At 43.8% G+C, this 288,358-nt stretch overlaps 1 protein-coding gene across 1 annotated transcript; it reads right to left on the bottom strand.

Moving 5' to 3' along the window:
• Positions 1-68,979: 68,979 nt before the first annotated feature.
• LOC104034256 (protein eva-1 homolog C) lies at positions 68,980-288,054 on the bottom strand. The gene is made up of 8 exons (XM_075708204.1): positions 287,955-288,054; positions 226,057-226,271; positions 210,903-211,026; positions 193,482-193,634; positions 176,875-177,018; positions 81,296-81,460; positions 76,772-76,945; positions 68,980-69,350 (listed from the first exon to the last, which is right to left on the bottom strand). The coding sequence occupies exons 1-8, from the start codon at positions 288,052-288,054 to the stop codon at positions 68,980-68,982; spliced, it is 1,446 nt and encodes a 481-aa protein (XP_075564319.1).
• Between the last annotated feature and the right edge of the window lie 304 nt (positions 288,055-288,358).

Genomic DNA, 288,358 nt, shown 5'->3' with positions numbered 1-288,358 from the left:
AGGGAATATCTTTATCAGGAACTAAAATACCCTGTGCAAGGAGAAGATATCTTATACAGGAGGGTTTTCTAATATCACTGATGAAGGGTTAATCAAATCCAGTAGATGGATCTCAACCCTGTAGAATTTCAAACTGCAAACACAAGCATATTTTTTATAGTCGAGGCAATTAGCAACAGTTAACAGGGAAATGTGATGAGCTCTCTCCTAGTTACAGTCCTTAAGCTGGGTTCAATTCTGGAATCTCGGCTCACAGAAACCACAGCAGATCTTGGATTTATAGTCATTTATATTGGTTAATCTTCCAGCATTGCACATCTTACTAAAAGCTATGCTCTATTTCATCCTTAACCTATTGGATTCGGCACAGGAATTCCTGGATGAAAGTTTATAGCCTGTGTTGTCAGACTGGATGAACATAACAAACTTTTCTAGCCTCAAAATATCTATGGGGCAGTTAGTGTAAATCTGCATGGTTTTACTGAAGTCACTGGAATTATATTGATTTATACCAGCTGAGAATAAGTCCCATTTTTAATTTCTTCAGCAGTTTGAACCAGCATGATAAAACTGGTATAAGCAGAGAGTGAGCCAGCCCATTTGCATCCTGTGGGGCTACTGAGGAACAACCCTTTCTGTTCCAGATGGTAATTCAGCCCATTTTAGAAGCAGAGGGCTTTTTTCTTTCCCACTTCGATTCAGAGTTTGTCAGTCATTGTGGGGAGGACAAGGCTGTGAGGCAGGTGCTTAGAGAACCATACTAAATTATGCACAGCAGAAAATCTGCAAAATGTACTTCAAGAGCTGGAAACTTACCATGTGTGACTGAAAATTGCAGAGAGACAGAATCCTAATTTTCAGATTAACTATTTCATCAATTAAAGCTGCATTTGCAATCCTTTCTTATTTGTCTGCCAATCTGTGACTACTGCTGTACAAAGCCATCACCATAATAGAAACCGAAGTGGATATTTGATGCCATGTGCATATGGCAACCTATGGGCTTTTTTTCAAGCATAATAGTTCCAGCTAATTAGTTTTTTAATGTATTTGCATTAGTTTGTGGAATTCCATAGTTCCTATTAAGTAGAGACAGGTAATCAAATGAGAAAATTAAGCAAGTCCTGCTGCGTGCTGTGTGTTTACAAAGTTGAGAAGGCAAGGTTTATAGTTAAGATAATGTGGTAGTCATTTACACAAGAACAAAACTTCTGCTGATCCACCCAAGTGTCAACACATTTTGCAAACATACTTCAGACCCCAAATCCCTCATGAGTCCAGCTACCTCCTAAGTGCGTCTTCTGGCTCTGTAAGATCCAACCTTTTCTGTCGTTGTCCTAAGCTGTGGTACATTTTGCTTAAATCCAAGTTAAATTTTGCAGGGCCTCAGTTGAGGAGTTATGAGCTGAGGCAGTCCAGTGGCACTGGACAAGCTCCTTGCAAGGATATATGATGGTGTCATTAGCAAAAAGCAGGTCTGCAAAGGCTGCGAGAGAGGTGGGACTGAAAGTAGTGCCAATGGCACAAACTGCAACCTTGAAAAAGCCCCACAGCCCTCCCTTGTTGTCTGTATCCAAACTCAATTACTTTAATATTTCTGCATGCATTTAGAATCATGCCACTGAAATTGTACCCAAAATTGCATCCACCCCTCAGGACTGAGCACTTCTGCACCTCACCCATACTACAGCCCCTTGTCTGAGTGATGGAGCCATGCTTCACCCTATTGCAGCTACATCTGCAGTATTTCTTTCCCGATACAGCCCTTTCTGTAAGGAGGGGAGCAATGAAAGCAGAACATGTAGTCAGGGTTAGGGAAGACTTCCAATATTAATTTGCAATTGGTTTATGGCCCATTTGTACCTTCCGGCAGGCACAGAGGTGTAAATCCCAGCTTGTGAAGTCTCCCAGATGCCCACCAAGCCAGACACCAACCAGAAAAAAACACAGCTCTGACAGTAAATCCTGTGAGGCTTCGCACATGCTGACAGTCCAGGCAGGGCTTTAAGCCAGGCTTCAGTGCCAGACCCGGGCTGCTCCCAGTCATCTCCCCACTGGCAGCAGCTCCCAGCCTCCCAGCCAGAAGAGGTGACAAGCAGCTCCCAGGGGACAGGGTGCCACCATCAATCTGCAGATCAAACCCAAGAGGGTGGGAGGAGAGAGGGAGAGCTACAGCCAGCTCCTGCTCCTGGTAACTGAGCATAGCATCACTCGTGACACTAAGCCTCTGCTAACTCATCACTTGGTACCCAAGGCTGCCTCTCAATTGCTTGTGAAGTGCTCTTTCTGGTACTTTATTAAGGCACGGAGTGTTAGCCCCATTTTAAGGAATTATTGCTTCATTCTAAAATCATCTTTTCAATCTGCATTTGTATACATCTCCCTTTAAGTTGGTTAACCTTTTGTTTAACCTTTGATTTTGATTAACTTCTTCTGAACCTTTTGCATATCCTGAACTCCACATGCAGAGATCCCATGTCTTTGAAGTCAACATTACATATTCTACCACTTTAAAAGGTACATGCTGTTTGGCTACAAGCTAGCAATACTAAAACTCTGACTTTATGCCTTTTCTTTAAAAAAAAAAAAAAGTTAATAAAAAGCATACTGCCTGGAATAGTTATTTTAGGGCTATATATCTAAGAAATTGTTTGCAGCTCCAACACAGTGAGGTTTGTTAAGGTTTGGCAGGGGTAGGGGAAGAGTGGGGTTGAATTATTGTCAGAACATCTGCGAGAACTGAGTCCAAAAAGAACCAGACACTCTCATAAATCTAACCATTTCATATGGTACATTTGGGAATTTTTATTGTCATTATTATGGTGGACAGAGTAGAGAGTACATGGTCTTTTTAAATTCTAGAACAGAATCAGATGAGCTGCTTCCTTATAAGTAAATCGCATAGTACATTATTTGAATTACTCAAAAACACGCAGGCTCCTGCTGAGATTAAGCCCTTATTGTACAGACAAATAGCAAGAGATAATACCCATTCTTAACAATTTACGATCTACATGAGCAAAATGTTAAAGGCTATCAACAGTGAAACTATTCCCATTTTTCATGTAGAAAGCTATGGCAGAGGGAGTCTGATTTTAATTCCCTCTTGCTGAGGGTTCATCCATATCTTTAAAAGCATCCAGTTCTATGTGACCTCATCAGAAGTCATCCAGGGTGCTCTTATGAGGACTGGGAGATAATCCCCTGTCCTGGATGTTATGGAAATACAGTTGCTGCACCTCTCAGTGCCCCAGCTGAGATGGAAGCCCTGGTAAACACCAGCTGCAGATGGGAATTGTCAGGACTCGCTCACTAGGGTCCAGAAAGTATATTGAGATCATTTATGGATAGGAGCTGCAGAAGCAGAGATACTGTCCTTCTGTAATCCCATTTCTTTATTCATCCAGGCTGGCCTATATGCTCATTCTCTTTCTCAGCAACTCCCCACTTGCTTCAGAGAAATTCCAAGGGCAGCCTCAGCTTACAAGGGCCTGATTTCTGAAGTTATTTCACTACTCACCATGGGATCCATAACTTTAGAAACCTACATTAGAAGTCCCTAAACCTCATCTAGTTATGAAAGCTCTCTTCATAGTCAGTAGAGAGAGGTGGGCATCATTATTAGATGATTCATATGATCTGTTTGTCACCTCATCTATTTTGCAGTCAGACAAGCCTTTCTCTAAAAGTGCTGATTTGTCTCCTGTCATCATTAACAGGGTCTAGTCATTTGGTCAGAGATATCCATAATTACGCAAAAAAAAATCCCACCTGCAAAACTTGGAAAGAATGTGCCCTAAGGCTTTCAAGACCTCTAGCTGACATCTAAATGCACCAAAAAACCTTTTAAAATCCAGACCTTGATGCCCGAAGGCTCCCCTCTGCCCCTCTCTGGTCTGCCCTAAGCTGTATGCATTTCAGAAATCAAGACATCATGACAAAAGCAGCTCCCTTTCCAGCTTTTCTGCCAGTCGTGGGAGAGGGCTTCTGGGTCAGCTCAGCAAGCTGCCTGGCTTTAAAGATGACTCTGAACCCACCGAGCCCCCAGCCAGAGGCTCTCTCTGAGCCTGAGCTGGAAGCAGATCTGGAGAGCAGCAGGGTCTCCTATTTTTCTGCTGGAGCTGCCACATCAAACCTGTGCGTGATCACGCTCACTGAGCAGTGAAAAAGCTGCAGAAAGCCGCTTTCTTTAACCTGGCCTTCTTTGGTCATGTTTCTCCCATGCATTTGGAGGCAAATACAAGAAATATTACACAGAGACTGTCCAGGGACTGAATGGCCGAAGGTTTCCATGGGACTGACACTCCCAGCCCAGGCAAAGCTTGCATGCAGAGCTTGCTGACAAGGGGAGATGCAGCTGGCTGCTCTGTAGTTCTGAAACAGGCAGGGGAAAAAAATTATCTTTGCATTTTTTTATGCCTAGTTTAAGGGAGCAACCTTCTGCTCTGCTCCTCTGGAAGTCAGTGATCCATCCATGATATCACTGGATCAGCAATATCTGTTATGAAAGTGAGCTTCTACGCTATTTCTAAAGGTTGAATCAGCTGCTTTGCTATTTCATTCCAAATATCAGGACCAAGTTATCCTGGAGCAATAATCTCAAGAGCTCCAGTCCCCACATGCATTTCACAGAAACCAGAGGTTCAAAACAAGCTGGGAAGGAGAGTCAGGATCTGCAGATAAAGCAATAAATGCCCATCAACATCATTAAAGAGTAGAATACTATTCCTAAGACTAAAATCCCCAAGGGCCAAATTGCTAAGATTATAGAAGTGCAGGACTTAACAACAGAGCAGTGTGAAATTATACTCCCTTCTAGATGTAGTTATTGGACTCATTTGCATAATTCGCCTAGTAGACACCCAATTACAATCTGTAACAGAAGTGACTCTCCTACTCCAAGGCCAGGTTTCCACAGCAAGAATGGGTAAAAGAGGTATCACATCCAGTCTCACACCATCTTCCACCCTTTTCTGTACATATGGATGTCTCAGAACCAGCTTGCAGACCAGCGTGCCTGTCTGAGCAGGCCTGAGAAAGCTTTTTCAAGACAGCTGCTCTTAGTCTGGGAAGCTCCAGAGGGTACACTCCAGCAGTGCCTCCGGCCACCGTTACGAATTTATTGTCTACACAATCAGCAGAACTGCCTGGCGTGCAAGTTAAATCCTAACCCCATTAAATAGGTTACTATCTTCTTGCAGGATCATGAGAATATTAAGGCCTCAAGGAAATGGAAATACCATCACTGATTTGCGGGTCAGGAATAAAACCCTTCACTTCCAAAACACCACGTGCTTCAATCTCCCTTCTGCTCTCAGCAGTACTGCGTAAGTACTCATAAGAAGGGGAAAGGCAGCATGCATACAAGGTGAATGATTTCCTCCTTTCCCTTCTGCTCAGCAAATCTTACTCTCATGCATCCGAAGGGATTAAAAAGCAGGAAACCCAGATACTATCATAGAATCATAGAATCATAGAATCATCTAGGTTGGAAAAGACCTTTAAGATCATCCAGTCCAACCATTAACCTACACTACCAAGCCCACTCTAGACTAATCAAGGGTAGACCAGACTAAACCGTATCCCGAAGTGCCACATCTACCCGTTTTTTAAACGCCTCCAGGGATGGTGACTCCACCACCTCTCTGGGCAGCCTGTTCCAATGCCTGACCACCCTTTCCGTAAAGAAATTTTTCCTAATTTCCAGTCTAAACCTCCCCTGGCGCAGCTTAAGCCCATTTCCTCTTGTCCTATCGCTAGCTACTTGGGAGAAGAGACCAACACCCACCTCACTACAACCTCCTTTCAGGTAGTTGTAGAGAGCGATAAGGTCTCCCCTCAGCCTCCTCTTTTCCAGGCTAAACAACCCCAGTTCCCTCAGCCGCTCCTCATAAGACTTGTTCTCCAGACCCTTCACCAGCTTCGTTGCCCGCCTCTGAACACGCTCCAGCACCTCATTGTCTTTCTTGTAGTGAGGGGCCCAACACTGGACACAGTATTCCAGGTGCGGCCTCACCAGCGCCGAGTACAGGGGGACAATCACCTCCCTGCTCCTGCTGGCCACAGCATTCCTGATACAAGCCAGGATGCTGTTGGCCTTCTTGGCCACCTGGGCACACTGCTGGCTCATGTTCAGCCGGCTATCTACTAACACCCCCAGGTCCTTTTCGGCCAGGCAGCTTTCCAGCCACTCCTCCCCAAGCCTGTAGCGTTGCATGGGGTTGTTGTGACCGAAGTGCAGGACCCGGCACTTGGCCTTGTTGAACCTCATACAGTTGGCCACGGCCCATCGATCCAGTCTGTCCAGGTCCCTCTGCAGGGCCATCCTACCCTCCAGCAGATCAACACTCCCACCCAATTTGGTGTCGTCTGCAAACTTACTGAGGGTGCACTCGATCCCCTCATCCAGATCATTGATAAAGATATTGAACAGGACTGGCCCTAAAACAGAGCCCTGGGGAACACCGCTCGTGACCGGCCGCCAACTGGACTTAACACCATTTATCACTACTCTCTGGGCTCGGCCACCCAACCAGTTCTTTACCCAGCGAAGAGTATGCCTGTCTAAGCCGTGAGCTGCCAGCTTCCCGAGGAGGATATTATGCGAGACGGTGTCAAAAGCTTTGCTAAAGTCGAGGTAGATGACATCCACAGCCTTTCCATCATCTACCAGGCGGGTCACCAGGTCATAGAAGGAGATCAGGTTGGTCAAGCAGGACCTGCCTTTTGTGAACCCATGCTGGCTGGGTCTGATCCCCTGGTTGACCTGTACTTGCCTGTGGAGTTCGCTCAAGATGAACCTCTCCATAATCTTCCCCGGCACCGAGGTCAGGCTGACAGGCCTGTAGTTCCCCGGGTCCTCCTTCCGGCCCTTCTTGTAGATGGGTGTCACATTGGCAAGCCTCCAGTCATCAGGGACCTCCCCTGTTAACCAGGACTGTTGATAGATGATGGAAAGTGGCTTGGCAAGCTCCTCTGCCAGCTCCCTCAGTACTCTCGGGTGGATCCCATCCGGCCCCATAGACTTGTGAGCGTCCAGGTGGCACAGTAGGTCATTAACTGCTTCCTCCTGGACTATGAGGGCTCCATTCTGGTCCCTATCCCTATCCTCTTGCTCAAGGGCCTGAGTACCCTGGGGATGACCGGTCTGGCTGTTGAACACAGAGGCAAAGAAGGCGTTAAGTACTTCAGCCTTTTCCTTGTCCTCGGTGACAATGTTCCCCCCCACATCCAGCAAAGAATGGAGATCCTCCTTGGCTCTCCTTTTATTGCTGATGTACTTATAAAAGCATTTTTTATTGTCTTTTACAGCACTGGCCAGATTGAGTTCTAGCTGGGCTTTTGCCTTTCTAATTTCCTCCCTGCAGGACCTAACAAGATCCCTGTACTCCTCCTGAGCTGCCCGCCCCTTCTGCCAAAGGCGGTAGACTCTCCTTTTTTCCCTGAGTCCCTGCAAAAGCTCCCTATTCAGCCAGGCCGGTCGATTTCCCCTCTGGTTGGTCTTACGACACACGGGGACAGCCCGCTCCTGCGCCCTTAAGACTTCCTTCTTGAAGAGGGCCCAGCCTTCCTGGACCCCTTTGCCCTTCAGGACCGCCTCCCAAGGGACTTTCCCAACCAGGGTCCTGAAGAGGGCAAAGTCTGCCCTCCGGAAGTCCATGGTAATAGTTTTGCTGCCCCTCCGCTTAGCATCACCCAAAATTGAGAACTTTATCATGTCGTGGTCGCTAAGCCCGAGACGGCCTCCGACCTCGACATTTCCCACAAGCCCTTCTCTGTTGGTAAACAGCAGGTCAAGCGGGGCACCTCCCCTGGTAGGCTCGCTTACCAGCTGCATTAGAAAGTTATCCCCCACATGCTCCAGGAACTTCCAAGACTGCTGCCTCTCTGCTGTGTGGTATTTCCAGCAGATGTCTGGCAAGTTGAAGTCCCCCATGAGAACAAGGGCTAGCGATTGCGACACTTCTGCCAGCCGCTTATAGAATGCCTCATCTACCTCTACCTCCTGGTTGGGTGGTCTATAGCAGACTCCCAACAGGACATCCGCCTTTCCAGCCTTCCCCCTCATCCTTACCCATAAGCATTCCACCTTGTCATCACCACTGTCAAGCTCTATGCAGTCGAAACACTCCCTAACATACAGAGCCACCCCACCGCCTTTCCTACCCTGCCTATCCCTTCTGAAGAGCTTATAGCCCTCCAGTGCAGCACTCCAGTCATGAGAGTCGTCCCACCACGTTTCCGTGATGGCGACTATGTCATAGCCATCCTGCTGCACAAGGGCCTCCAGCTCCCCCTGTTTGTTGCCCATGCTACGTGCATTGCTGTACATGCACTTAAGCTGGGCTGTCGATTTTGCCCCCAATGTTGCCATGCCGCCCCTGGGCTCCTTACTAGCGGGCCTGTTTATATCCCCTTCCCCCTTCAAACCTAGTTTAAAGCCCTCTCAATGAGTCCCGCCAACTCTTGGGCAAGAATCCTTTTCCCCCTTGGAGACAGCCGATCTCCATCAGCCGCCAGCAGGCCCGGTGCCGTGTAGACCTCCCTGTGATCGAAGAACCCAAAATTCCAGCGATGGCACCAGCCTCTGAGCCACCTGTTAATCAGGTGAGTTTTCCCATTCCTTTCAGTGTTCCTTGCTGCCACTGACGGGATAGAGGAAAACACAACCTGTGCTCCCGATCCTGCGAGCAATCGCCCCAGTGCCCTGAAGTCCCTCTTCATTGGCCTAGGACTTCTCTCTGCAATCTCGTCACTGCCCACCTGTATAACCAGCAGTGGGTAATAAAAATCAAAGCTGTAAGCTCCATGCAGAAATATCCAGCTATCCCATACAAATGCCACATGGTTTCAAACTTTCAACTTCAAGAAAAAATGTCAGGAAACCTACAGGAATTGCTGCAGGCATTACTGAAACATTCACTCTCAATGCAGGATAATCATGAAGAAGGCAAGAAAAACAGCAAGTCAGAAATTCCGCCTAACAAGCACATCTTTGTACGATCCCTCTCTCACATGCAAGGGCAGTAAATGCACTGATTTGATAAGCACAGGTGGGTTTCATGTGCCTGGTGGATATCACATGTTAATGAAAGTAAATTGTACCATGCAACTTGAGGCACGTCTGTAGTAAAGGCTGCAAAATAAGCTGCAAATACTCAAAACACAAAAAAGAGGTTTAGACATACAGAGCTTGACTGGGTTTATTTTCGCCTGCTGAGAACAAGAGTAAATTAGCTTCACTGAGCTCCAGGATGCCATGGCTGGATTGCTATCCCTCCCTGAGATGGTTCACCAAAAGCTGTGCTAGGGACTTCTTCACTGCCAGTGTAGGTAACAATATACTGCTGGATCTCAGGCACAGCAAGTAAAATAAGAGCTGCTGCCAGCTGTCCCTGCTCCCAGAGGGTTAATAGCTTTCTCAGCCATAGGAGCTTTACTCCTCAGCATCTTATCTGGCCTAATCAGGCAGGTAGTGCCCTTTCCTTACATTAAAAGAAGTCAGCATGGTTGTAGTGTTGACAGCTGCACCTGACCTCATCTCAGAGATGGGAGACGTGAATGCTTATGGTTTCTACTTGGTAGAGCCATGTCCCATCAGTATTCAGAAAAGAATAGCCTCCAGAAGAACACTAGTCTTGTTCTTAACTTCCCAGCAACTGTTTGGAGTGCAGTTGCTTGCAGTGGTCACCCAAATTTCCTTTGGAAATATATTTTGACAGAGGGAAATGTCGGTCCATGACCATCCTTTCTTGGAATGGTCAAAGGTTCTGGGGAGGAGAGACAGAAAAATAATGATGCTTTCCGAGAATTTAAGAGATCTTTATATAACCCTAATATGTTACAGATACTGTGTAGCATGTGAATGTAATAATTTAAAGTAGTACTAAATATGTTTTAATATACCCTAATGCAAGTGAAACACATAATATATGTGATGATGCAAATGCTTATAATAGAGAATTCCAGTTTCTTCCTCACTGCCATGTTTTAGACTATCAGAATAGCAGAGGCAAGCAGAGAAATCATCTCGGTACAAAGCCTATAGGGCCACGACTCATACCTGCTTATTTAGGGCTAATGTGGCCTTCAGTGCAAGCCCTGGGAGCCTTACAGCCATAAGAGCAGCCCTGTCCTGGTCACCCACCACCACAGGAGGGGACCCCTTGGACCTCACCAGGGACGGACACTCATGTTCTTCCTACCACCTCCTTCCCCTGCACAGAGGAGAAGTGAGTTTCATCCCAGTGGGATGAAACCTGGAGCAAGAGGTCAGGAGAGAGTGAGCGAAGTCCAGCGACAGCAGGGAGACAACAGCACTGCAGGGAATTATGTGGTCTGTTTGAATAGCGTTATCTGATTCCTAAAGACCTGAATGCCAGGTAAGCCTGCTGCAGGTCTGGGTGTACATCTGGGCTGCTCAGGGTGAAAAGCCTGAAGTCCTTGTTTAAACCAGGACTAAAATAATAATGTGTTTTCAGAGCTCTGAACCTGAGGTAGGAGAGCAGATGATAAGGAAGCGAAGAAGGGCTGATTTGGTGAAACCTTGAAGGAGGCTGAATGTCCCAGGTCAGTAACTGAGTGCAGGCAGATGAGGGATGAACAATTCGTGGCCTCTGATGCAATAAGTTGTGTCAGGAAGCATGCTTCTGCACTAATTCACTGCAGTACTTTCTGTACCTGAAATCTACAGCTGTGTGCCCTGGATAAACTCCTGCTGTGTGGTTCAGGGGACAGTCACAAGAGGCTCCCTAAACACACCAGGACTGGTTGGCCGCTGTGAATGTGTAGATATACAACTAGGGAGGTATTCATCTTCCTACCACTCCAATATGAACTTTGACATTCATCTCCAATGTGTCTCAGTACCTGAGCCATAAAGCACGGATGAGATTTCTTTTTTTTTTTTCATACTTTGTTTGCCTAGGTGATTTAGATTAGAAGATTTTCAAAATGATGGTTGCCTTACTTTAAGTGTTCACACAACATCTAGCAACATAGGGTTGTGGTCTCAGCAGGAAGCTCTCAGCTGACAGTAACACAAAAAATTCGAAATAAACCAGAAGGAAGCAATAAAATCAATTTTAGGATGTGCAACCATAGCTCTAATATAGAAAAATTGGTTGAAAGCAAACTTAGTTTCTTTATTGAACTGAAAAATAGAATAAATGGCAGGCTTGGAAAAAAAAAAGAAAATAACTGTAAAGACACAGTTTTATTGTATGATCCTTTTTTTTTTTTTTTAAGCACTAGTAGTGGAAAACTGTGCAATCTTTTAAAAAAAGAGTTATGCACTCCCAAAACAGTGGCTGTCCTGTAAAAAAATTAAAATTATGCATCTTATTCTACAGCAGGAAAGAAATAATGTGAGTATTTGTAATGATGGTGGATTTTAAAAATAAAATTATGAATCAACTCTACTAAAATACATCTGAGAAATTTTCCTCTTGTTTGCAAATAACCATCAAGAACAATTCTAACTTAAACAGAGACACTCTTAACTTTTACCATTTCACTTTGAAGTTGGAGTCACAATATAATTTTCAGTCTAAAAAATGAAATACTTTAATTTCAAATAGCTAATTTTTCCAGCGTCAATGAAATGTTTCAGAAATATCAGCAGAAAGAAAACAAAACCAAAACCAGTAATAAAAATGAATCAACTGAATCAAAAACATTATTAGCAGCAACTTCTATTGTCCAAAGGGGTAAAACATAGTTCCCTTGATTGAATATTTTGGCCAGCATTGGAGATAGGAGTCATAGACAGTAGGCCAGGCAGTGATAACAACAATATTAACAGATAACTCATACTTATGTCAATTCACTCTGTGCCTCGAGAAAAGTCTAATATGATTCTCCTCTCTGCAATTCAGCGTTGACATTAGCACTTCAATGGATGGTTTCCAAAGGATACATAAACCTCCTCACTTCAAGAAAAAAGTCTCTCCAGCAATTTTGCTTGGACAAAATAAATGCAAGATCCCTTCCCACTGTCGATTAGCAGATGTTTTCTGGAGGAACAGCGGGAGCTGAATGCTTGCAGGGCTTGCAGGATGGCCCTGGAGGTCACCATCTGGGCTGCTGAAAGGCAATTACAAACCAGAAGCCAAACTCTGCTCAGGTTGCAGTGGGTAAAGTGCTCTCAACTTTCATATGGCAGCATGTATTGGAGCAGATTCGAGGGAGATGTCGGATCAAAGGATTCAGCCTGAAATAAATAAAAATTACACAAGCCGTTTCTCCTTTGTAAAATGGCAATACAAAGCTTGTCTCAATGAAAATGACTATTGATGTCTGTTACTTGACTGGATTTGAACTGGTAGGTTTTATGCAGAGTTTTCATTTAAGATCTGTAGTGCTACTTTTGGAAGCAGGAAATGTTTCTAGGCTAATGGGGGCACATACAATACTTGATATAGAAAATATCTATGTATAGCAATTATAGGAAATACTACAGGTCCATTACTTCCCGATGGAGATGTTAATATGAACCATTAAGCAACACATCGATTTAATGTCAGCAGAGAGTTCTCATTTTCAGTATTGCTGTAGGATTTTGGAACAAAGAATTGCTAAGAGATATCACAGCACAGAAAGATTATTATAAGGTGGTTTTAACACAAACTTCTGCCAGAAATGGTGTTTAACTTGAGACACATTGCATATATTTCTTTACATTGATTTCACCTGTCTGCTGTTTCTATGTTAATTCAAAGATATTACGCATATAAACCATACTTTTAAAATGAACTCCCTTGTTTGTGATTGCTGTGAACAGATTCATGAAGGACATTACAAATATATATTAACTGGTGCCTGTGTGGTTCTCTTAGTAGACAAGTTTTAAAGCACTGTGTTATTGAGCTATAAATTCTCCCATAACAGAAATTGTAGGTTCTGAAAGGTTTCCTGTGGGATGCTTTTAGCTTTTGCCTGATGAAGTTAATAAATAAGGTAAGTAACAATCAAATTAGGTAAGTGGCAGTCAAGAAGAGAATGCATTTGAGTGGAAGTACTGCACTAATAGGCCCCTCATTGAACTACAAAGACCTGTTAGATGTTACAGGCTTCATTCATGCTTGCAGGTACCAATGTCACGTTCTCCCAGCCTGGCAGCCTCCAGCCACAGCCTGTTCCCATCTCCTGCTTCAGTATCTGACCAAAGACATGCAAGGGTGGAGAGCAACAAAATAAGTTCTTTGGAAGGAGAAGACATCTGGATTTCTCTGGTCAGCAAGATTTGTATTTACCTGACTGATATGCCACCAATCTGAATGGTCCTGCAAGCGATTAAGCTGGATGAGCACCACAGCTGGTGACTGTCCATGCATCCCAGTGCTCTCAATGGCCTCAGGAAGAGAGCAGGTCCGACGCTTCAAATCAGCCCTGGGAATGTTGCATCCCAAGGCATCACTTTTAGTGTGTTTGCAGGATCTTTGTATTTAAAAAGCACAAAAATCGGCTGCTGCCATAGATCAGGAAAATGCTCATGGTGTCACTCTGTCAGGACCCTGTTTTGGTCACATCCACACTGAGGTGGGCTCACAGGTTTCTGTTCTGCCTTGAGAGAGCCCAGCATAACATCCTCCCCGCTCTCCTTGCTCTGCTGAGGACTGCAATGAGCGTTTGGCCCCAGGAACAAGGTAAGCCTGAGCGCAGCACCGCTGTAGTGTGGGTTTTGCACTGCTGCCCTGACTGCGCAGCCCACCCCATGAGCCATGAGACACAAGAAGTGCCACCGCCACTGGGATTCTCTGGTGCCTGATAAGCACTGAGCCCTCACTGGTTCCTCTGAAACACTTGGGGTGAAAGGATGTTGTCTGAGAAAGTCAAGCCATTTCAATTTTTTTCTAATATGAAATATTTCCATTCTATATTTATTTGAAATTTCTTTCAGATGTTTCCAAACCAATAAAATCCAAAGTCATGCTAAGTGCAAATGAAATTTTTGCTGCAAATCAAACAAAAAAATTCTCATCAAACCTCATCTCATTTTGACTTTTTTCAATTTATTGATTTTTTTACATAAAAACTTCCATTAACTCCTTACATTTTTGTTGGGTTTTTTTTGCTAAAACTCCCAAATATCACAATTCTAATTTGCAGATCTGATTCAACATGTACAGCAGGGGAAAAAAAATATAATTTACACCAAGGAATGACAGATCAAATCTATACTTTGTCAGAATATATATTTTAATCTTTTAAACCTTTAAGTCAATTCCCTTTTTTGGTTTCAAAAGGATTAATTCCATGCAAGAATAAGTGCTTGGAAATACGGCTGTGATATTGTTTCTAAGACAGTTCAGTGTATGACCCGGGTGTTCACCTTGTGATATGCAATCAAAAATAGATGCCAGGAGCCAGATTATGAGCCCAGCCCACCCATGGAGCAAAGCTGAAACTGAAAGGAAGGACCTCCTGAGTGACTGGGATTGGTATCTCCCACTCACTTTACTTTAGGTTTTTTTCACCACATTCACTGTTTCCATTTAGCAGTTCATTGGTATTTGCTGACAGCTTTGCTGGAACAGATCAGCAGAAACAGGTGAGCTTTCTGAGGAAAAGTGAGACAAGTTAAATTAAGAATAACGCCTGTAAGGGCAATGGAAACCTTTAATCTTCCCTCATTGAATGTATTTTTTAAGATGTTAATATATCTTCTCCAAAGAAGCATGAGTTTCAAGAAAATTAGGTATTATAGGACTGAGATTTAAAATAGTATCTATGTGTTATTATCATTGTTCAAACTGAAAATTCTGCAATAGGCTGAATTGATAAATAAAACTACTATGTTAAAACACGAGCACAGATACTCAGGATATACTAATTTTCTCTTCCACTTTCCAAGTCTATTACACATGTGCCAAGTTATTCAATCTCAGTGGAATCGGTCAAGAAGTAGGCATTTCGTCCCTATCGTCTGCATTAGAGAAGTGCTAGAAGTCACAAGCAGAGACAAGGCGTGCATGGTGCGGTGCAGAACAGAGAGTATGAAACTGTCTGAACTTCAAAGAGCCACAGCTCATTGAGAAATGACATAGCAAATGAGATGATACAAACCTTGTCTGACTTCAACACCTCCATAGCAGTCATCTGTCTGACTAAGTTAAAGCCGTTAATTCAGGCAGATGAAATTCCCCTCCGGATGCTTCAAAAGCACCTTCCCTAGTTTATAGAAATGTAAGCACGAGCATGTATCTAATGAGTGTTTTCTCCACACATTCTGCACATTCCTCCTCCCCAACTAAGCTCTTAATGAAACCTTAATATATATAAATTAATCTTTGCTAGGTGATATTTCAGATATTTCAGATAACAACTGGAGAATATGATCCATTTCTATGGCACCATTAGAAGAAAATTGTATCCTTGTTATCTTTGTCAGTTGACATGTCTAAGGAGCGCTTCTACAAAAATGGTTCAGTGACACATTTAAGGTCATGAGCAAGGTATGATGAAGCAAACTTCTACTATCACAGCCTTTAGTGCATAAAACCTTGTGCTCAACAGTAGATTACTATCTTCATATCTTCAATGTGATCCTGCTCAACAGTACTTAGTTCACTTCCAAATCAGAAAACAAAATCTAATTTATATGAAAATAAACACTGCTATCACCTTAGCTCGTGTTGGAGCCTGCCATGGACACAAAATTGCACTGAACAGTTATTATTAGATAAAATTGATAGATATGCGATCAAACCAGCTACCTTATTTGGGAACTTTCTGGTCAGTGATGTCTCTACTTACTATCTTAACATCCTAGTGTAAGTGGTAGCAGCATGGATTTCATACTTCTGGTCTGAACTTGGCACACATTCATTCTATTGCAGAAATACAGGGAAAGACATTTGACTTCCTAGATCAGTGGATAAGGACCGGGAAGGTCAGTGTATTAGGCTATGTATTTATTGGATTAGCAATTCTGCAAAGTCATCTTAAGAAATGCAGAGAAACACTTCTATCTGACTTGGCTTGATGCCTTGCTATTCACAAAAACTGAATTCATGACCGTTTCATTTAAAGGCTTGTACTTCCTGCATGAATCTTAAATCAATCCTGCTGCCTCTGAGCATTGCACATTTACTTCTAACATCTCTTCTTGAATTTGCTTCAAAATCCTCAAAGTCAACACTGCCTATACAAGCAACATCTTTCTACCTCAGTTTCTGAAAATAATAGAAATACACTGTCTAGGATGGGTTTCTCTTGCATGCGTACGGAAATCACTTTGGAGTTTGCCAGCCTTCACCATAAATCCCAAAGCTTTTAACATTACCATGCAGGAGTAGGATGCTTTTAATCAATGATTAATCCAATCAAGTTGGGAATTGCGGTATATGGCTTTGAACAGTAAGAATATTAATACACACAGGTCAGGATTGAAATTCTAGAGAGCAAAAAGGCTAAATTGTGGCTAAGTGATAAGGAAAAGGAGGCAACTTATGAGGTATGTTCAAATGGAGGTTCTTGATGTTTAGCTCAACATGGGATATGTCACCTCCTGCAGATACCCATATCTCAGTTTTTCAAAAGCTTATATGCCTCATCTAGGCTAGATACCTGATTTTAGAACGCTAAACTTAGCTGGGATGATCCCCACCCTTAACGAAGGGTAATGTTTTATATAACGGAGGCATGGAAACAGGAGGGATTGATCATGTGTTTGTCTACATTTAGAAACAGACTAAACATACCATCTTAGGTGCAATAACAGTTGGCATGTGTGCAGACAAGGAAGAAGATTAATAAAATATTATCCTCCAGTATTTAGCAATTTTCATCAAGGGCAGTGTTTACAATTTGGATGAGGTAATCAGTAATCCCAGAGTTTATAAAATAAAACCAGGGCTTTCTTGATTGATCCACCTATCCATCCACCAGTCAGCTCAAGTGAGCTCCATCAGTCCACAGGTTGATGAAGCTGGAGGTGACTGGAATTCACCCACTGTGATGCAGTAATTTGGGATATAAAAGTTCATGCTTCAGTACTTCAGCTGTAGCTATAAGGAGTTAAGATGAGTATAAAGCATGAATGATTATCACCAAACTTACTTCAGAATTCATTATGAGCAATTGTTGAAGACAGGATGCTGGCTTTGGACAGACTATGAACTATTCCCACAGTAAATGCTACAAAGTGAAAATAAATGCTGAGCTTCACAGCAGCATTTATCATCTTGAAAGTGTTTAAACATCACAGTCTAAATTTGCTCTACTTGAAATCAATGACAAAGTTCTTGCTGTGTTCCGTTGGAGCAGAATGGGGACCATCATTTGATAGATCTCCAAAGTACTCTGCAAAGTAAGCCAAAGCTATTTCCCAGTTCTGAAATAAATGTTATTGAGCTTCAGAGTATATGAAGCTCTAATCACACAAGACCATTGAACTTCATTCAGTTTATTGATGGATTTAGTAAGTGACTTGATCATTTGTTGTAGACACACCTGGAGAAGATACATAGCTGGTAAAGGGGAAGTTCTGCATTTTTGCTGAAAAAAACATAGAAAGATCAAGTGACTAAAAGATGAAGCTAGAGAATTTTCACCTTGAAATCAGATGCTATTTCCCAACATTGATACAATTAGACATTTGTGCTGCTTTTGGTTGGCATAGACTTAATTTTCTTCACAGTAGCTAGTATGGGGCTATGTTTTGGATTTGTGCTGGAAACAGTGTTGATCACATAGGGATGTTTTTGTTATCACTAAGCAGCGCTTGCACAGAGTCAAGGCCTTTTCTGCTTCTCCCCCCACCCCACCAGCGAGCAGGCTGGGGGTGCACAAGGAGCTGGGAGGGGATGCAGCCGGGACACCTGACCCCAACTGCCCCAAGGGATATTCCATACCATATGACATCATGCTCAACATATAAAGCTGGGGGAAGGAGGAGGAAGCAGAGGATGTTTGGAGTGATGGCGTTTGTCTTCCCAAGTCACCATTAGGCGTGATGGAGCCCTGCTTTCCTGGAGATGGCTGAACATCTGACTGCCGATGGGAAGCAGTGAATGAATCCATTGTTTTGCTTTGCTTGCATGTGCGGCTTATGCTTTACCTATTAAACTGTCTTTATCTCAACCCACGAGTTTTCTCACTTTTACCCTTCTGATTCTCTCCCCCATCCCACCGGGGGGGAATGAGCAAGTGGCTGTGTGGGGCTTAGTTGCAGGCTGGGGTTAAACCATGACAGTCCTTTTTGGTGTACAATGTGGAGCTCGAAGGGTTGGAGATAATGACAGGTTTGATTGGAATGTGCTAGATTGAATTTATAGCTGTTATTGCTGTTTAGCTATTAATTGGCAGGCTCCTGTGTTTGCCATGGGGCTTGCTTGCCTTACTGTACATTAGAGTCTAGTGCTCGTTAGTGGCTGCTTTTTGCTTTTGCTGCTTGCTGTGCTGCTGCACTGCTTATCAGCTTACTCTGCTGTGCCTGGGAACATTTTGGGAACAGCAGTGGCCATGCGCCTGGGCTGGCAGATGGCCAGGGCATCGCTGCTGCTTCCGTGCTGCTCTACTGGACACCTGGAACTCCAGTGTGAACTCGAGTCGAAGGGACTGTGACCTGCGGATGAGTCCATGCAGGAGCAGGACACCATGAAGCATCTGTGGCCGTGGATAAGCCCATGCCAGAGCAGGTACATCTCAAAGTGTTATGTCTGTGCTGCAGCAGGTGTACCTCTGAAGGGATTGTGGTCTGCACTGGATTACCAGAAACGGTGATGGCTTTACCAGTCTGGTTTCATCCCACCTTACTTTAGGCATTGAAGTGAGACACATCACAGAGTAGCAGTTGTCCTCAGCTCTGTGTCAATGGGGAAACAGAAGTATTTCTAGAGAGCAACTCACACTTGAAGCAGCCTGAGCCAACCTCTAAAAGTGCTTTTTACTGATTGGAAGGAGGGCTCAGGTCTGAGATCATGCAGGCAACTACACTGATAATTTGGAGGTCTCACTTAGTCTGGGACAAAACCAATCCAGTATCAACGCTGTTCTCATGCAGAAAAAATATAATTCTATCAAAAAAGATTATTTAATCAGTTTCTGGTAAAAATATATGTTTGTGGGTGGAGGGGAGCGGAAAGCAAGCCAGATGACTATGGCCATTCCTGGAGAGGTGTGTCTATGGTCAGTCACCTAATTTCTCAGCATGTCCTGAAGAGAACAAGATTGCCTTTGATATCTCAATAATATTCATGCCTCTCTGTTGGTGTCCTGAGCATACTAAAATACAACATTCCTGGGCCTCAGCCTGTTGTTTGCAGGATCAAGGAATGTTTTCCCTCACAGAATAGTTGACTTGAGATACACAGTTATTTTTCTCCCCTTCTTTGATGCATCACAAATTTATCCCTGCAGGACTATTATTACTCGTGTTCAACCAATGTTGAGGTTTGGGGAAGAAATATCCTTTGTGCCAGGTTGGGAGAAACCTTGGGAAAATTTTGCTTCTTTCTGTAACATGGGTTGGGTTAGCAGAGCACCATCTCCTGGTGATTCTTCAAGAGCTTTGAGCACAGTCTTTCCTTTCCTGCTTAGAGAAGTTTTTTCTCCTGAGTTCTGATATGCTTCATCTTCTCATTGCACTGGGGAGATTTTAGACTGCAACATAGGCCCTCAAGGCAGAAGTGAGCTTCATGACCTCTCTTGTAGAGAAAGAAAGCTTTGCTCATCTCACTGTATCAAGGGTTGGCTAATTTGGGGGTTTGTTTTATCTTCAGATCCCTGTTGTCAGACTTCAGCCTTATTCACGTGGTAGGTAGCTGTCTGTATTAATAAACAGTAATGTGGTGGGTTGACTTTGGCTGGATGCCAGGTGCCCACCAAAGCTGTTCTATCACTCCCCCTCCTCAGCTGGACAGGGGGGAGAAAAATCTAACAAAAGACTCATGAGTCTAAATAAGGAGAGGGAGATCACTCAGCAATTACCGTCACAAGCAAAACAGACTTGACTTAGGGAAATTAATTTAATTTATGACCAATCAAATCAGAGTAGGATAATGAGAAATAAAAAATAAATCTTAAAACACCTTTCCCCTGACCCTCCATTCTTCCCGGGCTCACCTTCACTCCTGATTTCTCTTACTCCTCCCACCAGCAGCGCAGGGGGACAGGGCATGGGGGTTGTGGTCAGTCCATCACACACTGTCTCTGCCACTCCTTTTTACTCAGGGAAGGACTCCTCACACTCTTCCCTGCTCCAGCATGGGGTCCCTCCCACGGCAGACAGTCCTCCATGAACTGCTCCAATGCAGGCCCTTCCCACAGGCTGCAGTTCTTCACAAAATGCTCAGCGTGGGTCCGTTCCATGGGGTGCAGCCCCTCAGGAGCAGCCTGCTCCAGCGTGGGTCCCCCACAGGGTCCCAATTCCTGCCAGCAAACCGGCTCCAGCCTGGGCTCCTCTCCCCACGGGGCCACAGCTCCTGCCAGGAGCCTGCTCCAGCGTGGGCTTCCCACGGGGTCACAGCCTCCTTCAGGCACATCCCCCTGCTCCGGCGTGGGCTCCTCCCCGGGTGCAGGGGGATCTCTGCTCCCCCATGGGCCCCCATGGGTGCAGGGGCACAGCTGCCTCGCCATGGGCTGCACCAGGGCTGCAAGGGAATCTCTGCTCCGTGCCTGGAGCACCTCCTGCCCTCCTCCTGCACTGACCTGGGGGTCTGCAGGGCCGTTCCTCTCACATATTCTCAACCCTCTCTCTGGCTGCAGTTGCCCAGCTGGGGTTTTTTTTTCCCCTTCTTAAATATGTTATGACAGAGGCACTACTGATGGGCTGATGGGCTTGGCCTTGGCAAGTGGTGGGTCCATCTTGGAGCCAGCTGGCGTTGGCTCTATTGGACATGAGAAAAGCTTCTAGCAGCTTCTCACAGAAGCCACCCCGTTAGCCCTCCTGATACCAAAACCTTGCCCTGCAAACCCAATAGAAGTAATAACATACGAGGGGAGGCATATAGTAATTTCTTCCATACTGAAAGAGTGATAACCCCCATCAGAGCAAATAACATCTCCAAAAGGGACCAGTTATTAATGTGTCAGAGGAACACAGAAGAAAGATGGGATTAGTTCACATTCACAGTCTGTTTCTGCAAACTCAAGCTATATGCATGCAGATCGTAAAAACCCAACTACCCTGTTTATAACCTCAGTTCCCTTCCTTCTGGTTGTCTGGCTTCTTCTGAACTCTCTGCCTTATATTTCCCATTTTTTAGGAGACTTCCCAGCATACTTTCTTGGCAAATGACCTCAGGTCAGCTATGAAATGGTGGTTTTGCATGCGATTCTCATTTACCTTAACTGGTCTCAAAGTTAAATACCTAGCCCCAGTGAGTAAACCTCCATGTTGAGAAGACAATGGGAAGACCTAGCTTACATCCTTACCTTAGGTGTCGTTAATAACGCCTCTGCCAGCGCCTCTCTCTCTCTCCATCATCTATACACGCAGCCTAGCTTGGACCAGCTGACTTTCACATAGCTGAATTTAGGTTACACTAATCCTAATGTTTTGACACCCAAAGGTTTATAAATCTTTTTCAGAAACAGCCTGTACATGGGACAGTTTACCTCTTTCTCTCGCTTTGCAAGCAAAGTGTGATTAGTCACCTTTGAACCCCACATGGCCAAGGAGATTTGAAACCCACCAGAGAAATACCAAAAGTCCTTATGGTTCTATCAAAACTGTACTCAGGAAGCCTTTTTAAGAAACAAAGTAAAGCTTACCTGTATAGTGCCTGTGCAGATCAGGGAACGTGATGTGGCACTGCGGATACTTTAATACACCATGAGCATTTTCATAATTTCAGTAAACAGAACTAAATCAAGATCTGGGTAACTTAAATTTCAGGGCTCATCCTCATCCTCACACACCCAAAAATATTGTGACTTTTTGGTAGTTCTTTTAAAAATTAAGAAGCAGAAGAAGAAGAAAGTTCTTATACCAGACATAAAGCTGCAAAATCACAAAAAAATCCTGAAGTCAGTGAGAGTAGGAACAGGCCAGAAGAAAGGGAGAAAAATAAAGCAAACAGCAAAGGAGACCTTGCTCATTGTGTCATTCCTAGTGCTATCATTTTCACAGTAGAATGAATCCTTTAGAAACTGTCTTTCTATTATGCATCAACAGGGAATTTAAAAAGCATTTTTATCAGCAATATATCTCATTGGTGCACTCAAGGAGCAGCTAAAAGCTCATATGAACAGTAAAAAGGTGAAGTTAAGTGCCAAGTGGAAAATATTTCTTGCAATACAAAGCTTTTCTACAAACTAGCCCAAAGCCAGGCTCTAAAGTTCCCTCGTGCCAATTCACACACTCACCTACACACCCCCCAAAATAAAGGATTAGGGGACCAACTACCATCACTGTCTCTAGATCCTTTATTAAGTGGTACATATTAGTGGCTTCCCCACTGTCCCCTAAACAACTTTTTGGAGTAGGAGCTGTACATTAGTCCCAGTGTAAGGTTGCCAGTTTGGATATAAGCTGCTTTCCATTCCCCTGACACTAAAGAAAACAAGCTAAGAGGCAGATATGCTGAGATCTGTCTTCACTTTGCTATTGGCAAAGAATAAAATTCTGGCCCTAGTAGGGCTAGAGGTATTTTTAACATTGACTTAAATGGAGCTAGGATTTCATGAACAGAAAGACACTTAACAAACTCTTCCTTCTTGAAATGGAAATATCCTCCACGCATCCTCAAGGATAGTGGTCCCACTGGAAAACGCCCAGGAGGCCAGGGTAGAGGTGCTGCACAGGAAAGCAAGGCAAAAAGGGGAGTTCATAACTAAGACTTTACATCCACAATCCAAGGAAGAAAATACAAATTTCAGCTGTGGAAGCTTTACAGATAAAAACAGCCATTCAAATGCAATTTTCATTACATAGATATGATCCACCTGAAGGAAGCAGCATAGGATGGGACAAAAGACCCATAACTTCAGTTTCTGCACTAACAATTTACTCTTGTGTCATGTTATGCACCTAAGAACTGATGAGATAATGAACAAATGCCAATACAAAAATTCCTCAGGAAAGTAAGATACTTGCACTAGCTACTGCAACAGTTTAGGATATCTGTGGTGTTACTTCTGGAAGATGACCTCTCTACTTTGAGTCACACTTCTTCCATTTTCTGCAGTGCTGAACGACTGAATAATCTGAAGCAACAGTGGAGCAGGTTTCAATGCATCTAGATTCCTCACATCACTCATCTTCTGCTAATTCTTTCTGTTTCTCTTTCATATGGAAAGACACACCAAGGACAAAACAAAAGCAAGCATATTTAAAGCATATTTGGTGGATGTTTTCAAGTAAAGGATTACTATTTCAATTCACTGGGCTACCTTTTAGGAAAAAAGAAATTGTGTCTCTTGATAGCTACACGCATTTTATAGGTTAAGAAATGCATTTTTAAGCAAATTATATTTTAGTGTAAGTTTATTATAATTCATTGTGTTCTTGTTTGTAAGGCATTTATTTAATCCTTTAATCTCTTGGTGTCTTAACATGCTTAAAATATTGACAAGCTCCATGACCTAGTTCCATTTACAGGATGCAATGTTGTATTTCTAAAGCAGGAATCAGCATAGAAAATTTCATCTTTTTTCAAATGAGCAACTGAAAATAGGTATTATAATAAGCAGGACCAGATAAGTATGGTAACAGGCAGGTCATTGGTACAAGTACCTGAAATCAAGGAGAGAAATATTAGCCCAGTAACCTGAAAGGTTCTTCAGAAACACTGGCATGTAACTTCAAATTTTCTAGTCCCCAGAAAGGACGAGCAGCTGGAAAAACTACATAACTCCAGCCATTTCAAGCTTTCTAGAGACTTACAGCAACTGAAATTCTGCTCCTGAATATCACAGGTGCTCAAAAACAAACCGTTGCTTTAGAAACAACCCTGCCTGAAATGCTGAAAATGGATTAGCTGACATGAGGATTTGAATATAGGAATTTAGGGGCTCTCCTTGACGATTTGTGGAAATAATGCAACTAAGTCTAAGCACTCCTATGATCACTAGAAAGCTCAAGGCAGATGCTTATTTTGGAGAACTTGCGGATGAAGGAAAAAGTTTAGGATAGCTAGGATGGGAATCAAGGCTGACGTTTCTACATCTATAGACAGGTGTCTACTAGCATTGGAAGTGTCTAAGCAACTTTTATCATCAGCACAGTTCTCAGCTCCATTGCTTAAACATAGTTGTCTAGCACTATTTGAGACATGTATGGGTATCCAAGACATCCCCACAGGTCTGCCAGATATGTGAAAGGGCACACAGGAGACTGAAGCCTGTCTGGAGGCTTTGCTCTTGCCCTCAGTACTGGTGTGTGGGCAGCTGAGACAGTCTCTAGCACAGCTGCAGGCACTTATATGTAGGTGCCTATTAATCCATCTAGACTTTGGCAATTGAAAGTTTAGGGACTTTTCAGAAGGCAAGTCACCCTATGTGCATGAGGAGGCAATGAACCGGAGGTGCCTGTTTTCACTGACTACAGAAGTGAAATGTCCACTCAGGTGTGACGGGTTCTATAGCAGACCTGAGTCACTCGGGACCAGGAGCTGAAATAGGGCATTTCAACCAGTAATAGACACCATGTAACCAACATAACCAAGCCTTATGTGAATTGGTTGGATGTTCACATCCAGAGGGTAGTGGTCAACAACTCAATGTCCACATGAAGACCAATGACAAGTGGTGGCCCTCAAGGGTCCATACTGGGACCAGTGCTGTTTAATATCTTCATCAATGACATAGACAGTGGGATTGAGTGCACCCTCAGCAAGTTTGCAGACAACACCAAGCTGAGTGGTGCAGTTGACATGTCAGAAGGACAAGATGTCATCCAAAGGGACCTGGACAAGCTTGAGGAGTGGGCCCATATGAACCTCATGAGGTTCAACAAGGTCAAGTGCAAGGTCCTGCACCTGGGACGGGGCAACCCCCAATATCAGTACAGGCTGGGGGATGAAGGGATTGAGAGCAACCCTGCGGAGAAGGACTTGGGGGTACTGGTGGATGAAAAGCTGGACATGAGCCAGCAATGTGCACTTGCAGCCCAGAAAGCCAACCGTATCCTGGGCTGCATCAAAAGAAGCATGGCCAGCAGGTCGAGGGAGGGGATTCTGCCCCTCTACTCTGCTCCGGTGAGACCTCCCCTGGAGTACTGTGTCCAGCTCTGGAGCCCTTAGCACAAGAAGGACATGGACCTGCTGGAGCGGGTCCAGAGGAGGGCCACAAGAATGATCCGAGGGCTGGAGCACCTCTCCTATGAGGACAGGCTGAGGGAGTTGGGATTGTTCAGCCTGGAGAAGAGAAGGCTGTGGAGACACCTTATGTGGCCTTTCAGTACTTAAAGGGGGCCTATAGGAAGGATGGGGAAAATCTTTTTAGCGAGGCCTGTTGTGAGAGGACAAGGAGTAATGGTTTTAAACTAAAGGAGGGGAGATTTAGACTAGATATAAGGAAGAAATTTTTTACAATGAGGGTGGTGAAGCACTGGCACAGGTTGCCCAGAGAGGTAGTGGAGGCCCCATTAAAGATCAGGTTGGATGGGGCTCTGAGCAATGTCAGAGCTGTCCCTGCTCACTGCAGGGGGGTTGGGCTGGATGATCTTTAAAGGTCCCTTCCAACCCAAAGCATTCTATGATTCTATGATTATGTGTGTAGCCCTTAGACTATTGAATTTAAGTGAGTTGGATCTCTCTCCTGGAGTTCAATAAGATTAGCCATACTCAACAGACCAGGTGTTCATTTCATTTTATATCAGCCACATTCCTTGATAGTCACTCAAGCCATGATAAACCAACAAGAACCTGTCCCCTACTCCATCTATAATGACAGTGGGCACACTCTCTCCATGTCATACTAACCAGTGCTATTAAATACCACAGCGCTACTAAATTACCTTACTTCCACAGTCAGGTGGTCATCTCCAAGCTGCTTATTTAGATTGAGATCCAGATCAGTCCAGTTCCCAATCTGCATCTGGGATTAATTTTGGAAGGTACTTTTTTGGCCCAGGTTAGAAGTATATCAGGGACCATTTGAAGAATTCAGCAGTACAGACCATCACACTCCATTGCCCAGGACTGTGCCATGAAGCCTTTTAATTTTCTGGTATAGATATGCCCTTGAGTCCTAGTTGTGACCTACAGCAGTCCCACATGTTCATAGTTTTGCCCCCTACTGAAGAGCACACACTTACCTTGGAATCTCTGGCAAGTACTGAAGGTGAATAAATGTATTTGCTCTCTTTTTATATGTTGTGCTGTAAAAGAAAATAAAGTTGTAAAGCTGTCATAGCTTGCTGAAGAAGCATGCTAATAGCTGGCTTATTTTCAGCAAAACTCACTTCCTGGTATTCAATTAAAAAAAGAAAATTACTGCATTTCAAATGCACTCTATTTTAGAATTTCATAAGCAGCCTGAAATTCTGTGGTAGTCATGAAATTTGATTTCCTTATTCAGATATTCCAGTATATTCCATTCCACAATAAATTAATTAGGTATTTTTTCCATATCCTGTCCAAGTGACTTCCACTGTGCAGCTGAGCTTTATCTATCCATAATCTGGAAATGCTCTTTCATCCAAAACACTTAAACATCTGTATAATTTTAAATACTGAGGAATATTCACCTATTTCAGTAGGATCCTTTATATGTTTTAAATTATGTGTGTGCTGAAACACTTTCTTGAGAACAGGACCAAATCTCCATCCCCAGTATTCTTTTGCCTGTGGACCATAATTCCATATTTTACCATGGGCCATATTTTATATCTGCTCACACTTCAAATCAGTTTATCTCCAGCCTGCTCTTCACAATCTTTGTCACATTATAAAAAGCTGCTACCATCCTGCTTGAGAAAGCATGCCTGCTATTTCTTAGTGTTATTAAGCATTATTAAGTATTATTTAGGCCATGAAACTGACTTAAAAGCAACAATTCTTTACCTTTGTATATTAGTCTCTGATTAGTTCTGTATATCACTCACAAATGCAACTCAAGTCTGGCATGAATAAACAAGCAACATTTTCTCAGTCTCTTGTTCTTGGGCAAAGATCTTTCGGGTAACACAGCCCCAACTACTTATCTATTGTGTCACAACTTGTAGCTGTCTTAATTTGTAGCAAAGGTGCAAAGCTCAGATAGACTCTTTCATACAAATATGACTTCCTTACAAAGATTTTCTATGGTTGTGACCCCTTCTCTCTGAGTTTTCATATTCAGATGGGAGGTTAAAAATAAGCCTGAAAAATTCTCAACTACAATATGATGAAATCATATACAATTTGCAATAAATATTGTAATAAATAAAATAAGACATTATTTCTTATACAGAAAAGCAAAATTTTGAGGTAAATTATGAGCTCTATTTTTTTACTTAACTGCATGAATTATTGACCTGGATTAATACAAATTCTTCTGCTCTCCTGCTTATTTGATGATTTTCTAATTATTTTTCCTAAAACTTTTTATAGCATAATTTTCTTTCATTTCCCCAGCATTTTTTTCTCAGGGTCTAAAAAGGTCCAGCAGCAATTTGAATCAAAATCTTTATTAATTATTTTAAACATTAAAAGAATCTCAAAGTCTTTAGAAATTGTATCATCTCAGTTTAATTTACCGGCAAATGGAGACACAAAGCAATAAAGTAACTGGACTCAAACTAACCAGTAGGTCTGTGCCAAAGTCAGCAATGGCACCCAGGTCTGCTATATTTCATTGCACAGACACTTTCACTAAGCCTTTCACTTTTTTAAAATTCACAGGGAATAGTGGATGGCCCCTAAGGACTTCAGCTATGTTATTACAACAGCCTTGCTTAGCTGTGTCAGTCTCAGGAGACCGGCTTTTGTGTTCTGTGCACTTCCCTGCAACTTGTACAAGGACAGTGGATAATTCAGAGGGAGCATTTTTCAGAAGTAATTTTCATTTTTCAGAGAGAAGATAGTACTTATGAGAGATGTTACCTAAAAAAGACTGGCAGGTAGGTGGAAATTAATACAATTTGAGATTAAGACAACTTAAATGGCCTTCAAAGGCACCTCAGCACCAAGCAAGGACATGCAAAACACCAATGAATGCATAGTTGGCATATGCAGCACAAGACAAGATCTACAGGAAAACCTTCTCTTTCTGGAAAAACAGGTGAGGACAGATAGGATTCCTTAGTGCATCCTAAATGACATGACACCTGTGTTTAGACATCTGTACCACAGCCCCAGTCACTGGTTACCTAAATCTCTCTAGGCTCTGCTGACTTCACTTACTAGCTGTTCACTGACTACAGCACAGCTAAGATACCGAAAGCCTGTATATACCTCTCCATAAGTAGCTAAATTTAGGTGTTAAATTTCAAAATGTTTAAATTCAGTTTAAATTTCTAACTGAATCCCACCCATAAGTCAATGGGAGCTGCCCCGCTGTACTTGCACCTCACATCTAGTGAAGAAGATACAACTTCTTACACAAATCATTTCACTTGGCATGCCAACTGCATTTGCAAAAGGTCTAAATGTGACTTCTCTAGAGACAGTTATTTCTTTGGCAATGATCATGGACTAGAATTATAAAATCATTTAGGTTGGAAAAGACCTTTAAGATTATCAAGTCCAACCATAAACGTAACACTGCCAAGTCCACCACTAAACTATGTCCCTAAGTACCACATCTACACGTCTTTTAAATACTTCCAGGGATGGTGACAAAACCACTTCCCCAGGCAGCCCCTTCCAATACTTGACAACCCCTTCCATGAAGAAATCTTTCCTAATATCCAATCTAAACCTCCCCTTGTGCAACTTGAGTCCATTTCCTCTCGTCCTGTCACTAACTACATGGGAGAAGAGACCAACACCCACCTCACTACAGCCTCCTGTCAGGTAGTTGTAGAGAGCGATAAGGTCTCCCCTCAGCCTCCTCTTCTCCAGGCTAAACAATCCCAGTTCCCTCAGCTGCTCCTCATAAGGCCTGTGCTCCAGACCCTTCACCAGCCTTGTTGCCCTTCTCTGGACATGCTCCAGCACCTCAATGTCTTTCTTGCAGTGAGGGGCCAAAACTGAACACAGTATTCAAAGTGCAGCCTCACCAGCACTGAGTACAAAGGGACAATCACTTCTCTAGTCCTGCTGGCCACACTATTTCTAATACAAACTAGTTCAACTTTGTGCATGTTTCTGGTGGTCTGATATATAGTTTTCCTTCATCAAGTGCCATAGTTTTTCATTTACTTTTAATTGTTGAAATTGTGTTCCAGATGTTCCTAACAGCTGTCAGAAGAATTTGCCATCTGAACACTCAGCAACCATACAGAAAAACAGGCTAGAGGGGAAAGAGTTCATCTGCCTATATGCATACACATGAAAAATAAGCATCCACGTCTGAGCTAATCACTTCCTTTTCTAGGCCAGAGAAAAACAGTTCATAGAGAGCCCCTTGGCAGCCCGATCTAACATTGCACATAGTCTTGCTTTGAGCAGAGGGGTGCTGTAGATGACATCCAGAAATCAGCTCCAGCTTCATTTTTTCTCAGTTAATTTTTCTGATTTTTCTCATAAATATGCACTTAATGACCTGTGACTCATCTGAGCTGTTTAGAACATCTAGGTTGGAAGGAAGGAGCTTAAAAGCACTTGCTTTTCTCCATTGGCTATAAAAGAAGACTAGAAACTCAGCTCAGATGTAGACTTTTAAATTGAAAACATATTCATTTGATTAGCAGACCCCTACAGGCATTGTTTGGAGCAGATGATGGAGAGGCAATATTCTGACTGTCTGATCCTCTCTTTAGGACAGGTATAATTTGCTCTGTGTATTTTAATAATATTATATAAAGACAAAAGTAACAGTCAATTTTTTTTTTTTTTTAAATGACATTCCTACCTATGCCCTAAGTTAGAAATATTGAGACTAAAAGTAGAGGCGGAGCTAATTCAATGGTTCCACATTTCCTGGCATAGTCTGGTATTTCAACCTGTCAAATCCTATGGCATCAGCTGACTATGTAATGAAGTTCACTGTTGTGAGAGGCCTCTGACATCTGTACTAGTGAACTAATTAGTAACTGGCCTTAACTGGCCCAGTATGACCAGAGCCACATTATTAAATTCCCATTTAATCAAAAAATGGGTAAATGCACCCAAACTACATATTAGGGGTAGTCTACAGTAGATGTCAACTCCTCAGCATACACAAGAATCCCATGGGAAATTGTTAGGGGTCCCCATTAAGTGTACTGGACAATCAAGCTCCAATGCTCAGCCCCCAGCACTGTTTAAATTAAGTCTAGATATAGCTCTAAAATACCCCAAGGTTTCCTGCATGAATTATGATTGCAGCTGTAGACAATATCCCTGATTTGTTAGGAAAAAAAAAGTAACAAGATCTGTGTCACTTCCATTTTATCTTTGTTGTTATGAAGGCAAGCCTTGGTGTACACTTCGAGCCAAATCTCTCAGTAATTTCAATGAAACATTTAGTTGTACAAAGAAGTCAGGGGCATAGAATTTGTATCAGAAAGTTCATTTCCCCAGGGTCTTCCAAAGAAAAATTCTTATCTACAAAGTCATAAAATGCATTTTCTGCATGGAGTATAATTTCTTTAGAATATCTGTTATTGAAATAGTCTAAAAATGGGGAGTTTTCGGGTATGCAGTCTAGCTGAAGCCATCATGTTTGAACACCCTGTTTCTAATCCGGCTGTCTAAAAAAGTTTAATTGCAAAGGATAGAACTAAATTAAAGATAAACTTTCAATTGCATTTTAGCTATGTGATGTTATTAGTCTCACTGAAAGCAAATTCCAAAATGGCACAGTGTCTCTACTGTTAATTATACTTTGCTCACAAATACGAGCTTAATTGTCCATATTAAATGGCATCGTCACGTTTAATTATGTAAAATATAAAGCATCACTAATTCATGATATGAACCGAGTTCTCCTGAATATAAGAGATGCCATCTCTGGACCAACTACAAAACATGCACATCTGCTAAAGTCAACAATGTCGTTTTGTAAACATTCATAACGTTCCTTCTCGCTGAAGACCAGAGTATTTCAGCATTTGATGGTCAGCTAGAAATAAACAGGGCAAATCAAGAACTGCACTTGTGTTAGAAGAAGATATTAAAAGAAAGGTTAAAATTCAAACAGTTGCAGTGCAGATGGAGGTATATATCTAACTGTCTGTGTTCATGGTTCTGTAAGAGTCAGGAGCTGATTATGAGAAAGGACAAGACAATTAGGATTTCTTGCATGATTAGGACTTGCACAGCCCATGATTTCTGGCTCCCAAACTGATGCTTCCTATGGCAAGGAAGAAGGTTTCTATATATGGGTCTGAACGCACGTAATATTGTACCTCCTAGAGAAAACAACAGCTCAAAGGCTGCTTGATCTTCCCTATTCAGTGGCAGCTGAAAAAAAGCCTCCGGGCAATCTGCATCAGGAGCAGCTGACCACACTCTTTAAAAGCTGCTACAGTTTCCTCATTCCTAGACCCTTATGGTTCCCCTTACCTTGTCCTTATCTGGCAGCAGCAGGAACACTCAGGTTTCTCAGAGGATTCCCATACATTCCCCAATGATCCTAGCCATTGTCCCAACAAGATCCAGAAGCTCCCAAAGCAGAACTCAGATACTGATGCACAAGCTGCTGCATCTGCTGCTGCCTCAGCTAGCTGTGCTCATGAACCTCAAGGAGAGTCATACATTTTATTCAGGACTCTTCAATCAAACAGCAGGGAACAGAACCTGGGATTCCCCAATCATGCCTCATGACTTGGTAAAAGAACCAAATTTTCTCTTGCTTGTTCTCCTGCTGTCCCCATAAAGTTTCAGGGTTTGTCATTACAGTCTCAACTGGAAGGAAGTAGGGGGTTCCTGCTTATGTATTTAGTTAATAGCTAGCTGGTTTGGGCACTCATACTGGGAAAAGGAGTTGCTGATCCTGAAGAACTTCAGCTCAGATGTCCTCCATACTTGTTGAAGACAATACCCATCACAGTTCTTATAGAAAAGGCAGTCTCCTGTCCGTCTCCTCTCTGTTCAAATGGAAAATGAACCAGCTCTCTATATCCAAAAGCAGAATTCAGGTGCCTGAATCTAACTTTTGTATAGGTATCTAAGAGAGAAGGAGGACTTTAAAAACACTACTCTCACCAATATTTCCTGCTAATCAACTTTTACGTCAACATAATAGTGTGAAGGGTCTGTGTGTTGCCTTCCACTGTACTAGGAATTGGGGTATGTAAATAAGATGGCAGTAGACCTCTAGAGTCAGTGACTCTGTTCCATTTTCTGTATTTGGCTTTTACCTGTTTGCAAACAAATCTCACTTGTTCCCCTAATTGTCCCATGTGCCTACTATGTTACAGGGAGGAAAGGCCTGCACATAGATGAAGAACTCGAAGAGAAAACAAGTGTTGTAACAGAAACAGTAGTCTGGGGGGGGGGGGGGGGAGGGGAAGGGGGGGGGGGGGGGGGGGGGGGGGGGGGGGGGGGGGGAAGTGTTCAGCTCATTGATAGAACTGAACGTTGCAGTTGGACTTGGACTTCCTGAACAAGCATAGCATAGTAACCTTGACAAACTATAATGACAGTCTGGACAGCAGTTCTGCCAAGGAAAACATCTGGATCATATAAGACACAGATGTGGCCCCTGGTTATAGAAGAAAAGTGGCAAAAGCAACACCCAGACAATAGATCTCAGTGAATAAGAAAATAACAATCTTTTCATTATCAAAAAGATTGTGATTAAAGACTCAGCATTTAATTAGACTATTTTCAGTGGCTGCAGGTCTGTTTAGGACTCATAAACATGAAGCAGATACTACATCCATCTTGTTCCTTAAATCTCTAAACCACGGATTACCAGACCCTGGGTGAGTTCAACAGGGAAAATACCCTCCATATTTCTTCTCTTTTATTTGCCCTTACTAAGCGTTTATTGTTTATTCCTTCTAGAGACAAGATATGTTTGTATTGTGCATGGACCAGGACAGACCAGGAACCATTCTTGGTGTTGCAAAGTTTGAACATGGCCACTGCTTTTGGAAAGCAGGGAGTTAGAAGCATTAGCCATATGAGTGCAAAAGAATGCTCCCCACTTCATTGACTAGCTATAGCTATGGCTGATGGGTATTGGGCTTGGCCCAGAATGGTTCTTCTTACAGCTTAAACTTATGCAAGTCCACAGAATCATGAAAAATAGCGATGAAATGGACCTACTTTATACTTGTTCCAAGGCAAGATCAGTATCACCTAAGCCGCTCCACAGATGACTATCGCACCTGTCATTATTACACAGTAGTATAATACAATGACATTTCTTCAATCCTTTCATCATAGGCTTTTTATGAAGGAACAATTACACTTGGAATAAGTGCTGCAGTGGTGCTGAACTGTCTTTTAATTGCTTCTTTCAGTGTGTTCACCTGTAGGCAATTTCTTCCAAGTCATCTTCTCTGGAGAGTCAGCAAATGCATGGATTTTTATAATTTTTTTTCATGTGATGAAGCTTGGAAAGAATGAAAGGAGGAAGGAGATGATGGCTGGCTGGACTTGGCTAATGCAAAGTGAAAGCAGAAAAGAATCAGATACTTTCTAATAAAACTAAGAACAACTCTGGTTAAACATCCCTTGTGGTTACATAGTTACATAGTTAGAATAACAAGGCCCTTCCAACTTTCCAGATCTGCCGAAGCTGCCTTTGCTTGCAGTAAGAAGCGGTGTGTGGTCACAGTCTGGAAACCTGCTGCATTTCATTCTGCTACTGTTGAGTTCAGGATAGCAGAGTGATTTGCTCTCTCAGGCCCCGTAATACACATCTAAACTCCAGCAAACACTTTTCAACACGGTTTCAGTTTCAAAATGAAACCTGCCTTCAGAAACACGGATTTTCCTCTCCTGCAAAAGAAAAAATCTATTTCCTCCTCCTCTTTCCTTGGGAATCAAACTTTTTAAAATCACTTTTTTTTTTTTTTCTTTCATTCCAGTCTACCTAGAAAGACAAATAGAGGCTATTGTCAAAATTTATAACTTAACCATTAAATGAAATCTATTTAGAAACCAAATTTGGGAACAGAAAAAAAAAAAATCACAGGGTTCCATTGCCAATAATAGCTGGAATTGAGAACACTGGCTTCAGTATGTTTTTTCTGAATATAATGTAATTGAATGGACATGTTCCTATGGGAAGCTTTTATATTAATGAAACTACATTTTCTCATTAAAAAATGCCAGACCTAATCCAGAGCATACGGAGTTAAGTTTTTGCAGCATCTCAAAAGAAAACGATAGATATGATTATCTCTAAATCATCTTCCCACCCAGTAGACAGATGTCAAAGATCAACGCTATTTCCAGAATTAAAACTTTTACAACACTTAGCAGCTTGTGCTTCAGCATGTCTGTCTTTTCATTTAACAAATACAGTGCAGTGGGGCCAAACTAGCCAAAAACCCTTTGTGTGAAGCACTATGTAATACACATTCAAAAGACAGTCTTTTGCCTGCATCAGCAGGAATACGGGAGGATGAAACCAAAACAAATGAGTGTAGGATTGTAATGAATGTATTCATAATTCTCCTGATGTTTAACGTGTCATTGACTAGCAGGTGCTAGAAAGATCTGACTGTACATGTACACCAGAACATTTCATGTCAGCTCAGCAGTATTTCTGTGGTCTTCAGTGATTTTCTTCCAGCCAGAACTGGAGTTTCTGTAATCCTCTGATGTCCTGTGTAAATGGAGCTGCAGTTCTGATAAGAATAGCAGCCCCCTATGTCTTTCTAAAGTTCATCCTTGCTTTTCGGGAGACAAATAAATGCCCTGGGCTGCTAACCAGGGGAAGGAAATGTCCAGTGCCTGGGCGGCAACATACAGTCACTAACACCTGCTGAAGAGAGAGCATGCCATCGTGTGGTGATACAGCCTCACCACAGCAGTGTAATTTTTCACCACCATAGAGATGTAAATGAAGATAACTGTACAATGAGGGAGGATCCACTAGATCCCACCAATTTCCCTGCTCCCTCTAATTTGCTGGAAGATGTCTCAAGATTTTTTGTATGTCTCTAGTATTGCTCCACTTGGCCAGAGTGGAGGCCACCACTGGCAAAAAGAGCATACTGAGGCTGAAAGCTGGAGTGCCACCATGAAGATGTGACTTTGTCCCCTGTGGTGCAGGGAAGCCCACCAGAACCACTACCACCCTCTCTGAGCTTTACCAGCCTTCTCACCCTTCTGTCATGAGGGTGGTTTCTCCATGCCACGAGCTCGGCCAGCATTAGGGAGCCCAGGTCTATTCACAGGTTGGCTTTCTCATCTCCACTGCACCTGCATGGAGCTGTGCTGGCACACGGAGATGGAGCTGGGCAGGAGCACAGGGCTCTTCCCTCTGCACCAGCCCTTTGTGATGTCTCTTGGGCATCGTGGAGATGGGAGATGCCAGCTTTACCAATACAGTTCTGCTAGAAGCTCTTGGCAAAGTGAAGTTTGCCAGGTGAAGGTTCAGTTTGGCTGTGGATTGTGGTTGAAGTGCCCCAAGCTTATCCATGCATGGCTCCACCCTACCTGACCTGTGCTTCTCCTGGCTAACTGGTGCCCATGCTGGATCCTTCCCAAAAGGGCACAGCAGAGCAGGGGCATTGCCATGAGGAAAGAGATGCAGACAGAACCTCCACAGGGGTGCACAGCAGCCCACAGAAATTCTAAGTGCAATAGCCAAGCAAAGCAGGGCTATGAGGATGGCGGATATCACAGCATACTATCAGAATAATAACTGAGTAACAACCTTTACCCTGAGATGCACAAAGTCTGAGAAACAGCCAAGATCAGATGACTATTACTCATTTGGAAACTAGACATAACCACAAGGTATCATCTGATGTTGATAATGTTACTGACTTACATACTATAGAATTCCCAACATCTAATTTCATCTTTTGTTGATGGTATTTAATTATAACACTTCTGCAGAGCTTCTTAGAAAGGTGAAAATGTGTTTCATACCCTGGAGAGCATAGATGGCAGGGAAAGGACCGCAATGGGATGAGGGTATCCTTAAAGGGGAGGTGGGAAGGATTACTGGAGGAAATCATTAATCTTTGAGTAAGTTTTTGGAGGTGAAAGAGCTGGACAAAACAGAGAGACTTTCCAGACTTTGCAAGAAGTTGACACATATTTTACAGGGTGACTTTTATGAATACTTTCTTGCCTGAGACATTTCCATCATCTCCAGACAGATTGTTTTAAATCTAATCCTTGAACCACTGTGCTATTGATCGCAGGCAGCCACAGAAAAAGTAATTGGATCTATCTTATTCCTCTCACAGCCTCCTCTCCCATCTTCCACCTCGAAAACCCTCTCCTCTGATTTCCCTACAGTCTGTCACCATGTCCACCTGATCCCGTCAGGTTACAGCACTCTTCACCGGAGAGGAAACGCCACAACCCAGAAGCTACAGTGTTTTCTTCCTCCCTCTAGATGGTGCCATGGGCTTTCTGTGGCTTACTTAGGACCTCCTAAAATCAAGGCTTTGGTGGAGTGAGATTCACCCACCTACAGGTAGACTCAGTGGCTGCTCTGTCAGAGGCTGTGTTGCCTTATGGTCAAGGGAGGGTGTGTGGATTGGAAACACAATAGAAGGTTTAAATCTTTTTTTTTTTAAGTGAGTGCAGTCTGGGACAACTGGATGCCCTTCTCTGTTGTAAGATCTTTGATATCTTCCCTCTTTTTTTCATTGGATTTCACTTTCTCACCATCCTTTCTTGGTGGAATATAAAACAGGTTATATGGAGCATTAATACCTTTGACCTTTGAGACCCAGAAACCAGGATTTATGTGTAGGTAATGCCATCTGAACTAACTGAAGACTTTTTATAGTCAAAGGAAGGGAACAGAGGTGGTTCCTCCTGGCCTAAAGTATGTATCTGAAATAGGACAGTGCTGCCACCACCAGAAAAGCCCTGTTTCTCTCCAGGGACTGGAAAAGGAGTCCCAGTTAAGTAGTTCAGGCATGTTTCTGTGTGGTTGACATCTAAAGTTAGGCAAGATGAATAGCATTTAAAAGTTCCAAAGCATCTAAAATGTAAATGGCATTTATTTGCTTTAAGTACTAGGCACAACACAGCCAAAACATAGACAGAAATGAATAGCACCATTTTATTGTGGTAAACCTTGAAGGACATTGTAATCCCAGCCCACAGGAGTGGTAGGTTCATTTTAGTAATGAAAAGATTAATTCTGAGCCAAACTAATCCCCACCTGGAGATGGTTCAGGTGTGGATCAGTCCAGTTTCAGTGGTTGAGTCTTTCTTTGCTGGCCTGAAGAGTAATTTCAGTGAGACCAACAGGCTTCACACTTGTTCCTGTGTAGACTTGCTCTGCTTTGACAAGTTATTATGCCCAGAGGAGAAAATGACAGAGAATCAGGCTGGAGGCTTGCAGCTTTTTGGGTCTGGTGTCACAGCGAGCAGGAGGGAGCACAGCTGAGAGCATGAGAAAAGTGTCCTGAGCTCCCGGGCATGCCTGGGATGGCGATTGCAACAAGTCCCACTAAGGGGTGCACTTTGCCACCACATTTTCTTCCTCTTCCTTCCTTCTATAGGTGTCATGGGGCAATAGGAATTAATATACTTTTCCAAGAAAGGATTTGTAAGTGTAGCATTGCACTGGCAACCTGCAGCTGCAGTTTTCACGGGGAGGCACAGTCTTCCCTAGTTCTTTTTTTCCCTGAGAAATGCATGAATTGCTGTTTTCTATGTCATTCTGAAGCAATATCACCTGTAATGTTTCTCCTCTATTATAAATGGGGGAGTGGGAGGAAATTGCTTGTCACCGAGTGGCGATATGCAGCTTGTATTTACATGGGAAAGCAATAAAATTGATCGTTTCTGAACTGAACAAAAGTCACTTGGCTGGAGTTCAAAGCAAAAGGGCATGTGGGCAACACTGCTTTCTAATCCATAGAGGAGGGGACCTCTAGGCACCAGTCTGGTCTCTGCTTCGGGCAGGCCATTTACTCACCCACATTTTATTTTACCCACCTGAAAACAAGGTTCTTAACATGAATTGGTTTCATAGAAGTCTTGTGATATTTAATTAGATGGTCTTGTAAAACTCAAGAGAGCTCTGAATGGCAGTGGCGGTATCTTCATCTGACATGTAAGTATTAAAGCCGAAACATCCAGAGACCACTAATAGAGCACTTCATACAGTCCTGACACAGCTTGTTTTTAAAAACATGTTGAAAAAGCAATGGCAGTACGCACAGAAAAGAGCCACAGGTTCAAGGGCCTGGAAAAAAGCCTTACACTGGAAGTCTTTAAGAATTTATTCTGTGTAAAATGTTGGAGAGCACTTGAGAGTACAAATACATTTATGAGAAAATAGCAAGAAACACTGACAGGCTTTTGGAGCTCTTAAGAAGGTCATCATAAGAATCTCTATGTGGAAACTAAAGCTGAAGAATTATAAATGAGAAGCTGATGTGTCTGCTAACAGTCAACATCCCTAACCACTGTGCAAGTGTCCTGGTTTCAGCTGGGATAGAGTTAATTTTCTTCTCAGTAGCTGGCATAGTGCTGTGGTTTGGATTTAGTATGAGAATAATGTTGATAACACACTGATGTTTTAGTTGTTGCTAAGTACTGCTTACACCAGTCGAGGACTTTTCAGCTTCCCATGCTCTGCCAGGTGCACAAGAAGCTGGGAGGGGGCACAGCCAGGACAGCTGACCCAACCTGCCCAAAGGGCTATTCCATAGCATATGGCGTCATGCTCAGTATAGAAACTGGGGGGGAGTGGGCCGGGGGGCAGCGATCGCTATGTGGGGACGGGCTGGGCGTCAATCAGTGGGTGATGAGCGGTTGCATCACTTGTTTTTTTTTTTTTTTCTTGGGTTTTGTTGCTCTCTCTCCTTGTTCTCCTTTTCATTACTTTTTTTATTAGTATTATTATTATTTCAATTATTAAACTGTTCTTATCTCAACCCATGAGTTTTCTTACTTTTGCCCGTCTGAGTCTCTCCCCATCCCACTGTGGGGGGAGGGGGAGCAAGCAGCTGTGTGGGCTTGGTTGTCAACACGGGCTAAACCACAACAGCAAGCTAACAGGAGAAGCAGTGAGCATCCCGCACTGCAAAACTTCAGAGTAGCACTTGGGAGTCTTGTGCCTTGGCCAAACACAAGTCACAGGCATGCTCTGGGCTCGCTGCTGGCCTCACAGGCTGAAATGTAAAGGCTGAGGATAGCAGAGATCAGGTTAGCTGAGCTCAAGATCATTCCTGGCTATAAACAACCTGCACTCCTGAATCTAGGCTGGGTTAAGAAAGTGCAGTTTTAAAGGAAACAAACAGACACCAGTTCACCATCCCTGAGAAATACGTTCTGCTGTAGGAAAGAGTGGGAAGAAGAGAAACTCAAGTTATCCAGTAACTATCTTCAGTAGTAAGTCAATTCTCATTTAACTGATGCTGCACAGAGGGAAGGCTGGTGGAAATCATTAAACCTGCACAATCGGTTGCTCCAGTAATCCACTGGAAACTCAGAAAATCAAGTTTAGCCATAGCAAGACAAAAGGAACTTCCCTCCCACATTGTGACCCACCAACGAGAGCAGGGCTGGTTTGCTGACGGGAATGTTAAGTCCTGCGATTTTTGAGTGAGACAAGGCTTGTGGGGAGAGTTAACATCTTTTATTAGATCAACTGGTATAGCTGGAAAAATCAGTTGGATGTTCAGGCAGAGAGTAATTTCTTCAAGGCTAAGCAGAGAGTTTGTCTCTTTACCAGCTCTAGCACCTGATCAGCTTAAAAATATTATCTCTATCCACAAACTCTGTCCCAGTTGTGCCCTTAGATCACGATGGCTAAACCAGCTTTAACCTTGGAGACTTTAAAGGCCATTTTCACTTCATTCAGTCTCTTTTTCTTCCAAATTAGGTATTTATTTACCCAAATCTCTCAAAAATAACAATTTTTTTTTTCTCCATTGTGATATGAACCCCTCAATATATTTTCATGGCTTAACTTTGGTCTGGCAAATGCCATCCCACTCCACTGTACCCGCCAGGTGTGGTGTAAGGTCAGGCTGGAGAGCACAGGCACGAGCACCCCAGACCTGGCTGGGGAGCAGCCCAGCTGCTATGCCCAAAGAAGACGCCCAAATAACTGCTTTGCAGGCAATTCACCTTTCTGTGAAGCAGGCACATCTTAAACAGCTTGAGTGACTCAGGGCCTGGCAGTGTCTGAGTCCAACCTCATTTTTCTCAGTGCATTTTCAGTCACTAGGATGACCAGCTCAGGTGCACCGCCTTGCCTGGCAAAAACGTGGCATTAGATATACATGTCCCACTGCAAGCATCCCCTGCATTAACCTCATAGAAGGCATTAGACTTTTCATGCTGGTTGTGCTTCTCCCCTCTCCAGCTTGCCCAAAACTCTGTCTGAAAATGTGACTTATTGCAGCCAAGCTCCCCTGTGTTTTCATAAGGAGAAAGATGCACCGAGCGTGCCACGCTATAACCAGAGCATTCACGTTTGTCAGTGGTTGTCAGAAGAACAGACAAGCTAGCAAAATATGCACCTGAATGTAGCTACTGTATTTTCTGTGGGACCATTTCTTTCTGCAGAATCCATAAAATGTGTACTGCAGCTGTAGCAGGTCTCCTCAGAGACGAATGGCATCTGAAAGTGTACCTCAATGCAGCAGCACTGCCGGGAAAGCAAGTTCAAAAGCATCCAGCTCTCTCCAGAGGATACAGCTATGTTAGACCCTGCTGGATAGATGACTAGGTACCTGTTTTAGCACCAAACTATTACAAAGAGCTTTTTCTGCCTCAAGGCAGTAATTTGCTGAAGCACATAAGACACATTTCCCATTGGCAGAATGAAAAGAAAACTTTCACCCCATTTTTTTTCAAAACACTACATTATGTCATCTCTGAAAAGAGCTCTATTGTATGTGTGGGCCATGGCAAATATGGACGGAAGAGAACTGAAATGACAGCTTGTGGTGCTTGTATAAACACACATTAACCCTGCATGACCAGGGTTTCACTCGAACTCCAAGGCCTGGTGCCTTGAACTACAATCAATAGGTATTGTGCGGCTTTCTTGTTGTGTTCTCTTAGCATGAAACTGGTGAAGTGCCTTGTCCATTTTTGTTTGCTTTATAGCAAGACTGGGAGTTTAGAAAAAAGAATCCTGAATTTTTCTCTCCTGGACAGATGGTGTGCTGTGTCAGGTTCCCATTTGTATACGTTGGTGAATATTTTTAATCTAGATTGCAATTTGGAAAGATACAGAGAAAAAGCAAATTAGATTTTACCCAGGCTAATTATTCTCTTGTTTCCTCCAATTTTACACCAGTGACATTAACAGAGTTAGCTTTTGATTTACACTGGTACAAGTGGTAGAAAAATGGGCCCTTGAAGAGTTGGTTTTAATTCAAAGCAGCTGGGCAGAAAAAAGGTGGAGTGGGAAAATCCTGTTTTCCAGGAAAATGAGAGCTCACACAGCCATTAACTGTGCCTAAAGATATCTGGTTTAATGCATTGCTTTAGACGTGTAGTTAGTAATTCTTGCTGAATCTAAAACCCACCATCAATGGCTGGCTTTCTTAAATCAGTAAGTTAGTAAAAAGCTCAGGACGGGCTGGAAGATGTTCACTTTTAACCAGAATTCACACATTTTTCATCTTTCCCACTTCTCAGCACCCAGCCTGGACCACCAAACAGAGGAATTTATTTATTGTTAAACTACTGAACTAAGCAAGCTAATGCAGCAGATGTAATTTAACAATTAAAATCATAGACGTTATTCTATATAAGCTAGGAAATGGTTTCTTGCATGTTCTGTCAAAGTTGCAGCCTTTGCAATCTGGTAACTTGCTGAAAATTGCTGTTAGCTCTTAATAAGACCTGGGGGAACTGAGTAATTTGCTGTGTTGATTAACATGCATTAAGCAGAGGGACAATAATTCTCTTGTAAGAGAAGCTGTGATTTAGCAGATAAGAACACAGTCAAGTAGGTATACAAGTCTGAATTTGCACATCAGTTTTATATCCTCATCTTTCGTGGCCACTTTGGATGCTCAATACATTTTACTGTGAAATCACATTCATTTAGACGCTGCATATCTGTTTCAGTGCCTACCTTTAAGCACTGGATTTTGATAATTTTTAATTTTCTAATATTTTCTAATCTGCTTGGCATCATTTCACTGCAGCGGTGGGTTCCACACTTTGGACCTCTGGGTGTCTAGGATGGCTTCTGGGGGTGTTGTGATGCACAATGCAGAGCAACAGCTTTTTATTCCACCTGGGCTGCAGATAATCCACACTTACGCAACTGAGAGCAGGCTTTTCTCTTGAGCAGCTGCTATTCTGTAAGCTGGTCAGGAGCTGCCTATTACACGGGGCACAGTGCAGTTCCACGAGCAGCAGTGCTGGAGGATTTTCTATTTGGACATGCCTGCCAAGGAACCACTGGAGAAGGATGGCAAAGATGGCAACTCAGAGGCAGAAAGTGCTGTTACAGCAGGCACACGAATACGAAATGTGGAAAAGTTCTCAGGGGTTGCTCAGGCCCTGGCAGTGCCACCAGCAGGGACCAGCCAAGGTTGGCAGCAAATGGAAGGAACCATGTTGGTGCATGGTTAAATCCACGCTAACAGGTGTGCTGCTTCCTGCAGCCAAAAAGTCAGACACCTTGGGTGAATTTCCTCTTTTTTCTTTATTTTTTAAAATAAAAGAGGCAAAACACAGTCACTTGTGTTCAGCTTGACATGGCAATCAGGGAACAACAGAGTGCTGGCCCTTTCCCATCTTCCTAGCCCTGATAGTCAAACATGGAAATGGATTTCCAGGGTAGTACTTTGTTTCCCTGGCCATGAGCAAGCAGCGTACCATGGGCTCCCTCTTGTGATGGAAATAAACAAGAAGAGTGCCAGCCGTGAACTACATTATCCAAAGATTTTGGTGAATTTGAGCAGGGCTACACAACCCATAACTTTTCCAGGGCTTGTACAGCATAGTGGTCCTGTTTGGTAGCCTTTCACACACTGGTAGAGCACATTACAGACCTCCTTTCCTGGTGTGTCTCCAAAGCCACCAACAGGCTGCCAGAGGAGCACAGTTAGATATGGCTACTGCATGTGGTATACATTAGGAAACAGGGTGTTTTGGACCCAACTGGAACCCCCGTGGCTCCTTAATATTGAATTTGCTGTGGCAAGAGCAAAAAACAGATGGTTTTATTCATCATGCAGTCTGTCTTCTGCAGTAGACCCTTTAACAGCTCAGGCAGAAACACTGGATCTTTCAAGCACCTGAGGGAATTGTCAAACCCCAGATCCAGACCTTATCACTCACCCTGCTCACTTCCTATGTGCTACAGCCCATTAACACCATTCCTCTCCAGACCTCAGCATGTTCAGCTCCATAGCGGCAATGAGCTACACAGCCAGCTCCACCGCTTTCCCTTATTGCACCATCATCTGCTAAATGCCTCACCTAAAAGATTATGCAATTCCAAAGCCAAAAATAACTTATTTCCCTGCTCTTTAGGTTTTACAGTTGGATGATACAGAGCAAAGCCTGGGACCGAGGGACAGAGTGAAGATTAAACTGGATTTAAGCAACAATTATTCTTTTCCTCTGCAGAAGAGCCACACAGGGAGGGACTGTATTTTCTCACCTTTGTCTGGCTTTCACTCTCATTCCAAGGGAGAAAAGAGAACATATCAGTGCCTCAGGAGACCTCAGGAAGCAAGTTGTTATTTTTTTCATTTAAATCACAGTTCATACAACCCTGGAGTGAATGAGCTGCTACCTGAGGGGACACAGCCTCCATGCAGTCATGTGTTTTCAGCTGCTTGGCCAAATGTCTTCTTGCTCCTAAAATATTTGCAAGTGTTCCCAGAGTGAGAAAAGGGACTTCTAAAAAATTATTGCAAGATGTGAACCTCTGGTTCAATGGTATCTACAGAATTGTCTTCTTAGCAGCTCTCAAATGCTAAAGGAGACATGGGAAGCCTCCAAGGAAATCCTTGGCTGGGGACATTCAATAGAAGATGATTCCTCTTTCAGAACTGAACTGAAACCTCAGGAGAAGGTGGAGCAGCTGACAAGATATTTTTCTCTAGCAAAATCTCTCACATCTTCTTTTTATTTTTTTCAGTCCCTTCTGGGCTGAAAATACAATGTTCTAAGTTTCATAATGGAATAGAAGTTACCCAAGTTGTTTCCCTTTGAACAGCTTTGAAGCTAATACTCTTTGATACACTTCACATCAGTAACACAGAAGCGTTTCATATGTGTTTTTTTTTTTTCTTTACTCCTTACTTCACTGGCACCCAACCAATGAAAAATCATGCAGGAAAACATGGGAAACACTAACAGGAAAATGGAAGCAAAGCTCCCAAATCAAACACCTCAGTAATAATTCAAAATAAAGGCAACATTTAAAAAAAACTAACTGGATTTCAGGACATTCTTCAAACACAATTGTACTGTTTCTTAATACTGGTAATCCTTCAGACAGCTTCAGGAGGATTTAATAGGAAATTACCTTCCTGAAGAGCACACATTCATATGACATGCAAGACAGTTGCTTGTAATAAATATCCATCTTAGAAATCCTGGCACATTTAGTTTATTTAAGGGTATCTGAATTCAACTGTGGGAATGAGATGTGGCTCCAATAGTATTTTACTAATTATTTATTATGAGTTTGCAGAGATTGCTCTGATACTTAGAAACTGGGAACCCCATACACAGACACACACCTCCACAGATGCCCTCAAACCCTGAAGCCAAGATAGAAAAGGACCTTCTACATAGTGCATTTTTTTGCATGCCCCAAACTTTTCCACACATGGCTGCATGCAAGTTAGCTGTCTTCTAAGAACTTTTAGCTAGAATCTAGAATAACAGCCACAAAAATACAGCATTGAAAAAGGCCTCAAGGATTTTGCACATCACTAAAACACATGAAGTGCAAGAACCACCAGCTGTGTTTGGAAACACAAGCTTGCTGCTACTCTGGCTGTCCCAGTGGCTTGCAAGGAGCCTTAAAAGCCCTGAAGAGCTGCAGCTGCACAGCTAGCGAGTCAGAGGACCCCAGACCCTGTCCATCCACAGCCTGCTACCAAGTTGCTTTAAAACTGCAGAAGCTGTGGATCAGAAGCTTGAGGGTTATAAATGACCTCAGGGTGACTGGAAGCAACATGTCACCGAGGTCAACAAGACAGAAAATACATTGATATTGGCCTCTGACATGCTGAATTGTCTCTATACGAAGGAGGACTCCAGCCTGCCCTCAGTCCCTGACTTCTCCATTGGCCTCACTGCCTATGAGATGGCTCACATTCAGGCTCAAGTATGGCATATGCCGACTCTCAGAGAAACAAGGACGCTGGAGGAGGCTACCCTGAGCTTGAACCCAAACCCCCAGCAGGGCCATGGCTTACAAAGCCAGGACTGGTCTTGTCTGAGAGACCACCTGGAGCCTCCATGCTGCACTTACTCTTCCTCTGCCCTGCTCCCCACCTTAAGTGTAAGCATTGCCACCACCCTGTACTTCTCCAAAAAGGGAAGAGCAGCAACATCCAGCATGGAAAACCAGGCACTCACCCAATAATCTCCAATGATTACCCAATTTCTACCTGAACTTGCAGTCAGAATAACAAGTTTGACCAAAATACTTTCTTCCCCTTCACACTCAAACACAATTTTTAAAGGTCTAGGAAGGCAATGCTACTAGCTGGACACTTTAGAAAGCAAATGAAATAAAATGGGGCACTGAATTGTTTCAAGAAAGGAGGAGATTCCAGCTTGCCTTTTGCTTGTGATGACTTCAACCCTTCAGTTTGTTTTTATCCTGAACACTTGTCCTCAAAGACACCAGAGAGACCAGCCCTTCCCCAGGGGTTTCATCCACACCAGAGCCTGGCAGCATTCCTCCTCCAGACCGGCAGCCCTCCTACATGATGCCTTGAGAAACAGCTGCTGTTTCACAGGCCAACTCGTGTCATGACCCTTCCCATATACATTTGTGCTCTTTGCTAAAAATACCACAGTCCCTTTCAACTCACGTGCCCTACTGGAGGGAGGAGCACCATGCACGAGCCTCCATGCTGTAGCAGAGGCCAAGCCAAGAGGACAGCACAGTATGTGCTTTGATGGCCAGCAGCTCAGGGATGGATGAGGGAGAAAGGCAGTTCTCCCCCTTGGTTCTTCTTCCCTTCCTTCACGCTACTGGATTGGTTTAATCTACTCTTCCTGGCCCTATTTGTAACCATGATGCCAAGTCCTGGGGTTTTTTTTCCAGTGTTTCAAAGGACATTGCCAGCTCCCCTCTTTGAAGAACACCAGGAAGATATGGGGTGACAACTGCGGCTCCTGCGATGGGGGCAGCTCTGTGATTTCCTTACAAATTTACAAACCTGTGTTTACTTGAAAACTTTCAAACAGACCTACAGCTGTGAATGGGCAGGGCTGCTGTCTCTTCTCTCCTCTTTCAGCCATGCTTCTCTTCAGGCCTGGGGATCTCTTCAGGCTCCGTAAGACCTAGTGTAGGTGATGAGGTTCCCAGTACAGGGTCTGGGAAGGGTGGGAGCTTTGAAAGAGGCTTCAAAGAGTCTACAAGTTAGATGTGGAGCCACATAGCCATAAAAAATACTGAGCCTCTCTGGAGGGTACTTCACCAGCAGCCTGTGCTAGTGGGAAGAAGGAGCATCATCTACCTGGCGCAGGCTTAGAGTCATGCTGAAGGGGCTGTGTCATTCCCCTCCAACCTCTCACCAGGGCCTCCCACCACAACAGATGCGGCTCTGCTGTCTGCTTCCTTCACTGCGGCTGCATCTGGCATGGCCTCCCCCTTGAGACCTGTTCCCAGAAACAGAAAAATAACTAATGGAGAGAGAAAGAATCCCCTGAACTGGAAAACCTGACTAGAATAGAGGAAGCTGGCTTCTTTGTTGGGTCTAGAGGTGGGGGTAATGTGCTGTGGGTATAACATGTTTGGTAAAGCAACAATGCAAACACCAAGGGCCTTGAATTTATAGGCTTTGGGAGGACAGCTGGGGTTTTCTCAGACTTCCTTGGTGGGTGATGGTGTTTGGAAAGCAGCTGTTTACAGGAGTGCTGGCACCTAGACTGGACATGGTGCCCACACATCTGTGAAAATGTGGGACATCAAAGATGGTGCTTGTAAGGGGTGGCTACTTGTCCACCCCTTCGAGAAGGAAAGGCAGGCAAGTTAGCCTGGTCCCCAGTGGGTTAAAGAACAGATCAGCTCTTTACAGGAGCAGAGGGAATTAGGAAAACTTCTGGGAGAGAAAAGCAATAAACCTCAATGAAGCAGGCTGAGTCGGAGGCCTTTTAAAGAGTGACTCAGCCAGCGTCTAGTGATTCTGGGTAAGACTCCATGCTATAAAGAGCTCCTAAGCGGAGGTGCTGAGTGATTGCTTTATTGTTTCTTACAAACCTTGCTGTGAAAGCCCTGTAAATATGTTTATGAGCTTGTTGGGGCGGCTTCCCCGCTGCTGACTGTACTGTAAATAAACATGCATGTCTTTGATTCGCGGAAGTTCCTCTTCTGGGCTCCATTATGGTCCCTGGCTCTGCTTCCAGTTCAGGCGTGGGGCCCCTCCTGCCCCAGCTCACAAGGAGCATGACATTTCTGTACTCCAGTGAATAAGTAGAAGAATCAGTGCACATGTTCAGGATTACGCATTCCCATATGGCAGCCTTACTTGCCTCCCCCTCCCTTCTACTTCCCCCTCAGAAGAGCTCTGTCAACCCCACCAGTTCTGAAAAAGCAGCCTGTGGAAAGGCCACCAGGTCTGGAGACAGTTTGCATGCTCTGTCCTCCTTCCTCCCACACAGCAAGGACATTTGGACATGACCCTCTGAGCTTGGGTGCGCAATACAAGATTTGGGGTATGTATGTTGCTTGCATCCAAGGCAGGTGTTTGCAAGCATATGGTGCATCTATTTTTGTGATGCTGGGGATGTTCAGGCACTGCTGGATGAGTGGCCAAGACATCTGTGCAAAGGGGGTTCAACACAGGGAGGGACAAATTCTCTGCAGCCATCCCAGTGCAAGCTGTCCAGCTTTCAGGGAAGGATTCTCCAAATCCCAACACAGACCTAAAGACAGATAAGTTTGACACATACTTGTGAGCTCCCTGCCATTCCAGTGTGTTCACACAAACGAATGGTCCCAGCACACTGGACATACCCATGAACTTCAGTGAATCCTCCAATGAGGCATTCTTCTGTCTCTAAACAAACCATCCCCCAGCCAGGGCTTCTTCAATATCAGATGGTGTGGCGCTAAACCTGGATTCCTAACCACAATATAAAAAAAAACCCTTAAGCTGAAGAAAACATCTCAGAAATGCAACAGCAGCAAAGGGAGATTTTATCAGTTTCTCTGCTTCCACCCACTCTCCTATTATGGAGTTAAAATATGGGGTTGGTCCAGGAAACAACATACATCAAAATAAAAGAACCAGGATATTTGCCCATCAGTATAAACCAAACGAGAGACACACCAAACATCACAAAGAATCCTGAAAGCAAGGAAACATCTTGTGCACTCAGCAAGCAAAAAGCTCCTATTTCGTGTAACACCTTGCAGCCCAACTGTGATCTGAAATGTTTGAAGCATAATTTAATAAATTGTCATAGGCATAAACAGGAGACCAGGGAGATATTTCTTAGCTGGCTTTTGAAATTAAACAGAGTCAGTGCTGCAGGACAGCAACTCCAGAGGACGAAACACTGAACAGACTTTTCTTGCAGGGAAAAAAAGGACCTGCTTGTAAGCAAGGACTTTGAGGATGTTTAGTATTATAAGAGGCTGAAGCCAAGTAGGGGTGAAAGGTTTAAGTTGGTATGTACCTGTGTATCAGTATGTCTGTGTCTGAGCGTCTGTGGCGATGAGTTTGTGTACACAGAAAAGTGGGTTTTAACCAAACAGCAGACAGTGACCTTGTAATTAGGGCACTGGGCCAGGCTAGCTCAGGTCAGGGCGTATTTCAGCACATTTTCTCTAACACCTAGGCGCTGAATTTCCACACATGCCAGTGGGGAATCAGGTGTTGTTTTTCAAGTGGGAATGTAGGTCTCCAGCTTTCTGAGTCCTCCCAGTCATCTGGATCCTTTGTATTCATCTTATGGGTCTCCCTTCCCTATCCATAGGACAGGAATAATAGTCCCCCAGTACTCCTGCCTGCCTTGGCTATTTAGGTTGCTGGTGTCTCTGGGTGGAGATTGTCTCCCGTTACAGGGTCCTATTCAGACCATGCAGTAGTAGGATAAACTGAGGACCCAGAAGTATTGCGCTAGTCACTCCCATAGCTGCCAGACCTCTTCTTTGCCCAGGCAGGGAGAAAACTAATCAGGATACCAGTCTGGCACCAATAGCAGCTGGATTTCATTTGGACCACCTACACATTGCAAGGATAAGGAAACTGTCTCCAATTATTTTCCAAAAAACAGTCAGAAGAAACCTATCAACAGATCTCCCTAATTTCTGCCTCTGCAAAAATGTCTATTTTCTCTCTCTTTTTTCTTTAATCTCCATTTTTCATTTGTGGTTTTCAACTAAGCATCAAGCATAATCAAGTCAGATGAGTGATGAAGAGGAGACGTCTGCTGCTTGATTATTTCGTTTGATGGTTTGACCTTGGGGTCTCAGACTGGTATCTACAACACAAAAAGTTCCCGTCCATTCCCAGCTGTTAGTGAAGACCTCCAGGGAGGAACAGAGCAGGAGAGGAACTCCCAAGAAAAAGGAAAAGCTGACAGGGCATTTCTGAGATATGTTTGCAGGGACATCCTGGGAAACGAGCAGGATTGGTCCAGTCTGGCAATTTGCACTACCAATGAACTTCTTTCCAAAGCAGGCATCCAGAATATTTTTCCTGATATGTTCACATCTTACATCTCTGGCTCAGCCTGCCTCCAAACACTGCCATTTTTTGGAGAAACTCAGATCCTACCCTGAACTCTCTGGTGTAGTCCCATCCTTAATTTAACAGTTTTCTGGACGATGCAGCTTTAGTGAAAGGGAAATTAAGAGGATTTCCCTCTCCAGGCACGTGGTTGTCAATTGATCCCAGAAACAATTCAGATTTACTGCTCCCATTTGATGGCTCATGGGAAAGGAATTGGCTCCATAGCAGTAGTCAAAGATGGGAAGAGACAGTTGCCTGAGCAATGTGACTGATGGCCACAGACAAGAAATACTTTCCTCACTGTTTTGCAGGTCAATTGCTGCACCTTAGACCTTAAACAAACATATGGTGACTGACCTTTGGATGCTGATCTGGAGCCTTGCCTTTCATCTCTCTCCACTGTTCAAGTTTTCCTCTCTCTATTCTCATCTGAGCCATTGCAAAAATTCCTCTTTTCTTTTTCTCCTCCCCTTGCTTTGGCTCAGCCAGGGCCTAAAGACTCAAGACAGGAATCATTCAGCATAATTCTACACCCTGTGTTACACAGTCAAGTAAATGATCTAGTGGTCCCTTCTGCCTTGAAAATCTCTTCAAGTTAAATCCATAATCGTAGTGCTAATTGTAGACATTTTGCAGATGCTTATTTCAGGATATGCATGTTTGCAATTCACTTTGTTCGGTGTCTAGGAATAACTCAGTCCCCAAACCAGCACTGACAACCACGTTTGCTAGTTTATTGGCAATCACTTAACTCAGTTTAAAACAAACTCAGAAATTCTTGTCCATTTTATTTTAATATATATTACTTATTCATGCAGGCCCTAGAAACAGGAGCTTTGGACAAGCACATTGCATTACTTAGTATGTCTGAACATTAGCTTTTAAATAAGTTGGTTAAAGCATAATAGCTAGTGAGGAAATTTTTAGTCCTTCTCCCCTAGTCTACAGGACTTGAATGTCAACAGAAGCAAGACCAGTACTTCTAACCAATATGAAATTTATCTCAAGAAACAATAAATCAGACAGCTCTTCCAACTGTTCAAGACATTTTGTCATGATGTTAAGCTCTTGCAAATGTTATCTGTTCCAGAAGATGATCATCCAGAATCAGATCTAAAATAGTCTGGGTTTGAGTGCCCGTTCTCAGTTCAACAGGATTACGTGCCCTGCAGGATTTCCTCTGATTGTAAAAATGAAGCTTGAAGTAGGTTATGAATTTATGTGATTCACAGCTCCTTTAAGTGGAGGCAATCCGTCTCCCTTCTGCCAAAAACATCTCCAAAAAATGCAGTGCCAGGCCGTCCTCATAACTGGACACAAAATCAACCCCAAAAAAGAGGGAGCATGGAAGGAGAGAGAGATAAATGTTCAGTTAATCCAAAGACTGTTTTATCCCTCAATACGGATGCTTAAAAGATTTAACAAGGGGAGAGCTGCCATGTAGCCTGCACATATGTGCTAGAGAATTGTTAATGTGCCGTAAAGTTTGATAATCTGAATAAAAAATGGATTTGAGAAATTGATTTGGATTAACTTGATCTGCTTTTTAGTGAAAAGATTTGGAATCCTAAACAAGCAGCTTAGCCACGATTAACTCATTTAAACACTTTCACAGCTAAATGTATTCCCAGTGTCCCAAGCTGTAGGAGCTTTACCCTTTTGGGATTAAGCTGAATATCATCTGGGGTTTCTCCTGCCTTTCTCCTCCATGTCTGCTCATTCTGCAGATGGCTCCTCATCATATCACCTCTTCCCCTCATTTCACTGTAAGGGGTTGGAGAAATCAAGATGTGGGAATTTCTCCCCATCCATTCCCATCTGGTTGTGATTTCCTCCCCCTATTGTCTGGTGGTAAAAAAGATGATCCGAGTCACACTCAATTTGACAGGTCACTGAAGAAGCCCAAGGATGGAGAGTCAGCCATGCAGCTGCTGCCTTAGACTGACGTGCAAGTCCTCCAAGGGAAAGGGGGGCCTGGGTCCGCCCCTCTGCTTAGAGACTACCCAGTAATAACAACTAGTCCTTGAATTATATATGAGCAGTTCTGCTGCTTTCTCCTTGCCTCTGGACCTGTCAGAACTCATTGTCTATACCTACACTAGTAAACTAAATGAAATGGGGACATGGGCCCAAAAAGTGCCAAGAAACCATCCGCACTTACATTACTTGCATCCCCCTTGGCACTGGTCAGACCTAGGCTAACTTGCAGTGCATGGGCACGACTCACAAGTTAGCACAGGGCCCAGTAGGCAATTTGGATGCAGCCATCCTGGTTTGGGGATTAGAAGGATTAATATAAGCATAAATTGCACAAATTGGCCTCAGAGGCAAAGGCAGCTCCTCACGCATTTTATTTGCTAGTATAGATGGATACTAATGGCAAACTAAGAATACAGGACAGTTCAAGAGTTCCTTGATGTGACAGGGATGTTGAGGAGGGGGCAGTGGTGTTGGTGAGGGGCAGTCAGCACTGCTGGGAAGCCGGGAAAAGGTGGCTCACCTCCCTGTTTGCTACAAAGAAAGGATCTGTCTGCAAAAAAACTCATTTTACACCATAGGCTGCAGTGCATGTCTGTTGTTTCAGATAAGGAACAAGGTTATTTGCTTACAGGTAACTCAGAAGAGGCCGAGAAGTCCTCCAGAGGTGAAATATTTTCTATTAGATAAAATGAGCTATGAATTTCCAGTGCCAGAGCTCATCAGAAGCAGTAAGTCTCTCCCATAACTTTTTTTTTCATAAAAAAACTATGATTTTTTTTAATCTCCACAGGAATGTTCTGTGGTTTTGTTTTGCCCTGTTTTGCTGCTTTCCCAAAGGAGAGGGAAGATCTGTTTTCAGGACTAAAAGCACCTGGAAATAAAATGCATGATTTATACTAGACATTAAAAAATTTATGCTTTGGCTCTTTGCATTTCTTTAGGCTTACTGGTGAATACTGGCATTTTGTGTCCAGATGCAGACTATTACTGGACAGATGTCTAACTTAAACTACTTCTTAGCAGACACATAAGCTGTGCTTTCTCATCCAGAAACTTTTGCTTTAATTCTTTTTTGGCTTTACTGCTTTTTTTACAGCTTTTCTTAATTTTTTTAAATTTAAAAAAAAAAAATTTAAAGTCAGATATATAAAAGATGAACCAAAACAAAGCCTTGTGAAGAGAGCATAGTCTAAGCTTCTCGGGCAGGATTAAGCTGTCCTTAGCACTAAATGGCAAAGTCTTGTTCCAAAATCCCAGGCAAGACAAGGTTTGGAGAAAACCAAATCTAATTAGAAATGCAGCTTCATTTACTCAAAATGAATCATGTCACTTATGTAGAAACTCCACACTGCTACACCAGCCTGACGATTCAGTGCAACAACTATGGCTAAAATATTAATGTAAATGCAGCATTTGTCAAAGGTTTTGGATTCACTGTCCTCTGGGGTAACAGGCTACAAAATGTGATGTAAAGGGGGTCTAGAGCTGCAGAGAAGTAGGTTCCTACCCCGAATATTTGACTCCGCTGCAGTCCTCAGGATCCACCAGGGCTGTCTCTGACCCACCTCCATCCAAAGTTCTCCAGAGCTTCAAATTTCCTTCACTGGCCTTAAGCAAAACCATTGAGACATTATGCTGCCTTGCAGTACTTGGATCCAGGGAAAACCAGACCTTGAAGTCTCTGAAGCACATAGGTCCAAGAGAGACATTCCCCTACTTATTCCTGGCACCCCTTAGGTGCACCATGTCCAATAATTAGACATTTCCTTTGTAATACTCTGCTGAGCTTCCTTGGATGAAATATCCAAAGACCATAGTGCCTATTGTTCTTCCAAAATACACACATACGACCACCTTTGACCTGATGCCTCCAAGATGCCCATATCCCCAACTCTTGCCTGAAACCCAACAACAGCTTTAATCATACATTTCCTTATTTTATCAGTGGAGCTTAGGTCAGTGTATTTTCTAAGCTTACCTACCACATTGGGCCTTCTATAAAACCAACCCTAAGGCACTAGCTAATATTGCCTAGTACCTGCATACCTATCTACAAGATGGGTGATTTCTTTTCAAAGCCTCACTCTGCTTGCTTGGGAGTGATATCTGAGTTGTCCACATCTCTTAGGCCACCTCATACAGTGGTCTCATGACAGCGGGTTGTGTCTAGTAGTGCTTTGTGTTTGTTCTTATGTGAAAGGAGGTTGTAGTGAGGTGGGTTTCAGTCTCTTTTCCCAAGTAACAAGTGATAGAATGGGAGGAAACAGCCTCAAGTTGTACCAGGGAAGGTTTGGATTGGATATTAGGAAAGATTTCTTCATGGAAAGAGTTATCAAACATTGGAAGAGGTTGCCCAGGGAAGTGGTTGAGTCCCCATCCCTAGAGGTATTTAAAAGACATGTAGATGTGGTACTTAGGGACATGGTTTAGTGGTGGACTTGGCAGTGTTAGGTTTATGGTTGGACTCGACGATCTTAAAGGTCTTTTCCAACCCTAGAGGATTCTATGATTCTGTGGTTGGCACACACATGCACACAGCATGGTGCAACAGGGAAAGGACCACAGCAACTAGCTGCTTCTGAGTCTGAGGCGTTGCTAGGTGGTGCCACAGCCTGCCCTGCACCGAACATGGGGCAGGCCAATCCTCAGCGTATATAAATTGTGTTTTGAACATGGAGTCCTAGAGCAAGTAAGAGATAAGGAGGCAAGGCTGCAGATGGATATTGTATTAGAGACCTAGACTTCTACTCAGGGCTGTGAATTTACCTAGGTTATGTAAGTTAGCTAAGAGTTAGGCATTGCAATGCCTAAAGCACATTATGGGCACATCTTCTAGATCCTTCACAAGACAGGAGTGGGAAAAACAATGAAAACTTTCCAACACTCTGCTCCAAGCCAAAGCTTAATTCTGACGCACTCTGACTGAATAGTTATAGAGTGAGAGTAACTCTGCAGTAAATTGTTTTCTCTGTACCAGCTCATTTTCAAGGTTATTATTCAGAGCACTTCACTTCCTTCAGCCTAAACAAAAGCACTGATCTCTTTACTAGTGCCCATGATTCCTTAGTTCTGTTTTTATGCTTCTGCCTTTAAAAGATTTTTTTCTCCCAAAGCTCAAGATGAGAGTTATAAATTGCTTGCTGCGCACAAGGAAATGAGCACTAAGTTGTGTACATGGCTTTGTCTTTGGAAAAGCTGGAACAGAGTTTATGAGAAAACTCTCAGGAAACCAGCCTACTTAATGATGGCCTTGCCATGTTTTTCTGGTTATGATTAACACCGGAGATCTGACATTGCTTAGCTCAAATGGTGTTTTCAGCGCAGATCTGGGAAGGATCCAAAGCTTCTTTTTGTTAATTTGTCAGAGTGGATTAATTTTTCAACAGCCCATTACTGGAAGGCAGCCTGCCCAGCTTCAAGCTTCATTGTGAGAAGCCAGTGATACTGAGCTGACGGCAGTCGTGGCAGTCAGAGCCCAGATGTGGTACAGAGCTGAAGGAATGTACCAGTGACATCTGGAGATCAGCTTGCTGCTCATGAGTAAGACTTGGAGGATGTGTTTCACCCAGAGCCTATTGACTTCCACAACCAGGCAATCAGTTCCCAAGCGAATCAATCCCAGAATCACAGCTGCTGGGTCTTGAATAACATCTGTCCTCACCTTGCAGCTCTAATGGCACACCAGGAAAGAGAATATACAGCATAACTGTTATTTTGAACACTGGATACCAACGCTGAAATATTCCACTAACCAATCTCCTATTTAGCACTGGTGGTCTCAACACTAGTAAGAAGATCTGATCAGGATCAAGTCCCAGGAACTACAGGTGACCAAGGAGAAGCTTGGTCTGAATCCAAACTTTGCATCATTGAGATAGTAAAGGAGAAAGGTATCAAAATAAACAGTTGTTATCTCCAGCTACCCAAAGGTTGCTATAGTCAGAGACCACTGTTCTCCAGTTTGCATGCGCTGGTGGGGTGCTAGTCATCTCTCTGCTTCCTGCCTCCAGTTTTCAAAGCCACATGTGAGTCTAACAGACCCATATTTTTATTCTGTACATGAGGTATCTGAGAAAACTAGGTCTGCTTCAGACACAGAGGTAGGTTTCTCTTTAGCAAAACCAGAACTTATAATTTTCACTCCTGCAGATTCAGTGATTGCCATGGAGTTTTAGCTGATTTCATTGATACATTTATTGTCTACCTTCTTTCTTGTATAACCTAAATCAGCATAATTCTACTGAAGTCAGTGCTATTGCATCTTGTAATAGACCAATGTAGAAGCTTCTCAGTAGTTCATTTGTTTTTAATTAATGAATCAACTGCAAGGACCTTCTTCACCTCTTATGTAGACATTCACAAAACAGATGAAACATCAACTAAAAATAATGTGATGTAAAAAAGCAGCATGAAGTGAAAATCAGGCCCTTTGCCAGCTGTTCTCCCGTTGGTCTTTATTCAAAAGAAAGATCTACTGCATATGCATCTGCTTTACCTGAATGAAGAAGCATTTGCATATGTCAGCATACATGTTGGGCGGGTTAAGCCTGAAGTTCATGAGCAAATGACAATGACAATTGAATGAACAAGGACAAAAGAGTCATTGGGAAGACTGAAATGTTAAACATGGGGGCAGATGGCTAGACCAGCAGTCAAGTCCTGATTTGGATATACTTTTTTTCTATAAATGCAGGGACACGTTCTCAAAAGCTGCAGCTTTCTATGGCCAAAACCTGCCCCGAACAAACCTCGACAGTCTTTGTGAGAAGGGAGTTGTTTTTCAGTGCTGCCCCAGAGGATGCTGAGGCACACAGTCCTGCTCCACCAGAACTGCCCTACCCAGGTAATTGGCTGAGTCACCATCCCTAGAGGTATTTAAAAAACATGTAGATGTGGTACTTAGGGACATGGTTTAGTGGTGGACTTGGCAGTGTTAGGTTTATGGTTGGACTAGATGATCTTAAAGGTCTTTTCCAACCCAAATGATTCTGTGGTTGGCAGACACATGCACTTGCTTGCTCTCAAATTTTAGTGCTACACTCTTTCTTGCTAAACTTTGCAGCTTTCCAGTGCTGAATACAAAATCTTTAAGTACAGTTTATATAAAAATACAAAAATTCTATAAGATTCTTTGAGGTGGATCCCCATAAAGTAAAGTTAATATTTTATTGTCATTGAATGCTCAATGCCCATTTTCCAAATGAGTGCCTAATCATTAGGATAAGGGTCTGAGTGTGTTCGTTTGTGTGTGTCTGTGTGTACATATGTATACATACATATGCATCTTAATGTGCTTCTAGTTTTCCAGCTGAAGTTTTCCTTTCTGTGTAGGATAACAAAGTACTCTCTGGGCCAGAAACCAAGATCATGGAAATGTTTCTTAGTTTTGTGAGTGAAAGGCTCAAGCTGTTATAGCAAGAGTTAGGTTGTGCTCTTCAGACCCCTACAACTTCAATATTAATTTATCACCTCAGCTCTCACTCAGAAAAGGAAGAGCAAATGCCAGGCTGTGGGCACTCGCAAAGGCTGGCCTGCATTTCATATGCTGAGCTCTTCAGTTCTGCAAAGATTCATACGTAAAAAGACAGAAGGAGTAACTTCTATAGAGGTGACCAAGGTGAAGACTTTGGAGATGAAAGGCACCAAAAACTTCCTTAATTCTCTGGGAGATCTTTCTAGCATAAGTCACAAAATAATTTGCAGGCTGCAAAATCATGGACACTCATTAGTTTCAAGGCACAGTGCGTAGTTGTACTGTGCACTGTGTCATGTTTATAAAGCATCTTTGCCACAGGTTCAAAATATACACCACCATTAAGTTCTTTTGCCTCTGCAATTATAAGGCAACGAAGGACAATGTGGCCTTTGAAAGAGAATGAATGCACTGAGAGAAGGTCAGTAAGGAAATTATTTTTATTGCTATGGCCATTCTATGGATAAAAGCAAAGATAAAATATGACACTAGAACCACATGGTATATGGAACTGAGGCTGAAAGATGAAAAAATGCACAACCAAGGCAACCTTGCCTTCAAAAGTTTGCAATTATAAATCACGTTGCAAAGGTTTCTCTCTCAGAAGAGATAGCTGGTTCTGAGACAAATTACTAAAGCAATATTTAGTGCCCTGCATTGAGCTAATCAATGCAAGTCTCTTCCCCAGACCTTGAGTTCATCAATATTTCATACATAAAAATGGAAGCTCTACCAGCTTTTTAAACTCTTTTGCCCTAAATAGCTTTATTTTACACAAGAGTGCACCTGTGCTTCTGTTTTTACTGTAAGGTCAGCAACAGCTTCAGCTCTCCACATAGAAATCAAAAGTATCATTCTTTGACATCATCAATATGTTCAGGAAATAGCTTACACTCATCACAAGGGGAGTTTGGTTAAGGACTTCTTGAAGTCTCTCCAGATTTCTTCCTATCTGAGCACTAGACAAATTTCCACCTAAACAAAATTGGGAAAAGCATCTCCTTGATGAAATGTATAAAGGCCGTGTTTAGATGACCCAAAAGGGACCTATCTTAAGCCTCATGGTTGCTCCACTCCACTGACTTTAATCTAAGTATCTCACTACCCTCTTGTATCTAGACATTCTTGTACCGTGGACATCTAAAGGAGTGTTGTGGTACCACACACACCTCTTTGGGTGGTGGTTGAGCGCTAGACACAATACCATTACATGGCGCCATGCCCAAACTAAGGTAGAGAGACCTTAGTAGAGAGGTAAGGTAGAGATACCCCCCAGCTCTGAGATGGGCATGCTAATCAAAGCAATGCACTTCTGTCCTCACAGACATGTTGTGAAGGTACTCTTTGCAAAGCACCCCAACACTTCCATGACCCTGCAAAGAGGGAGGAGTCATTGCAAGCCATGATCAAGTTTACAGGCAGTTGGCACATGGCTCCAGGAAATGAAGCCTGAGGGAGCAATATCTGCAAAGAAATTCCTCTTTATTACCCATTGCACTCACGAAAACAGAGCATGTAGCCATGTTATTAATTACAATACTGTCCACTGAGGGACTTGAAGGTGCCTGTCACCCTTCATTCTGGCTTTTGCTTAGTTTCTGAGTGCCTGATCCCAACAGCTTGGAGGGCAGGGTTTGGTGGAAAGGGGATGCATCCTCACTAACAACCTACCTCTGCCACACCATGAATCTTCACAGGAGAATGGCTCTAGGCCTTAACCTCTGAGTGATGGCTGAGAAAGTGCCACACACACATCAGCTTCTCCCCCTCCCTCCTTCCCCTCTCTCCCTCCTCTCTCAGCCCCAAGATACGCTTTGAATATAAAATGTCTTTTTTTCCGCTCAGAGCTACATGACTGCTGGCTGCAAACCCTGGCAAGTGCTTGCCAGACTGATGAGAGCCCCCAGTGAGCATGCCAACATGATGCCAAGTAAGTGAAACCAGGACTTTCAGCTCCTCAATCACTTAAGTAAAAGGAAAATCTCCAGTGACTACTTCTATAACAAGTCAGTTTCCTTTAATTGGGCCAGCTTCTGCTCAGAGACAAAAGTCTCACCCCATGAGCAGGGCCACCATCTAGAAGAGGATGTTGAATAGCTCTAATGCTATTGCTACGTTGCTCTACCACCAGTATGTAGGCCATAGCACACCCCTGCATTTAGCCGAGGGCAGTGTACCCCCTGTGGGAGAGGGTCTCAGTGCCATACATTGTATGGTTGGCAGGAGCTGTTCAAACCATCTAATATCACTTCTGTACCACATATGTCAATGCCTTCTCTCAATTTCCATCTGATCCAGAATGAAGTATGTCATTCAGAAACCCACTACTCTGATTAAAAAATTCCCCCACTCACATAGAAACCATCATGTGCTAATTTCTTCCAATCCCAAATTATTGCTGGTATTGAAAAAGTCTGGTTTATGTCCAGCCTGACTTTAGCTTCAGCTTCATTGGCTCTTGGTTAGTAGAATTAGCTGAGAAGTCTTCAGCAAAATATTTCTTTGTTTAAAAAAAAGGCAGATTTGTGGAAAAGAGTTAGTTGTGGTGGGGTTTCTCAACTCATCCTTGTTAGGCAATTTTTAATTGAAACATTCCAGATTACCAGTCAAAAGCTATGGGTTTTTTTCTGGCACTTTAATAACTTGATATAAACTAGATATGGTCCAAATCAAAATGACACATTCAGAAATTATTTACTCCTTCATCCTTTCACTGGAAGAGGTCTGTGTGGGTGTATGAGACATAAACATTGACTGCTGTCACTGCTGCTTTTGGGTTTGAATGGAAATTTAGAATAAGGAAGTAAATATGATTAGTTTGCATTCAAATGGCACTTCTCCATCCTGGAAAACTGAGTATATTTTATAGCCAGGGTATAATATGCCTGTGGTAAATCACTTCCCATCAGTGAACTGAACTGGCCATACAGCACCAGCCACACTAAGCTGTTTACAAGAAGAAATGACATATTTCACTTGTGGAAGATAGAGAGAACTTGTTCCACACCAGAAGAAGTTTTCACTGATGAAAGCAGGTCATGTTCTGTAAATAAAACTTTTAAGGTTTGGGCTTTCATCTTAAAGGACCATGTAGCCTACTGGACACTGTCAGAACCTACATCCTCCAGGCAAACCAGCCTCCAGGACTATAGCTGGGAGGGATTTTGGAAGGCCTTGAGGTTGGGGAGAGGGACCTGGGGAGTGGGGTGCTTGCAGTCAAGGTGCTTGTTTCCCAAATTTCTTGTTCCTGACACAACCTCCTCCCCTCCTCTCCTCTCCTCTCCTCTCCTCTCCTCTCCTCTCCTCTCCTCTCCTCTCCTCTCCTCTCCTCTCCTCTCCTCTCCTCTCCTCTCCTCTCCTCTCCTCTCCTCTCCTCTCCTCTCCTCTCCTCTCCTCTCCATCAGGAACCCCAGATGACACCAACATCTCTATGCCCCCAGTCTTCCCATGCTGTTGCCTGTCCCGTCACCGCAGTCAGCCCTTTTCCTCCTACGCAGGCCCTCCCATGCAGGCAAAGTTGTGACCCTGCCACCAGGGAGGAGGCAGAGCTGGAGGTGGGAAGGCAATCTCAGAGGGAGCAGGAGGTTTGCTCCCCTGGCTGCCCGCCATGTGTGGGGCAGGAAGGGACATATTGTGTGTAGGCAGATGTGTTTGGGGCAGGAGGGTCTCCAAGTAGCAGTAGCCCATTTGCCTCAGCAAGTGGGCTGGGAAGATGCTCAGTTTCGCCAGCCTCATCCCTTCTTGTGGTGGTGGTGTTTGTCTTCCCCTGGTCCACAAGGCAATCTGCTAAGGGATCCAGCATCACTGGTACTGTAAACCTTGACATAGATCCAAAAGGTCCCTTCCAACCCAAAGCATTCTATGATTGTGAAGCCTGCTGAGATGCTGCTATAGTAGAGGAAGCATCAGGGGAGTCTCAAAAGTACACCAAGATTGTGGGTGGCACCTTTCAGACAGCATTCAACCTTCCCTCCCAGGAAAAGCATTTGATGGAAGTGCTGTCTGGTGACCTCCTTAGTCTTCAGGCTACTTCATTAGCAATCACTTTTTCTTGGTTTTTAGTCAGTTCTCAGAAGCAAACTTGTCATTGCCAGATCACTTCCAGTTCCAGGAGAAAAATCCTGCACTGGTTTTGGATGCAAAGTCACCGGTTCTGACTCACATCAGTTTGCTTGAGACCTCTTGAACCTTTTCTCTTAAATTGTCCCTTTAAAAGATGCCAGAAATACACAGATGCTTTACTGGTACTGTAATCACATTGGAACTTGGACACCTAGGACAGCTATGGGCTGAAACAGCAACACTCACAGATACTGCTGGGTCTGTTACTTTGGAGCAGTGCAGTACGATTTCCAGAAAGGAAAGCAATTCATACAAAGAACAGTTCAGAAAAAGCGTAAGATGCCTCTGAGCTCTGCTGTTCCTGGGTGGTCTAGAGACTCCAAAATGCAGGAGCTGGAGAAAGGAGAACTACTTCTATCCCTTCTAAACAATTCATTCATTTAAACAAAAGTCCCCTTACACTGAGAATGAGGCAAGGACCATTCCACATAAAAGGAGATTTTAAAGACCTTTGCAAGAAATGGAATGTACAAATTACTGCCTTTTTAAAAGCCAGAGGATGTTTTTCCAGCATGGCACTGCATCCCCAGAAAAGTGCTGCGGGGAGCTTATGTTTCACTCATGATACAGAATAACATCAGATTCCAAACACAACCAGAAAATAAACAAGCCAAGTCAATGCCCTGCCAGAAACTGTAAAGACAGACCCGTTTTCACTTAGATGTCCCATTTCAGGGTTTTTTAATGCCACTTTCCATCACATCATTACAGTTTATCTTTCTTCATGAAGTCATAATAGAAAGGGAAAGGTGTGTTCTCATAGCACAAAGACAGGCATTTGTCTTTGTTCCTGACTGCTGTCACTATTTGTCCTCAGAAAGTGTTTGCTCCAAAAACATAAGCTTATTATGCAGGAGAAATGATTGAAGTTCTCAGGAGGTGCCAAAGTGGCAATGTTTGCATTTGGCAAAGGATGCAAAGCCTTGGCAGAAATAGGTCCCCCTCAAGACTGCATTTGCCCTGTTCAGGCTCAGCCTCAACATAAGGATTTTCTTCTCTTCGCAGTCACTCAGCTTGGCTCAGAACAATGTCCTTCAACAGGAAAAGATTCCAAAACCAGGTTTTGATTTTTCCCTTCCAGCCCCGAATGGATGTGTTGTTCAATAGGAAAATGGCAGATGAACTAATGAAAGCCAAGATCCATTCCAGTGCCATGAAAAATGTGGAGTTTCCTCAGCAGTTAGTGGAAAAGAGCACAGGTCCCCAACCAGCTAGGAGAAAGAGAGGAGGAGAGATCAGCCACAGGAATGTGGTCTGCCACAGTTTATGGTCCTGGTCATAGTTGGGCAATCTAGGAGGGGAAACAGGAGGAGACCTCTAAGAGATTGCTCATCAGGGGAGGGATGTAGGAGGGAATGGGACCTCTCAAAGAAAAATGCTTCCAAAGAATGATGGATTGGACATTATCAATGTCATACTTTCCCCACCCCTCCGTTCATCAGAAGTTCCTCTAGAAAGATAGCTGATAAGAAAACATGACATACTCTTCGGAGGACTAACTTTTTAAATAAATTTCTTTAAATTGAAAAAAAATCCCCAACTGAATATTTTTGCAAAGCACTTTATTTAGACTCTTCTACTGTAGAATGTAAAAAAAAATAAAACAAGCTTGAGTTATCTTAGATCTTGGGAGGGGATGCTGAGGCTTTAGTTTTTACCAATTTATTTTGTCATTGGTATGGAAGGGAAAAAGACAAAGCAGGAGAAGCAAAACATAAAATCAAGTAGTGATTTTCTTGAATTAGAAATGCATCCATATTTTGAAATATCTTCTGGGTGATTCTGACAGTACTGAGTGGTTTGGGAAGGAACCATGTGTTTGCAAACGTACAAATGCACTGTGAAGCCATCACTGACACATGCATGTAGATGGGTAACTTACCACCAGTTTATTCCCCCACCCCAAATAAATGACTTCTCTGGCACTGAAAAACAGACTGTCCCTCAGGAACTAGCCCCAGAAGAGCAGGCCTGCAAATCTTGCCTTTTTTTGCAGGTTGTAATAATAGTGATGGAGATCACAGATGCCTGGCCATGCTCATGGTCTTGACCACAGGCCTCAGTACTGTGTCAACAGTCTTTTGCCAGCAGCGGGTGGCTCCATTCCCTTGGTTCTTGTGGAAGCTTCAGCACTAGGAAACCTTTTTTGGTGAGGACAGGCCTGGCAGCAGCAGTCCCCTGTCCCCCATCCCCAACCTGCCAAGGGCTCTGATCAGAGGTTCTGTGTGGAGCATGTTTGTCCAGCACCTCCTCTGCTTCTGGGGACCTTCCTGAGCTACCCACTTGTGTGCAGACAGAGGGAAAACAGAATCAGTGTTGACATCCATCAAAATTGCCTCGGGAGCTGTGCTGGCTATATTTCCAGGCATTTGTCTGAGCAATGTGTCTTGTACCTCTCCTCAGCAAGCAGACACCTCCCAAGAGAAATCATGGGCCTGTTGCACTCACTCTTCTAGCCTTAAAGGACAAAGCCAAGTCCACCTATCCTTCTGGACAGGCCCACATGGAAACTGGTAGGCTTTCATGATATGAACGAGCATCCTCCAGAGTGCACTTCCCAGAGCAGCCATCGCATGTGCATCTCTGAGCAGTTTTCAGGTGGTCATGGTTCAGCCAACACATAACTCCCAGTGAAATCGCACCAGTGACCCAGGGCTCCCTGATGCAATACTTCAAATGGTGACAATTATACCACTGTTGCTGGAATAGGTCCATTCAGTGGTGGGTAACTGAAAACCCTTGAAGCAACTGATTTGCTTAAATACTACTAAACCACCACATCCACTCAGAGTAAGTGAGCACCTTCAGACCAGGGGTGTAGCAGATGCACACTTATTGCAACATAAAGGTGAGCTGCAGTATAATGAAACAAAACCATTACTGCCTTTTTGGAGAATTATGCTTAACTGTGACAGTCCTTGAGAAAACCACAGAAACAGACTAATAGACAAAGCGAAAAGGGAGGAAATTACATGAAGGGGCAAGCTGCACCAATTCTAATGAGTGGTCAAGGAAAGGCAAGAAACACTGAGAATTTTTTTTTTTTTTTCTGGTATCTAAGCACACTAGAAGCTCAGATGGGATTATTAAAACTCCACTATGATGGAGACCTCAGTAATGATTGTGAGCAGAAGGATTTCTGGGCCAATGTAAGATGATTAATTGCTTGTGATACCTCCAGAAACTTGAGAGAGCCCATGCAGCACAAGAGGAAATTTAGATTCCCCACAGCACCATGAGCATATGCTATGCATCCTGGCAGTACAACAGCTAAGTGAGCTTGCTGTATTTGTGTAGCCCCTGGGGCGCTGGGAAAGATGGCAGGCAAGGGGTTAAGTAGTGGCACTGCAGTTTCTGGAAGGGAAAGGCATGCCTCATTAACTGGCTGGAATTCATCAAGGATATGAACACCAGGGTGGACATGGGAAAGGCAGCAAACTCTGTATTAGTGAGATTTTCAGGGTACATTGAACACAGGTCCGCAAAAGAGGTCAGTGCCAATGGACCGGATGATAGCAGGAGGTGAAAATGGCTCTGACAAGTCAAGGGCGATGGGGAGCGAGTAGGAGAGCATAGCAGGTATCTAACTGGAGCAACTTACCTCTCTGCAGTTTCTCCATACACAACTATGACTTCTGTAACCAGCCCCATCTGTCCCACCAGACAAGAGGATAATGAATATGCAGTTGACTCTTCTAAAGTCTGACCCATCATTTCCATGTGTTCCACTTCTCTCAGAAGGACCCTTAATTTTCCAACCGATCACATTCATTTACAAAGCTAACATGGTTATCGAGTTCTCGAACCATGACTGAATGACCCTGTGGTTACTAATCCAAGTATCCTGTAATTTGCAGAAGCATGAAAGTGTCCAGGTATGTAGCACAGGCACTTCACTTCCCGAGGCTCACCTGCCACTAGGCTGCAGCCCAGCTGACACACGGCAACAGCAATGCTACCTCCTTTAAATACAGTATCATGTGGTTCCCCTTATTATCAACTGGCCAAGCAACTCAGAGTCCAGGATTGTTCTGTTATCCTCCATTATAAAATTATAAAAGCAAACTGAGGCATAAAGAATAGATTCATATGGAAAATGACCTCAGCATCTTTTTATCCAAAAGGTCACTGATTATGAAATTCATTCATGAAACAGGAAAAGTTGATTTCAACTCCTTTATCTGTCTTGGGGAATTAGCATAGTGTTATTCTGGAAACAATATCTCACTTTAATCTAAAAAAAATTAAATGAGCATGGAAGCAAGAGAGCAGAGCTATGCGTAACCTCCTACAAGAGGGATTCACATTAGTCTAGTAGAAAAGTATGTATTGTCTGCTCTCTGGCTCTATGAGTGTTTAAATGTTTCATATGACATGGTGAGTACCACACAAAAGATTGAAACCAGATAAGTCCAAAGCACTGTGTGCTTAAAATACTCTTTTGTGGGGTGAGAAATACAGATTTGACCCCTCCTGCAGTGAATCCAGCTCTTCTATACTCCAGATGAGTTGTTTTGCTCCATTGGTTTATAGAGTTAAAGGCAAACCACCACTCCTGCCCCACGAATCTTGATTGTGTTTTTTCCCTCAAATTATTCAGCACTTTTGGGACAAATCCAGAAATAGTTACAGAATGACTTAAGGTCTTTTAATTACGGTAGCTCAAAGGATTGTATTTTTTCTTTCTCTTTAGTCAAAGCCTTTTTAGAAATGCATGGCCCTGAGACAAAAGGAGCTAGACGGTACGTAAAAGTATTGGCTGTGCTGTGAAGACGGTGAGTCTACTTTTGTTACATCTTGTTACCTAGGGCAAGGCTGAGCTGGGCTTGTCTGCTCAACTCTGAAAAACAACAGGCGCAACCTGCTCCTTTCTCTTGCAAGCTTCTGCTGGAAGATTTACAGCAGCACTAATAATGCTAGGGGACGATTGTTCATCCATTTGTAACTGGGGTTCAGTTCTGATTTACATTTGAAGGAGATATTTTAATCCCTCGGTTGCATATGAGGTACACTCAGACTTACCGCACTTGCTCTTTCCTCTGGTCAAAAAAATTCATTGGGGAAAATGATATACATAAATCCATTCATTTATAGCATTCTTATAATCAGTTTTGCAGTCTATCTCCCAGGACACAGGACTCTAAATCTGAAAATTTGCTGTCCCTTAATCACAAAGGTTGAGGGACTGTATCTTGCTATAGGGGAAAACACATAGCCAACAAAACTGATCCTGCTGATCTCATCCTCTTGTTTGCTCCTTGACATCCTCAGCAGAGCACATTCAAAATTCCAACTAAAGCACAGCACCTGGCAATGCATCCAGGGTTCAGGACCTGCCTCGTGCTTTATTATTAAATAATAGCTGCAAAATTACATCCCAGGTCAATACTGAGTCTTTCTATTTGAACCTTCACAGGCAGGAATCGCTCTGCAGTGCTAGTATTGCCTTCCCAGGTGAAGCCACCTCTCACTGGCTGGCCTCATCTCTGACATCTCTCACTGTACAAAAGCCAGGAGAAGCAGTTGTGGGCACTTCAAATGCAGCTTTCCTTAGCCGGAAGAGGAGTCCTACAGTGAACACAGAGTGCCAAGAAGGCCCTTGGTGTCAGGGGGCTGTCCCACCATGCACCTGTTTGGCACAGCACATGAACAGCCCCACTGTAATGTCCTCAGTCATCTTGTGGGCAGGTCCACCCATGTTCATCTCTCCTTGAGGTTAGGGGAAAGCTCTGGGCATTCAGAGCTTTTGGTTGTTATTTGCTTTGCTGGCATTTTGTAAACTTTTAGGACATAAGTATATCTAAGTGACAGAGGAGCACATCACAGAGTCATGCAGGCTAAAACAGTGTTGTGCAGTCTTGAAAAATAGCAAGCTTTATGGCTGAAGTGATCTGAACTGGTGCTTGGGAATGACTAATAAGCACCTAGATAATGAGTAGGGTGGTGATATCCCATTGAGCACTCCATGGGACAACTGAAGGAGCACTAAAATATATTTCACCTTTTTTCCATATATTTTTTAGTTTATTTAACATTTGCTCCTGGTGCAGGTATGATTTGGGTCTGGGGGACAGACTCAAAGCATCATGAAATCACTGGGACTCTTTCCCTTGGTGCAGGTAGGCTTTGGTATGGCCCCTTGAGAACCGACACATTGCTCAGCTGCTCCTGTCCATGTGCACCGCAGAAGTAGACTGATGGGCTGCAACCAAAGGAAAAAGTGCCTCCAGGCTCCTGCATGCAGAAGACGTCAGCCTTGATTGCCTGCAGAGGTGTGCTACTCTTCCAAATCATCTCTCTTGAGCAACACCTATGCCAGAAGTGAGGATGCAAATTCAAATGTATTGAAGCAAACCAGAGTTTATTTAGCATTTATTACCCATTCTGTTGTCATATGTGGCTTCTTCTGTCTCCATTTTCCTCTGGTAAATATAGACCTTTTATTTTTTTTATTTTTTTAATAAAATATATAAAACATTGTGCATTGCTATCCATAGGAAAACTGTAGTTTAACAACAAAAAAAGAATAAGGCACATTCCTGTGCAGCATCTTCAAATATATATATATATATTTAAAACAAAACAAAAAGAAAACCCTTTTCAACCTCTTTGAGGTTGTTAACTTCTCACTAGTCACTGACACATCTCTTATATTACCATAATTTCATGGTTGGAGGTGGGTTGGGTTGTGTTTGACAGGGGCCAGCAGGGAGAACAGACTCAGAAAAATAATAGGATTTTATCCCTGAGGTGTCAGTAAAAAAAAAAAAATGTTCCCATTGAAAAGGAAGATGAAAAGACATCCATAAATAACTGAATACACTGTGGCAAATGTCCAAGCACCGAGATGATTTCACAATGGAAGAATCCCCCTCCCTCCCTCCCATCCCCCAGTTCTTAACAAGTCATATTTGCCATTGGGTTTTAATTAGGTTAATCTCATGGCTTCTGAAGTCACAAGACAATTGGTCAGGATGCACCTCCCCCTCCCTTCCCAAATCATCTTTCCAGATTTGTCATTTTGTTCACAATTCTCCCACAGTCCTCAGGAAAGGGAAACAAAAAAATCCTAAATGAACACCAAAACCTGGACAACTTCTCTCCTCAGCCAAGAGAGGAGCACTTGTACCACAGCATGCCAAATTCCATGTCCCGCACAGGAGGGCTACAACTGTCACCTTCCTGCCTGCTACTAAGAAGTGAAGTTGGCAACCACCTCTGCTGTAACCAGAAAGTGTCCGTGAAGAGGGGTGATAGCAATATGTCAGGGAGAAGGAGACAGGGAAAGCTTTATTGCTGTCCATCCACACTGCTCCAGGAAGCAGGCCTGAAAGGAAAAGGGGAGACACCCACGTAATATTCCTTCCCGTCCTTTCCTCTGCCATGTGTGGAGGAGCCCCAGGGTGCCGGCCAGGACAGTTGGACTCCCCATCACCTAGTAGTAACGGTTGAGGCTCCTGGTCCCTGGGATGTCCGGCTGGCCGTTCATCCAGATCTCCCGGATGATGCGCTCCCGCTCCTCCAGCCGCTGAGCTCTCTCCAGCTCCTCTGCCGAAGTAAAGACGTTCATGTTCAAAGTCCTCTCAAACCTGCGGTGCCTGCGGGCAGACAGGTCCGAAGTGGTGTCCGAATCGTCATCGCTGTCGCTGCTGTCACTGTCGCTCTCCCGCTCCCGAGGAGGTTTTTTCGCGGAGGAGCGTTTGCAGTCAGTTCGGCAGGACACCCTTAGCACCAGGGCCAGCAGGGTCAAGACGAGTCCAATGCACACTCCAGAGACAAAATACAGAGCAGCCCGCTCCGGGTTTTCTGAAAGGGGAAAGAAAATGATTCTCGAGAACAATCCTTAAAAGGACAAAACAGCACAGCTCCTCTGTGCACATACAAGCCACGGCCTCTGGAGGGGCACAGTTTCTAATGGTTGCTTTTACTTCCAAGCCCTCCTTTGCCTCCTCTCCCCAGGAAAATCAGGAAGGGGAATTTAAGCGGTGGATTTGCTGCCAAGACATTTGCCCACATGCAGAATTTGGGTTCACTGCAGTCGTGTCTTGGAGTAGTCTGGAAGGGGAAGGAGCAGCCCACAGAATTAAATGCTAATTCCAGTGGTTCCATGAGCAGGGTTGACACTAGGGCACTGCACACCCAGCAGGAGCTAAGTGCATCTCTCTATCGCATCCATTATCATCGTACGAGGAATAAAGATGATTTACAAAGCTCTCTGTGCTGTGGCCCAGCTGAAATGGGAAGCCTTGCAGCATGGAAAAGTGTATATTATTTATTTGTAGGTTTCATTTCCTTATCTAAGGCAAGTGTGCTGGCTTTCCACCCAGACCACCAAAATGTATACCTGTGCTACACAAGCATAGCTGGAGTCAGTGCACTAACAGGACAAATCCTACATAGCCACATTTCTGAGGTGATATAACCGGACTCCAAAGAATCCACAATGCCTTTTGAACTACGTCATCTTGTTTATTTACTACCTTTTTTTTTTTTTTTTGGGGGGGGGGGGGTCATGGGACTACTTAGAAGCTTAATTATGATAAATGTTGTTACTGCAATTCCCCTGGGCTGAATCATCTCGGCATATTCCAGGTTTATAGGTACACTGAATGGGTGAATATGAACCAAGCAGAAGTGTCAAGGCCAGCTCTATTCCACCATGTCTGCTGGGAGTCCTGAGTTCAAGGATGGATTCAGTTCCTCGATGAGTCTTATTCCCTTGAACTCAGTGATGGAGCTGTAACAGTTCCCACCAGCCTGACATTCGGCCCCAAAAGATCTCTGTAACTAAAAGGTTACTCTCTACCTTCACTTCCCCACACTGTGCTTTTAGAAACTGCCTTCTCCAGCTGATTTCCTTAAACCAAAGTTTGCAGAAGAGGAACTAGAAACCATTTGAACATATTCAAAACTCAACAGGACAAGACCCTGCTCCAATTTCAAAGCTGGCTCTAAATTTGAAGTTAGCCATGTTCTGAGTAGCGGGTTGGACCAGGTGACCCCCGGAGGCCTCTTCCAGCCTAAATTAGTCTCTGATTCTGTGGTCAGAACCCAAATACTGACTTGTACACTGTCCAAAGCAACACATAGTTCAATGCCTGGAGCTCACGGAACAGTTACAGAGACAAAATATCTTTGTACTCTTCACTTCTCTCCCAAACAAATCTCAAAGGTGACTGACAAGCCAAGGTGGAGGAAGGTGTCATGATAGTCTGAAAATTGGCTAATAAAACATGAGACTATTGCTAGAGTGGTTGGTGTGGATGGCATGAGGAAAACACAGGCTGAAGAGAGACTACAAAACAAGAGGAAAAAACTGCAGCAGATGCATTCAACAAGTTCAAAAAACGTAAGAGGACAGAAATGCAGCAGTAGCTGGAAAGTCAAGTGAGACCAAATCCAGAGGTTTTAAGCTAAGGTATTTTGACAAAAGTGAGACAGCAAAAATCCAAATGTAAAAGAGGAGATACCAGAGCAGGCATGAAGGATGTGCCAATGGCTCTTGTAGCAGTCTGGCTGAGTGAAATCCTGGCTCCAATGAAGCTCATGGCAACTCTGAACTCAAGGGGCAGAACTCAGATTAAAACTGCAGCCCTGTTTGTGCAGTAGCAAAGCTGCTGCCCATCTGGTACTGTGTGAACAGTAAAGAAGTGGGCTAAATTTCAGAGATTCGAAAACCGCAGGAAAAGTAGAATCACTACCTGATAGCACTTTTACCTCCATGTGCAATATAATTCAGGACAGTAATTGCAAAGCTCCCTTTGCAAGTAGGCCTAAGGAGGGCTCTGAGGACACCCGGAATGTGGGAGTGTGAGAAGAACAAATGAGCAGGACTGATCTGTTTGTACTGCAAGGCGCTTGCTGTCCAGTCTGCCTCCGCTCTGCCTGGCTGACAGGATGCCAGGCACACTTTTCTGCGCACCACTTTTCTGCGCACACATGGGCTTGATTTGGTTGCATTAGTTCCACTGCTCACTCTTTTAAAGCAACTCATAAAAAAAACATAGATTGGAGCCTGAGACACAGACACATGTGGTTTCTCTTCCCCCATTTTTGTCCATGTCCTGCTTTTCCTTTCTCCTCCACACTACTTTTTCCATGCTACTGAATCCAGCTTATAAGCAAGCTGCATCGTGATTGCTTCTTAAGCAACCATTTTTCATCCCCTGCTTGTGCTTGTATGTATAGCCCTTCATGCAGTGCGATGGCTGTAATTGAATCTTTGGGCTCCAGTGGCATTTATGAGCTCCTACAGCTACTCTGTCAACATCTGAGACACTGTCTGGACTTCCTCACTGAGCTGTAACCCTACATTCAACTGTAGTCTTGGCATTTATCATACGTACAATCCACTTGCACAGCAACATCTTTTTTTTTTTTTTTTTTACAGGAGAAAGAGCAACTTAAGCTAAAAACCATGGGCTCTGTTTTTTCTCAGTTGAAGTAGCCAAGTCAGCATAGCCTAGATTTGGGGGGTTTACAGTTGATTAGTGATTTGGAGAGCCTTCCCCATTGTATATTCTGCTTACAAAGACCAAAAAGGGACATCCTCTTCAGCAAATGGATGCTCAGTGTCTTGCAAAATCTCAAAGGTGGCTCAGATTTATCATACCAACACTGAAGCTCCTCCAAACACTCATTATATTTGAAAAAAAGCTCTTTAAAAGTGTATGGACATCAGTAGCAGGAGTTAACATAATACTGATATGCATTCGTGTGTGTGTGTGTGTGCATACACCCATTAACACATGGATTTTGTCCAGTGTAGCTTTCTCTTCCACTGCTGTGGATGACAGCTCAGAGCTATGTTTTTCTCCTAAACTTCTAGCAGGACCCAGTTGCTGTCAATGTCTTTAGCTGGGGTTACCTTTCCCCTTCCTGGTATTTCTTTTTTTGGACTGAAAGCATTGATGAAAATGTCACTGATTCAAGCCTGAATTTAATCCATGCAGACAAAAGATATATGCTCTTTATAGCCCTCGCTACAAAAGCCACCATTTTCCAGGCACTCTAACTGGCCAAAAATTAGAAACACATTTTATTTTGTTTTTCCAACCAAACCAGCAGCAATTACGAAGCCTGTTTCCTGAGGGCTAACAATCTGCTGGGAGCATCGGCCCAGACTGCCATTAATTCCCCAGGAAATGCCCCAGGCCAAGGTTGTTATTGGTATTATAATAAATTGTTTCAATAAATAAAAAACAATCAAGGCATTAATGCTGCTGGTTTCCTGTGATGGCTTCATGCATTCAGAAACCTCAGTGGGGAGGAAAATTTCAGAGGGCCTCAGTAAAAGGTTCAGCATTAAGCATGGCCAGACAAACAGTAGGAGCAATATCTTCTAGAGAATTTACAGTTAGCCCCACAGGCTGCTGAAATCCCCTGGTAGAACAGAGGAAGCTCTCCAGGAGCCCCTTATTAATAAGGCTCAGGCCAAGCAGTCTAAAAGTTGGAATGATGTCCCCTGGATTGTTTTTTGGAAGCCCCTTGTTAATAACTTGGCAGCAAAGCTTTGCTTGTGGAAGAAGAATAAAACAGGGATTTGTGGAGGTTTCCTTCCAACTACTTCAGCCTGAATGCAATGACAAAATTAGAATAAGTCCCCTGCCCAAAAGGAGGCACTGGAATTGCTCTGATACAATTTGAAAGTTTAACGTTTAATATTTATATAGTCATGAGGGACGGTTCTGGTCTTGCTGGTAGACTGTGACTGCAAAGACGGTTCCAGCTGTCGCTGACACTGGTGAAGTCTTTCCAAACACTCAGACAGGTTTTGGAACAGGTCCATGACAAATAACAGGTCTGAGGTTTGTAGGCAGAGATTGCATCTAATTAAAAAACTAATTCTATAAAGAAAATGAGCTTTCAAATTAAGGCCACCTCCGAGTCTTTTGCAAGCCTGAACTCTAAATAATATTTATTTGTTTGATCAGCTGATAAATTCACTCCTCATTGACATTGTTCACTCTTTCTCCCTATTTCTGAAGAAATGTTGTTCTCAAGGCTCTGGAAGCTGGGATAAGACTAACACCTTTGATACTCCTAACCATGATGATAGCTGCAAACAGATTTGACAGTGAAAACTAAGACTCCTGTGAAGAGACTTTGCTTCCTGCTGTGCTGTGATTTTTCACTCCTCGGTTGTCAGTAGGAACATTCCCAATGTTATATGGGAACATCAGTTGAAAAGATAATGGAAATGAGCACAGAGGCTTTCGCTAATATTGGCTCTTCTCCCCTCTGTGCACTGCAAGACTTTGCACGTGCAAGTGATCGAGCCTGCAGACTCTTCATCTGCAGCTGCCCACCCAAACCTGCTGTTTTGTGCAGAAAATGTGAACACCATTGAGCACAGAAGGGATCCGACTGATTTGTGGATGCTCTCCCCAGGATAAGAGACACCCCACTGCCAGGAGGCAGGAAAAGTCAGAGTGGATCATCCTTTCAAGCACGCACTTTAGTCATGAAACACCAAGTGCCCATAGCTGCTTTTTCCTAGAGCAGGTCTGAGGGTATACACCACCCTCTGCCCCAATAGAAAAAACACCTTTGTATGTTGTCCCTGCCTATTTACAATTTGCCTTGCAAAGTCCTGGTTTGAGCCACCTCATCAGCACAGGGAAGCCCTGAATACAGCGCTTTCAGTCTGTAGAGTTTACCTGAGGGACGTGTTTAGTGTCATGAAACAGAGATGTTCTCGCACTAATGTGTCTCTTTGGCACCAAGACTGTGGTCAGGAGCAGTGGGAAGATGTGTGAACCAGAACCAGCCCTCCCTGGCTGCCTGATACCTGCCTCTCCTGAACCACTACAATGGCTCCTCTATGGACATCAACAGCTGCTGTGGCTTAAGCTGCCTTCAGGGCCCCAAACTCAAGTGAGCACAAAAATTTCCAACTGTTCTGCTGCTCAAAATCTGCAATATGAAGAGGGATGGCTTTGCAGTGCTGTAGTTTTATGCAAATGATATTTATGCCCTGTGACACAGCTTGTCTTTGAACTCATAATCTAAAACCTCTCCATATTCATGTATAACAAAATAAATTGTGCCAAATCCATCCTTTCCACTAAAAGCAGAGGGTTAAATTAGATGTAGCAGATAAAGATGGTTTAGGGCATCTGCTGTTTCATTCCATGGGGCAGACATCAATTATTTTTGTAATAATAAACTGAACATATATATCATTGAGACTAAAAACCATCTAACAGCCGTGGTTAAGTACACTGGAAAACATGAGCAACAAGCTCCTGAACTCATCACTGGAAACCAAAGTTGTGAGGTCTGACTTTTACCTATTTGACGTCCAGTGGATGTGAACACATCACAAGAAGACCACATCATGAGAGGGCAAGCAAATCCCACAGCAACAAGACAGTTAAAGCCATCGTTATTTATTATTTGTGCTACAGTAAAATCTAGAGACTCCTGCCAAGACTGACACCTTGTGAAGGGGATGAATCGAGGCCTTGTGCCCTACAAAATGAATGCAGGATCAAAGACTTCTGCTGTGGTCAATGGAAGCAAAGTCCACGGGGCATCAGCAGCAGCCCTGAATCATAGTCCCAACTGTCCCTGGCCATAAATCCTACAACTTTCTGCTGCACATTACTGCTCAGATGGGGAAAAATAATATCAACAGCATTTTATTTTATAGTAAGGTTTTCATGTCAAAAAATGGTAGCTGTAGGTAAGGGGCGGGGGGGGGGGGGGGGAAGAAGACAGAAGACTCCTTTAAAGTTTGCTTTTTCTCATCTTTCCTTAGTGAAGCCCATGCAAGAAAAAAATATATCCTACTCATCTCTCTTTTGTGAAGAACACTACTAATTCCACTTAAGCTGCCTGCTTCTTAAAGGTGTCACGAAAAGACAGATCCTGATGCCACCATTGGACATGTAGAAGGGCAGAACTTTGGATTCATCATTCATGGTCCTTTTAGAAGGGCCCTCCACTAAATGTGCAGAAACACTCTTAGTAATCTACTCAGTGATTCCAAAATGCAAAGCCCAAGTTAGTGGTTTCAAATCCAAATATTTGTCTGTAGCAACATGGTGGTATCTCAGCAAGAGCAGGAGCATGGCACCAAGAATGCATTAGTATTTAATGAATTGGCTAGACTGAATGGCACACAGGCATGAAAAACTCTCTCACAAATATTGGCGTTTTAGTTATATAGACTTCAGTGCTCCAGAACAGCATAATTGCATTACAGTGGTGCTAGCAGACTGGCCGCAGTATGCAGAATTATTAACAGCATGTAGTAAAAGAGCAACACATTAATATTACTAGCAAGGTAATGTTGCTTGGCAATAAGCACTGCAATGTAATAAGGATACAAACCTTTCATTAAACAAACGGAGAACACCCATAAGAAAAAAGTGACCACAAACAGTACATCCTGCCTCAGGAAGCTAGTTACACAGAAATCAGGGCCCTCCTCCTGGGGAAAGCAGCAGAGATTGGCCTGAAACATGCTGAATTAGTGCATCTGATGCTATTCAGCTGGTGCTCCTCCTTTTGGGAGGTTAGGTCCTCCAACTCGGTAGGCAATCCCTACTGCTGACAAGGTACCTCATGCAGTTGTGGGATGGGAAATATTTGCACTATATCACCTGCCTCTACTGCACTATTTGCTATTATATTGACCCCAAGCACTCAGTAGGCACACAATCTTTATTTCAACTTTTAAAGTGAAACTTATTAGAAGACTGCTCCTCTGTTACCTGAAAGATACATGTGGGTGAAAGATAAACTGTGATCCAAGGAAATCTTACTCTAAACTAGATTTAAATATACAATTAAGCAGACTCTCAAGTTACTTCATCTTCACACTTCTACTGAAGATAAGCCAAATTCTCTTAAGCAGGGTAACGATCTGAGTGCTGCTTATTTTCCAAATTACAGGACAACAAGCTTGCCTCCCTAATGAGCCAGCCTTTGATCTCCAGGAAAATGGAGCATTAGGAATAATACCACATGTAAGATTACACTGTATTTAACTCCAGATGAGAGCAAATCCAGGAGAAAGCAGAGCACAATAAGCCCTGTTATATACTGTCTGCTAGAGCTGCCCTGGTCAGGTCTTTCAAGGGAGAATTTGCTGAGAGACAAATGAAAAATATAAACGGTTCAAAGAGGCAGATTTAGCCCCAGGTGACTGTGAAATGTTCAATTGAGGGTCTAACAAAGTGCTTGCAAGAGCCCAGAGAGATGGCAGCCATGAGACCTACCTGTGATAAAGGCATATGCTGCTAGGATGTTGCTGAGCAGTGCCATCTCTGTGGTAACGCCCACGGGCTCCATGCTGCTGTTGAGCGCTGGCGGTTGTGTCTCATCCACGGGAAGCAGGAAGGGGGTGTTGTCTAGAGGGTAGAAGGTGGCCGATCTCCCTTTCTTCTTCTCTGCTTTGAAACAGAAAGGGAATGAGGAACAAGGCATGTGCCCCAGCCCTACCCTGCCCTATCCCCACCAGGTCAGCATCTGTGTTCAGAAATCTGGAGCTGCCCAACAGCAAGCCACCCAAATTTGCCCCTTTTTGGCGGGGGGCAACTAAACCTTCTCAGGTAGCTTCAGCTGAGCACATACCCTGTCTGCATCCAGGCAGCATCTTCTCTCCCCCGTCTTCTGCTCTTTCATGTCACCACTTAGACACACCCACCTACGCTACAGCAAATATATAATCAGGTTTCTTTTCTCTTATGTAAATCAAAGAAGCCTTTATCAACAGTGGGTTCAGCTAAGCTTGTAATAAGGACTGGAAAGCACAGGCAGAGCCAGCAACCCTCTGCCGGTGTTGCGCTGTAGTGATCCATCCACACCTGGCAAACAGACGTGCTTTCTCTCCAGCCTTCTTGGGGAAGGGCGGACCCGAGTTTATGACTTCCTTCAGAAGCTTGCTCGTATTGTGTTTCACCCAGGCACCATTTCCCCTTTGGAGAGGTGAGTGAACATGGGTTAATGATTTGATTTTATTTGTTACAGACTGGGGCTAAGGAGGCAGCTAATTCCAGGAGGCTCAAAGAGACCCTTTCAGACCTTATCAGCTCACTGCTGAGTGCTCCCTGCACCTTGATCTGCGGGCAGACACCCCAACTAGCCACAAAACACTAATTGTTTTAAACACACAAAAAAGTCAGTGCACAGGATCCAGCTCCATCATCCATGTGATTGTTTAACTGTAGCTATTACAGTTTTTCAGGCTCCTTTCCATGGGTGTCTAGTTCTGTCCAAAAGCAAGCAGCACACCGGAAAAATCACAGACATCCACCTGGCTTCCACTTATCTGCAGGTATGAAAATCAGGAAGCTGTCAGGTCCACCTCCGATAACGCCATCAGTGCCATGCAAGTGAAGGCACTGACAGAGCCACAACGCAAGTTGGTCTGTGTTCACTGCCTGCCTGATCCGTCTCCTTTCCCTGCAAACCCGGCAGCGTGAAACATCACGTTCAGCTTCCCGCTGTGCGTGCCAGGAAGCGGCTCAGCCCAGGGAAGCAGTAACAGAAATTGAGGGGTGTCAAAGAGAACAGGTAATACTGGATGGAGAGGGACTGAGTGCATGAATGTGCATGCAGTGATGCCAGCTCCTAATCTGCCTCAGAGGAGAAGCAGCAGGGATGGATGTCCAGGTGTAGCTGTAAGTGATCAGCCCCAAGGAATGCAGGCACTGTTGCATCTCTGCCACTGAATACCCACATGGCCTTGGGAAAGCCACATGTTACAAGCTACCAAGGTGTTAATGACTGGTCCTGAGGCAAAGGTTTTAAGCATGGGTGCCTGGGTGGCACCAAAAAGGAAAAATATCCCAAGAACCTCTTGCTTTAGGAGGATAGAGATCACCGAAGAAGAGTTTGTACAAATGGAGGCACCGGGTCACAGAGGGTCAAGGGCACATTCAGCAGGAAATCAATAGCAAAGTTTTAGAAAAATCTTTTAATTCAGATGTAGGCACCAACATGCCTCCTAATCTTTCATTTATTCTTGCTGTCTGGTAAATCTACGTCTGTACAAGTGGTTGGATTTTTCTCTACCACTGTTCCTGCAAAGAAATCCATAGAACCAGGGTAAATTTTTCATTTCTAAAAAATGAACCTAAAAACTGGATACTTCAGAGCATCTCAAGTAGCACTATGCATCTAAACTGAGGCAACAGAATCCAGCTATTAGTTGACAGATCCTAGAGAGTCATTTAGATTTGGATATTAGGAAAAATTTCTTCACAGAAAGGGTGGTCAAGAATTGGAACAGGCTGCCCAGAGAGGTGGTGGAGTCACCATCCCTGGAAGCGTTCAAAAAACGCGTAGACGTGGCACTTTGGGACATGGTTTAGTCTAGTCTACCCTTGATTGATTTAGTGTGGACTGGGTAGTGTTAGGTTAATGGTTGGACTGGATGATCTTAAAGGTCTTTTCCAACCTAAACGATTCTATGATTCTATGATTTATCTCTCCCCATAGTAGACACTTAAAGCTTGATGTATTTGCTCCTATACAGAGATCTAAGACACTCTGGAGTCAGGAGGACATCCACACAGAGACGGCAGGTATGAGAAGGGAAGTGAGGGAATCTGTCACCCTTCTAGTGCAGCATCTAGAAGCCAGGTGAACACCCCAGGTCATCTCAAATGACACATTTATATGGGGGTAACTGAATCCTGCCTGAGATGTCTACACACTAGGTCTGGCTCTGAACAAGTTAATCTAAAATCCCTTTACAATCAATGAAAAAGAAGGGCACCATACAGATATAATCTCATACATATTTCATAAACAGATATCTCATCATAAAGAGGACTGCTGAGTTAGATGGCTCCAGGTTCCTGATAGGTCTTTGAGAGTTTTCTAGAACTCTGCGTTGAAGTCCAGTTAACGTGGCTGGACTGCAGCTGCACAGAGCTGGCAGGATATGAACCTGGGGCCTCTGCACCGTGCTCTCTCACATGTCCAGTTCTGGGCTAGTGACAACCCACCTGCCCCTCACTGTTGATGTATTCATGGGATCTCACTACGACTAAGGTTTAAATTATACTTGCAGTTGGGGCTTCTGTGTGCATAGAATCATAGAATCATGTGCCAGATCAGCCAGGAAAGGCTCAGATGGACACCACTTCTGTCAGGTATGGAGCATCCCTTGCAAACCATGGTGTATTTAGGAGACAGAGTAAGGCATAATTCCTCTCATGTGAGATGTAAGAAGAATCTCTCTTTTTTTTTTTTTTTTTTTTTTACTTCTGACTTGTCCAGAGAACAGATGCAATCAAACAAGTTTTTAAATGAGTACTTGTCTGCATACACTATGCTCTGTCAAAGAGCACCACAAAACCACAGAACTGGTTTTGTCATCTGCAGGATTGTACAAGCACAGACAGGGAAGACAGAAAATGGCTGGAGTTACACAGGAGGGAAAAAACAAACACACACAATTTCACAAGGGCCATGTGTTGCTACGCTATGTGGTTCCCTGCTCTGTCATTCATTCCAGGATCATGCTAAAAGACGTCCCCGTTCCTCCTTGCTAGTTTTGAAGACCTTGTCTCTGTCTAATCAGCTGACCTAGTACTGGTTTTCTCTTCACCACCCTTTCTTAGCTGTTCCCAGTTACTCAAACTGTTTCCCTGTGACTTTACACCAAAGCTGAGCAAAATTATTTCAACTAGCTGTAAATTTGCCCAACACCACAGTATAAGCATAGGAGAGGTTATTCATGATACCAGGCTGACTTTAGCAAATAGTTTTAATAAAAGAAATAAAATGAGGAGATTACAGAAATGTCAAAATATTTCCTTTTGCTATTTTCAAAACATTCTTTTAGCTTTTAATTTCAAAATGACATCTTTGTTTGAAAAGTGGTGCATATTTTAAAAATGAATTAATAAACAATGTGAAAACTAAACAAAAGGTGTAATTTGTAGAAGTGAAATGTTTAGATGAATGAAAAGGAGTTCAGGATTTTTTTTTTCTAGCTTAGAAGAATCACCAGGACCACAAAATTTATTTTGGGCTAACTCAAAATTATTTTCCTTCACAATTTTTCAGTAAGACTTCCAAACTGACAAATCTGTTATTGCCTACTCTTAATTATCTGTGGATTGACTATCCAAGATATGGATTAACTTTGCCAGGAGTGTAGACAGAGACAAAGTAGCTCTGCCTATACCCACCCTAGAGCTGAATCTCTGGGAGCACAGGCTAGGAATTTCAGAAGTAACGTCATATATCATCCCCTGCATGTTGGGAAACACAAGGCAAAAACACTGAATAACCCAATACGTGCTCACCTGTGCTTTTCCTTTATTCATACACCACCCCTTCCTCCTACTCACTTATCCCTATAGATAGCTAAGATTTGACTTCATTCATATCTCTTGACTTTGCATTTTATGAAAATAGCATCATATTTCAAAGCTCAGTTGAAAATCTCTGTCCCCTGTGAGGCAGATCTACTGTCTCTGCCCTGGTTTTGGTTTGTTTTTTCAGGTTTTGGGTTTTTTTTTCTTTTCTACTGTACTAGACAGGTCTGCAAAGTATTTCTGTGATGAGTTTTGACATGCATGGCCATGACTGCTATTTCAAGAAGCCTGGTGTAAGCTTCACAGTTCACTTTAGTCCATTACTGGTCACGCCTTGAAGCTTCTCTTTCTGACTGTGACATGGATGGGGTTTGGGAACAATGGAGAAACCCAGATAAGGGGAGATAGAAGGGAAAAGTTACCACAACACAGTTAGGTTTGGGCCAACAACACAATACTCATAGCTACCTGGGAGAGCTCGCCCTATGTTGGAAGGAGAGACATCAGAAAGGAACACACCGTCCCCTATAACATTGGGATCAAACACTCTTGGCCGCAGTGGAAAATGTGGCTTCTGAAATCCCTGGTAATTGGTTGGTCTTGGCGGGGTTTCATGCAGAAGCTTCTTGGGAACTGAAAGAGAGGAGTAAGAAGAGCATAGTTGTTAGAGTGAGTTATTTCAGCTGGTCAGAATGAGAATTATCACATTATGCTTTGGGCTCAGCTGATACTTAATTATACCATGTGCAGACCAAACAGACACTCATTTACCGCTATGATGAATGCTCTCCAAATGCCAGCACAGATACATTCAATGAGAGAATGCTGGAAACTATAAAATGATTAAGATATTGTTTATTTACAATTAAGCTTTGAGACTAGACTAAGGATCAGATTCAGACATCTTATTTAGACACCCATTGTAGTAACTGAAATGCCTAGTGAGCCAGGCTTTGGCCTCAGCCCTAAGCTTCAGAGTACTCCAGCTAGTCACTTCTGATCCTACCATGATAGCAAGCTGGGCAGCATGCCCTGTAACAACGGGGACTAGAGGGGATGCCTGAATCGCTGCCTCTCTTCAGCCATCAAGTTGCTGGCTCAAGACTGCACATCAGAAGTTTCTGTCCACTCCGGATTCACAAAACCAGCCTCCGTAGGATGCTGTTCATGTGAAATCATAAAGCTTAAATAATCCACCACAAAAATAAGAAACCCCATCTGTAATAAACCCTCCCCATCCTGTGAGATCCAAAATATACTGTTCCCCAATTGGCTTTAAGTAAGCTGGGAAAGGCCCATTCTAGATTCCCACCATCCTGAGAAGGATGGTGAAGACTCAACTAATCCCTACTGCTCTCTGTGTTTCTTTAGCAATACGTAAGTGAGGTAGGTTAATATAGGTCAGTTTTGTCAGGACATCTATGGTCTCTTCTTTTGGCCAAAGCATGCCTTAGTAAGGAGAGTATTCTCTCCTCCTTGATGTTGCAAGGCCAGCTCCTCAGCTCTACATCCAGGTAAAGAAATCAAAGTCGGTGTAGCTACCTCAGTGTACACCCACTGAAGGTGAATCCACACAGTAAATTCACTCATTTGCCCTGTAGGGACAAAGCAGCATGTCATTTACAGAGCCAAACCAGTTCTCTGCCTCAGCCATGGCCAACACCTGAGGCTATTTCAGAGCAAAGTGCGTTTCCATACAAAGAGAAGAAACACATATATAGGCTGTTCTGCTCAGAAATTAGAGGAATGGAGTGATGAAAGACAAAAACAAAGAAATTAAAATTTCCAGAGGAGAAAGATATATTTTCCCTGTCAGTGACTGTATACTAACGCATACATAAAAACACCATTTTGTCCCTGCAGACAACCAAGACTGTAGTGTGTTAAAGACACAGACTGTTGAGAACTAGGCACAAATTCACTAGACCCACAGAAACCCCGAGAGAAGATTTCTGGGATGCTCAGCTCTCCTTTCTCCAAGTCTACTGGCAACTGCCTCCCTCATCCAAAGCAGGCTGCCACCTCCTAGTGCCTCAGTTTCCCCATTGCTCCGTTGCGAATCATGGAATCATGCTATCTCTCATCTCCACTCCTCTCAGGGGCGTGAAGAAGCGTAATTAGAAATGCAAAGCACTTTGAGATCCTTGGCACAAGCATGAAGGAGGACTTGGAAAGAGTGCAGCCTTGGAACAGAAAGGAAATTCCTGCCTGCCCCCTGCAGCTAATCGGCTACCAAGCTGGAGCATGAGATTTAATCACGCCCATTAAACTTGCCTGCATAACTACAAATATTACTGGTGGGGGAAGCAATCCAACCACCTTGTTTACATTGTGTTCGACTTACTGTCTTTGCTGAGGCAAAGAAAATTGTAACTGTATTTATTGACTGACCTCCTATATCAGGCTGCCAAGATATCAGCACTGAAGTTCTCGCATTATTAGTAGAGTCATGCTAGGTCAGGAAACAGACATAAAAATGCCACAGCTTCTGAATATCAAAGAGCTGGCACAGCAGTTTCTAGTGAAACCTGAATTGGCAACTGTCCTCTGATGGGAAGGCAGCAAAAGAAACACATCCCCTGTTAGGAACTAGACAGAAGCAAGGGGGATACCCGTGACAGACAAATATCAGAAAGTCTGGGGAGGAGGTGGGTAGAAGAGAGATCATTCTGCAAACCACACAGTCATGGAGAATTGCAATTCTGGGTGCCTAATTTAAGCAACGAAAGGGACCTGAGACTCAGTGAGCATAGGGCTCAACACCCTCCAAAAATAAAGATCCCTTTGGCTGTATCTCACGCTGAGGACCTGAAAGGCATTTGAAAGACACAAGTCAGTTTTCCCTTACACACTTTTCACCCAAACTGCACCCCAGTAACCTGTTGAGATGCATCCAATGAAGAAAATGAAGCAAAAAGAACACAAAGAAAAATTTTTAGCCGATTTTGGCTAGTCTTTCATGTTTCAGACTGTCTCTGCTTCATAAACATCTCCTTTCACCTCCCGGTATTCATGGCCATCTCTGGGGCAGAACACAGGCTGGGTGGAGGTGCATCTTTCTTCAAAAAGGTAACACCACCAGACACTTAAACATTTAAGCCAAGTGGGGGGAAGAAACACCATCTTTCCTAAGCACACCCAGGGAATCAAGCTACAGTTTTTCCACCTTGGCATTTGTGTCATTGCCACTGTGAATGCTACCTATGGAACTGGGAGAGGAGTCAGGGTAAAGCAAAACGTTGCTGAGTCAGTCAGTAACTGGTCAACAGCATCCAAGGAAGAGTGGAGATGGAGAAGTATTCAGAGGGAATCATTCATAGAAACTATTTATTGCCACAGTACTTTAATGGGTAGGGTTGTGCTGTTATCCCTTTGGGATGGCTGGGGAAGTAAGGTGACTACCAAGTAGGTATTTGGTACCTAAAAACACAGGTGGCTATGAAGAAAGATTCCCAAAAGCAGGTGTGTGCTTAACATCCTTGATTAGTATGTGCTTTGGTACTTTCAAAAATCCTAAGAGGTGCTTGTCTTCATTTCAGCAACTAAACCCCTTGAAGCAACTTAGTGTAACACAGGATGTCTACAGCACATGAATCTTGGACTTTTTCATTTCAAGGGACCATTTTTCTCTGTGGACTCCATAAACATCTTGAGGACATGTGGTGTGTTGACCCTGGCTGGATGTCAGGTCCCCACCAAAGCTGCTCTATCACTCCCCATCCTCAGCTGGACAGGGGAGAGGAAATATAATGAAAGGCTCATGGGTCGAGATAAGGAGAGGGAGATCACTCAGCAATTACCGTCACAAGCAAAATAGACTCAACTTGGGGAAAAAAATTGATTTAATTTATTACCAATCAAATCAGAGTAGGATAATGAGAACTAAAACCAAATCTTAAGAACACCTTCCCTGCACCCCTCCATTCTTCCCGGGCTCAACTTTACTCCCAAATTCTCTACCTCCTCCCCCTGAGAGGCGCAGGGGGATGGGGAGTGGGGGTTGTGGTCAGTCCATCACACATCATCTCTGCCGCTCCTTCCTCCTCACTCTTGCACTCTTGGCTCCTTGCACTCTTCCCCTGCTCCAGTGTGGGGTCCCTCCCACAGGCTGCAGTTCTTCATGAACTGCTCCAGCATGGGTCCCTTCCGTGGGCTGCAGCCCCTCAGGAGCAGCCTGCTCCAGCGTGGGTCCCCCACGGGGTCCCAATTCCTGCCAGCAAACCGGCTCCAGCCTGGGCTCCTCTCCACGAGGCCACAGCTCCTGCCAGGAGCCTGCTCCAGCGTGGGCTTCCCACGGGGTCACAGCCTCCTTCAGGCACATCCCCTGCTCCGGCGTGGGCTCCTCCCCGGGTGCAGGGGGATCTCTGCTCCCCCGGGGGCCCCCATGGGTGCAGGGGCACAGCTGCCTCGCCATGGGCTGCACCAGGGCTGCAGGGGAATCTCTGCTCCGTGCCTGGAGCACCTCCTGCCATCCTGCACCAGCCTGGGTGTCTGCAGTCATTCCTCTCACATGTTCTCACTCCTCTGTCCAGCCGCAATTGCCCAGGATTTTCCCCCCCACCCTTCTTAAATATGTTATGACAGAGGTGCTGCCACCATTGCTGATGGACTTGGCATTGGGCAGCAGCGGGTCCATCTGGGAGCTGGCTGGCATTGGCTTTATCAGACACAGGGGAAGCTTCTAGCAGCTTCTCACAGAAGCCACCACTGTAGCCCCCTTGCTACCAAAACCTTGCCATGCAAACCCAATAGAGGACATTTTGCCAAGAAGGGCCTATCTTGGCAAAGAGTAAATAGAGTGACGGCACACAGCAAGTCTGTTTTTTTTCTAGTTTATACAATGCTAAACCAATACACAGCTTAGATTGCACTTGAGAACGCCTTTCCATTTTACTGTCTTTCTAAATCAAGCAAAACACCTCACAATTTCCAGTTAGCTTCTGTGTGGCAGCCAACTCCACAAGAAAGTTTAAACATCTGGTTCCTTTGAAATACCCTCCTTAAATTCTCTGGAGAGGAGTGCATCTGACACAAAGTATGGCATGAACTGAAGCAAGGTGTCAAGCAAAGTTATTTACGATTAAAACCACCAGAAAAAAAAGTACCTAGGATTTTAGTCTTCTCTCAGCATTAAGCACAGAAATCCTGGCAGGGAAGGGTTGGCACTTGGCCTTCTCCATTCAGTCAAGTGGAGAAGTTAAAGCATCTCAGTCAGCAGAACAAGTGATATATGTCAACAAAAGGGGAAGAAATAGAGCCTTCAATCAAAGCATTAACACACCTTATAGTCAGGAGCCCTGCACCTTAAAATACACAAAAGAAATGAGCTAGGATCATCTGGAAGAGAGGAGATGAGTTGCTCTGGGCATCTCTGGGGACGTTTGGTCTCTCAGGGGGTAGCAGTCAGCACTGAGATGTGGGTATTTATCCAAATGATAAAATTCTCCAGTAACTTGGCCTGGGCAGCTAAGCAGCCCAGGCAGAGGTGTAACTTTCAGGATGGCAAGCCATGCTCTGCCACCCACCCTGGGGTTCAACTTAGGCATCACCACATGGACTCTGCATGAGCCGGGGCTCGATCTGGAGAGTGAAACGTCACCATTGCTGGGACACCCCATGAAGGCACCTGCAGAAGGCTGTTCTATGTTACAAACCTGCAAAGGAGCTCTTGGATCAGCAGGTTCATTCCTCTGCCATTACAGACTTTCAAGTCTTTATATAAATCTCTCTGTGTCTACTTTAAAAGCAGTCCTGGCTACCAGCTCCCACTGCTCATATGTATGAATCAACATCATGCTAGCAATAATTTACACCAGTTCACAACCCAAGACCTGCATTACCCATTTGCAATGAATTAATGGTATCAATCCCACAACAAAACCTCACCGCCACTGCCTGCCAGCTTCCCCCCTGCAGGAACAGGGGCAAAGGAAAATCAAAGCTGGAGTGTGCTCTCACTGGCAGAGCAGCCCCATCAGATTCAGGTACAAGCAACCAGCAGGACAGTGTGAAAAGGCACATGCTGGTGCTGCTGACAGTGTCCTTATTTGTACTTGGTGGAGACTCCTTTTGCTGGGTTTTTCACACAAGCACTCTCTTGTGTGGCTAGAAAACTGACGGCTGATGAAAAGAAAAAGTTACTGTGCCTACAAGCAGCAAAATTCTGAATTATGGAGCTAAGAGATGGAAAAGGCCAGCCAAGACCTCGCCTCTTTGTTCATAGAGATCACTTGCTGTGGGTTTTCTACTATTTTGATCTATCTAGTTTTAAACACTCCAGTTCTGGAGGTCTGGTTAACTGTCACAAGAGATTATTTTGCAGAGGAATATTGCTCTTTCTGAGGAATTCTATTTCAATATGCTGCTGAGTGTTTCAATTTAAGTGCATATATTATTCCCCTAATCAAAACATTTGACTGCTGTAGCCCCCAAATTTTACAGATGGAGAGTTGGCTCAGGAACAGAGTTTTGAGAGTATTTAAATATCAAAATGGTTTGTCCAATCTCACAGAGGGAGTCTGTGCCAAAGAAAGTAAACAAATTCAGGCTCCCTTTATTTCAGCTTCGCACTCAAACCATCCCTTCTCTTTGCTAATTCAATCATTTGCTGTTTCCTGATGCTTGCTCAGTCCTAAACATGCTTAAAGACTTCCACTCCCAGGACTCAATTATCCCCTGACCTCCATGTTCACTGTATATACAGATCAGTCAGCTGGAGGGGAGATCAATGAAAGCTCAGTCTTAAAAACATACAGACAGAGAGTTTGTCATTCTCCAGTCCTCTGCTATTTATTCGCTTGTGCATTTCCAGCCCATAAAGTTTATTCCGAAAGCTCAGTATGATTAAAGCAGATCTGCAGGACCTTCAGCAAATCCTCCTGTGAATACTTGAAGCAGAGTGCAATTTGAACAAAACATGACTCTCTTACTGTTGAAAATTAAAACCAAGCCTTTTATCTGGGCAGGTTGGGGCCAGGAACTGTTGATGCTCAACATACTTTTTAAACAAAAAAAAAAAAAAAAATCCTACTGTGAGTAAACACCCAATATAAACTACTGCAGGTTTTTAGAGGTAGCAGCTCTGAAGGATTTTTATTTGAGACTTGAAAATGCACAGCATCCAGCCAGAAATGGGATCATTCATGTTTCTGAACTATTACAAGAAAGCAATTCCTTAGCACATAGGGAAAGTATATGGTGCTCTCAGATTGCAGAATTAAAGTGTTTTATGTGCTGTGAAACCTAAACTTACTAAGCAGTCAGTCAACAATATCTATTAAAATAATGGATTTTGGCTGTGTCAGACCACAAAATATCACAATATAATCAGAGAGGAAGAAGGAAAAGTCCCATACGTAAGGAGACTCTACACCTGGTGACAACAGTAACACCACTGTGTAGCTAGAAACATGGGGGTGCAGATGCTAATTTGATTAACAAAAGTAAATTGAGGCACAGCATACCCCCTTGGCTTTTTCCCAAGGGTCTCAGACATGGCCAAGGAGCACGCTGAAACCTTTTCCTGCTGCTTGTTCCCCCATATAACTCAGTGCTGGATGTGTCCCTTTCAATTGACTAAAACCCTGTTTGCATCACATGGCAAGAGGTTTTGCCTCTTCTGGTGATAACATGTGTCATGTCAGACATCCAAAGTCTACCTTCAATTCCTGCCCTGCCACTGGGCGTTCCCCCTTCATCTGACAGGGGAGCCATTACTATTTGGTCAGATACAGGTATAATTACTTGATAGGAGACCATCAGATCTTACAGCTCTCAAATGTCTCCATGAGCAGCTAGATGGCCTGGGCATCCCTATGTGAAAGGCTGAGTGCAACCGGACATCAGCTCCATGCCTTGGCTGCAAAGTCATATCGTAACTCTGGACATCCTGTATCATATTTAGAGTGAAAGTATAATACAGTGTACAAAGAAAGTGTAAAGTGTCCCAGGAGACAGCAGGAGACGTGAAAGGACTTTGTACAACAGAACAAGTCTGGAAGCTGGGATTTGATCAACAGGCTGCCAGTAAAATCTTCACCCTCACAAAAAAAAAAAAAAAAAAAACCACCAAAAAAACCAACAAAAAAACCCCACAACAAAAAAAACCCAACAGAGCAGAGGCTTAACAAACACAAGTGGTCAAGACCTCAGCCTTCCATCTCCTTCAGTCATTTTAAAAAGGGAATTTTTTCACCCAGCATCAATGTAGTCTGCAATCCTGAAACTGAATGCAAAACCCAAGAGAAAGAGGGATTTACTCAGCCTGCTGCAGGCATGTTTTCCATGCGCAGTGGTTCCAAACCACTGATAACAAGGAAGTGACTCATGCCAATTACAGTAAGTCCACTTCCAAGCTCCACGCAGAAATCAAGTGAGACTGTCTGGGAAAATAGCCCTGTCATAACCAAAGCCACCTACACCTCCCCCAGCCCACAGCCTGCACCAGGGCCCTCCTCCCCTGCCCCTCCCTTCAGACACTGCCCGAAGCAGAAATCTGTCTCTTCTGCTGGTGATTTTTGGGCTGGTGGGAAATGGTACAAGCTTGGATGCCTGACACAACTCATACAAACTTTTGGAGCACTCTGCCAAGACTACTCCTGAGGCAGCCCAGATGCTTTGCCCTTTACTGCATCTTCTGACAGCAGCTAACTACAGAAAAGTTGTGCAATAAGAATATAAATATAACACAGACAACCTTTTATCTTTTTTGGCCTCCATGGAAAAGGAGATGTTCATCCTTTTCTCACGCAGCTGCAATCAGAGAAGTGACTTCAGAAGTGGAAGTGATTCTAGTCCAGAAACAAAGCCCATGCAACAAAAATTAGCTCAGACTCACCATTACTCCCAGTGAAATCTCCCACAGGTACATGGCTCTGTGATGTGAGAGGCTTTAGGAGATGAAGGCACCATGGTGCACCTCCAGCGGAGACTCCAGAGGGCAGAGATGGACACAAGCACTGCTCCCTGCCAACCTCTCCCCCTTTGCACAGAGCTGCAGAAGACCTTCCCCTGCTTTCTCCTATTTCTGCCTGTCCAGAAATGCAATAATCTTATTAAAAGATCCAGTTCACCTAATCTGGACACTCAACCCATGCATGCCCTGTAGGTATCTAACAAAGAAGTCCTCCTTAAATAACCTACGTTCCTAAGCTCCCTGTACTGTCAACAGTGAAAGGTGGGTGACTTTGAAAGCCTCCAGGGGAGATTCTGTCTACTTAAATTTAGGAGCCTAATTAGGGATAATTAATGAATCATGAACCTTTGGACTTATTCTCCTGAGTGTATCTGAGTTAAAATCTTACAAACTGCTTCACATCTTTTACTCAGATATTTTTCTTCTATCTTGAACTTTTCAAATCAGGATTTGAAGCTACAAACACCTTAATTTCTATCCAATGATGCATGTGCTTGATCTATCCACAGGCAGTTTTCCTCCCTCTTTCATAGCCATGAAAGTCAGTTGTTCTTCTTTCATCATCTTAAATGTAATAACAGAATATGAAGCATCTATTGCCAGCAACTCATAAATCTCCTGCTTGATGTGGCTTCTGGTCTCCAAAGGGCACAGTGGAAAGCATTGCATGCACCAGTCTGCTCCCTACATGTTCTATTTTAAAAGAAAAATGGATCAAAAGGAAGAACACCTTGTAAGAGATACCTGCAGATACAAAGAGTTACTTTCATCTGGTAGATTTCTGCCTGCTCCCAAAGTCAGGAGAGTTCTGCATTTTCACAAGATAATGCATCTTTAGGTTGATGAGACTCGAGCTGAGGCTTGTCCAAATTCCAGTATGCTCAACTACACCACCACCACCATGGGACCTTGTGCCAGCCAGAGCTGTAGGACCTCTCTAGCAGCCCAGCTGCATCTAATCTCCACCAGGCCCAGAGGAGGCTATGACAGTAACTTTATACACCTGAGCAGCAGTAGTATATTTTAGGGAATTGGGATGGGGCTGGATCAAACCTTTAGTGTCACCTCCAGGTGCTACTCCTAGAAGCATAGGTAACTATGGTCAGCAAGGTCACTCCAGGAACAGAAGCCTGACTCGGCATTCATATACAGAGTGAGTTCAACCCGGTTGAATTAAGCAATTTTCCCTTTATTTACGTGCTGAGCATGACCAGAATCTGACCTTTCAATTGTGTAGCCTTAATTCCAGAAATGGCAGCAAGCAGGCAGAAAAAAACCTCTAATAATTATGAGGTGCCAAGCAGGGACTGACAGCACCTGGGAGAAGCTGCCAGTCTCCCAGACTAGGAAGGCTACAGCAGGAGAGTTCAAGAGTCAATTTTGGGTTTCCTTTTTTTGCAGCATACAAGGACGTCTGAATCTGGGGCCTGGGTCCTTTATCAGTGAAGAGGAAGACGCAATGCAGAGGATGGCACAAAAAGGAGAATAATATTAATAAAGGAAGTCAGACTCATTCTTCTGGTCTTCCTTATTCCCCCTGTTTGGGCTGCATTTATCACAGACTTGCATTGGTACTTTGCAAACCAGCCCATTCATGTATGGATTTCTTAGGCATTACAGAGAATACTAGTTTGTTGGTCTCTTCACAGGAGACTTTTACTACAGACTGTAATTTTATGCAATGCTCTGAGTATATCCACTCCACTTTGGATCAAAGAAGAGTCATGTTAAATTTCAGATTTTGACACAGTTCCTATTTTTTCCACATCATCTTCAGTCATTTTAATCAAACATTTAACAATGCAAGAAAGACTTTGCTCTTTTAAATTACTTTTATAGTATGGAACCGTTGTCCTTGACTTATTTAGGCTATAGAGCTTGGCAGAAAGTCTTTTGTGCAGCTTATCTATTTTTTAGGAAAATATGTGACACAATATGTGGCTCCCAGGAGGATGCTGACGGAGCAGTGAGCATTGTGTGTTCAAGTGTGGCTGATCCGGAGCCAGGGAATTGCTCATGTGAAGAACTTCTTGCCAACAAGGGAGGAGGGCCTCTGTGCTCAGGATGCCAACACATACCCAAGTGGTTGCACCTCTGCGAGTTACCAGGCATCAGCTGAGTCACTGCAACCAATTCTGTCAAACCTGGGGCAAAAGATACTCCCTTAGATTTCAGTGAAAAACTATACAAGCACTGTCAGTGAAAGAGGCCCTTGGAGGTCTTCGCTATTACATATCCAAAGGCAGTGGCTGGGTGAGTATTCTGTATCACTGTGAGACACTTAAATGATAGTCAGGGCAAAGATATCCAAGATAGAGTAAGGGCAAATGGATGGAGTAAAGGTCCAGAGGCCCTGAAACACTCTGGAACTGATGGAAAACCATGACAACCTCCACCAGGGACAGGAGAGGGATGGCAGGGAAGCAGGAGCCCAGGCAGGAGCCCAGGCAGGAAAAGAAGGTACCAGGGACAGTAAGAACATCCACAGCTACACTGCACTGCCCAAATATTTGAATAGAGTAAGGAGCCTCACACTTCAGCCTAAGCCAACAACTAGCATGATACAATCCAACCATTATATTCCAAGAGTTAGGAGAGTTAGGAATATAATTTCTCCTCTGAGACTACTGACCAAGATGGACATTTAGGGGACTACCTGTGCCCATCTCTGAAGCAATGTCACCCATCCTGTAGCCCACAGACCACTGGTGACCTGTAAGGCATCAGAAAAGTGATCCAGAAAAAAACTAATTCAAAGAAAAAACAAAATCAGCATATCCCTGGATGTTCCCCCATGGTTTGTCTCAGTGTCTGCTGGCAGGCACAGCCAGGAGATGCTTCCTGTTTGCTCTCCTTGTCTAATGAAAAATGTTTATAATTACAGCAGTAAAACTATGCTCTGTGAAAAAATATTTTCTTTTTATCTAAGTGCTACTTATCCGATGGTGCATGCTAGTTCTTTATCAGATCATCAGTTTTTCTTCTCAGTAATCAAACAACAGAGAACTAGACACGGGGCTAGGATTTTTTTCCAAAAAGATAGCAGTGCCTTGATAACACGGGTTGAGGGATGTCGTCAGAAAGCAGCTGGTAACCTCTGCCATTAAAGGCAATGACTTTGTGTGTCACATGCTTGACTTAGTGTGGCAGTTCCCAGGAGCCCATGAGATGCTCAAGCTGGAAACCCTGCACAAGGAAAGGTTATCACTAGCTCAGGAATAAAGACTAGAAGTGAACAAAGCTGTATAAGCTAACTACAGTGCTAAATGCCCTTCAGTTATATACAGATGAATGCAGATTAATATTTACTGAACAAAAATACAATTTAGTTTGATGCAGGGATCATTGGCTCCTGTTGTTCAGGATTTGACTTATATGAGAAGCCAGGCTACATTAACAAACTTGAAATCTAAGGATCTATGAACAAAGTGGCAAAACTGTTTTCAATATAACTCCTTCTATTCACATGGTCATAACCTGTGAGCCATCCTCCTTTGGGGCTGAGACTTCCTGAGCACGGTGGAAAGTTTGAGGAAAGACCCTACAGATGTTTTTGAATTATGAGAGTATTAAACCTCCCCTGTTCTTTTAAAGAAGTACATTTAACTGGCAGAACCTCTCTAACACACAGCATCAGCCTTAAATTATCTGGCTTGTAGACTGCGAAAAGTTCTTTGCATGGTTTATGTTTTTTTTTATTTTTTCTGGTAAAAAAACCCACGTAGCATGCATCATCTTGCTTCCATGCATATCCTCAGGGAGCAGTAAGGACTGCAAGCTCAAGTTGCAATTGCTACTGCGAGTAACTGCCAGTTTTGTGGAACAGCAAATTATAGTCACTTTCCTGATGCCACATAAAAGCAGATTCGCACCATGGAAAACAATGCCAGGGTTTTGTTTTAGCCCAGCGAGGATGTTACTGAGCACCTACCCTGTGCCCTTATGCAACCTGCCCTGCAGCTACTTCCACCAGCACAGTCTGGGAGCACAGGGAAAAAACTGTGGGAATACGCAGTGCTGGATGCTTGTGGCAGCTTTCCAGTACTTAATAATGATTTCTTTAAGAGAACATGAGTTTTTTAAAGTTAAATATTTGTTTCCATTAGGCTTAATGAAATGTTCAGCAAGGACATATTTCATGCACTCTAGTCTGCTCTTTTCCACCCTTCACACATATAATTAAGATTCATTTTTATATATATGTCCCTTTCTGAAATGATACCTGGATTCACACCACCTTGAAGTGCCTAATTGAAGGCAGTTTACTGGGATGGGAGGTGGTTAATTCATCCCTCCATCAATTATACAGATAGGCTGACTAATCTCTCAGTTTAACCACTTCTGTTAAATACCTGCATGAGTGCAAGGCTTTGCAAGACTGAGCTGCAAGTATGCAAGTTATATATATATATATATGTATATATGTAGGTGTAGGACATTGCTGGGCAAAAGACTTATCTCATTTATTCCAATGTTAATGGGGCTAAACGATCCTGAATCAAATCCTACCCACCAATTAGTGCAGAAATTATTTCAGGACTACTTGGAACTCCCTTGAGACCTCTCCAACAGACTAGCAGGTCTCTGACACATCCCAGCTACTCATAAAATACTTGATTCACTGGAAAATCTTCACCACGTTGCCACCCCAGCCAAGCACCAGGTCAGTCATTCTGGGAAGGTCAGACATTCTGGGAAGGTCAGCAACACTCCCTTTCTGGTGGCCTTTGCCAAGCATGGTCCAGTTTCTGCCTGTTTTGGTAGCAAGGCCCATGAACTGCCATGTCTCCTACTTCACCTTTCAAAATGACTGAATTCAATCAGTTAAAAGATGTAAATGGAGATGCATCTTAATCTGCCATGTGTTTAAAAGTGTTTCTTATTACATATTCCCTAGGAAATGCAGATTTCTAACTCACAGCCAAGGAACTCACTTCATGCTGTACCACCTCTATTTTTAGGCTTCCTTTTTAGGACTCTGAGAAAAAAAATTTTTAGGACTTTAACACATACCTTTGCTGGTAGTAACTTGAACCCAGTGCAGATCCTCTATCTGGCATGTACCCAATTTAAGTTGCCACTTATTTCAAGTGGAATATAATGCTCTGTATCACAGTATTTGTTCCCTCTACTGGATATCTTGAGCCCATCTAATACCGTATCATCCAACGAAAGGATTAATCCAACACAAAGAGACTGTGAACATCTTTTGAACAAGTAAACCTTTAACAAACAAATTTCCAGGAGGTGGTATAGACAGGGATGGTTTAAAAGACCCTGTAAACAGCAAAGAAATTCATAAATATAGTCCTTCAAAGTGTTTCGGTCCCATGATGGGCTGACCCCTGTTCCTACCAACGGAGAGACTCTCCATCTCTGTAAAGACACATGTTGCAGAATTTTCTCAGCTCACAAAAGTGGCTGTTCCTCCAAAGGAAAATGAACCCTTATTGATGCAACTGCATGGGATAAAATCTACCTCACAACCTGCTTGGGTTATAGTGACAAGATGTTATTAATTGCAGTTCCAATAACCCTCCACGTTACTTAAAATCTGAAGTAATCCACTTTAATTACCTTAACTCTAATAACTGCATGGGATCATAACAGTTAGAGGAGAAAAATAGTTGTTAACTTGTTGACTGCCAGATGCAGACTGCAGATAGGAGATATATCAGATATTAAAGTATTAAAACCAACCTCAGCCTGGCAGGAGAGGGCTGTGATTCATGCCCGTGACTCCTAGGCACAGTGGGAGTACAAATAAATAATTGAACAAAGATCAAAGCATTAGCTGTTTCAGTGGAATAAGGCAGGAGATTAATCTCTCATTTACTCTCAGGTAAACCTCCTTCCTAACTTTCTTCCAATTCACCAGGAACTTCAGCAAGTCCAATGTAGCAATCTGTTACATCGCCACCTTGTTTACAACTCTACCACCTTGTTAAAATTATTGTTACAGTGGAGGATAAGAACTGGTCCACTATTCTGTATAGTCAGAGCTTTCCGCCTTTGAGTTGCTTCAGAATTTTTTCTGTGAAAATTAAAGAATTTATCTGAAAAGTCATAGAATCATAGAATCATAGAATCATAGAATCATCTAGGTTGGAAAAGACCTTTAAGATCATCCAGTCCAACCATTAACCTACACTACCAAGCCCACTCTAGACTAATCAAGGGTAGACCAGACTAAACCATATCCCGAAGTGCCACATCTACCCGTTTTTTAAACGCCTCCAGGGATGGGGACTCTACCACCTCTCTGGGCAGCCTGTTCCAATGCCTGACCACCCTTTCCGTAAAGAAATTTTTCCTAATTTCCAGTCTAAACCTCCCCTGGCGCAGCTTAAGCCCATTTCCTCTTGTCCTATCGCTAGCTACTTGGGAGAAGAGACCAACACCCACCTCACTACAACCTCCTTTCAGGTAGTTGTAGAGAGCCATAAGGTCTCCCCTCAGCCTCCTCTTTTCCAGGCTAAACAACCCCAGTTCCCTCAGCCGCTCCTCATAAGGCCTGTGCTCCAGACCCTTCACCAGCTTCGTTGCCCGCCTCTGGACACGCTCCAGCACCTCAATGTCTTTCTTGTAGTGAGGGGCCCAAAACTGGACACAGTATTCCAGGTGCGGCCTCACCAGCGCCGAGTACAGGGGCACAATCACCTCCCTGCTCCTGCTGGCCACACTATTCCTGATACAAGCCAGGATGCTGTTGGCCTTCTTGGCCACCTGGGCACACTGCTGGCTCATGTTCAGCCGGCTATCTACTAACACCCCCAGGTCCTTTTCGGCCAGGCAGCTTTCCAGCCACTCCTCCCCAAGCCTGTAGCGTTGCATGGGGTTGTTGTGACCGAAGTGCAGGACCCGGCACTTGGCCTTGTTGAACCTCATACAGTTGGCCACGGCCCATCGATCCAGTCTGTCCAGGTCCCTCTGCAGGGCCATCCTACCCTCCAGCAGATCAACACTCCCACCCAATTTGGTGTCGTCTGCAAACTTACTGAGGGTGCACTCGATCCCCTCATCCAGATCATTGATAAAGATATTGAACAGGACTGGCCCTAAAACAGAGCCCTGGGGAACACCGCTCGTGACCGGCCGCCAACTGGACTTAACACCATTTATCACTACTCTCTGGGCTCGGCCACCCAACCAGTTCTTTACCCAGCGAAGAGTATGCCTGTCTAAGCCGTGAGCTGCCAGCTTCTCGAGGAGGATATTATGCGAGACGGTGTCAAAAGCTTTGCTAAAGTCGAGGTAGATGACATCCACAGCCCTTCCATCATCTACCAGGCGGGTCACCAGGTCATAGAAGGAGATCAGGTTGGTCAAGCAGGACCTGCCTTTTGTGAACCCATGCTGGCTGGGCCTGATCCCCTGGTTGACCTGTACTTGCCTGTGGAGTTCGCTCAAGATGAACCTCTCCATAATCTTCCCCGGCACCGAGGTCAGGCTGACAGGCCTGTAGTTCCCCGGGTCCTCCTTCCGGCCCTTCTTGTAGATGGGTGTCACATTGGCAAGCCTCCAGTCATCAGGGACCTCCCCTGTTAACCAGGACTGCTGATAGATGATGGAAAGTGGCTTGGCAAGCTCCTCTGCCAGCTCCCTCAGTACTCTCGGGTGGATCCCATCCGGCCCCATAGACTTGTGAGCGTCCAGGTGGCATAGCAGGTCATTAACTGCTTCCTCCTGGACTATGAGGGCTCCATTCTGGTCCCTATCCCTATCCTCTTGCTCAAGGGCCTGAGTACCCTGGGGATGACCGGTCTGGCTGTTGAACACAGAGGCAAAGAAGTCCATATTTAAAAAAAAAAAAACCTTGCATGAAAGTTATTTTCTTCACCCCTGAGCAAATAATTCACTTCCAATTATGTCCCAGGTAATGGAAAGTCTATGACAAATTGAGTTCAAAGTAAGACACATTGTGAAAGAGGCACACTCTAATTAAAAAGGCAGTATGTAGAAGAAATGCCATCTTTGTGCTTGTACAACAGTCAGTGCAAAGAGCTGCCTCTACAATTTCCCAAGAGCAATACAGGCTTTGAAGGCATCTAAGTACAGATTTGCAGCCAAGTTTCACAGAGCTGGAAATCAAAACCTATCATCAGTCCAGTCTCCATATAGCGGGCTGATAAAAGGAGTGAAATGGCTATGACATTATTCAAACTCAGGCATCTAATGAAACGTATGAGTGGTAACTCTGATATATCACCCCTAAACAGCTTCCCCAACTCTTTCAAGGGGAATCACAGCAGTTTGCAAATCAGGGTCTTGCACCAGTCCTCACAAAGCTTGTACCCCCCTGTAAATCTGCTGTCACAGGACTGAAAGGACAGATGTGGGATGAACGGTCAGACTGGCTCTTTGTGGCCTTGGAGTCTGAGACCCAGCCTGCCTACTTTCCTGTGGGCCAAGCAGGCAATGAAGAGGTTGGTGCTGCTTGCTGTGCACGAAGACGATGTCTACCCTTAGATTTTGTATTTCCGCTGATCATCTTCAGAGGCAGAATGGATTCTTATTCCCCAGCAGTGGCCTGATGTCATCTGAGGATGTTTTGTTTTGTCTACCTTCTTCTGAAAGGTCAGAGACTAAATATACAATATCCACAGCTATCTGCAGGCAGCAAGCACCTAGCCATAGAGGAAGAGGGAGGCTGTGATCTGGAAAGGAACACGCACGTAGGAGGGATGACCCTAGCCTCCTCAGCAGACCCCAACCTTCGTGCAAAGGGTGCCTGAAGTGATGAGGAAACCTGGGAAGGGAAATGTGTGTGGTCCTTCCAGTGTTCTGTTTAGACCTGTGAAGATTTTGTGATAGATAAAATAAAGATCATCTGATCTTTGGAACTATTACAAAGACACAAGGAGCATTAGCTTCCACTCTTACACATCCTGGAAGTAAACTGTTATTGCTGTTCAACTGGTAAAGTCTGACAACCTTCATGCCTGACCACTCTCTTAGCATTCAAAACAGGGTGGCTCCATCCAAAATGCCTGCTGGGAATAACGTGTGGCCCATGCTAATTTCTAAGCCATGTCAGGACCATGCAACACCAAATATTTCTGCAGCTTAGCCGGACGATCCATTGACTTCCAGTGTCAGGAGCTCCTGGGCTTTGGCACTGTTTTTTTCATTCAGTACAGGCATACTCAGTTAAGTCCAGAGGTCAAGCACAGAAGACTAAGCGGCTGTCCTAGCTTTGGAGGTCAGCACTGCTCCTTGGGGCTCAGAGTATCTGGGACATGAAATCACAGGTCTGTAGCAGCACAACAGACATGGGACCCAATGACCTGGAGATGTGTCAGGCCAAGAAAAGAGCTGGATCTGCTGCCTGTCGACAGCAAAGTAAGCTGGGATAGCCCTGTGGGACGGTACCCAGACACAAGACCATGACACAGATTCAGCTCAGGGATGTTATTAGCTATGTGTCACACAAATGGACAGCCCTTTAGAAACACTGAATCCTGAAATGCTCCACAGGGAAAGAAGACGGCTGAAAAAATTCACCTGGCTTACCCTGAAGTGTCCCTGCACAAGTGCTCCAGCCATGTCTGTAACAAAATTTATACAGAGCTACCTGCCTCCGACGGACCATCTGTGCTGCACCATCTGCCCTTGTGGAGCAGTGTACATCCCCTCAACTCGTCAGAACTACACAGAGAGCAGTGCTCAGAATCCACCAAGAATGAAAAGAGACTTAACTCAGCCGGCCTAAGCTGAACACTCTTATCAAACTACTTTATTAGCACAGTGTAGAGCTGCTACTGCCCAGAAACAGGAAGGAAACATATTACCATATCTTTCCCCAATGCTCCTCCTTTCCTTTTAAACACAAAGAACAAAAAGGTCGTGTTAGAGAGTCCAGCAAGCTCATGTGATTGTAAAAGGATATTATACTGGGCACCTCATCCATCAACGAGACCAGCAGGGTTTAAGGGAGAGATGGTGGGATAAAATAGTCTCATGGGCCAAATTCAAGCCATAAATGTTGCTCCTTTTTATGTCAAAGGGAAGTCTTTGACTTTTAATCTTTCCATATTTCAATTAAATGATGCAAATGACAGAGAGCTAAAATAGATGATAGATGCACAGCTAACCTCCCCCACGTTCTTGGGTTCTTAAGATTTCTCTCTTAAATACCATTGCAACCACTCTGTAAAATTACAGTGGAACTTATTCTTAATCCATGCTTGTATCAATCATTTGATTTAATGAGCTATCCAAAGACTGTTTCCCATCGGTGCTTTTCTCCAGTCATGGCTGTGCTAGAACCAACTGCAGAGATAAAAAATAACTTCCTATGTGGAAACTCTCATCCCCCATCTATTCCCATCTAGGCGAGGCTTTAGAGCCACATTTGTACACAATTAATAATGATTGCCTTTTTGCAAAAATGTGATGGTATAGCCTGATGTTAAAATTCCTTTTCCCTCTCAATTTGACTGACTAAAAACAAAAGTCCAGTTCCTGATGGAGCTCCCTCAGACTAATACCTCCAGCTGTTTAAAGAACATCTCTTACAGACGTGTTTTCCATTTATTTATTTTCTTGTTCTTCTGTTGGTATTTATCAGGGGTTTTCCAGCAAGGAAGACCCTGATTGCACTATCAGGAAAACCAGCAGAAGAAATAGAACTAGAGAAATAAGTTCACATCAGCGTTGAGCATATGGAACCAGACACACAGCTCTGGCAAGCCAGTCACCCACAGATGGGACAAACTGCATCTCCCCACTTCCACAACAGCCAGAGATTTACAAGCACTCTAGCTCTCTTGAGAAAGAAACCTTCCAGCCAACCTAAATACAGGTATTTCCCTTCCCTGGGTGACAAGCTTACCAGGGCTGTGCTCCCAGGTCCAGCTCCAACTCTAGAGAGCAATTACAGAAATAATTATTAATGGAAGTCTTGCCCCGAGAGACCTTGACGTAGCGCTCAATAGGAGGTCTTACACTGGCTTCTGCTGGTGCTGGCACATGCATACAGATGGACACAAGCCACCATGTCGGGGGGGGATTAAAAGCTGTCTGTGCAACTAGTCCTGAACCCAGCCGCCTTCTACCTCCTTTGTTCAGTGCTCCAGCTTTAACACTAATAGCAGCAAAGAGCTGCAAACATGCTGCTGATAAATGTGGGGCTTAATCAAACAAAGCACTTATAATTATTTGGTTAAGAATCATTTTCTTTTTACAAATATAGAGAAAATTCAAAACAGTTGTGCCCTTCTGCATTCATAGTGTGGAAGTAACCGCTGTGGAATTTGAATGGAGTTAGCTGAGGTTTCTGACTGCCAGGCCAGCATGAGCCAGACCATGTCCTGGCCTCGAGAGGAATGTTTGGACACAGGAATTGCTCTTTTTCCTGAGTGTACACAACCAGTCAGCTGGCCATATAACAGACATCAACAGACTGGGATTCAAGCACTGCACAGATGTCAGTCAAAAATTATGCAGAAAAGGCAAAAGATGATGTCTGAGTGATGAATTATGTGAAATGAATGTGCTACCCTTGTTCCAGCAGTCAGTAGGAAAAGGCATAATTACAAACAATGTTAATGGGAAGACTTGTTGGCTGTCACAGTTTACATGCCAAAGACATAATGAATGATACCTCTACCCTGGGACAGCATGACTCTCATATCCAGAGGTGGTCCTTCCAAAACAAGTTCATGACAGGCAGGTGACATGTGCAGGAAGCTTACATGGCTGAGCCTGCATCATTTCTGCAGATAACCAGAGCACGTCTACCCCAGCCTACAGGGCTGTCAGCTCCCCCACCCTCATCAGTCCCCACTTGTAAGCCAAATGCTGAAGGTAATAAACTGTTTAGACACCAGTCCTATGCATCTGCCTGCAAGACAACTGAAGAGTATAGCAGAGACCATAAAAAACAAAGTAAATTTGATTTGCGTATTAGATTCAAATATTCCAGTGCCATACAATCATTACCATTAAATCTGATTGAATGAAAGCAATCCTTTGTCAAGGAGCAAACATTTCCTTTTAAAGTCTTCAAACAGCCTTGGTCCATAGCTGACAGTTACCATATGTTTCTCCTCAAAAATGAACCCAATGAAACTGTTTCCCAAGCAGCACAGTACATTAAGTGCATGGGCATGTTCAGTCCAGCCAGCAGGCCTTAGGGGTGCACTGGGCTCACACCACAAGCACTGCCAGCCCTCAGAGCAAACGCAACAAAAGGGAGACAGGGTTAGAGCTGCCACCCAGCCTGTCTGGGTGCTCCAAACTGCGTGGCTGGATATCTGGTCAAAGCCCCAGGTGCACTGCAGGGAGCTTTTGTCATGAGTTTAGAAGAAGGTTTGAACACTACATTTCTAGTGTGAGTCACTAATTGCCACATCAGTATAGGCTTCACCTCGGTGACGTGCCGTCCCCCCAGGATGGAACTCCAGAGCATCCTCCAGAGTGCAGCTGCGTGGTCCTCCCAGCACTGAGATCCCTGGTCTGCTGGCACTGCTGCTGTAGGTCTACGAGCTACACTTCTCCTTGCAAACTAAGGAGGCCCAGGGCATTGGTCCAAGCACTAGCAAATGATCATTTGTACTCTTTAAATGTTCACATAGTCCTCGACAGAAACTTGGCCCATGTCAACCAGCACTCTCCCCAGTCATGGCTGGCCATAGCCTGGATCATTGCCCCCAGGCAGCTGGGATATGTGTGACTGCCCTGTTTTGAAGAAAAAGCATCTGGCTAGATGCAAGTCCTGCTGTGCCACTCACCCCCAAGACCAGAGAGGCTTTGGCATGTTTTATTTCCCAGCACAGGTGCAGACCCTGTGCTCTGAGCAGTGCCCTTTCATCACCATTCATTAACACCTAACTCAAGAAGTTTTGGTAAGGAGTAAGACCCCCAGCACACACACTCATACCTTCCCATTAGCACGAGAGAGAGAGCGAGCAAGCCAGAATCTGAGCTGATTTAAATTGTCCTGAGAAATATGGCTGGGAGTCCTGTGCTGTAGAGTGAAGCCAGCTGAAAAGTAAGGCTTTCCACTCCACACTCTGTGTACGCAGCCAAAAATCACATGTGGGTAGCATCGCCAAAGACCAAACACCTTCTCCTGTCCTGCCTCGAGTTCTGTGTGAAAATAAATGACCGCCTTCATGGTTGGAAAACTCATGTTTCAAGGTAGAGTTCTGTGCTTCAGCAAAAAATATCCCAAAGTGAAAGAGCAGCGTTAGCTTCTGGCACTGCTAAAGAGAAGCCCAAGGAGGGATCTACTGGCAAATAGTCAGAGGAGAAGCACAGCAAATCCTGGCCCTATGAACAACACACCATGTCATTTTAGGCAAGCCACTAGATCAACCTGAGGCAACTGCAAAATAAAGTTGAGTGTCACAGAGTAATAGGGCTGAAAATTACTTTGCAGGGTCACCTAGTCCACCCTTCTGGTCCTGTAGCAGGATCCAACCTAGCTTGCTTTTAAAGATCCCCGATGATGTAGACCCCACAATTGCCATTCAGACTCTTCCAGAACTTCCCTCTTTTCACCACTATAACATTTTTTTGAATATAGAACTCAAATTTCCTTTGCTACAATTTATGTTCTTAGCCTTTCCAGCAAGGTGTTTTAGAATAGGCAGTCCTCCTTTTATGTATCTGAAAACTACCAACCTACTATCTTCCCAGACTCTTCTTTTTAGGCTAAATGACTTCAAATTAGCATTCATATTATAATTGTACCCAAAGGCAAAAACAAGGCTGATGTCCTCCCTGGAACCACACAAATGCAGTTTAAGAATGTCCCTGCTCCAAAATGCATATAATTGACACAGAAAGGAAAGGGAAAATGAAAGTAAAATGGTCAAAGAAAGAGATTATTCGTATTTTAAAGGTAGGAACTTGGTACAGATGGACACATGTTTAGTCTTTTCAGGAAGTCCCATAGCTGCAAAGGAGTTTACAGAGGGCTTAGTACCTAACAAAATTATTGCATTTGAAAATGTGGTTATTTCTGCTTCTACTGAGCTGCTAGATAAACTGTTTTGAAATACAGCCTCAAGATGTATGAATGTTTGTGACAGAGCTGGGAAACACAAACCAGATCCTCCAAGTCCCCCTCCAATGCCCTAATCTCAAAACCATTCTTCCTTGTAGGGGAAGCAGTGATGATCAATGATATTTTTCAAAGCTCTCCAAAAATCATATTTTTCTACAGGAGCTTGAGACAAAAGTATCATTACTTGCTTGAAACATTGACATGCACCCTCCCTTGCAGGGCAAACCATAACAATGAACACAAGTTGAAAGGATTCTGCACATCAAATTTACTGTACATGCAAATTTCCTTCAGACAGAACCATTATTAATTGCTTGAATCGTCAAATTAGGATTTTCTAAAAATGTCTTCGGAGTTTGTATGTGCATTCCTTATCACCCATATGCTTCACTGAGCAATCACTCACCATTTTAATTCATTCCTTTTGACATTAGCACACAAAAATTCACTGCTTGTTGCAATTTTATGCTTTAGCAACATTTGCACGCCCTGCACTGACATAGTTTCAAATTTAAAATAACTCACACAGTAGAGGCAAGCATAGTTCCAGCATATTCACATCTTATGCCAATCAGGAGGACTACAATATTAGAAAATTAGACAACCCTGAATATATGGTCATAAATGCAAAGTTAATGCTAATGAACTAAAAAAACCCCAAGGAACAGAACACCTCGAAATAAATGTAAACACTACATAGTTTGATTTTGTGTTGGGGTAGGAAGTTGCATGTGAGGATGGAGTTAGACAAACAAGTTGATGAAAAAATCTGGTCCTAAAAGAACCTCAGGGGAAGAAATAAATCTTGAATTGTTGAGATATAAAACATATCTTCCAACTGGAAAATCTGTTTGGGGGCAGTTAGCCACAGAGCATGCTTGGGTTGATGACTTCAGTCTGCTCATGCCCACATAACTATGGCAGCAAACCATCACTCAGCACAGCAGTAGGGCAGGACTCAAGTTAAATGGTACCTGAAGGATGGAGGAGCTCAAGTACATTGGGAACAGCAGCAATGGAAAAACACAGAGATGTCACAGTGGATAAAGAATACACAGTGCAATGCTCTGACTGTGGCATGTTACTTGAAGACATAAAAGGGAGGAGTATTCTAGGGACAGTGCTTGTTACCTCTCCTGCATGGCATGGGTGAGACTGCAACTGGAACATCGTGTATAATTCAGGCAGTCCATTCATTTTAATTTGAAAAAAGATGAAAGAAGAAGCAGAGATAAGGCAGTGGTGTGATTGAAGACCTGAAAAAATGCTTTACACTGAAAAATGGAAAGAACATGATGTTTAGTGTATCAACATGGAGCCCGTGAAAGATGACTTGACTTGATGTGTTAAGAGAAAGAAACTACCAGCTTCCAGTGAACACTTCAGTCTAGCAGAGGGAATCATAACAAGAACCACTAGCTGGACACATCCCAGATTACAGTGCAAGTCCTGAACAGTCAGGATCACTAATCTTTACTGTCACTGCCATGGGCGACTTGTCCCTCTTATGGGTTCTCCAAATCAGGCCTAAACCCCAAGATGGGATGTGTTTATTGCACTGAGGTCAGTATAAAAGCAACTGGATAAGATGTAATAACACATATTACATCATGTTGGATGATCCCATAGTCCCTTCTGGCTTTTAAACTCTACGAATGAGCCTATGACCTTTATAAAACACTGGCTGCACTGGCAAAGGTATTTAAATGTATGTGTAATGAGTTTCCCATTATGCTAAAGCATGCTTCTTCAACTCTGTTTCTAAAGTACAGTTAACCTCATGTTTTTCCAAACATGGCCTATACCTCTATACTATCAGCTCCTGCATCACTGTTACTGTTTATTTGCACATTAAGGTAGTATTTCCTGTGATCTCAGCACCTTTCTTTTCTGCCAAAATTGTCTGGTCCCCTCCCAGCTCTTCCCCACATACCTGTGCAACTAACACTCTTCCTTCTCCTGTTTCCCCTAACTGGTGTCCCTCTTGCTGACCCACCCTGCTGTCTCTAAAGAATCCCCCAAATTAGACATCACTTCTTAAATTCTCTGTCTTGCTTTGGGCCAGTCCTCCAGGAGCCAGCTGTCTCCCAGTACACAGACACATGCCCCTTCCCTAGTTTTTAATCCTCTCTTCCCATCCCAGACCCTGCATTGCCAACACAGACAATTTAAGGCACTTTGCACCAGTTGTGCTGCAGCCATGTCTACGTGTACAGTACTAGCTGAGGATGACTGTATGGTAAGGGGTCTTAGCTCAAAACTCTTTAATTGTGGTTCAGACAGAAAAGCCTAATTTAAAACTAGATTGGGCCAAAGCTAAAGGCTGAGGTTTCAGCATACACACAGAAAGAAAGGCCCATGTCTAATTCCTCTAGATATCTTGTAAATGCTTGTAAGTTTATTGCAGACCAGTCTTGCACCAACACACAGATTAACCAGGCAACCCCCTGGTCTGTCTTCGCTCTCAGTGACTGATGACATCTCTCCATGTACACTTTCACTGCATTCCCTTTAAGACTGCGCTAAAACTATCCCTATGTGAGGGACAATTAAAAAAGTAAAAAGTTCATTTCCTTTCTTTTATAATTTGAAAGTGGCAGGTGGCACAAGAGCTATATATACCATCTCAGCATTTGTCCCATTTTCCAACATTCTATATGCTACGTACTGTAAAGCCCTGAGCAACCCGATCTGCCCTCATAGCTGATCCAGCTTTGAGCAGGAGGAAGGACTAGAACCCTTCAGATCTCCCTCCCAACCTGAATTACCCTATGCCCTACCCTATGATCCTATTTCATTGCCTGTCTGTGATGGAGTTCTGCCCAGAGCCCCTTCCAAGAATCGTAGTTTATTTTACCTGGTTTGGCTGTGGGTATGTTAGTGCTCTCAATACTATAGATCACACACTTGAAGGAAAAAAAAGGTAAATGAGAAAGAAGGCGGGCAGGTCCACCTGACCATAAATAGTATATTAAGCAGGCAATGAAGTCTTTTATGCATAATCCTCTCTCTAAGACTAGCTAACAAGACCCTTTAACCTAAAGAAAGGCATTTTGCATGTGTTTATTTCATGTTCATGCTCTTTTCTCATAGTCCTGACTCCTGAAGCCTAGTTACAGCCTTTCTGTGCTTGCATTTGTCCCATGAAGACATGTAAGTTAGCATGTCTTAGCCCAACGTCTTTGAAAATCAGCATGCAGCCCCGCAGATGCTGAGCCCCTCCTTGTTTACTGCCTTGTTATTTTCATTCACTCTCGCTTGCACTTGCAAAGAGAATCGCTAATGGCAATCACATGTGCATAGGGTGTCACACCCCAACACATGCCTGTCCGTGATTTATCACCCTCCACTTCCTGGCACACAAGGCAGCCCAACATCTGGTTGTGACTACTGCCCCATTTTGGTTTGAGGTTCCTTTTCTCCCACGGCATCTGAAAGCGCTGAGAACCAAAAATGACACAGGGAGCAAACTAGCCCACGCTGCGCTGGAGTAGGGCTTGAGTCTTGCCATAAAAGCAAGCAGGGAGCAACTTTCAGCAACGTGCATCTACAAAACACAGTCTGTTTAATTCCTGTTTAAAGTGTTATATGACCACACACCCACCCCCTCATGTCCTGCTGACACTCAAGACGTGGTTCGCAAACCACTCAGAAGCAGCTTCTTAAAGAAAACTCATTTTTATCCCCTTCACCTTTAACAATTTGAGGAGCTTCCCAGTCTGCTTTCAGAGCACGCAGATGGCATGAAAAGTAGTAACTTATGTGATGGAAGGTTGGATCAGATTGCCTGCTCTCACTGTCCAATGCAGGCATCCTAATTATCATGAAATCTAAATTCAAGGTGACAATAAGCAATTCAGAGAACTGCCAAAGGCTTAGAGCTTGGCTCGTAACACCTTCAACGGAGGAAAATAATCACTGATTCTATGCTGGAAACCTGTAACAGGCAGACCCCATAATTGTCAATCAATCAGAAGTGTGAAAAAAATCAACCCTTAATAAACATCACCGAGCTGGTAAATCTTGAGGGTGGACCAATTCCTGCTGGAGCTATTAAGGACATTTCCAAACATTTGTCTATAGGCAATGAACAAAGTGTGGACTTAAAAGGGACCTGTCTGTGAACTTTTAGAAGTATCCTGTGCAACAAACCAAGTATCCCAGTACACTTCCACTCTGTTCCATTATGTAATTACCATGGGAGTTTATGTGCCTTGATAAAGGTGCTGGTGTGACATAGTGGGTCCTGGTACATAGGGCCATTTCAGGACTGTTATGTACACAATGTCAGAAGAAAAGCAATATCACCACTAGTCTGAAGACCTGAAAAGGCCTCTCAAGGCATTTGACAGACAATGCTGGGACCTCCAGTACAACAAGTGATAGCCTGGGAAGAGCAGGCCAGTGGCTAAGGTTACCATTAATGCACGTGAACTCCAAGCAGAAAACACTCTTCTGATGAAATGTTTCTTACTGAGGAATACTTTATAGCTCAGGGTGGGTTATTCTTTATTTCACATTTTGGTTTTGCATGCTTTTCCAGACTGTCTTCCTGACCCAAGGGAGACAATTAAGAACAACAAGCCCTAAATCTGCAAAAAGAATTGTGAAGAGATGTGACGTATAAAATAAACTGAAAACAAGTCTTGAGACATGTTAACAGAAGTCCAAATCACAGAATTATAGAATGGTTTGGGTTGGAAGGGACCTTCAAAGATAAGAAGGGATATGTTTCACTAGATCAGGTTGCTCAAAGCTCTGTCCAGCCTGACCTTGAACACTTCCAATGATGGGGCATCCACAACTTCTCTGGGCAACCCATTCCAGTGTCTCCAGTACTCCAGGTGGGGTCTCATGAGAGCAGAGTAGAGGGGGAGAATCACAGCAGAGCACAGCAGGAGAATCACCTCCCTCAACTGCTGGCCATACTTCTTGTTATGCAGCCCAGGATATGATTGGGTTTCTGGGTTGCGAGCACACATTACTGGCTCATGTCCAATATTTCATCCCCCAGTATCCCCAAGTCCTTCTCCGCAGGGCTTCTCTCAATCCCTTCATCCCCCAGCCTGTGCTGATACTGGGGATTGTTCAGGTGCAGAACCTTGCACTTGGCCTTGTTGGAATTCATAAGGTTCACACAGGCCCACTCCCCAAGGCTGCCAAGGTCCCTCTGGATGGAATCCCTTCTTTCAAGCGTATCAACTGCACCACCCAGCTTGGTGTCATCTGCAAACTTGCTGACACAAATGAGGCATGACACCAGACATGGCTGGTGTGGGAGTATGTGGCAACTAGTGGATTTTAGCATCAAGAAATGCTTCTGCTAATCAGCTTTTATATCATTCAAGATACAAAATATTAGCTCCAATAACAGAAGGAAGAGAAATTTTGTTTGAGACTAAGCATACAGGCAATCACCTTCCCAAGGCAATTCAGCCCATTCTACAATAGGTGTCCTGGATTCTTGGACTGACCTATTCTTTGAAGGCATCCACCTCTCTCCATCACCTGGAAAAGCAAGATTTTACCAAACAGCCAAATTAAGTCTACTGTTGCCAAGAAGGGGAGGTTTTAGTTTCTCTCCCTCCTTCCCTGCTTTTCTTTTCTTCTGACACTGATTCCCCTTCTTTCCATACTTCTAGCTATCCCCATACCCACACCCTTCAACTTGATCTCTCCCCCGTTGCCCTGTCAAAAGTGAGATGATTTTACTTACAAATCCAAAGAGCCACTTTTTTGTCTTTTAGTTTTCTGCCGTTTCAGTGAATTGAATGACCCAATTATCAAACAATCAGCAGGAGCAAGCAGCCAGGTTTTCCCTGCTTTGGTGGTAAAGGGCTTATAATTCAGCTCAAGTCATGTCATGAACCATATGTGTAAGCATCCTTGTACACAGTTACTCATCTGCTCACAGAAAAAAGTTAATGAGTCAAAAATCTAAACAACAAACTTTCCTTTCTCCTCCTCCACATCATAAATTAGATATTAATAACACTCATGAAAAGACTATTTTGAAGACAAACCTGTGGCTCATGAAGCACTAAGCCTCCAGCACAAAAGAGCCTTTGTCCAAATGAAGTCAGACACACGTGAACAGCAATAAAAGTCACCTATGTGCAAGTATTAACATCTGGAATTGAAAACAACCCTGGTGGATGCACAAGGGGAAGGAGACCTTTCAAAATAATTTAAAATGTGTATCTAAGTTTTGTAGCTTTTCTTACAATTGTAAGTGTGCCATAGTTGCTACGTCTATGCTTATAAATAAGACAGGTCAAGGCTCATTCTCTGACCCTCAGGGCAATACATGCAGCACAGCTTGTGTCCATACGGCTAAACTTTCTCCCTCACACCCTTCCACATAGCGTGGCTTCATTCATACTGCTTGCTGGGAAGACTCACTGGCCCATGTTAGTTCCCAAACCATGCCTGGATGAGGGCTAGTTAGCAGGGGACAAAGCAAGGCAAAGAGCACAGGAACAATTAAACAGTTTGGATGATGCAGGGCAGTGCTTGAGCCCACCCCACACCTTGGACCTTTGCAGTTTACTAGTATGGATGCAGCCAGTGAGAGTAGTCAGAGGCATAGACAAGAAGTCATGGCTCTGTATATTTAATATAAATACAGTTTGATCAGCGGTGAGCTAAAGTCAGGATCTGCAATGCAAACACCGTAGAAAGAAAATTAATTTTTGCCTTTGTCTCCTGCTAATGCAGTCGCACTATAAAACTGTCCTAAGAGCATATTCCTACTTAACACCTATTTATATGCAGTATCATAGAGTCTTCCTGGCTGGATCTCACTTATTATTGTTGATAAGTAATCTGACTCCTATGTTTTAATCTACAAAAATGTCATCACAAACCAGGACTTACCAATTCCACAAATAAAATCTATTTTCCAGGCAAGGCTAGCTTCCTACTGTGCAGCTATTGAGAAAGGTTTGGGAACACCAACACTCGTTCTACACAGTATTTCCCTGTCCTGGGAATGGTGTTTTGGGGAGAGAAGACTTCGTGTGCATCTAGCACGAAAGTCAAAATGAAATATTCTGAAAGATGCACTGTTTGCCTTGCAGCGTTAGTCAAATGCCATGCGGTCTTGAGAAACAGAGCTGTGCCACTTCTCAGAAAATGAGGAAAGAAAAATGAGCAGTAGCCTTCAGTGTGACCACTGTGCGTTCTAGCATTTCATTTATGGTTTGCCTGCACCAGAGGATTAATTTGCTGTTAATCTGTACCCTCCCTATTCAGAAGCTCCGCATCAGCAGTGTCTTGGAAAGAACAGTGTCTCCCAGGACCTTCTCATAATCAAACTACAGAAACATGGTGTGCTATTACAGCAGGAACTAAACTAGCTGGAAAAGTATTTAGAGTGTAGTTATCAATGATTCATTTTTCACAGTGAAAGGATACATCAAGTGGGGTTTTGCAGAGGTCAGTCCTAGATCCGGTTCTAATGAAAATATTTTCATTTTCCTGGACACAGAGTACCTGGATCATGACCAGGAAGCTGGAATATAGATAATGTTTATTACATTTGCAGAAGATACCAACTAGGAAGTACTGCAATAAAGGGAGAGGGAGAGAATTCAACATGATCTTGAGAGGCTGGAGATACAGACAAGTCCAAGATACCAAAGTCAGCCAGGAACAATCCACTAGGCAAACACAGGATGAAAATCAGCTTTCCACATAGCAGTCCTGCAGATCACAAGGGTGAACATCAACCAGCGATGTCAAGTGGATGATGGACCTCATACCAGAAGATCTAAACCCTTTCCTTTTGCTCAACAGTAGAGTACTAGAGTACAGCTAGAGTACTGTGCCTGGTCTGGGGGTCTTGGTTGCAAGTGAAACATGGACATCCAGGAGAGAGTCCAGAGGAAAGAAAAAGAATAATCACTAATTTAGGCAATACTAACACTGTCACCATAAACAGCAGAAGACTGAGAAAGAACCCGGGATACGAAAAAACAGGGTTCAAAAACATAAAGGTTGCCAGGCAGCAGAAAGAAATAATCTGTTTTCTGTGCTCATTTGGACACATGAGAAGTAATGAACTAAGAGAAATTGCATCAGGAAAATTTTGGTTAATTACTAGGAAAATACTTCTAATGGAAAGGAAAGCATGAATGTGCATTGCCAGAAGAGTCTCCCCTGACCAAATATCTGTCAGGAGTGGTCAGTGTCCATCCTACTTGGTGACTAATGAGCTCTTGAAATGAGCTTACAGTTGCATGACTCAAGTGAAGCGGTTACCTCTCCATGTGTACAAGAAGATCCTGACAAAGCCAGCCTGTGTTAGCAACTTTAAATTGCCTGCTAGCCATAGACACAATACTATTACAAATCGTTCTCGGTTTCCAAGTTGCTTTTCCCAAATCTCCAGATCCTTCCAGACTTAATCCAGACTAATTCAGTTCCAGTTGTTTGCTCAGTCATCAAATCCCCTTACATGACAACTGAGCTTTGATTATCTGTGTTCTCCAAGATGGCAGTGATAAGGTGTATATTAAGTCACTGAGGCATCATGTTGCCAGCTGACCAGGAGCTCTTACCAAGACACTTCTTAACCTTGTAAGGATGGCAGAAAAGTATATAAGTTAGGGAAGCAGATAGAAAACTCAGGTCTGTCCAGGAGGAGCTAAATAAAAGGTGAACCTTTAGATCATCTATGCAGGTCGGCTACGCAAGCCAAAGATCCAGAGAGCAAAGGACAGGAAGAGGCGATTTGGGTTTTCAAGTCCTTACAGGCATGACAAACTGTGTACTAGAAATTTAGTCCAAATGGATTTCCCTCACACTCCCCCATGCAGCCAACCATTACCAGCAAAGAGAACATGTTTCAAACCTACAGCATGACAGAAAAAAAGGCAAGAAAGGCCAGAAGCATTCTCCAAGTATTACTGGGGAATTTGGGGGTGCACATGTGCAGAGGATTGTAGGAAATGACTTCCCATGCCCCAAAACACACTTCAGCAGGATCAGACCTCCCAGCCCCTGAACATGACGAAGGCAAAGCACCTCGGCATTATTACAAGTCCTGTCCCCTCTCTTCCATAAATTATCTAGGATTGTGATTTGAAACAGAAAACTTCTCATTAGCATCTCTTACTTGTGAGACAGTTAAATGTTTGATTACTATTTTCAAGCAGTATAAAAGCCACCAGTCAGCAGGCTGACAGGTTTCATCCTTGAAGGAAGAAGATATTTCTATTTACCTTTTGCACTTCTGCCTTGGAACAACAGACGGTCATTTCTTTGTAACAGGATTAAATGACCCCCACCCACCTCCACATCTTCCCTCTGTGTCTTTGGAGCTGCTCGACCTATATTTCCTTTCCTTTCTTATTGCTCTTTGTTTTCATTTACGTGTTTACTGAGAGATGTATCCTGCCTTGTCTCACCCCTGCCCAAAGCCCATCCAATGTAGTTTATAAAGTGGAGTGTGATTTGGATGGGAGCTTCTCTAACATGATGTTTGTAAGTCACCATCTAAGTCTTGCAGAGTGCCAAAGCCTGAAATAACCAAGCATTCAGCGAGTGACCAGCAGTGATTCTGGCAGTCAGCAGTGGATCCACAGCATCCACAGTGGATATTGCTTGACATCTAACCCAAATAAATGCACCATCCTGGCAAAGCAAAGATAAAAAGGAAAGATGCAGACAAGGTAGTCTTTCTCTGCAGTTGCTACAACAGATAGAGGAGAGCACCAGAGTTGTGATCACTGGCATGAAGGATTTTGCTGGTGTTACCACATCAGCTGTAGCAAAGAAAAAGTCATAAGGTTGGTCCCAGCCATCCAGCAGAAGAAAAACCTTGCAACAGCAGCTTGGGCTCTGCCTGCTTTTTCTTTGCACTCATTTATTTCTCACCCTGGGCATACCACTTAAGGCAGGATTCATGACACAGCAATCAGGCACATGAATTTCACTTCAGGGAGAAGGTAAATGCCTAATGCTAACAAAATGAGTCACATAAAGGAAAAAAAAAAAAAAATTTCCTGCCCAGGCACCTCACTAAATTTCTTCACACCTGGACTTACTTTGACGTCTAAGGCTGGCATCCACTGCACATGCCCGGGAATGCCACCAGCTCGGCTAAGTGCCCCTGAAGGACCCATCTCCTGCAGCGGTCTCTTGCCACACTGACAGCACCAGCTTCAGCGCAAAGCCCAGCAGTCACAGCCACTCTCCATCAAAAAAGAGCATGCAACGGTCACCTTCTGCAACCTTTTCAGTGGAGCCCAGGAAACCAGAGGTACAATTCCAAACCCCAGCTCAGCCTCAGGAGGGCTTAATAATTTCCACATCCTGAAGGGACCAGAGAGCCTCGCTGAAGGAGTTGCCTTCTCCTCCCAGGGAAGCTCAGCAGCTGCACAGCCCTGAGCCCAAAAGCCACAGGACACAGCCTGGCTGTGAAGCTTCACCACCACATGGGCGGATTTGAGTTTTGCAACAGTTTTACAGCAGCCCCAATGGTCCATACTGCCTCTCTTCTCTCAGGAGCAACAGTAACAAAAGCCTGGCCAGCCCAGCCATCCAAGGAAAGAATACCACAAACATTTTCTTGCTTCAGCCATCAGCCACACAAGGCAAACACCTACTGGGTGCCTCAAGTGGGCCCTGGTCATGGAGGCAGAAAAATTGCTGGCAGCATGGCGTTTCACTCCTGCAGCCTTCAAGCTGGGACTGGGAGAACTGGTGTCTGGTCCCAATTCCTGGCTGATGCACACAAGCACCTAAGTGCTCATGCCGGTCATGCTTTACACCCCTCCCGGCCTCAGTTCTCCATACAGCATCTCCCAGCACCCGCTGGGATACCAAAGGATGATGCAAAGCTTTTGAGTGACAGTGAGTGGGACCTGTAAGTCACTCTCATAGACAGGTAGAACTTTTTCTATTGCAGGCACTACAAGAGGAAATGAGTAAAAACATATCCACATTCCCTTGGACTTCAAAAAGAACCAAATCTTGATCCAACCTCTTTAGTGAAGATTACAAGCTGGAGGACTTTTCATAGCAGGAGTCAAAAAGCATCCTGAGAAAAGAAGAGCTACACCTCCTACTGCCCTGTCACGCTCTCAGGACTGTGTCATTCTTTCACCGCCCCACACTACAGTGTTTTTATGGTTTTCTTGCTTTCCTTTCTGCTCTCTTTCATGATCCCCCAGAGTTTCAATCCAAGTTGCGTTTCCCCGTTTCTTGTTCTCCCCAGCCTCTTGCATTTCTGGAAGGAAAACAAGGACAGAGTGAGCTGGCTGGCGTAAAAAGCTGTTCTCCCAACAAAAGCAGCACTTTCCAATAAAACTTAAGCAGTCTGGCTGTGCTGCCTGTGCTTCGCTTCCCTGCTTTAGGGCACATCTGCAGAGATACAGCAGCCTCAGATGGGTGACATAAATAATAAAGAATCATTCTTAATAATCAAGCAACTTCAGCTCTGCCAAAAAAGTAGGCGAATCACCCATTCCAGCTACTGCACACTTATAAATATGTTGATTTCTGGTGCCCCCCTTCCCCCAGAGCTGGTGACTGAACCAATCCCAAGTTTGATTTTTCTCTTAGTTGACTTGTTTATTGTCAAATTCCAAAAGGAAAAAAAAAAAAAAAAAAAAAAAGCACTTTTCAAATGTGATTTATGAAGTGCCTCTAAGTAAGCACATGCATGCACACATAAAAACACACAGGGCTGTGGTTCCAGCTGCACGGGAAAAGCAGCAACAGGAACTCTCACTGCATAATAAACACTACCTGAGCAAGCCCTTTTCTTTGTCTGTGAAGGCTTGAGGCCAGATCTTCGGGGGGAGGCATAACTGCATCACTTCATTAGCTTCTTTCAGGTTGTGAAATGATGATTTTTTTTTTTTTTTTTTTTTCATTTTGAAAAACTTCTCTTAAATACAGACACACACCCACAAAAGGCAACTATCAGCTCTTGGTTGGTTCAAACTAGGCCATCCCTGCACATCCAAATAGTTTAACAGCCCTAGCTTTAAGCCTTTACAAGCATCTCTTCCTGTCATCAAAGAGGATTGCTGCTTCATTTTCATTTTAAAGGGCAGAAGAAAAGCATATTAATCTTCAACCCATCTTTGGTTAATGAGAGTGCTGTGTACTCTGTCCCAAAGCAGCAGTCATCATCCAAGATGCTTTCACAGCTATTTGCAGAGCAGGGGCTCTTGCATCACTCATAAACTCAATATGTAAGTCACTAAGAAGCAAAACAGCATTTTCAGCAAGAACAGAGGTCATTTGCTGTAACTTGCATGCTCTGAGTGGCTAAATGGGAGCAAAGCATTTTGAGCCTCAAGACAACGCTCCATGGTAAAGCCCAGTCCAACAAAGCTGGTGTGCGCAGGGTGACGGGGACCTGCAGCTCCTGCTCTGCTCTGTAAAGCTCAAAATTACATCTCCAGAGATCTGTGCTCTGAGTTTTACCCCAACTCCTGCTCTCCTTCCAAGGCCTGTGGAAGTTCAGATATTTTTAGCTGTTTGCCATGAGTGAAGGAATGTCTTTTCCTAAGTTACCTCGTTCATAAGGGCTGCTCTGCCAAGACAAACATGTCCTAAGTGTGATTACACCGACTCTAGCCAGGGGAGAGAGCTCGCACCACATTAATGTGCATGCTTGAATCATAAGTACCTGGAATTATTAGTATTTATGGTGCATGAAATTACATTCCTGACTTCCTCACCTGGCCACACAGATAGGAGGGGGAGGGAATTTCAGATCCTTCCTGCCCTTACATGGCTGAGCACCTCTGAAAGCAAGTGAGCAGCCCTGAAAACCCCAAGACAAGCGTGGCGTCATCATGGGGTGCTCCGTTAACTGGGGCCTTTTCAGAAATACATGCCAAAAGGAAAGCCAGGGGTCAAGAGCAACTCAATTTCTTGCCTGAGGAAATCTTTTCTACTCCAGGCTTGCTTCATTAATCACACACTCACCTCCATGTGCCTCTACTCTCATCTCATCAGTCATCCCATAAGCAGACAGCAATTAACACCCTCCCGAGCAAAGGGACTAAGGACTTGATGAATAACCCCTATATGAAACTATTGTGCCTCAAATACCGACTAATTAACCCTCAAAAACACCATCTATGTTGTAAAACCAGCATAGCATTTACCTTTCACAAATGAGAAAACTAAACCATGGAAGTTAATTGACTTGCCCAAGGCCACCAAGGCAAATCAGTATCAGAGTAAACTAAAGACAGCAAAGCTGCTTCCTTGCTCTACCCCACAACTGCCTATGTGATCCCAGGCCTGAAGGACCTATATGCTGGGGGAACAGGGCTTCTCTGCTTCATAGGGCTTGCAAGAAACCCCTTCAAGGTGTTCAGACACAATTTTACCTGCAGATACCACATAAGCACTGATGGTAACTACTTGGAGGTCTGGGCTTTGGCACTTCAGCTGTGCCAGGCAGGGAAATGTAGATAATAAAAAATTCTATCAGTCTAACACTTTATCTATCTATTTATCAAAAAAAAAATTTAGCAGACCCCTAGAAACATAAGAAAAGCTAGTTCAGTGCATGGACAGAACTTTTCTCATGTTATCCACCACTAGCAAATATATATCGAATGGAGGTGCCTGATCCGTAGGGAATTAGTATACAAACAGGCTTAAGATGGGAAAATACTGTTATGCAGACTCTCGATGTCCTGCTTTATCCATTTTGGACACTGCCTCAGAATTACTGAGCAGCCCTCTGCCACAACCTCAGAGCTGCTCTGCGCTGCACGGGTTGTTGCACTATGAGCACTTGCTGGCTTTTCATTAACATAAACTGTAATATAGGTGGCAACGGGCAAAGAGACAATTACATCCATCCCCTCCAAGGGACATGCATTCATCACAGTGTGTCTCATGCACAGCATTTATCATCCTCTCAGCAGCGACAAACTCAGGAACAACAACAACAACAACAAAAAGGCTTAAACCCTTTCCAGGGAGTTCTTGTCTGCAAAATCCTCCTTATGAAAGACAGATGTGAACCTGCCAGTCCAGTCAGACACAGAAAGCCCTGGTAAATGCAGGAATGAATGTTCTCGCACACAGAATTGGCAAGAAATAATGGGGAGATTCAAACAATGAAAGTAGTAAATCATTTCAATATGACAGGCTGGATTTGAGAACGATTTCAGGCCACGGACATAGAAATCAAAGACCATCATCTCTGGCAATCCCAAAGGAAAACAAACCTTTCCTTTCCCCAGAAAGTAAAGTTATAAGCCAAGATGAAGCGAATTGAGACTGAGGAAGGGAATGATCCCTATTCAGCGAGGCACATTGCAATAATCAGAGTGCACACGTTACCGGACACGTAATTTAAAGCAGAGATCAAATTCTACAAAGCAAGACAAAAAAGAAAAGTAATAGTAAAGGAATGTTGTGAGCAACAGGAAACCCCAGCACTGACAGGGCCTTGCTGAACACTACACAAACCATACAGCACAAGCCACACCTGAGAGTATCTTTCATATTGCACAAATATTCAGTCCCCCTGCCAGACCGCGTGCATGATTTTTCTTCGCTTTTTATTAGCTAAGATCAAAATCCAGCACCTAATGAAAGCTCTAAGTGTCTCTAACCAGCAGGAATAAGAAAGATGCTAGCCTAATTTCTTGGATTAAGACAAAACAATAGGAAAGTTTGGGAGGTCTGAGTCTTACCTTAGACTCCTGGCAGCAAAGTGTGGCAGAACCACATCTGCTTCCCCCATCAAAGAAAATGCCCAAGCCCACTTTTACAGTGATGTCAACAGCAGCTTCTCAAATTAAAAAAGTCACCATTGTTCGGAAATCCAGGGCACCTGGCTAAAATCAGCAAGGTGACAAATGGCAGCTCAGCAAAGCTCAGCCCATTGCTGGATGCCACGGATGTTGCACAGACACATCAACCCCCCCAAATCGCTCACCGACGGATGGGAAACTTCCCACTCTCAAAAATGCATGTGCAGGTGATGACAAGCCTGAAAAATGAACCATGAGGGAGAACTCCAGACCCAAAGCAGTGCTCTCTTCATCCACCAAATGTCACATCCCTGCTTACCAGCTCTGCAAAGATAGGATATGCTGGTTGTATTAATTCTCAGCCTTCATGGCTTGTCTTTTTCTTTTTTTTTTTACCAATTTGTAATAATATCTCATTTCTTCCCTCAAACATTCTTACTTCAGTTACTGTCTCATAAGAATCTTTCATTTCATATTAAAGTGTTCCCAAACTTTCTTTCTAACCAAAATAATAGAAATTAATTTAGAAAGCTTGATTTGTAGGTGAGTTAGGTCCATTTACCCCTCTCTGGCCTGCAAACCAACCAGCTTTGACTCTTACAATCCCTTGGGAAATCAGGTTGAAATTTTAGGGAGGGATCCCACAATTAAGAAAATACAAAAAATATATAGCACTGTTTACTATTCTTCCACCACCTCAAAGCCATTGCAGGGTAATGTGCACTTCTACACTTGCCTCCTTTGTGTCAACATTCACAGCTGGGGGCATACAATTTCTTCAAGCTTCCAGTTGCTTTTCCCCCCAGAAAGATGGCAAACCTTTTTTTGCAAGCTACCGGGATGATCTCACAAGTGCCTAATCACAAGCGTTTCTGCTGTGGGTGACTGCAAGTGATGATTCAAACTATGTGAGTCCTGTTCCAATACAAGAGCGTAAAAATGCAGCCGCTGCTGCTTGGAACGTGGCCACTGCTTAGCAGAGCAGAAACACACCGCACGTTCCTGGGAAAAGCAAGAGGGAGTCATTTGTGTAGCATGTGAAAGGTTAGGTAAAGCTGTGGGTTTTGCACAGACATAGGAGAGATGGCGATTCCAGCACCATTGGCTTGGGCACCAGTGCAATACTGGCTCACGCAATGACCCCCTGCAGCCCTTCCCTAATGCCCTCTTCCTCCTTTAACCCTTATGCATCCCACTGTTGAGGCAGAAAATCCAGGAGTTGACTTGCTGCAACACTAGAGGCTCTAAGTATAGTGTAAATTTACCTTTTTTCAGCCAAGACCACACATAAAAACAATACCTGTTCCCCCTCTTCGACCCAGGGGAGTCCCATACACACCCGCAGGTTGCCACTAGCTAAGGAGAAAAACACAGGCCGTTTCACATCATTCCTCTCGTTCCATAGTTCTTGCTCATCTGCTATCAGTCTCCCATATTTATCACTGTGAAATCAAGTTATATATTTGAAAATGTATATCAACTGTCTGACATGTGCAAATCTATTTACAGTGCCTATCTTCTCATTACCCTGTTTACTTTACAACCTTAATTTATTGAAATGCTGTTTTGGAATATTGATTTCACTCAAATCGCAAATAAAAATGGGTTTTCTTGAAGAAAATGAAATGTATATTTTATAGTCAACAGACAGGAAAGTCTCTCTGAGTTGCTCTTGCATAGAGAAATAATTGGCCCATTTAAGAAGGCTGTGTAACGTTGCATAACTCAGGAGACGGAGGGCTAAGTGCTGATGTGCTGGGGGGATTGGGGGGGTTAAAACCTGCTCACAGTCCAGCATCACCAGACCCATTTATTCAGTCTGTGTTTCCACTTTCCCCAGTTGTGGCAATTGAAAGTTCTGCAGCAAAACTTGGCATTTAACTCTTTCTGTTCTCTACTGAAACTATCACCATGCCACCAGCTCTGCAGCAATCTCCATTAAGCTTTTGGCAAAAGGTGGGTGAGTGGGACTGGACCTTCTCCAGCGGGTGGAGAACGTAAGTGACATTGGTTCGTTTTGTACATAAACATTTTGCCAGTAACACTTTGTCAATGAGATGTGTGTAAAAGCACACACCTGACAGTGGTTTGCAGAGTACCTCATGCTGGGGCCAGGAACTCTATTTGCTGCTTAGTTTCTTCTTCCAAGCAATAGAGCTAAACTGCATGAGCCAAAAAAAACTTTTTGGCAGAGACTAGCTATATCTTTATTGGGAAATTTATTAATAGAGTTTGGCTGATAGAGTTGTAAATCCAGGTAACTAAAGCAACCTTTTATTTGAGGAAGAAAAAAAAGGTATCATTACAAAGGATATAGATTGTGTTCATTGCAGGGCTGTGAACAGTCACTAGAGATGGATCCAGATCCAGCTTTCTACCAGCAGGAAACCCTAAAATCCTCAGTGCTACATGGTTCAAGTGCCTTCCTACCCCATCCAGGGGCTTATCATGAGTGCTAAACCCCGCGTATCACTCATTGCCCTACCACAGGTGGAAGTGTCAATGCGTTCAAAGAAAAGAGCTTTGCAAATCCTTATGGGTCTCCATATATGGAGACTCCAGCTGTGAATCTTCATACCAACTAAAAGGACTGGAGGCATGTTGAACCAAGATATACAACCAAAATAATTTCATGTGAAACAAAGTTCTAGTGAGGTGGGAACTCCCCCTGCAAAGCTGCTCCCTGAAGGAGATAATCATCAGCCACTGAGCTGCCTCTGATAAGGGCTGTTTCTGCAGCATTAGCAACTGCTCGCTGGTTATTACAGCTTATCAGTTGGCTAGTAAAACAGACAGATTTGGGATTTCTCACGGTGGGAGTTACTAATTATTCAGTTATAGCACACAGAACATGGAGTGGGAATGTACTGACCTGCAGAGCACTGGAAGTACCTGCAGATGCGTGCAGAAAGACTGTCCCTGTACCATGGATGACAAGATCCCTCTCCAACACTGCCTTAATTAAGCAAAGCAACCAGATTGCTTTACAGACCTTTATACCTGCAAACATGCCACTCATACATTCTGACTGACTGTCTTCAGTTCAACTGAAAAAACACAAGTGCCACAAGACTACACAGCACTTTAGGCTGAGGACACAAGCATGGGTTTAAGCTCTAATCCACTGCCCATGCATATTGGTAACCACCTAACCCTAAGACGACCATCCTCCTAAACCTTCTGCAATGAGCCAGTCAGGACAAATGTAAGTCTGAAGCCACCTGTAACATGACTAGACCTGCATGCTTCTTCCCAGAAGCCAAGAAGAAAGTCTCCTTTCCTCCAGCATCACAGCTCAGCCAATCCCAGCACCGGCTTCCCAGCGTCATACAGGAGGAGAAGACCTCCTCGGGCAGGTGTCAGTCTCAGCCACAGCACAGAGCTGTTACCTGCCTCCTCCTAGCCAGAGTGCATGCCCAGACAGAGTCATGACAGAGTGTCTGCATGGAGACAGAAGACACTCTTGGCCAAAGCTCAGCCCTCAACAGTAACACACAAGATAAGCAGAGCAGTGGTGCCTATGTCAGCTGCTTCTCCTCCATGTCTTGGCTCTGGGCAAGAGAGACTTCTCACAGACATGCAAGAATTTTCTCTTTGGAGTCTCTGCTGAAACTAGCATGAAACCCCATTTAATGCGAGTTGTGAGGATGTACTTAATGCAGCTGCCACCTACTGCAGTGGCCAAGCAACTCATAGTCTCCAAATCCCTTCTCTTCACAACCTCATGGTGAAGCAAGGCACTGCTCTGAGTCTTATTTTACAAAATCCCATCTGAGATGCTCACCCACATTACCAGTCTATGGCAGCTCAGGGACCTGGACATCTGTCACCAACAGGGCTAACACCACTGAGGAGATACAATTGGAAAGAGCATTCCCATGCAGACCTTTGCTTAGAAAAACAAAAAAATCCATCAGAACTGTTGCAGAAAGAAACAGCCCTTGGAAACCTTAAGGCCAAAGTTTCAGACTCAGGGGAGTCTTCTACACCTGAGAAAATGGGACAACTGGAAATATGGAAGCAACCCAAAGGTGCTACAAAGTGGTCTCCACAACTTGCTGCAAAGCTGACAGACATCTGTATTTCTTCATGTTGCTCCTGTGCTTAACAATAAAAATAAATAAATAGCTATAGTTGGCTGTGTCCTGAAAGAACAGCCACATCATGTGGCAAGTCCCTCAAGGTGTCAGGGCTGAAACTGGGCCCTAGAGAGCCTGAAACGGCCACAACTTCAAAAGGGCCTGCTTGTTCTTGAGCCCAAATGGTGGTGCCACAAGCAGAGCTTATTTGTGGGGCACAGGGCTGCAGTGACAAAACGGCTTCAGCGGAGCCAACCTGTGCACAGTCAGCTCAGCACAGCTAAACTCACAGCTGCAGAGCCAAATCCCAGGGGATGGGATGGCATGTGCTAACATAGTATAGCCCTGTGAGACCTTATGGAATTACATCTGGCCCCTACAGCAGGTGGGCTGGAGCTATCGACTCCAGGAAATCTCCACCTCAATGTCTTATTAAAGTAAATCCCTACATAGCAAGAGAGGCAAAGGAAGCTTCTGGGTAGGAGGCCCCTCCAGATGCAAAAGTGGGTGATAAGCAGTGAAGTCCCACTGTTTCGAGGGCACATACATTACCCAATGGCCCAAACACCAACAAGAGGAGAATTCTGAACTTTCTGAAGCAGTTATTAATGTCACCATTGAACTTACCAACAGCTACCAGAAGGATATTTAAGATATTTTTCCTCTTAAGTTTACTATAAGCAACAATACCTATTGGCCAAAGCTTCCTTTGAAGTGACAGCTAGGGTAAATACATGAGTCTTGATCTATACACAATAGGGGGATCAGGAAACAGGTAGCCTATACTGTAGATACTTGCCTTAAAAATGCTGTCATTGCAATGTTCGTATTTGCTCCTGATCCATCTGCAAGAAAGCTTCAAATACGAAAACTTATTAAATCCAGAAACAGTAAATTATCTACAAGGAAAAGGGAGAAGAAGCAGCTCCTTTAATCTCCCAGTAAAGAAGCAAAGGAAATTGCATCATACCCAGATGGGAGACCGATGTGGCTGGCCAGACAGACAGAGGGATTGGTGCATTGGCATTAATGTCATCACTCCACAGATCCAGACAGACAGACACTAGCTATAGAGAAGAGGGCCAAAGTGAATGCCTAGATCCAACTCCCTCTTGGCCATCCGAGAGTCTTGACACAATTTTTGTATCTGGTTATTTTCTCTCATATAAAGCACATCAAACCCCTGGCCCTAATGCATGGAGGGGAGTGAACTTTGCCACTCAGACACATTTCTTACACCGTTCTCAAACAACGTGGGAAAGTTATAATTCTCTTTCCCCAAGTGTAAAACCCACCAAATCTACAAAGTTGAGGCTGAGCTGAAGAGCTACACTTGTCTTAATTTTCAGGGCAATGTAAAAAGAAATGAGAAACAGCTTCTTGACTTAGTTGTCTTTTTTTTTTAGTGCTGCAATCTTTTTTTTTTCTGATCCATTATCTCGTCAGTAGCAACACAGTTTGTTTTCTGGCCCCCTTCCACAAGCTCTCTAGGTCAGACAGTGGTATTTGTTTTAATGTAACAAATATGGTTGTTAACCAATAAGAGGCAGATGTTTATCCCAAGAATGTTCCCTACAGTATCCCAACCCCCCTTTCACCAAGATTACTTCTGTCTGAATTCAGTGCATTTAAAAACCTGTCTGAAGTAACTACTCCAGAGACTAACAGATAACTGTTACTTAGTGGAGAATTGTATCTTCTAGCCTTCATTCCCTCTGGCCATGCCCCTTACCATTTACACTTCCCCAAAGCAGAGTAAGTACTGCCAAATCAGAGGGGCACCATTTCAGACTTCATCTCCCCCTCTTATTGCTGGGTAAGGGTTTTTTTCTATGCATCAGCACCCCTAAAGTCTTAATATATTGATGCCAAATACACTGATAGCCTTGACCCAGATGTAGTGACTCCAAAAAAAGGAAGGGAAGAGCAGAAATCAAGTCAGTTTTCACAGCCAGCTAAATAAAGGCAGATAATCTGCCACTGCCTGAGACCAGTTAGCTCGCAGCCAGTTACTACAGAGCCACTGAGAAGCAGTAACTATTGCTCCTCTGAGCCCCCGAAAGCCCTAATACACCATCTGCTTTTGCTCCATCATACATCCTAACTGCAGTTTCATGCTCGCCAGGGAGCATCCTACAGCACAGAGGGCCAAGGCATTGCCGCTCACTCTGTTGATGCAAGATCCAGTTTAAGGGAGCAGCTCCTCACCTTGTCTAACTTGGCCATTCCTAATGATCTGCTGGAAAGCTGGGTGCAAGATCAAAGCCAAATGCAGATCTAACCCTGGAGAAGCAGAACAGACATTAACAGCAGTGACAGGGAGCTCCAAATTTCTGTAGGGACCTCAGCACCTACCTGTGAGCCTGAATGACTTGGCATGGCAAAGGTTAACTCAAAGGGCCACAGAAGGGGGAAAAACATTTTAAATTAGAGGCAGGAACATTTATTAGCTAAAAGAAAAACCTCCCTCTCCATTGGGATCTGCCTTGGTAAACACTGGAGACACAAATCAACCAAATCGCCTGGCCAGCCCCGCACCCCACATCCAGCCAATGTGTGGAGCCGGTCGCCTTTGCTCTCTCTGGCAGGACTCTCTGCAGCTTTCCTTCTATGAAGTTTGCTTACGTTACTGGCTCCCTTTGCTGACATTGGCAGCTTGCTCAAGACTTTGCAAAACTATATTTTCCTGGATATACTTAATCTATCTTATTTTTATCCCATCTGTGACAAAAAACAGCCACAGCACAAACCAATCTGCTTAGCAATGTTGCCAGCTACGTGGATCCCATGACCTCCTAGATACGCTGCAGCAATGTTTTCTGTTTATCTGCTGCTGCTCTTGTGCGCTCACCCATGTCCTACCCCTAACACAGCATGCATTTGCAAGTTCTCTTAAAGGCCTCTTTCAAGCTGAATTAACTGAGTCTCATGCATACTATATCACTGAGTGTGGACTTCCAGACCTTTCTTTTTCCATACAAAGTTTTAAATAGGTTTAAACTGAAAATCTTACTGAGGGATCTCATGTGTTCTCCATACACGGGTCCTGTAAATGGAGTTGGATGCACTCCCTGAAAGAATCTACTACAGCTCAGGGTGTCCCAAACAAGGATACATGGACCACTAATATAAAAAAATACATGGCCCAGCTTGCGCAATATTAGACAATTATTTTCATTTATACATATTTTAAAAAATGGCTAAACTTTGAATATTTACCTCTTTATTTTCCCCATTTTCTTTGCTGGTTCACTGGCCAGCATGGAAATGTACAGGCATGGGTCATCTTCATTTGTCTGCAGACTGCCTCAGACTTATAGACGAAGGAGTGCTGCTCCAGACGATGCTACTGGGGGGTGCCCTCCTTGGCATGTCGAGGAGGTGAGAGTCTTCTCAAGATACCATAAATCTTGTGCTTCCTCTACCTCTGGTGACACTCTAACTCCACAGCGCACCTACTCAGCCCCCTGCTAGTAGCACAGCACAGTCCTTAATGATGAATTCAAAAGAAACGGAGTACACAGAGTTCTTGGGAAGAGGGATATAATTACTGCATTTTAAGTTCTCCTGGAAAAATGAAAAAGTGGTATTTTTTTGGAGTTAATGTCTTTTCCTGCTGCTCATTCTGGCTGGAGGCATCCTCCTGTCTTTCCTGACTAGCATTCATCTGTTTCTTTCTGAAATGCAGGAGATAAAGGAGATGCCTCCTGTGAGATTGGGTGGGGAAGGAGCCATGGTCCACAGGTGAAGCAGGGAAACATGAAAGATCTGTAATGCTCATTTTCCTAAGGATTTCACTTAATCAAATTATCACCAAACTGCAAGCCATTTCTAACCACTAATTACCCACTGCCTGGAAACTATTTTGAACAAACATAAATGTACAAAATCTGGTTGATGAAAGCCTTGAAATGTAGATCCTGGGAAGTTTGTGAACTCTAACAAACTGTGAAGAAACAAAACCACAGTTTCTTTTTGTAACTTTGATCCTATTCTGGGGGCAATACACAGGCACATGTAACAGATCTTTCCTTCCTCTCTATTTTCTTGCCAAGGATGCCATTTAAACTCTGGAAACAACACTATAGCTACTCCATGCTGTCTATCCTCCAGAATATATCAGATGTTATTTAAGTAAATGCATGCTAGAATTTTTCTACAATGCCTCCTGGTAAACAGCAGCCATAATGAGCCTATGTTCAGACTGAAAGAGCTAAAAAAGCTGAACTGAAGTCAAACAGAACAATTTGGTATTGTCCTACAGTACCAGACTCCGCATAGTGATATAACAGACTAAATACTTAGAAGAAGGAATGAGGGATCACAGATGTTCCCCCACAAAAACTGCAGCTTGCCTTAGCACTGACTTCTCTTTGTCTTTTGAACCTCATGAGAAAGACTTGTCAACATATATTGCACTACGGCAGCACAACAGCTGAATCAGCTACCCAGCCATGGACAAGGGGGAAACAACCTCATAGATACTCTCAGGTAGTCCATGTCTCCTCCTGAGGAGTTCTGAGCAAGTTTACTTCTAAGTCACATGGCTCAATGGAAACAACAAGGTAGAACTAATTCCCTTAAAAGCCATAGAGATTTTTACATTAACTTTTCCTATACTATGAATTTTTAATCTGTAGGTCCTTATGACCCAAAGTGATTTTGCAGATTGAAACATCAGGTTGTTTTCTGTAGACCAAAGTTCAAACTCGGATGGAGGTTCACATTTTCCCTGTAGTAACCTAGTCCCTACATTCCCCATCACAAAATTTCTGCTCAAAAGCAAGACCCCAAGCTTGGAAATTCGGTGAGAGAGAGGATGGAAGAGATGATGTGGCTCTTCAGCGGCCTACCTTGCAGCCAGCTCTTGAAACTATAATTGCCCAGAAATGAAATGTCTGCAAATTCAGAAGATAAACAGGACAAAACCCACAACACAGGTGAGCTGCATCCATTCATCAATAAAGCAAGAGCAAATATACATGAAATGGGAGATTTTTTTTCTGACCCCAGTTTGGAATCTGCTTTTCCTTCCAGGGTCAACAAACCCTCTAGTTTCAAACTTTGGCATATATGCTTTGAGAATTTGCATGCTGTGACGTCTCACAACAGATAGCATGTCTTTTCTCAAGCAACATGTACAACAGAAAGTCATGGGGATTTTTTCCACCCTTCCCTCATTAATAAGACATGGCAGTCACTTAGAGCTTCTCATTTTTCCAGCATGTTGCAAGCAAGAAGGAATGACACCTCTGACAGGTGGCTTTGAGGTAGCATTCCCATTTTGCAGTTGGATAAGATGACCTTCCTATCATCATGAATGCTGGACTGGTGAAGGCTTCTTAGCCCCTCCCTCTGCGCTTAGTCTCCTCCTTAGATCCACAGTGGTCCTGAGGGCTGCAGGGGCACGTTAGGCCCCAAAGAGCCACTGCAATAGGGCTATAATTTAGGGGGCCTGTTTCAAAATGCACTGTTGTGAAATAACTCTAGGCTGTCCAGGAGATATGGAAAGGCAAGTTAGGAAGGTTTATGTCTACCTCTTGAGGTTGCTTCTGTCAAGCAGGTGGTTTTCTTCATATCTTTGCCTTCATTCCTGTATTTCCCAGAAAATACCTTTATTCCTTCCTCCCCAATTCAGGTTGTCTTTTGCTGTTTTCTGTATGCTTTCACTTTATCTCTGAGCTGATTCAAACTATGTGACCTCTGCGATGAGAGGAAAGAATCAAAGGTCAAGAAAGGTCTTATGCTCTTTCTGTAGTAGTGAATCAAACTGTTCAGGACACAAGCATGGGTGCTGGAACTTGATTGCCTATGCTATTACACACAGCTATCACATGCTTTTAGTCCAAGACAACTGGTAGCCTCATAGATAATTCCCAGACAAGGCTCAGGAACCAGCATGCACCAAATGCGTGGGAAAGATGAACCACTGGAGCACGCAGTGCCTGCAGACACAGGTGCTTCAACCTTCCTAAAACTTCCCTCCACCATCCATTGAGGCCATCAGACATCAGCACTTCATTCCAAGCGTCTGTGTCAGGGCGATAGGTGACAACTCACAGCTTGGTATCCATCTCCCCACAAATGTTTGCAAAACATACCCACTTCAGAGTAGGGAACCTATTTGTCCGATTCTGGAATCCACTTGTACTACTTTGACTACACCATTTACATTTGCTTTAAGGATATTTTATGTACTCAGGAAGGGGTAAAAGCAGCTTAGTATATGTGAGAATTGGTCTCACTGAACCTCCACCTTTCCTTTAACTGCTATTATCACACACAATAGGAACAGCAAGTGTTTCAGAGCAGAAACCCTGCTGGTTCAGGGCAAATGGGTGCAGAGTCTTTAACGTTGTTGCAGTGCCAGGGAAATGAACAAATTTGCCCCCTGGGTTGAAGCTAAAGGAATGAAATAGTTGAGCCCTGCCTAAAATCACATGGGTTTGCTTGGCTTGTCTGATGTTGTTCCATGGTGATTCACAAGCACTTCTCTGCCTTGCTTTCTGGTCTGCTGTGTGATGCTTGGCAGCGAGTTGCACTGTTAAAGCTGTGCAGAGAGCAAACTAGAGCCCTGGATGGATACTTTTGCTTTTTTTTTAAGCAAGCGAGCTCCTGCCTCACAGAGACCACTCCAGAAAATTACAGAACAGGCAAGGTCTGGACAGAATCAGCAAGTATTTAGTGTTGTTGGAAAATAAAGTCAGATTGCATGGCATGATAGCCATGTCATCCCCTTCCTAAGATGTATAATTTCTCTTAGTAACAACAATAGGCAGTGCCTTGCATACTGCTTTGCAAATACTGATTAAGGCCAACAATACTTCTCTGGATTTTTTTTTTGTAGCCTGTCCTTTGCATCTGCAAAAGCTGAGCTATGGAAAGTTGACCTCAGGCCACATTTAATAAAAGCCTTACCTTAGTGTCGCAATAACGAACCTGTAGACATCCCACACAGCAGCATGACCCAGAGCACCTATCTTAAGTGTTCAGGCATCCAACATGGTCAATACAAGAGCACTGAATTTCTAAGGAGTGACTCAGAACCTGTAAGCATACATGTATGGTCCAGAGAGACAGGGTGTCTGTGCAGGGCAATTAGGTGTTCCCGCATGCCGAGTGAGAAACTGCTGAAAGCCAGCTGGAAACACCAAGCCCAGAGATATATCTGAATAAGCACCTACCTCCTGGCTTGGTCCCCTCAGAAGCTGGTTGACATGGCAGAGAAGCCTTTCCTAAATATCAGCTGGAAGTTCTCACTAGAGGTGCACGAGATGTTCACCGCCTGACACAGCATTCACTTGAAGGAGAGGTGATGCAGACCCATGGAGGAAGGTGCAAGCAGAAGATGGAGGTTGACTTGACTATTTACATAGTGCCCGTGGTGTACCCCTTCATCTCTGGGGAGGGTTTCTGCTGCCACTGTTGCTGTGACTATGTGTAACCCCTGTTTTAAAGCAGTTGGTCAAGAAGAGTCAGCATGCCTGGTAGGTTTGCCTAGCCCGGACTTCTTCAAGTATGCACACAAAAAGGAGGGAATTCCCATTTTTCCATTTGTTTGCTTTTTAAACAGTAAGACTCAATACTGAAAGCTATTTAGACTCAGGCTGACCAAATCTCATACCCAGAGCTTCCATACAGGCCAATGGTTGCAGGCTTTGGACAGAGAAGAGAGGTGACGATCTTTGGGACAGAAAACTCAACAGGAGACAGGAATCCTCCTTTTACACTTGGTGCTATTCAAGTCTCCTTAGCTGGCTGAAGAGCATCCTTCTCATTTCTGAATTCCAGCAGAGAACAGAAAACACAGACTTCTTCAAGAAAAGAAAGAGGGAAGCAAGGAGGATTGTCACCAGCAGTTGATCATTCCCTGCTTCCAGCTCCTGCTTGTGGAAGAGAGATAAGGGATCTCACCTGCTCTTCGGGCAGATCTTTATCCCTTCTTTCTTTTGCATACCTGGTACCTGGCACCACATGCTGCTGTGACATTCATGGCATCATTGCTCTCAGGAGAGCTTTTTGTACTTGCTGTGTAATCAGATCCAAATCTGCTCAATATATTAATCTGATTGTAACCACTGTATCAAGTGGAGGAAAAAAAATAAGCAATTTAAGTTTACAATCTGACAACTGTTCCAAAAACCAGAGCATTGTGGATAGTAAATAGAGAGAAGCAACAAAACAGGAGTCAGAGGAATTTGAGTCTTTCATGGTCACTGATGTAGTAAATCAGCACTGCAGTTTAACACAGCCAAATGTAGTGTAAAGCAATATGTCTGAGGGAAAGGACTGAACTTGAAAGCATGTATTTAAATGTGACATTCATGCACTACACTAGCCAGGAAAAGGAGGCTGATTTCATTAAAGAAAAATAAATCTCTGAAGACTATATGGTCCATGTATGCATTAATAAAGAAGAAGGGAAAAAAAAGGAATCCAAGCATAATTTGCATCATTTTAGGCTATGTCAGAGGGGAATCACAGTGACTAGTAAAATAAAAGGAGCACAGGATGTATATTATTAAACTAGTGAAATGAAAACCAGCTGGGAAACTCCAGAAGAGTATCTTACATGTAGTGTGTCAGGTACCACTGAGGATGAGACATGGGTTTCACCGGTCGTTATCTCTGTCCTTAGTACAGTGACTGATGACCAAGAAGCAAACTCAGATTTAATTAGCAAGCTCTCTGTGTATATTTAAGTTAAGGTAGTGCCTGCATATTTAAATTATGGTAACTTTAGATGTTCTCAGCTTTCCACTGCACCAGCCCCTGTAGAAACAACCCCCACTTCAAAGTAAGATGGTCAAAGAGGAGAGAGCAGGGAGTGGTGGTCTTTCTATTGCCAGTGGTCAGTGGAGGAGGAGAACATTGAAATATAATGGTCACAGGGGAAATCAGAGGGATAGGTCTGGGTTTTTTCATAACCACAGAAAGCTTCTGAGAACACTCTCCAAACTGCAGGTACAAAAATGTCCTTGCTCCAGTGAAAACCAGCTGCTGCTGGTGTGGAAGGGGACAGACTGCTCTCTGCTCCTCGGGGTAAGAACAAACACTGGCCAAGGACAGTGGAGGACAACTCCTTGTTTTTAACAACACTGTAGTTCTGTAATGTTGCAAATGACCTGGAGTGCATTCAGAGAGACTCACCCCCAGTAAACTGCTGGGAAGATGATGTCCAAGCACCTTGAGCTGGGATTCCCACCAGTGGTTCTGCAGAAATCGGGTATCTCAGGGTGAACAACCCAACGCTGACCTTCCTCAGAGGTCGAGTTTGTTCTCAGTGGGGAAAGAAAACCTTTCAGAGTTACCAGACTAGGCTGATCAAGAACTAACAAGAACTGGAGAAGCAACAGGAGTGGCCTCCTCCACTCTGCCTCCAGAGAAAAATCTGGCTTTTATTACAAAATTCCAGCCTCGAGCTTCCTCCCACAGGATAGACCAAGGAGGCCCAGACTTGTACGAATTAACCAAAAATAACACTTCCAGGGAGGGAGAGGATGACTGAGGGGATTGCTGATGGGATACAGAGACCTCTCACCTCCTTCTCACCAGTTCAACTCCAGAAGAAGTCAGGAGTAAGGAGGAAAAGCCTCTGGCTTCGAGCTGTTCGGTGCCCTTAGCCAATTTACTGGGAAGCAAGTGACTCTGACACAACCACCAACACATCAGGCAGCCCCAAGCAGCAGACAGAAGAGCAAAAACTGTCCTTCCAGCCTCAGCATTAATCCATTTTAAACAGCTGTCAGTTGCGCAGTGGCAAGGCTCAGACTGATAGCGAGCTTCAGTTGCCAGCAGCAAATGTGTTTAAAAATAGCCAAAGCGAACGGGATACTGTTTAGAGAGGGAAGGAGGCATGCACCTTTGCGGCTGTGTTTGGCCAGCAGCAGGGATATCATCTGGTCGATCCTGACCATGTCCACTACCCATCCTCACTGCTGTGGCATATAGACAGAGCAGGGACCAACAGCTCCCTGGAGCAAAGAGGCAAGGGCTGTCCTCAGGTAGTGGCACTGCATTAGACGAAGAAAAACAAGAGAGCTGTGCAGGCGAGCTGAAGACTCAGTAGAGCATGTAAATGTTACCTTAATTTGTGCATCAGCACTTAAAAACCACAAGAACTGGAGCTACGCAAGAGCAAAGCAGATGAACACAGCGTGTCTGATTCAGCCTGGGGAGACAGCTGGGACCGAGCTCAGAAGCACACACAAGCGTTAGCGGGCCAAGGCTACCCCAAATGCTGCTGCTATTTTCTAGGTGAACCCCGGCAGAAACTGAAGCAGATGTCCAGCAACATGCTGCTGGGCAGCGGCAGAGCATCTTTGGAGCAACCTTGGGCAGGACAGGGAGCACCACACCAAGCTCAAGCACTGAAGCAGGGAAAAGCAGCTCAAAGGACCACCAGAGCCATAAGAAGCCACCAGTGATGAGAGAACTCTCCTGGCGATCTCAGTCACCACCATGGGCCTGCGGAGCAGCAAAGGGTCTGGCTCAGGGACTAGAAGTAGCACAGGCTTGCGTCTCTAAGCTGTTACAAAATGAGGCTTGTTTGCCCTGCCCTTGTGCAGGATGGAGAAAGGGGGTAGGGAAGCACGTGCTCACTCCACCTTCTTGCAAAGATTCTTCACAACCTGAGGCCTCTTACAATACTGGTTCCCCCGCTGCAGTGAAGTGGCTGCGAAGAGAGGCTTTACTCAAGGTAGTACTTTGGTGATGTAATTTAAGACAACAGGATTAAACTGAAACAGGCAATTTATGTTGTGCAACAGGAAATATTTCCAGACAGTAAAGTCTGTTGGGCTCCAGAGCATTTTCCCAAGGTAAGCAGCAGAACTGGAATCTCCATCCCTTGACTCATCTGTCAAGAGTACATGAGCAGTGAAAGTGTGGTGTGGAGAACACGTTCGCACAAGGAGAGAGACGGGACAGGGACCCTGGTCTTTGCTTTTACAGCCGTTCTATGCAAAAGCAGGGACCCAGCATTTGCTTTTACATGGAACAGTGTTCCATTAACAGGGCAAAAAGCTGAGATTTAGGGCCAGCAAGAAAGCCATAAAAGCCAGAAACATCTTGGTGGTACTCAAGACCCTTCAGTTCCCATCATGATCTCACACTGAGTGGGTTTCTCTTGTCTTGCTTTCTCCTTTGCAAGTCACAGAAAAAAGCAGATATGAAGGGACAGATTCTTATTTGCCCTCAGCTGCTGTAAATCAGGAACAACTTCACTGAAATCAGTGGAGTGATGTCAGCTTAAAATGAAGTAAGTTCACATTTAGATCCAAAATAATTAAGGATGAAATGATGTTCATGTCCCACTATAGCACCCATAGGTGAAGTTTTAGGATAGTTTAGAAACAGACTACTGAAAACTGCATTTGAGACAGAGGCTCATCTCTCAACACCTATATATAAGGATGGATTCCTGAAGGACTTCAGGTCCTATCCACCCTTCAAACACCCAAAAGCAGCACCTGAAGCGCAGTTAGCTCCCCCAGTCACCTTACACAGGCAATGATTCAATTCACCTCAGAGGTGAGTTGTCTGTTGGACTCGTGTAAAAATTTCAGTCTGTCACTCCATTTCTTTTCATATTAAGAAATACAGAGCACAGTTCCAGGTAAATACTGTTCCTTCAGCTCCTTAGAGGTGCTGGGAGTGACTCCTCCTACAGCTTCTCTCCTCCCTCTGTTACCTGAGCTCATTAGCCTCTTGGCTACGTCTCTGCTAGTAAACTAAACCATGCCAAAGCCCGTTCTTCAGCCCTGAAGCCAACTGGCACGGCCTGATGCCTACATATTATTAAACTTTCTTACACACTGAAACAAGGTGGCTGCATCCAAACTGCCTTTCTGGAGTGTCCTGGCCCATCCTAACTCGCAGCAATACCCAGAAGTTGTCTCAGACCAACTCGTGTGTAGTAGACCAGCATGGTAGCACAGACCATCAAGACCAGCTCACTAGTACGGGTAGAAGCCAGCTGTGGGGAATGCTGACAGTGAAGAATACTTTTTGAAAAATCAGTAAGGAGTAGCACAGTACTCAGAAAGAGTCTGGGAGATGGGAAGACCCAAAAAAGTATTTCCTACTCAACTCAATTTAAAAAAAAAATATGGCTTTCATATAGGAACTGTGAAACAAACTTTGAGTTTTTATCTAGAAAGTGACTCCAGGCAAAGCTGTCCGCAACGTTTCCTAGGTCCCCCCTTGCTTATGGCAGCAAGACAAGGGATACCAGGGCTGGACAGGGAGCTCAAACTTTCCCCAGCCATGGGAGATGATACACCTCGGCTGGAGGCCAGGGTGAAGGGCTGATGTGCTCAGGGTGTGCCCAAAGCCCCCTTCCTACGATCCCCATCTTGTACCTTGTCCCACTGCATTTCCTATGGGAAGCAGGGGGTGGGGGGCCAGAGAGGACTCTACTGCAAAACCAACATAAAATGAGGGGGAGTTGAGGAACCAACAGGAAATGAGCAATGACTTGGAGGTAAACACACTGTACACAAAGCCTTAGGATCATTTTCCCAAGGGCCAACTCCAAGGCTTTTTCCCCCCCACTTATAATTAGCTGGCAAATACTGCATATAAAATTCACCTTCCTAAATGCTGCTGAGTAGCTGGAGGTGTTGGGAACTAACCCTGCCTGTGAAGACCCTGGGGTTGTGCAGTGCTGACTCTATCTGCTGGTGTATAATGCTCTGCAAGCGCTTTTTTCCCTCACTTACTGACATGTTGAAATTTACTGCCTTGTGTCAGTGAGTTCAAGAAAGCCTTTTAACTCTGAAAGCTCCGGGAGCCGGCTCCAGCACATGCTTCAGGATTTCTCCGTCAGTTTGTTACGCCTTGTTTGTCCAAGAAACAGTCAAGACTGAACGAGTCAGGAATGACAGAAATAGTACATGAAGTCACAGTTGCTCTACTTTAAAGCACAAACATTTGTGCCATTTTCCTACCAAATAAATAAATATATGTGTCTTTAGCGAGCAAATAAGGAAATGTCAGAGGAAAAGCATTACAGGCAGGTTTTTAGAGATGCCAGCTGATCTGTGCCCGCTCCTCCAAGTGAGTGTAATACAGATTCCCACAAGTATCAGTTCTTCCTGGTCAGAAAAGCAATCACCGGGACAGTACACACCCACAAACCCCTTGAACACTACAGCAAGCAAGCCTTAGGAAAAACCCGTAAACACTAGACTCAAGCTGAAAGACAAACATGTAAGTGAAAACGCTGAGCACCCCCTGCTCTTTGCCTCACCTCCATCCACTGCCTTCCCAGCTTCTGTACAGCCCCACGCTTGTTTCTCCATCCCTTAAATAGCTCTTTTTTCCATCAGTCATATCAAGCCACCAGCATCTGCAAAACAGCACCAATGCCAGCCCTCGCAGATGCTGACCTCTCCTATGGAGTGAGACCCACGCTGGGCTCCCACACGAGCGGCACTCCCCAGCCGAGCTCCCTTCCCCGTCCCTCCCGCACGCCGCAGGACCGCACCGCAGCCCCTCGCCCACCCACCGCCCAAACACGCAGCACCGGCATCCCACAGCCGCTTGGCTCCCAACCACCTGCATGGACGGGACCACAGCCGTCAGCGGTGAAGTTTGCAAGAGAGAAGAATGTTTTTGCTCTCGCCTTAGGTTCGCAGCAGCCTGGGAAGTACAGCCAAGCTGCTTGGAGAGAAGAAAGTTGTTTTACCGTTCGCTTCTTCGGCGCTGCCGGCAGTGGGCTGGGAGCTGAGCCCAGTAGGGATGGCGAGAGCAGGAATGCGGCGTGACAGGCGAGAGCGTGAGGTATGCCCCTGCCCTCTCACATCCTCCCCAAAAGCCGCCAGTCGGGAGGGCGGACGCCTTGTGCGTCTGCGGGAGGAGAGGAGAGCGGAGCGGAGCGCGGGAGCGAGTGTCGAGGAGGGCAGCAACAGGAAATGACACAGAAATTTTACCAGGCTCCAATCCAAACTTGGCCCCTGACATGAAAGAAAGTGAAGGCAATTTGGGGGTGGGGGGGGGGAAGAGAAATTTTTCCCCCTCATTAACCAGCCTAAAAATCTGCTGACTGGAAAAAAAAACCAGCACTGTGACAAGTTTTATTAAAGCAAGGAATGAATGGGGGGGGGGGGGGAGGGAGGGGATTCCCATCAGAGTTTATTTATTTGAGCAGGACTGGTGTGATGATGTTAGACACTGAGAGCAAAATGCCGTTTTCAGCAGCTTTCTGGCTTTTCTAAACTCCTCGAATGCTCTAGCTTGTGCCTGATGGCAGCAGGCAGGGAGCAACATCCCCCTTGCACCCCGTGGGTCAGCTGCTGCCTGCGAGAGCCCGGCTCATTCTGCCTGGGGTTGCAGGCAGTGGCTCTGAAACGCAGCACTGCCCACCGCTCCCGGTCTGTGGGGATGGAGGAGGAGACGGCCCAGGGCTGCTGGGGTCCTGCGCCCAGCCTGGTGAGGAGCACATAGCTCCACACACCTCAGGGACAAGGCAGGCGGCAGCCCAAGCACCAGCAAGGCATGACGATGGCGTGACCCACAGAAGTAGAAAATCACACTGGGCGTGTGGTCAAACCTTTGCCTTGGTGGATGGAAGATACTGCCTTAATTGAGCAAAGCTGGATGGATATCTTCCAGCAAGGCAAATCCTCTGAACGCCTTATGAGGAGCAGCTGAGGGAACTGGGGTTGTTTAGCCTGGAGAAGAGGAGGCTGAGGGGAGACCTTATCGCTCTCTACAACTACCTGAAAGGAGGGTGTAGTGAGGTGGGTGTTGGTCTCTTCTCTCATGTAGTTAGTGATAGGACGAGAGGAAATGGGCTCAAGCTGTGCCAGGGGAAGTTTAGGTTGGAAATTAAGAAAAATTTCTTTACGGAAAGGGTGGCCAAGAATTGGAACAGGCTGCCCAGAGAGGTGGTGGAGTCCCCATCCCTGGAAGTGTTCAAAAAACGGGTAGATGTGGCACTTTGGGACATGGTTTAGTCTGGTCTACCCTTGATTGGCTTAGAGTAGACTTGGTAGTGTAGGTTAATGGTTGGACTGGATGATCTTAAAGGTCTTTTCCAGCCTAAACGATTCCATGATTCTATGATTCTATTCTACATGCTGGGTACAAGGGGACAATGACTGTTGAACTGGGTGACAGTTTATAAAGTATCCTTTAGACCTAACACCTGGTACGCATGTGTCCTTGCAAGCAGCCCAGACCTACCCTGACTTTAGGCTTTCTGCAAATCGCACCTGCCTTTGCAGTAGGCAGTGCCCTAAACCCTTTGGTAGGAACCCATGACTCTTTCTAAGAGGTCCTCTTGTCTTTCCAATTTGGGACACACACCACAGCTGTAGGGTGGATGAGATGTCCACACAACAGGTCACTATAGACTGAGGAGCAGGTCAAATGGAAGTACATGAATCACCCCTCATCCTGCTCAAAGATGTCCACCAGATACAGTAAGCTCTAGGGACAGCTGGCACTCAGGTCTAAGCTCAGATTCAACTCTTTCCTGGAAACAAAATATAAACATAGTCATTCTGGCCACAAATCTGAAAGTGGTGGGAGATTTTTATTCCTTAAAATTGATCTTTCTCAGGGTAAAGATGGCCTCCCTGAGACCTCTCCACTCCCCAATCATTTAATAGGAATGTAACAGTCCTATTAAAATAATTATTTTTAAATATTCCTATTTAATAGGGATATCTTAAGGCCAGGTGAGATCACTCATTTGATCATTTCAGTCACCTGGTCTGATCGCCTGCATAGCTGAAGCCACAGAGCGGTGTCCCAAACCAGCACCAGAACCGCTAGAAATTATGGCACGTTTTTCAAGGAGACATCCCACCCTGAATCAGAGACTTTCAGTGAAGGACATTCTACCCAAGATAAGTTATTTCAGTGGCTATCTCCCCATCAAGAAGAAAGGCTGCCTTTTTAATCTGTATTCGTCTGGCCTCACTCTCTACCCTCAACCCTGGCCATCATTCATCAGTCCACTCCAGGAAGCTACAGATCAGGCATGGACAGTGAAGGGCTGCAGCCCACCAAGGTACAGCCCAACCTCAGTTTACCCTCAGCACAGCAGGAATATTTCAAGCCCAGGCATAGCTGGGGTTCCTCCAGTATTTTGGTTGAAAGCACCCAGGCCATGCAGCTCCAAGTGGAAACTGGAGCCTGCTGTTCCCTCACCACATAGGTTCAACCTTACAAAACCACAGACAAGTTTTCTCGTAACCTTGTCCTGAATAAATAAAATCAGCTGAGCTTTTTTACTCTCTCACGGTAAGGCAGATTTTACAGACAGACCACAAATCGTGCCTGTCACTCTTTCGAGATCCATTTCCATTGCATTAAGGTCCTTTTTGAAATGTGCCTACCAGAACTGGATGTGGTATTACAGTAATGATCTCACCTATGCTGTAAATTTTTAACACATTTAGACTGGTATCCAGTTGCTCCATCAGAAGCATCTCTCTCTTTGCTTTGTGAATGTAGTAGAGTGTTAACAAGCTGAATTAGGGATTTATTGTTATAGTATCATTTTACTCCAAACTTCAACCTTAAATACAAAACACTTTAAAATTTGGCATTTATACAGTGTTCAACATATGCTTTGATCCAAACAAGGGCTTTGACCTGCCTAACCTTTGCTGTATTTTTTTCACTCTTGTGAATGACTTGAGCATGATCTTAAAGTATCGGTTGTCACTCCCTTAAGAAGAGGTTATTTTCAATTAATCAAAGAAATATAAACAGAGCCTTGTATTGAGTTCAAATAAGCTCAGAATAGTTATGCCCTTAAAACAGATGTCTAAGGCTGTGTCTCCTCTCAGATCAGAGCTGGTGTACTGTCAAGAAGAGGTCTTGCAGATCTGTTTGCTCAACCAGCTCAAAAAACTACTGTCAGCTCCAAACCCTGACATACTCCAGTGTGGCCCATTGAAGTCAGTGAACAGGGCAGCTCATGATACAGGTTAGGGGATCCAGGCCAAACTCAGATTTGCAAGATCTTTATAGATTAGAGAGAACAGGGGAAGGGAATTAGATAGCACCATACTATTTCAAAGTAAGGATAGCCCTGTATCAAGCAGAGCATACTACACTTGTTTCCCCATGGTTCTGATCCTGACAAGGTAAAATAATAAAAACAGAAGTTGAAGAGACTGTAAGAGACTGTTGGTGCACCCTGTAATGAACTAAACAGGGTCAGGGCTGGTCTTTGGCCCTGGGGCCAGCAGGCACAGTCCAGCCACACACAAGTTGGAGGCTAAGCGCCCTTAACCTCCAAAAGAGAATGGCCCTATCCAGACAGCTTGTGGGAAACGAGCTCTGGCCCATGCTAATGTGCAAGCCATGCCAGAGGGCTGCCGCTGGGCTGGGATAAACAGGGACCACAGTAAAATTTAACACCATAGATAAGTTTTCCAGTAGCAGGACCCTGGTGCTATTTAATTACCTTAACCAATTAACTAAAATATAGCTTGTCTCAGAATGACAAGTTATCCGAAAGCCCCACAGGACTTTCTCTTCATCCTGAAGCCTTGGATAAATGCAAGCTTGCCCCTGTGAGTCTCAGATTTTTCTACACAGCTTTAACATACTTATTTCTTGCACTTTGGACACTGATTTTTGTCCATAAGCTGTCCAATGCAAGGATCTCATCTCCCCCTCAGAGCTTTGCCTTTGCAGTCCAAAGCACAAGTGCAGCTCCTTAAATCCATGGGGTAGGATGTATCTCCACTCAGCTTAGCTCTCTCAAAGGTAGATCTGAACTAAACGCCTGTGCTGTCCCTCTATAGTTAATAGATACTGGCACTTGTGGAGGATAATTTGTCTTACATAAACATAGTTTAAGACAGGTGAGATGAATCACCTCCAGAGCTGCCCCTCCTGCTCCAGGGATTATGGAGGGAGCCTAGCTAATTCTTTCAATCTCTGCACCTAATTTTTCAGTGTCTAACTTGGGGGCCAAAAGAAAGATATGTGTTTGCCTGGCATAACAGAGCACAGATTATTTCATATCATTATTTCATATTTCATTTCATAAATATGATAATAGTGTCATCATGCCTTCTGATGCCAGAAACAATTAATCTTGTGTAGCCTCTGAACAAGGTAGACTCTGATTAGGCCATTAGATTTCACACAGTTGCCACTGGAGCCCAATAAGATGTGCGACACTGAAGTGTATCTTTTCAGCAGGACATCCGCTCTGGATTGCAAGGTGTCAAGAGAGGGGAGAAGCGACTGTGTCTTTCATTAGTTCATTATCCTGAGAGTAATAAATGAGTTTTCAATGTGAATTAAATGTACATAATTAAATATCTCTTTGTTAGGTGGCATTTTCTCTCTCTAAAAATACTTAGTATAATCAGTCAGCTTTCAAACTTCTGATAAACTAAGCTCATTCACAAATAGCACCTGCAGCAACACCTGGTAAAGGTATGAACAACACGTTTGAGAGTAGTCACTTTGCAATTAGCTTCCTTGACAATGAACATCACATTTCCATTTTTACCTAAAAATAAGACTAGCAGCAGGCAAAAGGCGTCTCAAAAAGACAGGTTTTGCCTGTTTATTTGTGAGGATGTGCAACATGCAATCCCTTTCTGATAGGCATTTACCTGTGAGGTGTTTAGTTCTACAAGGTTTAGCCGTCCTATCCAGACAAACAACTAATGAGATTCTAGAGAGAAATAACACAATTTGCATTTGGGTGCTATATAAAGGGAATGAATAAGGGCTTTGTTTTACTTGTTTGTCTTGCTTTTTTTTTTTTTTTTTTTTAATGAGAACTGTCCAAAGCTCAGTTTAAAATCCAATGGTATCATGGTCCACAGTGGAAACCAGTGGGACCTGTGGATGAATGACCTGCACTACCCTGGATAGGGCTAGAAGAGGTGAACAAATCTCTTTTATCCTATGGCTAGATCTATAACTAAAACCACAACACTAATGATGTGCCAAACATTGTTTTTATTAGCTACACTCTCACCTTGTTTTATCATTTCAGGGAAACTACTTCTATTTGAAAGACTATCTTAAACCACTTACAGAAGCAGGACTAAGGTCTGGTGATTTCAAGCAGAAGGAACAGTCTTACACACAATTTTTTTGTTCAATACCTTCCATTTCATGCTAGAATGTCTGAATCCCACAATTATAATGCCACAGAGATGAAGCCTTTTCTGGTTTTTGCAGTTTCATGGAGATCACTGCAGTTTTCACACGTAAACATTAGTTTACCTGCTAATTTATAAAAAATATTCCTACACCTTTCCAGGCATGCCTGCTTCTTCCATATTATTTTTGGTATTTATGAAGCCAGCTACACAGACTTCACAGGCAAATGACCTTAAAAAATGAATGAATATCTGTAACATTTACATCCTATGTATTTTACGGCAGGAGAAAAGCTGGTTTCAGCTTCTCCCCTCTCCCCACCCCTCCCCCCCAAACAAATAAGAATTGTTTCTCTGAAGTCCGTCCCTCTGCAGAAAAATCTGACCTACAAATGGCTTTCTCATAACTCAGCAGACTAGTTTAGTCCTCAGATGGATTTATCATTAACCACATAAGCACATGTTGTCCATTCTGTCCAACCTAATGAATGTGCTATAAATAAAATATCTCTAAAAGCAGGTTTCACCATACTTATCCAAGCTGTTGCTGCAAGTCCTTGTAACTCCCAAACCCACTTATGTTAGAAACATTAATCACTTGATTATAATTCAAAGCATCAGCTCTCTACAGCTGAAACTCCCTAGCACTTGACTTTGGCTAGACCTCTAACCTCAACTTATCACTTTCAGGCATACTCCACATTTTCTTCTCCAATCTGTCACTAATGTAGAAAAGACGTGGGAAGTCACTTTTGAAAGGTATTTTTAACCTAGGAGTGTCTCATTAAAAGGAGAACTTAGTATGGAAACTCTAAAACAAAACCTTTCCCATTTTACTTGGCATAGCAATCTGAAAATACCAGAGGAGCATTTCACCACAACCCATGTCATTTAAAACCCAAGCAATGGAAAGAAAAGGGAAATTATTTTAGAAAAGACACTGTAAGTGTAATTCCTACCTATCCCACAAACATTTTATACAATCATAGGGTTATCTGTAGGGCTTTGTATTCTCCATCTTGAATGAAGGAAGCTGAATCAAGCCATCTATTAATTCTGACTTGCCTGCTCATTCATTAAGACTGTACATGGACAGTTTGGATTGTTTTCTACTTATTTCAGCTGACAATATTGAGATCATATTCTGTCTTGACAAAAGTTTTTAAAAACCCAGAGAAACAAAAGATTAATTGTAGGAAATTATTTTTAAACATCATATGCTTTAGTCTGGAAATAGAAAGACAAAGATAAAACTCCCAAAAGGAAAGCCACAGCTAATAAGAGCCTGAGAGGAAATGATCACATATTCTCAGTTCTTCTGATGGATGTTCTTCTAGTCTTATTAATCAGAAGTTTGTGATGTCGATAAATCACTGAAGTAAGATAACAGATGAAGGTAAGTTTAGATGTAAAATGATCCACAGTGAAGAATTACAGTAAAGGAGGAAAAGGAGGGGGAGCCAAATACAGTTTTATAAACTGCATCCTCAGCTTGTGAGGACTTCTAGCTAACAAATGTCATTCCTTTTCTACATTATCTAGGAGATTAAGAATGTTTCTCAATGTATAACTGCTGGGAAGCCTCTGTAGCACCTTCTCCAGTTACTCCAGGAGGTTTACATTACATCAATTGCTTTATTTTTCCATCAATTATGATTTCATTTACAAAGAGGAACTTAAAAGTACCTTTCTTCTTTTAACCTCTTTTGGAGGAAGTAGGCTCCAGCAGCAGCAGCAAAGGAGAATCCAGGCAAAACACTGATGGCTTTGACCTTCCAAGGTTTGTCAGATTCTGCTTTCAGATTCCAGCAAGTTTTCTAGTATGACCTTATCCTGCCTGAATGAACCTGTGTCACAGAGGTGTCAGCAAGGTCTCTACACCTCCGATTAGTCTATATATAGTGCTGTTGATTTCTATATTCGGCAAAACCACCCAGCTATCAATCTACATGTATCACAGTTTGTGGTTTTCAAGGAAAGCATTTCCCAGAGCACTTCAGAAGTAAATAAATGCATTTGAGATGCTGTTACTGATAAGCCAGTTCCATTCTCTGCCTTCTCCTAGTGGTTTTTATGCTGCAGAAGACAGCCCTGGTCATCCAAAGCAAACCAAACCATGCTTATATACTGCAAATTCAGAAAGGAAGGTTATTAAAACAAGGCAGTTTGCCAATAAGGCAAAATTCGCCTTGAGCAATGCAAACCAGAGGCACACCAGACACCTGGGAGAGAAAGGACAGAAGTGCACTGGATGCCTTTGAGGATGCTTTCAACTGAAATACAAATCTGCGTGCTTCCCATGTAGGTTTTAGTCAGTTTTGCCACAACACAGAGAGATCTCCAAGCTGATGCCCTACCAAGCTGGCAATGCTACCTCATCCTGCAGGACAGTACTTGGTAGGCAAGTGCATCAGCTTGGTCCAGATGCAGCAAAGCTATGCAAGGGACGTTGCTTCTTGAACTGATAAACCCTACCGACAGAGCACATTAGCATGGATGCACTGTGGGTATTGTCTTACTCCATGTGGAGCCAGCCCAAACACCTCCATATATACTGTATTCTGCAGTAATATAAATTGGGGATTACAGTTAAATTTTTCTATAGTCCTCAGAGCTTTCCTTGCTGGGACTATAGCTGAGGTGTCTCTGGCACCATCTACCAAATGCTTCCAAATCTAGGTTGCAGCAGCTAACAGGGAAATAGATCAGCTGTGGAGTCAAAGGGACAGCCTTTGACGTGATGAGATATTGCTATAGAAAATAAGGACAACTTATCCCTGTAATGACTGTGGGGTACTCCATGGAATAGTAGGGATGGCTTTTCTGTCATTTCTGTACATGCTAAGGTTTCTGTATGTAGCTGTGTTTAAAGGGAAGTACCGAAAACACACATGAATGGACATTAAATTACAGCATTTTCCTCCAGGCTTTCTAAGCCATCATGAGCAAAAACAGGAGAAAAGTACATGTTAACATAAATTCTAAGATGAGATGTATAATTTTACCCATATACAAACTGAAAGAGTGGAGAAGAGGGAAAATTAAGAACAAAAGACAACAAGAAAAAAAAAAAAGAGAGAGAAAAAAGAAGAAAGCCCTAGAAATGAGGTCTAGCATCTGAGAAAAAGAAAGCAGAATACCTGGTGTCCAGTGTTGCAATCTGAGGTCTGCTGTGAATGGATGCACAAATCTGTGGCATGGAAATGAATCAGAATTACTGTCCCAGGGAACACACTCCACTGGAGCACTCTAACTCATCTCAGGGGGATATGTAAGACTTTACAGATCTGATTCTTGCCAGATGATTCTTGCCAGATGTCTGACTATAGACAACTGATCACTAGCAGACTATCTTAAGATAGTCTTCAGCTGAGACACACCACTTCCACCCCGAGAGCACTTAATTCTTGAAATGCAAAGGATTGAGTGCTTGCAATCAGCATCGGAATAACCTTAAATTATACCTTCATGGTACAAAGCCTCTGCTCTTGAAATATGGACGCAGCTCAAAGAAATAAAGGGGTATCCAGGCCCTCTTTCCATTGCTCTTGAATGAAGTATGGAATAGATTTCTAGCTCTGGATTCAGGCCTCAAAGCACATCTGGAAGTGTCTCTCCTTGCATACATTAGATTAGATACAGTCATGAAAACATAACTTCCACAAATATCATGGATGATGAAGAAGATTCCTGGCCTGAAAAAATATTATTGTTTATTATGTTACCTTGAAACTGACTCCTTAAAAGCTGCTGATACCACAGCCATGAACTTTCATCTGCAGAGCCTTGGACTGCCATACTTCCTGTGAAGTCAACTGTTTGAAAATCCACCCCTGAGCTAAGACATCAAAATCTTCCTAAACCACATGGTTCTTGTGCATTTGGCACAACAGCAAAAAATTGCACGTATCAAACAGGCGTCACCTCACTGCAATACTCAGCCAGTATCCCTTACCTGCAAGAGGGAAGGAACTGCAACACAAGAAAAGGGGGAGTCTTTGGCAACACACTAAGAGACAAAAGAACAAACAGCCCTTCTCAGCAAGCTCACCTGGCACAGTAGGCATGGATAAAACATTGCTGTCTTCCAGCATCAGTGTTGTGATGATTATGAAGAAACTCCCTCCTTCAAGGCACGGTATTTGTTGAAAGGAATAGATAGAAAGACCTTTAAAGTTGGAGGTGGAGCTACCTCTGGTCACAGAAACAGCCACATCTCCAGCAGCAGCACTGCTGCTAGGAAGCATTACATAAATGAGTTCATGTCAGGTCACAGTCAGAAGATGGTCACAGGCAGGAACACTCCAGTAGGCATTATTTTTCAACTTCACAGCCAAAAGCAGGCAATTTTTTAAAAGCAGTAAAACACCACTGTGGTTGCAGACACCATTTGTGAATAGGAGGATGGCTTCACAGTTAGCTTGCACTGCTGACTCCAACACCACCTTTGCTGCACTGAGTTGGTGAAAATGACATAAATTTTCAATGAACAGTCATTTAAATTAAGGCACACAACCCATTGGGAGACCTTCTGTGGAAACCTCCACGTTCTTGAGGCCAAAGATCTGTTCCCAGATCCAAATCCACTCAGTAGCTACTTAACCACAAGCATGTCCCATGTGCTAGAGAAGAAAACATGACACTGAGGATCCTGTTCTTAAAAATTCAAAAGATAATAATACACAGAGGAGCCATGAAAGCTTTCATCCCACTTGCATAGCACTGCTGATGCTTTCTCATTTCTAATGGTGATTACAGAGGAGAAAGAAACAGAGAGTCCCATAAAAGTGCAGACTTTGTGAGGGGCTCAGCAAGGAGAGTGTTTGGTCTGTCAGGAGCCCACAAGGCAGGAGCAGGCATTCCCAAACCATAGAGGGCATCCCAAGCCCAGAACTGGAGATGCTCATGGTCCTGGAAATGAGCAGGAAAACTGTAATGTGGCACCAAAAAGGGCTTCACAAATAGGAAACTTTGGGAACTGCTGCTCTTAACGGTTTTAGTTAGATGTTGGTAGTCATGTCTTGTTAAGGGTTAATTGACTGTATTCAAAATCTCAGTGTTGCATTTCTACTCTTAGGAAGGTGATGAATTTGAGCAAGAGGCAAGAAGCTTAACATATAAGCAAGTTGCCATAAAAAATAGGACAAATAAAACCTATCTGACCTCCCTGAAGTTTATAAACTCTGCCCCAACTTGTTATCACATGGCAAACCCTTCCCAGTAACTACAGCATGCATGAAAACTGGTCATTGCAAAGAAGCATGGTCATGCTTGGTGAGAAATATTATGTATCTCTCTCTTTAAAACACAGCTTTTTTTGGGTTTTAGCGATTAACCATTGGCCCATCTGTATACTCAGAACTCAGTCTTGCTGACATGTTCTGGACCCTGACCTAAGACTCCTGAATCAAATATCCCTTCTTCCTGACTTATGCCATGGTAACACTTCAACCTGAAATCCCCAGTGCCTCAGAGAAGGAATCTTTCCAACGTGCAGTAGTACACAGTGAAAGCTGATGCTAAGCTCTCAGGTACTGCTATTTCTGAATAATGCCTTTCTGGTTGGGCTGGCTAGATCAATACAACTATGGGACAGATATGGACATGGAGATATCATGATACAAGAAACTCAGCCAGCTGAGAACATCACTGCACATCAAACCTCTCCACCATCTAGTCCAGCTTCCCAAAGAATTCTGAAATTACTTCTGTGCCCTGATCCTCATCTTTGTCGTCTGGACCCGGGACATCTCCAACAGCATCCTGGCTTGTGTCAGGAATAGTGTGGCCAGCAGGAGCAGGGAGGTGATTGTCCCCCTGTACTCGGCACTGGTGAGGCCACACCTAGAATACTGTGTCCAGTGTTGGGCCCCTCAATACAAGAAAGACATTGAGGTGCTGGAGCGTGTTCAGAGAAGGGCAACAAGGCTGGGGAAGGGTCTGGAGCACAGGCCTTATGAGGAGCGGCTGAGGGAACTGGGGTTGTTTAGCCTGGAGAAGAGGAGGCTGAGGGGAGACCTTATCACTCTCTACAACTACCTGAAAGGAGGTTGTAGTGAGGTGGGTGTTGGTCTCTTCTCCCATGTAGTTAGCGATAGGACGAGAGGAAATGGGCTTAAGCTGCGCCAGGGGAGGTTTAGGCTGGAAATTAGGAAAAATTTCTTCACGGAAAGGGTGGTCAAGCATTGGAACAGGCTGCCCAGAGAGGTGGTGGAGTCACCATCCCTGGAAGTGTTCAAAAAACGGGTAGATATGGCACTCTGGGACATGGTTTAGTCTAGTCTACCCTTGATTGGTTTAGTGTGGATTTCGTAGTGTAGGTTAATGGTTGGACTGGATGATCTTAAAGGTCTTTTCCAGCCTAAACGATTCTATGATTCTATGATTCTAAAGGTCCGGAAGAAGACAACGGTAAGCAACCATGATCCTCTGGCTCAATGGAAAGAGAAATAAGGGTCTTATCAAAGCGGTGGAATGAATTCCTTTAGGAACTGCAGACTACTACAAATCTCATCCCCTTTCACTAAAAGTTCATGGTGCAATTCTTTAGTATGTCCTATGTGAAATAAAATACGTAAGAGGATACACATTTCACAAAAATCAAACCGCCTTAAAATCCTATCAAAATAATACACTGCACTTCAAACACTCCTCCCCAGAGGGGAGGCTGTGAAAACAATAGTTGAAAGATGTATAATCATTTTGCCTAATGCACTACTGGAACACATTCAAATGCTCATCTGATGAGTGCAGGAATAGAAAAGAAAATAAAATAGTTCAGTTCAGGCCAGGTCAGGTGATCTTCCCAAAGATTCCTCCTATCCATTTTCTGAAGAAGCACCAAACCCAAGACATTCTGAATGCAGACTGCTACTCAGAAGGGAGTATGATACAATAATAAAAAACAACAGTCAAATTTAGAATAATATTAAAAATTAAAACTGAAATCCAGTAGCTGTTTGTACGTATGCCCCCAGCTCACTGCAGCACAATGCTTTTCTGTAACTCCTGGAAGATTTTAGAAGGTGGTAAATAAGTTGATGCTCTCCACACACTACATGCATTAAAAAGGGGTAAACAGGCTTATCCATCATAGGCTTGTCTGCTTAACATCAATCCCAGGAAAAAACACACAACTATGATGGGACTCAACAAACAAATAATTAATGTCCCACAACAATGGTTAATGGAAAAGAGACCTTGAGAGATTAATCCAGCCTCACATTTTGATGAGCCTAAAATGAGATGGATAAAAGTAATAGGGTTGATGTTTCCAAAAAGCACCAGACTTCAGTCCTGAGTAATAAGGTTGACTGGTTTAAAATCAACATAGTGCAGTGTAGATGAATTGGACACCAGCTAACTGATACCTTTCCAAATGAAATAGAATCATAGAATCATAGAACGCTTTCGGTTGGAAGGGACCTTTAGACATCATCTAGCCCAGCCCCCCCTTGCAGTGAGCAGGGACAGCTTTAACCAGATCAGGTTGCTCAGAGCCCTGACCAACCTGGCCTGGAATATTTCCAGGGATGGGGCACCTACGACCTCTCTGGGCAACCTGTGCCAGTGCTTCACCACCCTCGTTGTAAAAAATTTCTTCCTTATATCCAGTCTAAATCTATTCTTCTTTAGTTTAAAACCATTACTCCTTGTCCTGTCACAACAGGCCTTGCTAAAAAGATTCTCCCCATCCTTCCTATGGGCCCCCTTTAAGTACTGAAAGGCCACAATAAGGTGTCTCCACAGCCTTCTCTTCTCTAAGCTGAACAACCCCAACTCCCTCAGCCTGTCCTCGTAGGAGAGGTGCTCCAGCCCTCGGATCATTCTTGTGGCCTCCTCTGGACCCGCTCCAGCAGGTCCATGTCCTTCTTGTGCTGAGGGCTCCAGAGCGGGATGCAGTACTCCAGGAGAGGTCTCACCAGAGCAGAGCAGAGGGGCAGAATCCCCTCCCTTGACCTGCTGGCTATGCTGCTTTTGATGCAGCCCAGGATACGGTTGGCTTTCTGGGCTGCAAGCGCACATTGCTGGCTCATGTCCAGCTTTTCATCTACCAGTACCCCCAAGTCCTTCTCCGCAGGGCTGCTCTCAATCCCTTCATCCCCCAGCCTGTACTGATATTGGGGGTTGCCCTGTCCCAGGTGCAGGACCTTGCCCTTGACCTTGTTGAACCTCACGAGGTTCACACAGGCCCACCTCTCCAGCTTGTCCAGGTCCCTTTGGATGACATCTTGTCCTTCTGACGTGTCAACTGCACCACTCAGCTTGGTGTTGTCTGCAAACTTGCTGAGGGTGCACTCAATCCCACTGTCTATGTCATTGATGAAGATATTAAACAGCACTGGTCCCAGTATGGACCCCTGAGGGGCACCACTTGTCACAAGTCTCCATTTGGACATTGAGCTGTTGACCACGACCCTCTGGATACGACCATCCAACCAATTCCTTATCCATCGAACAGTCCACCCATCAAACCCATATCTCACCAATCTAGATAGAAGGATGTTGTGAGGGACTGTGTCGAAGGCTTTACAGAAGTCCAGATAGATGACATCCATTGCTTTTCCCTTGTCCACTGATGCAGTCAATCCTTCATAGAAAGCCACTAGGTTGGTCAGGCAGGACTTGCCTTTGGTGAAGCCATGCTGGCTGTCTTGAATCACCTCCCTGTCCTCCATGTGCTTTAAATAGTAAACTGCAACTGTTCACTCAGTGAGTGATCCTGCCTTATTAAGTTGCTATGTAATATTTTTACTGCTGACATGGAAGAAAAAGTTAAATTATTACTTAGCAAGTTTGTGAAATTTTGGGGAAGTGGTATGGAACAAAGAGGATAATAAATCAAAGCAATCCAGAAAGCAATCCAGTAAATTGCACACAAGCCAACAGTAAGACTTTCAATACAGATGTATGCAAAGTCCTGAATGTAAGATTAAACAGTGGAGATCTTGCTTCTCAGATATGAGGAAGGAGACCAGAAGCAAACTGGAAAAAGCCTAGCCAGTTATAGAATCTAATTGGTTTAACATGGACTACCAGTCTGACATCTTCAGCAGGGTAATGCATGTAGTAGAGATGTAATATCAAGTAGAAGCAGCAAATAAATCATATATCATCCCAATCTGGCATTGGTGCAACTGCTGCTGATATTCAGAGCCTATTTCAGGGGCTGTGGACACTAAGAAATGGGAAAGAATTCAGGGAAAAGACACAAGGATGAATGAAGAATTGGGAAACTTCATTCTAGAGAAAGACATGAGAAGATATACCTCTTTAATTTTACAAAGAAAAGGCTGACAGGTTTCTTAATCACAGACTATAAATATTTAAATAGAGAATAAAAATTAGCTAATGAGGTTTCTTCAGCCTTAAGAGTAAAAGATCTAACAATGGCCAATAGCTAGAAGTTGAATATAGACACTCAGAACAGAAATAAATCCAGTTTCTTTGACAATTTTGCAACGGTTGTGGGATACAGTCACTGGGAATCTTCAAATCAACCTTTTTAAAGTTTCACTCCAGTTCAAACAGCAATTAATTGAGGAAGGTCTTATGGCCTCTTGGTCTCAGTAACCTATCAATTGACAGGGCTTCAAATGCTTCCGTGGGAGGTTATTTTACAACCTAATAAATGTCATCTTTGGGAAAAGCTTCATGGGATTTTACTTTTTTCTTTAGCACACTACTAATGGACCACACTGAGTAACTGATTCCCTTGTTTTCTCTTCTCATCAAAGGACAATTAAAATAATGATCTTTCAGCAGTAATAGATAATAACACCTTTTCTAACACTTGTAAAGAATGATCAGAGAATGAATCAAGCAATTAGTTCTTAGTCATTCCTCCTACTCGAGTCCCAAACCAATGTTCACTTAAGCACAGGAATATGTGATGAACATTTCCTTCAGCCAAGCACTGGAGAAGGAGAAGAAGGAAATTTGGCATTTGTGACCCTCAGATTGCCATATTTTATGGTATCTCTACCCAAACCAGAAGACTTCACAGAGAAAACTAAGATTCTTGCAGGGGCTGAAATAAATGTGCTCCTGTGGTTAACCATCATTCTCTCTCTCCATCCTCACCTGCTTTTTGGCTGTGGCTTGTCCCTTTTGTCACTCATGCTTTAATTTGCCTCCTAATCTCAGTCCTACTATTCAGTGTCTAAGCACTGTGCATGTTTCCTTAAGACCACAAAGAAGCAACCCCATTGTGTAAATGAAACCCATTAAGACATTCCCTGCCCCAGGGAGTTCACAACACAGAATATAAACCAGCCTTGTCGAACTGGTGGCCTGCAAACTGAATCCAGCACAGACAGTCCCACCGTATTTCTTCCCGAGCCTTGCAGGAGACACGCACAGTGATGTAGCATCTCCTGGGGCAGCACAGCAATGCCTGATGGATGAATAACTTCTACTGGGCCTTACAACTAGTTACAGACAGTGCCAACAAACACATTGCGAAATGATAGCAAAATTGCTCTGCATTTCCTGTAACTCTCTCCCTGCCCCTCTTTCCAGATATGGGATGGGGTTACCTGTCCAGCTCCTTTTGCCCAGATGCATGCAGCAAGGCAAGCTGCATTGCCCCTTCCCTTTTCCCAGCCAGCACCATGCCCTTCTCCTCTCTAGCAAGACTGCTGAACACCCACGATAAAGGTCAAGAGGTGACAGATGACCCTGGGGACTGAATCTCTACTCTCAAAGCAATGGTGGTAGTCCCCAAAGGGCAGCCTTGAAGTGCAGCTTTCACCGAGTAAATCCCAGGCCTCTGGAAACAGGCTGGGGAACAGTAAATGTAGTAAGGAAACAGGGACCCTACAGCTCCCTATTGCTTCACCAGCCCTCTGTCTGAAATGTTTTATAGTACCAAGATACTTGCTAGAATCACAATGCATGTTCAAATAGAATCATAGAATCCTTTAGGTTAGAAAAGACCTTTAAGATCATCCAGTCCAACCATTAACCTACACTACCAAGTCCACCACTAAACCAATTAAGGGTAGAGTAATAATTTCATGTTTCCTGGCTTGGTGGCTGGATTATTTTTTAATGAAAGTGAAAACCAGTACAATGAAACAGGATGTTTATGGGGTCAGCCAGGAGGCTCTGGTATGGAGACTCCAGTGTGGACGAAGTTGGACAAACATTAGGTAAATAAATAGGAGAGGCTGAATCATAGTGGAAACCAAGAGAACTTACATTTCCTCTAAATGGTGGACCATACGGACCTAGATTTCAAAATGGAGCATCTACAGACAGGTGCAATCACTAGGACTCCAGGTAGGACCCACACACTGAACTTTTTGGCACAATTTTTTGTGATTCTGATTTATCCAAAATTTGCCAAATGAGAAGTTGTTAGTATTAGTGCTTTGGAAAGCATGATCTCTCCCAAGATGACCACCATCCCAGCACCAAGCTTACATCATAGCCCACCCTCCTTCCAAATCATTAATAATGATCTTAAGCAAAAACAGTTTAACATTGTTCCCTACTGCTCCCCTGAGGTATCTCCCACCAAGTGTTGGCATTTATTCATCACTAGGTGTTTCTGGTCCCTCCAGCCTGTTTTTAGTCCATTTTATAATCTTCATCTCCAGTCAATCTAAATTAATTTTTCAGCTCAGTCTTGATGAAACAATACATTAATTGCCTCGGTACATGAACAGACATCTTATTTACACAGATTAAATGACCACATCTTTTTCATCTACTTGGTCTGCAGTTGGATCAAAGTAAGTGATTAAGTTATGTCTGGATTTGCTTCTTACAAATCCATGCATGTGTCATTCATGTTCCTTTTCAATGGTAAAGTTAACTTCTGTAGAGGGTCTGCATACTTCCTACATGCCCCTAAAGGAATTGAATTAATAACTAAAGTGCTCTGAGTCACACAGAAAACTCAAGAAACTCTTCTTCACCAGGGATGAGGTTTGCTTTAACTGCTTACAGATTTTACTTTGTTTAGTATTTTCTCCATTATTCTGTTACGACAAACTTCATCCCTTACTTTTTCCATCATTTACATTCTGGTTTGGCAGCTATTTTGAGGGTTAGCTAACATACACATGGCTCCATGTGAATGCATGGCACAGCAAATTCTTCTTCTTTCCTTATTTAGACTGTTTTACTAGAGACGGAAGCCAAAGTTATTGGACAGTTACTAGCCCTTTCAATGACTGCTGCTTATCCTTAAAGATCAATACAACATATTTTCCTCTGTCCTCTAGTTCTTTTTTGATTCATCTGTTTTTCAGAGATAACTGTATGTGAGCCAGCTCCTTGACTAATTGCAATAAAAACATAGCAGGCAGATTTGGTGTCCCATTTTATTTATTTATTTATTTTAGATATTCCTGTTTCCCGTATCCCTGAAACTCGTCTCACAGAGGTCATATTCTGCCCCATTCCCAATGTATTCAGTTAACGTTAGTGTCAGGAGATAGCACAGAGATTCAGTAAATCCAGCAGTACTGACTTCAACTTCTCATCCTGTGGGTCTTCCTAATGCTGTTAGACAGTTTGAGGTCTAAAACAGGATGAAAGGAGACAAGGCGAGGTAAATATGTCACTTCCCCTCACTGCTCTGCTTATGGGTGTTTCCCAACTTGGTGAAAGTCAGCTAACCCACAGGAATAGCAGTCAGGTATCTTGGCACATGAAAAAGTTAGTGCCTAGAGCCACTCTTTGCAGAGATCAGAACTCTTTCTTCCACCACATATAATAAGGGTCACCCCAGTAATAAGAACAGGATTCTGGATCAGTTTAATGTCTGTATCATCAACTTTTGTGATTAAAGGGGGGATCAGGGTCATGAAGAAAGAGCTCTTCACTTCTTTGTGTCATTCCACTAAACATAAATGTGAACTTCCATCAGCAGAATTGAAATAGCTGTTTCAGCAGAGTTCTTGACATTTAGAGACACATACACACCCCAAAAAAAGCCAAATATCTGAGCAGGAAAATGATGTAAATTTAAGAAAATTAAGTGGCCTCTACAAGAGGCCCTACCCTTTTAAAGCAGACAGACTGCTCCAAAGAGTATGAAGAGAACAGCATGTTCCAGCTGCCCTGTGACTCAGACTGGCATAAACGTGCTAACTGGCCAGGGTAGTTCTGTGACAGCAAAGTGGGGAAAAAATAAAGGTCAAGTACTGCCTCGGTTCAGAAGATGTGAAACTTTCAAGTAACTGAACACCAAGCTATTGAACATCTCTGGCTCCTCACTATGTCCCACCAGTCAACATATCTACCGTGCACATATGCAAGTGAAGCACAAGCACAGAGATGAGGGTAGACACGTACGAGCCTAATGGTCACAACTGTATGTGAAATACTTATATCTGAAAACCTCATCACTTACTTGGGTTCTGAAAAGAGAACTGAGCACATCTGAAGATATGGCAAAGATCTTTAAAATGACCAGTCCTTTAGGGAGCTTCACACTTGGGTTGTGGATCATAAGAGAGGATCTCAAAGAGACACAGAGTCCACCAGTGATTGTTTGACGAGATGAGATGAGATGAGAAAAGCAAGACAAAAAAGATCAAAATGGACTAGATAAGTCCCTTGATATCAGCATCTGCAAGTCTTTTGCTATCAGCATTGTGACACTGAATTATTTGCCTCTGTTGTCTTGCCTAAGACCTATTGAAATGAGACACAGCACATCTCAGGCAATTTGTTAAAATCACTTCAAGTCTCTGAGTGATGGTAGTGATTACCAGCTGAGGGTGGAGTGCAGCAAGGTGAATGGCACAATGAATGGCAGATGACAAACATCCACTTTTCAGATGAACTTCTATCTGTGCTTCTATCTTCCATGGACTCTCTCACTACACCTCATCACATCCTACTCTTTAACTTACTTACCTTCATCACTGTCCCAGAAAGTATCCTCACTTTTTTTTTTTTTAAAAATAGAGAGCTGAAGCAGAGAGGGAATAAATGACTTGCTGAAGGTCCCCCAGGTCTGCCCAGTTCTCCAGCACTGATGCAGGCAGAGACCTCCATCACTTGTACTTTTGGAGCTGCAGAAAAATCTTATGGCTGGTTGCTCCTTAAGGAAGTGCTCAGAGCTCTACTGCTCCCTCCCCTTATGACAGCCACTACATCACCAGACATTGCAAAACCTGTCACGAGGAGACAGAACAGTTGAGGGCAAAAGTACCAACGTCAGACCTTGCGAAGGTGCTTCAGGTTTGGTGTATGTGCTGTAGGAGCTGCCAAATTTAAAGACACTCAAGAACATTTTCGCCAAAGTATTCACAGAGACAGCCTGTCTCCACATGTCTATCAATAGTGCTCAAATGTCAACACTTCCAGGCTAGGATCTTAAGATGCCCTTACCTGCCATAGGGTTGCTAATGGCCATTATCACTGTTTGATAAATGGGAAAAGTCAGGCACACAACAATAATACAATTCTTCTGCAGTAAATCACAGATCAGAGTTGGAATTAAAAAAAAAAAAATTAAATCCTGCTCAAGTATCCTGTATTATCTACAAAGTGATTGAACCACTCCTCTCAGAGTTTTCTCTTCCATTGCCTCTCCACCAGCCCCACCTTCCTCCGATTGCCAATCATTTCTCCCTTCTCTATTGTCAGTTCCCATCCTATAGTCTTTCCCGCTGTCCCTCCCCCAGCAACTATCCCTTCCTCCCAGTTCTGCAGCTTTGCCTCAGGTCTTTCCCTAAATTTCATTACATCAGGCCATCTCTGTTGGACCAGAATTGCTTCTCAGGAGGGGAACATGCAGCTGTTGGTGGCTGGAAAGTAGCCAGCAGACTCCCGGTTCCTCCTAGCTATGCTGCAGGAGGATGCTGAGTGACAATGTCAGCAGAGAGAGCAGTAAGAGGCCTTGGCTGCCTGTTCAATACGCTGGAAGCAGCCCCTAGTCACTGGAAAAGGGATCTGAAGGAGAAAGGTTGCTCCCCCTGGCCTCACCCGAATGATATTTCATCCAGCGTGAAGGAGATGTTGACAGAAGGGTCTGTGTGTCACTGCAGATGAGAGATTCCTGGCCAGTGGGGATGTGCCTCCACCAGTCACCTCCGCTCCAGCAAGAGGGTAGACAACTATCTGAGGCTTCTGCTCACCCATAGCCAGAAGTTGAATGCACAGTATTTCAGTCTGCTCATAAAAAGGGCTGTCAGGTCGAGCAGAGGTGGGATACAGGCAGGACAGCCAGCTCCCTCGTATTATGTGGAAGGAACGAGGATGAGGAGCAGGTTTATTTATGGCACTGCTGCTCTGATTTGAGCACACAGGGGTTTGAAAGTGCACAGTTTTCATGTTAATTTATTTTTAAACTCAGGAGGAAGGGTTGGACTTACTACTTGTGAGCATATCACTGACCTGCTCCTTGGGTCTATTATCTATGGCATCCTCCTCCAGTGCATCTCTCCAAGGATATACTTCATTAGCTAAGCCTAACTGCACATAATTTGCTCTCAGGGTGCACAATGGTCAAATAATGGGACTAGTATGATATGCAACTGCAGGGAAATGGGTTTGAGCATAATATAGGTACTCTCCAAGTCTGCCTTCCCAAGCAGTGTGTCTCCAAGTGATGAAATGCAATGCTATCAAACATCATGACAGAAAGCATGAATAAAAAAACCATGAGGGTGCCTCTTAAAAATAAATGTTGCTCCGTGATCTTTTTCCCAGGAGAATGAAGTTTCCAGTGTGCTAGCTCTCTCTGCGTGTGGTATCACATGCTACATGGTCTGTTCCCTATAAGCTCTCAACATATGCTATGAATCTGCCTCTGCAGTACGAGCATTCTAAATCAGATGCTTATGCCTTCTTCTGATCTTTTGCAATCACATGTACATACATCAGATTTTGCCACAGGCTATCTCTCATTTCTCCCTTTCCAGCATCGGAAACACACGACCCACAATTAGGTTTTATGTATGTTTTACTGCAGTTTCCACATAATCACACAGGAAACTTTAATTCTCACCTTACTGAGGCCAAGCACAAACATACCACACTGGACACGGGCTGCAGTTCTAATCCTTGTCTTTCAGAAGTGTCCTGACTGTATCGCTGATCACTGACAGGCTGTATTTCTCACAACTGATGGAAATATCTGAATCAAATTCCATTGCAAGCAGAGCCTTACACTTCACATTCAGTTGTTCACCTGTGTCATTCTACACCTCCTACCCCAAAGTAACATGTAAAGTCATTAGGCAATTGCTGCCTTCTGCCTCTGAGCTCTCCTCATTTCAGCTGTGGGTTAAGCACAGTGGTGGTGCATGAGGTGGGCATTCTCCATCACTGTAGTGCAGCCAGCTCTGCAAAGGCATGCATCACCCTGCAATGACCCCCAGCGCACTGCGAGCTTGTGTTGCACTGGGCCAGGGTGGGGATGAATAAACAGACTCTCTGCATATAATATTTCAGGTGGAAAGACCAACCTCTAACACAAGTCAGAATATGGTGATGTAGTAGGTACAGATCTCCTGCGGGCATCAAGGGGAAGCAGCTCCATCCACTGCAGACCCATCAAGTCTCAAGGCTGAGACTTGTCCCTCTCATTCCCTTCCATGCATTCGCCAGGAATTTGCCATGCCTCACCCCTTCTCCATCCCAGACCACAAGCAGCAGACACAGCTGGTTGGCATCATCCACCTTCCAGCCACCTCTGTTTAACGCCACAAAAAGGAAAAGAGTCTGTGGGTCACCCCAACCCTGGCTTACTGCAACCACCTACCAGCTGTACAAACCTTCCTGCCTCAAGGACTGACATAATTTGGCACAGCACTCAGCAGAATGGTGCTGTCTGTACACACACATGTTTAATACCTCACCAAGTGTTCCTGATTCAAGTAGGGCTCGCCCATCGCCATCTGACATCATGTTACATGTACCTCATCCTCTCTGATGGCACGTTTCTGTTTACAGTAAGGGAACGTGGCTCTTCCAGGAGGGCATATCCCAGGCACAAGGAGATTTCTAGTGGGGATATGCCCTTGCTGGTTGGTTGCAAGAAGACAGAGGATTTTTTAGCTCTCTGGAAAGGGACTAGCTGGGAAGTGGTGACAGAGAAATGGTCTTGTAAAGTACCTACCTTGTGTATGGAGCAGATGGCACAGAGACATCAGAGAAGCCCTGTAAACAACCAGTTAAGCTTTAGCCACAAGCTGTTTCAGCTGCTTCAAATATAGCCTGTATCACCTTCCAGCTGGGGCTGGAAAACATCGGGTCTGCTCTGCCTGTGGGGCTTTGTGAATTTGTATATTCTGAACTATTGCTAGGAGTAACTTTGGTGCTAGAGGGATCAATGCTGGGCCCTGTGCAGTGCATCAGTAAGGCAGTGACTTATCCACGGAAGAGGGAAGCTGGGGAAATTCCCTCCCACTCTAAACTCTTTCTTAGCTCTTTACATTAGTTATCAGCCCTTGGGAATATATTTTCCTCTCACCGGACTTTTCTGTGGTCTGCATTATCATTTGCTAAATATTAGCACATGCTATTTATCATGAGGTCTGCAACCCTCGTCCACTCCAGGGAGTTTGCGACTAAGTCACAGCAATCAATTTTCTGATATTCTACGGGCTTTATAGCACTAAGAGGCACACAGCTGAAATTATTATCTCAGAGCCTTCAACCCCTAGTCTCGCAGTGAAACCTTAGTCACCAAGGCAGGGAGGATGCACATGAACACAGGTTGTTTATACTCACAGCAGATTCAGACTCAGGCTCCAAGTCTACTTACTAATAATGATGATTACTTTGGCTCCACTGGTTTTATAACACGTTTGAAAGTCTCAGGGAAACCACATTATCTGCAGCTCCCTTTCAACAGCCTGTTTGGTTCATAAGAGCTGCTAGGCAAGCAAAGGAAACAGGGTGTGTTTGTGGACTGGGAATCAGTTATAATAACATCATAGTAACCAAAATGAACACCATGGTCTACAATTACTGCTGTTCCTCTGTGTTTATTGTGGAAAAGAACCATCTGAGACCTGACTCAAAACCTGTGGACTCCACTGAAAGATTTTGCAGCAGGTCCTAGGACCCACTTGGGCAAGATGTCATCCCTTATCGACCTGCTTTGCCCAGAGTGTTCGGGGAGTTTGGCATTTCTCCCTGCAGTAGTTATTATCTAAGAAGAGATTAAAACCTTGACTAGAAAGGTTACTCCAACACCTTCTCATTTCTGAGCTCCAAAGCCCCTTTCAGACTCATTCTTGGTTAATGACTAGAAATGGTCCAGCTTCTCCTGGCTACAGATAATGATCCCAAGCACCTTCAAAGCAAAGCAGAGTTCAGACTGATCTGGGAACATTTAATAAAGAGTGTTAGGGGTTTTTTTATTAAAGAAATAATTAAATGCTACTTGAATGTACATGTCCAAAAGAAACACTGACCTGAGGACTCTGTATTTTTCAAAGTTATCAAATTAGCCCAGATTGGTTTCCACCGCCAATCTAAATAACGGTGGATGTTGTCCAACAATTTCTTGTTGTCCTTCCAAATAGGCTGAGAAATCACAGACAAAGTCATTAGTATCAGAGAGGAAACATCCTCCTGCCCTGAATGTACCGGATAGTGGTACATGGAGCAGCTGCTGCTCTCTGAGAAGGGGATCCCAGGAAAAGGAGAAGAGGAGACTTCTTGAGCAGCTGAGTGGCCATGTCCCACATGCGGAGGGAACAATTGGCATTAGCAGGTTTTGCTTTGCTAACCTTATGGCAACAAAAACAAGAGAAAGAACTAGAAAAAAATATTTGAGAACAGCCTAAGACAAAAAATGGGGTGGCTTCCCCTTCACCAGCAGGATACAGCCTTTTCCTCTGTCCCTCCCTCATTCTCCTACTGTCACGGGAGCCAAGGCAGAAAAGGCTCCCGAGTTCAGGGTTTGCTGGCCATTCCCTGGCCAATGCAAGACTCACTCTCCATCACAGAAGACCCAGACTGTCTCAATGCCTCCCCTGTAAGAGATTGTTTTGCAGCCCCGTAGCCCTTTCTGGCAGGAAAGCTGTCCTGATCTGGAGCAGGGATGTTTCCAAGTATGCCAGCTGCTGAATGCAGTAGCCTGTTATGCCAGAAAGACTGAAGAATTAACAAAGAGGAACTGGAAGAATAATGATCAATAAACTTCTTTGATTTTGAGGTCAAATCCAGGACATATCTATATTAATAAACTAAAGGTTCAAGCACTGGCTTGCAATTGTACTCATGTTGTAACTAACAAAATTCCCGGAGATATTTTGGCCCGTGCTCACCCAAACAGCACCCTGGTATGGTCCAGGGGACAGCACAGCCAGGGGACTTTTCACTGCAGACCGTCTGGGTATAGAGAGTTTGTCTCTTCATGTGCAAGCCATGCAGTGCCACTTGCCCTTAGGGCCAGAGAACATTTTTACTGCACAAGTGTAGCCCACATGGACTCTATCCTAAACACAGTTAAATGTCCAAACTAGCACAGAGAAGCAGCTGCTGCAGTGCGTAGGGGATGCCTGGCAGGTCATAGCTGCCTCCTCGATGAATTCAAACTCATCCCCTGCCCTCTCTGCTGCCTGGGAGACACGAAGGGAGCAGAAGATGCTGGGGGCTGCAAGTTGGGGGGTTTCCCCTGGCACAGGTATTTCCTACCAGTGGGCACCAAAACAACACCAGTAGCTCCCAGGATGCCTCCGCGGTGCAGGGACAGTGAAGTGGCCAAGCCATGGCATGCTGCAACACGTCCACTGGCAGATGGTGCCGACAAGCTCGGAGCCAGCTGGAAGGGGCTTTAACTAGGCTGTGCTGGCTTCTGCCAAGATCAGGGATGGGTAGTCCCTGGAGAGCCTCCCAGGCTGTGGGGACTAGCTGGAAGCTGCATGCACTAAACACTCTGCTTCGCTGGAAAGGAGAGAGTTTCCCTTTCCCCTGTGTTACTGGGGGTGTTCACTCCACCAGAGGGGCCCTGGTCCTTTCTCCAGGTGACACAGGTAGTCCAAGCAAGCAGCTCCTTGCAGGCTTGGCTGGAGCATGTTCTTCAAGTCAGGCAGGACCACCCATGCATGAATCAGGCTGTCAGGATAACACACCTCCAGGCATGCGAGGCCATGCCGTGGCCAGCTGTGCCCTGGTAGCACAGGGTGCACACAGGACAGCCAGGCAGTCAGAAGGCAGGAGGGTTATGGAGATGCTCACAGCTCCACTGGTGTAACCCCAGCTGCTTCCGTGCAGAGAAACATCCCACAGCGCTGGTGCAAAATATGGACATGCCGGAGCACTCCATATGACTACTGTGCATAAATATCACCAGGACCTTTTGACTGTGAGACAAGCTGTTATTCTTGGGTTGGTACAAAGCACTTCTGGTTGTAAATTATCATGTTTTCCATGTTATATTCTCTAGCCCTAACCCCAAACCCTTGCTTCTGAGCTGGGTAAGTTTCCACTGAAACAAAAAGAATGGGAAAGTTGTTCTTTTATCACTAACTGGGAAAAGGAAATGCCATTTGGAGGGACATGGATTCCTTTGATGTCTCAAAATAGAGAAGAAGCTCTTTGCTCTTCTGTGCCATAACAAAGAAAACATTGCCATATCCATTTTTGGGATCTGTTGTTTTCAAAGCTGGGTAAAACCAATAAATAAATAGCACACTAGCCTTCTCTGCCTTGCATTCTTGCTGTCCTCCACAGGGACAGCTGCCAGAGAAACAAAACTATATTAGGACCACTGCATCCCTTAGAAGAAGATAAACCCTTACCAGGGTTTCATCTTTGCACAGTGACAAGAAGTGAGGGAGTCAGCACTGGATTCAGACACCCATATTTAGGTGTCTGCAACATAAATGTCCACATGGATATTAGGTGTGTGAGCTCCCATTACTGTCAGCACTGATCTGGTCTTTACAGTCCAAGAAAAATTCAGCTGGTCAAATACTCATCATCCAATTATAATTGTCTTGTGCTTTTGAAATGCCCTAGGCTGAGACATCAGAGTGTGTGAATATTAGGCAGTACCAATAAATAAAACAAACTGTCTAAAATATAACTACATGCATATATATGGGCTACTGAGCTCTAGACAGCTAGTCAGTACAAAAACAACTTTTCTTGGCTACAGCAAGAGCTTTATACTTCTAGACAGCTTCGGTATCAGAATCAAAACCTGAATCCCATCCCGCAAAACTGGGTTCAAACCCACTGAAGGCTAAGGACACTTCAGAAGAGACATATTTTCTGAAAGCAGATATTATTGAACTACTTTTATTTTGGCCTTTTTTGGTCACACGACATGAAACTGTCAAAGACTAGTAAGTTAAAAAAAGATTTGAAGGAATTTAGTAAACTTACAATCAACATGGTGCTAGAACTTCATCATCATGAGGTTTGAAGACTCAGGAAAGTAATGACAAATATTCATTGAAAATATGTAATTTTGTAGAAAACACATTCAAGGTAAGAAATATGTGACCTAAGTTTAGATGGCAACAATACATGTATTCACACTTGATCTAGTCACCATGGGCTCCTTTATAAACAAGAGAGAAATAAGCACTTTAAGGTGCCCAAGATACCTACTTGAAAATGAGATGAACTGCAACCCAGAAATGCCTATTTCTTTTCATATACTGACTACAAAGGGAGGCCAGCATATCTAGTCCATATGTAGCTGATTATACTGTAGACAGCTACATCTGGTCAGCATTAAAGCGTGTTTAATAACATACCTATTTGCAACTGCATTCCTATTCAGATCAATATGTGTGTGCATTCAGTACTCCATCCCTCTACTTACACTCAAGGTTGCATCCACTGCTAGTCCAAACCTTTAGTATCGAACTTCAAAAGCATCTGTAATCTGGACCTGGCTACTCTGAGATCTACAACTCACTCAGCAAGGTCTGTCAGGAAAACAGAACTCGCCAAGCCAGGACAAGACACCTGAGATGCAGCTAGAGACACAACATTCCCTCCAAGAAGTCTGCAGAGGATTGCTTACAGAGAAACAGAGAAGAATCATTACAAGACCCTTCACTTAGGAAATATTTTTGCCCTAACCAAAATGTCAGTGCTAATGATTAAATACATTTCCTTTAATAAAACCTATCTGCTTAAGACTTCAGGAAACACATTTACAAAGAGCCATCATGCCAAAAATTAAAGCAGTTCGTATGATCCTGAATTCAAGAGCGAGCCAGCCTCACATATGTAAAAGAACTGGTGAACCTTTTTGCAGTCTGGGGCAGGTAAATCATTTCTTGCACCAGTCTAGCTTGAAAGTCAAAAAGCCTGGCTCAGCCATGAGTGTGTCGGCATCCCAGGGTATGGGGCGCAGTTTCTTGGCCAGCTGCAAAAGGAAGGTAGGTCAGTCAGTCATCCAGATCTATAAAGCAGCAACTTGCACTGTTATTAGAAGCCTGCCTCCCCATCTGGAAATTAAATGCAAACATATGCCTATGCCCAAGTGTTACTTAAGAGAAAATCACTACCCTGACAACGCTGAACGGGAACAGGAAGGAAAGAAAAAACAAAAAATACAAACCAATATCTGTGCCTTCCCTGTTTCATTTTCTTTACTGTCAGAGGCACCCTCATTTTTAATTAAGTATAACTTAGGGGACAAAGAACGATGAGGTGAGGAAGGAAAGAAAATCCATTTGTTTGTTAATAGTGTAATAGGCTAAAAAAATCTGACAGAAAATTTACATCACACACATTCCAACTCCAATTTACTAGGTTGCGCGTTCCTCCCAACAGAGAGCCACCACACGGCACTGACATCCTATACTTCATGCTTCACCGATACCCAAAGCATCTGCAGAAGGTTTTGATAATCTCTAATAGCACAGAGGAGAAAATTTGCCTTTCTTGCTTGTGGAATCGGGGACAGCTTTTACACAGCAGAAGTCAGACCCTTTGATCAATATACAGCACATTAAAAACGTGTGTTAGCATGTAATCCTGGGATAAATCCTGGATGGTTTGGTTTTTTCACAGAAAAAACATAGGGGAGAAGGTAATTTAATATTAGCTATTTTTCAGAGTAATAAGAATTATAACAATACTTTAGAAGAAAAAAAAATGAGACAGTCATTAAATTCATTACTTTTGCCAAGAAAGGTTGGACCAGATGATCCTTGAGGTCCCTTCCAACCTGCTGTTCTTATGATTCTATGATTCTATGACTGTGTGAATTATTGTGGCAACAACGGATATGTCAGGCAGGAGCTTAACACCTGATCTTTCCAAAGCTTTATGTCAATAAAGTTCAACAGCAACTGTAGGCACTGAAAGCAGAGACTCATCACATCTGTGTGATCATGTCTGCACTAGATGCATAAACTGAAAGCCCAAGGGAGGTGGTGAGGCTGCTGTTCCCTCGTGCCACATGCTGAGCAAACAGCCCGAGGACCTGCAGCCTAACCACACAAGGCAGGAAGAAGCCATGTGACTGCCCAGTACCAAAGAGCTGGTGACAAATCAGGGCTAAGAAGAAAGCCGCTTGGCCTTAGGCCAGTGCCCATCCACTGGGCCATGCTAACTACCATGCCTGGCCAAAAAAAAAAGAGGCAGCATTTGTTGATAAGGAGGAGGAGGAAGAAATGTGCTGGGGTTTTGCCCTTTTATGAGCTGATCCATTTTCTTTCTAATTTTTCCAGGTACCCTTATAAAAAAGGCAAAGATATAGTCCAAGAGGGTTTTTTTTTTCTTGTAAAGGAAATACTACAAGAATTTAATCAAGGCTTGAAGCAAATGAATATGATCTAGGGACTAGATAGAGCAAGTCCCATCTACAAAACTGGTGCTTGATACATATTCCCTGGGTCACTACAAGCTATGAGCATCCAGACTGAGGCAACTCTTGACCACCTAGGGAACAGGTCTGTTGGACTCCAGATAGAGCTGCATACCAGGTGTCTTACTCTCCCTGAGGCTTTGGCTTGGACTGCAATGGAGTGACACCCATTCAAAAAAAGAGACCTCCAAGTCTCTGCTCTCCCTCCTTTGCTCCTTCCCCTGAAGGCACCGACACCAAGGGTCCATCTGCTTGGATTAACCAGTCTCCAGAGTCTTTGCAGGCAGCTGTGAGATGGATTTCAAAGATAAGAGATGGCCCAGGGTGGCCCCGTGGGTTAGGAATTTAGTTAAATATCTTCTAAAGGGATTTAGTAGGATTTGCTTCATTGTTTACATTATGCAGTACTAGTCATCCTTAAGGCCCCAGGCCTTTGTATTAGTAAGGCTGGGAACACAATCAGCCAGCAAGGGACGCTGATACTGTCCCCCATGATCCTGTTTGCCCCATGCAGAAATGTTTCTCTGTTCTGACATTCGGAAATTGCTACTTTCTTTGGCTCAGTTTACCTAAATGAGGGAAAATAAGTGAAATACTGAGCAGCAGGATACCTGGGACTGAAACTCCAGAAAGGGGGTCAGCTGTTCTTCCCAGGTAGTGGTGCTGGTACTGCATGGTGCTGAAATGACAGCCATTGCCAATGTATGGCAAAGAAATTGCAAGTCTCTGCTGGCCCCCAGGGTAAAAATAATCATAAGCCTGCTCAGTATTTGTTAAAAGATATAGGTAATTGTGGAAAAGAGCAACAAAAAGACAATTGAGCGTCTGGACAGGTTGATTTATGAGGAAAGATTAAAGGAGCTGAACATGAATGGCTTAGCTAAACAATGACTAAAACAGGACGCAAAAAGTAGCCACTGCCAACAGTATTTGAAGTGTCTGTCTGAAAGGGCATTAACCATTTGGGTGCATGCACTTTGAATAAATAGAGGTCATGGAATAGAGGTAGGAAAAGTAGATGCCAGCTGAATGATTAGAAAGTTTCTTGAAGATCAAGACTGCAGGGGTATAACTCCCATGGCGATGTCCTCCCCACTGGAATTGAAGTTGGGGTGCCCCCCAAAAGGTCATCTGCACTGAGCAGGCATTACCTAAGGAACTTTTTTGGGGGCTTCTACTCTTAAATGACTCACTGGCATGCTCATCTCTAAGCACTAGTGCAAGGATGATGAGACACCAAGACTGTAAAAGCCCATTCCAAGACCTCCATACAGCCAGAAGATAAAATATCCATGCATCGGGCCTTGGAGATCCAACAGGAATGCAAGAAAATGTCCAAAGTGGGAGAGAAGAGTGGCTCCCTGGACTTCTCTCACACCCCTGCAGGATGAAATGGGTCTGGGCATGTTCCTGGGTAGTGGGAGTACACAGAAATGTCAGCCTCTACACCTTACCATCACTTTGCCTCTCCCAGCTGAGAACTTGAACTGGAACAAGAGAAATGCTCTTTAGTGACACAAGGCTGAAGAGACCCTGGTTGGCCATCAGTCAGCCATTATAAATCACGTAAGTCATACAAGGTGCAGCATCCTCCTCCCTGCCTAGTCCATGCAGGACAGGGGGTGTTAACAGCTGCATGCTACAGAGCTGCCTCCCTAGTTGTTTTGGCCATGGAGAGCCACAGCTCAGGTTCAAGACAGGAAAAAAATATAAATTATCTTGCCACATCCTGCTGCTTTCTTTTCATCTCATGTAAGAAAGGATTAGGCATGGAATATGGCGTGGTGAAAAGTCCACCTGGAGAACAAAGCATGGATCTACTCATCTGACAAAGTCACCACAGAATATACGTCAATAAGCTACTAGGTGGGGAGGAGGCGTGCACAGGTGAGGCATTATGTTGACAGAACTTAGGTTCACCTCCTATGACACAAACCCTTGTGTAAATGTCATCTCCATGTGTAAAATGAGACATACTTTCTCCCAAAGTCTGCTTGGCCCTGCCTATGTAACCCCTAAATTACTCATAGCAGGGGCTGCTTCTTAATAAGTGAGCACATTGCACAACAGGACAGTCCTTGCTGAGGCCTGTAGGCATGGCAACATTGCGTAAATCATTAGTGTACTTCCCAGCAATTAAATACACATTTGATGCCCATGTATCTTTTCTCAGTGGGCTACAGAAACCCCCGAGCGGCTGTTACTGTTATTCTATTTCATCAGCAGCTCACAAACCCCAGTTGTACCAAGGGACCCCATCACGGAGGTCACATATATTTGCATCTTTGGTGGCTTTCACAAAATTGCTATTTATTTCCCCTCTCTGTCCCACTCTTCCAGTTCTCTTTTCACTGTCAGGAACAAGGATTTTCCAAATCCCAGAGAATTTCCTGTTTGCTTCGCATTAAAGTGGAGAAAGAGAAGAGAGGGCAGCTAGAAAACAGCAGGGCAGTGGTACGTGCACAGCAGAGAAATGTGCACGTGCTTGCAGAAAGGCACCAGCTGTGAATCCTTCTATAAACGGTGCAAGGGAATGGCATTGTCTTGATACATTTTCAAAAAGGAAAGGCAAATATATATGTGATCCATTCAAATATATCTTAATTGGTCATGGTGTCAAACGCTCCCTTTAAATTTAATCTAATGAGTGTTTCACTGAGCTGTCAGCAATCTCCAGTAGCCTCCAGGCACTAATGAGTTAGCATCAAGGTGTCAATGCTTTTGGCATTAACCTCAATTAGGAGGAGTTAGGGTGATCACTGAATGAAGGGTCAGCCATTCATTGCTGAGACATTCCTCTGGCTATAGCCTGCAGTCTCCTGCATGAAAGGGGCTGGCAGACTGGCTGCCTACCGCCTTCTCAGTAAAGAATACTCATACGTGGCAACATTACTGTTAATTACTATATTTGAAACCTGTGCAGGTCTTGACAGGCATGGAGAATCAACAGTAACCCTATTTAACGAGGCTATTCAATGAGGTTCCCAGGTAAAAAAGTAGCCTGTGACAATAAAATGATAAATATCTACCACCTACCCATGGACAGAACTTTTAAAAGAACACATTTAAGGCAGTCGGTATGACAAAGAAAAAAAAAAGTCTGGACAGCAGGGTTATACTTACAGAAAAAAAACCACCGTATAGATAACCCATGTAACTTTAATTCTGCTCCATTTATCTCACTCCAGACTTCCTGAAAGATATCCTTTAGATAAATTACATTCAGATGTCATCTTGCACAATCATTCTCAGGTAGATCTGCTTTTCTGGGGTGAAATCATGGATGGATCACAACTGCTTTCAAGGCTGTGTCCTCCCTATTCAAGCAGGGAGGTCTCAGGACAGCCAGGCAGACCTCCAGATCCACCTCCAGCCTGAAATCAGTTTGCCAGTTTGTAGACTGCTGTTCAACCCCCAGGGCACATGCATATTTATGCCAGAGGAAATTATTCAATGAGCAAATCTGTTTAGAAACCTCAAAGTTTTGTCAGCCACAATAAAATCTTGGTTACATTACAGTTTAGCATTACAGTTATTACAACAGAAACTCTGGGTCCATTCTAAAACATTTCTTAAATTTCTCAATTTCTAAAATATATGGATAATCCAGAATGAAAAAAAATCCCACCTGCCTCCTTCCCATCCTTGCCATTCACCCACTCCACCAGGACAGTCCAACCACCCTTCCCTGCATCCAAACTCTAGCAACAACCCCCCCCCAAAAAAGAGATAAAAGGAATAAAGGCCTCTGGTGCACACACCTTGTGAACAGTGGGGGTCATGGGTTGCAGAGTACTTTAGCTAACTCTTTATGGAACTCTCCTTTTTTTCCATAGTAGAAGCTCTATGTTTCCTGGTAATGGCAGAGGAGGAGGACCACAGCAGCAGGCTTGGAAAGCTTGCCTAATTGTGAGGTGGCATTTGTCTTACAGCTCGTTCTGCTTAGGATCATCATAAAAATTGTCCTTTGAACTCCCTCTCTGCTTCCTCCAGCCCATTCTTCCTTCCTCCCCATCCCCAAGGCAATGATTTTTATCTCCAGGTCTCCATTTCTTCTCTGCAAGAATCAAAGGGCTTTCAAGCTTTTCCCTTGAGGTGACAGCATTATCTGGTCCTCAGAGATGCAGAGCTCTGCTTCCTCAGAATATTTATTTACCCTAATCTATGTCAGACACAGGCTCATTCTGCCCTGGTAATGACGAGTTGCTGTGTCTGGGCCAGCCAGACCAGACGTGTTCGGACTCTTCTGGATGTGTGATTCAGATTGAGCTACAATGAGTTGTACAGTAAGCAAAGACAAACAGGAGCAGCACAATGACAGCCTCCCATGACCTAATTTACCAAGCTTCATGTTAAAAAGAATCAGGCTGTTTGTGCCATGTCACTCACAATTCACATTCTTGTGCAGTCTTCAACATTAAACTTAAATAGTTCTTTGCCTCTATAGTATACTCCTTGATGTAGGATGGCAGAGCTACTATAGTCTCTGTTATTAGCAGGTACCTCCAAGCCCATTAGTAAAGCGTGTGCCCCACTCACTTTAGCACTGGTCAGCAAAAGCAATGGCATCTTGCCTTTGCCCTCAGCTGATCCATGATCTCCAACAAATCTGTGCCATGAATCCAAATTATATGAGCCTTGCTGACTGAGGGGCTTCCTTCTTTGCTTCTCTCTAAGATCCAGGAAACTGCATCCACAAAAATTGTTAAGACAACATCCCCAAAGATAACAAAGTCACAGTCTCAGAAGTTGGAAAATGTCAGCCTTAAGTTTTGTGCTTACCCATCATGTGCAGTCTTTAGTTACACTGCCACATACTTTTTTAACAGGTTCTGTGAAGTATGAGTATTTCTGAAAGTGGGGTCTAAGTTTCTGAAAGAGAAACAACTTCCTTGCTTTTCCTTCCCCTGCATGGAAATGTGTAAAAGGCTGGAAGGAGGTTTAACAAGTCCATTCGCTTGCAGGAATAGGCAACAGATGCTACATCACTAATGAAAATCTACTCTGCCCCCTCTCCCATACCAGTCCCTGACAGTCTACAACAAATCTGACCTTGAGAACAAGAGACCAAAAGAATAAAAACCTGATAGCCAGTCAAAGAAGACAGAAGAGCTATCAACCCTGGCCTAGCTCCTAGAAACATCAAGGGAATGTATAAAGGTGAAATGTATAAAGTGGACCTCAATCCCATGCAAATCCAATTAACAGGAAAATCATTTTCCAAACCCAGGTCTGGAGACTGATATAACCCTGAGCTGGCATGCAAAACACTGAGCTGCTATTTGAGAACTTTTTCAGCACTAACGTTCCTGTCTGGCTATATGTAATTTCTCAAGGTTCAGAGGAAGAAATCCCCCTTAAGAACTTAAATAAGCATCACATTCATCTCTTACCTGAATAAATCTATGATAATTGGAGATCCAGTCAAACAGTGGAAGTGGAAACCAGTAAATGTGAGCAGAAAACACTGGTATTATCATTATCATTATGTGGCAGTGATAATTTTGACCAAAAGGAGCATTTGCATAAGAACACGGTGGTTGAAAGCCATCTAACCAGATGTATTGTAGGTCCTACAGGTAGATAACAATCTCTCAGCTAAGCACCAGAAGCTCCCTTTATAGTCAGTACAGAACTGTCACTTCAAATACGCCGTTCATCTCTTTCAGGCACCTACTTTAGGATGAGATGATCTGTGCCTCAAAAGCAGCTGTTTCTCTCCATAACCTGTAAAAGGAATTTTTCTCAGATGGGAACATCTACACTATAAATCTCTATGGCTTATGTGTCTACACTCGGTCAGATGAATCCCACTTCATGAATTTTTCATTACTGCAGTCATTACAGGAGAACTGGATAGCTTTTTCAAAAATACACTGTAGCTTAAAGAGAAGCATAGGCTTGATACAAAAATTACTAGACAAACATCTATTATCTTAGGAAAATAAGACAGAGTATTTGCACAGATGTCCCAAACCATCTCTGAACCCAGTGTCTTGACATTGAAGGTAGCCACATAATGGAATTATATTATATCATTATTCTGTTCTTTATTTATTTGGTAGGTCAAACTATGTGGCCATGGGTTTTAAATCTACGTGTTTGTGAGTTCTGCTTTACAGTATGACACTAGAATCACAGTTAAAGAGACATTATCAAACATTATACATTCAGTTTAACATCCTTAGAGCTAGGTTGCCTAAAATGTTTACTTGTTTGTAAACATTTTTATTTCAACTTTTGAAGAAAGAAAGTCTGCATTATATATTCTGTGTCTGTCTTTCTCTAGCAAGAACCTGTCTGCATTGCCCCATTTCCAAAGGGTCTAAAAGGGTTTTGGTTTTTCTTGGAAGTCTGGAATTTCTCCTTTTCTATTTTTTGCAGACTTTGGACATTGCTTTTTAGAGCAACAAAAAGTGGTTTTGCCGTGATAAAAATACACTTTTTTCATTAATTCATACATTTTAAGACCAAAAGGGACCATTACACTAATCCAGCCCGAGGCATTGACAGATTTACTGCCCAGGAGCTAATGGACTAGAGCACAGTCCCTTTGAGATGACGGGAGAGAATTTGTGCAGCTCTTCAGCCTCCCTCCTCATCACCATCATGAGGGCAACCACCTCAGAGCTCTTGTTTAACACAGACCCTGCCTATAGTCCAACTTGATAGAATATTTATTTAAACACAACATTTTGGAGAAAGCCAGACTGCTTTCCCAAGTACCCAGAGAAAGCAAAGGTCAGCACACCCCCATCACCCCAGAGCATCTCAACCACATCTCATTGACCCCATTTGGTCTCCCAGCAGCATCAGACACCACAAAACAGTAGCTGCTCTCCCTGAGCTCATGTTTTATCCTTTACCTGCCCAGTTCTCTCATTGGGATGTGAAGCGCTTGACCTCTGGGACTCAGCTTATTGCCTCATAAAGCAGGATGGCAAGATTATTAATGTGGCAGAACTGCAGGATTTTCCAAGCAATTTATGAGTTACCATGGCAGTTCATTAGCTCTCAGTCCAATGACTCCGTTCCATCGAGCATGAATCAAGCAGGAGGCAAACATACATCTAAACACATGATGGATATTCACATCAAAAATACATCCAAGGTCACACTTCCTCCATTTTGTCCAACGTATGTCTAACAAAGGCACTAAAAAGTCACCAGATAGCCCACCCACTGAAACACGCCTAGATATAAAAAAAATTCACAATCCCGATTTTTTTTTCTCATCAGGCCATTTCTGACCAATGTCTGTATTTAAAGAACAGCAGGTACTTAGCAGAGGGTTTACATTTACAGCCTCCATTGACTGCACAAGGAGGCAGGTCTGGTGGTCCAGACAGTAGGCACTCTGGATTGCTCCCTTCTCTTGACTTTCAGTGCTAAGAATAAGGTTTCTCTTTACACACAGACAAGCCCCTCATCCCCATTCAAGGAAGTATTTGAGAAAATATTTAACTTTCATGGTATTTATGCATGGGTCTTAAAATAAAGCACACACTTAAACACGTTCTTGAATCCAAGTGGCATTACATGCGTGAAAAAAATTCAACACAATGTTTTAATACATTGCTGAGTTAGGACCTCAACAGAGGCCAAAAGAACAAGTCTAGCATACTAGAGAGGAAAGAGATCTTGAGCATTAAAGGGAGTCTTTGAAGGTAATAAGTGGACAATTAAGAAAAAGGAAAAGGTCAGGAGTACAGTAACTTTTATCAGTAAGTACAAAACCACAGCAGAAATGTCACTAACAAGCTACTCGCAGATATTACAAATACAATGCTTTATACCAAAGACAGACAGAGAGACAGGAAGACTGGGAGATGGCAGGGGGACACACAGAAAGAAAGGGAGAAAGACTTCATCGCGTTGTACTAATTTTTCTCAGCAGCATCAATACTCTCTTATTTGCTGTTATACTCTAAGAGTTTCAGGGTATTTTAAAGAAAAGGCAGAGCTAAAATGTTTATATCTCCCTCTAGTTACAGCTGCCATACTCAGAAAGCAACCTCACCATGTGTTATGTGCTTTCCCAGAATTAACTTGCCTTTCCCTTCAAAGAAAATATTTAATGTATTTATTACTGCAGTAATGGGACCCACATACTGAAAAATCCCACCTTCCACACCATCCCATTAGCTAAATCTGGCTTTGGGCCAAAATTCAGTATTTCAGCTCCTGCCAAGGTTCAGGTTTGGAATGTTTTTACATTGGAGGACTTTTCATCTGTTTCCTTGGCTGGGCTAATGGGAGTCTAATGCACACGAGAGATCGCTATCACATCAGGCTGCCAGTTACTTGTTTCAATCATCTTGTACATACATGCTAACTTGTAGCATATCCCTCTCAGCTAAATGATGCCAATAGGTGTTTAATACAAGATGCAAAGGGATATAATATGATATGGAGAACAACTGACTTAAGACACTCTCACTGGAGTAATTATGACAAATTATTCAAAAAGCTACAGCTGGGCAAAAAGTTAGATGACACCTTAACTTAAAAGCAGATTCATCAACAGAATTGTGTATGTCTGGCAGGAATTCTCATGTCCAATAAAACATGGAGGCTGGAAGAATGAACCTCCAATAAATTTGGACAAGGCTTAAAGAAACCAAAGCATTGCCTCATCCATTTACCTCTCGGAGATCCAGGATAGGGCTCATGTCCTTCTGTCAAGTCAGAGAAGAACAGTCTGTGTGTGCTGACCTGAGACATCTTGCAGATGTTCTCCGGCCAGGACTGGGAGATAAGTCACCTCACTAGCTGTTCACTAGTCATCGCTCTACACAGCCAACACCAGCCTGCCACAAAGTCCACCTCAGCAAAAGGGCCTTGATTTCTGCTAACAATGCATGAGTTTTCAATTAATAATCCCTTTTGTCATCTCATAAATTACTCCCTCAACAGATGTTTTTTTCAGTAATTGCTATCAGCAAAAGACATATTCTTCCCTTTCCAGGCGTTCCCATGCTTTAGCACCACTGGCAGGGTTCAGCTGCCCTGTCCTCATAATTACTGAAGTTTCTCACATGGGAAATGTCTGTGTGGGAAATGCCCACACCGCCACGTCCATCAGTATGCTTGGTCTCACCACCTCTTCTGAAGCAGCACAGTGGGTCAGTAACAGTGATCAAGGACACATCGCAGTTTTTGTCACAGGTGAGACCAGTGACATGGTCCAAACTGCAGAACCATGGCAGGACACTTCTGCCATACCTTGGCAGCTGGGCAGTGGCAGAGAAGAGCAGACTGACTGCATTGCTTGATCTCAGAGAGTGATGAAGTCACCCATTTGAACCAGCAATGAGAAAGGCTGAAGTAATGCTCAGAGAAACACATTTTGTACACCCATCATGTTTCCCAAGCTATTCCAGGGTTACCCTGTGTCTTTCATTGCTCTCCAGTGAATACCAGCAAAGCCGCATCCTGCGCTACAGGGATCAAGTGTTTGCAACCACAAGAGGTGTGGAACAGGGAAATGTATCTAGATGGAGGTCATGTTTGCCAGTCCAAGCCTGTCCCCTTTGACTCCCATAGGTTTTGTGAAAGTAGGAGCACACCATACCAGGAGCAATGATGCATGCAGCTTTATGAAAACCTGAAACAAAGAGGTATCCAACAGAAGGTTTTCTACACTGCAATTGTTCTCTAAACCATAAGAATATTAAACTGCTTGGGTTTATCATTTCTTTTAAAAGAATGCCAGGATTTACTTCTGTCAGGCACACGCACATGGGACTGGAATTTGATTTCTTGTTTATTTGTTTTTTACATTTTGAAAGATTTTGCTGTTTGAAGGGAGAAATATGTCCCTGATGATCACAAAATCCACCCCAGAGACATGTCTGAGATCATGGTTTTGAAAAGGAGCCATGGCCACCTTCAAAGGATGAGGCAGATTTCACCCACTAAAAAGCAAAACATGCCATTTTGTGCTCTCAAGCATGACTTATTTCCTGATGCAGTTAGGCTACGACTAGGAAAGTTAAGATCAGATTAAGAGATCATTAATGCCTTTTGTAGTGGACTTTGGGACCAGGACCACAATGCCAGAATAAGGCTGTGGAGGCCTTTGAAGGAGATATCCTCTTGGAAATACATCATGGGTCTCTGTTTGGTTTGACCCTAGATCTTTGAGTTATGAAGCTCCTGTTTCACTGCATTGCTTTGATTTACATCAAATTCCCATGAGGATAAGCTTCTCTCCAGTTTCTTTATAAGAAAAGTGATATAACAACATCACCTTCCTGGTTAGAAAATTCACAAGGCGTTGCATGGATAGCCTTGCTGCTTCTTGCTACATCATTTCAAACAAAAACAAAGAAACCAAGAGAAAAAAAAATTCAACCTTCCTGTCACCCTGCCAAATGAAACAACAGCCAGACAGGAATTCAGAGCCTGATGCTCCTGCATTTGTCTCTCAGCTCTTCATCAGCCATGCTACAGCAACTACACAGAACACCATAGTGACTCCATCTCAAATACCATCTATCAGATTCAGCATGCTGCAGTTACACATAGAGACTAACCCATAGACCTGCTGTTGCCTGAGAACACAGCCAGCACCTCCTTTACTACACACTCAGCCTTCTACTCAGCAGACTCAAAATAGCACCAGAATTTCCTCTTCCAGGTGGACGTAGAAAGGAACGGAGAGAGAGATTAAACTGATCCTAGCAACAGCTATGTAAGCAAAACCCTCAAGCAAATATTTTCAAATGTATCATCAACAAATGACCAAAATGTCATCACTGGAAGAAGACAGACCTGATGTTTTCATACCACAGAGCTCAGAGAGGAATATTTTTTTTCTCTGTTGCAAAATAAGATGACTAGTGAAGTAAGAGTACAGTGTTTGCTCAATATTATGACTTAAGCTCTGAAATGAGAGCTCCAACTGGGTGGGTTTTTTTTTTTTCAAATAACAATATTTTGTTAGGAAAATGTTGCAATGTTCACTTGAAGATTTTGGGAGTGATTTTCTACTGACGCCATGGATGAGTATGGATTGGTGATTGTCTTATTCTACTGTTCAAAATTAAATACAGAACAAAGTAATGAAGATCCTACTGATAACCTAACTTTGCTGCAGTCAGTTGTAATGTCAGGATGCTAACATTCAGGATGTAGCATCCACTGAGTGGATGGATTTCATCACCAGATTTTCCTGCCTTGCAGTGTTGAATTGGTTAACAAAATATCATTTCCATGTATTCTGCTTTTTTCTGTCAAGCCAATGAGTAGAAAAAGAGACTGAATGAAACCACTGAGGTGACCCACAGAGCTTTCCCTTGTTGACCAAATAAGAGCCACCATGAGCCAACGGGGAGTTCAACAACTTTTTATGTATGATTACAAGCCTTGTCATTGTTCACACACCACTGTTCATCAAACACATACCCCAATGAAAGTTAAAGCAAGAGAATTTCGTGGCTCACCACAGGTGTAGATGACATTAAGATGCTTTCGGATGCCTGGATAACAAGGATCTCCAAATTCATAGGTGCTGGCATATATGCTGCAGCTTCTTTTCCCGTGACAGTGCTTGATCATGAGCTGGAGAGCTGTAGCTGACTGACATTCTAAAAGGGAAAAAGGATACCTATTTGTGAATATTTGTCCAGTCATATCACAAATTGCCAAAGAAAATTTACCAGATGCAGACTGTGAGAGCAAATACATATGAGCTTACCATGAATATTTAAAAATCTTTGTGTTTATATGGGAAGGTGTATCTGACTCTTAAACACCTCTAATAAATTGTAAATTGATGAAAGAAAATTACCAAAAAGAACAATGAAGAATCAGAAATCCCCATACATCCATAGAAAGAAGGCTGCAAATAAAAGATGGCTTGTTTTCAAAGGCAAAGGCTCTCCATAATAAAAATAATTCCTTCTCACCTGGCATTTATTCTATAAAGGTCTGAAAGGACTCTAAGACAGGTATCGGTATCTTCATTTTAACAGATGGAGAAACAGAGTCATAGAAAAGTAAAAAGACTAACAACACCAAATCAGTGCAGAGCATGGGAAAAGACTCAGATCTCTGGAGTCTCACTCCAATTCATAAACGCTACAAGCTTCCCCAGAAACTAAGAGACTGTCAGAGGAACAGAAAATACAGTAATACTACAGTTATAATATTCCTATGGAATTCCTGTAGGTCTATTTAGCTGGCTAATAATGCAATTGATCACAGTAACATGCAAAGTTATTAGCAAATTGCCACTTCACAGGTGTAAGGGACATGGACACTGTCATCTTGTTCAGGGAAGGGTAAAACTCTGATTTGATTTGGGTGTGTTGATTTTCTCCAGGTTTTGCTTGTGTGGTGGGTTGACCCTGGCTGGACACCAGGTGCCCACCAGAGCTGCTCTATCACTCCTCATCCTCAGCTGGACAGGGGAGAGAAAATATAATGAAAGGCTCGTGGGCTGAGATAAGGACAGGGAGAGATCATTCACCAATTACCATCATGGGCAAAACAGACTCAACTTGGGAAAATTAGCTTAATTTATTACCAATCAAATCAGAGTAGGGTAATGAGAAATAAAAACTAAATTTTAAAACACCTTCCCCCCACCTCTCCCTTCTTCCTGGGCTTAACTTTACTCTAAAATTCTCTACCTCCTCCCCCCAAGCAGCGCAGGGGGACAGGGCATGGGGGTTGCAGTCAGTTCATCACACGCTGTCTCTGCCGCTCCTTCCTCCTCAGGGGAGCGCTCCTCACACTCTTCCCCTGCTCCAGCGTGGGGTCCCTCCCACGGCAGACAGTCCTCCATGAACTGCTCCAATGCAGGCCCTTCCCACAGGCTGCAGTTCTTCACAAAATGCTCAGCGTGGGTCCCTTCCATGGGGTGCAGCCCCTCAGGAGCAGCCTGCTCCAGCGTGGGTCCCCCATGGGGTCCCAGGTCCTGCCAGCAACCCTGCTCCAGCCTGGGCTCCTCTCCCCACGGGGCCACAGCTCCTGCCAGGAGCCTGCTCCAGCGTGGGCTTCCCCCGGGGTCACAGCCTCCTTGGGGCACATCCCCTGCTCCGGCGTGGGCTCCTCCCCGGGTGCAGGGGGATCTCTGCTCCCCCGGGGGCCCCCATGGGTGCAGGGGCACAGCTGCCTCGCCATGGGCTGCACCAGGGCTGCAAGGGAATCCCTGCTCCGTGCCTGGAGCACCTCCTGCCCTTCTTCTGCACTGACCTGGGTGTCTGCAGGGCCCTTCCTCTCACATGTTCTCACTCCTCTCTCTGGCTGCAATTGCTGTTGTGTAGGGGTTTTTTTTCCCCCCTTCTTAACTATGTTATCCCAGAGGCACTACCACCGTTGCTGATGGGCTCAGCCTTGGCCAGCAGTGGGTCCATCTTGGAGCCATCTGGCGTTGGCTGTTGGACATAGGGGAAGCCTCTAGCAGCTTCCCACAGAAGCCAGCCCTACAGCCCCCTGATACCAAAACCTTGCCACGCAAACCCAATACAGCTTGTTTCATTTTGAAGGGAAAAGATAGAGTTTGGGTAGGCTTTTTTAGCCTTTGTTATGTCCAAGAGAGTTTTCTAAAGTCACCATATCTGGCCCCCTTCTGCAGACAGAGGTGATCAGTGTCCCTGACTGGTCTTAAAAGATATTGTATTTCTAAGAAGTCTAATGAGGGTTACTATGAGGTTAAATACTTATAATGTTACCATATACCATCTAAGTAGAAATATTCTGTTAAGTGTTTTTATTCCATGCAAGTAGAAATGTTTGTCATATAAGGAATTTAGAGTATGGAAAGCTCCAAAAGTAAATATTTTCCCAACTATTGTCTTCTATCAGATGGTTTGTGCCTGTTTTCTCAGCTAAGGTGAAAATGATTCCTACAGACAAGCTCTCGAACTTATAGGTGCTAGACTGATAGTTTGCTTTCACAGTCCAGCCAGGGCCAAGCACAAGGGGAAGCTGACAAGAAGACATTTCTTCAACATTAAGCTGTTGCTAAAAGCAGCAGGAAAGCTACAGAGAAAGGAATACAAACCCCTTTTGGCTACTAATCAGGAGGCAGGGACAGGGAAAATGAACCCCAAAAGGTATTGAATGCTAGAACCAGCACAATAACAGAAGCCATGAGAGACATGGGAAAGCCACAGAAAACTAAGCCTAGAGGGCAACACGTCTTTTTTCTCAAATCAAAGGCAGCATTTTATTTCACATGCTGCAAATGACAAAAGAACAGGGCCCCATGTGGGCATTTTCATACTGAACCACCCAAACTTCCTTTAGGGGATTTTTGATCCAACAAGTGTCAGAGGATCCAGTGGAAACATCTGGCATGCAGCAACCCTGCTTTATTGTCTTTTTGTCAAATGTCCAGTTAGAGAAACTCATCAAATCTAAGCACTGCGCAGGATTTCATGGAGGGTGGCTATTCTTTTTATTTGTTATTGTTCTCACGCAAAAAAGACAGCATCCCACAGCTGTCTGAACAGAGGCCTCACCCCCAGCACAGGAGCACACTACCTCTGCAGGAGGGTGGGGAATTACCCATTACTGGTCCTGTGAGAAGTGACAAGTGACAAGAAGCATGACAAGTCTTTTGCATACAGCGTCACCAGAGGTGGTCAGCCTTTGGGACGCTCCTCTTGTAGGAATGACGGGTGACAAACTACAGACTCTGCCCTCCACTTTAACAAACTGGACTGACTCTTAGGTGCCAGATCTGTAGACTCAGCACATTGAAAATGCTTTTAGGAGTTTTATCTGTTATATACCCTCACACTAACATCACCAGTTTTTCTAGCCATCACCAGGCAATGTCTTGGTATTGATGATCTCCTTCCTCCCATGCAGTTCAGAGCTCTCCAATTGCCAGGCTGCTCCAGCTCAACCTGCACTAGCCAAAATGAACAGAAAAGCAAAAGAGGCTCAACATGCTTCAATTACAGATGGGGATGAAATCCCCTAGCATGGAAAGTAAGGCATTGAGATTTTAAAAGCTTCTTTTACGTGGACTTTTTGCAAACCTTAATATTGAAAATATATCCAGGAAAAAAGTCACCTGTTGGGCCTGCAGCACATAAACCATACAATAATTTAGTTGGCAGCAATACCTGGAGCTTATCCAGTCTAACCTCCTGCTCGAATCACACCCAGCTTTGATGTTACATCAGGTTGCTGAGGAATTTGCCCAGGCAAGTTTTGAAAATCTCCACAGATAAATATTCCCCAAACTCTTGGGCACCTGTTCCAGGGCTAAACCACTCTCCAGGTGAAGAATTTTTTCCTTGTATCTAATCAGATTTCCATTGCTGCAACTTGTGTTCACTGCTTTTGGTGTTTGTTTGGGGTTTTTCTATGCATTTCCAAGAACAGTCTTCTGTAGAGCCACCTATTAGGTAGTAGAAAACAGCAGTAAGATCCCACCCTGAGCTTTCTCTTTCTGAGACTGAACTAACCCGGGTCCCTCAACATTTCCCCTGACCAGCTCCAGCCCCCTGACCAGCTTGGTGGCCCTTCACTGGACCTGCTCCAGTTTTTCAACATATCTCTTTATCTGGGGAGCCCCAAACTGGATACTCCAGTACTCTAGTTAAGTGGAAAACTGGAATGCCAGGGTGAATAAACCCTCTCCTTTATGTGCTTACAATATTCTTACTTACAAAGTCCAGTATCCATTTAGCCACCATTGCCACAAGACCACACCTCTGACTCATCTTCAACTTCTTGTCCCCCAAGACCCATTGGTCCGTTTTCTGCAGAGCTGCTTTCTGGCCAGCTGGTCCCTAGCCTGTGCTGTTGCAGAGGGTTATTCAGGTGCAGAACTTTGCGCTTGCCTTTGTGGAACTTCACAAGGTTTCTCCATCTCACTGAGGTTCCTCAAGGTCCCTACTCTCTGCTGTAACAACTGTCCTGTCCAATTTGGTGCCACCTACAAACTCCATCCCATTATCCAGGGCATTACTGAAGATGTTAAGCAATCTTGATCTCTGACTGCTTTAAGTGGGTGCCAGTTTGACTTCAACATAGCATTGTGGAGTAGTCCATTTCCTTGGCTCTCGTAGCAAACAGCCACAATTTAGGCAAGTCTTTACTGTTGCCACTGACCTCCAAACCCTAATGAGCACCAAAATCTGGTGAATGCAGGGGTGTCAGAAAGTCATCTGAGGTACCCATGTTACAAGATCCAGGTAAACTCTACTGACAACAGGCTCCCACATGGTAAATCCAAATACTCTTCTCATTTTCCCCATGGTAGGGCCTGAGCCATTCTCTCAGAATCAGTCATATTCTTCCAGCCCTAAAAAAAGAAATGGACTCTATGGACAAAACTTGACAAAGTATTCACTTCAAAGACTTCCCTTTGGTCACAACAGGGAATTCTCCCTGTTTTTCCATCCTCACAATTTCTAAGCACGAATGCCTTGTGCATTCCCATAAATGCCAGGGCAAGCAGCCAGCAGTACTTTGAGGGAGGACTACAACGATACTGAAATTAGCTTGGTCTCCCCTCTTGTTTTTTTTGATCTGTCAACATGTTCATCCTCCACATAACACATTGAACTGAAAAATGTAAGAGCAGCAATCAAAACCTCCAAATGGGACCATCTCCCTTATACAGTTCAAAGGATTTGTGATAAGGAGGTCATTTAGCTGCATGCCAAAATGTCATATTCAAGCGTCTTTATTCCCTCACTAACTGGCACTGAAGATGTCAATAATACATCTGAGAGATGGCTGAGTGATAGATGAGGCTACAGCACACTCGTAAATCACAGTCACCACCATGTCATTCAGAGCTCTAGAAGTGACAACATGGTATTTTCTTTTACCCCCATGTCTCAGGAGTATAAAAACACTCAACATCATCCTGTTGGCTGTTATGAAGTACGTGTAGGTAATTTAACTTCCAAATGTAAACAAGTCCTTAGGGAGCTGGGCTAAAGTGAGATCTGCAAGTATATCAGTACCTCTTCAGGTGGTGATTCCAGGTCAGAAGTCTTCATCTCCAGGTGCCCATTCCCAGAGCTCAGAGAGGCAAGAAAACAGAGGTTCTCTTACCAATAAAACATGCAGTTAGCCTCTCAAAAAGACACAGGGAAGCCAAGCCCAGCAATGTGGTAGAGCAGAGTTGGGCTATGGTCCCCTTCAGCTGGCCAAATTCACATTTTCCAGGTCTTCAGAAGTGGGAGACTAGATGTGGCACTCTTATTGCACCAGATGGCATGCTCATTCAGGGCAACAAAGAAAGGATTCTTTTGTTGATTGTGTGCTTGCTAAATGCAAACTGCGGGTGCTATATGAAATACCATCCTGATATCAGTGACAAACAAGTGATCCCATGTGTCACAGATATGGGAAGGACACTCACAAATGCCAACACCATATCACTAAGTCTGAGGTAAGTACTGCTAAGCAGAGCCAGGCCCCTGCCAAGAACCTTTTAAAGCCCACAAAGCTCAAATCCCACAGCAGAGCAATAAAAACCACTTCAAGACCTCACAGATGACAGAGAGCCCACTTACACACATTGGGCCAGAGTTACCCTTGGCTTTCATTAGCCTTGGATTGCTTCAGTACACTGCCAAAGAGCAAATGTGAATCCTGGCTACGGTGAAACTTCCACATGTGAAAATGTTTAAAGATATCAGCTGTGCTTTTGCAATATGGTATTTTAAGCTAAAGTTTGGGTTTAGGGGAGAGTAGGATCAGCTTGCTTTATCCTCTTTACTCCTGGCCCCAATTTCTAGAAGTTGCACATCCTTCCAGCCTTGCTCCTGATACAAGGTGAATTCCCTTTCACAGGATCACTCCACAAATGCAGATTGCTGGCCAGTTTCATTTCACAACTCTTAGTCTAAGCCCTCAGTAGGTAATCCATCTTACCAGTTTCATTTAGTATGGTAATATTCCCTGATCTACTATCTTTATCAGCCCAGCCTCTGACAGGCTAAAAATCCAAATCAGATGGCAACAAAGCCATGTTGGAGGATTTTACCAGCTGCAGCTTGCAGACAACATTGGCTTTAAAATTGGAATCAGTCTCAGTGATGTAATGTCCATATCATCAAGCTCACCACAATGAATGGGTTTGAGTCAGTTTAAGGCTGTTTCCCAGCATGACTATTTCTTTATTACCTCTTCCTGGTGAAAAAAAGAAATTGGAGCCAATGCCTATTAATCACATCCGTTACTTTGGTTACTCACTGTTACTTGTTTTTCTCCAATAAGGATGACACATCCAAATCTGAAATCCAAGCCATACATTGCTGATTTTGATTGCAAAACCTATCTGGGTTTGAAAGAATGTTTCCAAACAGTTTAATTTTTGTATTACGGTAACTCTTAGATGCTCTGGTGGAGATCAGAGCCTCTTCCAAGGCAGCAGTCATCACAGATGGATCCACAAACAGATTTAGACACCTAGTTCTGAGATGGGTGACTAATCCCACAGTGAAGCTGGGCACATGCCAGATGCTCAGGAACATCTGTGCATCTGTTAACTTCATGATCAGGCTCACCTGCCACATCCGTGTTTGGACTGCAAAGGCAGGTTCCTGCCCAGGTGAGGCAGGCTGCCCAGAGCAAGCAGGACCATGTATACCTGAATGTGTGAATAAGTCAGCATGCTGCAAGACTGTCAGGTAGTAGTTTTCCACAGGCTGTCCATGGATCTGGAAAGAGAGCAGGGCATGGAGCACAACCCAATATCAACATGTGTGCACTTGAAAAAAAAAAAGAAAAATAGAGCCTGAGAGGAAAACTCCACCCACTTCTCAAAGGATGCATTCTCTGAGTCCATCAATTTAGCAAAAAAAGTTTGAGAACTTGTTCTACTTTTTCAACCAACCAAGTATAAGACCTTAAAGTATCAAAAGGACCAAATGATTGGCTGTAATTAAAGGCTTCAGAAAGAGAATCACTGCCTAAAATACTATTTCCAGCAGTGCATGTGAGGTAAGTGATTAGGAACTGGAACAGGACTGGTGGTGTCTGATCAAGAGACAAATTCTGGGCACACTTTGGCTCTGTATAAAGGCATCAGGAGCAGACCTACATCTCAAATTAAAACAGTCACCAGAACCCTAGCTTTCCTTGCTATCTTTTGAGAAGCAGGTGAAAGGAACAGCCTAAGATAAATATTCCCTTGAGGGAAGTCATTTACAAACAATTGACAGCTCTAGGAAGAAACTTCTCCCAAGCAGAGGACAGTATTTTTCTCCAAAACACGTAGCACGATTTCTTGCTAAAGAATAAAACAGGAAAATTTACTGGCTGAGAGCTATGAAGCAGAGGACAGAATGAAAGATGGAAGATGCAGGAGTCAATTAACTAAGAGGAGGGAAATTTAGTTCCTGCAAAGAAAGCTGACAGATGCCTGAATCAGCACTGTGGTTATCTACTCATCTGCCAAAAAAGAAAGCAAACTTCAATGGAATGGCAAAAAGGACTTAAGCAGGAAGAAAGTAACTCCAACCTTGCAGGTGAGGCAGCTGCACATTTGCACATTCCTTCACATTTTTGCCTAGGAGTGACTTAAAACTGCCTCGTTCTGCAACAGAATCTCTATCATAAGCAGGAGGGAAGGAAGTTCTTCTGCTCTTGGACAGTTTCTCATTTATTTTAAAGATGTTCTATTAGCCGCCGTTGATACAAAGTTCAGCTCCTTCATAAAGTGACAGCTGCTGGAGGTGTCTAAGCCTATGCTTCAGCTGCAAATTAGCCAAAATTAGCCATCCTAGGAGCCTGTGAAGGCTGTCTTCATAGAGTATTGATGAGCCAGTCTGCACCATGCAGTATATCTAATCCCAGGCATTTTCAGCTTAGCCTATGCCCATTAAGCCTGATGTTCTCTTTAAAAGTCAGTGCAGAAGATAGTTAATAAAGATGGGCTTTGTCCACTTTCTCTCTACAGTAAGCGGCCTGGGAAGGTAATTTCTTTATCAGCATAGCGCTGTCACACAGTTTTGGACGGGGGCAACAGAAGTACACGGGATTTCTCTTCCTTGCAGTGGCACACAAGCCTCTATAGAGGTCACAAGAAGTGAGTTGGGTTTAGAACCACAGGGAGTGGTAGAAGACAGGAGGGAGAAAACCAGATTACAGATACTCAGCCCTTAAGACCAACCAATGTGAAGACCAACCAATGAAAAAAAAGACTACCCTTAAACAAGAAAAGATGCAGAAGCAGATGTGTAAAGAGGAAAGCTCAGGAGCAGAGACCCAAAACAGTTAAAAGGCTGCTGGTTTGGGAGCCAGAACAGAACGGGCTTCAGAAAACCTACACAGTCAATCTGTTCCAAGCACGAGAAAACCCTCTTCAAGCAAGGAAATAAAAGAAATTAATGCATTAGAAGAGACTGTTAAACGCACTTCTGAGCTGTAAGCACATGTTCAGAATTTTTCCTTGATGAGCCACTGGGCTGTGGAAAAGGATTTGCAGCCAGGACTGGTGGGGAAGCATCACTGGGGCTTTGGCCCACACATCAGCTCTGGTTTCCCAGGTCCCTGCTCCCCAGCTGTGGTACGAGCACTGTCTGATGCTGTGCAGAACAGAGTCAGAGAGATATGCCAACATCTCATGGTCAATGTTGAGGCCAAGAAGAGTCTACTTCCCCCATGACAGCATCAGTCACAGAATGCTGTTTCTTTTTCTGTGAGCTTTTATGTTTGAGGGACTTTCTATTTGGTTTTTACTTTCGCAGTGTCAGGTACTTTGGTATCATGTTCAGCCGGGTTTCTGATATAAATTGCTATCATCATTATTACCAATAGCAGCAGGGAACTTCACGTTGGTGCAGCTGGATATAGCATCTATGTCTTGCACAATGTCACTGAAAACAGCTGACTAAAAAAGAAATCTACATCCAAACATTAGAAGGATCTGCAAAGAAGGCCAGCTTTACATTAAAAAGTACGTTTTAATGAAAGAGAGAGAAAAGTACTCGCCACAGACTTCATAAAACTTTGGAAACTTAAGCAGTAGACCAGAAAAGAGAAAACTTTCTTAAAAAAAACTAATCACATCAAGAGACTGCAACTGAAGGATCAGTTGCAGGTTTAATTACAAATGCTATAGTTACGTTTAGAAACACTTGGTTTATTAATGTGAACTCAAATCATCTTACCACCTTTGTATCTGGAACCAGAACTTATATAAAACATATGAGGCTCCAGTTTTGCAGAGACTGACTCAGAGTGTGTAAAGCTGAACAAATTAATAACATTTTGCAGGTTTGGGGGCTAAACTGAGAATCGGAGGACAGCTTCAGACTTGGCTCCGATAAGTCTCAGAGAACAAAGCAGTTTTGGTCTGGCAATGACAGTAAAAATTTATTATTTAATTTGCAGGAGAGAAGAGTTGATTGTGGGCTGTAAGGCATTCAAGATAAAAAGTGAAGAAGCTAACAGCTTTTGCTTCACTCAGTATAAGATAGGGATGGTGAATTCAATGAATCTACTGCTCTGTGCAGCCCCTGAGTTCATTTGTCCTTCCTATTCATTACAGCCCAACAAAAGTATTTCCCTGAACATGGGTGTAGATCAACAAGGGCCTAGGCTGAAGCAAGGTCTGAACTTCAGAAGCTGTGGGACTGGCCCACTTTTTTTAAGAGACTCCCCAGCTGACACAATCTGCAAGTCACTTCTTGCCCTTGGTTCCTAAACTAAAGCATGGCGTGCTTGCAAACTCACAGGTTTCACATTACCTTTGTTTCTCAGGCTTAGCATTCACCATCATGGTAATTTTGTAATACTCTTGAGTGACATCTGAATTATTTTAAAAGAAACTTTATCAGTTCTGAACAAGTTACACTGGTTTTCATTCAGACTAACTGCATGGAAATAAATTGAGATGCTATAGATTTAAATCTCTTAAATTCTGCCCTTTTATTACTAGGATTATATTCTGTATTTGCTTTTAACTAATAATTGGGCAATAGGCATCTTTTATAAGATGAGCTACTAAAGAGGTTGTTACTAGTGATACAAATACGTCCTTTACTTCCTCAAATATCATACTAATATCATCACAGAGCCTGTAGTGTTATTTAAATTACTACTTTCAGAATTTTTATTTACAACCACTGCATGGGGTCAAACTCCACTGTAAACAACTTTTTTTAAAACCAAGTTGAACCTTGGCTTTGAGAAAGATCTTGCCCAGAAGCAAATTTGAATGAATTTTTTCTTTTTTTTTTTTTTTTAATAATAGCAATTGTGTGCATATAAAACCAACTTCATATAAATCATTTTTTATGACTCTGTGGAATCCAACAATAGCTTGAGTTTTCTAGAAACAGCTGTAAAGTGATTTTAATTACCTCCTGGTGTTTTGAGACAAAAAGTGAAACACGCAAAGTATCTAAAGTTGAAAAACAACATTCTGAAAGCAGGCTTTGTCCCACTTTAACTTAGTGTTCTAAATGGGAATTTCATTTCAATTTAAATTTAATAAGGTATTATATATGAATTAAAAGAGCAACTGATATTTTTTTAGCCTTCAAACTTGGATATTGTGGGTTTTATTGCATACAAACAGACTGGCCTCTAAAAACATGTTCTTAATCATGAGCTATACACACAATAAAGTAGTTTCTGCACTGAATGTAAATCAAACGTACATAGAGTCGCACCTACAGGCGGGCGCGCTCTGGAAGACTGGCGTGCACATTAGAGAGGAAAGACCCCGTCTGACTCCCTCCCACGTCTGCTGCTCATCCCACAGACCCAGCCTTGCAGCCATTTTAAAGGCTGTCATCTCCCATACGGTGAAATCAGGACGTAGCGTTTCAGCCACAAGCACTCGGATCCGCTGAAGGACCGCTGTGCTCCATGGCATTATCTGCTCAGCACAGGTTTCAGTGGATACCCCGTCTCCCCCTGCCGCCCCACTCCCCCGCTGCCTCCCCCACCAGTGCCAGAGGTTACTACCCCTCGTCACTCCGGCTCCACAATTTGGAGGCCTTTTATTTTTAAGTCTTTCACTTAAGACCAAGATTAGAGCACAGCCACAAACTTGTACTGATGGAAATGCAGGATGGAAAATCATCACGGATGGTGAAGTGGAAGAGAGACAGAAATGCACAGCTGGAGGGGCAGCAGTCTCTTAAAACCAGCTCTTGTGTTGGCAGGAATGGGAACATGTACCATGGAATAAACCGGATTTTTTTTACTGCGTGTGTTTCATACTTATTCACATGCTAGATCTGATCACAGACAAACAAACTAGAAGGGTCGATTATTTATATGGTGTAATAAATATTTATATGAGGGACTGTGAAGGCTCTGGTTGAAGTCATATATACATGTGCATTAAGAGTAGGAAATCAAAACAAACTGGGTTGAATCACCTTCTGTCATTGCATTAAAATGAAAAATACCATGGAATGAGCACCTAAAGCACAGGCTCCATTGCTGAGCTCATTCCTCTGCTCTGTCGTTATCAGATCCAACGAGTTAGAGAGCACCAGTGACCATCCTCAGGGCTTTGTAAACACATCCATTTTCCCCCTACAGAGGCACAGGAGAGCACTAGTATGTTAAGTGGCAAGGACATTTTACTTCTCAGCAGACTGCTCAGCCTAAGCCACACAACGCGACCCAAAGCTAAGCTTTGGAGACAGAGTTCCCACGATCTTGTGCTGACTCCGAAATCAAGCCCAGATTCCTTCTACCCAGATGAGGAGTGAAATTGCTGTGGGATCTTTATATACGTGATGGAGGGAGACAGGGTCCTTGAGAAGGAGACTGGAATCCTGATGTTAGAGGTCAGCTGAACATGTCCACCTCATTCTCTGTGGTTCAGGAGGGTAGCTATTGCAAAAATGCACGTGAACATGTCAGGTGCACCAAATATGGTCAAGGATATCACTCCACTAAATGACCAAAAGAGTAATTGTTTTACATTCAAGTTCTTCCTCCCCAGTCTCCTAATTAGACCATTACCTTGCACTCAGATACGAGTAGGAAAAGGCCATTTTTTAAATTTGCTTCTCTTGGTATAAACGAGTCACTCCGAGCTGCAGGCAGAGGCAGCTGTAAACAGCACGATAAAGGGGCAAAGGGCTCACTGGGCTGAGGGATATTAATGGTTTGTTGCTTGCAAATAACCCTTTCCCCAGAGACCTCCCTATGCTCTGTGTATTGTCTCTGCACATGCTGCCAGCAAAGTGGAGGCTTTATTAACAGAGTTACAAATAAGGTCAAATTCCTGTAGGAGCTTTTCAGAGTTCCCAAGGCATTCAAGGAGGGGTCCAGCTGTTTGCAGGGGTTTCCCATTACGGTCAGAGACACAAGTTTCAGCACGTTTCCAGTTAAAAGCAGATCCTGGCAGATTTTCTCTTTAACATGACAAGGATAGGATGGAGTTCTTCACAATAACTTTCCCTTCGCAGATGCTAAGCACATTCGTATAGATGTTAGACAAAGCATGCATCTGGCACGGTATGGTGTGCAAAGTCTGACTTGGAGATCTTGCATCACCCAAAAGCAGCACAGCCATGGCTGGGTTATGCAGGTGTTAAATGGCTGCAATGTCATGATACCACAGATCCCTCCATCTGAGCACCTAATGCACCTCATGTCTCTGCAGAATCCAAGAAACTCACCATTAGTGGGCTTTATCTCCTCAACACTCCTACAGGAGTACAAGGTCTTGTTTTTCAAGGTAGAAACAACACAAATTAAATTATTCCTTCCCTTACCTTATGGCAGTCGGAAATATATACAATGCTCTATTAGGCCACCCCTCCTCCCCATCTTAGAACTCAGTTCTTTAAAAGCCTCATCTGTACAAGTTGTAGATTTCGAAATTTAACCCAAATGTGCATTTTCTTCACAGAAAAATGGAATAAAAACTTCTGAACTGTTTTTCATTGGGAGAGGAAGAAAAGATACCCTTCTCCACCTTTGGGGCAAGTATGAGTTCTTCACTCATCAAGTAGCTCATACTGCCTGCATAAAAATAATCACTGCAAACCTGTCCAGGACCTACTTCCTGGGAAAGGGCCCTTTGCCAAGGTTCAGACTTGACACAAATCATCAGTCCCATGAAATTCAAACAGAATAAATCTTCCATGTGTAGAACATAGCTGGGTTCTGCCTTACGGGAACTGGATGCTGCCACGAAGTCCGAGTCATACGGTCGTATTTGTAAGATCAGCTCGTTACAAATGTCTGGGATCAAAGGCTGTCATGGAACAGCCCTCCCCATGTCACCGGGCTCTGGAAACGTGCAGGGAAACGTTCTCTAGCTAGAGAAAGCTTTAATTATAAGCCTTGATATTTTCACCTGCTCCTGAAGAAACAGAGTTGCCTGCTGGGCGAGGCAGGCCCGTGGCAGTACAGTTTCTGGAGCAGGTTGGGGGACTCTGCGCATTGCTCCCACAATTGCGAGTGGCAGCTGGGAGCACAACACCCTCACTTCAGTGCTGTAAATGTAGGCAGATCTATTATGTCTTGCAGAGTACCGAGGGGAAGCACGGTAAGAATATGCTTTTTAGTGATTTGGGTTGCAGATGGATCCTACACTGGCTTCTCCTGTAGGGCCAAGAGAGGAGCGATAACCACAGCCGCAACTCACCTTCCCTTACCTGCATCACTAGGATTCTGTCCCATTGGGTCAGCTCACACAAATAGATGAAGGGAAGGTCACGATAAGCAGAGACTGCCTATAGCATTTGCAGCGTCATGCCGAGGGGATCAGCTAGCTGTTGCTCAACACACTAGCAGATGTGGCCAAACTCACAGATGTGGCCAAACACTCTCAATATAGCCAGGATTTGAGGGATGGAGCATGGTGAGTTGAAAGACCACCTGCTCGCTCACATTTGTTTTAGTTAAGCTCACACACACACCCCGCTTCCACTCAGGATTTCAGCATGCAGGGGAACATCAGCGTCAACAGCTATACTACCTGTCTTTCACCCTACACACACAGTGCCCAAATGTGAAACCTGGGGAAGGCATTGCTCCATGGTGAGTGCCTCACCTCTCATCCCCAGCCCTGCAGGCCACATAGCCAGCCACTGTCCCAGAGTCACTTCCCACCCTCCCTTTGCTGTTATGCAGGCAGGACATACCTACCCCCTCAGCACCCGGCTGACTTAACAGATACTTCAGATCCCAGCAACTCCAAACATGCAGGTATTTGTTCCTGTCCAACAACTCAGTCATTTTTAGGATCAGTTCACAGCTTAAAACCTTGCACTGGATTTCAGTGTAAAGCTACCTCAGCATTCCCACCGCTAGCTTGGCATTACATTGTCTTGTACGGAGCCTGCTCTTGTAACTAGTTTCATTTAAGAGCTGACACTGGAGGACAGCCCCTCCTCATCCCTGCAGCAAACTGTGTGCTACACTCTAGGATCCAATACCTCATTTCCTTGGGCAAACATCCCAATTTGTAGAGATCACGAGGCCAGTTTGAAAAGAACAGGGCACACAAGTGCTATAGATAGTATGGCACGTGCAGCCCTGCTGTCACACTTCACCGCTTCTTCGCTTAGCTACAGCTTTGCTCGCCCAGCTCCAGCGCCTCCCATCCCATTTTCTAGTGCCACATACCCTGCTCTCAGCCAGTACGAGTTTCAGGACTTTGCATCTGGGCAAAGAAGAGTAAAACTTCACCCTTTGTGGCTTCACATAGAGTTTTGCTTCATGCAAGAGCAGGTCCCGATGCTAGTACCTTGTCACCGGCATGTGCCCGTTTCTGCTCTCTCAGCAAGCACAAGGGAGTGGTGAGCTCAGGTATATGCTAGAAACCCATCGAGTTTCGCTGACTTGGCAAGTTATCACCCAGCAGCGGAACCACCACAGCAACCAGCGTACACATTCTTAGCCCATCCCAAACACCACATGAAAGAGTTCTAGGCTAACCTGTTACACATCTTTGTTTCAGCTTCTGCACCCTGGCAACTGGAGGACAACAGGAGCACATCCAAGGACAGAGGTCACCTCAGGAGGCAGGAGGTAACTTATTAAAGGACGGTGACTCTCCTGCCATGCATCTGAACCATGGGACTGGGTAGGAAACCCTGAACTACTCAGCTGTGCTGCAAGTACTCAGATTTTCACAGCTACACAACTAAGGCACTCGCCGTGCTGCACAAATAACCTGATTCCACCTGTGGTTTCCTACTGACACCCATCATCGGCGTATCATATTTCCAAGCAGTCGCTTCACATGCTTCCATTTGAATAGCATTTAACCCCTTAAGGGCACTGGATCAGCAGATGTGAAGCCAAAGATCCCCAGATACAGCTGAACAGGTACCAGCACAGGCAACAGCAGCAGTTCAAGCTTCCCTGTACAGCCCCCTCTGAAGCCTTTCCCCCTCTGGAGGCAATTTTCTTGGGAGACCAGTTAATTCCCTCTCACCTCTGCAGAGAAGGATGATGAGGAATGCTCACGACAAGATTTTGCACTGCGGACAGTTGCTCTCTCCACTGCAGCCTACAATATTCAAAGTCATTTCACATTGGCTCAAGAACAGACAGTTCTAGTAAACATTTTGTAAATTTATTGATCTTTAATACATGAATGTAAGAGCCCAGGATAGTCTGAGAGTAAAGAAGCTACTTGAAGGTACTGTAAGTCAGCCAACCGTAACATGATGCAACTTAACAACTTGCTTTTTTGAATTTTCACCAATTGCTTTAACTTCAGTAAAAGCTTAAATGCAATGTCAAGGCTTGACTTGGCCACAGATGGTCCATGATATCCACCAATAATATGCTTCTCCATATTTTAGGAAAAGGTTCAGTGTATGAACCACCAGGAGGACAGAAAATTGAAAAAGAAATTCAAGGAGTACCTTCAAGCATATAATCTGATGAATCTGCTAAAAGTCTGTAGTTTGGTAACTTGGCTAGAGCATCTAGCTGAACCTCAGTTTGGTGCTCATGATGAAGCTCACCACCACTTAACAAGGTACCACACATCAGGAGCACCACCATGGCAGGTTACATGCCCCAGTTCAGCTTTTCCTAATCAGGATCTATGCCAGCTCTACCATGATGACAGTAAATGAAATAACCCTGCCCAGATCAGTGTGCTCTGTCAAGCCATTCCCCTGCTTACCAATCATGGGCATCCCTAGGTTTTGGTATGGGCACTCCAGGCTGCCTCCTTGTGTCCTTCCAAAGATAGCAGAGTAAATGGCTATCACCATGCTCTTCTTACAGCTTAGCCTCAGCTTGTCATCTTCACAGGCTACTTTACTCTTGTATTCATCTGGAAGGAAACAAACACTTAATTACTCAGCTGATCCAGAGGTGGGCACTCAGCATGAAGGGAACCCTCTCACCTCCCCATGGTGTGAGCTTGTCAGAGGCAGCAGTGATTCTGGGCATACGCCCAAAGGTGCACATCAGCTGCCAGCAAAATCCCAGCCTTACAAATGCATTTGCTAGAGCAGCACTGATCATTTGCATTACGCATTCTCTCTCTTGCATTATCAGCACATTTAATAGACATATTTTAACACAGCACGTGTCAGTTCCTGTAAATAGCCAATAATTTCATTTTGCAGACAAATAAGTGAGGCGTGTCAATTGAGTGATTTCCACCCAGTGATATAAGAAGCCTGTGGCAGGGGAAGGTAAAAGCCCACCTTTAGGCACCTTTCTCAGCCACAGATCAGCTCTTTATGTGCCAAGCATTTACTCTACATCACAGCAGCTCAAATGCAAACATAATTATGTTCAATAGCTTTTTTTCACAGCAACTCTCCCTTGGCAGATTCAATAGGAGCTATACTAAATTTTTTAATGATGGAAGCTGCTCTTGCCTGTTGCAAGTACAGATATGCAAAGGTGCTCCCCAAATCGCTCTTGAAATGGTCAGTCCAAGAACACAAAATACGCTCTTACTTTTGTAAGGCTGATGCACACAGAACAGTCACTCACCTTACATCTGTCAAGGAGACTGGGCAATTATTTCATAAGAAATCACATGTCATTCCCTTCTCTTTACTATTATTATTTGTACTATGAGAACCTCTAGAGGTCCCAACCTAGAACAGGCCCTGCCCCTGTATGTCTGCCAACACACCACAGAAAACAAACACTATTTTGAAGAGCTGAGACTTTACAGCTAGATATCTACAAGTGTGAAATAAAGAGACTAAGAAAACTGAAGTGGCATGTCTATGGTCACCCCAGCCAACCCAGGGCACAGCCAGGAGTAGAATCTCAACCTCTCCAGCCTCTGCAGAGTGACCTTCCACTGGATTATGTTATTTACCATTAGAAATGTAGCCACAACAGCATCCAAACTGTTCAATGGTAAGGGTCCCTGACCCATGGTAACCTCCCAAGCATGATCAGTCATTTCATCTGAAATGCTCCTAGTTGTACCAGGTCAAAATTGTGCCATGGAGCACACTAACAACCAAACCGGTGCCTGGGGCTGCCCCTGGCCCTGTATCATTTACTAGCATAGATATGACTTTTGCCTCTCCCTGTCACTGGTTCTCTATGTCTCATATCACACACACGTATGTATGAGAGCTTATGCAAAGTCCATATGCATCAAACTACTCAGTAACTGAGAACACTAGCTAATAATTACTTTATAGTTTAGTACTTAAGTCTTTACGCCATGGCAGCTAGCACTTAATGTGACATTTTTTACTGTACTGTAAATATACGTTCAAGAATCATTTTTCCTTATTGGAGATGGAGAGAAATTTTCCACTGAAGTTGAATTATAGAAGAATTTAGGTTGGAAGGCTCCTCAGGTGGTCATCTGTTTTAACCCGTGCTCAAAGCAGGGCTAATTTCCACATTAGATTAGACTTTTTAAGAAGAAACTGCATGGAGAAAACATGTATTATACCAAAAGAGGCCCATGCTGATTTACAAGAAACATCTGAGAAAAAAACAACTCCTCATGCTCAACTTGGAAATTCCTACTTGAAGCCAAAACATAGCCCCCTCAAAATAGCCTATTACCTGGTGATCAGAGCATCCACCTGGAATGTGAAAACCCTGGTCCAAACCCTTACAGTGCGGGTGAGAATCTTAACCCTAGACACTATTCCAGTACGTAATCTTCCTTCTCATTCTGCAGCCTTTTTACAAAAATCTCTGAAAGATCCTAGTTTTTATCCCAGTGCAGGCAAACTTTCAAACCTCTAAAATATTTATTGAATGGGAAAACACTTTCTCATCCATCCCTGTAGATGAAGACAGAATTAAGATCTAATTCATTCATGGGAGAATCTGTGCGAAGAACACATCTCCTTCAGCAATACCTATAGGGATAATCCCACGACCAGCTGAGTATGTAGAACAGTGATGGGAATCAGGAATAGAAGCTCTTTTCAACACCAGAGTATGTAGGGAGAGAGGGATCTCATACAGCTGTGAAGAATCAATCTTCATTTTATCTATGTAGGTATTTCATCCACAATCACCATGAAGGCATATGAATAATACACTGAACATACTAAGGGTTACCACCTTCACCTATAATTGTCTCCCATAGGATTTTTGTTTCTTCTGTGAGGGAAATGGGATCAAAGCTTTAACCTGGCTATACAGTGTAAAAGTTAACAGAGTATAATAGAACTTTGTAGACTAAATAGATTTTTTTTTCCTTAGGAAAAAATATATGGACTCAGGCTAAAAGCACAAAGGCACAAAACTCTGCAATAGGACAAGTTATACATAGCTAATGTTAAACCAATATCATGGAAAGGGAGAGTACTTGTAGCTGGCTGAAGCGGTTGAAATACAAAATAGTTGATTAACTTCAGAAAAAGATCAATTTTGAAGTCTCTAATGAGTGAGTGCCAGGGTCCTCTGTGAAGGTCTTCTTTCTTACAAGGCACTAATTCAATTTCCTCTTCTGATTTGGTTATTATTAGCTACATCTCCCAATAAACAAGTATAACTGATTGCTTAACCACTTGTCCTATGGACCCATTTAAGGTCCTTAGAATATTTATTAAATTCTGTTGACCATTCAAAGTCAGGGCTTGTCATTTGGAAACTTGACTGGGATTTACACAGTGAGTATTGCATTTAGCCCAGAAGACACTGGGATGCACAGACATTCATGTCTCTGCTGAAAGTCAACCCAGCAGTCATGAGACAGTCAACAACAAAACTCTGCCTCTCACATTTGCAGTTCTTGCCCTTGTAGCCACTCTGGGAAGTCATGTCCAGGGCTTATGGGAGAAGTTGCCTGATGGATGGCTCGAGATATTAGAGCGGGGAGGTGTATCTGAGTGCACACACCTTGGGAACCAGTGCATTTTATGGGTGATGTGCTCCCAGCACACTGCAGTGTGGAGTAAGAGGGCTGTGCCACCTGAAACAGATGCCACCTCACGGTCACTAAATTCTGCCCTAGGAAACACCTATTGGAGCCACCAGTTCTCAAGGCTCTGGCTGAGTCCAAACTGGTTAGGGCTGCAATCCCCTGGGCTGGCACAGACAGAAGACACTGCTTTCTTAAAAGGAAGAAACAAAGAAGAAAAAGAAAGGATGAAATATGCAGTAGTATTTGACTCCCAAAAGGTTCCCTTAAGCTTGATCACTGGAGAACAGATACTCTCAGTGTTTCTGGGCAACCTGATAGAAATCTGGATAAACAAACAGATAGAAAGTGATGTTATGGAGGGGACAAGTCCCTGAAAGTATTTTCTGCTCCATAGCCTTGCCACCTCCATCTTAGCCAGGATGAACCAAAGCCAGCTGTCTTTCATCCAGACACTGATGGCTCCCAGGCACTGGATGATGGTAAAGACTGTGACTGATATAAAAAAAGTACAGAGCGAAGCATCATCCGTATATTTACCAGTACTTCAACCCGTAATAGCCTTATATAAATATTGAAAAGAATCAAGGCAGCATAAGTGACATAAGAGAGCTGGGACTGGGAATGAATCTGCATTTTTCTCTCTCACTCTCCCAAGAACTGGCCTCCTACAGATCAGTCACAATCTGGTCCTAAGCCTGTTATAACTGTTACAGTCTGGATATAATTCAGTCCAAATGCTAACATTTGTATTAGTGGGTTTCATGTTTCACCCTGAAAAATTAAACATGGTTAAATGGCCTAGGAAAGGTGGCAGTGATATTCGGCAAATGGCTTACTCAACCCTAATCCCCCATGCAGTCATTTGTAGGGCAACAGAGCTTTACCATGATTAAGATATTTGCTAAGGATAATATCCCTTTTATTACTGCCTGTTTTCAGAGACACTGGCTTAAATACAACTCAGTAGACAGAAACCAAGGAGGGAACAGCTGCAGGCTTTTCTAGACACGTTTTTAAAGATCATTATATGACATGATTATAACATAGTTAGAACAATTAACAGAAAACAATTATAAATATTTTAATGGAAAAATCGGCGCGCTCAAACAGTGACGTGAACAAGAAGACCCTTTGTGTTGGGTTTGCATGGCAAGGTTTTTGTATCAGGGGGACTAACAGGGTGGCTTCTGTAAGAAGGTGCCAGAAGCTTCCCGTGTGTCCAGTAGAGCCAACACCAGCCGGCTCCAGGACAGACCCGCTGCTGGCCAAGGCCGAGCCCATCAGCAACTGTGGTAGCGCCTCTGGGATAACATAGCTAAGAAGGGGGGAAAAAAACCCTGCACAACTGCAGCCAGAGAGGGGAGTGAGAACATGTGAGAGGAAGGGCCCTGCAGACACCCAGGTCAGTGCAGAAGAAGGGCAGGAGGTGCTCCAGGCACGGAGCAGAGATTCCCCTGCAGCCCTGGTGCAGCCCATGGCGAGGCAGCTGTGCCCCTGCACCCATGGGGGCCCCCGGGGGAGCAGAGATCCACCTGCACCCGGGGAGGAGCCCACGCCGGAGCAGGGGGATGTGCCCCAAGGAGGCTGGGACCCCGGGGGAAGCCCACGCTGGAGCAGGCTCCTGGCAGGAGCTGTGGCCCCATGGAGAGGAGCCCAGGCTGGAGCAGGTTTGCTGCCAGGACTTGGGACCCCGTAGGGGACCCACGCTGGAGCAGTTTGTGAAGAACTGCAGCCCGTGGGAAGGACCCACGCCGGAGCAGTTCATGGAGGACTGTCTGCCGTGGGAGGGACCCCACGCTGGAGCAGGGGAAGAGTGTGAGGAGCCCTCCCCTGAGGAGGAAGGAGCAGCAGAGACAGCGTGTGACGAACTGACTGCAACCCCCACTCCCCATCCCCTGCACTGCTGGGGTGGAGGAGGTAGAGAATTTTAGAGTAAAGTTAAGCCCAGGAAGAAGGGAGAGGTGAGGGGAAGGTGTTTATTTCTCATTACCCTACTCTGATTTGATTGGTAATAAATTAAGCTAATTTTCCCAAGTTGAGTCTGTCTTGCCCATGAAGGTAAGTGGTGAATGATGTCTCCCTGTCCTTATCTCGACCCACAAGCCTTTTATTATATTTTCTCTCCCCTGTCGAGCTGAGGAGGGGAGTGATAGAGCAGCTCTGGTGGGCACCTGGTGTCCAGCCAGGGTCAACCCACCACACCCTTTGTAATTACAAGATGTGTACAGGGATGTTAAAGTATTGACCTATAGTGAATACTTTTACCCAGTGTCTCAAGAACATTTTCACCTATGGTCCACGACATTTTTCTGAATGAGCACGATTGGGAAGCTCAAAAATAAATGTCAGTTGGCTCAATCTCTGCAAGACCTTACAGATAAAAGCTCCTAAAATAATTTTGTGTGTAACAAAATGATGGAATGCAATAATGCCAGAAGTCTACCTTGCCTAAAATTATATTTTTCAACAGAACTTGTGCAAAAATTTATGAAATTTTGTTAATTAAAATATGCATGCTTCACATAATCACTGCATAATAGTTGACCCTATTTCCCAGATCAAAGAGCTGGAAATACATGTAAAGAGAAATCCATCTTCCTCACAAAATCCTAAAGGATTTAAATCTTAGAATCTGAGCAAAGGAAGAGATTTTGTAGAAAACAGAGATGGTTTTCCCCACTTCCTTATCAGGTCAGTATTGTTTCCCATAGACTTATCTTATCTAGTTTATAACTGTTAAATTAATGAGACTGCACCCAAGATGCCATTTCAGAACTAAACTGCACTCCATGTTAGCCAATAACTTCTCTTTAGCCCAATTTTTGCCTTGCTCACCTTCATCCCAGCTTTGTTAGCTGTTCCACTGCATACCACACAAAACAAAGAACATTTCTTGCCTTGAAATTCATAACTCTTCATTATATCCAGCCATTCCACCAACACCTATTTTCCTTTAACTGACCAATGAATGTGTTCAACTATTGGGTGGTGGTTAGTGTTGGTCTGTGAAAAAGGGCATAGGGACAATTCACTTTCTCACCCAGCCGCTCCCTCCAGAAGAACTGCGTTAATGGCAGATACATCTCCAGTGTTCTGTGTCACTCTTCTTCCCCACATCTTGTACTGCACATATCAGATGCAGATTGGTTGCAACATTGAACAGCTGAGATGAGCAGTGGGCCAGATGGCTCAAGTGGAATATGCAATCTTTTAGTCACAAGTTAAAAATCAACAAATTTATGGACACTGGAAGTCACAACCAAATAATAAAAATGATGATCCCACATGTGGGGAGATTTTGCTCATTTCAGCGCATGTCTAGGCAGAATACTTACATTGCAAAAGTCACCACATGGCAATTTTTTGTGTCAGCCTAAGGAGAAAAGCCAAAATAATGGTTAACAATGGAAATATGAACCCTTTACTATGGATGTAGTCACTCCAGACCATAATTCACAGAGTCACAGAGGATGGAAGACACCTCTGGAGGCTGTCTAGGCCAACCCCCATGTTCATACCAGAGTCAGCAAGAGCAGCAGGTTGCTGAGGGCCATGTCCATTCAAGTTTTTAACACCTCCAAGGATTGAGACTCCACAACTTCCTTGGGCAACCTGTTCCAGTGATCCTGTTAATCATGTGAGAGATGAGTATAGTCTGTACCTGTTACTACCTCTTCTGGGGGAATTAGGAAGATGAGTCTCCAAGACAGGAAAGCTAGTAAACATTAAGACAGACACCTCTAAGCAGCATCCTTGAACAAGAGTGACTGTGCAACAGGACCGACCATGAAGAGCTCATCTTGGAGATACCCTTCCTTGTAACCTGTGACCCTCCTTTTTATATATTTTTATTTTCCCCCATAACCAGCTAATTCTCGGGACCTTCTGTAAAATACAGAGAATTTTTTTGAGTGCATGTAGATCTAAGTCCATCCTCCCAAAATTAAAATAGAGAAGTACATCTTAAAGCAGAGCAAATGTGCCTTGGACAGCTTTCACTGACTCCTATGCTCTTCTATGAAGAAGGTAATTGGATTTAAAAGATATTTTCCAGTCAGTGCTTCCCTTCAAACCTTTTTCCCACACTCCTATTCCTGTGTTCATATATTTACTTACTTTTCATTTCAAGCAAGCATTTGTTATCTGAGTTTTGCATCCACTTTGGAAGATATAAGCAGATTCTGGCCTCCAAGTCCCCAAATGCAATTAAGTCAGCATAGATCAGAAATTCATTGCCGTGGTAAATGCCTACTCTTTAAACCAGTGTACATTGCTACAGCTCCTTGTTTTTTGTTTTCTTCCAATTTCCTTTCATTTACGATATGCACCTCATATCCTGAGTTCCAGCGCTTCCTCCTCATTCATGTGAACCTGCTACTAATGAGAACTTTCTGTTCATCTCAAGATTTGAATAAATCTGTATCAACCAAGTCAGCATTCCCTTAGGCAGGATTGGGTAGAAGAAACCTTTCCAAAACAGCAAAGGTCTCCAGAGTCCTCAAGTACAGCCTTTCCTCTGACTCTCCCACAAACACTTAAGCTGTGGGCTACCTGGTCATTCCCTCATTTCAACAGCCAAGATCTAAAAAGGATCGTCCCCTTTAATTTGGAGCGTAAAAAAGTGAGAATGCCATAAATTCATACATTTGCACAGAAATATCTTTTAACGTTATTTCAGTTCAATTTTTCCTTGAGAAACTTTGTGAAGATGCTGTAATTTAACTTTTAAAAATTGAAGTTTGCTACCCTTGATGGCAGGGAGTGCACCGCTTACTTCTGCAGAAACTAATCTGAAACTCTGAAAGATACAGCTCGGATGACAGTCCAGAGTTATACCAAATAGGCAGTTTGCCAACTTCAGAAGTACCCTGAAAACTCAAGAGTGCCAAATTTTGGAGGTCTGAAACCATTTCAACACGTAAGAAAACTGTTCTTTGTAAACGACCTTGTCAGATTCCTTTAAAATTACGCTCCTGATGCACCCATCCAATTTGCAATGTTTAAAAGGCGCCTTTCCCCACTGTCACTTTCATTAGTCTGAAGTAGTTGTCTTTTTATATTCTGCTGTGAAAAGGCTGGCAGTGCTGCAAATTAACTGCTACATTTTATTTCCAAAGTTGAGTTCAGATGCACCTAGTTGCACTTTCCTGTTGGACAAACAGAGGTATATGGTTATCTAAGGAGGAAAAAGTGAACAATATCAAAATATATATGCTAGACTGTGAGATGAGAGTTAAACAAAACACTCAGGAGCCCAGGACAAATTTAATTCTCATCCTACTTCTTCCATTAATGAATTTGGGCTGATTTTCTAAATCACCCGTGACTTACTGGTGCTCTGCTGCCTGAGCCTCTGCCTCACCATTTATTAGTCCTCCTTTCAAGGACCTGAGAACCTGCTGGCTAAATTTCAGTGAAATTTGTCAGAAACGTTGCTATGACAAATGTAGCTAAGTCCCTATACATTTTATAAGAACTGGTAGCCAATTACAGAAGAAAGCCAAATCAGTTCCAAAGCTGGTTGTAATTGTTGCACTGTCCCACCAGCCAGCCAGCATGGATGTAATGCCTGGCCAATTAGCATGGATATAAATCTGGACTAGCTACACCATAGGAGACAACATAGGAATCATGGTGAAAACCTTTGTTACTGGAATAAAAAGATGGGAGGGATGCACTAAGGAAAAAATTACTTGAATATGTAAGGAAAAAGACTTCATTAGTACACTGTTCATGGCACATTTGTTCTCTTCTGGTCATGGTGTAAATCTGGAGTAATGCTGCTTAAAGTTATTATTAAAATAGCTGAAAGGGAGAATTTAGTCTTATATAATTAAAACAGTCTTCTCCAAATGTTAAAATAATGGCGATAATAATTCTGACACAAGAACATTAAAAGGATATATGATTGATATTTTTACGTATAATCCATGGGGTTGCCCAAAGCGTAAAATATGGGAAAATGAGGCCTACTAGGTTAAAAGCTAGTTCCCTACTGTCCTAAATAATTAAATACACAGTATTCCCTTAATGGCTTTGCCAGAGAAGAAAAGATGTAGCTGGGAGAAATGCAGTTACCAAATCTCTCAAATTCATCATGGATGCTTTAGAAGTCACAGTTCCCAGAGACATGATGAGGTGACAACCTCCAGTGCCTTTTAAATAGTCAGAAAAATAAGTGTGCAACTGAGAAGAGCTTGATGCACCATTAGTATGGTGAAAAGCTGAAAATATCAAGAGATACTTGTTTTAAAAATGTATAATTAACTTGAAAACCAAATGTAGGACTGATACTGAAAAAATATTGAAGAAATCCATAGTGTTGGAAAGAGTTCATTACCATGCCTCTACCTCAGAGAAGATTTCCTCTTCTCTGCTTTTTTCCAAGAAACATTTTTTTGAGGAGAGCAATTGATCTATATTTTCTGTCTTGAGTAAGTCCATATACAGGACCCCCTGCAGAAGTACTATATAAATTTACCTCCCTGTTCTGTGAGGTACGTGCATGTTTTAAACTGTGGATTCAATATAACAGATCCAAACTTTCACAGAAGTAAACTTTTGTAAACTTTTTTGTTTTTTCTGGCTAATTGCCCCAAGGACACCCCCTTGCTCTTCTGGGGCAAAGGCTCCCAGATCATTTTGTCTCTGGCAGCAGCCAAAGCCATTCATGACACCTGAAGCACCATCCACAATGCAGCCTTCAGCAGCAGCATGGAAAGGTATCACATGTGCCCACAACACCTAAGGATGGCTGGATCTCCTGAAATATGTGAGGACAAATACTCCCGGTTCCTTCTGGCAATGCTATTGACTCACCTGTCCCAGCACAGAAAGGCTGAGGTGTATCCCTTCCTTGTCCTTCACTGAAAAGTGGCTTAAAAAGGGGTTTTTTGCCTTTGTTTTCTTCCTAGGACCCCACAGAAAATTTAAATGCCAATGGACAAAGGCGATCTATGAAAGTCACAACTCTCGTGATTTATACAATTTAGGCAGATTTCAGAATTTGTCTTTTTTAGTGGTTCACATCTGGACACTGGAGACCTGATCCAGCAAAGGGAATCTTTCCACCTACATCAGTAGGAAGCACCTTGGTCTTCGCTGGCTCCTTATTATATCAATCAGGGTTGACTGATGAGGTTTGAAAGAAAACTGGGATTTTTTTTTTAATTTTTAAACTCTCCTGGGTCAGCAGCAGTTTCCTTCCCCTTGGGGGCAGAGGCTAACAATAATCTCTGCATTCGCTGACAGTGAAATCATGCGATTCTCTTAATCCTGCTCCTGACAGCCAAGTGATTAGTGTGCCATAGAGATAGGGCTATTTGACAGCGCCTGAAAATCTCTGTGCGTCAATGGCTTAAAACAATATTAATCGTAAGCATTAAAGTTTCTCTGACCCCGATCACAGGCTGATGGATCTGTCCTCTGTTATTTATAGCATTCCTTTATTTACACCTTTTCATCGCAACAGCATTTGCTGCCTGAGGTTTTATTGCCCTTATAAATTTTCCCTCCCTGCACCACCTTAACAGTTTTGAAATAATACAGATAAGCAAGAGCAAGCTGATGAATGCAGGAGGTAAAGGCTTATTCTGCTCCCTCAGCGACTGGGCCAGAAGGATGTGCCCATTTAACAGCCCTCGCTCCATCGTGCTGCTTTGGAAAGCCTGGCCCACCAAAAAGCAATGCAGCAAAAAATACAGTGACCTTCTCCTGCCACCAATAAACCTGTCTTATGAAGGAGATTAATGCTTTTCTGAAAGGGTTGATAACTACTGAATTACCAATCTACACCAACACTAAAATCAATCACCAGCATTAAAAGGACCAGGAATACATTTAGGTCCCTCTTTGCTCTCGTCTGAAATTTCCATAAAAACTCTGTTCTTTCCATAGGCTTCTGCTTTTGCTCACAGCATTTTGCAAATTCTGTCTAGGGAGTGAAAGCCTTGAGGATGTGTGATGAGACCAGACTTTTCATGCCATGTTCACTGAATTTAACAGAAAAGGTGTAATCCTAGATTCAATATTGAAGGAATGGATTGGAGGGAAATTAAAAGGTGAACAAGATGCCTTCACTGCAAGCCTAGGTGCTCCTTCCAAAATGTGCTTTCCATACTTTTCAGACAATCCAGCTGAAATCTGATGAGCAGACCTGACCAATTCCCCAAGAGACATAAGGCAGCTTCACATTCACCAGCAACCGCAAACCGCCAACACAAAGGGTGACTCTTTGCCATTCTTTGATAGCTGGAAAAGTTCTGCCACAAGTAATGGTATTCTGCTGTTTGTAGAGGCTTTGAAGGACCACTGACAAAAAAAATCACACCCCCTCACCAAAAGGCTGGGACACTCCTGGGACACAGCACGGCAGCCATCACTATATGATAGAGGGTACAAACTTGAAGACGACATTTTTATCAGAAGATCACCTAATTGGAATTAATTCCTAACTGATTTTAAAATTCAGTTGCTTTCTAATTAAAATTGCCTAGGGCTGTTAAGAAAGATAAAGTTATCTGAGTAAGGTTTTGGCAAGGACATCAGGATGGTCATTCCTATATTTGAAAGAGTCATTGACATTTCGCAAGAATTAACTGGGCCTCTTAGATCAGTATTAAATCTATGGTGGAGAGAATGACTGCCTGCTCTCTTCAAAACATGTGTGCCGGTTGATTCTCAGCACAAAAGTTTTCCCATAAATCAAAGCTACAGGTTCTGAAGGAGAACAAAGTGACCTCCCCCACCCTCTTTCCTCCTCCTACCCCCACACAAACTTTTGGCACTTCACCCTTTGCCAACAAACGCAAGTTACCTTCCCAGATGCGTTTCTCGGAGCCTTGATGTGCCTTTCACAAATATCTTTTTGTATTGTTACAGAGGGATTTGAGCTGCAATTGGAGCCTAGGTCACAATCCAGGCTTTCTGAAACTTCAAAGGTTTTCGGCTTACATTTGTGAATAGAAGGGAGAGCAGCAAAGCTTGGATTTACACTTTGTTACATCGCTGGGATGATTAGTACAGGGAGGCTTCACACCCGCCAGCCTCCAATTATCACATCCAGCTGTTCCATACAGCATTTTAAAATTAAATACAAATAATAATAATTTAACTAAAAAATACTGAGTGGAGATTCTCTCTCCCAAAATCCTTGAAGTCCTAAGCTAAAGTAGCAACTGCCCAATAGGAAAGAGGGAAAATATCACCATAGCATTACAGGAGGCTGCAGCTCAGGCTATTCAGAGCTCAGAAGGGGACGGTGCAGCCAGGACAGTGTGCCAATGGCAGAGGAGGAGACAAGGGAAAGGCACTACATCAGGGACTCATGGGGGGAGCCACATAAGCAAGGTAAGAGCCTTCTCTTTTCTCGACAGCACTGCCAGCAAACGGCCACTCAGACAACACATCTCATCCTAAGTAATCTCTTTGCAGAAACAGGCAAGCACTTATGTCCCCATTTTGTTCAGGAGCATTGGCACTTTTGAAATAACAAAGCCAAAAAAATAACCAAACAACCAAAAAGCCACCATGGGCAAATAGATACTGTGCAGGGGCAGATCGATCCCTGCTTGTACAATGCCCAGAGCAGCAACCAACCCCAGTAAAACCAGCTGCAATGGTATTTCTGGGGTGCAGAGAGGTGAAGTTATTTCTTCAGCATGACTTGGGCAGCACCACAGATCCTGTTTTCAGCCAGGATTAGACCATGCAGCCCCTACAGAAAGTCTGGCACGCAGAGCAAATATTTCCTAGCTTACAATAACACACAATCTTACACAGTTCTCTGTCTCTGAAGTGAGGGGGATGAACAACCACCAAATTGTTTGAATCATATTGGTGAATCCATATTTCAGTTAGAGGGAATTCATGTTAGACCAATTAAATAGTATGTCAATTCCCTCTAATTATATGTTCCTGCAGCCTACCCAGTAATTATACTTAATGGGTCTAAATCAAATCAGCATGTTACCTGAGAAATAATTGGATTTATGTGCAATTTTTTAATGATCCTGAAAGGTACCCTGGAGATTGAAGTCCTCTGTGTGTTCAGGGCTTGATCCGAGGCTTCAGTGTGCTTTGGATGTGGATCTCGGGCTACATCAGCCCTGGTAAATTAAATGTGCCATTTCTCTGGCACTGAGGCCAACTGGCATGGGACAGCCCACAGCCATTCACCTCAACTTTTTTAGCCTCTAAAACAGGATGGCTGTATCCAAACTTCCCACTAGAAACCATCGCCGGTGTCCTGGTTTCAGCTGGGATAATTTTCTTCCTAGTAGCTGGCATAGTGCTGTGTTTTGGATTTAGGATGAGAAGAATGTTGATAACACACTGATGGTTTAGTTGTTGCTGAGTACTGCTTATGCCAGTCAAGGACTTTTCAGCTTCCCATGCTCTGCCAGGTGCACAAGAAACTGGGAGGGGGCACAGCCAGAATAGTTGATCCAAACTGCCCAAAGGGCTATTCCATACCATATGACGTCATGCTCAGTATAGAAACTGGGGGGGGGGGGGGGGTTGGCCGGGGAGCAGCGATTGCTGCTCGGGAACTGTCTGGGTATCGGTCGGCGGGTGGTGAGCAATTGCATTGTGCATCACTTGCTTTGTATATTATTAGTATTATTATTATTATCATTATTATATTGTTATTATTATCATTACTATTTTACTTTATTTCAATTATTAAACTGTTCTTATCTCAACCCGGGAGTGTTTCTCACTCTTACTCCTCCGATTCTCTCCCCCATCCCATCGGGGCAGGGGGAGTGAGCAAGCAGCTGCGTGGTGCTGAGTTGCTGGCTGGGGCTAAACCATGACACCCAGACAGTGCTAAATGCCAGGCTACATCTATACTAGCAGAGAACAACGCCAGGTTTCACTGCTACAGCAACATGTCCCAACCTTGACCTGCGGGGACCCTCTGGGGGCTCTCTACTGAGGCTGTCGATAGCAGGATGATTTGCAGAAGCACCTCCAAGTTGAGAAGCACAGGTCATAGCTGTGCTCTGCTGGGAGCTGTACTGTGCTTTTGAACATCTTCCCGAAGGCTGGTGCATATTCAAAACTAAAGCCCACATGCTATGGGAAAAGAAAAGCTAAGACTCTATACACTTTGATGAACCTTGGCCCTCAAATCACATAGCAGCAATAAGTAAGTCTCACTTGCCTCAAACTGAGGTATTTTATTGATCATTTCTGATCTGCTTAAGCATTCTGTACCTTAAAATTAAAAGTATATACACACATAGTGTATTTATTTATTTACAGGCACAGATAATACTCAGGACTGCCAAACATCTGACATTTAAAAGCAGTCTCTTGCACATATCTGAGTCCTGTACATGCAAGATGAGTGTCCACTGGACCCCAGATCCATCCATTGGATCAGAGGAGACCATGATTAGCACAAGACTTCTCCAAAGCACACAAGCCATTGAATTTCTCACTGCTTCTAGCTGAGCAAGCACTTCTCTGAAATACTTCTCTGAATTTCTAGAGGAGGTGAACCAGAACACTTCACTACCAAACCTCTGCACATGTCTTCCCAGCTTCTAGCAAAAGCAGTCTCAGAGCGGTTAGTATAGCAGAGATCACTCTGATTGCCCTGCTCCCTGGAGCCCCACCATTTGGAAAATCTGGGGCTTTCAGTTTCAGCGTGATTTACTGTCCTCCATCTCCTTGAAATTCTGTCCATGAGAAACAAAAATAGCACCTTGCCTTGTGAGTGAACCTCATACAGCCAGTGAGCATTGAAACCACTAGATTTCAAACGCAATGTAATGTCAGAGAGGCATAACTGCAGTGACAGTGGCTGGAGGGGATGACTGCACCATCTAGTTATTTTTCAGCAAAGATACAAGTAAATGCCACTAACTTCAGTTTTGCTTTCATTCAAGTAAGTCTTTCTTTTTAGATAACTACCTCTATTCAGGGGCCTTTTGAGGCTCCAGCATGACTCTCAGAGTGGGAGGGCTTGGGCATCCTTATTTTATGTTAAAGATGTCCTTTCCAAACTCTGCAGGCCACTTCCCAAAGCACTTCTCGTACCTGCATACAGGAAAACTCACACTCATTCTACCTAGGCAGGCACTTAACCAAGGAACCTATTTCAGTAGCATGGTCACATCAGGCTCCCTCAATAGGCAAAAGAAAGAAATAGGTGTCTCTAGGGGACAATTCAGACCTTAAATGGCTTCTATTAAAGTAATTCTGTCATGTCTACTGTTAAGAAGGTCAAATTCAGGAACAGAAACATAACCCAGAAAATTGCATTTGTCTTTTGAAAAAGCTATGGATCAAACCATGTGCCAGGCGGTGAGCTCTAGACAAGGACTCTCTGGTGCTCTTTGGTTACAATTATGTGTGCTCAGACTTTCTGGAGCAGATCAACACTTCATAGGACCACAGCTTTTGGGGTCAACCCAAAAAGCCCACCAAAGTTTCTGATGGTCCTGTATTTTTCATTCTGTGGATCCATTTCTTCAAGTCCCCTCATTAACCTTCTCCCTACAGCAGGGTGAAAAGGCTTACTGAATGGTTACCAAACTCACGCAAGCACTAGATTCTGTTTCTGAGACTCAAAATTAACGTCTTGAATCATCAAGAAAAGTTGACTGTGTCCTGGTGTCTCTGTGCAAGGCTAATCCTCACGTATTTCAAACCTTGTTATTAATCCAGTGGGTTCTGATTAAAAGTTTGCCCAGTGACTAAGAAACAATAATTTGCGTCAGGTTACCTTGCTTCACCCTGCAAAATTGGAGCTGCCTGAAAAATGTCTTGGGGAAATGTTTTCAAGCAACTTCCCCTGCTCTTTTTCAAGAAAATCACTTACCCAGCACACATGCAAACTCCTTCTTTGCTAGCATATCTGTAATTAGCAAGGAATGCCAAGCCATAAATATTTATGCACAGATGGGATCCTGAAGTACCTTCAGAAGTTCAGCACAGGCCTCAATAGCCAGATTTCTCAAGCGAGCTTTGATACAAAACCTGCAGGTTCAGGAGGACTTGTCAGAACACCCTGATAATCACCCCTCTCTCAGGGATGCATTTCTCACCCAACAAGAGATGTTACAATCACTCACAAAAAACCCACAAAAAAATGCAGGTGCTTCATTACCTACTTTTCATTTGAATTCCTCAAAGATCTTGCCAGATCCCTTCACTTCATTCGCACAGGTCTCTGCGTGCTGGGGCAAAAAGTTGTCTTCTGTGCAGCTGACAGAGTCTGAATGTTTCTGGTTTTGTTTCAAACCTTTTCTGAAATTAGGTATGTTTTTCTTCCCTGTGCAAATTTTTTTTATTTCTTCCAAAAAAATTTTGCTGATGTGATGCTGCAACCATGTTAGTTATGTTGTCTAAAAAGCTTGGGACTAGGCTGGTCTGAAATGCCATGTCCAGACTATTAATTCGGGTAGAGTCAGGGCCTGTTCTCCAGCTGAAATCAGTTGGCACAGTCTGGCCACCATCAAACCCTATCCACCTCCAAACTAATGTGTCTGCTTCCAAAGTGCTGATGGAGAATGGTACCCAGGCTGCGCTAACTTCCCCGGTGGGGCCAGGAATTGGCCAAGAGGGTGTTGGTTGTCCTTGGCCAAAGCCACACCAGGCTCACTCCTCCACAGCACGCGTGATTTCACTCCCAATGTCCAGGCGCCAGCCCCATTTAATTTAAACGCAGCTAATGAGATCACACAAAGCACAGGTTAACGTTTCCCAGCCTGATCTGGGAGCAATTAAAAGCTGGCTTATGGCATGGCGCGGGCAGGTGAGCTTCCCATTGCACCACCACCTTCAGTGCCTGCCTTAGGCACCCAGGTCTGAAGTCTTTGCACACGTAAAGAGCTCTGGAGCGGCAGGCGGAGAGGGGACAAGTGGCACTAGCCCACCAGGACAGGAGGGCGGCAGGAGGGCGGCTGCAGATGGGAGCGGGAGCAGCCCACCCACCACCGACAGCGTGAGCTCAGCGTTGGCAGAGGCTTTCTCTGGCACCTGCAAAAACAATCTGCAACTGGGGCTGCCAGCAAGGAGGAAGGAGCTGGAGCAGCAGCATCCCAGCAAGGCAGCGAGCGAGGGGGAGAGGGGAAATGCTCCGCACCCAGGGGCTTATATTACACCGAAAATAAAGGGGGAAGGGGAAAAAAATGTCCTAGGAGGCCTCTCTGGCGAGTATTAAGTATGAAAACGCTTTGGTCTCGCCAGAGCAAACAGATTCAATAGCGAGATACTTACTTGGCCTGCACTTGTACCACACGATGAGGTATTTGCCGGTTCCAGGGCACGGATCTGCGCCGAACAGCCGGCTGTTGACAAGAAACTGGCAGCTCCGCCTGTCCTGGCACTCGTCCAGCGTCTTCTGCAGCCGGGGATGCACACAAGAAACAGAAAAACAAAAGCACTTCAGTATCTCCACCAAAGGGGATCATCAAACGGAGACAAGCTGGAGAAGAGCAAGGCCATCCTCGCCTCCTCCCCTGGCCCCGGCACGAGGCAGGCCATAGTGCTCAATGCAGTGGGTACCCCAGGAGCCGTGGACTAGGAGGGGACTAAACCTTGCACTGTTTTAAGGAGCCTGATTTCGTTCCCTTTCATGCATGCAGGAGGGATTTGCACTGGCACCAGTCACAGAGATTTTGAAACATTTGCATGCAATTTAATCGTAGTATAAGGCAGTACTGTCCCAGGAAAAGCAGCTCTGAGGACATGGATCAGCCTTGACAGTTAAAAGCAGAGACCCAAACTCTGCCGCCACCATTCTGCTTTAGATTTCTCTGGAGATGCACAATTTCAACCACAGCTTTCAAGAGAGCTCTTGTCTCAGTTTTATAAAAGCTTTGGCAATTGTTGGTATTCCAATAATTAGTAGTTGTGGTGGGAACACTGTTATACAGCCAACTTAGTTTTTAATAGGGCTCACTCCTCTTCCCCCATGACTATCGCATTCCTTTTAGCTAAACTCAGCAAGGGCCTGCGAGTCAGAGGGTCCTCCCGCTGCCAGTATTTTGGGTCCTATCCCCTTTTCTGCACTGCTTTTCCTCTAGCGCTCGCTCCCTACTTCCCCATTCATAACACTCATAAAAACTCCATCTCAGAATCCACAGGGGCAAGACATTCTGTCTCCTGCTAGAAAATAGCTTCATTAAGGAAGATTAATGATTTCTTTTAACCCTATGATCCTCTAAAGCAGTGGTGGGGGGAGAGAATATTATTAAGTGGGGCAGTAATTAAGTTTTAAATTCAGCTGGATGGCTTAGGTGGTATTTGTGTACTCCTGTAGAGCCCCTAAAGCGCTAAAATTACCATAATGCTTGCCTGACACACATGAACCTGTCAGAGCATTTTGAGACCACAGAGCAAGGTAATCCACCAGCCTTGCTAAGTCCCTGTGATACAGAGCTGTGAATTCCAGTCCCAAAACAATTAATTTTCACTTGCAAGGAGGCGCTGGAAAATCCTTTCTCAGAAATTCCCCTAGAATCCGCCAGTCTCTTTTGTCTTCTACCTGTTCCCTTTTCTTACACCTACCTCGACAGCTGGGCTTTCCCACAATTTTATCCCTGTGCCATTAACATAAAGGCTGTTCCTTCTCTACCACGTGCTACCCAAAACAATTTTCTCTCTGCCTGAGTGACTACTCTCTATTTTTGGGTTCTCCCTGAACACAATACATATAATCTTTAGCATTATAACTCTGAATGTCACCCTTCAAACAACAGGAACAACAGCTGTTCCAGTTTCAAGTGCAATTTGAAACTGCCTCATTTGTGGTTGCTCATAACTTCCTAAAGCTTTCACCTTTTGGACTGACACATGCAAGAATTCATGCCTGCCTCAAGTCTGACCTTTATTTTAAATTTCAAACCAAGACAATTCAGGCCTTTTCTAGCAAGCAGAGAACATATGCTGTTGTTTTCCACCTACAAATGTAATAAAATGCAGACATCTCATTTCAAAAGACAAGGCTTAGGATGGAAAGGCTGAAAGGTGAACACTGAAGGAGGTGCCTGGGAGTGTTAGCCCCAACTTGACCGTCACATTAAAATGCATAGAAACAGCATATTCTTTCCTCTAAGCTCAGAAGGGTTGACTGCTCACTCAGCATGTGAAATTTAATTTAATGCAAAATCCAATGAATTGCAAAGGAATTTAAGCGAGGCCTCTACGCAGATATATCTTTTGATCTCAAAAGGCAAAGAACAACTGGAACAACTCTTGAGTGCTTCACATACAGAGAGAAATCCTCTCCAAATCACTGCGGACCTGAAAGGATTTGCTAGTACTGGACAGCTTGTGTTTACACCCAAGCAGTGATAAGAATATGGAGCAAAGGGAAAGAAGCAGCACCCTGAATGTTTTCTTTCCCACAAGGGAAGCTTTCTCCCCTCAAAGGCAGCAGACTCCGGTTTTTGGTCAACAAACCTGTTCATAGCAAATGGGTGGGATATTTTCAAAAGCCTTCAGCATTGCGTAATAGGTGCTATTAAAACCAGTGGGAAAACCACCCTGGGTTTCAGCAGAGACTGAGTTAGGCCAACAAGAAGCCTCTTTGAAAACCACAGCTTCGACGATTAGCAGCACTTGTTCATCTGTCCTTAGGCTCAGCACCAGGAGCAAAGGCAATTACTTACCAACCTCAGAGAACGATGAACATGGGCAGCCTTCACACATTGCCACTTTGTCTTACTCTGCTCTAACTTTTGGCAGCTCTTGCTTACTCCATGTATTCCACATAAGTAAAACCTCCTGAGTTTACTTCCTGCAGTATGCAAAGTAACACAGAGCCCTAGGGAGAAGTTTGTTCCTAAATTAAGGAGCAAAAGTCATCTATGCCATTGTGAGACCATACAAAAAGGGAAGTGTGTTTGAGGCTGAATATGTCTTTTACTAATTGGTTTTAGTGTTTAGCTACACTTTCAACTTAATTTGATAATAGCCATGACTCTGAAATGTTATTTCATGGGGGGAGAGAAATCAATATTTCTTTTTCATTCACATAATTCTAATGTGCCTCCCCCTAGAGGGCAACAATTTTCCTGAAAATATAAAAAATCATTAAGAATCCTCATTTCCTGCAGACTGTTTGAGTAAAGTCTTAGGCGTAATGACATATATCCATAAAGAGTAAAATAAAATTAAAAAAAAGTTAGTGAAATATGTCAGGAAAAATGCAAAGAAAATTATCAATGGTTGACTGTGCCATGTTCTTGATTAAAAATAAAGAATGAAGATGTTACACCAGCCCTAACATTAACTTAAAAACTGTACATACAATTTCTACCTATCCTTGCATACACAGAAATCTTCCCCACTGTTTCCATCAGTATGTGCTACATACCTGCTTCTCTTAAACATTGTGCAACACAGCGACTCTACAGAACATGTGTGACAAGATGATCCACTACAGGTACACCTCTCTTGCAGGTCCAGTGCATCTGGTATTTACAGGGGCCCTTACAAACCAAGGTGTTGGCTTTCTGGTCTTACTCTCAAAAATCATACTTCTAGGCAGTATCAGAGCTCTGGCAGATGTCAGATGTCATTGCTGAAGTATTCGCAGATGATCAGCTAGATTGACACCAGGAAGGCTGTGAGTTTACTTGGTAGTGAGGGAACATCCTAGGCTGACATGGCTTTTGCTTAGTGGCTGGAAAAATTTAGGTAATTCATTCTATGTTTGCCTTGTTTTTCCGGCTGTCACTGTCAGCTGTAAAGGTGGGAAAACACAACCACAAAACCAAACAAAAAGAGGCCCACAAACAATCTGAACTTGCACAGAAATAGTAGTAGACATGCAGAATCATCCCTAACCGGGATATGTAATCAGCTGTTTATTGCATCGCCATCTGGTAGATCCCTGACTAGCACAAAATAAAGTCGCATTGGATTAGATTATACTATAAAAATCACTCCAACTGAAGAAGGTGGAGGAGGAATTCCTGTCTGGCATGAAAAGGGAGGGAAGACACATTAATTGCATTGTGCCATTTTATAATTGCATTCCAGTGGTAAATCAAGCCTGAGGGCTGACAGCCAGTGCTCAGGAGGGAAGTTGCGGCTGTTTAAACCCATTCCATTCTCTGGTTCATGATTGAGCTAAGAAGCTGGAAGATTTAGAGGAGATAAGAGAGCAAGAAATGTGAATTCAAGTAAAACAAACACTAATCTAACCCCTGTGATTTATGCCCTGGATTAATCTCACTGTGGTGACCCAGGTCTTAAAGCAAGGGCAGCCTCAAGCTCAAAACCATGTCTTTCTAGTGGGCATTGCAGATGAAACACATTTCTCATGCTCATTTTGTTGTGCTCATTAGCTAAGTAATTGCTTGTGCTCATTAGATAACAACCTTTTAAATCTGGAACTGGATGCGAGCTCTGCAAGAAGGCTGTCCTCAGCCATTCCCAAGAGTGCACTCATTTTTATTCTGTCTCTTCAAATCACTCTTCAAGAAGCACTTCCCCTGCCTGCTTAAAATAAACCACAACTGAGCTTAACACCCAAGGCAATTAAACTTATCTCAGCTTTTAGTCCACTATAGTAGTTCATCGATTCAACACACTTAGGGTGAAACTTTGGACCCATAGAAGCTAATGGTGAAACTCAATGGGAACTAGGATTTTGCCACAGGACTGCTCTCTGTACAGCCTCCATCATCAAAGGAACATAAGGATGACTGCAGGGCATGTCACTCAGGCATGAAATTAGACAGAGGAACCCCACTAAATAATTGCCCAAATTGTATGTTGCTGAGGAGAATAACTCAGAGAGCAAACTGCATGAATGGATCATAGCTGTGTGCGGTCAAATGAAGATGGGCAGAGATTTGTACTAAAATTTTACGGAAGAAGATACCAGTAATTTTAAGAAGTATGATTAAGCATTTTTAGGTCAAATTCAGTCCAGGTATAGCCATTATGGTGGAGTTACACAACCATATTGGTGCACCTCCATGAGTTTTGCAATGGGAAGAAGTACATACAACAAACAAGGCAGCATGAATTCTCCCTACAAAGCCACACAGCACAATGCATTCATAATGGCTTCATGTCATATCTCATTTGAATTTTGATACTCTTTTATATACCCCTGAGTGTTGGTATTACTTTAAAACACACTGCAAACTTAGTACTTTTAAGTTGCAAACTTATTTACAGGTCCTTTTTCCAATTATCTGAAGATTCCACATTCATCCATATTCATTCATGCAAATTACTGAAGTCCATGGAGTAAGAGGATTTTCCAAGGAACAGGGAAGGAAAGTATCTATAAGGAAGTGAAATCTTAGTTGATGAGTGTCGTGGTTTAGCCCCAGCCAGCAACTAAGCACCACGCAGCTGCTCGCTCACTCCCCCTGCCCCAATGGGATGGGGGAGAGAATCGGAGGAGTAAGAGTGAGAAACACTCCCGGGTTGAGATAAGAACAGTTTAATAATTGAAATAAAGTAAAATAGTAATCATAATAATAACAATATAATAATGATAATAACAATAATATACAAAGCAAGTGATGCACAATGCAATTGCTCACCACCCACCGACTGATACCCAGACAGTTCCCGAGCAGCGATCGCTGCTCCCCGGCCAACCCCCCCCCCAGTTTCTATACTGAGCATGACGTCATATGGTATGGAATAGCCCTTTGGGCAGTTTGGATCAACTATTCTGGCTGTGCCCCCTCCCGGTTTCTTGTGCACTTGGCAGAGCATGGGAAGCTGAAAAGTCCTTGACTAGCATAAGCAGTACTCAGCAACAACTGAAAGCATCAGTGTGTTATCAACGTTCTTCTCCTACTAAATCCAAAACACAGCACTATGCCTGCTGCTAGGAAGAAAATTAACTCTATCCTAGCCGAAACCAGGACAATGAGATACAGGCTACCTGCCTATGGCTTATCAAGTGACCTTCCCAGCCTGCTCCACTAGAAAGTAATTCAGATTTGCCCAAATTACCGCATTCAACCTGTGCATCACATGAAGAATAGATCAAAGACCCTGAATCCTGACCGCTGATCTATGGCAGGTTTTAGTACCCTACTAGCTGTCTGTTATCACTCTCCCATGGGCCTTGCAATGCTCACAGAAGAGTCAGCAGGAGGGAACTATGCCCACGTTTGATGACTCACATTAACACACCAGACTGTGAAATAAAGAGCTGAAAACTGGGCACACATTCCCTTTCACCAGCTCCGCTACAGGAGTAGTAAATGCCAACAGGGCAGTAGGGCAGGCAGCAGTGGGACTGGGATGTTAAAACACAACAGCAAGATTCACCAGAGCTCCTCTGGCAGAGCCTTGAAAGAGCCCAGAGACAGCAATTCACAAAGAGCAGGAACATGCTTAGCAAATAGAAGGACCCGATAAAAGCTGCATTACAAATATCACCTAATTAACCATTACCTACATTTCCTAACAGTGGGAAACTTAATCTGTATGCAGGGTCAACTTCAAAGGGAGAGGAGGTCTAAGCTGAAGAAATACAAAAGGATGCATAACCAAAAGTCATGGGATTAAAGAAAGGGAAAGCTTAAAACACAAAGTGGAAAAAAATCATTGAGAGCAAACCATTACACTGTCAAGCAGGGTCTTAGTGGCAATGATGGAAGCCCCATGAGTTGGGAAGTTTAAATTTAGAGTAAACAAAGCATTAGGAAGCTTACACTCCAGGGAGCAATCCTGCCTCATCAGGGAGACAGGCTGCACCAGCCACCTCCACCTCCAGTGTCTCTTCTTCTGCAGTACATAATCACACCGCCCTGATGAGCTATTTCAGTCAAGCCAAAGATTTCAAAGATATGGCAATTTAAAGATTCTCTATGACCTCTGCATCAAGCAGTTCTTCTACTTGAAAATAATTGGCTGCTTGCCAGAGAGCTATATTTCAGCCTGGGCAAGATTCATGAATGAAGCTGCACTGGTTCTGTGATTTTTAAGAGCAACTTCAGCACTGCAGAAACCTCTTCTCTGAACTCACTGCTCACCATCCTCTGCAAATTAATTAATATCGTCTGACGAAGAGTTGCTCGAACTTCTCTTTAATTCACTGACATTTCTGAGACTGAAACTTTCCTTGTTCAAACTGTCTGTAAGCTGTGGAGATCTTCTAATATGCAATATGACAAACAGTGGGTTCTCCTCCCAGTGGTACAGATTACTTTTATTCTTCCTTTCTATAATTTTCCTCCCTCTTTCCCCTTGACCATCATCATCTTATAGACATTCAGAGTCATGAGAAAGGACCATTTCTCTAAGTTTATACAGTGCCAATAGAGCAGGACCCTAATTCCTGTTGAGGCCACGTAGAGCTGTTACATACTCAGTACAATATCCTGTGATTGGGCATGGCAGTAGCCACTGTCCTTTGGCCTACCAATAAAGCTAAAGCAGTTGAATCATTTTCTTCTACTTTGTATTTTACTCTTCCACACTGTTAATCCAGAATACATGGGGAAAATAAAACCCTCTTCAGAAACTGTAACACACACCAACCTTCTATCCCCATCAACAACTGGCCCATACTTCAAGAGTCATGCAGCTACTGGAAAGTTTATCTCATCTATCTGTCACTGAAAAGGTCAGCTCCCCTTTGCTTTCTATCACAGAAACCTTCCTGGTAGGTGCAAATAAAAAGGAGAGAATCCTGTGGTTAGCATGCAAGGAATCTGCGGCCCTTTGTATGGCTGCCTCACGCTGCTGGAGCGACAGCGAGCCAGTGGCAGCAAAGGTGTCCTGTATCTCACTTAAAGGACAAAAAGGAAATACCACATCAGCAGCACTAGTGATTCTTGTCACCAATGACTGGTTGTCCCGGAGAGTGTTGAAAGAGGCCCAGACCACAGGCCATGCCTACACTCCCTCCCCAAACTGGCTAATCTTTCTAACAAGATGCATGACTCCACAGCACCATCTAAGCATAGCTCATCTTGGGGAAACAAGTCATACAGTAAACGTTGCCCAGTAAAGTGCAGCTTCCTGCTGATTTCAGTACATGCATCTATTAGGACAGAAGTTAGCCTACAACGTCTTTGATAAATATCTGGGAGCAGAAACACCACAGATAACTGCCTCTCCAGGGCTTTTTATTTTCCTTCTAAATAAGCTTTGCTCCAGGGCTTTCTGTTTTCCTTCTAAATAAGCTGTGGTTTTACTTTTCTGTCAATTTATCAAAATGAGAATATTGCAGGTAATCTGCTGTAAAGAGTAATCTAGTTTTCTGGTAATAAGCAATAATTTTAGGCCAACCATTAAACATTCTTCTGTACAGACAAGTTGTTTATTGCTCAAAACAAGTGACATCAGGAATACTGACCCAGAAATGAGCAGCTACTGAAAGCTTTATAAACAAGCCACTCCAAACCTCCTCCTCTTCAGCTGAGCAGCTTCCTTCAAATATACACATGCTTCCATGTATTTTTGCAGGCACAAGTTGTGTATCGTGAGCTTCGCTAGGAGTGACTAGGTTCTTTGCTAAAGGGATTCACTTACCAGTAGGCACTTAGAATCATAGAATCATAGAATCATCTAGGTTGGAAAAGACCTTTAAGATCATCCAGTCCAACCATTAACCTACACTACCAAGCCCACTCTAGACTAATCAAGGGTAGACCAGACTAAACCATATCCCGAAGTGCCACATCTACCCGTTTTTTAAACGCCTCCAGGGATGGGGACTCCACCACCTCTCTGGGCAGCCTGTTCCAATGCCTGACCACCCTTTCCGTAAAGAAATTTTTCCTAATTTCCAGTCGAAACCTCCCCTGGCGCAGCTTAAGCCCATTTCCTCTTGTCCTATCGCTAGCTACTTGGGAGAAGAGACCAACACCCACCTCACTACAACCTCCTTTCAGGTAGTTGTAGAGAGCGATAAGGTCTCCCCTCAGCCTCCTCTTTTCCAGGCTAAACAACCCCAGTTCCCTCAGCCGCTCCTCATAAGGCCTGTGCTCCAGACCCTTCACCAGCTTCGTTGCCCGCCTCTGAACACGCTCCAGCACCTCAATGTCTTTCTTGTAGTGAGGGGCCCAAAACTGGACACAGTATTCCAGGTGCGGCCTCACCAGCGCCGAGTACAGGGGCACAATCACCTCCCTGCTCCTGCTGGCCACACTATTCCTGATACAAGCCAGGATGCTGTTGGCCTTCTTGGCCACCTGGGCACACTGCTGGCTCATGTTCAGCCGGCTATCTACTAACACCCCCAGGTCCTTTTCGGCCAGGCAGCTTTCCAGCCACTCCTCCCCAAGCCTGTAGCGTTGCATGGGGTTGTTGTGACCGAAGTGCAGGACCCGGCACTTGGCCTTGTTGAACCTCATACAGTTGGCCACGGCCCATCGATCCAGTCTGTCCAGGTCCCTCTGCAGGGCCATCCTACCCTCGAGCAGATCGACACTCCCACCCAATTTGGTGTCGTCTGCAAACTTACTGAGGGTGCACTCGATCCCCTCATCCAGATCATTGATAAAGATATTGAACAAGACTGGCCCTAAAACAGAGCCCTGGGGAACACCGCTCGTGACCGGCCGCCAACTGGACTTAACACCATTTATCACTACTCTCTGGGCTCGGCCACCCAACCAGTTCTTTACCCAGCGAAGAGTATGCCTGTCTAAGCCGTCATTATCATTAGGCAGCGCAGAACACTTAACGCTCCTATTTCTCCTTTGTCCTCTGTGCTAACATTAGTGTGTTTGCATGAATAAACATACACTGCTGCTGTATCTGTTTATCAGTTCCCTTATTTCCCCAGAGGCAAGATCCTATGAGATGTCCCCATGGCAGGGAAATGCAAATGTATGCAGTAGTATGAGAGGTAAGAGAACCACAGCATGAGAGAGGCTAAAGCGGATGAGAATGGTCCCTAGCAGACCTTCTTGGAGTAAAAGGTGTCTCCAGATGTTCCCGTGTCTCCCCCTGCTGTGCAGCAATGTAATTTAGCTTCTTCATACTCTCACACTAAAACATCAGACATTGTGTGGATTAAAATTGGGCTTGACCAACCCTATCTGGGTGACATGAGACTACAGAGCAAGAGAAAAACACCACTGTGAAAGCACAATGCACTGACCTACCAAAAATCTTCAAGCTCTCAAAATTATTAGGTTGCATGCTCAGACCAACTGCACTTGCATAATTGCTCCAAAGGAGTAAAGGTATGTGGGAGCTACAGGTCATCGCAATGACACCAACGCATACAGGACTATATGTTAACACAGCTCTGCACTTTCAGGACCCAAGCTAACATCTTGGAATTATCCTGCTCTGGTAATATACACCTTCTAGGGGGCATATAACTCATCTCTCTGCATACATGATGCAGCGTGGATAAACACCCTGTTACTTACTGCCAATCATTTTCAGTGACATGACTTCAACATGCCTGAGGGTGGTGAAGCACTGGCACAGGTTGCCCAGAGAGGTGGTAGATGCCCCATCCCTGGAAACATTCAAAGTCAGGTTGGATGGGGCTCTGAGCAACCTGATCTAATGAAAGATGTCCCTGCTCATTGCAGGGGGGTTGGGCTAGATGACCTTTAAAGGTCCCTTCCAACCCAAACTGTCCTATGATAAATGACCCTTAATATTCAAGAATTTACTTCTTTGGGTGAAAGATGACTAGACTTTGGTCTTCCTGATCTGCAAGCAAAAAAAAGATGGTTCAGCAACCATAAAGCTCCTCTTCACAGACCTTCTCTGCCAACGCAGGACAGTTTGCACTGCATGGGTCCCTTTTACCAGAGCCATCAAGGCTCCAGATGTTCCTCTTCTCTGTCCCTCATCCAGCCCTCCTGGCTGGGATGAGGACACTGCTCTCTTTTACTTCCCATTCAGGAATACCCTCTGCAGGATGCCACAAGGAAAGTACAGAAGAGCCAATACCAGACCAGACTGTTAACTAACAGCACTAGTGCCCCAAATTAGCTTCTATTGTTAAAGGATGAGTGGGAACTTTCTACACTTCTGTCTTTGAAATATCTCAAAGATGCTTCACGAATGCAGCACAAATCTCTCTTTCCTTCCTGCCATATATCTCATGTGACTTGTGCTAACTCTGGGCTCCCCTGTTAAACCAAGTGGAGTGGGGAGAGCGGGGGGAGCTGTTTAAAAAGCTAATAATGTCTGGCTTTCAACACAACTTTATTTTGTTGTTCTGATCTCTCCATATTGTGTGACTTGATCTAAAAGTTAACAAGAGACCAACCACATCAAAACTGAAATCCCAGTCTGAACATCCAAATTCTTTGTGCATTTGGAAATCTCCCACTGAATCTGACATTACGGTGTTAGAATAACAGAAATGTCACTGCCTTAATGTCTCGGACACGTTCTCCCAAGTGGTCTGCATTTCATTTCAAATGAAAACAAGTGACTAAAGCAAGGGATCCTGGCAGCCAACCACATAAGGCTGGATTAGTAGTGCTTGTCTCAGTGTAATCAACCCTTTCTTTTCCTTTCTTAAGATAGAAACAATATCTGAACTGGACATTTACAGGGGAGAGAGCTTCTAAATGGGAATTAACTGTTACTCACTGGTAGCATTTGCAGGGAATAATATTAACAACTGTCCCTTACACTCCCTCCAGGTCACTCTCCAAAGAAGCAGCAAATTTATACAGTCATGGGTTTGATTAGACACACTGATTTTATATACTTAATTTTGAAGGGTTTAGTTTGGCTGACTTTTTAAATTACTGACAATCAGAATACACATACAATTGGTCCTGCCTATAGCAGTCATATAGCTGGGTTTCAAAACCACAAAAATACATGCAATTTTCTTGTCTACAGCTTTCCAATTTTCCTACATACATGCATTTCCTAAAAGCGAGCTGCAGGCAGCTTGCCATTCAGCTTTTGGAGTTTCTGACTTACCCTTCAGAGAGGCCTCACCCACTCCAGGATTGAGAAAGAAGATAGAATTCACCTCTAGCATTCGGACTGATCCTACCCTGGCCAAGCACAGCACATCGAGGTACCAAAACCAGATTTGAGGGCACCAAAGAGGCACTGTGGATCTTCTCCAAAGAGACTCAGGAACTTGCCCAAGATCCCTCAAGAAATCTGTGGCAGAACAGAGAATGTCAGCTACTTCCCTAGCACATCTGCATCCCCAAAAATGGGTGAATAGAAATGTTCTGGTCTCAGCCGTGTAACAAACTTACTGTGCAAGAGATCTGCTGAAACACTGCCTACAGGGAACACAGTTCTCACTCTGATAAATAGGGGAGCTGTAATCACAAGCACAGTAATTGTTGGAGGCAAAGCTAATGGGTGACACCTCTGAGGAGCTAAGCCAGGCACGTGAGGATTTCTCTTAAATCCCTCCTGCACATAAAGCCATGGCATGGAAAGCCAAAGATTACATATTCTGCAAGTTGGGGACCAGGGGGGTAAAGCCCCTCACACTGTAAGGGAAGATCAGGTTCAAGACCACCTGAGGAACCTGGATGTACATAAGTCTATGGGACCTGATGAGATGCATCCCAGAGTCCTGAGGGAATTGCCTGATGTAGTTGCCAAGCCACTCTCCATGATATTTGAAAAGTCATGGCAGTCCGGTGAAGTCCCTGCTGACTGGAAAAAGGGGAATGTTGTGCCCATTTTTAAAAAGGGAAGAAAGGAGGACCCTGGGAACTATCGACCTGTCAGCCTCACCTCTGTGCCTGGGAAGATCATGGAGCAGATCTTCCTAGAAGCTATGCTCAAGCACATGGAGGACAGGGAGGTGATTCGAGACAGCCAGCACGGCTTCACCAAGGGCAAGTCCTGCCTGAGCAACCTAGTGGCTTTCTATGAAGGAGTGACTGCATCAGTGGACAAGGGAAAAGCAATGGATGTCATCTATCTGGAATTCTGTAAAGGCTTCAACACAGCCCCCCACAACATCCTTCTCTCTAAACTGGGGAGATATGGATTTGATGGGTGGACTTTTTGGTGTATAAGGAATTGGTTGGATGGTCGTATCCAGAGGGTCATGGTCAATGGCTCAATGTCCACATGAAGGCCAGTGACAAGTGGTGTCCTTCAGGGGTCCATACTGGGACCAGTGCTGTTTAACATCTTCATCAATGACATAGACAGTGGGACTGAGTGCACCCTCAGCAAGTTTGCAGATGACACCAAGCTGAGTGGTGCGGTTGACATGGCAGAAGGACGAGATGTTATCCAGAGGGACCTGGACAAGATGGAGAGGTGGGCCTGTGTGAACCTCATGAGGTTCAACAAGGTCAAGTGCAAGGTCCTGCACCTGGGACGGGGCAACCCCCAATATCAGTACAGGCTGGGGGATGAAGGGGTTGAGAGCAGCCCTGCGGAGAAGGACTTGGGGGTACTGGTAGATGAAAAGCTGGACATGAGCCAGCAATGTGCACTTGCAGCCCAGAAAGCCAACCGTATCCTGGGCTGCATCAAAAGCAGCATGGCCAGCAGGTCGAGGGAGGGGATTCTGCTGCTCTGCTGTGCTCTGGTGAGACCTCACCTGGAGTACTGTGTGCAGCTCTGGAGCCCTCAGCACAAGAAGGACATGGACCTGTTGGAGCAGGTCCAGAAGAGGCCACAGAAATTATCTGAGGGCTGGAACACCTCTGCTATGAGGCCAGGCTGAGAGAGTTGGGGTTGTTCAGCCTGGAGAAGAGAAGGCTGTGAGGAGACCTTATTGTGGCCTTTCAGTACTTAAAGGGGGCCTATAGAAAGGATGGGGACAATCTTTTTAGCAGGGCCTGTTGCAACAGGACGAGGAGTAATGGTTTTAAACTAAAGGAGGATAGATTTAGACTGGATATAAGGATGAAATTTTTTGCAATGAGGGTGGTGAAGCACTGGAACAGGTTTCCCAGAGAGGTAGTGGAGGCCCTATCCCTAGAAACATTCAAGGTCAGGTTGGATGGGGGTCTGAGTAACCTGATGGAGTTAAAGCTGTCCCTGCTCACTGCAGAGGGGTTGGGCTAGAAGATCTCTAAAGGTTCCTTCCAACCCAAAGCGTTCTATGATTCTATTCTATGATTCTATGATTCCCTGTTCTCAAGTTCTTCCAGATGCCTTAAATGGGACGCTCACCCACAAGGGATGAGGCTAAGCACATAGCTATCAATCACGCTGGTAAATGAAATGGTTCAAGAAAATTTTGCAGTAAATCAATAAAAGAAAGAAGGGAAGGCTAGCCTCTGCCAAAGTCTTCAGTCCGTCTTCTCCCACCCTAAACAACACAACTGCCTTTGTCTGTCCTATTGCAAACTTCTGTTATCATATCTGGGAAAACCTTCCACCGATAAGGACCGTGTCCTCCCATACTACAACTCAGTCTTTTGTTGTGCAGTGTTATGAGGGCAACTGCAAATCTGTCAGCTTAAGAGTTACACTACAGGTTACTACCAACCCTGTGCAATTTCTTGAGAATTTACCACTGACATTTGGAAGCCAAAGCACTCATATCAACTTAAAAAAATGCTGAAAATTCCTCTTAAGAACCCTGGATGCAAGAGTGAGAAGTGATGTGGGAAACTCTGGCCTTTAGCCAAATTATAAAAGAAATTGTTCACTAGCCCTGTAGGTTCATTAATCTAGTTCTGCCATAAATTTTTGAGTTATTGATTCATAGCCATAAACACACTGGATGCTTGAGATCTTTGCCCAAAAGTTTTCACAGTCCCCAAATCCTGCACTTGGAAAGACTTGTGCTTACTCCAACATCTAGGAGCAGACCCCATTCATCTCAACATCAGCCAACTCATGTTTCTAATTTTAGTTGTTCCTACTGACAGTTAAGTAACACTGGCACCTTCCAAATAATCCTTTGATTTTCTGACATCACATGTGCTCTTGGGAGGATACATATAGTCAACAGCCCCTACACAAATGGACAGAGCTGATTAACTACTGATGCTTAGGAGATTACAAGCTTAAGTGATGTTTGATCACTTACAGTGGCCTTAGAGCCAAATGAGTCAGAAGAAGTAAAGCCAAGGATTCTTTCTGGGTTTCAAGTTACCAAAGTAAAAGCCTCTTGAAATAGGATCAGTTCTGAAGTAAAAAGGACGCCACAGCAACTCCTGAATGTGTTGAAAAAGCTAATCATTGGGAAGGAAAACTACAAAAAAAAAAAAATCTTCGAACCCAGTCAAACATAATGTGGTCTTGCAGTATAATTCTGTTTCAACCACATTCCTGAACTGTTATTGACTAGAGTTGAAGCAAAATTAAGAAATTAATCAGCAAAAACTAATTGAGTCCTGTCTAAACTACAAAGATGAATTACCCACTAAGCTGTGTGAGCTGTCAGTGCTTCCACGCTGGGTAGCACTGCTTAATACAGGTCTATGAAGCACCAGCACAGACAGTTGCTGCCTGGTCAAGGAAAGACGAAGTCCAAAATTAATAGATCCAGTTTAACATGCAATACCTGAAGGGAAGTGCCAACTGAACAGGCAACATCTTCTTTAATTAATGTTGCATAGGAGTGGGGATAGCGAGAAGGACACATCTGGTGACTTGGTACAATACGGCCATAAAAAGAAGACTGGATGCTGATGGTGGTTCTGTGAGGACATCTCAGGGAGACATATTCTCCATCGCAGGCATGGTCAGTGTGATTCTTTAGTACTTGTGATATGTAACCTGCAAAAACATGACAAAAACCATTATTAGGGAAAAGTAGTTAATATTTAGGTGATTTACAGCAGTGCAGTCTAACAAACACACAACTAACAAGCAATGATGGATGCAGATTTTATTACTCATCTCACACACATGCAAACTCTTAGTTCAATCATACCACTTTACATTGACATAGCTATCAAGTCTACAGGAAATGCAGCTGAGCCAGACTCATCATTTAGACCATATCTAGATACCGCATGCAATTTTTGATCCCCAATACAAGGCAGACATCAATAAACTGGAATGAGGGAACAGAGGGCCACCGAGATGGTTGGGAGCTGGAGCACTTGCCCAGTAAGAAGAGGCTTGTTCAGCCTGGAGAAGAGACAGCTTTGGGGGAGACTAATAGCAGCCTGCCAGTATCTACAGGGAGGTTATGAAGGAGATGGAGCCAGGCTCTTCACAGTGGTGCATGGTAGGAGAATGAGAGATAACAGGCACAAGACGAAACAAGAGAGTTTCAGACCAGGTATATGGAGCAACATTTTCACTGTGTGGGCAGTCAAGCAATGGAGCAGATTGCCCAGAGAAGTTGTGCAGTCTACAGCCTTGGAGGTTTTCAAGACCTTACAAGGTAAAGCCCTGAGCAACCTGGTCTGACCTTCCAGTGGACCCTGTTTTGAGCAGGAGTTTAGACTAGAGAACTGAGGTCCCTTCAAACCTCACTTTTACTGTGAACTCATGATCATGGGCAAGAAGGGCCCAGACATAGAACCACTAAGGGGAAATCTGGGCTTACAGTTAGTTGTATGAGGTCCTATTCCATCATGGCACGCCAATCACATCTTTGATCTCCCTTCACAATATACCATTTTAATTCTTCTGGTTGCACCTTCTGTTCTAGACCTTTCACACAAAAGCCTTACTTTCTCTCCAATTCTGCAACGTTTCAATCTTTTTAAAAGAAAAGCAGCATGCAGAACCAAATCTCTCCTTGTTTCTTAGAGGATGACGTTATCCACACTAATAAAGTTGTTAACAAGAATAAAGCATGGGCACAAAGCCTCGTGTGCTGGTTTTGGCTGGGAGAGAGTTAATTTGCTTCATAGTAGCTAGTGTAGGGCTATGTTTTGGATTTGTGCTGGAAACAGTGTTGATAACACAGGGATGTTTTTATTATCGCTGAGCAGCGCTTGCACAGAGTCAAGGCCTTTTCTGCCTCTCACCCCACCCCACCAGCGAGCAGGCTGGGGGTGCACAAGGCATTGGGAGGGGACACAGCCAGGACAGCTGACCCCAACTGACCCAAGGGATATTCCATACCATACGTCATGCTCAGCATATAAAGTTGGGGGAAGAAGAAGGAAGGGGGGATGTTCAGAGGGATGGTGTTTGTCTTCCCAAGTCACTATTATGAGTGATGGAGCCCTGCTTTCCCGGAGATGACTGAACATCTGCCTGCTGATGGGAAGTAGTGAATGAATCCCTTGTTTTGCTTTGCTTGTGTGCACGGCTTTTGCTTTACCTATTAAACTGTGTTTATCTCAACCCATGAGTTTTCTCACTTTTACCCTTCCCATTCTCTTCCCCATCCCATCAGGGGGGAGTGAGCAAGCAGCTGTGTGGGGCTTAGTTGCAGCTGAGGTTAAACCACAACACCTCGTTAAAGTTGCACTGAGTTAAAAGGGCTGATTGCAGTCAGGTTGCCATGGCAACTGCCAAATAAATCCTGACTTTGCCACACTCAAGCCTGAGGGGAAACCACTGTGGTGCTGATGTAGAGGCACCTATGCAGGGAACTCTATAGCATGTCCATTGTCAGCGCCAGCCATGGTCCCATTCAACCCTGCAGACTGCTTCTCTGTAATGAGCTTGGAAGTCCCCTTCCAGCTACTGGCCACCAACACAAGTCTACTAGTAGCAATCCCACAAAGCCCTGTCCCTGTCTTCCTCTACCTCATTTCTTAAGAATAGAATTATTACGGTTGGAAAAGACTTCTAAGATCATCTAGTCCAACCATCAACCCAACACCACCATGCACACTAAACCATGTCCCAAAGTGCCATGTCTACACATTTTTTGAACACTTCCAGGGATGGCGACTCCACCACTGCTCTGGGCAGCCTGTTCCAATTCTTGACCACCCTTTCCGTAAAGAAATTTCTCTTAATATTCAACCTAACCTCCCCTGGCACAACTTGAGGCCATTTCCTCTTGTCCTATCTCTTGTTACATGGCAGAAGAGACCAACACCCACCTCACTACAACCTCCTTTCAGGTAGTTGTAGAGAGTGATAAGGTCTCCCCTCAGCCTCCTCTTCTCCAGGCTAAACAACCCCAGTTCCCTCAGCCGCTCCTCATAAGGCCTGTGCTCCAGACCCTTCACCAGCCTTGTTGACCTTCTCTGGACATGCTCCAGCACCTCAATGTCTTTCTTGTATTGAGGGGCCCAAAACTGGACACAGTATTCCAGGTGCAGCCTCACCAGCGCCGAGTACAGGGCAACAATCACCTCCCTCTCCTGCTGGCCACACTATTCCTGATGCAAGCCAGAATGCTGTTGGCCTTCTTGGCCACCTGGGCACACTGCTGGCTCATGTTCAGCTGGCTGTCAACCAACACCTCCAGGTCCAACACCCCCAGGTCCTTTTCCGCAGGTTTCCAGCCACTCTTCCCCAAGCCTGTAGCATTGCATGGGGTTGTTGTGACCCAAGTGCAGGACCCAGCACTTGGTGTTGTTGAACTTCACACAATTGACCTCAGCCCATCGATCCAGCCTGTCCAAATCCCTCTGTAGAACCTTCCTACCCTCAAGCAGATCGACACTCCCACTCAACTTGGTATCATCTGCAAACTTACTGAGGGTACACTCAATCCCCTCATCCAGATCATTCATAAAGATATTAAACAAGACTGGCCCCAAAACTGAGCCCTGGGGAACACTGCTTGTGACTGGTCACCAACTGGATTTAACTCTGTTCACCACAACTCTCTGGGCTTGGCCATCCAGCCAGTTTTTTATCTAGCAAAGAGCATACCTGCCTAAGCCATGAGCCGCCAGCTTCTCTAGGAGAAGGTTGTGGGAGACGGTGTCAAAGGCTTTACTAAAGTCCAGGTAGATGACATCCACAGCTTTTCTCTCATCCACTAGGCGGGTCACCAGGTCATTGAAGGAGATCAGGTTGGTCAAGCAGGACCTGCCTTTCATGAACCCATGCTGGCTGGGCCTGATCCCCTGGTTGATCTGCACATGCCTGTTGAGCGTACTCAATATGAACCGCTCCATAATCTTCCCCGGTACCGAGGTCAGGCTGACAGGCCTGTAGTTCCCCGATCCTCCTTCCAGCCCTTCTTGTAGATGGGCGTCACATTGGCAAGAAATGGTAGACTCTTTTCTTAAGAGGTAGAGAGAAAAGACAAAACCATCAAGAGAAACCAGTAGTCCCTAGACAAATTCCTAAAAGGGAACCTGAGATATATCTTAGTCTTGTTTTTAAAAAAAAACAGCTAAAATGTGACTATTCTCTTGGTAGCCCATGATCATAGAATAATTTAGGCTGGTACCTCTGCAAGACATCTAGTCCAACCTTCTGCTCAAAGCAGGGCCAACTTAGACCAGGTTTCCAGGGCCTTGTCCAGTTCTGAATATCTCCAAGGATGGGGCCTCCACAACCTCTCCGGGCAACCTGTGCCAGTGCTTAACTTTCACAGTGAAAAATTTTTTCATTACATGCAATTAGAATGTCCCATGTTATGACTTGTTTGTTCCCTCTGGTTCTTTCATTGTGCATTTCAGAGAAAAGACTGGTTCCATTTCCTCTATACCATCAGGTAGCGTAAAACAGTAATTAGATCCCACTATCCTCATTCTTGTCATCTCCTAGATGAACAGATCAGCTCCCTCAGTCTCTTATTATTTTTCATATGTTCCAGTACTTTTGCCTTCTTGGCAGCCAAAGGGACTTTCTCCAAATTCTCAGCATCTTTGCTATACTGAGGGGCCAGCTTGGTATGCAGTTACCCTTCATTGCTGCAAGGTCCACTGCTTCCTCACATTCATCATCCTGTCTTCCAAGACATGATAATGCATACAGGGAAGCACTATTCATATGGTTTGAGAGAATTCACATGGCTTGCTCAGAATCATTTTAATGTCAACTCTAGCTACCCTTGTAGACACATCTGTAGGGTATATTTACTCAACTAAGTTAAACACTCCCAGGGCCTTTTCTCTGTCCCTAAGGCCATATCCATCAACTTCCTCTTACTTTCTAAAATAGCATGACTTCATCCAGAGCTTTTACTGGGAATAGTTCTTCTTCCATACCAACACTGAAATGTAGCTTAGGAGTTGTGTGAAAGAATACTGGTCCGAACAAATTTCAAGGTGCCTAAAACAACTATAATCATTGTTCTTAGAGATAACCAACACACAGTAATTTAGCTTCAGCATTCAAGCTGTCACTGTGAGGCCTGGATTCTCTGATTTCTCTAAATTTTAGTCTGAAGTTCCTGTTTAGCAGTTCTGTTGCTGCTGTGCCTCAAGGTGTGTGCCAAATAGATATTTACTCAAATCAACATATTAATTTCCAAGTCCCCAGGGCATCATTTGCTTATAAGCAAAGGGCTGAGACACAGCCCCAATAATTGGAGTAAGTGACAAGGCCGCAACAGATCAGGGAACAGCACTGTTTAATTTAGTGCCTTTATCTCACTTGTTCAAGGAAGCGCTCTGGGGATAAAATGAACTACTGGAGTGCATCTCCTTTCCTAGCCAGTAGAATACATGTTCTGTGTAATGCTGTACACCTAGTCCTGGAGTCAGATCAGCTGCTCTCCCTCAAAAGTAAGGCAGCCATATAAGACGGGCATCCAGAAAAGAAAACTACAAACAAAACCAGAATATAACACAAACCATTAAATCCCACTTTCCACACTGTTACTCCAGCGCATTAGGACTTTTCCCTGAGGCTGACCTATTAGGGAGCCAGAGAAATACAACCAAAGTGCAGTCACGACTCTACTGGCTCCTCTGAATTTTCAATTATTCTGTCAGAAGAGCCATCCTAGAACATGCCTTTGCTATTACCAATTCAGGATCAGGGAAGGTTTCAACCCCTTCAATTAGTGCAGATCACTTGTTGAAACAACTCCTTCCTCGTCTTCCATCAGCAATCTCAAAATAACTTGAGTTCGTTCAAGCTCAAGTTATTGAAGGGGTTGAATGCTTTGATGGTGACTGGTTAATAATCAACAAAGCACAATGTCTGAAACATCTGGCACTGACCACTCTCAGAGAGAAGATACTGGATTAGGCATGGGCATGATGAGGGGTGATATGATACTTTTCAAAGAGTAAAAGGAAGTGGCTATAGAGAATTAATGCTCTTTTTTCCTCTTAAAGTGTGCCAAATTTGCACTACATTCATTGGTAGTTCTTTTGAAAGTGTTGGCATTTCTTCACCCATTGATTCATGGTTCAGTAACCCCAAATCTGAATTGTTTTCAGCATCCTTGCTGAATTTTCGGTAACAAGTCTCCAGTGACCTTTTGTACTACTACGTGTGGTACCAGGGAGGGAACTACTGGGATGCTCTTTACTGAATGAAATGCATAAGCATGTAGCCAATGGCAGGTGTTTGAGGACTTCAATGGCACTTGTACACCAAGGTAAGAAGCACTTCATAAGTACACAAGGAATAGCTTACAGAGGTCATTGACTCTTTCCTGGCAAACATGAAAAAAATCTCTTTTGGACGGTTGCAAGAAACCATTTTAGTTTAGTAAAATGATACAGGAGGTCACCAATCAGCTATTCATAGACCACTGAATATGACAGTCAAGAAACTGAGATGATAAAGGTATTATCAAATTATTTTATCACTCCTCATCAAGTATATTGCTTTGTGTTATTATCTGGGATATAAGTTACAGCCTTACAAGTGTGCACTCCAAACGAAGATAAGGCAGGCTGTTATTAAAGATGTCAAAGACATTTGCCACTCCTGTTTTCATTCGCAAATTCTGGGGTCTGAAATCACTGTTGTAGGATCCAGGACCTGAAGGCAAGTAATTATTTGAGGAAAATATCCCAGCTGTACTGCCACAGTCAAATCTGCTCTATTCCATCATGGTTCATCTTGGAGTGTAAATGACACAAATTCTCATGATTTTATCAGGAAATTTTTTGGTGGTTCACTTATTAGCCTGTCTAGGGAAGACAATGTTAGAGCAGGTGGTAATTTCATCTTTTCATAAAAATATATATTTCAGCTTGAAAGCATGCTGAAAGCATATAAGAAATCTAAAGCCAAACCTTTTCCAAATGTTATATATTTTGAAAATTTGGGATAATAAAAACAATCTCAACATTTTTGCTTTTGGCAATTCTCTTTTTTTAAAGATTGTGTTGAGGACATGAAATCTTTACTGGTGGGCATCCATACTCCCAAATTAAGCCAATGTATAGGAGTCAAGTGCTAAACATCTCCTCATTTCAAAAGACCAATGTCATTACCAAAGCAGGGATTTACACTCTGAAGACAGAATAAACAACCAAAAGAAACGTCTCACAAAAATGACAGATCATTTTTCCCTTTAATGAGAAAGAAATGTTCCTTTCAAACACCACTTGCAATTTATTTTTCCAAAGTCCAGAGTTTGACTCCTATCAGTCATCAGCAACTACTCTCCGCCACTCCCAAACACAACCCTTAACGCTGACTGTAACTCTATCCCACCCAGCAATGTCAGCTCCCAAGAACCATTTTCACCATTGACTCTCCAGGGAACTGTTGCTCAGTTCTCCTCCAACAGCCAGTTCTAACCCTTAACACATGTGCAGGCTAGAGAAAAATAACAGTTTCATACAGAATATCATCATTTTACAGGTATTGTAAATCTAAACATCATCCTTTACTTACTGTTACAGAGCTACAACCTTGCTTTTTGAAACCACAGCAACTGATGGAGGGGTTCACAAAAGCACAGATGATGCAAGAGCTTTCCTCCCAGCCGGATGTAGGATAACAGTAGAGTATACAAACATTCATTCATATATCATATTTAACTATGGTTGTCTAAAAGTGGTAAGCCCTCTTCTCCTGCTTCCACTAAGTACAGTTCTAGTTTTGCTTGACAAGGCACATAGCAACACACCAGCTCGCCAGTCATCAGAAGGCAAATTTCAACTTTCACCAGGAAACATCTCTGTGGGTGTGTGCTGGAGGATTAGAGACAATCACAATAAAACTAACTCTTTGTACAGTTTGGGTATGATCCAAAACTTCTAAGAAATTGCAAGGAAACTCAAAGGATTTTAATGGTTAATGAACTACTACACATAATTCAAGCGAGAGTTTCATTCATATCTGCATCGAGCTATATCTAAGCTGTAGTAATGTCTTCCTAAAATATCCTGTTTTGAGCTTCTGTAGTTACAAATATAGAATTGTGTACATATAATTGAGAAAAATTGACATAATGAAAAAAGAACATCATACTTAGAAATCAGAAATTTCCCATTATCTGAAATACATTGTCAGTGCAATTAACTGTTAGTGAATAAAACATTGCCCTGCTCCTGACTGACACAGATTCTTTTATTTTTTAATCCTATTATTTTCCAGATCTATATTGGTTTTTCAATATCTACTGTTATTTTCTTCTAGTTTCCCCAGCTTCCTTGCAGATGTTTTTGAGACTGTAAATGTGAAACAGTACTTTCTTCCGGGAGAGGACTTAATCAGATACTTTTCTGGAGCTCAGTCTACCCCTAGACCAGACTGTTTTTCAGATAGGCTATAAACTGGAAAATTTCAGCTTATTATTTATACGCGGAACACTGATACTCATAACATGTCACAGAAACAGTGCTAAGTCAGTGGAATAGAATAACAGGCCACGAGGACAGGCAAACAGGGCTGAAATGTGACCCCAGGCAAGGCTTGAAGCCAGAGCAAGTAACTGAATGAATGCATTTCATACCAGGCATTACTGATAATCTTGTGGTTGCAGGAGTAAAAGCAGCTCTCTCAAATCACAGAGCAGCCTAGTACAGACAAGTAGGGTTTGTTTTGCTTTGTTACTAACACTGGAGATTAAAACTTGCTATTACAAACCTTCTACAGAGAGATTTGCTTTCACTTCAGCTACTCCCCAACCCTTTCACCTTTCAGATACCATATAGCACTGGAAAAACTTGAACATCTTGTAAGCATACTTGGGAAAATATTTTTATTTTAAGTCAACAGTTCCTTGCCCACTATGATCCCCTGTACCACAGCTGTGGCTCCAAACAGTATCCAGTGTTAACTTAGAAAAACGGCTTCGAAACAAGAGTGAATTTAGAACTGCAGCTGAGTGCCAGCATTTTAGGGCTAAGCAAGGTAATATTTTGTAAATGCTGAGTAGTATTTCATAGGTCTCCCTGGGTTTGTGTAAGGATGAGAAGGTAGTGGAAATTAGATTGGTGAAGGCTAGGGGTGACAGGAATAAAAACACAGTGGTTTTCAACTCTGCAGGTTTGAATCTAACTCAAACTCAGATACTAGTGAGGATAATTGCTAATTATTCCCTTAAACTTCCTAACTGTAAACTCCAATAGAATTTAATAAAACACTATAGCTCTTTCACAGACTGTTGGAATAACTCTGGAGAATTTAATAAGCAAGTATTTTGGGTCTAGAACTTTAAAGAATTGCTCGGAAAATTCAGTACAAGAAATCTCTTTTGCTATTTGAACATCATCTTAGATATTTTTCTTTGAATGTCCCATAAGTCTATGGTTTCTTGAGAACTTACTTTTTTCTAAAATAAGTTTTTAAAGCCCTACGGCTATGGAGATTTATTTTCTGATCTTTTACATGTTGAAAAAGCAAATGAACAGAGTTAAAAATTTATCTTTTTTTTTTTTTTTTTTTTTTTTTAAAGCTTGTTTTCCTAGAATTGGAGAAATTTAGCCTGGAAGGGCCTCCTGCAGCTCATCTAGTCCAAACTTCTACTCAGAGGAGGGCCAATATCAAAGTAAGATCAAGCTGCTCAGCACTCTGTTCAGCCCTGAGCAAGGACTGCCAAGGACAGGGATTTCCCAGCCTCTGAAACACCCATGCCAGGACTTCACTACCCTTCTGATTAACATTTTTTTCAAATAAGTGCTCAGAATTTCCCCTGCCAGAACTCGTGTCTGTTGCCTCTTGCCTTTTTATTTTGCACCTCTGAGAGGAGTATAGCTTTGGTTTATGTATAACTATTTTTAGGAAGCAGAAGGAAGCAACTGGATACCTCCTCAGCCTTCTCTTCTCCAGCCTCCCCTCCTATGCCATGCACTCCAGCCCCAAACCGTCCTACTGGCCCTCCACTGGACTCCCTCCAGTTTGTCAGTGTTTCTCTTATGATCTTGTACCAGTATCATGACCTCTAAATCAAGGGGTTGACCATCCAATTGCTCTAGATTTAAACATTTTTTTTAAAAACTCTTGGTTCACTAGTTGTATGGTTGCAGGCAGGCAGCCACAATGTTGAAGGAAATTTAACAGTACAGAGAATTTGGCTGGAAGGAGCTGCACCAGGACTTCGGCAGCTTGCAATCCTCTCTCCAGCTGTTTATTCCTGCTCCCATACTTCAGACCAAAGCCCATTCCATTGATCTGTGTACACATGCATGTATGGGGGTCAGTGTCAGCAACCGGAGTCAGACCACAGGTCAGAGGGCCCGTGTGCCGGCAACCGGAGCAAGCGAGGGTGTGCACACGCATGTTGGTGCCTGATCACTAGTGAATATCAAGCTGGACTAGCTGGCCTATAGAATAAGAGCTTTGGGAGCCAGGTATGAAAGCAGCCACAAGTCTCAGCCAGATACTGGACAGACCAGGAGTTGGCTACAGGAGAGAACAGGAGGTGCAGGTCAGCTAAAGGAAGACTGGGAGTCAGGGAGTCAACTGAGAGACCCCTCTGCATGCACACGTCTGTGCATGAGGTGACTGGAGATGAGAGGACCATGAGCCAGCTATCGCATGGACTGTCTAAGGCCAGTTACTGGGAGATCCACATCGTATGCATGCATGCAGATTTTCTACTAACAGAGTTTCATCCTGATCAACCAGGGAGGGGAACAGGATGAGGCCACTGGTGCTGTTTGTGTTTGCATGAACGCTGAGTGTTTCTGCCTGCCTTGATCTGCGTGGCCAGAGGACACACGCGTCTCTATCAGGAGCAGATGCTCAGCATCACTACCTGGGACTACCTGGGACCTGGGAACGCAGGGCTGCCGCTGCCTTGCCTCTATCAGGCTACCAGATTTGCCAGCTCCTTAGATTTCCCACTAAAAATTCTCTGTGTGTGTACAGGTGTGTATATATGTAATATATTTATATGGAGACATACACACACACACATATGTTAAAAAAACCCCAAACAACTTTGCAGAATATTTTACCTAGTTTAAGTTTCAGAAGAAGCCCAAACCTCACTATAACTGTGCAGTTCATTTTTTGCAGCACTATATTTCTTAGAACACTTTGTTAAAATAGTGTTCTAGCATTATAAATATTAATACATTATATAATTAATGTTAGTGTTACAGCATTATGAATATTAATGCCTTACTTTAATTGTGAAAAGTATAACTTAGCATGCATTAGCATGTATTATGTGTCAATTATATAAAGTACATTGCATATAGCACAATCATATTTATAAAATATACCTTATAGCATAACCTAAAGATAATTACCAGGTTGCCTTGGGAAACCTTATGGGGTTTGTTCCGTACTCAGAGAATGAGAGCTGCAATTTTGAAAGAGATTTAGTGTATACTTCTTACAGCCCAAAAAGGTCAATTCCACACACTATAGACAAGCTAGGCACTATTTCATTCTAGAGATACAGCTGCAGTAAGTGTTAAGGTCATCAGTTTATAGCTGAAGGAACTACATGGGTGATACTTCCTGAGCAGCTTCAATTGGCTCTTTCTCCTTGGCTCTCAGCCAAGTCCTTTCCAAAACACAGTCATCACACATATAAATCACAGCGCCGTTCACTGTGGCCTCACTATTGCATTCTAAGTAGTGATAAAGGGCTCACAAAACCAGCGGTCATGTAGCTCTTCTAAATTAAGTTATAACAGGTTTATTTTATTGAAAGGACAGTTTTCTCTAGATGGCTTATATACAAAAGATTTTTAACAGCAAAACTACAGTGATATAATTTGGCTGCCATAATGATACCCATATAATTTTCCATAGTAAATGTAGTCACACAGGGACACACTTGCATAACTACAAATGCACCTTTGCTGGTAAACTTCCTCATGTAGACAACTTTCACTGGTGTTCATTTTGACTTCCAGTTCCACAATAAAGTCCTTTTGATCCCACCCCTTGCTGTGACTTTTCTTATGGGAAACAAATTTGACCTTGGAAATCAACATCATTCCAAATCTAACATGCAAATGGAAAGACCCTAGCTAAGAAAAAACAATCCCAAAGCTTGGTGTCTTCCAGCAGCCATAGGCAGCACTGCCTGCAGCGAAGTTTAAGAGCTCAAAACAGGATCTGTCCCCACACTCAGCCTCCTCCCAGGGCATGCTGATGCTCAACCTTTCCTACAAGCATCACGGGGTCTTCTGGCAAGAGACTGACAGCCCTTCTGCACCTTCTAGCCTAGTCACTAAAATTGCCGAAATCAAATTTGTGCCATTTCTCAAGGGCAAGGGACCAACTTATTCATGTGTTGCTAAAGCGATTAACCAACGCAATAACCTTATGTAGCAGGGAAAGGAGTCAGGAGCTGGATCCATGCATCTCCCTCAGGACATGCTCTGACCTCACTGAACATCTCTGTACTTATTCAAGAGGCCAAGAATATTTCAGGGTGATCAATATCTTAGTCCACATCCACCTAATCCGTGATATAGCATAACATAGAATTTGCACTTGCATGGCTTGTGTGGTCAATCTGCAAACAATCACTGTCACACTTTCTCCACACACAGGGGAGAAGCATCCTACAAGTCTCTGCAAGGCACCTCTTTATCTCCAACAAATCCCTTCTTGGGCTCTCCTTAGCCATATCACCCTGTCCTGGTTTTGGCTGGGATAGAGTTAATTTTCTTCCTAGTAGCTGGCATAGTGCTGTGGTTTGGATTTAATATGAGAATAATGTTGATAACACACTGATGGTTTAGTTGTTGCTAAGTACTGCTTATGCTACTCAAGGACTTTTCAGCTTCCCATGCTCTGCCAGGTGCACAAGAAGCTGGGAGGGGGCACAGCCAGGACAGCTGACCCAACCTGCCCCAAGGGCTATTCCATACCGTATGATGTCATGCTCAGTATAGAAACTGGGGGGAGTTGTCCGGGGAGCAGCGATCGCTGCTCGGGGACTGGCTGGGCATTGGTCAGCGGATGGTGAGCAATTGCATTGTGCATCACTTGTTTTGTATATTCTTTTATCATTATCATTATTACTTTCTCTTCCTCTGCTGCCCTATTAAACTGCCTTTATCTCAACCCATGGGTTTTACTTTTTTTTTCTGATTCTCTCCCCCATCCCACCAGGGGGGATGGTGAGTGAGCGGCTGTGTGGTGCTTAGTTGCCAACTGGGGTTAAACCAGAACAACCACATACCAAAGAAAATTCAGCCCCAAATCTTCTCTGGAAATAGGAAATATTCAGCTTCTATCAGGAAAGTAGCTGCTGCATATCAGTTCTCTAGCAAGGCCTGTGACAACTCCTTCGTGTCCTCACGCAGTGTGACAGCGAGAGACAGTGCACCAACACAGAAAGGTTGGGGACTGTCCAATTTGACCAAAACTCAGACTTTCACCCTTGCAAACACGGGGAGAAGGGTTTGTTTCTGTATTAGAAACTTGCAGCAAGGGAAATATAAATCAGCCTTGCTATAACCGCGTGCCTCTGCAGAGCTACAGCAGAAGTGCCTAAAAGCAGCCTGGCCTTTGCCCACAGCTTTACTGGGAGTGACAGGGAAGTACCCTGCTACTTCCAAATTAAAAGAACGCTTTTGCACAGTATATCACACTGGGACAAAGAAGACAGTTATTTGACCACACAAGTGACAGACAAGACTTTATGCGCACTGACCAATTCTTTAAACAAATCAAGAACTAAGCCATGACAATCTGACAAAGGCTAAGAAACACCAACACTAAATAAACAGGTTTCTGCCCATTCGGAAGAACTTACTCTGACAAGACTATGACTACAGGGAGATGGTAGCTTTGTTTAGACTAGGGCAAATAGCAGGAGTGAAGGCAAAAGTGCATAACCCTAGAGGAGCTGCTGCTAAAGCCATCACAAGCAGATGTGAGTGCTTTGCACACAGTGCCAGAAGCCAGCTCTGGGGCTCTCAGGGTGACCTACACATCCCTGAAAAAAGTAGATTTCAACTGGCAGGTCAAAATGTTGAAAAATTCTGTGATCCCAGAGAGCAAATCTGAAATCCTATTATCTTGCAGGAAACAATACAGCGTGACTTACATGTGCAAACACCATCTTGGCAGCGAAGAACTCTCCTACAGGAAAATACTTCCAATCAGGTTGTAGTCTCTCTCACTGATTTTAACAAGCACTTCAACGCTCCAGTGGTCATCTTTATTAGAAATTTTTTATATTGCAAACTGTGAAATTCAAGGCCTCCCTCATTTGACATTGCGTAACAAGGGTAGGGGATAGGCAATTTTCATACTCAAGTAGGTCAAATCACTCTGGATTGCTTTGCCACCTAGCAATTTTTCCACTGAAGAAGCAGGAAATTTTGGGGGACAAGGACAAATTGGGGTCTGTGGTGGGAAGGGCAGCTACTGCTCACAGACATACAGTGTGAGCTCTGCTGAGACACTGTGGAGAATCCACACCTGTGGTTCCCCTCTGGACTAGAAACCTTATGCTCAGTTCTCCCAGAACTCACCTTCCAAGAAAATTCAAAAATTAGGCAAAAGCTTACTTCCAACACCAAGATTTTAATGTTTTCTTTTTCCTCCTGCTTTAAATTCCATATTTTATTTATTTATTCTTATTCAGGGTAGATTTGACAAATTTAATGAAAAAAACAGCTCTGGAATGAACCTGCATCCTTTTCCCCAGGACCTGCAATAAGAACTATGATGCTGCCCTCTGCATGACCTTCGCCTGTGAAATGCATATTTCTCTTTGCTTTGGCCAGGCCTTGGCAGCTTTATGAACCCCGAGAGAGGAAAGGAAATGAGGAGAGACTGAGACAAGATAGAATAGGCTAAACAGTGAAAAGAAGAAGGAGAGTAGGGAAAAAAGAAGGAAATTAAAAAAGGGAAAACAAAGCAGACACAGGGTATAGTAGACATATTAAAAAAAAAAAAATCCTCTTTCTCATTTGTTAATTAGAAGTGCAGTCCCAGAAGCTTATCCTGCCAGCAAGAATTAGCTGGAAGCATCGTGGTGTCTGGGTCACTTGAGCAAAGACAGAGAAAATAGAGAAATAGAAGAAGAGCAGCCTTAAAATACTAAAAAGGAGGAAAGAAAATTTTGAGCTAGAATATCCATTTGTAAGTGAACTCTATGTTCCCACATTGTTGAGCTCAAAATTATACCTGCTTGCAGAAAGGACTGGGTTACCCAGAAATAAAAATTATCCAGGAGAAAAGGGAGCTCAGACTGGCTGCAAAAAGAGAAAAAGATAAGAAGATAAAAAAGTAGGTTTGCACGAGTCTCCCCTAATTTCTGATATGCCCTGTCTCTGATGACTTGGCTACAGACTTCAAATATTGCCTTAACAGAACATGCAGTGTGTTGCGTATGCAACAACCAGGCAAAACTGCCAGATCAGCGTCTTCTGTTTAAGCCATTGACTTCAGCCAAGAAGGAATTTATTATTCACCAGTAATTGGACAACTTAAAGAAACAATAAATGTTGTCAGGGTAGCAGGAATGATGATTTCACAGGTAAGCTGGATTTTTAGTTTGATATAAACAAAACTAACAGGAGACAGGCATCCAGAGCATTGCCAGTCTGAGCTGTCAGGCTGCCCAACCAGCCAGAAGCTGACTGACCTCAGCTTCCCACATGGTCCTCCTGGAAAAGACATTGCAGGAATGGACAGGAAATTAGCACTTGGGAGTAAAGGCAGGATAGTTTCTGTACCTTGAGCCAAAGATCAAGCACTAATGCAGGAGCTTCCTTTCTGCCTGCTAAACAAGCTATACTTTCCTGGTGCTCAAGTGAAAAACCTCGTCTGTCTCAAAATATGTCACCAATTTAACTGTAGTTTTATTTTTCCTGGAGAATCATGTCACTTGATCATGGAACTTGTATTCTTTTGGGGACTTTGAAAATTATTGGCTGAAGTAGTTTATCCTGGTTTAGGCTTCATTAGATCCCTGTCCTCAGATTTTTTTTTTTGCATTCATGGGAAGGTAGCTTTGTTTCCTAGCTACACAAAGCCATAGCGTGGAGGAAAATTTCAGCTTAGAAGACTGCCCCTTAGAGCCCACCACACATGGGGTTTAGCTACCATTTGAACTCTCTCCATACAGTCAGCAGAAAGAAGAAAGCACGGTCAGGTGTGAAACATATTATTCCACAGTAGATGTCTAACTGAGAACAGGAGTACAGGTCAGACAAACCATGTCTGAAACTGGTTTACCCTCTCTACTGACTGTAAAGGGAGCCCTATCTAACTAGCTCAAACATATTTTCATTATAGGCATCAAAAGAAAGATGAGCTGAGCGGCTCATTGTGTATCATAGCATTGAGCAATGGCTTCATGACCTTCTTCTGATAAGGGTTTCCCAAAGTGGAGCTCACCTTGGGCAAGAAAGATCAGTACAGTGGCAACTCATTGCCCCGATCCCTCTGGGGTTCCCCAAATGAATGAGGCTTTATGATACATCAACGCAGCAGTTGCTAGTGGTAGAACATGGTCTTTGGAGAGACTTTGGTGTTCCTCAGCTGCTGCTATTCCTGAAGTCTTTTTGCCACCATAAATTTTGTCTTTAATATCTAACCTTAAAGTGATTCCTGCATAAAACAAAATAAAGACTGCATTTATGTAGTCAGTATAGAGGTTTAATCATACTAGTTTAGTATCTCAGGACCAAAAGGCCATCCACAGGCAGCTTCTACCTCTTCCCTGGTGCCATCAAGAAAGGTCAGCTCTGGCCACCAGCCGCAGGGCCAGAGAAGATTTCCCAGCACACTTCATCTGGCTTCACCCATGCACCTCAGTTTCCCAAACATCAGCTGAAGATGGTCTCATTTCTATATCCATGGGCAGGCCAGGGAAAAAGAAGGACCTGTGAATGGGAAGTAATATAAGCCACAGAAAGACTGGGGATAAAAAAAAGGTATAAATGCATACTGATTTTTAATCAGGAGCACTCAGTAGCACTTCAGGACATGGCAAAGTGGATGAAAGGATACACAAAGAGAGGGAACTGCTTAGCCCGGAATATAAGTTAATAATAATGAAGACATCTGACAAACAGAAAAAAGACAGAACAGCCCCTTTCTACCACATCACCACAATCATCTCTACAAAGGCAATAAGTGAAAACACAAAAGGTATTTTTCCACAGAGTCCCTTTTCTCCCCCACCTCTCACTGAGGCCATTGCCCATATTTGCAGCTTCTTTCAAGGACAGAAATAATATTTGGCTTCCTTGGCAACGAAGAACAAAGAGACAATAGAAATCCAACAGTGGAATTTATTAAGCCTCATACTACACTAACCCCTTGTATAGGGACAGCAATCAGGCAGAGCAGAATGGCCCCAGCATAGCAGCAGTTAGAAAAGCTTTTTGGCTAAAAGCTATTTGCACTGCTTTGACACAGAGCAGTTGTTTTGACTAATAGGCTAGAGAAGGGGATTTCTTTTGCAGAGTAACACTTTGAAGGGCTCTTTGCCTCACAGCTGTAACAGCAACTACATCCACAGCACACGTTTTCCTCCTACCTATTGTATTACATACCAAAACATATCACAGGCCAAAACAGTTTCAGGGTTGGCTGCTGCTTAACTCAGCGAGAATTGTGCTCATATATGGACAGCATGACAGCTAAAGGCTGTGATTAAACTACAAGACCTGGGAGCATTTCCCAGTCCCTGGATCTGAGTGCACATTCCAGCTGTATCCCAACCTCATACTGGAACCAGACATACCATCCCTCCCCAGAAAAGGTGATTTTTTTAATTTTTTTTTTTTTTTTTCAATCTTCAGACAGCTTAGATTTATGAATATCCCCTCCTACATTATCCTGGTTTGGGACAGGACAGGGAACTGCACCCCATTATTCTACTGTTGAGTCTAATGTTATGCTTTCCTATTACATTAAGGAACATCTCTGAACCTGTGTATGTCATCTGCATATTTTGCAGATGATACAGAACTGGAAGGAGCAGTTGATAGATCATATGGTTGTTCCATCATTGAGAGGGACCTCAACAACCTGGAGAAATGAACAAACAGGAATCTCATTAATTTTAACTAAAGCAAAATGCCAAGTTCTGCTCATGGGGAGGAGTATCCCCATGCATCATTACAGGCTGGGGACCAACAGGCTGGAAAGCAGCTTTGTAGAAAAGGACCAGGGGGTCCTGGTGGATGCCAAGTTGACCATGAGCCAGTAATATGCCCTCACAGCAAAGGCAGCCATTGGTAGGAGTGTCACTTACCCCTCAGCACTGGTGAAACCCATCTGGAGTGTTGTGTCCAGTTCTGGATTCCCCAGCACAAGAGAGACATGGACATACTGGCACAAAGCCAGCAAAGGGCCACAAAGAAGATCAAGGGACTGGAGTACCTGTCATATGAGGAGAGGCTGAGAGAACTGGGACTGATTAGCCTGGAGAAGAGAAGGCTCGGTGGGATCTTGTCAATGTGTATAAATAACTGATGGGGCAGGGCAGGGGGAGGAAGGGGAGTAAAGGAGACAAAGACAGACTCTTCTCAGTGATATCCCGTGAATGGACAAGGGACAATGGGCACAACCTGAAATACAGGAAATTCCATTTAAACATATATGTATAACTATGAGGGTGGTCAAACACTAGAATGGGTTACCCAGAGAGGTCGTGGAGTCTCCAACCTTGCAGATATTCAAATTCAACTAGACACAGCCCTGAGCAACCTGCTGTAGGTGACCCTGCTTTAAGCAGATAGGCTGGACTAGACAACCTCAAGAGTCATAGAATCACAGAATATCTCAAGTTGGAAGGGACCCACAAGTATCATCAAGTCCAACTCCCTGCTCCTCACAGGACTACCTAAAACTAAATCAGATGACTAAGAGCGTCATCCAGATGCTCCTTGAACTGACAGGTTTGACCACTTCCCTGGGGAGCCTTGTTCCAGTGACCAACCACCCTCTCAGTGAAGAACTTTTTCCTAATGCCCAACCTGACCTTCCCCCAATGCAGCTTCATTCCATTTCCTCGTGTCCTGTCGCTGGTCACCAGAGAGAGAAGATCAGCACCTCACCCTCCTCCACCCCTCCATGAGGAAGGTGTAGGCTGTGATGAGGACACCCCTCAGCCTTCTCTTCTCCAAGCTGAACAGACCAAATGACCTCAGCTGCTCCTTGTAAGTCTTGTCCTTGAGGCCTTTCACCATCTTGGACTCCCTCCTCTGGACACACTCTGATAGTGTGATGTCCTTCTTATATTGAGGCGCCGAAAACTGCACACAGCACCCAAGGTGGGGCTGCACCAGTGCAGAGTAGAGTGGGACAATCACCTCCCTCAACCAGCTAGCTGTGCTAGTCTCTTCCAACCTCAGCCATTCTGTGATAACAAATCACTTCTCAGGATGCATTGACAAGCCTTGGTCTCCTTTAAAGCACCCTGAAAAAAACCTTTATCCAAATTTGGAGTTCCATTTGTCATGACCCCAGGTAGCATTTCAGCATCATCTCATGTCTGTTCACATAGAGGTGCCTTTTAGTTAGACTCAGACTGTCCTGCAACAGAGTTCAGGGAAGTAAAAAATGGCTTTCCCAGGAATGTCTCCCAGACAAGCAGCATCACCGACCTTTATAAACAACATTATCATTCAAGCAAACTGCTGCTGCAGACAATGGAAATGGCACTTGGCACTCTGTGTCTGCTGAGTAAGCGCTGTAACAAGGTCACCTTTCAGGATTTGTTTAGTCTTCACATATATGTTTACTAATTAGATTTACTCTGATGCAAACATGGAGAGTGCTACAGGAACACAGTTTTAGGTAATGAAATTTGAAAAATTTGTTATGAATTTTACATAATGACTTAGTGTCCCCACTTTACACAACCAATAGCATTCCCTTGTAGCCTGCTTGATTACTCCTTCTGAATTTTGTTCTCCAAATCTCAACAAATGCCTTCCCAGATCATCACAAGCAATCTCTCAGCGAAGAGGAGAAAGTCACCTGGCAGGTGAAGAGATGATGAGACATGGTTTCTGGAAACCAGCTACGGCTCCCACCAGAAACATAACTCCACAAAGAGCTGCTTTCCATGCCCAGGAGAAAAGGCCATGCCAGGGGTGCTACAGAAAACGCAGTGGCAGATGCAAGCCATCTCAAACTTTTTTTTTGCCCAAGACAGTGCCAAAACGAAGGACAACCTATTTATGAGCACATGCTGTGCAGGCAGCAAGTTCAGCACTTCGGGTCTATCCTCATGCTCTGTCCAGCAAAAGGGCCCCATAGGTTAGTGACATGTTCAGGGTCCCCTTAGAGCTAGTGAAGAGAAGCAGGCATTTCTGTAACATCTTATGCTGAAGCATACATCCAAACCAGGTCTGAAGTGTCACACACTGAAAGTGCTGCAGAGTGTACTACAGGGTGAACAGCAGAAAGATTGCCTGATACTGAGAAGTTTGGTGATAACTCACAGATAAAAGTCAATGTAAATAAATGTAAAGTAACACATGATAGAGGTTTTGGAGTAGTAACGGTTCTGCAAAAATATTAAAATCAATATTCACTAATAACCAGGAGGAAAAAAAAAAATAGAAATCCTAAGAATTGTTAGGAAGGAATAGAAAGCAATCCAGAAACCACCATGGTGTCACTGTATAACCATTCAAGGACTCATAACCAGAAGACTGTGTTCCTGGGTGCTCCTCCCATCTCCCTTCCCACTCAGAAGTCCTGCAGTGGACTTAGAGACAGTTAAGAGAAAGGTGTTAAGTTGCAACTAGCCCTCTTCTACCTGGAAAACAGACAACTGAGAGGTGCAACAGACCACACAGAAACTGGAAGGGAGGTAAAGAGATTGAAAGTGTCGTTTCTTTCAATAAAAAGAGGTTGGTGTAGGGGCATCAAATGTGTTAAACAAAAGGAGACTTTTCCTTACCTTCTGCGAAGCTGAGCTGTGGCACTTACTGCCACTGCCCTTCTCCAGGTCCCAAACATTAACACGGAGTAAAAAACACCACAACATCTATGAATGGAAGAAAAATCCATCAAGAACCAATGAACTCACACACAACTCTAAGAAGTCCTTGAGCTGTGACGGTGATCAAACACCAGGACAGGTTGCCCAGAGTGGTTATGAGTGACCCTTTGGTTCAAGCTGGTATAGCTGCTCTTGCATGATGTTAAATGCCTATGTCTCTGCAGTGCCTATACAGGGATCCAAGAATGAGTATCTCAGATATAGAAATCTGCATGGTAGATTGAGAAGTTAGGGCAGAGTACTAAGCCTTACTTTGTATTGGGTTTTGCTCTCAAGCCATCCAATCTATTAGAAGGTAAAAGAGCACCAATAATAACACTATTTGAATTCTCTGGAAATACACTGTAGCATCTTAGTCAATATGTTAGTACAGCAGAAAAGTCAGTAGGCTACTCTTATCAAGAGGTAAAGAAACAGTGGAAGTGAACGTGTCTGTCTAAGTCTCATGAAGATTGGCCTTTGCAGAGAGCATAGCCTTCAGCACTGTGTGGCATGTTTATTAACTGAGTCTATCACTCTGCTTACAGTATCTGTCCCTGTTTCCATAGCCTGGAGCTGTGGTACTGAGGTGGATTGTATTAAGCAGAGTTAAAGACAAAGGAGGGAGAAAAGTGAAACAGGAGAACACTGGAGAGCATGGAGATGAAAGACACACAGGAAGACATTGGATTAATGGACAAGAGTTTATGTTGTGATCAGCTAATGCACAGAGATTAGCATGCAAGGTATTTTCAGGGGGGCGGCGGGGGAGGAAAAAAATTGTCCTGTCAGCCACAAAGTGATGTACAAAAGACAAAACAGCCAAATGTCTAGGAAGCTGTAACTCCATCTTCCCTTCACTGTCTCTCACTCTCGAGGTGGGAGGGGAGTAAGCCAGGAGAAAGGGCAGGGGATAAAAACGACAATGGGGAATTGGCAGAATGCCTTGAGTTCTGCAGAGCAGAACTGTCCCTTCCAGAGGATAAACCAAGGGCACAAAGGTTGGGTTTCCACAACCTGCACCTTACCAAGGAGAGAAACTTCTTGGATACAATTTCAATGTAGACATTACTTTCCCTGCATCAAGAAACATCAGAACTGTTATAGCTTGGCTAAGCAGTGGGAAACAGCACCAAAACCCTCCTACATATTGTTTGTAAAGGCATAGGGGTCAAGCAGAATTATTCTCCAAAGAAAAACAGAGCATTTAGGTGGGATGGAAACCTTCCTCAGGACTGGAAAGGGTAGGACAGCCAGGAATAATTGCCAAAAACAAACTAACAATTCCAAAGAGCAGCTTTCAGACCTTAGTGACTCTAAGATCTCATGAGACTGAAATAGTTCCTCCCAGCACTTCTTGTTACCCATAGGAAAACACAAAAATGGAAGGCTCCTGGGATACTTAAATCAGCAGATCCATCTGGGACCAACAGCTAAAAGAGACTTATCTGGTACTCAGATCCTCATATACAGCTCATTGATCCAGAGATTTCCTAAATCAACAGTAATTTGAAGAGTCTTTCAATAACCTGACCAACCTCAGGCAGAAGGGCCAGTTGAAAGAATTTTTACATCTGTTTGTTTCTGTGAAGGCATTAGACCTAGCAACAGTGCAATGGAATTATACTTCGTTCATGCTTGACCCAGCCTGGGTATCAAGATGTTTTTCAGATGAGTTAGTGGGGGACAAGATCATTAACATTTGCATACAAGTGGCAGAAGTAGATCTAAGCTGCAACAGACTATTTGTGTAAGGATTTATCAGGTAGGCATCCACCTGATATTAGGGCATTTAAATTAACATTAAAATCTGAACTACCGATGTTTGCATCTCTTTAAAGTCAACAGGAAGAAATGGGCACCTCCCAAGGACAATTTGTGGGCTGTCCTAGTTCCTTTTAAGATGAAATTGTGGAATCTCTGTTCTTGGTGATACTCAAAACTCAGCTGAACAACCTGAGCAATTTCAAAACTGTTGTGGTCATAACTTTGTTCCAGCTCCAGGAAAGCAATTAGAGATACTTCAAGCATGTGCTGAAATCCTCCTCACTTCAGCAGCCAAGGGACTGATGGCTCCTCTCTACCCAGCACTCATGAAAATTCCAGTAAAACAGATGTTGAGAAACTGGAAAGAGTTCACCAAGACAACCACCAAGATGATTAGAAGGCTGGAGCACATAACCTATCAGGCTAATGAAAGTATGTTTGTTTAGCCTGGCAAAGATTAAGGGGAGGACCTAACTGCAGACTTTCACTTCCTAATGGGGTTGGCTATTGAAAAGAAAGCCAGATCCTTCCCAGAAGTGCACAGAGAGAGGACAAGAAGCAAAGGTCACAAGTTGCAACAAGGGAAAACCCAGCCAAACTTAACAAAACAATTTTTCACCACCAGAAAAGTTAAGTCCTGGAACAGGTTGCCCAGAGAGCCTGTGGAAGCTCCATCCTCAGGATATTTTCAAGTTCAACTGGGCAAGGTCACAAGCGCCCTAACACAACTTTGAGGTCCACCTTGCTTTAAGCAGGGCTTTGAACTAGAATATCTCCAATGGTCCCTTCCAGCCTAAATCCATTTATGATTCTGTGATTGTGTTGCAGTTCCTTGGTGTCCCTTGAAAGCGTTTAATTTTCTACTACAGGCATAGCCACATAGTACAACTGCTATCCACAGGACAGGGATAATTTCCTAAGTCAGGGACTTGTTCCTTTACCTTCTCTTCCCCCAATTAATTTTAATCAAAGTTTCTTTTGCCAAAAGACAGAATGTTTTACTAACTGTGTTTTGAATAATCTGGAGAATTAAAGCTTGTAATACGAGACTAATTTCTCCATCCTACACAATCATAGAATCATAGAATCGTCTAGGTTGGAAAAGACCTTTAAGATCATCCAGTCCACCATTAACCTACACTACCAAGCCCACCTAAACCAATCAAGGGTAGACTAGACTAAACCATATCCCGAAGTGCCACATCTACCCATTTTCTGAACACTTCCAGGGATGGGGACTCCACCACCTCTCTGGGCAGCCTGTTCCAATGCTTGACCACCCTTTCCATAAAGAAATTTTTCTTAATTTCCAGCCTAAACCTCCCCTGGTGCAGCTTGAGCCCATTTCCTCTCGTCCTATCGCTAGCTACTTGGGAAAGGAGACCAACACCCACCTCACTACAACCTCCTTTCAGGTAGTTGTAGAGAGCGATAAGGTCTCCCCTCAGCCTCCTCTTCTCCAGGCTAAACAACCCCAGTTCCCTCAGCTGCTCCTCATAAGACTTGTTCTCCAGACCCTTCACCAGCCTTGTTGCCCGTCTGTAACATTCTATCTCCTGCTCATCTTCAGGCAGCTCATAAGACTTTCATAATTATCATAGTCTGCTCTGTTGAACTGCTGAGAATTAGTTTTAATCTATAATCCTCAAAATTGTATTTCATATTGCAACTTGCACTTCTTTGAGGAAGGAGGCATATAGCATGTTACATTGGAACCAGCTCAGTGGCAACAATAGGTGCTTTTGTACCGGGTAATGGCATGCTGCCTGGGAATGGGCCAGAACAACAAATTGATACAACAGGCTTTGCCTTCTGTGGAAGTATTAAATCTCAGCTGATAGTGGAACTATCACCTTTCTCTGAAAAGCAGTGATCTGAGCTATGCTGTCCCTTAACCATAAAATGTAAATGACCCATGGACGCAAAGAAAGTTCTTGTAAATCCCGTTCAGCCTGGAGGCTGGGGAAGGGCATCTCCTAGACAGCTCCTAAAATTAAGCATAACAATATGCCGCTCTCCCAGTCTCCGAGAGAAGTGGGTCTCTGGAGCAGTGAAGCACAGAGGATTATATTCAGAAACACGGGTCTTCTCAAGAAGCCTTTATTTGCACATCCGTACATTGAAGTCAATTCCCTCATTTAAACCCAATGCCAGGACTCCCTCACTGCAGGGCAGTCAACCTCTACCAATGCACACTTTGCAGAAGAGTAAGGGCTGGTAGATTTAGCTAGAGTAGCAAAAGTCAGTAATCTAGAAAGTCCTTAAGGATACGAAAGCCAGTGTTACTCTCTTTTCACTCAGCTGAGCTATTTGGATTAGTTCAGGCTCTGGACACATCCTGATCCCCACACTTGGTCCCCTCCCATGAGGCAGCTTGGCAATGAGGGGCAGCAGTGGCAATCCCAGCCTAGAAATTACTGCCTTTTCCTCTGCCAGCAAGTCAGGTGAACGGGTCCTTCAGCCATGGCCCAGAGGACCCACTAGCACCAGACAGCTTGCAGTCTAGGACTTAATGCTCACTTCAGGTTAAGGAGAGACACTTTTTAGGCATTTGTATAGCATCTCTAAAACCAGCACTGCAGACTTCATCAGGCTACAGCAAATGCATTCAGGGTCACCCATATAATTTTAGGCAATTTACTGAACTGTGTAAGAGTACCATCACCCCAGGATGCCTCTGCCATCCGTGGAGGTGGAGGGGCACTTCAGCAGGGCAATTTAGCCTGCCTGGGATACAAATCGGCCTTGAGGTGCCTGGGTCCCTCCATGGATCACAGGGTGTGTCCAGGCCACATACATTCCTAACACAGACATTGCTTTTACATATAGGAGTACAGCAGTTTACTTCCCTTCGTGCTGTTTAAACCTTTGACAGATGTGAAAAGCTCTAAAGATAAGAAAGAACATCTTGTTGGTGTCCGAATAACAGCTTTACAGATCTGAGCTGTGACTATCTTAAATCCTGCCCAAGTATTCCTAAGCAGCTGCCATTGATCTAGGACCTAGCTAGGGACAAGCCACCATGTCCCTGCTCCTCAGAGCTGTATGTGCTGAACTGGGGTGAGGGGTAGCTCATGGAGGAGGAGAAGCAATTACCAAACAACTCTGCCACAAGGCATGGGGAATCCCAAAGCATGGATGAAGCCTCAGAAAGATGATAGTACACCCTTGACATTTCACCAGAAGTGCACAGTGAAAAGGAGATTGATCCAGTTTGGGATTTTAAAAAAGAAAAAGAGAAAAAAAAAAAAAAGAAAAAGAGAAAAAAAAAAAAGAAAAAGAGAGTACCAGTAACACTGTCAAGACACACATTCAAGGTTCATTTATCTCCTACCTCTTCGTCTTTAATCCTTTTTCAGAAGAGAAGTCATCCAAGCTAATTAGTCCAAAGGTTTATGAAGGAATCAAGTAAAACAGACAGGAGGAAGACACTACACCTTAAATACATAGAGGTAACAAGGGAAGCTTCACTTAGCATTAGACCATAAATTTGCCCAAACCAGCCTCTCTTGGTTTTATTTCTGAGGCTAGCAAGTTCCCTGGAGATCTTGGTTACAATGGAAACAAAGTAATTAGCACATTGACTGCCTTTAATTAGCATATCTATTCAGACAAAGATGCTCACCTACCAAGTTGTCATGATAAATAATTGTGCTTTGTGGCAGAGAAAGGAGGCAACAACAGCAGAGGAAGAGTGGGCAGTACCTGTACCACTCACTTCGGAGTCTTTCACTCAGACCTTTCCCAGGATGGAAACTGGAACAGCAAACTCAGATGAGAACTAGGAGGTAAAGGAGGGATGTGAGAAGACAGGGGAAATGGACCCATTTGTTTGAAAAAAAAAAAAAAAAGCCCTAAGTTTCATCAGCAATGAGCAGACAGACTACCCACCGTAGGCAAAGGACAGGAACATCTGATTTTCTTTCTAATCTCTCTCTCCCCTGCCCATGAAGATGATTCATGGCTAAGATTTCCACCTTTTTTAACTCCTATATGTGCCTAGACATGCAGCCCATGAATTTCAATTCAGGCTGGCTAACTCAGTGCTCTAACTAGCTGGTCATCTAAGGACAAGAGCGCAAGGAGCTGATCTGGGCAGTCAGGCTCTGGTTCCTTGCACAGACAACACAGAGAAATGGAACCTATCACTAAGATCATCAGAAGCAGGTGCCAAATATATCAGTTGCCGGAACTTCTCTCCACTGGCTAAATTAGGCAGCAATGATAGGTAAAATCCCAGTGTACCCACTCCTATCAACAAAACATAAAAGGCAGTGGAAACCGCTTCAGAGAAAGGCTTCTCCCAGAAAATGACCAGCTTGCATGAGAGGCAAGAAATGAGAAGGTTTGTACTGACAATGGAGGGGAGAAGATTTGTGTCTGGAACGCTAGAGCTCTTCTTCCAGTTTGTTTTACACACTAATAACCCCACCCACATGTTAACAGGTTTGTGGCTTCAGAGATTCACTATCCTTGTATTATATCACATTGTAGATACAACATTTACAGGCTTTAGGAAAATTCACCCGAACAGCAGCACTGTTCTTTTGGAAGCTCTCACCAATAAGGGAGCCTCACAAAGACTCTTAGGAAAGGGAATTTGCAGGGGATTAGGATTAAGCCAGTTTCAGTTACTGAAAAGTGAACTTCTGCCCAGGGAATTAAGGCTGGGATAGCTAATTATTTGGCTTCCTTTCACTCATATCTTTCAGTACCAAACCTCAGAGCATGCTACAGAGACAGAAGTAAGAAGCCAGACATTCTGCAGCCAACAGGGCCACACACTGGATGAGCGTAACATGGGTGGAGAACAAAAACCCTCTGGGAGTGTCCCCATGCAGCCATCTAGGCAGGAATCCAAGGGGCAGGGAATAGTTCTGGGTCACTCCCAGGGCAAGAACATTTTGAGGCTGAGAGAGAGATGAAGACTGACCTCTAACACTTGTGTGCAAAGATCTGCACAGGGTCTCTTGAACCTGGTCATCAAAGGGACCACTGGAGCACAAGAGAGGCCATCCCAGTTTCGCTTGGGGGACAGCTCACTCCACACCATATTACACATATTGCTTTTATGTTAAGTGAAATGCAATGACTGCAACCTTAAAAAAACCACGATGACTGCAACATTAAAAAAAACATGAATATGCCAAGAATGTCTAATGGATAAAGCCTAGACTGGGTTTCTGGGGCTCCAGTCGTACATGTTACTTCCCATTCTGTCCTCTCCCTTTATGCCCCAGATTTTGTCCCTGAAAGTCTCTCAGTCACCAGGTGCTCCTACAGTCCTTATTTTGCCCCCAGTATTAAAGTACCAATACCTCATCACCAACAGTAATAATTTTTGAATCCGCTCTCTGCTGCAGTTGCTTTTAAGGTCTATAGGGCAAAGAACACAACTACATGAAGACCAACACTTAGCTACTGAAAACTGTTATGCACGTTTTGGAGAATACATGAGCTAGGGGAGTCACCCAGAGAAATCCAGTCTCTTACTATCCACCCACTCTTTGCAGGAAGGCTGTGCCAGGCATTGCCTTCTTAGCAAAGGCTTTATGGCCAGGGAAAAAATAAATTCCTAATTCAATTCCCAAGTCCAACAAAGAAGTCTCTTGGTTTCAATAAACTTCCCCCACTTTTCTGTGCTGGTCCAGCTACTCACTGTTTGTCTTTGACTTGCTCACTTGCAAGACTTTCTTTCAAAACCCCAAAGATGGTCTCTTGTGCTGTAGGTACAGTGAAAAGGGCCTATTTAGTTGAAATTAACCTCAGAAAAATTCATTGCACTCTTATAAAACAGCTTATAATCACAAAGTGAAAGCTTAACCCAGAAAGGTTTCTAACCTCATAAACCACAAGCTTCTAACAAGGGAAGAATCAAGAGACTTTTATAATCCAGCTCTTTACAAGAGCAGCCACTGGAGTACATCAGGCCCCCTGAGTCACCCTGGGAGAACAAAACCACACCAGAGCAGTTTGAGGATCTAAAACTTAACAGAGCTATTCACTTCCACAGCCTTATAAATACTAATTGCCAGACTAAAGGGACATTCAAAGATTGATCAAGCGTTAAGTTCAAGACCTGCTGTCACTCCTGACACTGGACACTATCTCAGTCAGGACCTAGTGCTATTAGGTCATTTAGGTCTCAACCCAGGCAAATATTTTATGTATTTGACCTCCAACTCAGGCAAGATATATGGAAATATTAACCTGCTTTTTAAAACTAAGCATGCATTCATTCGTGTGTCTCAGCAGATTAGGGCCTTGGTCTATGCAGACCTGCAGTGGTCTGTGGCATTAAATTGCCATTGCTGCCATGATAAGCAAGGTGAACACTGCTGCTTCTACCACCCAAAGAGGGGTCCGTGCAGGTGTATCTGCTACCTGTGCCAGTGCAAGAATGGCCATGCACAACACCAGCATTTCAATTCCATGAGAGCAAAACTAACCACCGCCACCACCATGCAAAGGTCTAACCTAACAGCCTCCTCCATACTAATCCTGCACATAATTTCTAACAAAAAAGTTTAGGAGCTCAGCCCCAAAACCTGCTCTTTGGCAAAAAAAATGCCACCCCTTTATTACAAGATTGGCAAAGTTTTCCATAGCCAAATATAACTGCACTGCAGCATCTTCTTCCGTGCAATTTTCACGCTAACATCTTTTGACTGATGGCACTCACAGTCCTACACATGTCAGGATACTTCTGGTATTCCATCTTCCCTCTCTGCCTTCCACAGTGAAGAGTTCAAGGCTACCCAGGGAGACTGTGGACAGACAAATCCACAAACCATCCTAGGCACAGACCAACCGGGAATGTGCATCTCACGATTAGACTTATAGCATGAGGTTGTTTCAGTCTTGTGCTAATTAGAAGTGTATTCAAAACTGGGGTATGAAATAGGATAAACACCAGACAGCTAATATGCTGATTATTCATTTCGATGTATGAAGAGGAGGAAACCCAGCATAGCTGTCTTGCTTATCATACCACACAGGTAAAAATCTCCCCGACTGAATCTCAGCAGTCCCCCCCATACTGGCCTCCTCCAGCATTTATTCCCATCTCCAGGCTCTGTGTTTTGTCTAGCAGAGAGCAGGTGAGATTGGCTGTGTGGCCTCATAAAGCAGAGTAATCTTTAGCCCAAACTTGCCTGCTTGATCCTTCTGCCTAACAAAAAGAAACAATTCAGCTTTCAGCCTTGTTTACATGGGTGCTTAAAAGCATCTCAGTTCAGACAGCAGCAGCTCAAGTCTCCCTTGCAAGCAGGGTGAAAGATGTGCTGCCCTAACTGCCTGAAAACCTGGGCTCTCACGCAATCTAACTGGGGAGCCATTCATGTGCAGCAGTTCAGCCATTCCCTTGTTTCACCGTAGTCTTCCACATAGGCTCAACATGCAAAATACAGGGATATTTTACATGGCAGGCCTGCCTACCTGCCTGGCAATGGGCTGAAAGACCTAGAACACATTTAAAAAGGAAAAAGATGTTTCTGTGGTTAAGGAGCCCCCCCACACCCCTCCAAAAAAGCAATATTTCCACACTTCCAAACTTGTTTTCGTTCTGATTTAGTTCTGATGGGGATATTTCCCAATTCCCAAAACAAGACTCTAGAGCATCTACAACTTTAGAACAGATGAATGAGCTGATATGGAAGTCCCTGGGCTGTCCTATATGGAACCGGTACTTAACCAGGAATTCCCTGTCACAGGCAACTGCTGTAACCACTGGACTCCTATGGTGGAGATCAGCTAACATCTCATTCACCAAAGGAATATACCACAGGACAGAACAACTTCAACTGGGGAGATTCAAAGAGAAATGGACTCTATAGATTGGGTCTTCAGGGACTTGAATGTGGGTCTCCAAGCTCCCCAGTGAGTACAGAATGGGTATGCTAGAAAAAGGAGTGAGGGGAAAGAGTTGGTGCCTCTGATTATGAAAAATGTCTAAAGATCTTCAAAGCCAAGTACCTCAAAACATTTCATGACATAGAGTTGTGTTTTCTGCCCAGCCCCATCAAAGAGGTCTCAATACCCCAAATCACCTATGTTTCCCTTGAAATACGTTAACTTACATGAGCCATTGTTTTCTACACATCAGATTAAGTTGAGATAATTAACTGAGGAACAGTGAATAAATACCTGCTTAGATTAATACTGTTCTTTTCCTCATACACAGAGGCCAGGACAGCCCAATGTGAATGAGCCCGTCTTATCACTAGCAAGTTGTTTCACATTTAGTGAAGACTCAACCATGGGTGACTAAGTGGCTTGTTCAAAATGGGGATGGCATTGATTTGTAAGTGGAGGAAAGATCAGAGAACTCCATTAGTATTCCCCCCGCCTGGCTGCACTGATTCCCAACCAAAAAGGAAGGAGGATTTTCTCTGTGTTTTTTTCACCCCCCTGTCACAACAACAGTTTTAACTAGACTTCAAGTAATGTTTGGATGCAAAACAGATGTCACTTCCTCCTTGCATACCCCTGAAGGAATTTGGTGCTGTTTTCATGTGTGCTGTCTCCTAGGATCCTGGGGATATCCAATTTCCCATTCAAACACAGGCAATAGAAAAAGCTGAAAGGCAGATTTTTGTGGATTTCTCTTCTGTCCCAAGCCCAAACCTGTAACATGAATGAGGCTTTTGGTAGCTTTGTCCTTCCTTTTTAATAACTACTTCATTTACCACTTACAAAAGCCAGTCTTCTTTCCTCGTTGCAACCTCCTAATAAGATTCCCCCCACATCACTGAAGCCTAATTGTGCTCAGAGGCTGGGTTATTCAGGAAACAAGAAAGTTTGGATTACACAGCTATTCCTGCTGGCATTCAAAGCCACCGCACCCCTCCCCACGCAGCTCAGATCTTCAGCGGGGAGAGATCTTCCAGCCAATGCCACTTCCAGAGTGGTGGGACAGGCCGAACAGCTACATGCTTTCCCTCCCTGGCCAGTTTACATCTTTTACATCTGTGGTGGGAAAGAGAAATCTCTTAGGTGAGAAGCTGAAACTCTGCCAAGCCAATATAACCCTTCTCTGTCGGCACATCCCCACTGTCACATTGAATCTCACAGCTACCAACCAGTCCGTGGAGGTGCGGAGTCCTGTTGTATCACAGTCAGGCCTGGGGTGCTTCCATAGGGAAAAGGTGTCTGCTGCATACATGGTCTCTGAAACACCACCATCCGAGGACTTCACTGTAATTCTGGAGTTTCGTCTCACCACATGCCACATTCCATAGCAAGGGACATGGTGATCACACCTTTGTGTGAGTTAATCAGTGGTAGCAACAAGGGGTTCAGGCTGCTCTAAACAACTTTTTAAAGACTAATAAATCCCTGTGTCCCCTCGATCTCTGAGATGCTAAGCACATCGTCCTGGCACAGGTCCTTCTTTGCAAGAAGTTATCACATGAAGCTAGAAAACCATAGCATTGCTGAATCCATCTGGATCTGTTGTCCCCCCAATCACTTTGGCAATAAACTAGTATCTCTGAGTACACCCGAGAAGCAAAGGTCCCTTAACCTGCCCGCTCACCGACCCCACCCCACAGCTGTCGGTGGGCACTTAAGCTCCAGCATCTGAGGAACTTGGAGCAGGCCTGTTTCTTTGAAAAATGGTGTCTTTCCCCTTCTGTTCCAGGTTCCCTCTCAAGCCATAAAGTCACTTTAGCTGTTCTGAGTAGCACCTGAAAACCTGCACTTTTTTAAGTGTTTCCCCCACCCTTTTTTTTTTCTTAAGAAAAGTGGCCTCCTTTTTCCTCATCCAGATGCATTAGATTAAAAAAAAATGGAGGGATTTATTACCCCTGTAAGTACAGGGTCTAATTCAGTCCTACCATCTGACTTAGAGCAGACAATAGAGGCAAAGGAAGAGTGGAAGAGGAGAGACGCAGAGAGATGAAACCACTTACCAAGTCACGTCGTAATTCAGTGAAAGTACCAGGGAACAGCGGCCCGGCCCTGTGCCCTACTGATACTGCCCTACTCATCTAACCGTTAGACCATGAAATCACCCTTTTTGCATGGCTGAGAAAAGTTTGAGGTTTCTAAGCAGTAATAACACTGTGGGGATAATCCACTGGGGTATCCTAATTACCAACTTTGTCTTGGGCTTCTTACTGCAACAGCATAGCTGTGCCGGGGTCACAGTGTTTCTGACACTGTGTCACACAGGTACCTTAGTAATAACAAGCTCACTTCAACCCACTTCTGTCAGCTTTGATGTGTTCTTTACCCAAAAAAAATTAATCGGGGTGAGGGAAGGAGAGCAGCATTTGGCTGCTTTGAATCTGGCTGTTCAGTGCAACCCTGACAGCTTTATTATAAACATGGCAAATGTTTTGGAATGACAGGCAGGACTTAGCAGTCATTTCCTTGGTCTAGGACTGTTTGATTTCCATTTATCACACTTACACAAAGCAAGGTGTGTAGACAATAGAGGGCAGGGAGACAACTTCAAAGGAAATTCCTCTCTGCAACAGAGTATGGGGTTCCCTCAGAAAGGAGCTGTTCCACTTGTCAGGCCAATTAGCGGCAGCTCTGCCACTTCGGTGGGAGAAGTATGGAAAAGGGTCTGGTGAGGAGAGGAATGAAACCCCTGTGTCATTCATTGAATCATCCCTGAAATATCTTGGGAAAATCTGCATGCAGAAACATCTCCTATTTCCTGCAGGCACAGTCAGCCCACATAAGGAAGCTGCCAACAAACACTAGGTGCATAGAAAGCCCAGTTCTTCACTCCACATTGACAAGCAGAGAGGGACCTGCATGCTCGTCTATAATTTGTCATGGGAAAACAGGGAGAAAGGCAATGCACTTCAGCCGCTTTTTCCAGACCGCCAAGCCTTTGATAGTCCTCCCGAATAATAAACAGTGTGGACCAGTGATTCGCAAGGAGCCAAGCGCTAGCACACTAAATTAGAAGCGGCAGAGCAAACTACCCTTTTGCCAGCCATGAAAACAGCAGAAGTAAAAGCTGGTACTTGCAAGCATTCAGCTATTAGGACCTCTGACTCTCCAGAGACACTTGCTCCGTGCTTTCGTGTGGCACTGAGTTTTTTCCTAAGCAGTCTGGCTCTGTGAATAACTGACAGTATCAGGGGACGTTTCCTCCCCAGTCTGCCCTCAGTTCATGAGAGTAGAGCCTTGGTGCTGTGCTTGAGGCCAAATTTGAGGCTGTCCACAGAACTTCACCTTCTGCAACGGTGGTACCAGAGGAGCTAGTGTTGTTCAAGGCAGCCCCAAGAGCATCCTAAATTTTAGATTGTGCTCAAGACCATGCTTATCTCACAACTTTTCCAACTTTTGCCCATCTCTTCCATTTGCTTTTGCTGTAATGCCGTATGACTGATACTGCCTGGAGATCTTCCTAAAAAGGTGCTGTCACTGCCTCTGGCAAGAGCTGGTGAGATCCGTAGTCACCATGATTTCAGCACATCCACCACAGAAACGTATACTCCAGGTGCCATACCATGCAGTGACTCCACCATCTTCAGCTGATCCAGATAATTTCCTACCTTCTTTGGGTTTCACAAATCTTGTCATGTGACAAGAAGGGATGCCCTGATCCCCCATGTTTCTTGTACACCCTCAAAAATAACTAGTGGCAGGTCCCCTTCTTTTGCCCTGAGACAACTGGCATGGCCTGGCCTTGGCTATATGGTTAGCCCTGGAAGTGTTCAAAAAACGGGTAGATGTGGCACTTTGGGACATGGTTTAGTCTAGTCTACCCTTGATTGGCTTAGAGTGGACTTGGTAGTGTAGGTTAATGGTTGGACTGGATGATCTTAAAGGTCTTTTCCAACCTAAACGATTCTATGATTCTATGATTCTAATCCCTTGTAGCCTCCAAACCAGTACTGTTGGACCCCACATGCCCATCCCTAACTCCAGAAATCACACAGACTCTTAAGAAAAGTGCCAGGGGACCAGTCTGACAGTAGGACACACCGGTCTGACAGTAGGACAGACTATCAAAACACCCTGGTGCTATGGTCATGATCCATGATTTCTTCTATAAATCACAAGGAAAAAGAAGCCAGAGAGAGGATATAGCCCATACCAAAACTATGGCACAGCAGGAACCTCTCAGGCAGACTCTTCAAGCGCTACTGTACTTCATGCAGAGCCTAAAAGTGACGGGGGAATATCATTCCCAAAAATCTAAAGCGAATAATAAAATCGTGGGAGAGTTACAGCTTACAAAGACAGAAGTCAGCACTTCAAAGCATCACCTGCACGCTAAAGCATTCCCACATGTCAGAAAACAATGCTAAAAAACAGTGATATTGGCACTCACAAAAGCAGGTCTCTTGTTTCTTTGTCTGAAGGGACATCTTGATTTCTGTATTACTCATCTTCAGAAAAAGGGCTCTGAGCATTTCCAACAGCATGAAGCTGTGTGTTAATTTGATTCCATCCCCTAGACGGACTATTATTGGGGTAGATGTTTCGTCTAAACTCATAAAAACAAATTCAGGGCTCAGCTGTGAACATTTCTGCCTACACAAGCAACAGTTATTTTTCAGGCTGAAGTGCCATCTTTTATAATCTTCACTATTGATTTTAGTGTTGGTTAAACAACTCCTAAAAGACTTAAAAATTTTGTGTGACCAAAGGCCCCTACCTGTCTTAGATTATTAAAAAGGAAAGAAATGAAAAAACGCAACTGTGCACCACACTATTGATTTTTCTCTTATCACTTTTCTTCCCAAATTAAAAAAGGTGTTTTAAGCAAAAGTTTTTGTGATGTTTTTCCTTTGAAAATTCTCATCTTACTTGGAATTTTCAGGTTCAGAAACTGGAAAAAAAAAAAAGATCTCATAGAAAAAAGAACTTGTAGAACATTATTTCATTTTTATTTAAAATAAAAACTGTGAGTGTTACTTTGTGTTTAATTTTAAAGTGAGGTTTTTTCCCTCCACCACAATAATAATCAACACTTTTGACTAGCCATTTGCTAAATAGCTTTGAACTATTTGGTAGCTTGTTAAGGCTGAGCTGAAGTTATGGTCCCTCTTAAGAAGCAAAATTTTTCATCAATCCATTTGCAAGAAGTTCAGCACAGAATAAGCGAATTTCTCCCCCTCAAACCTCAGCCCAGGACCCGCTATACTGCATACATGCACAGCCAGCTCTCCCTCAGGAAGGAGAGCACTCTCCAGGCAAACCCCTGCTTTCCCGAACAGCGCAGGAGAGCACATCCAGGCCAAGCAGGGAGGGAGGAGAAGCAGCCCAGGAAGGGGGAACAGCGGGGCACAAGGGCTCTGCTGCTGATGGATCAGGGTTTTCACCTCTTTCAGGACTTTCTTTTGAAAGCTGTCAGAGCCAAAAGAGAGCGGTCTATTCAAGTTCCAAATGTATAGGGTCTCTTTGGTATAAATTTTCTTAATCAGTAAAGACCAAATCCTAGCCTCACATCCATGCGTGCAACCCAATTACTGAGATTTCAAAGCCAAGCAGCACTATTAAGCCTGTTTAGCCAGACCTCCACCATAACACAGGTCTTAGGTGTTCACACGACAGACCTTTCACTAAAGCTCAATAACTTCAAAAAGAAGTATTCAGTGAGTAAACCCCTGCATTTTGGATTGAAAAGCTCCAAGCAAGCAAAAATCTGTGGCATATCTTCATAAGCTACACTAATAGTTAATTACCCTCCTTGTTAATGCTCATGTCTTGTTTCCAGCAAGCATTACTCAGAACTGGATACAGGCCCAGGCTCTCTCTAGCTGAGGTAAATGAACGTATTTTTCCCCTCTCTGTTCCTTTCACTACACTTCTGGAATACAAAATGAGATTCACTGATGGTAATTGAGCTGTTGACAAGTCTTCCCAACGAGGGACATAGAATTAGTGTTGCTAACCTTCATAATTTAAATTACAAACTCAACAGTAATTAGCGTTTTTCTTGGAGCTCCATCTCCTGGAGACAGGTGATTATGGGAGAATCCCTACTTTACTTACTTTAAAAGTACATTTTAAACACTGTGGAAAAATCTAAGAGTGCCTTGAGTAGCCCTAACAGATGTATGGGTACAATCAAAGACAGACTGAATTAACTCTCACTTTGCTTATTTCTCATTAAAATTAATGATTATTGTTATAGCGCATGTCATGATTTGCAGCTGTTGAATGTTTGGAGAGAGAGAGACTACTGAGTTATCTCTGAGACAAATAAAGGCTGAGAATATCAAAAGAAACTGAAAAGTCCTTCTCCTGGGGCTGAGAGGAAAACAGATGACTGAAAATAGAGTTTCAAGGGCAGTCACCACCAGCAGAAATGGTGCAGACACCAGTGGAGCTCACATTGGCTGTGCTGGTAACTTTGGGAGATCAAGTATCAACTCTCATCACTGGAAAAGTCCAAAGTTTTCTTTGCCAATTGAAAATCTTCTCTGGCCAAGAAGACCTACGAAGATACCTACCCGCAATATCAAGTGAGACACAGAAAAATCAGCATGCTCCCGATCTGAACATGTCAAGGTAGATGCACCTCCTGCAGTTGTCCTGATATAAAAAAAACAAGTGTTGGCCCAGGATATGCAAGTCCTACATGGCAACTGAGAAATGGTGACTAGTATAAACTATCACTACTACTACTTAGTGATGATCCATTAATTGAAGATGACTTCTGTTATTCTATTATTTTAATTTCTTATTCAAATTAAACTAGTAAGTTTAACTGAAGACCAAAGAGATCTAATTGAAGTTTCCCTGTAGGCTGGTCCTTGTGTATTCTGACAACCAAGACAAACATCTTTTACAACAACACAGAACGACCTCCTTGATTTAATAAAAGGCAGCACCACACGAATCTGCAAGAGCATACAGAATGTTCAGCTTTCACATTCCCCACATGCTTTTCTTCTTCTGAATCTGCACTGTCAATGTTTGTCTCCAAGTTCAATTTGCCTTAAGGGTAATGTAATAGTCCCCGGGTTCTCGCACTGCACAGGGTTAAGTCAGGCTAATTCAATCGATCTCCCACTGAGCTCAGACAAACAAGTCCACATATGCCTCCCAAGGCAAGGGGGAACCCACAACTCTGAGAATGACTCCATAGTATCAGTAGCAGTTGAGACCCTTTTCTATCAAGAAAATGACATTTTCTAGTATCTGCAGCAACCATGGAAGGTATTTTCTCCAGGAATTCAGCCTCCCTTGCTCAGTCAGAGAAAGATCTTAGTTGACAAATAGCAAATTTCTGCTCTATTTTTGACTCTTCAATGAAAATTTCTATTCATTCAAGGGCCAGTAAAGAGATTATTGGGTGCTCTTTTACTGAAGTTAGTGCTCTGCAGAAGACCATTTGACAGATTACCTCTTCCTTAGATATGGTCCCCAGGAGACAACTTGAGAGGTCTCCTCTGAGTAAAATGCTGCTGTTTGGCATTGTAAATGTTTAACTCTGTTTGTTTGTTTTTGCTTTCAATGTGTGGTAAGAAGGAAGATAATCCCCCAGCTGCGTTGCAGTGCATAATCTCATTATGTATTTATGTGATTTCCCCATTTACCTATGTGCTGTGCAAAGTCCCACCTTGCCTTCTGAAACCTCATCATTCCCTGAAACCCAGTAGCATTTCCCGAGTGACTCTTCACTCAACTGACAACCCCCTTGATAACCTTTGGTATTCAGATAGCATAGACTAAAACACATATCCTATAAAAGGTTTAACTGCCCTTAATTTATGTTGTAGTTTAGCCCCTGTCGGCAACCAAGCACCACACAGCCATTCGCTCACCCTCCTGCCCTGGTGGGATGGGGAAGACTATCCGAAAGGCAAAAGTAGGAAAACTCATCAGTTGAGATAAGAACAGTTTAATAATTGAATTATTATTATTATTATTATTATTATTATTATTATTATTATTATTATTATTATTATTAAAAATTGTAATGAAAAGGAGAACAACGAGAGAGAGAAACAAGGGGGAAAAAAAATCAACTGATGCAACCGCTCACCACCCACTGACCGATGCCCAGCCAGTCCCCAAGGAGCGATCACTGCCCCCCAGCCAACTCCCCCCAGTTTCTATACTGAGCATGACATCATATGGTATGGAATAGCCCTTTGGGCAGTTTGGGTCAGCTGTCCTGGCTGTGCCCCATCCCAGTTTCTTGTGCACCTCGCAGAGCATGGGAAGCTGAAAAGTCCTTGACTAGCATAAGCAGTACCTAGCAACAACTAAAAACATCAGTGTGTTATCAGCATTATTCTCCTACTAAATCCAAACCACAGCACTATGCCAGCTACTAGGAAGAAAATTAACTCTATCCCAGCCAAAACCAGGACAATTTATTAACTCTGATTTCCCTTTATCTCAAAATACAGTGCAGGGGAAAATAACTAACTCCCACCTATGGTGGTCCTTCAGCAATGGCATCAAATAAGAGTATGCAATAAATCTCTAACTTACAAGTACATTTTAAAAGCTCCACTTAATCCTGTTGGAAGTTTAAAAAGAAGTTAATATTTAACTTTATATCTACATGTTTTAAAAGTTTATTCTCCTTTGGCTTTTTGTTCCAAAAGTGATTTTTGTGTGTGAAAGTTTAACAAGAAATGCTTTCAAAGAGGGGAATCCAATCTGATTTGGCTGAGCTACTTCTCTGTTCTTCTTAAAACTATAGTCCTTTAAAAAAAAAAAAATCCAGATACACACCAAATTTGGACATTTCCAGAGAATCATTAAATATTTTTTGAGTCTCAGTCTCCTTTACAATGGCAATGGACCCTCTAAATACCTCAAAATAGACAGAGAGATAAATAAGGAATCCAGGATTACTTTTCAAAGTAAAGTAAAAAGAATATATCCTCCTCCTAGAACTGTCAGAAGCTATCAACATCTGGCTACATCTGCGTGGGTTAGTAAATGGAAAATGATAGTGCAGAATGACAACCTCTAGCTGCACCTGATCAAGATGGCATTTTAAATTGTGACAACTGAAAACACAGCAGAATTGATGAGAAAGGCAACCTTTAAAAAGGCATGTGCAGAAGCATTAGGCATCTGTTTGCTTTATTGACAGGGCAGGCTTTGTTTAAGAAGAATAGCAAGCATATTTAATCTTCATGTCAAAAGACACAGTGGCATTAAAGGGTAGAGAGTTACCTCAGGGACAAAACTACAGTCTTTAATCATCCCGATCTTCATTGTTTTGGACACTGGAGCTTGATTCAATAACTTCACCCTTGTGTTCTTACTCCCCACTTCCACTGCACTGACTTCGAAAGGTCTGAGACTCTAGCCCTCATTTTAAAGGTGGTAATTACACAAAACTGGCAACACCAACAGGTTCTGGTTCCAGGTCAAGTAACACCAGAGAATAAGAAGGAGATATTAATTATAGAGAGTGGATAATTGCTTCCTTAGCAGCTAATCCTCCCATTTATCCACCCAAAAGGTCAGATCCAGAAACCCAACACCCTTTCAAAGTACAGTGAATAATCTGTCCTCGTGGCCCTACGCCAGAACGTTTGGCTGTGTGCTAATCTGGACTACTTAGGGGCAAAGAGTCTGCGCCAGCCATTTAAAGAAAATGTAAATACTCATCTTTCTTCCTGGCCACTTGAAATAGGTACCTTAAACCGATCAGAAACAGGCACAAATGCGATTTATCATGGCCAATCTCTGTTATTAAGCCAAGATAAGCAATACTTTGGTGTCTCATTGTGCAAAGACAAGGCAAAACATGAGGGTTGCAAGTCTGTCTTCACATAAATTGGTGTGAGGCATGACTATGTTTATGTAAAGATCTGTGGGGTTAGGTGCTAAGGTGCTCTTCTCTTCCCTATGGGGAGAAAAGGTAGCTTTTATTAGACCTGCCAATACCAAGCACACAGCCAGCACTGCCAACACACATCATCTCTGAGCAGAGATGATGTCTGACCTCATTTGGGGTCAGACAGCCAAGTAAATAGTCTGGCAGCAGGTCAGTGGCCTCTGACTAATCAGACCAAACAAAATAGTAAAGTTAACATTATTTTCCTATAATGCATGCTTTTGATCAACCACCTGGATGTATGACGTGTGCAGAAAGTCACAGCGAGGTCTTTCATTACTCTTTGAAGAACACCTAGCACCCATCAAGTGAGCAGACGCCTGCCCTCCTATCTCTGGCTCTCACCTCCAAATCAAGTGAGCAGGCACTTGCCCCACTATCTCTGGCTCTCACTTCCAAACCATCTGCTCTATTTTATTTTGGTCAGACTATTCTTAAATCCCCATACATAGGCCTTCTCACATGGCAGGCAGAGTGACAGCAAGGCAAGCGGCAGGGAAAGAGCCATGGTGCCAGGCAGCAGCTGGAAATCTGCTCTCTGCTACAGCCCCTACCACAACTCCTGTACGTGTTTTCCCCCATCCCAACTGCAGAACAAGACCACACTTCTAAATGAATATAAAATGAAACCCATCAAACTCTGTTTTAACAACTTTGAACTAGCAGAGGAAGTTCTTGCATTACAATGCTGCAGCATTTTTGATTGCAGAAGCCCTAAAGCCAGATTTCCTTTTCGGTAAGATTAGATTCCCACAGCGAAGTTTTATTCTATTAGTTATTTCAAAGGAAAACCATCCAGCGACTTTAAGTGGCATGGGCTCAGACCCAGATTCAATACAAGATTCAGCTCTTGAGTCCTGCTTAAAATCCTTACTTCCCACCAAAAATCAACCAAGAAGCCAGGAGTCTGAGCAGGATCTAAGATCCTCCTTCGTTAAGATCCTACTTCAGTCATGATGTTTCAAAGACCACTCGGAGGAACTGACTGCTGGAGCTGCGTCTCCCTCTCTGTCGCCCAGTAAGGGAACCATAACAACACTAAATTCCAGTCCCTCTGGTAAGGAAGGATCATTACAGAGCAGGCTTTTCAAACAAGCAGCCACCTCAGACCAGGGCAGAGCAAGGCATTTTGCTTATTTCCTGTAATATCTAGAAAACTCAAATAAGCCTTGATAGCTTCATTTACGAAACTGGAGAAACAAAATAAAGGGGCTCATACAAAAGAGCTGGATTATGCATCAGACAGATGAGGGGATGCTCTCCATGACATTTAAAAATGATGTAATATCTTTTATTTCATGTGTCATCAACTGCTCTCATTTGTTTTCTTTCTTGATGGCACTTTTTACTTCCCACACAGAATCTCAATTTGTTGCAGGACAACAGAAACTTTTTGCTTTTGATATTTAGTATCAGCAGTTTGTTTGGCATACACAGGGAGTATTTTAAGGCCATATTTCCCAGTTGCTGCTCTGCTTACTGATCAGAAAGTGACTCTGGAGAGATGGGAAAAGCCAGTAGCTCAGCAGCAGCTGGCAGAGATACAGCCTGTACCTCCCTCTTTAGTTACATCTATGCTGCCTTGGAAAGAAAGAGCAGGAGAGAGACCTTCACAGCCTCAGATCTGGGCAGAATTTGATCTTCCCTTCAACATATGAAACACCCTATAATCAAACTCTGTAAAATCAAATCAAAGTCAGTTTTGAGCTACAATCCTGTGGGAAAGACTCCATTATCAGAAAAGTGCAACTTTGTGTTTGAACTACACATTTGGGGCTTTTCCCCCTGGTTTGGGGCTTTTTAAAATTCCTTCCTCCCCCCTTGCTTGTGAGTCACTTTCTGCCTGCGACATTCCTCAGCGAAATGCCTTTGTTTCCTTTCCTGTTAGGAAAACGCCTGCCGAACAGCGGGCACCGTCACAGCCTGGTAAGTTGGCACTTTTGTTACGCTTTTCCACTCCAACAGCTCTCTGCAGCCATCGGCTGCAAAGCAGCCTACAGAGGCTGCCAATTAATTTACTGGGCCATTAATCAATGTACTCTATACCGGTAACTTTCAAACAGATAAAAGCCATGCAGGACCAGAGCAGAGATGCCAGATTGCCCATGCTTGGCTGAGCTGTACTTGGTTCAGCTTCTCCTCAGTGTAAGGGCAGAAAGGGAGGGGAAAGGTTGGGAAGTGGCTGGGAGGGCTCCGACAGACGTATGGTGGTACATTGAAATCAGATGGCTGAAGCTGGTTTCATACCTCCTCTCCTTTGATGGAAACATTCAATTCACACAGAAATTGGCCCCTGAACTGCCAGTTCTCACTTTGGTTAGTTGAAGAGGTGCCCAGCCTTTGGCTTGGGCAAATCACACAGGCCTCATCTCAAACAGCTTTATTTACAACACGAGCATAAACCAGATGCAGGACAGGACATGGAAGCCATATCTGAATCCCAGTATCCGTGTTTCTGTCATGTATATACTTGTGACAGAGGCATTTGTGTTCGTATCGTATGGTGCTTGGACAAGCATCCATCACTTTACAGGGGACCCATGGAGTCCCTCTGAAAGACTGCAACAGGGAGCAGGTCACCATAACAATTCAGATGGCCAGAAGCTATTCCCTGCCCACGTGTTGGGGGGACTCAGGGAAGAGGACACCTGGGAGCAAAGGAGGTGAATTTTTCTGGCAGAGCCCTCCAGTGCTGGGAATTCAGACACCTCTGCTCTGAATGACTGTCCTCCTGACTGCGGGTCCCCAGACGCACAGCAAGTTTGCATCTTACTTCCAGCACAACCATCAGGGCTGGCAAAACCTGATGTCGAGTCATCGGGGTATCTGCGGCACAGAGGTGGCAATGAAGTGTGGAAACCCTCCTCCCACCAGGTGCCGGCAGCACCCTGCACCACGCTCAGGCTGCGGGGGTGCAGGGGTATGTACAGCGGTGCCCTGCTTCAGGCACAATTTTGAGCACATGCTGGTACCAGCTAGCCCCCTCCAACACATCCCATCCCTTCTGTGTAGGAACCAGAGCACGGAACAGCATCGTCTCTGGACCACCAATACACACTTACAGAGGCTAACTCCAGTTAATGTTTATGTGGAGTTTTAACCTGCCCGCTTGCTTCCAGGCTTTTATTACCAGCCCAATCTGAATTTTCACTGTTCACTGACACAAACGTTACCGGAGAGAGGAGCATTGAATGCCTCCAAGCCCATTTACCCTCCACCTCACAAGGTACAGGGGTGGGCCCTGTATAAACAGGTTTTTTTGTTTGAGGGCGCCTGACAAAGCGGAGCCTGACCTTTCCCCTTCGGGGGAACAGCAGGCTTCAATCAAGCCTTGCTGAGGGTTGGGGCTATTTTTCCCTTTCGCGGGTCAGGGTGATGCTTGAACTCTCCTTGCCTCAGCTCCCCCACCCACCCCATCAATCTCCCCCCTGCCCTGCCCGACAGCTGGGGCCACTGTGATTTATAACAGCCTCTCCCCACAGCTGCGTCTCCTCTGGGACTTTCCCTGCCACTGCTAAGTGCCTCCGCTCGCTGGACTGCCTGGCAGTTGGGTCCCCTTCTAGCAGCAGAACCTAGACCCTTTGCAGGAGGAGGAGGACACTTGCCGGATTAATGTTTTCACATTAAATTCTACTTCCAGCACATGGTGCGCTCTTAGGAAGACATTAGGTTGGAAGTGGCTGAGTTGTATGTATCGTTTTGAAGTGCTGCAATGTTTAAGGCATTTAGGGGTAAAAAAAGTGTTGGTTTTGACCCATGATAATGTGAATAGGACTCAAGATGGGGCCTAAGAAACTAGAACCCATATTACTCTATGGGGACGGTAAAGGATCCTAGGAGAATGGCCCAGCTATGTTTAACCTGAGCTACTCTCAGGTTGCATACAGATCATTATCACTGCAGCATTGCTGCCATCAGACCTATGTTACTGTACATTCACTGAAGATCCAGCCCATTGAGCTTTCATAATACTAAATACACCAAACTACTACAAAAAAGTTCCTCCTTTCCCTTCTGCCAGGAGATACAGAGCGCTGACTGGCTGCGTCCCAGTTATAAGCACATTTTTCAATAAGGCTTCTTATCGTAAATACACTATTCATCATTTCACAGCCAGATGAAGTCTTGCTACTATTCTGGACACTGCTTTAAAAATTAAGAGCTTTTATCAGACTGTTCCAAGCTTGGGCACTCATCAGCAGAGCTGCCGTGATGGCCCAGAGCCCAGGACAAGCCTTTGCCTGCACTGGATGCTCACTAAAACAAAATAGCACCAGGGTGCTGCCAGGTAAGGTGGCCAGAGTGTGCAATTGGATTTCCTTGGCTCTTGTTTTAGGCAATACAACCAAGCTGGGCAAACCCTGCTCATTGTTTGTTTCCTGGAAAAAGATTGGTGTGGGTAGGTGAGAAAAGTAAGGAATGAGTGCTTGCGTCAAGCACAGAGCAAAGCAGAAAGGAGGAGGGCCATATCCAACTTCTTCCCACTTACTTTTGTGGTATCTTTTGGGACGCAACCCTGCAGAGAGACTTATGATGGGAAGTGCCTCAGTGTGTGCTGATGCATCAGTGTGTGCTGGTGCCAAGCACACTAACAATGAATGGAAATGAAAGGAGCCGGGTGGGTCCCCATAAAAGCAGACTCTGATGACACTATCTCCATTGGGCCAAGACAAAACAGAGGTGTTCCTATCTCAGAGGTCAATCTTGAAAACTTGGATTTCTTTTTTTTTATCCTATTTTTTTAGCCCCCAAACCACTATTTCTTCCCTGCTTCAGTGGGGATGAAAGGACTGATCCCAGAAAATGATGAGTTGAGCCCAAACAAAACATTATGCTGAAAGAGTCTACAATCTCATCCCAAAAAACAAGTATCAGGATTTCTGAATGCTGTCTTACATATTTGGTGATGAGGGGACACCATAAACACAACCTTCCCTACAGAACAAAGATATTTAAATTATCAGCCCCTTCAAAAGAATGTCAGGATTATTTCTTCTTGCTGAGCCACTGATCATGCAAGCACAGCAATATACTGCCAATGCCTCACTAACTTTTGCTGGAGGCCTGTCTCTTACTGCCCAAAAAAGCCAAAAAAAATCCCACAGGCCTGCCCTCAACTGAGACATCACATAAACAGGTTTTTAGCTCAGAGAAATCACATGCTGCCTCTTGCTATAGCTTTTGTTCGTCAAAGCTACTATTGGCTCTCCTTCCTTCCAAATTAGTGGAACCACTATGCCAGGCCATCTGGCACATCAAAATTTATCTTCAGATTTCATTATCCAACCCACTGACCCCAGTGTTTCCTCCCATTGACTAATGAGATTAGCCCATCACCTCCTAATTGCAGCATTTATACCTAGTCTGTTTTACAACACCCAAGAAAACAAATCCCCAGGTTGTTTCAGAGTGAATGAATGTCATTTTACTCTTAGAACAAGCACAGCATTTATAAGAACAGGAGATGGCACACACATCAAAACAATTAGTGAATGTTCTTAGGCTGGAAAGTGAAAAATAGAAAATACAAACACAAATGCACTAATCTCAAACCACTGAGGCTGGTCTCCTCACTCCTTGGGTTTGTTTAGCTCAACCAGAGCAGTGCAAGGAGTATTACCTAGCATTCCTCATAGTAAGGGAGCAACTGAAAGGCTAGAAATCCACTACACAGACAGTACTTGTAAGGACACTAACAGAGGGTGGTACTCCAGTTCCATACCTCACCACTCTAATAGGAAGTTTCCTGCAAAAAGTGTCTTAGAAAGACAGAAAGGAGTTACAGAATCACCTTATATCCATTGCATATCAGCAAAGTGCTAAAGACTAGAAAAAGCACAGGACATGGGCTGGAAGTCAGGATGTCAGCTTTACTGTTCTCCACTTCAGTGATTCTGAGCAGGATCCGTCTAGTCTAAGCTAGCTGTCTGGACCTTCTTTGGGTCGATGGAGAAGAACCAGCAATCATGGGATGCCACTGATCTCTAGATGTAGATGTAATGAAAGTCAGATGATGCATCCCCACAAAGTCCAAAGGAACAGCTTAGGTGAGATTAAGGTGTCTTTGGTACAGTTAAGGAAAACAGAATCCTATTGCTGATGGCACTATCTGTGCCTCAGTTTCTCCATCTGCAAAACAATGCTACTGGTATTTATTCTCTATAGTAAAATGCCTGTACAGCCATGAATGATCAATGCTATGTAACTGTGAATTACTCTTGATAGATTTATTGAGTGTGCTTGAACATGTTACGTGGAGACCTGCTGGAAATTCAGAAAAAGATGGAGGAACCATTACAGCTTTCAAGTAAAGCTAGAAAATTTAGAGTTGTCGCAAACAAAAAGCACCTGGCCTGTCCTGCCTTGGAGGCAAACCAAGGCTCCAAGGTGTTTACCTGTAGCCTTACCTTACTACTACAGTTTTTAAAGTTTCCAGAGCTGTCCTAAAAGCCTCATTAGAAGCACCAATAATGATTTATCACTGAAGCACTAGCATGAACAAGCCATCAGAATGAGAATAAAACAGCCTTCACCAGAGCACTCAAAACACACCAAGCTTTGCTCATGCCTGGGCATCAGGAGGGCTGGATGCTCCCCTCACACAGCCAGGCAAGACTCAGACGAAGAACAGCCTGGAAGAGTAAATTTCCACTTCTGTCCACCAATTTCCTGCATGTTCAATCTCTGTCTAAATACACCATCAGATGGACATTTCCCTACCTATCCTCACCATGTTTTTGTGATAAGTGTGCCTTCCGCATGCTTAATGTCTAAGAAAACTTCTTACCCTCAATGCACATCCCACAGGGGCTGCAGAACAGCTGAGCTCTGTTATCACATGAGCCAGGCACCATTTTATATGACAGCTTCTCTACAATGCAAATCAGGCTCATTGTCACCAATGGAAAAAGCCCTAAATGAAAAGTTATTGCCCCCTGATAGCCACTCCTTTGAGATCAGAAAAGGGTATTGACCTCACCCTCGCCCCACAACCAGTAGGCCAAGTGTTCAGGGAAAAAGCCTGATCTCCCTCCGCATCCATCAGCGCTGCCATTAAGCCAATGATATAGGGCTGGGATGGAGGCAGCTGCAATCTTCTCCAGAAAACCATGCTAGGAAATGGGCCAGAAAGGCCCTGAAGCAAGGGATCAAGCATCTAGCCAGCCTCCCTCCCCATCCAGCATTTTGTAGCTTGGGCCGCTTTGGCCAGCAGACCCAGAACTGCAGCTCTGTACTAATCCCCCAACACTGACAAAGCTGAGGTGGGCTTTAAAAGACATTTCTGTATCCAATAGGTGTGGATACTAGGGTAAATCCCACTCAGGGTACTAACAGCATCCTGCAGCCCTCACTAACTCCACAGCAGAAAAGTAGTTTTCAACCAGAAGAAGACGTTTGCACAAAGGGACAGGTCTGTGTTTAAAGACAATTCTGAAATCTTTTACGATCAGGTGGGTGAGGCTGATTTGGCCCTTTGTAAAACATGTAAAGCTTGGACCAAGCAGATTTTGATACTGCACTGGGGAGTAGAGGGGGCTTGGCTAGACCGTGGCCCCAGTGGTGTTTCATTCTCTGTCACCTGCAAGAGAGGCATGGGGACACTGGAGGAGGTAATATCAGAGCCCTCCGTTGTCAGGCTGAGCTGGCAAAGAAAATGCTCCCACCAGGTACAGCTGCACCTTCACCTTTCTCCAGGTCTGCTGCCTGGTCTTACAAGCTAGCAACTTGCTGAAGCAGTGTCTCAGCAAAAGCGTTCGCTGGCAAACTTCACAGATGTGTGTAAACCCTCTGTATGCTCCCTTTGAACGTACTCCAATGCTTGGGACTGTTGAAGTTCAAATAAAGGCATCCTTTCCAGGAGTAACTTCATCTAACTCGTCACAGACAGGACCAAGTAAAAACACTCATTTGGAAGCAGCAGATCTATCTAGCAGGACTATCTACCTAACCATCTGCTCAGAGCTATCTATCTACTTTGGGAGACCTTTCTCTATCAGAAAGTCTTCAGAAAGGCAGCACTATTAATGGGGCAGTACACACACCCTTCAACTTCCCAGCTCCAAAACTATTTAGAAGTCACCACGAGCCAGGTAACTGTGGGATCTGGGCTCCAAAAAAACTAGCAAGGAATCAAGCTGCAGTAAAAGACGCACAGAGGCACTTCAGAAACATTTAATCAAAAGGGACAGGGCAGGGAAACAGAGGCTGAGTCCCATGGACCCCAGGCTCTCATGGAGAGCTTTGGGGCTGTATAGGCAGGGACAGACGGGAGGTCTGTGACAGTCTCTTTAATCACAGGCTACCCTCACACCTGAACCAGGCTTGGGGCTACAGCCCCAAACTTCAGGAGACCCAAGGGTTGTGCTTCCAACCAGCTTGATATTTTATTTTGCCGAATGTGATTTCTTTCCCACATGCCTCTTTCTCCCCCCTGTGCATATAAAGGATGGAAGCCTCTGAAAAAGCACTGAGAGAAATCCAGGGTGGGCTTTAGTTATTTTTGACAGCACTAAAACAACATATGAAAAGGGGTTTTTGTTGCTTTCTATTTTTTTTCCCCCCTGAGAAACAGAAGACAATGTCCCATCCAATGCCTGCCTGATAGAGCGACAGAGGCTGGCTCTGTCACAGCACTGCAGAAAAACAATGCTCTCCCAAAAGCACAACTTATTTCAGGAGAAAAAAGGAAATGAGCAATCCCAGAAGGAAAGGGTCTGAATGCTTACTCAGGCTGCACCATGAAGAAAAGAGATTGCCATTGTCAAAGGGTGTTTCATTGTTCTGGTCTTTCTGCGAAACCTTAAAATATCCAGAAATATAACAAGAACAGAAAACAGATCTGTTCCTTTGGCTGCCTATTTGCAGCCTGGCTGGTGAAAGACAGACTATGGCGTAGCAGAGTTAACTACCCTGGTAACCCTTGTTCTTGCTAATGACATTTATTTTAAAAGCCACTTCATATCCATCAGGAGTGGGCATAAAGAGAAGCCAACTCTCCCTCATGTGAACAGCCCCACTGCTTTACGTTGAATTACTCGCACTAGTCAGGACTCCTCACCAGTTAAGCATTCACCTCCAGGCTAATTAATAGCAACAAATTACTACAATAACTGGCCAGGCTCATTCTTTCATTGGTGCCACTTTCAAACACTGTCCACAGTCTGCCCTCCCTGCCAGACTGCTTCAGGCACAAACTTCCATCCAGGAGTCAAGCTCCAGGCAATACCTCCAAGATCAGTCAGAGAAGTAGGACACAGGATAGATGCAAGGGCACAAGGATTTCCTTAAGGATCAGGAGATGGCTCTTAACCCAGGAAGCTGTGGGATTTGCTCCTCTTAGCACCCTTAGCATGGCCCCATCTCATGGGAGCAGCTGGAATCAGCCAGGGCCGTACCTCTGATCTCCCAGAGCTGAGGGACCTCAAAAAGAGGAAAAATTGCAGATAATACAAATAAGTAGATAAATAGATAGATAGATTAGATAGATAGATAGATAGATAGATAGATAGGGTTGATCCCAAAAGCAGAAGGTGAGGATGCAAAGGGAAGCAAGCAAACAACAGACAACAGCAGCACATACAATACCAGCACTGAGCTAGGGCCAACACGGGCATGCACATGAGTATCTCCAGAAGCAGCACCCTCACAGCTGAGCACTGCTCCTGAGCCATAACATCTCCCCGAGAGCCTAATGCAGGCACAGTCGAGCTGCTCTCTAGCTGGCATCAGCGTGCACCGAGCCAGCTCAAGGCTCTTGGTCCCAAGTGCTTGATAAAGCAGCTTGGACAGTCTATGCACAACTCATCAAGAGCCGATAACCGTCATCAGGAAGGGCAGACAGAACCAACACAGGTGAAAAGGTTTGTCTTTTCCCCAACAGAAAGAGCTTCCTGTGTCCAGACATTGGAAAGGCTGGTGTTAATAGGTCCAGATTTTCTGATCTGTGGAAGAGAGTAATGCTGAGAGACAGAAAAGGATCATGTTCTGTCTCACAGGTCAAACCAGAGAAGAGTCACCCTTAATCTCCAATACCCTTCAACAGACATCTTATTCAGTCTTCTACTCCAATGACTTAAATCAAGGGAAACATTTAAAAATCACTTTATCATTCATATTGTGATATCATGCTGGCCAATCAACTTCCTTTTCACCCCCCGGCAGGCTTTTCTTGAGCAGAAATAATCACCACCAGCTCCACCACACAGATGTATAAGCGATGGGAAAATGCAGAGGAGTCTGGAGTGAACAAAAGGCACTTCAGGCCTGCTGGGGTCAGAATGCGTATCTGTACGGTAGGCTGGACTCTTCACTAATCCAGCTCTGTTTCTAATGAGATTGGTTCCCCTTACAGCAAAAGGAGGTCCATGGCTTAATTTGCCAAGGGGACCATTGTCATGCTGCTTAGGGAAGCAAAAGAATCTTATCAGTTTGAACTTGAACCCTGCCCTCCAATTATATGGACAATGTTTAAGAAAAGAGATAAAGAAAGTGATTTTCATGCATCCAGCAAGAAAAATGGATTGTCTAACACCAAGCATTCAGCTTCCTGCAGCTGCTGATAGACCTTTACACTCCAGCCACTGGCTATATCATTGCCAAAATGCACTAACTACTATCTGTGCATGCTAACTCTGAACTAAATCCAAGCCAAATGGCATCAAACACATTTACAGTGCAACTTATTGGTATAGCAGAGCCTCTACCCTTGTAGTATAGCCCAAGTGAAAGCCTGGGGCTGTCAGCTAAAGACAAGAAAACCCAAAGGGCAGGAAGAATCAGAAAATTTTTTCACCTTTTCTTGCTGAATCTCTGTCTCTGCCTCCCTATCCAATCCATCAGCTCCCCTTGGCTGCTATAGACACTATCCTCTTCTGGGAGTTCTGCATCCCACACAACGCAGCTAAAACAAAGAACATTTTGGCGAATAACAGCCAGGCTTCATCTATTCTTTTTTCTATACAATTCATTCCATCAAAGTTGTTTAGCTGAACAAAAACCAGCGCTATCCTTTATTGTGAGGCTAACAATAAACTAACATGTGAGCACAGCGTGGGTCACAGATGTGCGCGCTTCATCATCAACTGTGGAGCCACTTCCCTGCTCAACTCACTTTTATAAAGCTTTAACCTCTTTGAGCTGGAATTCAGCTTGAGCACATAAACCAGGAAGCAAACAGTGTTAACACAACAGACGCGGCCCCTGTACAAAAGATACATGAAGAGATGGACATGCTTTGGAAACAGTCAGATCAACAACCTCCGTTTCCAAGGGGTTACCTACACAATAAAAATCCAGAGAGAAACTAAACAGGATAAATCCAGGGGCTCTATTTTTAGCCATATCACCTGCACCAGAGGATTGTTATTTGTGCCTTTCAATAGACATGTTTACATTTTTTTCTCCTATGAAGAGACAGAAAAAAAACAAACAAAAATTTGGAGGGGGAATGTCTTCAAAACTCATTTTTAAGGATCTCTTGGAATACGTTCCAAGGACTGACCTCAAATTTGTAACCCAATTTTAAGTACTCTTATCTCATCCCAAATAAAGTAACCCTCAAAGCATGACGGCTCTAAGAAAAAAAACTTATGCAAAACCAGACCCTTCTTATAACTGCACTTCATAACTGCACAGATCATATCTGCCAACTGAAAGCTTGCTATTATGTCCACCTCTAGCTCATATTACATATAAAACACAGGTGTAATGTTGCCCTTTCGTTAGTGTACCGGGTCCGGCTGTGATGGAGTTAATTTTCTTCATAGCAGCTCATATAGTGCAGTGCTTTGGATCTGTGAGCAAAACAGTACTCATAACATATTAATGTTTTAGCTATTGCTGAACAATGTTTGCACAGCATCAACGCTTTCCTGGTTCTCACTCTGCCCACCACCAGTGAATAGATTGGAGGGTGCACAAGGAGTTGGGAGGGGACATAGCCAGGCAGACAACCCCAGCTAACCAAAGAGATGTTCCATGCCATACAAAGTCACGTTCAGCAATAAAACAGAGCGGAGTGGGGTTTAGGTAAGTCAGCCATCTTTTGCTTGGGAACTGGCTGGGCATCAGTCTACCTGTGGGAGGCAGTGAGTGATTGCCTTTGCATCACTTATTTTCTTTTCTTTTTTTTTCTTCCTCTTCTCCTTCAACAGTTACGAAACTATTTTTATCTCGACCCATGAGTTTTCTTGCTTTTAGTCTTCCTTTATTCTTCCCCCATTCCACTGAGGGTGGGAAGAGGAGGCAAGCAAGCAGCTGTGTTGTGCTTAGCTGCCTACCGGGGTTAACCCACATTTAGTTATGCACACTTGACTTTGCAACTGTAATGTTCATTTTAACCTGTGCAGTCCATTTGCATATATGCATTACACTATTGGAGAAGGAACTGTGTATCGAGTACCGCATATTTCTTCCTGGCTACCACAACTTGAGAGGATGAGTAAGGGACTGCTCTTGGACAAAAAGGTAGATACTTAACAACCTCTGAAATATTGGGCAGTTAGAGCTCCAGGTGCTAATCTCTCTGCCTTGGATCCTCATCTGTGCAATGCAGGTAACACTCCAGACTCTCCCTCCAGAAGGGTAAGCACATCCCTGTTTGTAGGCCACTCACAACAAGTAGAATAGGGTTTAAATAACACATGGTAAATAAGGCCCTAGGGCCATAATGAACCAGAAGGATAAAGAAAATCATTGCAAGGCAGCTGTCCTGTGCACTGGACAGTACAGAAGTCCCAAGGACATGGAGGAAAAGTAGTATGTGCTCATAAGAGTGAAAACCCAGAAGGCTGGGTTCAGGTAGTTAATACTACCTTCATTTTTAACATTTCTTAACTTCCAAATGTTTGATTTGCAACCTTAATGCTGTTCATTGAATGTTCCACACAAAAGCTAAACTTTTTCAAAACCAAAGTGCAGAATTTTGTCCTGTAGCATCTCATGGGCATCGCCAGGGCCGCAGCAGCACTGCACTCACAGGCCCCATCAGCCCACAGAGGCAAGAGATTTCCTAAAGACTGGGGCCCAAAATTGAACATAATCCAGCTACAGCAGCTCAAGTTACCACCTACCAGTCTAATTGCACTAAGTGTCTGCACTCTTGGCCCAACACAGCTTCAAGGGAAAACATGAGCCAAAAGCCTTTCCAAAATCCAGCAAACATAGGAAACAAATGCCAGGAAGAGCACCTGCCATAGAGCAACCTTAATTTCAACGCAGAGGAGCAAACAATAAAGGATCACAGCTGAGCCCACAGGTCCTAGGCACAGAACGCAGGTCACCCCAGCGCACAGACTGATAGAAAAATCATAGAGGAAAAATCAGCAGAAAATCCCTCCACTGCTGTGTTTGTTTTTATATTTACTTGTTGGAGTAAAAGCCCATTTTCAATCCTTGAGGCTAATACAACATATGTTGATAATATCATAGCAGCAAAACCACAGGCATCTGATAGCAGATGAAAATAAAACAACACTATCACATAGGGGGTCTCAGAGTAGGTGGTCTGGATGGTCCATTTTCGACAAGCAGCACCAGCAGGTACCTAATCTATTGAGAGTTTCATATAACTTACCTGAAGAGAGCCCTTTCTCACACCCTGACGATTCTGGTGCTTTTATGGGCTGCTGGAGGAGTGACAAGTGTCTCTGCTGGCAACTAGTGTGTTGATGTCGGGTCAAAAGATGACAAACAAAAGTATATAGTGAAGTTCTTTGGTTGTAGGTGGCTGACAAAATTTCTTGTACCCCTCTAGGCCTTCTGTTAATGTAAGATTAAAAAAAGGGAATATTTCTAAAAAGAGAATCTTTTCTTCCACACCAGTGAGGCACAGCACCGGCAAGGTTGTTAATGATGTGGGATACTTTGCCAGCAGGTGGATATGACCTCTCCTGCCCACCACAACTATAGTGCTTGGACAACATCTACTGCAAATTCTTCTGCAGAATGCTACATCCATCTGTTAATTCAAGTACACTTCTGAAACCTGACCACTTGGAGAGTTTGCCCAAACTGCAGGTTCCACACATGCTGTTCCATCCTTGTGCAAGGACCCAGATGGATCCAAGAGTGGTTATTGTACACCTTATTATCCAAAGGAGCCCCATCAACACGGATACCACAGCATCTACCAGCTCTATTCAAGAGCACATGGCATATTTGAAGAGACCCAGCCAAGACTTATTTTACTGTGCAGCTCAGAACTGCCAAATCATCATTGTCTCTCTGACATGAAAAGACATGCCGTAGGTTCCAGGCAGCCAAGCACTAAGCATCCCCGAAAGAGCAGACATACATACTTTAATTACTACGAATGAGCTCATATCCTCAGCTAGTGAGCTGAGCCAGGCACACTTGGATCAGCCCAAACCCAGACTGAGACACAGACAACTCGCCATCTTTCCTCAGGCAAAAGGAGCAGCTAGGTTAATAATAATAACAATAATAATAATAGGTAACCCAAGCAGTTTTCTTTAAAATATTCACAATTATTACTTCTATATCAGATTTAATCAGCAAGAAGATGAGCTGGGATTAACTCCTGTGCTTCTGTGCATCCTGGCAAGTCAGCAAATTTGCCTCGTGGCTGAGCAGAATTTGGCCCTTGCCTGTTTCTTAGAAAAAGCACAAAAATCCGAGACAACAGCAGTACCGGATCAGTGAGGCACAGCACTGGCAAGGACACAAGGAAACTTGTAGCACTGCACCAAACCAACCTGACCAAAAGTCCTCTGAACTACTCTGAGCAGCGCATTGGGTCTGTCCCTGCAGGCAGCCACATGCCTTTCAAGGGATAGAAACAGACTGAATCTGTGAAGGTCTTGGGTATCTGGATAAAAAGGAATGACAAGAGCACAAAAAACCAAGCAACAACAACAAAAAAACCCAAGGGTAGTTGCTTCATATGGTCCCCCACAGGGACTGGGATTGCTATCTTGGAACAGAAAGTTCAGTCTATACATGCACAAACGTGCCAAGCACAAGCAGCCAATCTCAAATAAGACATGTAAACAATCCTGGTGTTGGCCACCTAAATCGCTGCACACCCACCTCATCGCAGCATAGTCCAATTTTCAGTTCTGAACACCAAGCACTTTGGGAGATCAGGCCATGTTTAAATTAACATCAATAAAAGGATCAGCAAAAGTGCCAAATGTAAATACACAGTTTTTCTCCCCCTGCAGAGACTAAGCTTACTCTGCTGCCCCGCCCCCAACTTGAATTATGATTTTAGCATCTAAGTACCTCGGCTGAGAAAGGATACATTAAAATTCCCACTATTTATTTTTTTAATTGACCAAACTATTTGTGTTATATAAAATCTGCTCTCACAGAGTCTTAAATCAGGGAACATGTTTTACCTGAGGACGTAAACAGTTGCTTTCTTTAATTCTGCAGCATTTGTATCCCTAACAACACACAGACATAGGAAGAATGCTGCAAGGACATTTTCTTCAAATAAACTGTGCATCTAGTGGGTACTGATAACCTGGGATACTTGGAAGTGGTTAAAATTATCACAGTGGATTTTTGTTGTTGTTGTTGTTAATAATGCTAATTAAAGAAAGTGTTCCTGGTACTGGCAAAAGTTTGCATCAGTGGATCAGTTTCTGGGCCACAGCAGTTATTAGGTACTATATAAACATTGCTAATCATCACACAGACGTTTGGATCCCTGGGGTCTCATGGCTCTTGCTGACAGCTCTGATGGCTAAAACAGTGGATCCCACATGACGCGAGCCAGGTGCATACATACGGCTCTTGAGCTGGAAGTCATTGCCTACATGAGGTTTCACATGGACCCTTCACAAGACATCCTGGCACCCACGGCAACGCCACCCATCCCTCCCCAGCTGTGCCTCCTTTCCCAGGCACCGCAAACACAGACCCGCAGCTGTTTTTTTGCAGCACTAACAGCAGCACCTCTGGTCACAGCCCAGGACCACAAGCACGCAGAATTGGAAACACATGTTTCTCTTCCTGAAGCTCAGTTTGGTCCCCTCAGCTGCCTGCAAAAGTAAACTCTGAACATTTAAAGAGTCCGCAAGCGCTGAGTCCTCCCTCACAGCATTATCATCACAACTGCTGGGAAATCCATGGTCTTTTCTGGAGCAGGCCTCAGGACAGGAGTGCACAGACACTTGCATCTCTGCTTAACGGGCCATATTGGTGCCCACAAAGCTGCATCCCTGCTGGCAAACTGGAACAACTCCCTAAGGCACCAAAATAGCCCCAGCTCCTGTGCTGCTTCTTCTTCTCCTCTCCCAACAGCAGCAGAACTTGCACTTGATATCCCCCCACAGCTTTCCTCCTCCAACACCTCTCAGCTCTCTGCAGTCTTAAACTGCTGCCCACTGACAGACAGAGACATGACACAAAACCAAATGCAGTTCCCCATTGCAAGAACCACTCAGCCATGGCTGCCAGACCCAGCCATCCTCCTTCAGTTCCCCAGACCCATCCCCTACAGCTCACCGTGCAGCCACATCTCCAGAACATTAGCAGAAGAGGCCAACAGTGGTTTTTAACTGGCTTTGATGAGGTTTTGGATTTTGTCACCTCTGCAAAGGAGAATTTCTCTACCCCAGCACAGGCCTCCCTCAGCAAGCCAAATTGCAGCCCACACAGCTGTGATGGATGGGTTGGCACATACGACCTCCAGCCGAGGAGGAAAACATCACCTGGGGCAAGGACCTCCTCGAGCAGAGCAGCCTGAGGTCCATCCAACCTCATCACTCACAGCCCTTCACCAAGAGAAGGTATGAAGGTGGCCTGGGTTTGGCCCAGTCTTTAAACACCTAAAGCATGTCTGTTTGCCCCTGAGGTCAAAAGCACAAGCCTCGTTACAGAGTTACACCACCACGCTGGAAAAGAAATTGTATCTGCTTTTCTCTTGAAAATCCCCCTTCCACAGCCTGCAGCTTTCAACACATGGAAATCCTGGACCCCCCTTAACACCATCGACCCATTTAGGGCTCCAAACCCAATATCAAAGTCTGACTAAAACCATTCAGAAGCTGTTAGCATGTAAATTTTGGTGATAATTTGGTGAATGGACTTGTCAAACAAATTGCCTTTATTATGGACTGATTAAATGCAATCAAGGAGAAGTGCCTTTCCCCTCCCAACTCCAGCCCTCATCAGCTCAAACAAACACACTGAGCCAATTAGCAGGGAGGTGGCAAAAGCAGCTTTCACTTGAAACCTGCCATTCGTGGAGGGGGGGAACAACAATAACAACAAAAAAAAATCTTGGTGCTTTCAAAGCCAGGAAGAGCCTTCAGGGAGAGCTCCCGAAAGCTACCCAGAGCTCACCTGCAGGGTGTGGATGGGAGTTTTAAGTATTCATCTGGCTCGATGCCGGATCTGCTCCCTTAAGCAAAGTGCTGCTCACATCCAGCTTGTGCCAAATATAATGCAAAGAACGTAAATATTAAAGCAGGCCCAGGGGGAGCAGCACTGCTGGGGCTGTTATTCCTACAGCTTTATGTCCTGCAGCTGGGTTCTCCTGTGTCAGAAAAGGCGTGAGCTCCCATCAAAGCTATTTCCATGCCTAGAAACTGAAGTTTTTGGCTTAGGTCCCTGCAGTGGATTCTCTGATGTATGCAAATGGTTAAGTTCACAGCACAGCCTATTCTGTACTGCAGCAGTAGTGAAGGGATCTGTCTCTGCTAACATGAAACCCATGGCAATCGCGTAGATCTGATGCTACTACCTTTCTGTCCAACATGTCTGAAATTAGGTAATGAATGGGAAAGTTATTGAGGAGAATTGGAGCACAGCATCATAATCACATAAGCCTAATTACTTGCAGGTATGCAGCTGGAAGTTAAATGGTCACCTTGGCTGGCAGTGGGCGGAATTTGACATGCATTTGCATGATTTAGCTTCAGAGACAGGAACCCCACAGCTGGAGCTAGAGACAGCACATGGGATGTGAGCAATAGCTGCTGATTAAGCTTTCGACTAAGCTTTCAACTCCCGCATTTTAAGTTAGCACTGAAGATTTGGGCCTCATTTTCATTAACCCAGAACCTCTAAGGAGCAAGCTCTGTGCACTGCACATGGATCACTGCTTCCTAGAGCCTACACAGAGGAGCTATGGCATAGCTTCCACTGGCAGTGCAAGCCATTGCTTTGTCTTAGACTCCCACCACAAATAGAAGAGGGCTAAAACAAAGGTGAACTTTTATCAACCAGGAGGGATTTCGGAGAGTTCATTGCCAGGACTGAGATTAGGATTAAGGGTTTATAGTTAAAGCACAGAGACTCAAAAGACCAACCTCTTACCCCACACCTCATCACAGGCTTCAAGTGTCACCTTGAACATAAGAGGTATGTGCCACATCATGACACTAGGTCCTGAGCCTTCAAACAGTCCTGAGCACAAGAACCGATCACAGAATGAGATTAGATCAAGAGCCAGTACTACAAGCAGCCACAGAGAAAAAGTCCAGGCCTTCTTAAGAAGTGGCTGCAAAGTGCCTGATAACTCCACTCTCTCCCCAAGGACCTGCTTCCTACCCCCACACCCTCCTGCAATCATCAATATTTAAAGAACTATTAAAGAAAACAACTTCAAAACTCTTCACATAGTTCAAATACTTCACTTAAAAGGAATTTTAATTCTTACATCTCAGATTGCACCAGTCCCCAGCAGGACATGCACTCATCGTGTTCACGTTGTGGTGTTTGAGCTGTTCAAACAGGAGGGATGGAGCCACAGTGCGAGGCCATGCGCTCAGAGGCCTGGGAGCGGAAATGATAGAGATCCCCACCAGCTCTACCTGTGCTTTCCCATGACCGACTCAGTTCACCACACCTCTGGACACCCTCTCCCGGTGTCTTCCCATGACCTACGTAAAAAAGAAATCTTCCTGCAGCCAAGAGACACATACCTTGAAGACCCAGCCAGTGGGAGAGTACTGGGAGCAGTGGGATATGGACGGCTCTGCAATTCTTGGTAAGTCTTTCGGCCAGCCCTACTGCATAGCTGCAGTGTGTGAGTCAGATCAGTGCTGCTTGTGATCTGCTTAGAGCTCAAAACTGGCCACCCCTAAGCTGTTTGTTCCAGGACTGGAGCTATGCACTTTATCTGGCCCATCACAAAAATGCCATGGCTTGTTACTAGCAGCAGCACCTCCCTGACACTGCTGAGTCGAACCAAGCTGAGAGCCAGAGAAGCCTTGTTGCTAAACAAGGTCTACAGGATTGAGTTTAACAAAGCATTCTTCTCCAAAGAGCATCTGCTCTTTCTGGTCAGTACTGCTACTTGCAACCTGGAAAAGCCCTTACATCCCAATGAGCTGTGTCACCTCCCTACAGCATGTGGGCAGCAGTTGAACTGCTGCAGAAACCTCTCATGGGATCATAGCAAGCCTTGCATTCCTCAGCAGCAATAATCAATACAAATCCATTCATCTCCTTGGGATGCAGAAAATTCATGTTTGGGATGCACCACCTCTCAGTGGAATGGTGTATGGTAAGGTTATAAGGGTTCCCCAAAGATGTTCACCTGCCCAATTCCCATCATGCTGGAGAAGAACCCAGAACACCCCAAAGTACAGAAAAAGTATCTAAGTGGCCAGAAACCATTATGGACAAATAATGCTAAAAGGCTACCCCCCTTCCATTCCTCACACCAGCTGACAATTCATATATAGGGATAACAGTAACAAACAAGGTGCCCCATCATGCAGGAAGAGTTATCTGGGCCAATACTCCTTCACAGAGGCACATGGTGTGTGCCTTCAAGTGTTGGAGGGAGACCAATGGGGACTTTGCAAAATGTATTGGGGAAGCATAAGGTGTGATTTGGGAAATACTGTACCTTTCCCTATCCCTTTTCATCTTGTGGCTGCCCAGCCTGTGAACTTACAAAACCATTTTCAAGCTGCTACACACTGGGTACAGCCCTTTCCTGCAGCAAACCACGTTTCCTGTCCCACAAGGTACAGTCAGTCCAACAAGACTGGGGACATTTGCCAAGCCCACTATCAGAAAACATAGCTCAGATCTGGCGGAAGATTTCAACAGTTGTGGAAACTCATGGGAGGTTGTGCTGTTGGCATTACAGACCCTGCTCAGAGTACAGCCTCACCATGCATGTACACAGGGTTTTAAGCCACCCCTCTTCTCCCAAAGCGTGACAGTACATTGGATGTCGCAGAAAACACGATTTTGTCATCAGCAACCCTTCTTGCCCATTTTTTCAAAAGGACAGCATCTGCCCGCCCCCCCCCCCCCCACCCCCCCCCAGCATCACCAAAACCTATTGAATTTGCTTCCATTGCTCTGGCTATGTTGCACACACACCATGTGAAGTACCCTTGCTCTGGGACGCTTTTGCATATCTTAATGCTTATCGGTTTGGCCTGGCTGGGATGAACTTTATAGTTTAGAAGGACTTTCCCCATTGCAGCTTTAGCTCCTGTTGTGCCCACTCCATGCACCCCTTCTGTATTAACTTTCTTGCAAGGAGGAGCACAGAGAAAGCTCAATGCCAAGAAAGCGGGGGATAAAAACACACTAGAAAGAGGGAAGTGCCTCAGTCCTTCCATTCAGAGGCAGATCTGCCTTGAATGGCAGCCCCCAGGACTGATCTGCCTCCAAAGGAGATGGAATCACAAGCAAGTCAGCCCCCTTCAATTCACATTAAGACTTCAAGCTACTGTATATGTTCTCCCCCTCTTCCACAAGCTCCTCCTTTCTAACACAAATCTCTCACAGCACGCAGACACATGCACTCCCAGAAAGCAAGCAGCAGTGTTGTGATGTGTTGAAACCAGAGTCCAGTGAGATTCAGCTCTTGCTAATGGCACTTTTTCATCAGTAAACTATAATTGGCAGCTCTTATCCACTACAAGGGTTTTGCAACACATACCTAAAGAACATGTCAAACTAAATCTTCACACTAAGACCCAAAATTAGAACCAACATCCCAAAAGCAAAGTGGCCATCACTAGCCATTCCTGAGCAAAATAATCAATCCTGCTCAACTGTAAAATGAGATCTGTTATATTTTCTCTAACTCATACATACATCCACAAAGAACAGAAGCAGAAAGGTAATTTTAAAGTGACTGATGCAGCTGTACATAGTTATAAAACTTATATGGGACTTCATACCTTCAAAGTGCTGTGTATTTACCTGCTGTGCATAACTCAAAACAAGTGCTATGAACATTTTTAGATTCAGAAATTATTTAGAAATGAGACACTTCTTCTGGCTTAAGCAAACATAGGCTTAGAATATAATTAATTCTCTGCATGTACCATCTCCTTTATCTCAGCTCAGGGGGCTTTTGCAACAATCAGGAGCTGTATGTTGAGGCCCGTTACAAAATAACTGGGTCTTGCTATGTTAGCTTTAATTTATGTCCTAGACCTTCCCAGCCTCCTAACCTAGCTCTTTTCACTCCTCAGAGAAACACAGCACAAAACCTTCTACAAACTTGCACAAGTTAACAGGATTCCCTTCCTTGCTCCCAAAGTTACTCAGACTAATTCTGCTGAAATAGTTTTGCTAAGGGTTGTTGAGAAAGGCTTTTAACAAACTCAAAATCCTCTTACAGAAGATCCTTTTCATCAGCTTATTTTAGAAAGATTAAAATTACTCCCTGCCTAACTATCCCAGATCTGCTCACATCCACTTTCCCTGAGCTGCTCCTGAGCACTGTAGTAAGAGCTCCCATCCATAAGCAGCCGTCCGGCATACGAAAGGATCCGCATTTCTCCCCTACCTGAGAAGTCTGCAGAAGTCTTAGCAAAGTTGCTGAAAGCTGTCAAGCACATCAGTCCTATGAGGAAGGCGGAGGTGGGAGACACATCTGGGCAGCACATCCTTGAGTATCCTCACGGCTTGTTTTCTTCCAGAGAAAAGGAAAGTGCTTTCTGCCCCAATCCAGTACTCCTCATTGCCCGGCGAGCAGCGTTAGTCCCATTGCTTGGAAGGATCACAGCCAGCAGCGGGGAAGGAAAAGCACTCAGCGCACGCACACACACACACACACATCCCTGGGAGTGAATGAATCCCGGCTGAGTGAGGCTGACGAATGAGACAGACCTACCTGAGCCTTGGTGGAGGTCCCAGGGTCCTAAAAGCCATCGCCTCACCCAAATTTGCTGCAGACTATTTATTACTGTG

The sequence above is a fragment of the Pelecanus crispus genome, chromosome 3 (genome assembly GCF_030463565.1).
Source record: "Pelecanus crispus isolate bPelCri1 chromosome 3, bPelCri1.pri, whole genome shotgun sequence".
NCBI classification, from domain to species: Eukaryota; Metazoa; Chordata; class Aves; order Pelecaniformes; family Pelecanidae; genus Pelecanus; species Pelecanus crispus.
The sequence above is the reverse complement of the archived record's forward strand: the minus strand, read 5'-3'. Positions and strand labels throughout refer to the sequence as shown.

Coding starts and splice junctions, on each gene's coding strand:
- LOC104034256 (XM_075708204.1), bottom strand. CDS start 288,054: ATGTGCTGCCCAGATGTGTCTCCCACCTCCGCCTTCCTCATAGGACTG. Junction 226,272..287,954: donor GACTTCTGCAGACTTCTCAG/GTAGGGGAGAAA, acceptor ATGTTTTTGCAG/GTTACATATCACAAGTACTA. Junction 193,635..210,902: donor GTGGTACAAGTGCAGGCCAA/GTAAGTATCTCG, acceptor GTTTCCTTCCAG/ATGAATACAAGAGTAAAGTA.